We start from the raw sequence: 288,358 nt of genomic DNA on the forward strand, positions 1-288,358 counted from the left end.
CTTTTACCAGTGCTTCATTCTTGATGAATGGTGGGACATTACTGAGTACAATTTTGGTACTAGTTGTGGCGAGAGGGGAGGCGAAGATGAAACAACCATTTTCAGTTGATATTCCAGTCTAGACGATGTCATGAACTAAATGATCGTCCGAAATAAAAACAACTACTCGTTTATTCATGCGAGAAGCTGCGCGGACTTTTTCAAACCCAACCATCTATCTATAATTCCAGCAATGTGTGTGTGTCCACTGTTTCTCGACAACCACTGGTCCGATCGAATTGAAACTTGCCAGGTATATTGTTGGGGACCTGAGGATGTGCCTTTTCAAGGTTTGATATTAATCGGACAAGTGATTCCCAAGTTATGGCCATTTATTTACCAACCAATGACAGGACACGTTGCTGCGTAGGCATGGCCGATGGGGAAGAGAACCTCAGCCGCGTTCGCCATTACAGGTTTTTCTCTTCCTCTTCCTCTTCCTCTTCTCATTTTTCCTTGCGAAAAGGCAAAATACGTTGGCGCTAATTGAATAATTGGCCATTAAAACTAATAATTTATCAAAACGTTGGCAGATCCAGCAGCCTCCGCATTCTTGCCCTGGACGAGGAAACAAAGAAAATGCGCCATTTCCTCAGCAATGTTGTTTATGAAGAGGTGCTAATGAGATAAAGGTGTGTACATGGAGACAATTTTTATTATTATTTATTTATTGAAGAAAAATTGTTCCGAAAATAATTTATCAAAAAAAGTGCACAACTTTTTTTTGTTTCCAATTGTCAAAACGGTGTGGCCTTTGGAAGTGTTAAGGAATTCACCTCTACTCGACATGCTTGCCAACAAAATGCATCTCAATTTGGTGGTATGCTTTGCCAACTATTTTTTTAAACTATTTTCAAACTAAAACAATTCAAACATGGAATACCTAATGACACTGTACTTTCAGGTCTCCCACAAATCCTACCCTGTCTCCTCACCGTGGCATAGAGTGGCAATGGTCAATGACAGCGAATGTCATAGCTAGCAAAGACAGGGAGGTAAACTTGATTTTAATTTCGATTTTAATTAACCCTCTGTGTGTAAGTATCACAGCAGTTGTTACTTCAATGAAAGAGATAATTCGTGGAATGATGTGAACATTCCATACGGGCATGCACTACTTCCGGATAGTGATGACTTACTTTATTACAACAATTTCTCGATTTCTTATGCACATTTATAAATAAACACAATGCCCCAATCCAGTCGTCGTTTACGAGAGCGAAGGAACGGCCTGTGTGGTTGTTTGAAAGGTTTTTTTTCTTTTGCACGGACGGGCACGCGAGAGCGCAGGAACGGCCTGTGTGGTTGATGTCTCTGGCACGTGGCTTGAAAGTTTTTTTTTGTTTTTTTTTTGTATGTACAGCCACACACGTACAGGCACTTGAGAGCGAAGGAACGGCCTGTGTGGTTGTTTCTGGCAAGCGGTTTTAAAGTATATATATATATATATATATATATATTTTTTTTTTATTTTTTTTTTCGCACGTACGGCCACGCACGAACGGGCACGCAAGAGTGAAGGAACGGCCTGTGTGGTTGTTGTTTCTGGCACGCGGTTTGAAATGTATATTTTTTGTTTGCACGTACGGCCACGCACCTATGGGCATGCACTAGTATTACCAATGTCATCAACACTGACCTCGTTAGGAGGAACGCACACGACGCCATTTTTCCTCGTCAAGGCCTCATAGGCCACGTAGCGGGAACGTGTCGACATTCATTGATTTCAAAGAACGGAAGGGGAGGGGGTGAGGGGAAAGAATGAGGGGAAAGGTCATATGACCGCTCAGACGTGTGTTTCGCCGAAACAAAAAACACACCCGTAATACAGGTAAACAGGAACGCGCTTGATAACGAAGTGAGCTACCGGCTGGAAGCTTACCTATACCACAAGCTGTGGGCTCTCTGTCTCTCTCTCGTCCCAAAGAAGAAAAGGGGAAAGGTAAGGGAAAGAAAAATATGAACAACGAGGGGGAAAAGGGTGGGGGTGAGTAACGAACTCAAACAGGGTGGATGAGGATGGGTGGGGGTAGGGGAGAAGGGGACGGTGAAAGGAGGGGGAAGGCGAGTCGTAAATAAGGGGTTGGGAGCGGAAATCGAAGGGGGAAGAGGAAAAAAAGACGATGAGAATATTAAAAAAAAAGACGATGAGAATGTCTGTTCCCCAATGTTTTGTCCCTTCCACTCCCGCCCCTCTTGTCTCATGCCTCCTTGCTGTGAGTTGTGTGTTAGCTCTCATACGAGCCTCGACCAAGGTATACAAAAAAAAACAAAAAAAAACGACAGGGGAGAGAATAACACTGGACTCACAACACCGAACAGGCGCCTATGGCGGCCATGACACCGCGCCCAGAAACCAAACCACCAGCAGGGGGAGAGAGAGACAGAGAGACAGAGAGACAGAGAGACAGAGAGACACAGAGACAGAGAGACAAAGAGACAGAGAGACAGAGAGACAGAGAGACAGAGAGACAAAGAGACAGAGAGACAAAGAGACAGAGAGACAGAGACAGATACAGACAGAGACAAAACGCTAGAATCGGCAAGTGGTATGATACCAGATCCCTGGTATGATAAATTCCTATTATTTTGCAATGAGAGCAATGTAAAAGGTGGCAGGATAGTTTCAAGGTTTCCAGACTTTTTTTTTTAAATCCACGACTCAAAATTTGAAATCACATTCGTCTCGAGACAAAAATTGTACTGGTACCTATTTGGTACCAGTGCCTGTGATAAAAAAATGTTGGGGGGAAATGTTTTCAAAATGAAAATCCCCCCTCACAAACCAGGATTATGAGATGGATTTTTAAACTTTGGGTCATGACCCTGGGTTTGGGAACACCTGACTTAGAGGTATGCCCACACATCTCTGAGCTGTCCAGCCTGGGTTGGAATCTCGACCCAGCTATAAACTGTCATCCTTGTGTTTTGCAAGCAAGATGAGGGATCGATGTGTGTGCCATCCCGAGGATGGATGTTAAACTGGGTGTCCTGTGCACTGGCATGAGTTGGTGGATGTCAAAAATCCCACAGGGTCCTTCGTGAAGAGTAGGTGAGCTTTTATCCGGACCCTCCCTCACCAAAGAACAAAGTCCTGCTCTAACCTACAGGGGGGAGGGGTTTGGTGGAGGTGCACTGCATCAGCAGCACTGCAGCACACCAAAAAATGATACTTAACACTATATCTGAAAATATTGATAACATAAATCCTGAAACACCAAATAATCTAGAGCACCACTTGGAATTGGAAATCCTTGTTGATTGGGAATTTGGCAGCTCTTGTTGGGATTGGCAACTCTTGCTCTCTTTGTTTGGTTTGTGACCATACGCAGTCGGAGCTTTTGTCACCTGTTGCTCTTTGCGTCTGAGTTTAGGGAATGAATAAAAAGTGAGAATAACAGGTATTAACAATGAAAGCACATTGTTAAATGTCACACCACCCATTTCAGAGCAATATTGTGACATCACAGAGCAAAATGATGTCGGCTACTAGTACCGTGGTACGCTTCATTAATCATGAGAGTATGGCAGTGAACAAAGTTGGTATTCGCCAGAAAATTGTTCTTTTTCTTCTCGTGCCTTTCTCTTTCAATAAACCAATACAATAACTACATCATCCATCCTGCCATTTGGATTATTTTACTCATGTCTATAGCTTAATTAATTTTTTTTCATCCAGAAAAAAAGGTCCTTAATCCTATAAGAAAATGATTGAATGATACTTTTCGTTTTCATAACTCTTTTTTTTTTTCGTGCAATTATTTCATTATTGTCTCTCTGTATTCTCCACCTTTCTTGCTCTGCACTGCAACGCCCAGTGTTCTGCAACAACCCCCGCCATTGCCCACTCCCTCGCTCATGCCACACAGCCTCCCCCTCCCCCCTGATCCCCCCTGATCCATCTCCTCTGTCCTCCAAAGCTTTACAATCAAGCAGCTTGCTGAGAGCAGGTAAGATGGTCATTGTAGGATGTCTTGTATGTTTGCTTTTTGTCTCTCTTGTGATGCTATAGGTTGTGCAAGAGCATTATTTGATGGTCCTGAGAGCGCCGCGTGATAACGATGCATCACCAGACGTGTCTCGCACTGATTTTCAAGGAGACGCTTAAAAATTGGTTTTCCCAGCTCGTACTTAGTGTTATGTCACTGGTACGGCCTTTGCATCAAGGAAGGATGGACAAGCCTACACATGCTGCCTGTATGCTATGTTATGAAAATAACAACTTTGTGACATCAAACTTTGCTGTCTTCTACCTCCATGATAGACATTTTTTTTTCCTATGATCTTTATTGTAATTGGAAGCAATCCGTAGCCATGTTGCCCATACTTGGTTATTTTCCACATGCATCAGCTGTTGAACGCATGAGCCATTTTTCTCCCACTGATTACTATTTCACCATCGCCCCAATCATGATCAATTCATGATCAATGCATGTTTGCCACCGTTGAATGACGGCAGGTATGCCAGCAATCCCTGTCAAGCTCAGCCATTACTGATGATCATGCCAGCATGATTGATCCTTATGGGAAAGGGTGCAGGTATGACTTTATCTTTGCCACCAAAGGTGGACGGAGGTTATCTTTTTGCCCTCGTTCGTCTGTCTGTCTGTCTCTTTGTCTGTTTGTTTGTCTGTGAGCAGGATATCTCAAAAAGTTTTGGACGGATTCGGACGAAACTTCGTGGACAGGTTGGGTATGTGACAAGGACGAATTGATTCGATTTTGGTGAAGATTCAGATCTGGATACAAGAAATTCTCATGCTCAAGCAGATGATGGCGAACCCATCAATAATTATCCGAGCAAAGACCTTGCCCGGCACTGAGAGGAGCGTCACCACTCGGTAGTTGTTGCAGTCTTGGCGATCACCCTTCCTTTTCCAGAGAGGGATAACAAGGCCCCTCTTCCAGTCAGTTGGGATGATGTCTGTGTTCCAGGTAGAGCACAGAAGTGCACGCAACGACACGAGTGCAGCATTTTCACCTGCCTTGAGAAGTTTAGAATGAATGGCACAGATTCCAGGAGCTTTCTTTACCCCTTTTCAATGGGTTCACCGCAGCCTGTGTTCCCACAAACGAAGGTGGATGACAGTTGATTGGAGGGTCAGCAATAGGGATTGTAACACCCCTGACATCCAACTCAACAGCTGGTGGGTCAGCTTGGTACAGCCGTTCAAAGTAACCGGGCCAGCGGGCCATCACTCTAATCTCCTCTGTCAAGAGCCCACCACCCTCCACTCTAACTGCAGTACACCGAGGGATGGGCTTGGAGGAAAGCAATGCACGAATTCCCCTGTAAGCAGGACAAGAATCACTTGACCACAGGTGATGCTCTTCCCCCTCACAGATTCCTCGCACATCGGTCTCTTTTTCCAACCTTAGCGCACGTCCAGTTTTGTGTGTGCATGCAGCCGCAGCTGATGCTCACGGACTGTGCAGGTAACAAACCTCATTTGAGTCTGTCTCAGCAACCGCTCGTTGGACACAAAGTCCGACAAGTGATAGCCAAGCATTCTCTGAAGAGACCTGGTACCAAAGGAAGTAAGTTGCCATCTCAGATCCCTGGCCAGAGTCCAAGTCTCACATCCGTGGAGCAAGACTGGAAGCACCAAGGACCTGAGGATGGGCAGTGGAGATGTTGCATGATGGGACATGCAGCTGCATCCCCGAGGTGTCCAGACCCAGTCGGTGAGTTCTCTCCGACGTCCCAGATATGCGAGCTCGATGTGCGACTCGCCCTCCTCTGCCTCAGCTTCTTCATCCTCAGGCCCCCGTCGATGAGGGGCTGTGTTCACCCTCCTCGTTCTTCCTTCGTGGCTGAAAGGATCGAGACTGCAGGATGACACTCGTGGAAGCCATGTTCTTTTTCCACAGCAGCTTGACACCACTTGCTTGTGAAGCCTTTCTTTCTTCACCGTCGCATGCTTTGTACCTCCCCTCATGAGCCTTTTCCGTCTTCTGCGTCTCTCTTTTCCTTTTCCTTGATTGTGCTTACTTCCGGATCGGGAGCAGTTTCGCACGGATCGAAACTCAAAATCATAATTGCATTGAGGTATTTATGAAACCTCCCACCCAAGTCAGGACATCTGCTGGGACCCCAAAACGTTCTACAGAAGGTGTGGCGGGGCTGGTCCCATTTAGTTTGGGGACGGACAGACAGACAGACGGACAGACATTCCTGCTTTATAAAATATAGATGGATATATATATATATATATATATATCTATATCCGTTTAGACACACATAGCAGACGGCTATGTGTGTCTAAAAGCAGACTAAAAATTTCGGATAAAATTATTTTTCGGCAAAGTAGAGAAAGACAGTTTCTCAATGGCCATCATTTCCACCATGTTGGTCTGACCTTTGGCCATGACGTTGGGAAGCCTCTCTCCACGTGAGCAATGTGGTTTGGTCTGTTGAAACTTGCCCTTGACTACGTGGGTTATATTTGTCAATGTCTTATTAATCTAAATAGTGCTACCCATGATTCACTCAGAATAGTGTCTTTTTGGTCATCCATAAATCACAATATTTTACCTTCCAATAATTGTTGTGTTTTTTTTTATTGACAGACCCGAATGGCAATGTCACCCCCCTCGAGTTCTTTCGACCTGAAGCTTCTGCTTTTGCTACCTCTTATTCTACTATATCTGGTGCTGCCTAGTATGCGGTGCAGGCCACTGGAGCATCCCGGTTGTCTGGCCGGCTCATGGCACAAGCGCCATCCAAGTCCAGAGCCCGCACTACCTGCATGTCGCAACTATACCAAGAGTACAGTTGTTTTTGTCTTTCTTGTCCTTTATGATGCGGAATCGTCATCAACAATCGGTTAATAATTTTCATCGTACAGTAACTATCATTACCCCCAACACCGAAGATGGACAGAGGTTGGTTATGTTTTCACCACTCTGTCTGTCTGTCTGTCTGTCTGTCTGTGAGCACGATATCCAAAAAAGTGATGGACTCATTCGGACGAAACTTGGTGGACAGGTTGAGTGTATGAGAAGGACGAAATGATTCGATTTTGATGAAGATCCGGATCTGGATCTGGATAGTAGAATTTTTTTAAGTGATTCTTCACCATTGAGAGATGGGGCCAAAAACGATATATACAGCAGCATGATATCTCAAACAGTTATGAATGGATTCGGACGAAAGTTGGTGGACAGATTGGGTGTACGATAAGGACGAATTGATTGTTTTCAAGATCCAGTCCGGACACGAGAGTTTTATTTATTTTTTGAAGTCATTCTTCATTTTTGATTCAATTTTAGTAAAGATCCAGATTCGGATCTGGATACGAGAATTCTTTCAACTTTTAAAGTTATTCTTCACCAGATTGGGCCAAAAAAAAAAAACGACAGACGGCAAAATATATCAAAAGGTTGTGGACGGATTATGACAAAACTTGGTGGATGAGTTGAGTAGACGACAAGGTGACAACTCCAATATTTACACAATTTTCATTCCTTCGAACAAAACTGCTTGATTTGCTTTTCATCCAAAGTAGTTAGAAGGAAGTACACGATAAATATTCTTCTTTCGTGCGCATCACATGGTTGCTGGTAGCATCATTTGCTCAGGCTGCAGCTAGCTCTGCCACTGATGCAGTGCCCCCCTATAGGTTAGAGCACTCATTTTGGAATTTGTTCAGGGTGCTGGGGACGGCTCGGCTACACTTCGTGAAGGACAGACATCATGGGATCTTTAAAGTCCACTTACGAATGACAACAGATGTGACGACCAGTTTCATGTCCATCCGAGGGACGGCACACCCTGCCCGTGAAACACCAAGATGACAATTTATAGCTGGGTCTGGATTCGAACCTAGAGGTGAGTGTGCATACCACCGGTGACTCGGCTATCCTGTCAGCCCACAGACTAAATTATATTAACTGTGTTTGCACATAACCTTGTTTTGCACCATTGTAATTGTCTTCATACGGCCATTCTCGTTACTTTCATGATCTTGCAAGGAGTCGAGGTACTAGTATAAGAAGATGAAGGTTTTTAGTGTATTTCAGATGATGAGCCATTACCTTATGGAGTAATAACATACAGTCCTGGCTGATGCATCCCTGTCTCGAAGGCAATTTCGATTTAAACACACGTCCTTGTCTCTGGCATGCTCTTCATCCCCAAAGCTTGTTTGGCTCTTGTTGGCATGTTGGCAAAGTGAGTGACTCACCACTGTCTGCCAGCACTGCAAGTCTAAAAAAAATCGTAAATGTGTGTTATTTGGGTGTGGAAGTGAATCGGGGTTGCTAGTGGAAGAGGAGGTAGATGGCGGGCGAAGGCTATCAATGATGAATCCTGGCTGAAGCCATCAAAACTTTTATGCAAAAACCTATTTTGGTTTTGATCACAATAGTGCAACACCCCGATGGGCCACCCTTTGGGTGTGGGTGGAGGAGGACATTTGATTTCATGGAAACACATTCCCATCTCAAGGCTCCAACAAATTCCAAAGGAATTAGCTTTTGTACTCATAATTTGCCCTGAAGATACTTCGTAAATGTTTGCAGGGAGACTTTCAAAAACAGCCACCCAAGTGAACCGAGAGGATAGAGAGAAGCCAGCAGCAGACAACTGAATAGGTGGAACAGGCAGAATATTTCCCAGAGTTGCGGTTTGTATTATTTTATTGCAAACGGTATGGCTTTACAGACAAAAATGTGAACAAGATAATGTAGAATGACAGCCTCCACCATCCTTAAAAAAAAAAATTAACCCAAGGACCACAAGGAAACAGTTGAGTCTGCTTGCTCATCTTAACCATCTGTACCTTTCTATATGTTTGGCATCTATATGTGTCCAATGCCATTTTATATTGTTAACCAACTTTACGTCAATTACACTTCCTTGAAAACTGTTGTATTCATTCTGATCACTTCCTGTTAAGTACCCCTGTCTGATTCCATCCTGTTAGCTTGTGAATTGCCAGTGCAGGATTTATGGTGATGAAAAATCACTCTTAGAATGACAACTTGGTGAAACAGAACAGCACTCCGTAGATAGCTAACCTCCGCCAGGCTGAGTAGTTTACATTTTGTTTGCCACTGAAAGGTCGCATCTGATTCCGGAGCTTAACCTAAATCGAATCGGCTTGTCCTTGTCACCGAACCAACTCTTCCACCTCGTTTTGTCACAAGTCGTCCACAACTTTTAGAGATAACATGCCATCCATAGCTTTTGGCCCCATCTCTCAATGGTGAAGAATCACTTGAAAAATTCTCGAATCCGTACTCGGAGTCAGATCTTCAGAAAAAATCGAATCAACTAGTCCTTTTCACACACCCAACCTGTCCACCAAGTGTCATCCAAATCCGTCCTCAACTTTTTGAGATATCATGCAATATCTTTTTTTTAGCCCCATCTCTTGATGGTGAAGAATTAGATATCAATCAAATAAATCTTGTATCCAGATCTGGATTCGGATCTTCACCAAAATTGAATCAATTATTCCTCGTAGCACTCCCAACCTGTCCATCAACTTTCGTGTGAATCCATCCATAACCTTTTGAGATGTTGTGCTATAGATCGTTTTTTGGCCCCATCTCTCAATGGTGAAGAATCACTTGAAAAATTCTCATATCTGGATCTGGATTCGGATCTTCACCAAAATTTAGTATTGCTGTCTTAGGCCAGTCAATGACACACACACACACACACACACACACACACACACACACACACACACACACACACACACACACACACACACACACACACACACACACACACACACACACACACACTACAGTTACCATGCACATAAAGCATTTTAATATGTGTGTACGGTATCTATGAATGCATACTTGCATGTATCTCCATCTCTCCATCTCTCCATCTCTCTTCCTATCCCTCTGTGTTTGTGTGTGTTAACAGTGTAGTATCACTTGTGTGTATATATTCATGTCTGTGCAACAGGGCCATCTATTACACGAGAATGCCACTTGCGTATCCACTTTCTGCTGGCAAAGTAAGACATGCAAAAATTAAATACATATCATGGCAATGATCCTGGATGAGCCTTTTGGTGGTGGAGGCACTGGGGCACATGCCCTGGTTGCCCTTGCGTAAATCCATCCTTGTGCATTGCATTGTTTAATTATCAAGCTCTTCATAAAGGGATGTCGCGACCAAATCTTGCACTTCCTGCGAGTCACTAAAGTGGTTTTAGTGTATCCAACATAGGTCCAACCCCATGTTAAACAAGAATCACCTTTTCAATTATGATGGTTTGTGAGCAGTGATTATAATCCAAGGTTTGAAAGTCAGGAAACAATAAGCCAAGAAAATTATGGTGCTTTTCTTGTTTGAAAGAGCCTTGTACAACAAGATTATGAGAATTTGGCAGATTTGCCAGTTCTGGTTTAACTGTTTTTGTTTTTACGTATAAACTGTTGGAGAGGTTCTGGCTCTTTTCCCTTGATAACCGAGTGCACAAACTGAGCCCCCAATTCCCATTACTGCACTGTCTTGGTAACACGGGTCTTGGATGAAATACCTTCATATTGACATGGCTCCACAGACCCGGTCAAAGTCATCGGCAATATGTTAGGTTGGAATGCTTTATTCCTCTTCCTTTTGTGTAGCTTACATGATCTATGGCCACATATGATTATATTCATTCATATACATGGTGTCTCAATAAAATGTATATACAGACTTTATCATTTTAGAAAAAACATGAGACAGAGATAGAGACACACACAGAGAGAGACACAGACACAGACACGATGTTGAGTGTTACCAATACCTAACAGATGACATTCCATGAGCGCGTGTTGGATTGCACATCATCAGTCAGCTATTACTCATAAGGTAGTGCAGAATGACAAGATAGTTTTGTTTGTGATGTTTGAAGCCTGGACACATTTATTTTTCAGACAATCTGTATTCATTCCTCCTGAAATTTCTCTTTAAATTTCCATCGAAGTGTTAAAGAAGTTTATAGTTCCAAGTTACTAAAAATTTTAGAGGACGTTCATTGAGGTTATACTAACCATCATGGGAAGCAAGGAGAAACTGACGTTTTGGGTGTTGACCCTTTGTCAGAGAAAACAAGTGTGCTCTGATGAAGGGTTAATGTCTGAAACCCCAGCTTCTTGCTTCCCACTGTGGTTAGCATAACCTCGATCAACGTCCTTGTTGCTGTCATCCATTGTTCTACCTGTCTTCTACCAGATCGACACTAACCTTCATCACCAAGACTAGTTATTCATTCCACTGAAATGTTATGCATCAAAGCTTAAAACAGGTACGAGACTCGACAAGTAGATCTGATTTAAAGCCAATCTCAAGAGCAGCGATCAATCAATCCCTGGTGTTTCTGAAGTGTTCGCATAAGAGATGTCGAAGAAAACGAGTTTGATACCAATAGCTTCATCAGTAAGTGAGAGGACATGAGACTAATCTATGAATAATTATTTATAAGAATTGCACTGGTGTGAAGTCAATTCCACTGGCAGCTCAGCATGAGGTTATCACTTTCCTCATCCACACTCCATTGTGAACACTAAATATCAAATAGTATTTTGAAAAATGTATCCCCTTAGGCTTACGTTATATTAATTTCAGGATATGTACTATATATATATATATATATATATATATATATATATATATATATATATATATATATATATATATATATATATATATATATATTATTCCATTCCTGTCTGTGCTCAGATACTATAAGCAAGCAAGATCTATCCACTTAATCACTGAGCTGCTTCTGTTTGGCTGGAGGTAACACTCCACAGTTTTATAAATGGTATTCGCAATGTAGGTAGACAAGATAATTGCAGTTTAAATTAGGTTTTTGGATTAACAGTGTGAATTTATTTTTTTATCCCCCTCCAACCAACGAAGTTGGCGGGGGATATAGAAATGGGTTCCGTCCGTCACATTTCGTTTCCGGAGCTTAACTACAAATCCCCTCAAGATATATTTACGAAATTTGGTACACATATCAAGGAATTGGTGAACTGGTGCCTTTTGATATTTAGAGATTTCCTCCAAAAAAATTTCTGTCACTTTCCACGGAAACAAGTTGGGTATTAAGAAATAATTGAGGTTAACCTTTGTTTCCAGAGCATAGTTGCAAAACTATTAACTATTTCTTTATGAAATTTGGTACACACATCAAGAATAAATTGAACTGGTGCCTTTTGCTACTTGTCCTCATTTACTATGGCGGGGGATATCGAAGACTTTGTCTTTAACGGATGCTCGTTGTTTTTGCACTGATGACAAAATAGAAACAAGTGGGAGCAAAATTTTTTTCTTTTCTTCTTGGCCTAAAATGAATACCAAGAACAAGACTTGAAAGCACGGACCACCAATCACATCCTGTAAAAAATCACATGCTCTTACAAGTGATCACATGGTCCTCCTTTCAATCACATGCTCCCTTTTCATCGACATACATATAGCTTCATTCAAAGTTTTATTAATTTATGGTTCATCTCACCCATTCATTTTTTATCACAGCTATGGTGGACCTGTTTCCCACTCCACTAAAAATAATGAGGAGGGTCCACTAATATCATCACCCTCCTCATTCTTTATAGTGACAGATTGGCCAAAAAACAGAGCGGCTTCAGACCCCAGCGAGGTAACCCAGGATACGCCTTAAGATCCCATCGAGTGAGATGGCCAAGGAGCACCTGATAAAGGATATAATTAAATAATGCCGTTAATTATCTTCAAAAGGGGTGTTTTAATTAACCCAAACACCAAATTTTCACTCTTGCACTTCCTTGGAGTTTTCTTAGTATTAATGCAAAGTTTCAGGCAGCTAGGTTTCATGGCTTATGACCCATACACACTGAGTTTTCCATGACACACACACACACACACACACACACACACACACACACACACACACACACACACACACACACACACACACACTGACATTTATTAATATAGGCTGGACAAAATTATTAGTATAGCAGGGTCTAAATGATCATGAATGAGACAACACCAGAATTATCTTGAGAAAAACACAGCAACTGGGATTGAGGGAAGTGACATATTTTCCCTGGGAACTCTGTAGGGTACGAGTGACACCATCTTTTATGAGGTCACTTTTCTCTCTATACTCAGTGGGGAAACCAAGAAGAACTTTCCTCCACCCCAATGATGCCAATCTATGCGGTTGGTCCATGCTCTATCCTTCAAATCCTGAGCACCAAGCAAGGAAGCAACACATGCCATTTTAAAGTAATTTCCATGACTTGGACAAGAGAATCGAACCATTTGACCTCTCATATTTAAAGCAGACGCTCCAACCATTATCTGGTCTAAATTCCTATAATGGATGATTTCCTCTAATGGATGAAATCTGGTATAAATTCCTATAATGGATGAAATCTGTTTTGAATTCCGAGGAATTAATTAAAATCTGAGTTTATTTAATGTCGAGAATGAATGAAAATGTGAATTATCCAACAAACTTCATAGAAGAAAGTCAGGGGTCTAAATGAACCTCATTTCACACTTTTTAACACGCAGAGGGTTTAAGGGTTGCAGAAACGTCATGAAACATACAAATAAAATGCATAATGATAACTAGATTAGAAGAGCCAGCATTCCATTACAAGGCTTGGTAATATCCAGAGAGTATTTTGAGATCATGGCTAAACAAGTGTATTGTTGCTAACCATTAACCACACTATGGATGATTGGAAAGGTTAAATGTTTATTACAGATGTTACAGTAAATACAGGGTGGTCCCTACGTCTTTTGACAATTTACCTCCATGTATTTTTCAAGTGATAGTATTTTCTCATATCATATGTATTACGTTCAGTGTGATTGTGTGTGTGACCAAAGAGTAATATGTCAGGTGTGTGTGTGTGTGTGTGTGTGTGTGTGTGTGTGTGTGTGTGTGTGTGTGTGTGTGTGTGTGTGTGTGTGTGTGTGTGTGTGTGTGTGTGTGTGTGTGTGTGTGTGTGTGTGTGTGTGTGTGTGTGTGTGTGTATATATATGACTCAATTATTTTCAGAGAATTATTTTTTTTTTTGTACACCTTGTCGAGGGTCATGTGAGAGCTAACACACAACGCACAGCAAGGGGGGCATGAGACAAGAGGGGCGGGAGTGGATAGGGCGAAGCAGTGGGGAACAGAGACATTAGGAGATCTGTGGAAGGAAGAGGGATAGGACGGGGAACATGGGGAATACAAGATGGACATTACAGGGATTTTTAGGAAGGAAAGCAGGGAATTTGAAGGAGGTGGGCTTGGGTGGATTATCGGGGGGTAGAAAACATCAAGGATTTGGATGGGGGGATGATGAGAGGTGGTGGTGAACAGCTGTTTTGAAGGCCTGGAGGGAAGAATGGGATTGAATAGAGTGAGGGAGTTTATTCCAAAGGCGGGAAAAAAGAGGAATGAAAGAGTGAAGGTGAGCAGTGATTCGTGATTTTGGTAGTTTTACCAGAAGGGGGTTGTTGGCGGACCTTAAGCACCCTGTGGAAATATGGTGGGGAAAAATCGCAGAGAGAGCGGGGGGGGGGGGGCGAGCCTGGAGAGGAGATGGTAGAAAACAGAAAGACCACCGACCAGCCTGCGGTGAGAGGGTGAGACGCCCAAAGACAGCCTCATCGCGGGAGATGCCAATGATCCGAAATGCGTTGGTTTACACAGCGTGAAGCCGAGAAAGGTGGGAGGCAGGAGCGCCAGCCCAGAGGGGAGAGCAGTACTCCATCAGGCAATGGACAAAAGCTTTGTAAGTGATCAGGAGCTCAGGTGGGCCGAGGAAGGACTTTGCACGATGGAGGATTCCCAGTCGGCGACTGGCTTTGGAGGCGAGGTTTGAAATGTGGCTTTTCCAGGAAAGATCATGGCAGATAGTGAGACCCAGAAGCTTGAAAGAAAGGACTTCTTCCAGAGGATTGTTGAGAAAGTGGATGGGGGGGGGGTGTTCTAAACGGTCCTTTCAGAGAGACATAGTGAGAGTGTGAGATTTGACCGGATTGAAAGACGTTCCATGTGTTGGACCAGTTTGTGATTTTACCCAGATATGCAGTGAACGAAGAAGCTGCTGCATTCCGGTCTGAGGGATGACCGATGGTACGGCAGAAGGTGGAGTCATCAGCAAAGAGATAAAGAGGATTTTCCAGAGAGTCAAAGAGATCATTGATGAAAACCAGAAAAAGAACAGGGCCCAGAACGCTACCTTGAGGAACTCCAGCCTGCACAGGAAGAGGGGATGAAAGAACTCCATTTAGGGCCACACGTTGACTGCGACAGGATAGGAAGTCTGCGAGCCATGAGTGGAGATGGCATTGGATACCATGGGAAGAGAGTTTGGTGAGCAGAGCAGGGTGCCAAACTGTGTCAAATGGTGCATCAACTGAAAGTATCAGTTTATGGTTCAGTTTATGAAATATCAGTCTTTCATATCAGTTTATTTTATCAGTTTATATCAGTCTTTTCATATCAGTTTATGAAAGATGCTGTGTCAACTGAAAGTATCAGTTTATGCAAGAGTGTGACCTTGGGGGCAAGAGCCTTAGAGTAATTACCTAACATGTAAGAGTAACATATTATGCTTATAGGATGAATGCAGCAGCCTGAATGGAACACATATTGAATCTGTTCTGTTCTTGCGTATGGCTGCCGGGTAGCTGCAATTTCTTGGAAGCACGGCTGTGCCGCTAATGTTGTGCCCCTATACCAGTACACTGGTACTCATTTCGCCGACCTCAGAAGGATGAGAGGCTGAGTCAACCTCACCTGGTGTTAATTCAACAGCCAAAGGGGCTTGAACTAAGGATCCTATGCCAGCCACCCTAGCCACTAAGCCAACACCAAGCTTACATATTGAATAATACAACTTGAATAAACCAAAAACCTCATAGAAGAAAGTTATGCGATCTGCCAACTTCATTTCACACTTTCCGAACACCGAGGGTTTAGGAGTTGCAGCAACATCATGATTCATTACACTACAAATGCATGAAGACTCCAGATTTGGTTACTGGAGACATCTGGGGAGGTCTGCACCCTTTCATTCTCTTGCAATTTTATTGCATGTGCACACAAAACGAATAAACGTTTAAATCTTATTCTCCAATCAACCATCACATATAACGAACAAAAACAAATGCATGGAAGCAAGCAAGACAGGTGCACGGATGCCTTCAATCAAGTCAAATACTGCAAGATGTGGAAATCTGTATGTACAACAATGAGATAGCATTTTGTGTCATATTTATTTTGCCCGCAGAACTAAGAGGACATTTTTATAGGTCAGTATCAATGCCTATACTCGTGCAATTATTTTCATGAAGTGTGCAATATAGTCTTTTGACGAATGCAATCAATTGCAATATGTCGAGTTTTTTTTTTGCAGATGATGTCATGACAAACGATGGTGACATGAAACGCTGCTGTAATCACAGTGATTATGTATAGTAACATAGGCCGTTGGTATGCAAGGCATGTCAAGGCTCGTCTGCACACTCAGCAAAGGGAGCATGACCCACAGGGTAGATGAGAGAGAGAGAGGAAAATTTGCCTGAATATGAAATTTATTAGCTGTGATTGTGGGCAATTTGAGCTTCATTGCAGGCAATTAATTAAGTGATCGGGTGAATTACTTTCTGCTTAAGCTTTTGAAATTTTGCATGCATTGCCATGGTTCCCAGAATGGCCTGGTCCTTACAGCTGCATTCCTTCTGCAATTTATTTCAATTCTTATCACAATACTGCATCTGAAGAATTAGTACAAAGATTGAAGAGTATTTTGACAACAGAAACTGTGTGATTGTAAGAAAAATAATCTAAATATATAATATATTATGTGTCGTAAAAGTGTATCATTTTATTTACCGTTTGCAAACTTGTATTTTTCTCCAGTGGTATGTCTTTGAAGGAGTGTAACGTTGGGAGATGATCTTAAAGTGTCTTGGATCGAGTGAAATATAAGCAGCTTTGCAGATTAACCATGGTGACAGAGAGATGTTCAAACCATTGAGCTCTTTGCCGAGGACAAGTGAAATTATCTGGCCTCAAAAATCACCCTCTTAGCAATGCCATCACAGACTTAGCTCCCTCATTTGGCTTCATCAATTCATTTACTTGTACAGATACTTAAACTAAGTCAAATTAAATTGGAATTCTTAAAATTGAATGAATATTCTGGGCAGAATTCTTAAAATTAAATTAATATTCTGGGCAGAATTCTAAAAATTGAATAAACATACTAGACAGAATTCTTGAAATTGAATAAATATTCTGGGCCGAATTCTTAAAATTGAATAAATATTCTAGGCAGAATTTTCGATTTGAAAGAATATTCTGGGCCAAATTCTTAAAATTGAATGAATATTCTGGGCAGAATTCTTAAAATTGAATGATTATTTTGGACAGAATTCTTAAAATTGAATGAATATCCTATGCAGAATTCTTAAAATTGAATGAATATTCTGGGCAGAATTCTTAAAATTGAATGAATATTCTGGGCAGAATTCTTAAAATTGAATGAATATTCTGGGCAGAATTCTTAAAATTGAATGAATATTCTGGGCAGAATTCTTAAAATTAAATGAATATTCTTGGGAAGAATTCTTGGAATTGAAAGAATATTCTGTGCAGAATTCTAAAAATTTAATAAATATACAAGACAGAATTCTTGAAATTGAATAAATATTCTGGGCCGAATTCTTAAAATTGAATAAATATTCTGGGCAGAATTTTCGAATTGAAAGAATATTGTGGGCCAAATTCTTAAAATTGAATGAATATTCTGGGCATAATTCTTAAAATTGAATGAATATTCTGGGCAGAATTCTTAAAATTAAATGAATATTCTTGGGAAGAATTCTTGGAATTGAAAGAATATTCTGTGCAGAATTCTAAAAATTTAATAAATATACAAGACAGAATTCTTGAAATTGAATAAATATTCTGGGCCAAATTCTTAAAATTGAATAAATATTCTGGGCCGAATTCTTAAAATTGAATAAATATTCTGGGCAGAATTTTCGAATTGAAAGAATATTGTGGGCCAAATTCTTAAAATTGAATGAATATTCTGGGCAGAATTCTAAAATTGAATGAATATTCTGGGCAGAATTGTTAAAATTGAATGATTATTTTGGATGGAATTCTTAAAATTGAATGAATATTCTATGCAGAATTCTTAAAATTGAATGTATATTCTGGGCAGAATTCTTAAAATTGAATGAATATTCTGGACAAAATTCTTAAAATTGAATGAATATTCTGGGCAGAATTTTTTGAATTGAAAGAATATTCTTGGCCAAATTCTTAAAATTGAATGAATATTCTGGGCAGAATTCTTAAACTTGAAAGATTTTTTTGGACGGAATTCTTAAAATTGAATGAATATTCTACGCATAATTCTTAAAATTGAATGAATATTCTGGGCAGAATTCTTAAAATTGAATTAATATTCTGGGTCGAATTCTTGAAACTGAATAAATATTATGGGCCGAATTCTTGAAATTGAATAACTATTTTGGACAGAATTCTTAAAATTGAATGACTATTTCATCTTTTCATTTTTTTGTTGTTACAACTGATTGCAGAATCATGCTGTACTCCTCAAGAAACATCAGTATTTGTTACATCTCCTATCTCACACGTTGATCCAATCTCTTGGGATCGATGTGGAAACTTGAGTCTCAGGTGAAATAGTTTTTAAATATCTCAGAAGATCATCTCCAAAACTATTCATAGCAATCATGCATACAAAGTGATTGCTTTTCAGTTTTTTTTTGGTGAAGTTGTAATACCCAGAAAGCAACGGTCTTGATGATTAGTCAATCCTGACATGTAAGTTTCTTCTGGTGGTGCAGATGTGAAGGCTATTTCAAAAGAGTCGAGTGTTTCAATAGATGCTCACCAATGGCTATCCAATGGGCTCACCCTGCACACCCAGGCCTCCTGCACCATACTCCTCTTTGCTTGGATTTCTGCAATGGCTGGTAGGAATTCATAGACTCTGAGTTGGGTGTTTGAGGTCATTCAGTCGGTCAAAGGTTGCCTTTTGTTCTCAATCTGTCTGATACTTCACAGGTAGAAGGCTGCATGGACCAAGTTGTTTTGATATACTTGAGTGTGGCTTGATTACGCTAACTTATTCCTCAAATTTAATGCCAAAGTGCTTCCCGATTGCCAAGATAAGCCAAAAGTTTGGACAGCAAGAATTGGCACCAATATTGCTTAGACTTTTATCACTTCTAGCTAAACATCATGTCTATGATTTTATCATGGATGTATTGTTTTAATTTTCATTCAAAAGAAATATTAAATTTAATTGCTTTGTGTGATTTGTGAAAACACCTCACATTAAGGTAGCCAAAAAGAAAGGCCTTCCCAGGCAAAAATAGCATTCCTTTCCTGCAGTAATCCCCTGCGGACTACTGTAGTAGGACTTGTTACCAATTCTAGTATATGAGAGTACTACTCTCATATACTATAGTTCTAACTGTAACATTTTTGCCTGGGTTACCCGTGTCACATCACGATCATCATGTCACATAAACACCAGACCAAATTCAACCCACAAAAGCCTGCCGAACAAGATCTGATATTATTGCCCTGATTTAACACAAACTTCTCATTGGCTGAAAAACTGCATGCTTATAACTTTTCTCTTTTTTGTATACACTGTCGAAGCTCATATTGTATGAGAGCTAATACAGAGAAGATACAACAAAGGGAGCAGGAGACAAATGGGGCGGGGAGAGGGAAGGAAAAAAAACAGTGTGGAGATGAGGAGATCTGTGGAAGGGAGAGGGTTGGGGCGGGGAACACGGGGTAAACAAGATGGACACGACAGGGACCTACTTATTTATTATCCAATCACACTGCCAGAAAAGACAGCCTACATGATGCATTGGCGATATCGACTTGGCTATCGTGGTCCGAGTTTATATCCAGCTTAATTATCCCCCAATCACCTGGAATACTTTCCTGAATACATTCTTGAAAACATCAATGATCTAATCACCGTAATTAGTCTTTTATCCTAAACAGTGTTTATTAACTCATGATACTTTATTGGATCCATTCAGGTTCCATTCTTGTGCCCTGATATCCAGGTTCCATTCTTGTGCCCTGATATCCAGGTTCCATTCTTGTGCCCTGATATTCAGGTTCCATTCTTGTGCTGAAGACCTAACATGCGTGAGGAACTGGATCTATGATTGGGATTGGAACATTGAGGGAAACCTTTGTCCAGGACCCTGCACACCTTTTAAGCAGGTGGGAAACTATTCAGGTCAATAACAAGAATTACTACTCTACTCAGTAATCTGATCTAATGTGATGTACTATACTCTGTTACACAGCATTGGTGTTGCCAAAGCAGTTTCTTGGCAAGGGTTATACTGGGTGGTTTGACATTGGCTCCCCAACAGTAGTTAGGGAAGAAATTTGGAATTTTGCCAGGCCGCCGACAACATAGCCCACCTACTCTTCGTGAAGGACACCATGGGGTCTTTAATGTCCACCAACAAACCCTGGCAGAAGGGATACTCAGTTCAACGTCCCTTCGAGGGACGGAACATACATTGATAAATCACCCTGCCTGTGAAACACCAGGGTAACAGTTTATAGTTGGTTTGAGATTCAAACACAGGCTCAACAGCTTAGAGGTGAGTGTGCGTACCTCGAGGTCATCCTGCCATCTTCCACCCAGTAATAAAGGCAATTAAATATTGTAATAATTGTTGGATTTTCATGATTGCTTTGATGTGATCAGTAAGTTTGTATCCAGGAATAAAAAGTCAATGGCTGACATTATACTTAATTCTTCCCTCCTCTTATTCATTCATGCATTTAACTTGATATTTAACTCTCACCTGCTCACCATCCTAAAGTCCAGGCTTGTTCACCACCTACATTCATTCATCTACATATTCTCCCTGTCTGTTTTCTCATCCGCCTTACTCGAGTCTTTCAAAAATACCACATACACTCACCCATGCATGTCCAAAGTGTGTCCATACTTCTCCCTCTTCCTCCACCTCCATGCCCTTTGGTAGTCTGTAAACACGCTGTCCTTATGGAGGAGCTACCTCCATCAGCCTAGATTCTTGTATAGAAATTGGCTTTATTTTCCACTTATATGTTCGGCCACAACCTTAGTGACCAACTTTTATATTTTCATATGTGCATTTCTAACCCACAATGAGTTTATTGCCATTCAGATTTGGGACTTTATCGTATCTGGATGACTTAGCTTGATGGAAAAGTTTGCCTTGCCCTCAATGTTTTATGTGCCAGTTTCAATGCAGGTTTTGTTAGTAAAAGTCATTAGATGAGACTTCATTGATCTTTTACAAAGACCCATAAACTTAAACATCTACCGAAGTAAAACAGAATGTATTTGTGTATTTGTGTGTCCCCCTTCATAAGGACGATTTAAGTGGGGGTTTCAAAAGGCAATTTTTTAACACGACTGTGTGGTCGCTATGAACACTGTCTATTTTTCAGGATTAAAAAAGAAAACTGGAAAAACGTTTTTTTTTTAATGAAAGAGTAATTAGTCTCTTCTATTGGAAATGGTGACTTGCAACTGCACATCAAGGGTGGTGCACAGAAACGTTTAACAAACAATATATACAAGGCATAGGGAGGAAAAATTCGCTGCACATGATGTGCAACAGGTGCAGAGTAAAACGAGTGCTCATTTACGTCCATAGGATTTCGAATAAATAAAGAAGATACAAGCACACCTGACACAAGGCCGAGGCTTCAGATTTTGGCACGCTCACAAGGCTGTACCGTCCAAATGAAAAGTCCCAGAAGATAAAGAAAATAGGGTAACATTTGCACATGCAATGTTTTAAAGAAAATAGGGTGACATTTGAACATGCAATGTTTTAAAATAACACTTCTTGCTACGACACAATATATCGTCGAGTCTGAATATTTTGAATAAAATAATTCCAACCCATCATTTTTGATGGGCTTTTATCTGATAATATAAACTCTTTCTAACCACTGACTCACTCACTCACTCACTCACTCACTCACTGATTGATATTAAAGATCGGAACCTTTTGGGTGACGTAGGAAACTAAAATTTTGCGTGCCGATTGACGTCGAAGCCGGTACACTGGGAAAAATCACAGAATCGTTGGACAACATCCATGAATGAAAATATAAATAAATGAATTTTTTTAAAAAATGCAGGTGAGAGACCAGAGACAATAGGGAAGTATGGTAATTTTAGTGCCGATGGACATTGAAGCCGATACACCGGGAAAAATCGCAGAACCGTCGGAAAGAATCCATAAATGAAAATATAAATAAATGAAAAATCAAATGCAGGTGAGCAACCTGGTGCAATGGGGAGGCACGGTTCATATGTTTACACAACGTGCAAGTTTATACAACGTGCAAGTACAAGTATGTATATTTTGCTTTTGTAACAACTTAATTGTAAAACAAAGAGCTTGGATAAAAGCAAACCATTATGTTGAGTGGAACTTAAACTCAGCTTGATATGAGATGTTTTGAAGGTGACAAATTTGTAAAATCTTTCATTGTTTACTGATGTCATACGACAACAGACAGCATTTTGAGGAGGAGGGTGGAGGAGGGTTGGAATTGTTTGTTGATGTAAAACTTTAATGTTCAAGACACCCATAATTCTGAAGTGGGAAAACTTGTGCTCAAATCTCACAGCATCCATCGTTTGTCTTTCAAATTTTAAATTTACTTCTGGCTCTGGTTCTTTTTGGTAAAATATATTTTGTTGATTGTTTTTGTCTGTCCGAACAACATGACCATACTGGTGTGTAAAATCTCGGACCTGTGCATTGATGTTGCAATCCCATTTTTGTCCCCCACCCATTCGACAAGTTCGGAGATGGAGATATGAAAATGAGCTCCGTCCAACCAACCGACCGAGCAACTGACCGATCATCCATCCATAACCGACCGATCATCCATCCATGTACTTTTGTGTCTGTGATATTTCAAAAACCGTGCAATATTTAGCTTTCATATGGCACAGATCGATTCCACATACCACACAGAACGTGGGAGACCTACAGTGCTTTCAGAAAGTATTCACACCCCTTGACTTTTGTCATATTTTGTTGTGTCACAACCTGAATTTAAAATGGATTCGATTTTTAAATAATTTCCCCGATCTACACAAAATAGCACATCATGACAAAGCGAAACATGTTTTAAGAAATTTTTACAGATTAATTAAAAGCTGAAATATCCCACGTCAATAAGTATTCAACCCCTTTGCTATGACACTCCAAATTGAGCTCAGGTGCATCCAATTTCCTTTGATCATCCTTGTGATGTCTCAACAACTTGATTGGAGTCCACCTACGGCCAATTCAATTGATGGACATGATTTAGAAAGGAACACACCTTTCTATAAAAGGTCTCACAGTTGACAGTGCATGTCAGAGTAGAAACTCCACCATGAAGTCCGAGGAACTGTCTGTGGAGCTCCGAGATAGAATTGGGAGGAAGCGTAGATCTGGGGAAGGGGAGAAAACAATTTCTAGAGTTTTGAAAGTTCCCAAGAGCACAGTGAGCTCCATCATTAGGAAATGGAAAGAATATGGAACTACCCAGACTCTTCCTTCAGCTGGTGTCCGACCAAATCGAGCAACTGGGCAAGAAGGACCTTGGTCAGAGAGGTGACCAAGAACTCAATGACCACCCTGACTTAACTACAGAGGTCCTTGGTTAAGAAGGGAGAACATGCCAGAAGGACAACAGTCTCAGCACCCTTTCACAAGGTAACATCCCTGGGTCAGATTGCGGGAAAGTGTGTCGGAGTGGTGCTGAGGTGTCGTCCACCAGACGACGGTCTCCTTGGGTTAACCTGAGGTGGTCCCTTCGGGTGGGTGCCTGGAATTTCCTATCCCTAAGAGAGGATGATCACCTGTCTCTGTTATCATCTGAGCTCAAGCGTTTGGACATTGGTATTGCAGCTCTCTCTGAGGTACGGAGACCGGATAGTGGCGAGATCATGGTGGGTGGTGTGCTGTATCACGTGATTGGGTTTACTGTATCACGTGGTATCACGTGATATCACGTGAGTTACCACAGGTGGTTACACCTACTATTGGTCTGGTCGCTCTGATGGTTACCATACCCAAGGATTTGCTGTAGCTGTGTCCAATAAGCTGACTCCAATGATAATTGAGGTAACACCGGTCAACGAGCGTATTATGAGATTAAGGATTCGTCACTCCTTCGGTGTCATTTCCCTGGTCTCTGTTTATGCTCCGACTGAGGCGAGTGAAATTACTGTTGAGGATGCATTCTACGCCACACTCGAGTCTGTGGTTGATCAGTGCCCCAGACGAGATACACTTCTAGTCTTGGGGGATTTCAATGCATCGACTGGAACTGATAGGGACGGTTATGAGGTGTGTGTTGGTCCCCATGGGTCAGGAACTATGAACCAGAATAGCACTAAGTTCCTTGACTTTGCAAGAAGTCATGGACTTAGGGTGGCTGGTTCATGGTTTCAGCGCCCACAAGCTCATCGCTGGACTTGGTATTCCAACGCTGGTGGTGTGGCAAAGGAGATTGACCATGTCCTCGTTGATGGTCACTGGAGGATGATCCAAAGCTGCAGGGTTTACCGGAGTGCTCAGTTCCTCAATACTGACCACTGGCTTAGGCTGTATGTTGGCAAGGTCAGGAATGAGAGGGTAGCTGAGGAGTTTGCAAACAGGCTGAGTGGAGATTTGAGGAGTCTGGGTGCTTTAGAGGATCCTGAAGAGTTGTGGAGTGCCTTCAAGACCACCGTCCTTGATGTTGCCAGTGGATGTCTTAGAACTCACCGCAGGGCAAAGAAGAATTTTCTCTCAAGGGACACTGGATACCATTGACCAGAGTCGCAGGGCCAGGCTGAATGGCAGAGCTGAGCTGTTTAGGGAGCTGAGGCATAAAACTGTATGTGCACTGAGGGTGGACAAGGAGGCCTATGTGCGAGGAATCTGTGAGGGTTAGAGCATCACCCCTGGACAAGGGATTCTTGTCCTGCTTACAGGGGAATTTGCGCATTGCGTTCATCCAAACCCATCCCTCAGTGTATTGCAGTTAAAGTAGAGAGTGGTAGGCTCTTGACAGAGGAGTCTGAAGTGAAGGCCCGCTGGGTCTGTTACTTTGAGCGGTTGCACCAGGCTGATCCCCCAGCTGTCGAGTTGGACGTCAATGGTGTTACAATCCCGGTTGCTGACCTTCCAATCAACTGTGGTCCACCTTCGCTTGTTGAAACACAGGCTGCGGATAACTGGTTGAAATGGGGTAAAGCTCCAGGGATCTGTGGCATCCAGGCTGAACTTCTCAAGGCTGGTGGAAATGCTGCACTCATGTCATTGCATGCAGTTCTGTGCTCTGCGTGGAACACAGGCATCATCCCAACTGACTGGAAGAGGGGCCTTGTTGTCCCTCTCTGGAAAGGGAAGGGTGATCGCCAAGACTGCAACAACTACCGAGTGGTGAAGCTGCTCTCAGTGCCGAGCAAGGTCTTTGCTCAGATAATTCTTGATAGGGTTCGCCACCATCTGCTTGAGCACCAGCGTCCAGAGCAGTCAGGCTTTACACCAAAGAGGTCAACGATTGACCGTATCCTTGCACTTCGTGTCCTCACCGAACGCACACGAGAGTTTCGGCAGGGGCTGCTTGCAGCCTATGTTGATCTCTGTAAAGCGTTCGATTCAGTGAATCGGGATGCCCTCTGGAGGATTCTTGGTCTTTGTGGAGTGCCACCAAAACTAATCGATCTGATGTCTGAACTCCACTCTGGTACTGAGAGTGCTGTGAGATGTGGTGGTACCATCTCTGACTTATTTCCAGTTGTTACTGGAGTTTGTCAGGGGTGTGTACTGGCCCCCACACTTTTCAGCACTTGTATGGACTGGATTCTAGGGAGGATGTCCGAGAGATAAAGCTGCGGTGCATCGTTTGGGAATGCCAAGATCTCTGACCTTGATTTTCGCAGATGATGCAGTCATCTTTGCGGAGACTTTAGATATCCTTTTGGGGGCCCTCGAGGTGCTGAATGAGGAGTCGGAGCGGTTGGGATTACGGGTATCCTGGGTCAAAACTAAGATCCAGGCTTTCAATGACATCTTGGATGCTGCTGTCCTGTCTGTGTTTGTTTGGGGTGAGAATGTTGAGGTCGTGGAGAGATTCACTTACCTTGGCAATGACATTCATGTCTCTGCCGTCTGTGAGTCAGAGGTATATAGACGTCTGGGTCGGGCCTGGGCAGTCATGGATTCACTGGATAATGGGGGGGGGGGGGGTAGCGCTGTCAGTACCTGTGCGGGAGGATGAAAGTCCGAGTCTTCAGGTCCTTGATGCTTCCAGTCTTGCTCTATGGATGTGAGACTTTGACTCTGACCAAGGATCTGAGATGGAGACTTAATTCCTTTAGTACCAGGTCTCTTCAGAGAAGCCTTGGCTATCGCTGGTCGGACTTTGTGTCCAACGAGTGGTTACTGAGAGAGACTCAAATGAGATTTGTTACCTGCTTAGTACGTGAACGTCAGCTGCAGCTGTATGGACATGTGGCTCATTTTCCTGACGCTGATCCTGCTCACCAGATTCTCTCAGCGAGGGAGTCTCGTGAGTGGAGGAGGCCAATGGGCCGACCACGTGCCTCGTGGTTGCAGCAGCTTGATCAGCATCTCAAGGAGATGGGGATGGTCCAGGCATCTGCATGGGGGATGGCCAGACAGAGGCCCCTGGAGTACCGGCGAAAGTGGATGCAGCGACGTGCTGCTCTGGCGCATGCTCCCATACCTGACCTGACCTGACCTCCAGTATAACAGACCTGAGCCTCGTCCTGGTGGAGGAGTTGCTCTCTTCATCAAGAACTCTATTCCTCACTCTCCATACATTGCCATTACTCCCCCACACTCCCAGGAATACCTCTGGCATGGCTTCCCCTCCACTCCTACCTCATGTTTATAAGTGTATTGTCCCATCCACCAAACAGTGATGACTCCATTTACACTTCACTGTCAGAAAACATGGACCAACTTCTATCCTCTCATCTGAACTTTCTCTTCCTCATATGTGGCGACTTCAATTGTCATCATTCCAGTTGGCTGGGTGTAGGTACCTCTCTCACCTGTCATGGCACTTCAGCAAAAGACTTTGCGACTCATTGGGACTGACTCAATCTGATAACTTCCCAACCCGGATCTCAACCAATGGTACTCCATCTATTCTGGATCTGATTTTGACAAATTTCCCTGACAATATCTGCTGCTCTTACTCCGCTCCAATCGGTTCTTCTGACCACGTCCTTGTCAAAGTGGACATCTCTCTGGCTGTTATTACAGAACCACCCCAGCACCGTCGAGTCTGGCATTTCACTCAGGCCGACTGGCAGGGTCTCCGAGCAGCCTTCAAAGTTATAGACTGGTCTCCTGTTGCTACTTTCTTCAACATCAATTCGTCCTGGGAATTCTTTCAGAGAATCTATCTCTATCTCTATCTCTATCTCTATCTCTATCTCTATCTCTATCTCTATCTCTATCTCTATCTCTATCTCTATCTCTATCTCTATCTCTATCTCTATCTCTATCTCTCTCTCTCTCTCTCTCTCTCTCTCTCTCTCTCTCTCTCTCTCTCTCTCTCTCTCTCTCTCTCTCTCTCTCTCTCTCTCTCTCACAGATTTATCCCCTCTCATCTTGAGTTGTCCTACCCTTCCTCCTGCACATGGTACACTGAAGCTTGTAGCGAGGAAGTTATCCTGAAACACCTTGCCTTTGCCTCATGGAAAGCAAACACAACTGAGGGTAATCTTCGTCCCTTCCATAAAGCTTGGAACAAGTGTGTATCTACCCTCAGGAGAGCCAGAAAACAACATCTTTTTAATCTCAAGTCTGAACTCTCAAAGCTCTTTCCCTCCTCCAAGTCCTCGTGGCATCAAATCAAATCTGTTTCTGGTGTATGTTCCCCCTCCATCCCCTTCCTTACCTCAAATCGCCGTGCTGCTGATAACGCACGTGAAAAGGCTGAATGCTAAACTCGGTGTTTGCAGCTAAATCTTGTGTCCGAAACCCATTGCTTGCTGTACCCACCTTATCCAGTCGCACCCAGCTGACCCTGGACTCTGTGTCCTTTTCTCCTAACAAGGTGGAGAGTTTGCTGTCAAACCTTGACTCAGATTCTGCAACCGATCCAGACGGCATCAGCCCACGTGTCCTAAAAAAACTGCTCCTCTGCTCTTGCCCACCCTCTCTCTGTTCTATTCACCCTCTCATTTGCTCAAGGTCATCTGCCATCTGCTTGGAAATCAGCAAACATTACTGCCCTGCATAAAAAGGTGCAAAAACAGATCATGCAACTACAGATCAATCGGCCTTCTCCCAATCATCAGCAAGGTTATGGAATCCATCATCGCTTCAGACATTAAATCCTTCCTCTTCTCCAATGGCTTGATTTGCGATCATCAATTTGGTTTCAGACCAGGTTACTCTACCCTGGATTTGCTTCTCCTGCTCTCCAAACAATGGATGGAAGTCTTCAATGCCAGACAGGAAATCCGAGCCGTATCCCTGCACATATCACGTGCTTTTAACACGGTCTGGCACCCTGACCTACTCAACAAACTCTCTTCCTGTAGTATCCAAGGCCATCTCCACTCATGGCTTGCAGATTTCCTCTCCTGTCGCAGTCAACGTGTGGCCCTAAATGGAGTTCTTTCATCCCCTCTTCCTGTCCAGGCTGGAGTTCCTCAAGGTAGCGTTCTGGGCCCTGTTCTTTTTCTGGTTTTAATCAATGATCTCTCCGACTCTCTGGAAAATCCTCTTTATCTCTTTGCTGATGACTCCACCCTATGCTGTACCATAGGTCATCCCTTAGACCATTAAACAGCAGCTTCTTCGCTCTCTGTAGATCTGGATAAAATCACAAACTGGTGCAACACGTGGAACATGTCTTTCAATCCTGACAAAACTCACACTCTCACTATGCCTCTCAAAAAGGACTGTTTGCCCCCCCCCCCATCCACCTTCTCAACAGTCCTCTGGAAGAAGTCTTTTCATTCAAGCATCTGGGTCTCACTATCTACCAAGATCTTTCCTGGGAAAGCCACATTTCCAAGCTGGCCTCCAATGCAGTCGCCGACTGGGCATCCTCCATTGTGCAAAATCCTTCCTCGGCTCACCTGAGCTCATGACCACATACAAAGCTTTTTTCCACAGCCTGATGGAGTACTGCTCTCCCCTCTGGGCTGGTGCCCCTGCCTCTCACCTTTCTCAGCTTCACGCTCTGGAAACCAAGGCATTTCGCATCATTGATATCTCCTGCGATGAGGCTGAGTCTTTGGGCCTCTCACTCTCTCACAGCAGGCAGGTTGGTGGTCTTTCTGTCTTCTACCGTCTCCTCTCTGGTCTTGCCCCCCCTTGTTCTGTCTGCAATACGTCCCCCCCCTCATATTTCCTCAGGGCGCTAAAGGTCCGCCAGCAACCCCCTTCTGGTAAAACTACCAAAATCACGAATCACTAAAACTACCAAAATGACGATTCAAAACAGCTGTTTAACACCACCTCTTATCTTCGCCCATCCAAAACCATGATCTTTTTCCCCCCGTTAATCCACCCCAAACCCACCTCCTTCAAATTCCCTGCCCTCCTTCCCGAAAGTTCCTGTGGTATCCATGTTTTATACCCCGTTTTCCCCGTTCCATCCCTCTCCCTTCCACAGATCTCCTAATGTCTCTGTTCCCTACTGTTTTGTCCTTCCCTTTCATGTTCCTCTTGTCTCCTGCCCCCTGTTGTGCTTTTTGTGTTAGCTCTCATGTGAGTTTCGACAATGTGTGGGGGAAAAAAAAACGACTGTGTGAAAATTGAACTCTTTGGCCTGAATGCAAAGCATTACGTCTGGTGGAAACCGAGCACAGCTCATCACCCATCCAAAACCATCCCTACCATGAAGCATGGTCATGGCAGCATCATGCTATGGGGATGCTTTTCAACAGCAGGGATTGGAAGACTTGTAAGGATGGAGGGAACATTGAATGGAGCCAAATACAGGCAAATCCTTATTTGACAACCTGCTTCAGAGTGCAAAAGACCTAAGACTGTGGCAAAGATTTACATTCTAACAGGACAATGACCCCAAGCATACAACCAAATTAATACTGAAATGGCTTCAGAACAAGAATGTGAAAATTGTTAAGTGTCCTCGCCAAAGTCTAGACTTGAATCCCACTGAGAATCTGTGGAAATATTTGAAGATTGCTGTTCACCGACGTTCCCCATCCAACTTGACAGACCTTGAGCAAATCTGCAAGGGAGAATTCGAGAAAATCCCCAAATCCAGATGTGCAAAGCTGATACAGACATACCCAAGAAGATTCGAAGCTGTAATCACTACCAAAGGCGCTTCCACAAAGTATTGACTCAGGGGTTGAATACTTATTGATGGAAGACATTTCAACTTTTAATTTTGAATTAATTTGTACAAATTTCAAAAAACATGTTTTCACTTTGTCATTATGGGGTATTTTGTATGGATCAGTCACAAAAAATTGAAATTGAACCCATTTAAAATTCTGGCTGTAACACAACAAAATGTGATAAAGGTCAAATGGTGTGAGTACTTTCTGAAGGCACTGTGGAGTATTAACTCCTTGTTAGAGAAAGTGATAAAATTGCAGTAGATTCAAAATATTACTAAAGAAACCGTCCGCACCACTTCTCTGACGTGTATGGTTTTCATCTATCTATAATTCCAGCAATCTCTGTGTGTGTGTGTCTGTGTGTGTGTGTGTGTGTGTGTGTGTGTGTGTGTGTGTGTGTGTGTGTGTGTGTGTGTGTGTGACCGCTGTTTCTCGACAACCTCTGGTCCGATATAATTGAAACTTGCCAGGTATATTGCTGGGGACCTGAGTATGTGCCTTTTCAAGATTTGATATTAATCGGACAAGTGCTTCCCAAGTTATGGCCATTTATTTACCAACCAATGGGAAGACACGTTGTTGCGTGGGCGTGGCCGATGGGGAAGAGAACCCCAGCCGCGTTCCCCATTACGGGTTACAACGTACGGGCTTCCGGAGAGTGATGACTTCGTGTATTCTAATAATTTCTCGATTTCTTATGCGCATTTATAGATAAACACAATGGCCCAACCTGTGTGGTTTATTTATTTATTATTATTATTATTATTATTATTATTATTATTAATATTATTTATTTTATTTTATTTTATTTTTACGGGCACGTACGAGTGCAAAGAAATGGCAGATTTTATTGACCTCGCCAAAGGAGAGGGTATTGCATTTGGGTCCGTTTGTTCGTTCGCACAGAACTTTCGTCTTTTTCTCTGGAAATCCAATTGACAGGAAATTTTCACCATTGGAGTGACGACTCATGTGGAATGTTTTAATTCTAATTATGAAGTCATAGGCCACGTGGTGTGGCAGCCATGTTGGAAAAAAGGAAAAATTTGCACCCCTGTATCTCTGAAACCGCACCATGGAAAAAACTTGAAGCTTCGCACATGGCAAGTACTCCTCATGGGGAATAATATTGATTTTGTATGATGTCATAGGTGCCTTCGTTATGACGTCATAATTGCATACATAGAATGCTACATCCAATCAGTATGAAAATTCTTGAGGGTCATCTTGGGATAAATTGGTCCACAGAAAAAATTGATCATGTCAGTCACATGGTTTGGCAGCCATATTGGATTTACCCTTAAATCTTTAATAATCTTCTCCTCTGAAACGACTGGACAGATCTAGAGGAAGCTTCATACAAATGTTCCACAAGCCTTGGGATACCAGTGTGTTCACGAATAATTGATAGGTCACGTGGTCTGGCAGCCACATTGGATTTAATGAAAATTCAATGAAATTCAATGGTCAAAAAGATTATTTCTCTTGAACCTCTTCCGCGATTGACGTGAAATTTCCAAATTATTATCTAGTAGTGATGTGGAATATTAAATTTCAACCTGATTGGATGCATTGGCTGGCAGCCAGAATTATTTTAATTTTTTTTAAAATCTGGTTCTTTTTGATCTTTTTGGAATAAGGCTCACTTGGCTGCTGCTTGATGGGTTTGAGGGTAGAGGAGTGGTAGCTAAAACCTGAATCCTACTCAGGTTCCTCCTAATGACTTCATCTTTGCTTTTTGCTTGTTCGGGTTCCTTCTGATCACTCCAATGCAATACTTTACCCACAGTGTTAGGTATTCCACTTGTTTTGAATTTAATGTATTTTAATCCCATTCTGAATTCAAGTGAATAATAATAAACGTCATGGGTCAGGCTCAGGTGTCCGTTCAAAGCGGGGTTGCATCAAAGCGGGACGTCTTGGTACCCAATCATCACTGCCAGCAGTTATAAAGTGGCAGATCTAGTTATGTCTGTTAATAATTAGGTAACACACCAGTACACAAACACCACAAAAAATACACTGCACAAAACTACACAAACACTCCACATAACAAGTCCTGGCAAGGGTCTGCAATCTCTGATTGCTCTTTTTCTTGTTATGACTTGTAATACCGGCTCCCACCAGGTGACACTATTTGATATATAGTGCAATACATTTACATAGAAAGAATTTGCTTCTTTCATATGCAGCACAAGGCTGGAGGGTAGCATCATTGGCCGATGGCATGGATGTGCCGCTGATGTAATGCCCTCTGTAGGTTATGACAGGAATTTGTAATTTATTCACGGTGCCAGCAATAGCTGACCTACTTTTTGCGAAGGACTCCGTGAGATCTTCAATGTCCACCAACTAATGCCTACAGGTGGGGAGCCCAGTTTAACGTCCATTCGAAGGACAGCACACACATTGCTGCCTCACTCTGCCTACGAGACACGAGGATGAGGGTTTCGCTGTCATCCTCGTGTCTCGTCGGCAGGGTGAGGCAGCAATGGTGAGGCAGCTGGGCCAGGATTCAAACCCAAGCTAGACGACTCAGAGGCGAGTGTGTGTACCTCCAGGCCATCCTGCTAACCCGAGATAATTGGCATGTTCCCCCTAAAACCAACACCCCAAGTACAACCACGAGTTATTTTCAACTTATTCTGTCAGTAGTTCAGGATTGCATTGAAGTCAAACACACAAACACTTCTCATAATGTAGAAACACAAGTTTGTTATGGCAGCTCTAACTTCCAGGAGTTAGAATTCTTTTTTTTTTGGCAAGTCGATCTTCACGATGTTTGTCACTTCCATGGCTGTTTTCGAACTTCCATGAATAGATTTTTTTTAAGGCTGAAAGCTTCTGGTGCACACTTGAATACAACCACCAGTTTTCAACTCATTTCGTCCAGCGGTCCAGTAGTGCATAGAAGTCAAACAAACATAAATTATAATTTCCCCAATTCTATGGTTTTCCATGGTTACCAACATTCAACACGCGCTTCGCTGATGGTAGTTGAACAACATAACTTATATATGTTAGAGCACATTAAAGTTTATTGACAGTGAATATTTGCAAAAATAATTTATTCCTGAAACATTTTGTTTACTGCTAACAACCCAGCGTTTATTTTAGTAACACACAAACTTATTCGCCATCACTCCTTCCATTGGGACCAGACTCTGGACAGAGCGTCTGTGCTGCCGAAGCAGTCTCCTTGGCTATTGGGCACAATCCTGGACGGGTCGCCACTCCGACGCAGGATACTCGAATGGCTCAACTTCATCCTCACTAAATTTCACTTATTCATCAAAAAACAATTTTATCTATCAATATATTACTAAAACTCTCATCTTGTATGTATGTATGTATGTTCCCGAAATACAGCCAAAACGGTACATAATAGCGCAAAATTTTTAGGGCCACCTTACTCACCATTCGCCTGTGGTGTGCAGTATCAAGTTTCTTTCAAATCAGGCAACGAAAAAAATTATTAAAAAATCAATTCCCGATTCAGTCAAGTACTCTTCAGGATTATTTGATCAATGCAAACAACCTCAGCGGTATAGTTCGCTGGAGCTATCTTTTTCTTTTTTTTTCTTGAAATGAATTTTTTCATCAACCACTGTCACAACGGGAACCCAACGGGTTCATGGGTCGTCTAGTGTACACTATATATTCCCTCATGTTACCAGGGATGAGCGCTCTGTGTTTTCATTTTCACTTTAAGTTGCAAAATGCAATTCTCATTGAGTTATGAATAACACACCATTGGAAAGACTGAGCCGACGCGAGAAGTAATGATGTCACAGACATCACGCCGTGTTACTGCACCGCCATCTTTCCAAATCCGTCATCCCGACACCTAGCGTCTGGCATTCAGTCCGTCACCTATAGACATCAGATAGTCAGATATATTGGTTATTGTGTTCAACTGCCGTCAGCAAAGCGATGGGATAGGTTGAGTGCTGGACACCAGGATGATGTGCAAGCAGGGTCGGATTTAGGGGCAGGCAACCGCCTGAGGTGCCAGGTTCGGGGGGCGCTCGCTGCCGTGCTTCGGGTGTGCTTGCCATGAAGCTATAACAAGGAAATTTGATGCAAGGGGAGGCTATTTGGGTCATCATCGACACCAACACCAAATTAAATAATCCCGTCAAGCTAACGACCTAATTTTATTGGAGGTATGGGGGGGGGGGTAATTTGCATGAGAAAAGTGTGGCGGGCTCAGGGACAACATCACCAAGGTGTTAAAAATAACATAAACAAATAGAGGTACGTTCAAAGTACTCCACCCCCGTGCCAAATATATAAATAATATATCCCCCGCAATGCGAGATAGAATTGGGAGGGAGCGGTGTGCAATAATTAATTGATTATTATTTGATTAATTGCATAATTAAAATTAATAAATTGTAATCATAGAATAATTGATTTATCAATCAATTGGCTAATAGCACACCAAAACCGCCACTGTTTCATTCCAATCTGTAACTTTTTGAAAATTAATGAATAGAAAAATTAAATAATTAATCGATGAATTGATTTATCAATAAATTAAAAACACCTTTATAGCCAAATCACTTGTTCACCGTCGTGTCCAAATATCAGCTTCCTCGCTCAAAAAGGTGCTTGAGATATTGCCTGGATGAAAAAGAAAATAAATAAGTAATTAATAAATCGACAATAATTATGCCTGGTGTTGGCTTCATGGTTCGGGTGTTGGGCTTGGGATCTGAGGATCCTGAGTTTTAAATCCCCCTTTGCTGTTGAATTAATACCAGGTGGGGTTGACTCAACCTGTCATCCTTCTGAGGTCGTCAAAATGAGTGCCAGCTTGCTGATATCCTGTGTCAGAGTGGCGACCCGTCCAGGATTGGCCCCAATAGCCAAGGAGACTGCTTAGGCAGCACCAACACTCTGCACAGAGTATGGTCCTGATGGATGGATAATAATTAAGTCATTTATCAAATAATGGATTACTCAAAAAATTAAAAATACTATTTTTGCCAAAGCACATCTTTACTTTTGTCCCCAAATTTCAGCCTCCTACCTCAAAGGATAGCCTACAAACAAGAAAACAAACAAACAGAGTAAAAACTGAGTACTCCCTTCCTTCGACACCCAACGATGACGTCATGCATCACCTGCATATGGAATTGTGAAGGAGTGGTGTCCAACTTTTTTATGGGGGGGGGGAGAAGAAGGTTTGGGGTGAAGAATATACAACACCAACCACACACTATTCCTTGAGGAGATCCTCTCACAGACATCACACTCAGCACAGATGCGCACAATCACCCGAGTGACTTACTCGTCCTACCAATACCCCTATAATCCTCTTTCACCAATCCTTCTCGGTACCTATTTAATTCCAATTATAAACTTATCCACTGTTTCTGCTGCTACTGTCTTTCCAGGGAGACCATTCCATGCATGAACTACTCCCTGAGTGAAAGAACCCTTGCTTAGAGGCATCTTAACTCTCCTCTTCTTTACTGTCATGGTCCCTGGTCTGATCACTGTCGATTGTGCTGAATAATTGTGTTCCTGTTTTATTTGTACTGTATCCTTTATTATCTGCCTGGAAACACCGATCCCTCTGCCCCCCAAAATGATTCACACTGCTTCCTAACAGCAAAACCTCCCCCCCCCCCCACAACATTCTTCCAGTCATAGGTTAACGTAAATGGCTCCGCTCATAGATTCTATTCCATTTCCTCTTCTTGGGAGACTACCAGAAAACATAACCTCACAACCCTTTGCTTTCAGTCGTTTACCCAATATGCTGCATTTTTTCAAATCCTGCGAGTAAACTTTCCCTTTGTTGTTCATTTGCTCCTCGGTGTACCACAACCAATGTCTTCCTGCCGACTCCCGGGAAAATGTCATTTAATTTTCCTTCATTGTCCCTAACTCTTGCTCTCAAAACTACACACAACTCCATGTCGACGATCCTTCTTTCAGAATGCAGCATCGACATATTTATCAGTTTCATCAACAACAAAAACTCTCCTGGTCTCATTATGACTTATCTCTATTGCTGCACCATCACCCCTGCCTGCACTCGATACAGCCTCACCGTTGCCTGCACTCGATACAGCCTCACCGTTGCCTGCACTCGATACAGCCTCACCCCTGCCTGCACTCGATACAGCCTCACCGTTGCCTGCACTCGATACAGCCTCACTGTTGCCTGCACTCGATACAGCCTCACCGTTGCCTGCACTCGATACAGCCTCACCGTTGCCTGCACGCGATACAGCCTCACCGTTGCCTGCACTCGATACAGCCTCACCCCTGCCTGCACTCGATACAGCCTCACCGTTGCCTGCACTCGATACAGCCTCACCGTTGCCTGCACTCGATACAGCCTCACCGTTGCCTGCACTCGATACAGCCTCACCCCTGCCTGCACTCGATACAGCCTCACCGTTGCCTGCACTCGATACAGCCTCACCGTTGCCTGCACTCGATACAGTCTCACCCCTGCCTGCACTCGATACAGCCTCACCGTTGCCGGCACTCGATACAGCCTCACCGTTGCCTGCACTCGATACAGCCTCACTGTTGCCTGCACTCGATACAGCCTCACCCCTGCCTGCACTCGATACAGCCTCACCGTTGCCTGCACTCGATACAGCCTCACCGTTGCCTGCACTCGATACAGCCTCACCGTTGCCTGCACTCGATACAGCCTCACCCCTGCCTGCACTCGATACAGCCTCACCGTTGCCTGCACTCGATACAGCCTCACCCCTGCCTGCACTCGATACAGCCTCAACCCTGCCTGCACTCGATACAGCCTCACCCCTGCCTGCACTCGATACAGCCTCAACCCTGCCTGCACTCGATACAGCCTCACCGTTGCCTGCACTCGATACAGCCTCACCGTTGCCTGCACTCGATACAGCCTCACCCCTGCCTGCACTCGATACAGCCTCACCCCTGCCTGCACTCGATACAGCCTCAACCCTGCCTGCACTCGATACAGCCTCACCCCTACCTGCACTCGATACAGCCTCAACCCTGCCTGCACTCGATACAGCCTCACCCCTGCCTGCACTCGATACAGCCTCACCAATGCCTGCACTCGATACCCCCTCACCACTGCTTGCCCCCGCCACCCCCCACACCATTGCCTGTCCTTGCTACCCCCTCACCACTGCCTGCTCTCGCTACCCCTCACTACTGCCTGTCCTTGCTACCCCCTAATAAAGTATTCAAAAATTGAACAAATGGATAGGAGGGGCTAAAGACGCCCCTTGCCTGGGGCATCATTTGATTTAGGACTGGCCCTGCGTGCACATCCATAAAGGCCTAGCCTAATGCTAGATGTAATGCTGTCATGATGCAGCGCGACAGAGGGACAGACGGATGGAAGGAGGGAGGGAAATGTAAATCCGTCTACTTTAATATATAGATGAGTTGTTACATTCCCTCCCACCAGGTGGTGCCATGGAATACACATTTACATAAGGAGAATTTTCCTCCTCCCATCCCCCTTCCCATCCCAATCTGTACCTTGCGGCCTCCCTCCCACCACCCCTGGGCTACGAATTGTTATTGCTAATCACCCTTTGATCTTCATCCATATTGCTTTCCACATAAATACCCCAGGAGTTGGAGGGATGTGAGAAATTATGGATGAGTATGCAAACTAAATTAATATCATAGTGGGTCTCATGAGGAATGTGCATTTGAGGGAGGAAAAGAGCAATAATATTGTATTAAGTGTTGTTTCATTTTTGCCAAAGAGGCTTTGTAAATGATGTATTGCTCAATTGTCCACGTAACCAAACTGGAACCTTTGCTTTCATTGACAGATGTACCGAGATGGACGTGATCTCTGTGAAACCATATGGGGCCTGGCTTTTCTGCCAGTATCCACTGAAGATTGCATCTCTCCTGGATGTGAGGCTAGAAATACAGATCAGCGGGACTCCAATGAAGATGGCAGAATCAACTTCCGCACAAAGCGGTCACTCTTCTTGGAGGAAATAGAAGGCAGTGGCAGTGGCTTTTAGCAATAATGAAAACAAAAACTACACTCATGACAATCTCTCTCTCTCTCTCTCTCTCTCTCTCTCTCTCTCTCTCTCTCTCTCTCTCTCTCTCTCTCTCTCTCTCTCTCTCTCTCTCTCTCTCTCTCTCTCTCTCTCTCTCTCTCTCTCTCTCTCTCTCTCTCTCTCTCTCTCTCTCTCTCTCTCTCTCTCTCTCTCTCTCTCTCTCTCTCTCTCTCTCTCTCTCTCTCTCTCTCTCTCTCTCTCTCTCTCTCTCTCTCTCTCTCTCTCTCTCTCTCTCTCTCTCTCTCTCTCTCTCTCTCTCTCTCTCTCTCTCTCTCTCTCTCTCTCTCTCTCTCTCTCTCTCTCTCTCTCTCTCTCTCTCTCTCTCTCTCTCTCTCTCTCTCTCTCTCTCTCTCTCTCTCTCTCTCTCTCTCTCTCTCTCTCTCTCTCTCTCTCTCTCTCTCTCTCTCTCTCTCTCTCTCTCTCTCTCTCTCTCTCTCTCTCTCTCTCTCTCTCTCTCTCTCTCTCTCTCTCTCTCTCTCTCTCTCTCTCTCTCTCTCTCTCTCTCTCTCTCTCTCTCTCTCTCTCTCTCTCTCTCTCTCTCTCTCTCTCTCTCTCTCTCTCTCTCTCTCTCTCTCTCTCTCTCTCTCTCTCTCTCTCTCTCTCTCTCTCTCTCTCTCTCTCTCTCTCTCTCTCTCTCTCTCTCTCTCTCTCTCTCTCTCTCTCTCTCTCTCTCTCTCTCTCTCTCTCTCTCTCTCTCTCTCTCTCTCTCTCTCTCTCTCTCTCTCTCTCTCTCTCTCTCTCTCTCTCTCTCTCTCTCTCTCTCTCTCTCTCTCTCTCTCTCTCTCTCTCTCTCTCTCTCTCTCTCTCTCTCTCTCTCTCTCTCTCTCTCTCTCTCTCTCTCTCTCTCTCTCTCTCTCTCTCTCTCTCTCTCTCTCTCTCTCTCTCTCTCTCTCTCTCTCTCTCTCTCTCTCTCTCTCTCTCTCTCTCTCTCTCTCTCTCTCTCTCTCTCTCTCTCTCTCTCTCTCTCTCTCTCTCTCTCTCTCTCGTCAACATGTAGTATACACTGAGATTTGTAACCTGGTGGTTATTGGCTGCTGCTTGCTTCTCAGAAACAGATTTCATCCATTCCAAAATACTATTCGGTCTGTTTTTGTCATTTTTCCTTCTAAAAGTTTTTATTTATTGCTGGCATTGAGCCTGGTTTGGTTGTTGTTGTTGTTAAGTGCATGTTGCTGCTGTTCTTCAGTGTGGTCTGTTTTGAGCTCTGGATGCTAAATGGCGCATCATCTTACCCTTGCATGCCTCTTTGCGTACCACTTGTCCTCTCGTACTTAAATTTCACTTATATCTTCGCAAATCATATTTCTACAGACTCTTGCAAAAACACACACCCCCAAGGGTGGAGCAAAGTTAACTAGCCGAAGAACCAAATCTTACCCAACCAATTCAGGCAGGATTTTTTTTGGAATGGAGTCAAGGATCGTTGAATTTCTAGAACACTGAATGGATCAGGAAGCAACAGAAGAAAAGGAACAGTTGAGAGAGGGGGGGGGGGTGGTGGGGGGACACAAACACCAGGGTTGAAGGTAAAAATTGAGAGACAATTGGATAAATAATAATAGGTGTGGGAAAGAATGAGGGGTAGGAAAGGATGAACAGGGTGCACAAGTTGGATACAAAAGCAAACTCTCAAGAAGAAAAAACTGGAAATTTGGAAGGAGGTGCGTTAGGGAGTGGGGGGTATCGCCATCATATGGTTAGGATAGACTGAATATCACCATCATATAGTTTGTATGGACTTGATATCACCAGCATATTGTTTGTATGGACTCGATATCGCCATCATATAGTTTGTATGGACTTGATATCACCAGCATATTGTTTGTATGGACTCGATATCACCAGCATATTGTTTGTGTGCATTCATTATCGACATCATGTAGTTTACCCACTTCAGTGGTTTCTTTTCGAGTTACTTCGAGCTTAGTTTCACGGATGCTGATTGTGAATCCAAAGTGTCTGTTGACTCATCGGTTTATTGCACGGCCTCCTCAACACCAGGCCTGGATGTGAAACAGATGCTACATCATCATCAACCGTGTCGTGTCAACGTTGTATGGGTGTAGCTTCGGAACATCTTCCTGCCATTCTTGTACTTCAGATGTATTCTCACTCCTTCCTCTTCCTCATGAATATGTGGTCCTTCTATCTATTTGACTTATTTAAACATTCCACAGCCAGGTATTTATAAAAGTTGAATAGAGCAGTTGTCATACAGAATGCACTTCTCAGGCCATTGTTCACACAAGGTCATCTCTGAGATTGCCATTTCAAGCAATTCTGGGCCTGCATTATTTTGTAAAAAGATTTGGAGGAGTAGTTTCATTGTTGGATGAGTAGCTCCACACACACTTCCTTCATTGCTGTATACAATGCAATACATGACACATAGTTGCAGTAGGTCTTCTTGAAGTCCTGGAATAAAATTAATGTTTTTGCTCTGTGCTCCAAGGCTTTTCTACCAGTTGGCAAACAGTCAAATCGTGGCTGAACAGTTTTGTCCTCTGCTGAACCACTTGAGACCCAGAGAGTTCTTCAAGCTAACTCTTGTAATATCTTCCGCAGCATCTCTGCAAGGACTAAATCCAACAGTGTGATAACCCTCGATTTATTCCATCCACTCAGGTCGCCTATTTGAGGCTTTGAGCAGACGAGGCTTTGAAGTAGTTACCATCACAGCATTAGTTCACCCCTTGGAGACCTTATTGTCCCATCAAATTTTATGTTCTCAGTCTCATAGTAGGTAAAGGAAGTCAATCACACAGCGTACTGATTTCACCATCTCGGAGAGAATGCAAGAGTTGCTCCCAGATTTTACACTCTCCCATTTCTCAACAATCATCTCCTCTGCTCTTCTGCTTTACACACACACACACACACACACACACACACACACACACACACACACACACACACACACACACACACACACACACACACACACACACACACACACACACACACACACACACACACTCTCTCTATTTTGCTGTTCTGGAATTCTTGTAAAGCAGAAGCACATATCATCATATTCTAGGTTAATAGTGACAAAGCTCCACTTTCACCTCAGCTTGGTTGTCTTTGCTGCTACGTCACGTTACATAGTTCCATTTACGTTTCCTAATTTCTCCGTTCATCATTTCACCATCTTCTCTCATTTGCTAAGTCTTGTCAATGTGGAGTTTTTGCATCCACAAAACTCGGTGTCGTAGAATTTATTTCTACTATTTCCATAAAAATATTTATCCTGATGAAAGACCTTCACTTACTCTCATGAATGGTGTTTGCTTATTTTTTTTACCATTTGTTTTAAGACTCAATATTACCCTCCGAACTCTTGTATTCAAACTATTCTGAAGCAATATTGAAAGAAATTTCATTTTACAAGGTTTCAAGAGGAGGGAAGAAATTGGGCATGTTAGTCCGAGATGCTGCAGGATGTATGTATGTACACTGGGATGGTCCATGTCTAAATGTGGTTAAAAAAACAAACAATCAAAGTTACAAAATTAATGCTCCACATGGCTGCCCTCATTTCATTAGACACTGGAAACATTCATGCCAAATTTTGAGTCAATCGGAGAATATTTAGAGGTCACTAAAATGTTGGAATTTTATGCCCTGAAATGACTTCCATATTGTGTTCGGTTCCGATTCACACGCGTCACATCATTTCGTTTGTTTTCTGCAATATTCGCTTTGGGTTATGATGTTTCCAGTTCTGGATTAAATGTATCACATAATTTGGCTTGTTTTCTTACAATTCGTTCCATAAAACACAGAAAAAGGTGCAGACATGAAAAAAAAAACATCAAAAAATTTAAGCAACCCCTAAATATTATTTAATTGAGCCAAAATTTTAGATGTGTAGTCAGTTATCCACATGGAACGAGGGCAAGTTTGCGAAGCAAAGTATTTCGAAGTTTTTATTTTTGGGATCACCCTATGGTGCACCCTCATAATAATTGCTTGAGCACGTCTTCAGTAATTTCTGAATATACATTTCATTTGTGGGATTTTATTTTGACATCCAAGCACGCTTACTTTTAATATCAGAGACTATATGAAAACAATCATGATATAAACCTGTATTTTCTGAATAAAATTTCCGATATAATATAAGAAAATGGACATTGGACAAAGGTGCTGGTCATATATTGTCCTGAAAACAACTACAATAGTTCAGAAAATGCAGGTGAATGTGTATTTTGAAATTAATTTAACAATGCATGTAAGATATTAATGGGAAACATTCCCGGTGTCAAGAAATATTCAGATATTACACGTCCATGGTCCATTGGCTTGAGACATATGTGGGACATTTACAGAAGCAATGGAAGAGCTTACATTCGTTCATTGATGGAAGTGCTTGTTGGTTGCAAAACTGGAATGACTCATGAGATGATTTTTTTTTTTTTAATGAAGAATTGTTTTTAAATAAACAATTTTGACAAACATGATTTCCCGAAACTTAAAGTATTGTAATGAAAATGGATTATTGGGGGTTAATGGGTTAATTAGTTGATTTATCATGTATTCTGCATGTTTAGAGTACATTTGTGACAACTAGCCGAGGTTCGAATCTCAGCCCAGCTACAAATCGTCATCTCATTGTTTCACAAACAAGGTGATTCGTCAATGTGTGTTCCGTCCCTTGGATGAATGTTCAACTGGGCGTCTTCCTGCTGGGATTAGTTGGTGGATGTTAAAGTTCCCACGTTGTCATCCGCGAAGAGTAGGCGGGCAATCGCCAGCACCCTGGAAAAATTCCAAATTCATGTCCTAACCTTTGTAAAACACCAGGCCTGGCCAGCCGATTTGTGAAAGACTTGGACCAAACTGTGCAGGAGCTAGAACATAGAACGGATCAGGAGGTAATAGTACAAAATGAACAATAGAAAGAGAGGTGGGGGGGGACATAGCAACAGCAGGATTGAGAGACAAAATAGAGGGAGATTTGGACAAATGAGAGATGTGGGTTAGAATGAGCACTCGGGGAGGGCACATGGGGTGCACAAGATGGATATATTCACAAACTCTTGGGAAGGAAATATTGGAAACTTGGAAAGCGGTGGGCTTGGGGAGGGTTAACTGGGGTAGAAAAGATGCTTTCGGATGGGGGTAATCTGAGATGGTGATGAACAGCTGTCTTGAAGACCTGGAGGGAAGAATGAGATTGAAGAGAATGGGGAATTGGTTCCACATGTGGGGGGGGGGGGGGGAAAAAGAGGAAGAAATAATTGGAGGTGAACGGTGATCCTGTATTTTGGGAGTTTCTCCAGAAGTGGGTTTCCTTGCAGACCACGTGCGCCCTGAAGAAACCAAGGTGGTGGGGGGAGGAGTGTACAAAATACGGAAGGAGCACAGGGTGCAAGACCAGAAAAGAGGTGCTGGAAGACAGAGAGACCACTGACCTGTCCGATGTGTAAGCGATTGTCCCAGAGATGGCTTTATCGTGGGAGAATCCAATGATCTTGAAGGCATTTGTTTCTGTGGCATCAAGCTGAGCAAGGTGTGAGGCAGGTGCCAACACAGAGAGGAAAGCAGTATTGCATTTACCTGTGGATGAAGACCTTGTAGAATGTAGGTGGATAAGTGTTCTGGTGTGCCAAGAAAGGACTTTGCATGTTGGAGGATTTCCAATCAGCGACTGGCCTTGGAGGCCATCTTAGAAGTGTGGTTTCCCCAAGTAGAAGTGTGGTTTTCCCAAGTGAGTGACTGGATCCAAAACAGTGAGGCCAAAAAGTTTGAATGACTGAACTTTTTCAAGAGGATTATGAAGAAAGTAGATGGGACGGTTTGCCAGACGGTCCTTTCGGAGAGAGATAGTGAGAGTGTGAGATTTGTCGGGATTGAAAGACATTTTCAAAGTGTTTGACCAGCTTGTGATTTTGTCAAGGCCAGAAGAGAGGGAAGACACTGCAGTCTGCCTGTCTGAAGGATGAGTGATGTCACGGCAGAACGTGGCGTCATCAACAAAGAGATAAAGAGGATTTTCCAGAGAGTCGGAGAGATCGTTGATCAAGATTAGGAAAAGGACTGAGCCCCGAACACTGCCTTGGGGCACTACAGCCTTCAAAGGGAGAGGAGATGAAAGGATTTCGTTGAGTGACACACTGTTGGCTCCGAGAGTAGAGGAAGTCAGTAATCCAAGAGTGGAGCCTGCCTCGGATGCCATAGGCAGAGAGTTTGGAGAGTAATACGGGATGTCAGACTGTGTCAAAAGCTTGAGAAATGTCCAGATAGACGGCCCTGATCTCATATCTGATATTGAGGGCCTCCACCATTGTTGGGATAGTGGAAGCAGGATGTCCAAAATAGAGTGACCAGGTCTGAATCTGAATTGATGATCTGAGATGAGGCTGTTGGAGAAAAGGAATGATTTGATGTCAACTGCGATGATGCATTCCATGACCTTGCTGATGATTGGAAGTAAGCGGAGAGGTCTTTGTCTCCCCGACATCTCTTTATATTTTTCATTGTTAAATGTGCTTACTACCTCAATCACTGAAGGTGGACGGAGATTATGTTTTCACCTCTGTCTGTTTGTCTGTTTGCCTATCTGTCTCCCTCTCTCTCTGTGACTAGGATATCTCAAAAAGTTATGGACAGATTCAGACGAAACTTGGTGGACAGGTTGGGACAGGAACACATCCTCAACCATTTCTCGGACATGCATTTAGCAATCTTGTTCAAACTTGGCATCCCAGATAACGAACGGTGGCTTACATAAGCACGTCATTTTTTGTTTTTCGAGATCAGATCCAAGATGGCCGATTGGTAGACTGGCAGCCATTTTAGCTGTACATAGATATGGGCTGGCCCTTTCACTCCATATACAGCAAAATGACGAAAACAACATGGTCGATGACATTTTATGTCTTTTTACTTGTTATTTTGCAATACTGTTACGTGAATATTATTATTATATTGTGATTATTCTTGTTATTACTTTAATCATTTGAAGTGGCCTTGTAAAAAATACCACAATATGGCGGAATGATGCTCAAGCTGCTGTATATATGTATATATATATATATATATATATATATATATATATATATATATATATATATATATATATATATATATATATATATATATATATATATATATATATATATATAGACACACACCTTTCCAAGGTGAAAAAAGGCAATAAAATATGGGAATACCTCCGGATTTTTTGCAATTGAGTCAAAAGCAACATAGTGTGAAAAGCAACATCGGGAGTGCGAAAATAACACAAAGTCCTCTTACTCGGGTTACAATTGAAGGTTCTGAAATGTCACTCCGTTATGCCCTCTCCTACCACTACCGGGAGCGGTGCAACATGGTACACTTTTAAGAAGATAATTTGCATCGCCCCACTTTCAGAATCCCTGGTGAGTTGTGTGGGAGCCAGTGGGGGGGAAATTAAGTTGTTACAAACTTCGCCATATGACCCGTAGTCCCCTTGGCAAGCTTCATTGGTTAGGATTGCACAAGTCACGACCGAATACATCGACATCAGACAGATGGATGTCAAATTGCATATTTTACTGATGACAGATTGACAGGTCTCATGGAGGCCCCACTGGGTAACTGGGCCCATCAGCCCTGTTCGACTGCCTTCCCTTCCACTCCCCTCACACTGCCTTCCCTTCCCCTCCCCTCATGTTGCCTTCCCCTCCTCATGCTGCCTTCACTTCCCCTCACACTGCCTTCCTTTCCCCCACCCCACTACTTTCTATATGAAAACTACTCATATAGAAAGATATAATGATAAGTATGATGCCATAGGTCATGTGGTATGGTAGCCATGTTGGAAAAAGGACAAACCTTGGAGCTCTGTATCACCTAAACTGCACCATGGAAAAAAAACTTGATACTTGGTACATGGCAAGTACTCCTCATGGGGGAATAAGTATGATTATTCGCTCACCTGGAACATAGTTCTGGGGAGCTTATGGGATGGTGTGTCGTCCATCTGTCAGTCCATCCGTCCATCTGTCCACAAATACTTGCAACTACTTCTCTGAAACTACATATACAATTTCGATGAAACTTTACTACAACCTTCATCACCCCATACCTACCAAAGTCTGTTCATGGCATAAAAAAAAAAATCGGGCCCGAACGGGGTCTACGGGGGTTGTCCCCAAAAATGGGTATTTGCTTTCTTCTCAGAAACTACAAATGCAATTCTGATGAAGCTTGACCACAACTTTCATCATCTGTGATGTGCCAAAGTTTGTTCATGGCATTAAAACAATCAGGGTCTGAGTGGGTCTATGGAAAGAGTTTAAGGGGGATTGCCCCCCCCCTCCCTAAACAGGTATTTGCTTTATTCTCAGAAACAACACAAACACTTCTGATGAAACTTCACTACAGACTTCATTACTCATGATATATCAATATTTGTTCATGACATAAAAAAATCTGGGTCTAAGGGGGTGTAAGGGAGGCTTGCCCCCCAAAATATGTACTTGCTTTCTTCTCCGAAACAACACTCACAATTTTGATGAAACTTGACGACAACCATCATCACCCATGATGTACCAAAGTTTGTTCACATCATTAAAGAAATCGGTGTCTAAGAGGGTCTACGGGGGTTGCCCCCCTAAAAAGAGGTATTTGCTTTCTTCTCAGAAACTACACACACAATTCCAATGAAACTTGATGACCACCTTCATCACCTGTGATTTTTCATAGTTTGTTCATGGCATGAAAAAAATCGGGGTCTAAGAGCGTCTACGGGGGAGGAGGGGTTTGCCCCCTGAAATAGGCATTTCCTATAACATTTGGTTCATTGGTACATTTTTCTGATTCTGTCCCACGTTCACTTCCTCCTCAGTATCATTATTCTATAAGGTGAGCGCCCAGTGGTATTGCCCCTATTTTTGAATGATGTCATAGATGCCTTCATTATGACATCAAAATTGCATACGTAGAACGCTATATCCGATCAATATGAAATTTTATGAGGGTCATCTTGAGATAAATTTGGTGACAGAAAAAAAAATGATGACGTCATCGATAACGTGGCTCAACAGCCATTGTTTTTTGTTTTTAACCTTCAAAAATTTTCTCTGAAACAGCTGAACAGATCGAGGCCAAACATGACAGCTATTACTGCCTGTCCACAAGGAACAAAACGTTCACACCTATGATGTCATAGGTCACATGATTTGGCATCCATAGTGGATTTCTGCTAAAACCTTAAAAAAATCTTCTCCAGAATGTTTGGACAGACCGAGGGGAAACTTCACACGCATGTTCCCCAAGCCTTGGGAATACCAGGATGTTCACAAATAATTGATTGGTCACATGGTCTGGCAGCCATGTTGGACTTAACAAAAAAAAATTAAAAATTATTTCTCTTGAATCACTTCATCAATCAAACTGAAACTTCACAAATATGATCTTTTAGTGATGAGGAAAGTATTGTTGTGGTTACCAAATTCGCAAACCACCATTCAGGTCCCTTAGGTGAGGTATCTCGGTAAGTACATGTGTAGTTAGGCCCAAACCCGTTGTCTAGTGGGAATACATGTCATTTATGCGTGCTGCGACTCTTCAGGATAGCCGTTTTTCTTTTGCTATCTTTATTTTGGACCAACCGCCATGATTACCACCACCAGTCACAACATCAACCACCACCAACCACCGCTTCACCACAACCGCCACGACCTTCACGTCACACCTCGCAGCCGTCGCATCGCCACCGTTCTTGCGCCGCCTGTGGGTACCGGTGTTGGACTCGTGCAGGGCGCGCGCCGAACAGCGTGTACAAAATCACGGATTTTGTGCTTCAAAAACGGATCAAAAACGACACACGCCCACTTTTTCCCGTCCAATCGGTGAGCGAGGGGCGAATTGGCCCCGCCCCCAGGGCGATCGATATATGCAAATTTATGGATCAAAAAGCCTTCACGCCCACTTTTTCTCGGGCCAATGGGGAGCGAGGTGAAAGGTCAAAGAGAAGAGCAGAGTCAGGAGAGTCCAGAGGAGGAGAAGAAGTGAGAAGAGAGTCGAGAGGCGGGGAGTAGGAGTCGGGGAGTCGGGGAGTCGGGGAGTCGGGGAGTCGGGGAGTCGGGGAGTCGGGGAGTCGGAGAGTAGGAGAGTCGGAAATAGAGAGTCAAGACTTCGCGGGTGGTGGAGCTGCTCGTCGTGTGCGTTGGAGTCGGAACGGAGGGGACGGAGCTGTGGAAAGGCGGCGACACCAGACGAGGGGGTGCTCGCGTCGGGAGCTGCACCCCAGGGAGGCCGACAGCGCGACCTGGCCGAGGTGGAGACGCTCGTCGCGGGATAATAAAAATCCTCTATACCCCGAGCATCAGCAACCCCCTCCTGTTTCCCCCCGCGCTGAGATAGTGCGACCAAGGGGGCCCCTTTCCCACCCCCTACCAGACACTGTCCGCGAGGCCCGCGGAGTTGAGGCGCCATCGCCGCTCCGCGTCTCATCACCAGACGGGTAGGCGCGACCCGGTCTCGGCCTCAGGCCCGCCTCATCCTTGAGGGTATTTCTTTTCCTTGGTTTTGGGTATGTGTTGTCAGCGCCGTCTGTGAAGTAGAATTGTATAAGTGTTGCCGTGTGCTCGGTAGTCGGTATTAGCTCTGCATTGTGTTTTCGCTTTTGCATTTGCTTTTTGTGTAAATTGAATTGTGTCTTTTCTGTGTGCTTTTGGTGGAATTGAATGTGTGCTTCCCGTGTGCCGCGAATAAATGTGCTTTATTATTGAACTGTTCTCCCGCTTCGCTTCGTCTTTTCCTCTATTGAATCCCCATCTTGCTTCACGTAAAGGGTTGGTAGTGGGCTGAATACGCCCGATAATTAATCAAACCGTCGAGGTCGACGATAACACCGCTCGGTTATCCCGATAGTACGGAACGGGTCGCTTAAGTGGCCCGTGTCCGAAGTCGACCTGCGGCGAGGTGCGATCGCCCGGTCTACCCTCCGCGTGGGTACTTAGGTAGGTCGAATTTGGCGAGCAACCCTATCCCACGCGGGGGCTGATTGGCTCGATCGCGGTGAGACCGAAAGGTCCACCCGTGACTGGTTCCCGGCGTTAGTCCGAGAGGGTCACGACTGGATTGTCCGTCCGGTGGGCGACGTGCCGCGATTCGAGTTACGTGGCCGTCCGCACGCCGGCGGGCGCGAATCAGCAACACTGGTGTCAGGTCGTGCGATACAAATTCATCGCCCTCCTCGCGGCACTGGTATCGGAGAACAGGAAAACAGGCTCTCCTGTCTCCGGCTAAATTCACGGGAATCGGTCCAGGGGTGAGAGAAGCGACCCCCGATTCCCTCCAAATTACGAGCGAGCAAATTAACCCTTTAAGAGAAGCAAGATGGCGTCTCAAGGCGAGCGGGAGCCGGGGGTATTAGAAATGGATGTAGAATGTGTAGAATCCATGGTCCAGGATGGAATCCCCGAGCAGGAAATGTTGATTGTGCAGGAACACGGACTCGCCCAACTGAACCCAGAGCCCGAAATGGGTGCGGCAGCGGCCGCGGTGTATGACACCTCCCCTCCCCCCCTCCACCAAAACCCTTCCCCAACCCTTGCCGAAACGGCTCAGCTGAGTGCATCCGACATGGCCCAGCTATGCGCCATGCTGGCGGCAATGAACGAAAAGATGAATGCGAAAATGATCGAAAAAATGGATGCGAATATGAAAAACGAAATGAAAGACATGAACAAGCAAATGAATGAAGTGAAAACGACGATGGATGCGAATACACAAAAGATGGATGCGAATACACAACAAATGAACAAAAAGATGGATACAAACACAAATGAAGTGAAAACGACGATGGATGCGAATACACAGCAAATGAAAAAAGAAATGAAAGAGCTGCGGGGTGAGACGCAGAACATGGGCCGATGCCTGCAGGCGGGCATGAAGGCCGTGACCAGGGAGCTGGGAATGGCGACTCCACGTGTGGGAGCAAACGAGCTGGAAGGGGGTGCAACGGCTGACAGGCCCGCGGTGGAGGCGGGTGAAAAAATAATTCAGGGGGCGTGTTGGACGAGGGTCGTGACAGAGGAATCGACGGTGACCAAGAGGGAAAAATTAAATGGGGAGACCAAAACGTGTGAGACGAGACACGAGGTGACGACAAAGGAAATAATAATAGTTGAGAGAAGGGAGGTAAAGGGTGAAGAGTTGGCAGTGACGGTAGCCGGGAAGGGAACGATAGAGGAGAGACTGCACGGTGAGGACGGGGTAAGTGACGCACACACACACACACGGAGGTAGTGGAGGATAATGGGGGTGAGCTCGCGGAGCGTGCAGGGACCCAGTGCGAGCAGCTGGATGGCCTCCTCCAGGAACGAGGGGAGGGAGTATGCCCCCTTGAGGCGAGTCACGACCAGGTGAGTACGGTCGTGCTTTGCGAGGTTGAGGGGACGGGTGCTGTGAACGGGTGCACGGAGAGCTTGGGGGGTATAGAGGCCCCGGAGACCCTTGTGGGGACACGAATCCCCAGTGTGGTTGTCCCTGTGTGTGTGGTGCAAGGTGTGAGTGCGTCCCCGTGTGTGGAAGCGACCCCGTGTGTGAGTGGTGTGGTGGCGATGGTGCCAGAGTACGTGCTTCCCAGCACGCCGAGTGTGGATGGGGCACCGCGGGTGAGTGCCCCCGCGTGTGTGGATGAGGCACCGTGTGTGAGTGAGGCCGTGTGTGTGGATGAAACGGCCAGTGTGAGTGAAACACCGCGGTTGAGTGCCCCCGCGTGTGTGAGTGAGGCACGGAGTATGGATGAGACACCGCGGTTGAGTGCCCCCGCATGTGTGGATGAGGAACCGCGGTTGAGTGCCCCCGCGTGTATGAGTGAGGCACGGTGTGTGGATGAGGCACCGCGGGTGAGTGCCCCCGCGTGTGTGGATGAGGCACGGAGTGCGAGTGAGGCACCGCGGGTGAGTGAACGGCCGTGTGCAAGGTCGCTGTGTGCAAGGGAGACCGTGTGTGTGAGAGAGCGGTATGTGAGGGAGATGTCGGTTGGCATGCGGGAGCACGCAGCCGCGTCTCCCGGTGTGAGTTTAATGGTGTGGACTGTGTGCGTCGTAACACGCAGGTGTGCGTGTGTGGAATGTAGACGGAGACGGCGACATGGGAGAAACGAAAGCCGAGTAGCGGCTGTGGTCGTTTCGGGGACCGTGCCGGGTTCACCCAGCAGTGAGCACGCGGTTCGTGCTGTGCAACGCACGAGACCACCACGTGCTCGCTTGCGAGAGTGAAGTCCCGGTCCGGAAACGCACGCGGTGGATTTGCCGATCCCGCGGACGGACAAAGTTTAGGCAGGTAAATGGATTTGGAACGGACGGGTTCTCCACGCGATCGTGTGTGTTAAGCTCCAACGGGCAAAGCACATGTGTTCGCGTGGGGAACCCCTCGAGACGTGGGGCTTGGTTTTTTTTCTGCGCACGGTGACGTCATGGCTGCACGTGGGGTTGGAATCCGGCAGGAGGGGTATCTCTGCCGGATGGCACCGTCCAAGGAGGGACGAGGAACACGTGCAGCTGCATGACGTCACGGGCAGGTGCAAAGTGCGCGAGTTGCCGCGCAGATGCTGCGCATGAAAAAAAAAAACACAGCAAGCTTCACTTTCGGGTGCACAGGATTCCTGGGCAAGGGGTGGAAGACCTCCTTGACCGGGGCACAGGATGGAAACTAGTTAGGGGGAAGGGTTAGCTTAGTTAGACCGACTTCATGGGGCAGGGGTAAGTCCTCATGGAGTCCGTGGAATGGATTAGTTCGAGGGATGATAGCCAGATTTAGGTTGGGAAATAAAATGAATGATTTGGAGACAGTGACAGACTTGTGGATGTGTAGCGGGGACGTAGTTTAGCTACGTAGTGTTAAATGGAACGTGCTTTAGTTTAAGGGACGACGTGGGAGCACGAGTCAGTTCGGGGACGTAGTTAGAAGGATGGCAGAGTTCAGCGGTGAGTGTGTTGAAGAGTTGGTGAGTGAAGTGGAAGCATGTGCTTGGTGAGTGAGTGAGGCCAGCGGGTCTGTGTGTGTGGAGTGAATGGGGAATGCATGGTGCGATGAGTGATTGGGGGGAGGAGTGACTCCCGCCCAAGGGACCCCGGGGTCAGAGTAAAGTGAGTTAGGGGGTTAGTCAAATTGAAAAATGGAGGTCGTTTTGTTGTTGGTGGGAAAGTAGGCTCGAGACCCATTTGGAGGGGTGCAGGAGCCCTGTTGACGGGCTTGGGAGCGTGGCTGCGAAAGGTGAGTATCGCTGAGTGGGTACCCCGGGCACCAGGCTAGTCGGCCGTGGTAGGCCAAGGGCCCATGGGGGGCCGGGATAGCGTAGTGGGCACGGGTGCGCCTGCTTGGTGCGGGGGCCCGGGGCGCCATTAGCCGCGTGGGCAGTGTTGTGGGCAAGGGTGACCCTCGGAAAGGGGCCTGGGAAGCCAGCCTGCCACGTGTGCGTTTCAGGGGAGGTGCCATGGGGGGCACTCCCCGGTGTTAGGGAGCTGGTAGGCTCGGAGGCAGTGTAGTGCCCGGGGGTGCCATAGCGGGAGAATCGGCAGAGGGTCGTGCCTGCCAAAGGGAGCCACGTGTCCCAGCCAGGAGACCTTGTGAGGGCACGGAGAGAAAATTGGGGGGCGAGGCCCGAAATTGTAAGGACACCAACACAGGCGACGGGAATCTGGGTTGTTAGAACCAATAGTTTAAGCGAGAGGCGCTTGTTGAAAGCCCCGGGGTAGTTTAACAGTTAAATGGTTAGGGTAGATTAGGAAGTGTACCCCTCCGCACCATCCATCCCCTCGCTGTCGCTGTGGGCCGCTGGACCCACTTTGGTTATAGATCGCTGAACTCTGGGGAGGCCATTCTGAGGCTTGAGTTGGGCCTCGACACAGGACGTCAGCTCTCCCTTGTTCCTCTCCGGGAAGGGAACGTAGGGGTTGGGAGTAGGCTAGGTGACAGGATAGGTCAGCCGAACAAAGACGATAAAGGGGGTTAGGGGACGATTTATAGTGGGGAAGTAAAAATAAAAACAACAAAAAAATAAGTTGGGGCTAAATTGGGGTTTGACAAATTAAGGGAGTGGGTATGTACAGTGACAGGCAAAGGCGATAGGTGGGAGGGAGACAGGTAGGTAGGTCCGAGCCCGCCTTCCAAGTGGCCAGCACCACCGCACTCCCTCCACCAACCTCCACTGAACGGCAAAGGCTGGCCAGCTTCATCTGCTGGCTGCGTTGCTGCAAGGCAGAGGCCGGCCAACTTCATCGGCAGCTGTTGTTTTGCTGCAAGGCCTGTGCCATCGGCTGGCCGTGTTTTGCTTCAAGGCCTGTGCCGGCCACTTCGTCTGCAGCTGCTGTACTTCAAGGCCTGTGCCGGCCAGTTCATCTGCGGGCTGTGTTTGCCTGCAGCGGCCTTCTTCTGCGGGCTGTGTTTGCCTGATCACCTTTGCCATGCCATGCCCACTGCCCATGTCCACCAGCCCCGTTCAATTTTTGCTTTGCCCCCCCCCCCTGTTCATTTCCATGTGCGCCAGGATCCGCAAGGCAACAGTTTGCAAGCTGCGAGAACTGCCCTGTTGGCAGCTACAACACGGGCCTGCAGTGGCGGCCCGTGCACCGTGTTTGTGTCCATCCATCCATTCGTTGTGTTCATTGCGTGTGCCACTTGAGCTGGCACGGAGACTGCGTTTGTGCAGCCCATGCACCGTTGTGGTTCACTGAGTTAGATTCAAACCATCCATCCATCCATTCGTTGTGCTCATTGCGTGTGCCACTTGAGCTGGCACGGAGACTGCGTTGTGCAGCCCATGCACCGTTGTGGTTCACTGCGTTCAGTTCAAAAGGGAAGGCCTTGGACTGCGTGTGAGCAGCCAGCCACGTTCCCTGTCACCTGCATTGTTTGAGCCAGAGACTGCATGTGGGCAGCCTGGCTCCCTGCTAACTGCTTTCTTTTTGCAGAGTTCAATGATCCTGGGCCATGGTTTAGTGTAAAATTTGTAAGTTAAGGTTAAGATGTACTGTAAATATGAGTGCGCCCCCGGCATGTTTGTCTTAGCGCCGGCAATTTTATTTAAGTCGTCCGTGTGAGTGAGTTTGTTTAGATAGTTACGCAGCCCTCAGGTTATTTATTTTGGGGACACGAATACCATGAATGTCGCACTCAGGGATCCGTAGGTAAAATGTACTAGGGGAAAACTACACATGATGGCACACGAAAATTTGACGACTCGGGACGAGTCTGTAAAAAGGGGAGGGGGTAGTGTTGTGGTTACCAAATTCGCAAACCACCATTCAGGTCCCTTAGGTGAGGTATCTCGGTAAGTACATGTGTAGTTAGGCCCAAACCCGTTGTCTAGTGGGAATACATGTCATTTATGCGTGCTGCGACTCTTCAGGATAGCCGTTTTTCTTTTGCTATCTTTATTTTGGACCAACCGCCATGATTACCACCACCAGTCACAACATCAACTACCACCAACCACCGCTTCACCACAACCGCCACGACCTTCACGTCACACCTCGCAGCCGTCGCATCGCCACCGTTCTTGCGCCGCCTGTGGGTACCGGTGTTGGACTCGTGCAGGGCGCGCGCCGAACAGCGTGTACAAAATCATGGATTTTGTGCTTCAAAAACGGATCAAAAACGACACACGCCCACTTTTTCCCGTCCAATCGGTGAGCGAGGGGCGAATTGGCCCCGCCCCCAGGGCGATCGATATATGCAAATTTATGGATCAAAAAGCCTTCACGCCCACTTTTTCTCGGGCCAATGGGGAGCGAGGTGAAAGGTCAAAGAGAAGAGCAGAGTCAGGAGAGTCCAGAGGAGGAGAAGTGAGAAGAGAGTCGAGAGGTGGGGAGTAGGAGTCGGGGAGTCGAGAGGGGAAGAGTAGGAGAGTAGGAGAGTCGGAAACAGAGAGTCAAGACTTCGCGGGCGGTGGAGCTGCTCGTCGTGTGCGTTGGAGTCGGAACGGAGGGGACGGAGCTGTGGAAAGGCAGCGACACCAGACGAGGGGGTGCTCGCGTCGGGAGCTGCACCCCAGGGAGGCCGACAGCGCGACCTGGCCGAGGTGGAGACGCTCGTCGCGGGATAATAAAAATCCTCTATACCCCGAGCATCAGCAACCCCCTCCTGTTTCCCCCCGCGCTGAGATAGTGCGACCAAGGGGGCCCCTTTCCCACCCCCTACCAGACACTGTCCGCGAGGCCCGCGGAGTTGAGGCGCCATCGCCGCTCCGCGTCTCATCACCAGACGGGTAGGCGCGACCCGGTCTCGGCCTCAGGCCCGCCTCATCCTTGAGGGTATTTCTTTTCCTTGGTTTTGGGTATGTGTTGTCAGCGCCGTCTGTGAAGTAGAATTGTATAAGTGTTGCCGTGTGCTCGGTAGTCGGTATTAGCTCTGCATTGTGTTTTCGCTTTTGCATTTGCTTTTTGTGTAAATTGAATTGTGTCTTTTCTGTGTGCTTTTGGTGGAATTGAATGTGTGCTTCCCGTGTGCCGCGAATAAATGTGCTTTATTATTGAACTGTTCTCCCGCTTCGCTTCGTCTTTTCCTCTATTGAATCCCCATCTTGCTTCACGTAAAGGGTTGGTAGTGGGCTGAATACGCCCGATAATTAATCAAACCGTCGAGGTCGACGATAACACCGCTCGGTTATCCCGATAGTACGGAACGGGTCGCTTAAGTGGCCCGTGTCCGAAGTCGACCTGCGGCGAGGTGCGATCGCCCGGTCTACCCTCCGCGTGGGTACTTAGGTAGGTCGAATTTGGCGAGCAACCCTATCCCACGCGGGGGCTGATTGGCTCGATCGCGGTGAGACCGAAAGGTCCACCCGTGACTGGTTCCCGGCGTTAGTCCGAGAGGGTCACGACTGGATTGTCCGTCCGGTGGGCGACGTGCCGCGATTCGAGTTACGTGGCCGTCCGCACGCCGGCGGGCGCGAATCAGCAACACTGGTGTCAGGTCGTGCGATACAAATTCATCGCCCTCCTCGCGGCACTGGTATCGGAGAACAGGAAAACAGGCTCTCCTGTCTCCGGCTAAATTCACGGGAATCGGTCCAGGGGTGAGAGAAGCGACCCCCGATTCCCTCCAAATTACGAGCGAGCAAATTAACCCTTTAAGAGAAGCAAGATGGCGTCTCAAGGCGAGCGGGAGCCGGGGGTATTAGAAATGGATGTAGAATGTGTAGAATCCATGGTCCAGGATGGAATCCCCGAGCAGGAAATGTTGATTGTGCAGGAACACGGACTCGCCCAACTGAACCCAGAGCCCGAAATGTTTGCGGCAGCGGCCGCGGTGTATGACACCTCCCCTCCCCCCCTCCACCAAAACCCTTCCCCAACCCTTGCCGAAACGGCTCAGCTGAGTGCATCCGACATGGCCCAGCTATGCGCCATGCTGGCGGCAATGAACGAAAAGATGAATGCGAAAATGATCGAAAAAATGGATGCGAATATGAAAAACGAAATGAAAGACATGAACAAGCAAATGAATGAAGTGAAAACGACGATGGATGCGAATACACAAAAGATGGATGCGAATACACAACAAATGAACAAAAAGATGGATACAAACACAAATGAAGTGAAAACGACGATGGATGCGAATACACAGCAAATGAAAAAAGAAATGAAAGAGCTGCGGGGTGAGACGCAGAACATGGGCCGATGCCTGCAGGCGGGCATGAAGGCCGTGACCAGGGAGCTGGGAATGGCGACTCCACGTGTGGGAGCAAACGAGCTGGAAGGGGGTGCAACGGCTGACAGGCCCGCGGTGGAGGCGGGTGAAAAAATAATTCAGGGGGCGTGTTGGACGAGGGTCGTGACAGAGGAATCGACGGTGACCAAGAGGGAAAAATTAAATGGGGAGACCAAAACGTGTGAGACGAGACACGAGGTGACGACAAAGGAAATAATAATAGTTGAGAGAAGGGAGGTAAAGGGTGAAGAGTTGGCAGTGACGGTAGCCGGGAAGGGAACGATAGAGGAGAGACTGCACGGTGAGGACGGGGTAAGTGACGCACACACACACACACGGAGGTAGTGGAGGATAATGGGGGTGAGCTCGCGGAGCGTGCAGGGACCCAGTGCGAGCAGCTGGATGGCCTCCTCCAGGAACGAGGGGAGGGAGTATGCCCCCTTGAGGCGAGTCACGACCAGGTGAGTACGGTCGTGCTTTGCGAGGTTGAGGGGACGGGTGCTGTGAACGGGTGCACGGAGAGCTTGGGGGGTATAGAGGCCCCGGAGACCCTTGTGGGGACACGAATCCCCAGTGTGGTTGTCCCTGTGTGTGTGGTGCAAGGTGTGAGTGCGTCCCCGTGTGTGGAAGCGACCCCGTGTGTGAGTGGTGTGGTGGCGATGGTGCCAGAGTACGTGCTTCCCAGCACGCCGAGTGTGGATGGGGCACCGCGGGTGAGTGCCCCCGCGTGTGTGGATGAGGCACCGTGTGTGAGTGAGGCCGTGTGTGTGGATGAAACGGCCAGTGTGAGTGAAACACCGCGGTTGAGTGCCCCCGCGTGTGTGAGTGAGGCACGGAGTATGGATGAGACACCGCGGTTGAGTGCCCCCGCATGTGTGGATGAGGAACCGCGGTTGAGTGCCCCCGCGTGTATGAGTGAGGCACGGTGTGTGGATGAGGCACCGCGGGTGAGTGCCCCGCGTGTGTGGATGAGGCACGGAGTGCGAGTGAGGCACCGCGGGTGAGTGAACGGCCGTGTGCAAGGTCGCTGTGTGCAAGGGAGACCGTGTGTGTGAGAGAGCGGTATGTGAGGGAGATGTCGGTTGGCATGCGGGAGCACGCAGCCGCGTCTCCCGGTGTGAGTTTAATGGTGTGGACTGTGTGCGTCGTAACACGCAGGTATGCGTGTGTGGAATGTAGACGGAGACGGCGACATGGGAGAAACGAAAGCCGAGTAGCGGCTGTGGTCGTTTCGGGGACCGTGCCGGGTTCACCCAGCAGTGAGCACGCGGTTCGTGCTGTGCAACGCACGAGACCACCACGTGCTCGCTTGCGAGAGTGAAGTCCCGGTCCGGAAACGCACGCGGTGGATTTGCCGATCCCGCGGACGGACAAAGTTTAGGCAGGTAAATGGATTTGGAACGGACGGGTTCTCCACGCGATCGTGTGTGTTAAGCTCCAACGGGCAAAGCACATGTGTTCGCGTGGGGAACCCCTCGAGACGTGGGGCTTGGTTTTTTTTCTGCGCACGGTGACGTCATGGCTGCACGTGGGGTTGGAATCCGGCAGGAGGGGTATCTCTGCCGGATGGCACCGTCCAAGGAGGGACGAGGAACACGTGCAGCTGCATGACGTCACGGGCAGGTGCAAAGTGCGCGAGTTGCCGCGCAGATGCTGCGCATGAAAAAAAAAACACAGCAAGCTTCACTTTCGGGTGCACAGGATTCCTGGGCAAGGGGTGGAAGACCTCCTTGACCGGGGCACAGGATGGAAACTAGTTAGGGGGAAGGGTTAGCTTAGTTAGACCGACTTCATGGGGCAGGGGTAAGTCCTCATGGAGTCCGTGGAATGGATTAGTTCGAGGGATGATAGCCAGATTTAGGTTGGGAAATAAAATGAATGATTTGGAGACAGTGACAGACTTGTGGATGTGTAGCGGGGACGTAGTTTAGCTACGTAGTGTTAAATGGAACGTGCTTTAGTTTAAGGGACGACGTGGGAGCACGAGTCAGTTCGGGGACGTAGTTAGAAGGATGGCAGAGTTCAGCGGTGAGTGTGTTGAAGAGTTGGTGAGTGAAGTGGAAGCATGTGCTTGGTGAGTGAGTGAGGCCAGCGGGTCTGTGTGTGTGGAGTGAATGGGGAATGCATGGTGCGATGAGTGATTGGGGGGAGGAGTGACTCCCGCCCAAGGGACCCCGGGGTCAGAGTAAAGTGAGTTAGGGGGTTAGTCAAATTGAAAAATGGAGGTCGTTTTGTTGTTGGTGGGAAAGTAGGCTCGAGACCCATTTGGAGGGGTGCAGGAGCCCTGTTGACGGGCTTGGGAGCGTGGCTGCGAAAGGTGAGTATCGCTGAGTGGGTACCCCGGGCACCAGGCTAGTCGGCCGTGGTAGGCCAAGGGCCCATGGGGGGCCGGGATAGCGTAGTGGGCACGGGTGCGCCTGCTTGGTGCGGGGGCCCGGGGCGCCATTAGCCGCGTGGGCAGTGTTGTGGGCAAGGGTGACCCTCGGAAAGGGGCCTGGGAAGCCAGCCTGCCACGTGTGCGTTTCAGGGGAGGTGCCATGGGGGGCACTCCCCGGTGTTAGGGAGCTGGTAGGCTCGGAGGCAGTGTAGTGCCCGGGGGTGCCATAGCGGGAGAATCGGCAGAGGGTCGTGCCTGCCAAAGGGAGCCACGTGTCCCAGCCAGGAGACCTTGTGAGGGCACGGAGAGAAAATTGGGGGGCGAGGCCCGAAATTGTAAGGACACCAACACAGGCGACGGGAATCTGGGTTGTTAGAACCAATAGTTTAAGCGAGAGGCGCTTGTTGAAAGCCCCGGGGTAGTTTAACAGTTAAATGGTTAGGGTAGATTAGGAAGTGTACCCCTCCGCACCATCCATCCCCTCGCTGTCGCTGTGGGCCGCTGGACCCACTTTGGTTATAGATCGCTGAACTCTGGGGAGGCCATTCTGAGGCTTGAGTTGGGCCTCGACACAGGACGTCAGCTCTCCCTTGTTCCCCTCCGGGAAGGGAACGTAGGGGTTGGGAGTAGGCTAGGTGACAGGATAGGTCAGCCGAACAAAGACGATAAAGGGGGTTAGGGGACGATTTATAGTGGGGAAGTAAAAATAAAAACAACAAAAAAATAAGTTGGGGCTAAATTGGGGTTTGACAAATTAAGGGAGTGGGTATGTACAGTGACAGGCAAAGGCGATAGGTGGGAGGGAGACAGGTAGGTAGGTCCGAGCCCGCCTTCCAAGTGGCCAGCACCACCGCACTCCCTCCACCAACCTCCACTGAACGGCAAAGGCTGGCCAGCTTCATCTGCTGGCTGCGTTGCTGCAAGGCAGAGGCCGGCCAACTTCATCGGCAGCTGTTGTTTTGCTGCAAGGCCTGTGCCATCGGCTGGCCGTGTTTTGCTTCAAGGCCTGTGCCGGCCACTTCGTCTGCAGCTGCTGTACTTCAAGGCCTGTGCCGGCCAGTTCATCTGCGGGCTGTGTTTGCCTGCAGCGGCCTTCTTCTGCGGGCTGTGTTTGCCTGATCACCTTTGCCATGCCATGCCCACTGCCCATGTCCACCAGCCCCGTTCAATTTTTGCTTTGCCCCCCCCCCCTGTTCATTTCCATGTGCGCCAGGATCCGCAAGGCAACAGTTTGCAAGCTGCGAGAACTGCCCTGTTGGCAGCTACAACACGGGCCTGCAGTGGCGGCCCGTGCACCGTGTTTGTGTCCATCCATCCATTCGTTGTGTTCATTGCGTGTGCCACTTGAGCTGGCACGGAGACTGCGTTTGTGCAGCCCATGCACCGTTGTGGTTCACTGAGTTAGATTCAAACCATCCATCCATCCATTCGTTGTGCTCATTGCGTGTGCCACTTGAGCTGGCACGGAGACTGCGTTGTGCAGCCCATGCACCGTTGTGGTTCACTGCGTTCAGTTCAAAAGGGAAGGCCTTGGACTGCGTGTGAGCAGCCAGCCACGTTCCCTGTCACCTGCATTGTTTGAGCCAGAGACTGCATGTGGGCAGCCTGGCTCCCTGCTAACTGCTTTCTTTTGCAGAGTTCAATGATCCTGGGCCATGGTTTAGTGTAAAATTTGTAAGTTAAGGTTAAGATGTACTGTAAATATGAGTGCGCCCCCGGCATGTTTGTCTTAGCGCCGGCAATTTTATTTAAGTCGTCCGTGTGAGTGAGTTTGTTTAGATAGTTACGCAGCCCTCAGGTTATTTATTTTGGGGACACGAATACCATGAATGTCGCACTCAGGGATCCGTAGGTAAAATGTACTAGGGGAAAACTACACATGATGGCACACGAAAATTTGACGACTCGGGACGAGTCTGTAAAAAGGGGAGGGGGTAGTGTTGTGGTTACCAAATTCGCAAACCACCATTCAGGTCCCTTAGGTGAGGTATCTCGGTAAGTACATGTGTAGTTAGGCCCAAACCCGTTGTCTAGTGGGAATACATGTCATTTATGCGTGCTGCGACTCTTCAGGATAGCCGTTTTTCTTTTGCTATCTTTATTTTGGACCAACCGCCATGATTACCACCACCAGTCACAACATCAACCACCACCAACCACCGCTTCACCACAACCGCCACGACCTTCACGTCACACCTCGCAGCCGTCGCATCGCCACCGTTCTTGCGCCGCCTGTGGGTACCGGTGTTGGACTCGTGCAGGGCGCGCGCCGAACAGCGTGTACAAAATCACGGATTTTGTGCTTCAAAAACGGATCAAAAACGACACACGCCCACTTTTTCCCGTCCAATCGGTGAGCGAGGGGCGAATTGGCCCCGCCCCCAGGGCGATCGATATATGCAAATTTATGGATCAAAAAGCCTTCACGCCCACTTTTTCTCGGGCCAATGGGGAGCGAGGTGAAAGGTCAAAGAGAAGAGCAGAGTCAGGAGAGTCCAGAGGAGGAGAAGTGAGAAGAGAGTCGAGAGGTGGGGAGTAGGAGTCGGGGAGTCGAGAGGCGGAGAGTAGGAGAGTAGGAGAGTCGGAAACAGAGAGTCAAGACTTCGCGGGCGGTGGAGCTGCTCGTCGTGTGCGTTGGAGTCGGAACGGAGGGGACGGAGCTGTGGAAAGGCAGCGACACCAGACGAGGGGGTGCTCGCGTCGGGAGCTGCACCCCAGGGAGGCCGACAGCGCGACCTGGCCGAGGTGGAGACGCTCGTCGCGGGATAATAAAAATCCTCTATACCCCGAGCATCAGCAACCCCCTCCTGTTTCCCCCCGCGCTGAGATAGTGCGACCAAGGGGGCCCCTTTCCCACCCCCTACCAGACACTGTCCGCGAGGCCCGCGGAGTTGAGGCGCCATCGCCGCTCCGCGTCTCATCACCAGACGGGTAGGCGCGACCCGGTCTCGGCCTCAGGCCCGCCTCATCCTTGAGGGTATTTCTTTTCCTTGGTTTTGGGTATGTGTTGTCGGCGCCGTCTGTGAAGTAGAATTGTATAAGTGTTGCCGTGTGCTCGGTAGTCGGTATTAGCTCTGCATTGTGTTTTCGCTTTTGCATTTGCTTTTTGTGTAAATTGAATTGTGTCTTTTCTGTGTGCTTTTGGTGGAATTGAATGTGTGCTTCCCGTGTGCCGCGAATAAATGTGCTTTATTATTGAACTGTTCTCCCGCTTCGCTTCGTCTTTTCCTCTATTGAATCCCCATCTTGCTTCACGTAAAGGGTTGGTAGTGGGCTGAATACGCCCGATAATTAATCAAACCGTCGAGGTCGACGATAACACCGCTCGGTTATCCCGATAGTACGGAACGGGTCGCTTAAGTGGCCCGTGTCCGAAGTCGACCTGCGGCGAGGTGCGATCGCCCGGTTTACCCTCCGCGTGGGTACTTAGGTAGGTCGAATTTGGCGAGCAACCCTATCCCACGCGGGGGCTGATTGGCTCGATCGCGGTGAGACCGAAAGGTCCACCCGTGACTGGTTCCCGGCGTTAGTCCGAGAGGGTCACGACTGGATTGTCCGTCCGGTGGGCGACGTGCCGCGATTCGAGTTACGTGGCCGTCAGCACGCCGGCGGGCGCGAATCCGCAACAGTATGTTTTAAATTTCAACCTGATCAGGTACATGGTCTGGCAGCCAGAATTATTTAATTTTTTGAATTAGTGTTTTTTTCTTTGTTTTTTATTTATTTAAATCAAGCTCACTTTGGCTGTGCGTTGATGGGTTTGATTGTAGAGGAGTAACAGCTGAAATCAGAATCCTATCCAGGATTCCTCTTGATGACTTCATCTTTGCTTTTTGCATGTTTCGGTTCCTTCTGATGACTCCGATGCAGGACTGTACCTACAGTATTTGGTCTTCCTTTTGATTTGAATTGAATTCATTTTAATCCCATTCTGACTTGAATTGAATAATAATAAATGTCATGGGTCAGGGCCAGGTGTCCAATCAAAGTGATGTTGCATTAAAGTGGGACGTCTTGGTACCCGGTCATCACTGCCAGCAGTTATAAAGTGGTAGTTCTAGTTATGTCTATTCTTAATTACGTAACGCTCCAGCATACAAACACCACACAAAACACACGGCACCAAACAATTCCTGGCAAGGGTCTACAATCTCCGATTGCCTTGTTGGTTCACGAGCGCCAGCCAGAGTGACCACTATATTTGTTATGTCTGTGTGTCTGTGTGTGTGTGTCTGTCTGTCTGTCCAGAGCATAACTCCGTGGCCTTTGATTCGATCTTGATGAAACTTGGTTATGTGTTCGATATCAATGTCTAGTTGTGTTTTCCTGGATGAGGGCATGCTACGCACATTGTAGGTGGAGCCACACCCAAAAATAACCATTTTTAGGGGGTAGTCGGATTAAAAATCTATCTTCTCTGATCTAATTGACTGAATGGAATGGGTTCTTCGGTATTTGAATAGCAAAATGAATTATATAAAACTTGTCGTTCTCCGAGTTTTCATTTTCTTCCCAAGGTCAAGGTCACAAGGTCAAAAACTTAGAAAATTTCGAATTTTGACATAAAAATCATATGACCGCCCAAACTTTCATAGCTAGGATGACAATATTTTTTATGCATAATCTTGAGGTCATTCCCCACCTCAAGTCTTGAAACCATTTTGCTCTATCTCGAACACCTTGCCCGTGGCGCCCCCTTCAAGTTTGTTTTTACGCTGATTTCATCAAAGTATGGATAATCCGAGGAGTGCGAAATGCCATATAGCCTATATGACGTTATATTGTTCCTGGAATGTTCCAGAGGAAGTTTTGCACCAAAGGTCATAATCCTTGACCTTTGACCTTTAAAGGCCACAAAGGTCAAATTTTCAAAGTTGTGGGAATCGAACCGGGTTTTCGACTTTCTTCGACGAACTAACTCCAATAAGCTATAGCACGTATCCTGTTTCCTTATTTTAATGTCCACAACATTGTTTTGTGACCTTTAAAGGTGATGCAAAGGTCAAATTTTTAAAGTTGTTGAACAAAACCGGGTTTTCGACATTTAGCAGCTAATAACCTGTCACTCGTACCACATCATGTTGATCATTTTTATAACTTGGTCAAAAATTATCACATTGTCTCATCCTTGACTTCTGAAACGATCTACATCGTCAAATACCGCTCGTGAACCATCATCGTCTTCAGACTTGTTTCTTGTTCGACTGTGTGAGGGAGACGTAGGGTAATAGTGTTTCATACGAGGTTTGCCACGTGATGTACAATGTACGTGACAAAAGAGCTGATGGTGAAAGTTACCACTTAATTCGGCGGAATGAATATGCCTGAGATGATGCGACAATTTATTGCAAATTGAATGATTGGTAGTTGTTTCTTTCCTTTTACACTCAAACGACCCAGTGAAAGCCAGATCCCATTTAGATCCACTCTTTAAAAAGGTGATCTTCATCCTGAATAAAAGTGCCTCCATTTACTTGGCAATTCAGTCATGGTCTTGTTATATAGTACCATCTTTCGTGAGCATTCAAACATACCTGACATTTGCTGGATTTGTAGATCATGCAGTTGAAAACTGCTAAATTCTCCGAATGGTATTGTTGGGGTATTATTTTGGCTTTACATGAAGATAATTATATTTTTCGGTGAAAATCACAGGGGCATAGAAAAGGCCCCCTTAACATGGCAAGTGCCATGTCGCAAACAATAGAAAAGAAGCGACATTCAAAAAACATCTTGTGTGCATGCTGTACTACCCTTGTGTTCTTGGGAGGAGCCCAAGCATCTGTTGTAACTGCAATTTTTTTTATACAAATGTAAGAGAGACAAGTCTGAAGACGACGATGGTTCACGAGCGGTATTTGACGATGTAGATTGTTTCAGAAGTCAAGGATGAGACAATGTGATAATGTTTGACCAAGTTATAAAAATGATCAACATGATGTGGTACGAGTGACAGGTTATTAGCTGCAAAATGTCGAAAACCCGGTTTTGTTCAACAACTTTCAAAATTTGACCTTTGCATCACCTTTAAAGGTCCCAAAACAATGTTGTGGACATTAAAATAAGGAAACAGGATACGTGCTATAGCTTATTGGAGTTAGTTCGTCGAAGAAGGTCGAAAACCCGGTTCGATTCACACAACTTTGAAAATTTGACCTTTGTGAACGTTAAAGGTCAAAGGTCAAGGATATGACCTTTGGTGCAAAACTTCCTCTAGAACATTCCAGGAACAATATAACGTCAAATAGGCTATATGGTATTTCGCACTCATCGGATTATCGGATTATCCTCGGATTATCCATACGTAAAAACAAACTTGAAGGGGGCGCCACGGGCAAGGTGTTCGAGATAGAGCAAAATGGTTTCAAGACTTTAGGTGGGGAATGACCTCAAGATTATGCATAAAAAAATTGTCATCCTAGCTCTCAAAGTTTGGGTGGTCGTCTGATTTTTAAGTCAAAATTCGAAATTTTTCCAAGTTCGTGACCTTGTGACCTTGACCTTGGGACGAAAATGAAAAATCGAGCTCCGTGGGGTTATGCAGGTGCTATTGGGCTAAACAAATACTGAAACCCCTGCCAGATTCGACAAACCCCCAAGGAGAAGATGCAAATTGAAATCGGCTACTCCCTAAAAACATGTTTTTTGGGCGTGGCTCCGCCCATAATGGGCGCACCACGCCCATTTTCAGGAAAACACAACTGGATTATGATATAAACCTCCCACCAAAATTTCATCAGGATCGGATCAAAACCCACGGAGCTATGCCCAGGACAGACAGACAGACATACAGACAGACAGACAGACAGACAGACAGACAGACAGACATACAGACAGACAGACAGACAGACAGACAGACAGACAGACAGACATACAGACAGACAGACAGACAGACAGACAGACAGACAGACAGACAGACATACAGACAGACACACACACAACAATAACGAATATAGTGGTCACTTATTTTTTTCGTGAAAATATTTTTTCGTGAACCAAAAGGGTGGGGGTGTGGGACCAGAGGTTGTTGACTTTGAGGTGTGTGCTGGCTCTCAATGCCCCTGCCTGCAGGAATTAAATGGGGAACGATCCACAAAAAGGATATGTTGGTTATGCCACGAATCAGGCAGGTAGCTCTTCCCAGGGGATGATGTCGATAGTCACTGAGTCAGGTAGTTACTTCACTGAGGGATCTCTTGTTTCCTCCCCTTCCCTCCACCTTTCTTCCCCTTCCCTTCCCTCCCCCTTCCCTCCCCTTCCCTCCCCCTTCCTTCCCCTTCCTTCCCCTTCCCTTCCCTCCCTTCCCTCTTCTCTCCTCTTCCCCCCTCTCCTCACTCCCTCTCCTCCCCCTCTCCTTCCTCCCTCTCCTCCCCCTCTCCTCCTCCTCTCCTCCCTCCCTCTCCTTCCTCTCCTCCTCCCTCCCCTCCCTCCCTCTCCTCCCACCATCTCCTCCATCTCCTCCATCTCCTCCCTCCTCTCCTCCCACCTCTCCTCCCTCCTCTCCTCCCCCTCCTCCCCTCCCTCCCCCTCTCCTCCCTCCTCTCCTCCCTCTCCTCCCTCCTCTCCTCCCTCCCCTCCTCCCCTCTCCTTCCTCCCTCTCCTCCCTCCTCTCCTCCCTCTCCTCCCCCTCTCCTCCCTCTCCTCTCCCTCTTCCTTCTCTCCTCCCCTCCTCCCTCCCCTCCCTCCCTCTCCTCCCTCCATCTCCTCCATCTCCTCCCTCTCCTCCCTCCCTCTCCTCTCCTCCCCCTCCTCCCCCTCTCCACCCTCTCCTCCCCCCTCCTCCCCTCCCCCCCTCTCCTCCCTCCACCTCCTCCTCCCTCCTCTCCTCCCCCTCCTCTCTCCTCTCCTCCCCCTCTCCTTCCCCCTCTCCTCCCCTCTCCTCCCTCCTCTCCTTCCCTCTCTCCCAAAAACCCCGTCACCATCAACGGTTAAAGTACGTAATTAATAGATGAGCCTTGACTGATGTTTTCAAACTTCCCCATTTAACACAGCGCTGCCCCCCCCAAAGGTAGAACATCGTCCGATCGTGTCTGATCCTTTCGTTTCCCAAATAGTTTATTTAAATTAACATTGTTTATGTCATGTGCTCCGATCTCCGTATTTAAGCGTATTTCGGTTGTTAAAAACATCAAGATGTTCGAGAAGATGAAGAAAACATATTTGATTGAAAGCAAATGTTCCTCACATCCAGAGCGAAATAATAACCCCTCTGTAACATTTAATTAAACAAAAAAAATAACAAGTGAAGTTTGAATATTTTGGAACAATCAAAATCAAAAAAAAAATAATTTCTCGGAAGTGAGGCGATTTCTGCGAAATCTCGCGATATTTGCAGTCGAGGCGATTTCTGCGAAATCTCGCGATATTTGCAGTCGTCGCGTTCTCGCGACGCGCACGGCATTGTGGGATACAGTGATCGCCATTTTGCTGGAAGTGGAAGCGAGGTGTTAAAGCGTCTCTTTGTGCTCTGTGAAGTCTGAGGGTGCTCGAAGAGGGTTTGAGACGCGGGCGTCGTGGTTCGGCGGTTGCAGAGAGTTTAAGGCGTCTTGAGGGGAGTGGCGCGGGCTCTTTGAAAGGCTTCAATTCGCTTTGTTTACCACACTGTCGAGGGAAGGCCTTGGCCTTGTCGCCTAGTCCTATTGGTCGGTGGTCAAGGAGCGATTACTCGTTCCGATTTTGCCGCCGCCTCGTACTCCGTCAGTCCGGGTGTCTTTGTTCCTTGGGTGCTCCGTCGCTGTGACCGGCTGACGGCTCGCTCTTGACCCCGAGCGCGTTTCCTTCACACTCCATGATCCCCTCGACTTCCAGCTGATCGTTTTGCCGTCCACGCGTTTCCTTTCCCCACGTTTTTGGCGGCTGCTGCTGCTGCTGCTGCTGCTGCGCCGCAGTAGATTCCGAATTCGATCGTGTTGCTCCACGTTCGGGATGTATATCCATTTTTAATTGGCCGAGGTTACGTTTCTTTGGGTGTTTCACGCGATTCGAAAGTTGGAAAGTTTCATTAATTATTATTTTTCGACGTTTGGGTTTGGTGGTTGTTGTGGTGGTTGTTGTGGTGGTTGTTATTATTTTTTTTTTTGAAATTTTTATTTCTTTTGTTGACAAATTTCGAGCTTCTTGTTGTTGTTGTCGTTGTCGTTGTCGTTGTTGTCGTCGTTGTCGTTCGCCTGATCGCGTGCCGTCGTCGCGTGCTCCTCCATGCCTCGTGCACGAGCCAGAGCACGCCGGTGACCTGTTGCATGTTTCCTCGCGATTGTTGCAGCTCCAGAGAGGTGGACGCTTTGATTGATGACTGGTACACACACGCGCACACACACCTCCTTTGTATGACGCGGCGACGGGTCGCAGTGCCGCCGTGTGTTGACCAGCGTATCCGAGCTCGGTGTTTGTAAGCGTCAGGTTGTAACTGACCGACGCACGCACGCTTCCCCACCGGAGTTTTCACGGTATCCATGTTGCGGGGCCGTGCTCTCGTTGTCGACGTTCTCGTCGCGCACGTTCGGGCTGGCGACGCCGTCGGTCGCTCCTTTCCCTCGGCGGACACCGATCGCGACCTCTGATGAAGTGACTCGCCCAGGGTTCCGCATCGTGCCCGTGTTGCTTGGCGCACACATGGCGTAGCTTCGCTTCGAAGTGATCTCGTGGACCGAACTCGAACCGCTTTTTCGTCCCCCTTTGCCTTTTTTTTTTTTCCCCCTCCTGTTGCGTTATCTTGGACCCGATGTTGGGATGATTCGATTGGACCTCGTGCGTCGGGAGGGGGCGAATCGTCATTGACCTCTGAACTTGGCCATTTGTTGTGTGTATTTTCACGAATTATTATTATTATTATTATTATTATTATTTTTGCTTGCTGTTTAAACGCGGGATTAACGAATAAAAGGGATATAACAGAATAGTAAGAGGTGGGGGGGGGTTCCCGGGAGTTGGGGTGGGGGGGGGGGTTGGGGTGGGATGAGCTTCACCACCTGAGTCCCCCGACATCGGTGGTCCTCTGCCTCTCCTGTAACCGAGCGGCGACAGAGTGAGTCGGGTTTGTGCCGCCTCTGGCTGAAACTTCTCTGCTTACTGGTAGGTTGCCACCGCTGCCTGCACACACTTTCCCTTTATTAGTACAGCGAGATATTTTATAAATGTTGCGCTTGAGGAACGAGCAAAATGAAATTGCTCGTTGAGCAAGGAATTGCCGGGATAACTTTGTCATATCTCCATGATCTCTGAAAAAAAAAACCCCCCAAAAAAACCTGGAAATCAATTTGGTTTTTATAAGTCAATAGTGCGACTGTTTGATGAGTTATAGCACTTAGTTTGGTCATGATCATAACTTGGAAGTCAATCGGACTTGAAATGGCGTTTTTATCGCAATTTGAATGTTTTGACCCGACCCCCCCCCCAGCCCCCCCCCCGACATTCGACCCCCTCCCGCTAAGAAGGGTGTTGGTGTGACACCCCCAATGAGACGTATGGTTGGATGCAGGATTGGAAGATGCACATTTTGGATTTGGTTTGAAGTCGATACGACCATTTTAGCGGACGTTATTGAAAAAAAAATTAGAATTTCGGTTTTTCGGTGACCTTGACCTTTGACCTGGATTCACCAAAAACGACGTGTCCAAGTTGGACCATGGACGACGTCTGTACCCTGTTTGGTCATGATCGCTGAAACGGTGTGGCTGCTCCAGGGTAAACAAACACACAAACGCAGACAGACACACAGAACGACACACACAACCGACCAACATAATTTCCGAAATCCCGAAATGTTTTGCTGGCTTTGTGTAAATGCTTGTGTTGCTGTCCTAAATCTGCCAATGCTGTGGCTGGCAAGTAACTTTGATGTTTTCTTTTCACACGCTGCACTCGCTGCCGAATCCCATCTCATCCCCTCCCCGGCCATCCTCTCTCTCCTCCTGTCTTCCCACAACTTCTCCTTCAAAAACCCCCCTGGTTAACGCATGAATTTGCAATTTGTTCATGCTGCCGGCGATAGCTCGCCGACTATGTATTTGTGAAGGACGCCGTGGGATCTTTAACGTCCACCAGCTAATGCTGGCAAATGGGACGCCAAGTTTCACGTCCGTCTGAGGGACCTCACAAATCTTGATAAACCCTCCTGCCTGTGTAACACCTCGATGAGAGTTTCTAGCTGGGTCGACATTCAAACCCAGGCTGGATGACTTAGAGCTGAGGGTGCAAACACCTCTAGGTCAGCTTTCTGTTTGCCATGTGTGTCAAAAAGCCAGTAGAACAGTAAATCGACGACTGCAGACTCGAGTAAACGCTACTTACATTTCCTCCACGCTACATATTTAGCTTTTAAGAAGCACTTTTCAGCGAAGCAAAAGCGCCTTCATCTTTTTCGCTGAATGAGGCAGAAGCTAACTTTCCTGTTTTAAATTTTGTCGTGCTGTTGTGGTAATCCAATTCATCATGTCTCAGTGAAATGATGGCTGTTTATAGAAGGCTTTGTTGTAGAATAGTCAACATTGTTTAAGTTTGACAGGTGCGCAGTCTGAATATTTATTACCTCCGCCGACTGCGATCGACGGAGGTTATATTTTCATTCCTGTTTTGTTTGAGTGCAGGATATCTCAAAAAGTTGTGGATTTGTATGAAATTTGGTGGACGGGTTGTCGGTGTGTGCTGACGGCGAAATGATTTGATGTTGAAGATCCGAATATTGGAATGAAAAATTACAAAAAACAAAAAAAAAAAACATTTTCCTACAAGCCAGGAGGCGACGATGGTTCGTGTGCATTATTGAGGAGGCCCTACCGTAAAAACCTATCTCTTCCGTCAAAATTGATCAAATCAAATCGGATTTTTTTTATATGTTGTACTTGTTGACATTACACACAGCTTCGAGGAAATGAAATTGCGAGGAAAAAAAAAAGTTCAAGTGGGCGTGGGACGCCCTCAATACAAGACACAACGAGACCATGATATCTAGCTTGTGTCCACGTTTCATCAAGATCGCATCTATCACGGAGCTATGCTCTGGAGAGAGTCGCAAACACACAGACGCAACGAAAATAGTGGTCACTGCTGGCGCCCGTGAACCAAAAAGTTGTGGGCGGATTCGGATGAAATTTTGTGCACGGGTTGGGTGTGTGACTAGGACGAACCGATTAGATTTTGGTGAGGATCCGGACCTGGATCCGAGAGTTACTTCATTATAAAGTGCTTCTTCACCATTGAGACATAGGGCGAAAAACGACGTATCACATATTTCACAAATGTATTGGGCCTGGTATGTTGTTGCGGATCACGCATTACGTGGCAGAGTTTTTTTTTGTGCTCAGATCTCCGTATTTAGAGCTGGCGCTCTACCCGAGTGCCCTACTAGATTGTTTGTTTGTGAACAAAATATCTCAAAATTTGTGGGTGGATTTTGATGAAATTTTGTGGAAAGCTTGGAAATGTGACAAGGATGAAATGATTATATTTCAGTGAATATCTGGATCTGGATCTGAGAATTTTCTCAAGCGATTCTTCACCATTGGGAGATGGGGCTAAAAATGACGTAATGCAGGATATATCAAAAAGCTATGGATGGATTTGGGTGAAAATTGGTGGGCGAGTTGGTTAGGTGACGAGAACAAGCCGATTAAATTTTAGCTCAGGTTCAAATCCAGATCCGGTCTTGTCAGTGGGATACAAAACGTAAACTAATCAGCCCGGTTTGTTTTGCTTTGATTTTTTTTTAGGTTTCACTTTTTGGGATGGGTGGAAGATGAACGTTTCTTGAGCATAAGGGTGACAAAATGTGTTGAGCCATAATTTTAATACGCAAACCATTGTCCTCTTTATTTATTTTTTCCCCACTCTATGTAACACATAAATATGCGAATAATTTGTACTGAGCGTATTGTTAAATTGTAAATCTATTAGGAAAAGGTGGTGTATCAGTGTCACATGAAGAAGAAGAAGCAGGGAGCATGACCTTGATTTTTTTTTTTTTTTTTGTGTTTCCTGCTGTCGTAGAATAATGAAAATCATACCGATGGAAAGGTCATAATCTATTTACTTCGAACAACAATTCGTGTCCTTTTTATGTTAAAGGTACCAGTCTTAAAAGCCAGTCTTCCCAGGATTGAGGAAGAAGATGCGAGACCTCAAGCTTCAATCTAACCATTCTGACAGTAACGTTATCCTATGACAGCGGAGACCCTTTCAAAGGACACGGGATGAGCACACAAAATATATTTAGTAATACATCTGTTTTTTTATATACAGTAGACTAGGCGTAAGTCGGCAGCGTGTAAAAGTCCCGAATTTATCTCATGTTAAGTCCCTATGAATAAAGGGTCATCCCTCTCTAAGTCGTCACTTCGTCTAAGTCGTCAGATGTTGTCCGTTCCCACGTAATGGAAACTCAAGTAAATTACCACTCCTAACTCGTCGCACGGAACTGCTGCCTCGTGAGAATCCCGATTTCATGGAATCGTGATGCTCTCTCTTTGGTGTACACCGCCAGTGATAGGCTATTTATAACTGCGTACACACGTTGATCGCACTGCAGGCAGGACAATGGTGACTCAGTGTAAGCTTACAACTAAAACCTACCAAGAAAAATACGACATTATCCAGTTTTGCGAGGCAAACCCACTGATGAAGAAAACAGCCATAGCTGAGAAGTTGGACATCAAACGGCAGACATTGAACGATATCTTGAATAAGGGCACGATGTTTGGACAAGTGGAGAAGATCGCGAGGCCGGTGGTAAGTGTGAAATGTGTGTCCTTTGAAGATGTCGATGACGTGCTCATCATCTGGTTTCGGCAAACGTCGGCTCAGCCAAATATTCGGTTGGACGGTGAAATGTTGCTGCTGAAGGCACGTAAATTCGCTGCGGACCTCTGGTATGATGATGCCGAGACCTTGCCGATGCACTGGATAGACAGATTCAAAGTGAGGTGGGGAATCGGCAAGGTCAAGAAGTGCGGCGAATCAGGCAGCGTGGATTCAGCAGTGGTGCACGACTGGAAGGATGGCAAATTGAAAGACATCTTGGAAAGGTATCAGCCTCGGGACATGTACAATGCCGATGAGACTGGGCTTCTCTGGCAGATGCCGCCAGAAAAGTCTCTGGGGTTCGTTGGTCAATCCCATCATGGTGATAAGCAGGCGAAGTTGTTGTCTTACAGTTGTTCATTATGTTTACTTTTGATAAACTGATTCATGAATTCCATCTTTGCTTGATCACTTTCCAACTCACCAATGAACCCGCCCAAGCCCCGAGGATTGTGTTTTCCTTTTGGTACAATAGCCGGCTCTCACACATACGTGTCCAGGCCACGCGCGACTTCATCCTTCACCCCACAGTCATCATGAATGTTCGCATACGCGTAAGTCGTCACTTTTTTCTCGGTCCCGATGGTGACGACTTACGCCTAGTCTACTGTATATATATATATATATATATATATATATATATATATATATATATATATATATATATATATATATATATATATATATATATATTTATGGTGGTTAGGGCGGCTGGCTTGAGATCCTAGGGTCCTGAGTTCGAGCTCCATTGGCTGCTGGATTAACACCAGGTGGGGTTAACTCAGCCTATTATCCTTCCAAGGTCGACAAAATAAGTACCAGCTTGCTGGCCTCCTGTGTCGGAGTGGCGTCCCATCCAAGATTGTGTCCAATAGCCAAGGGGACTGCTTAGGCAGCACCAACGCTCTGCACAGAGTACGGTCCCAATGGATGGATTTATTTATACCAGTACGGGCCCGTAGGTGAGTGCCAGTATGTGCAGCCTCTCTCTCAAACCTCGAAAAGGCACATCCGCGGGTCCCCAGCAATATTCCTGGCAAGTTTCAATCAGATCGACCCGGCGGTCACAGACAGACAGACAGACAGACAGACACACACAGAGATTGCTGGAATTGTGTGTGTATATCACACATGCACAAATACATTGCTTTTAGAAAGTCTACATCCCCTTTAAAAATATTTACTTTTTGTTGCCTTGCAGCCTGGAATTAAATTGCATCAAATCAGATCTATTCCACTTTTATTTACAGATTGTAACCTACAACTTCCAAGTGAAAAAAAATTCTCCAAATTTTGGTTGTGCATCCCCCCCCCCCCCTGAGTTAATACTAGGTGGAAACACCTTTCACAGCTATTACAGCTCTGTGTCTGTTGGGATAGGTCTCCACCAACTTTTCACACCTTGATTGGGTAATATTTTCCCATTCTTCTGCACAAAACGAATTCAAGCTCACTTAAGTTGCGTAGGGAGTGTTGATGGACAGCGATCTTCAAGTCGTGCCACATATTTTCAATTGGATTTAGGTCGGGGCTCTGACTGGGCCACTCAAGGACATTAATATTTTTGTTCCTTCGCCACTCTAGTGTATCTTTGGCTGTGTGCTTTGGGTTGTCGTCATGCTGAAAGGTGAACTTCCCAATTGCAGCTTTCTTGTACAGGGCAGCAGGTTTTCCCCAAGAATTTTTCTGTATTTTGCTCCATCCATTTTCCCTTCCATCCTGACAAGTGCCCCAGTCCTTGCTGATGAGAAGCATCCCCGTAACATGATGCTGCCACCACTATGCTTCACAGTAGGGATGGTGTTCTTTTGGTGATGTGCTGTGTTGGGTTTGTGCCAAATGGCGTGTTTTGCATTTAGGCCAAAAAGTTCCATCTTGGTTTCGTCAGACAACAAAACTTTTTGCCACATGGCTTCAGAATCTTGGGAGTTTTTATTTTTTTATTTTTACATACCTCCAACGGGACTCAAGGTGGGCTCTTAAGTAATTGCTTCCTTCTTGCCACCCTACCGTCCAGGCCAGACTTGTGGAATGTTTGGGATATTGTTGTCACATGCACACAGTGACCTGACCGCTCATTGCCATAAAGGCATGTAGCCCTTTCAAAGTTCCCATTGGCCTCTTGGTGGCCTCTCTGATCAGTCTTATCTGTGCTTGGTCTTCCAGTTTGGAGGGACGGCCTGATCTCGGCAGGGTGTTGGTGGTACCAAACACCTTCCAATTCTTAATGATTGTCTTGACTGTGCTCCTTGGGATATTCAAGATCCTTAAAATTACTTTTATGCCCATCCCCTGATCTGTTCCTTTCCACAGTTTTATCCTGGAGGTCCATTGAAAGTCCCTGAAGCTCATGGTTGAGTCTTTGCTGTGGAATGCACTACTCAGCAGAGGAAACCTCCAGGAACAGCTGATTTTATTCTGAAACTAGAGGGAGAGCACTCGGTAGAGTGCAAAACCTCCGCCGCCAATACTGCTAGGTCACTCAAGTGAACGTGATATCCTATTCATTGTAGGTCAAAACGGATCAGACTCTACTGAACCACGATCGAATAAACTAAACTAGATGGACGTGCATGTAGAAATGCCCCAAAAAAATCGAAATTTTTTTGAAAAAAAAGTTGCAAAATTTCTGGGGTTTTTTTCTCGAACAAATTTTGGGGGGGGGCGGGGGGTGGAAATCACTTAAAACATGTAGAAATGTAAAAAAAAAAAATTCAAATTTTTTTAAAACAAAATCGAAATTTTTTTAAAAGAAAGTTGCAAAATTTTCCAAGTTTTTTTTTTTTTTGGACCAAGTCCAAAATCTAATGACATGATCCTTGGACCATACGTTATTCCCCCACCAAGTTTCGTCAAAATCCGTCCAGGAGTTTTTCCGTAATACTGTTCACAAACAAACAGACAGGGGTGAAAACAGTAACCTCCATCCATCTTCGATGGCGGAGGTTAACGAGAAGGGCTCTCAGTAGAGCGCATACCTCCGCCACGTAATGCCTGAGCCACGAGAACATATCAGGCCCAATACATTTTAAAAACATGCGATATACCACTATATCCTTTTTGGCCCGATCTCTCAATGGTGAAGAATCACTTTAAAGATGAATTCATTCTCTTATCTAGATCTGGAGTACACCCACATGACAGCATCTCCAGTTGCATAAACACACCAGGGTTTTTTTTTTTGTACTATTATTTTTGGCAATTTTACCTGTATTTTGATGACCAAAATCAAATCGATTCGTCCTTGTGACACACTCAACCTGTCCACCAAGTTTCGTCCGAATCCGTCCACAACCTTTTGAGATACCATGCTATATATCGATGGTGAGGAATCGCTGAAAAAAATTATCGTATCTGGATTTGAATTTTCACCAAAATCTAATCAGTTCGTCCTTGTCACACACCCAACCTGTCTACAAAATTTCATCTGGATCTGTCCGCAACTTTCCGTCCACACAACACAAAACAAACAAGTGAAATCCTTCAATACAGTGCGTGTGGTGAAGCAAATGAGTACACTAATGTTAAAATATGCAATTTATGCTTTTTCAGTTGAAAAACAATTAAAAAGCGTACTTAATATTTGAAATGTAAAAATCTTGTTTTTTGTGATAAGCATATATATATATATATATATATATATATATATATATATATATATATATATATATATATATATATATATATATATATATATATATATATATATATATATATATATATATATATATAAACAGAAGGAATGAAATCGTTCGATACAGCGTGGCAGGAGGCAGCAAAAGAATGATAGCATAAGAAGAACTTAGCTTTCAGCATTCGGCGATCGGCGCGAAATGGGATGGTGGGCGGAAATGACGTCTTTCGTTCGTTTGTACATGAGGGGTGCGTGTTTCTTGGTTTTTTCCCGTCAAGCAATAAATGAAATGGTTTTCACATATATAACACATTAGTTTCACAAATTTCCATTGAAATACTCGGGTATTTCCGTCAATTCTCTCTATTTCCGTTGAGAATACGCACTGCATCTACCGGACGGCCGTCATTGCTGTCTTGAGGCACATGAGGGGGGGGGGGAGGTGACACCAGAGACGTGGTAGACACCGGGGACATTTCAAACTCGGTGCAATTGTATACAGCGCACGCGCTGTAATAAACAGATAAACAGGTGAAAACATAACCTCCTTCACCAACGGTGGCGGAGGTAATTAATCAGAATCACGATAATTTAACACAGGTCGAGGCCAACTAACTTGGTGTGTGATTTTGAAGGTGATTGGTTATACCCTCGGAGCTAATTTACAATTGTTACGATAAGGGGGCTGGACACTTATCCAACCAAGATATTCTGGTTATGTGTTTTTAATTTATTTTCTGAAATTTGTAGAATTTATTTTTCACTTGGAAGTTGTGGGTTACAATGTGTAAATGAAAGCGGAAAAAGTCCGATTTGATGTAATTTCATTCTCGGCTAAAAGGTGAAAAATTTGAAAGGGGGGTGTAGACTTTCTATGGGTACTGCGTGCGTGCGTGTTTGCGCACACACGGAACACACAACCAACAACTTTTACACTTTCTGGCTCAGATTTTCTATCCTGGTGAATACTTTATCCATCCTGGCTTTGTAAAATAGCATCTTTCCCCCACCTTGGTTCTTTCCTGAGTTACTGCATGTACTTTTGTACCACCACTCAGTATCTATGGTTTTATACATGCATTCAACAATTCTACTGCTACCTCATATTTTTCAATATCCTTCAGGGTGTGACCCACCAATATGTCCTCGAGCACCTACGAACTCCACAAGACTACAACTGGAGCCAGTGATGTTCCGTTTAAGTCTTTTTCCGTTTCCCAAATAATTATTTTTTAAAATCCTACATTTTGTGTTGTCAATGGAAAAAGAAGCATCTGTGCACTTGCATTGGAAAAAATGAAAATTTCCTCAAGTCTCTGCATCTAAAATCCTCCCCGGTCGGTGCCTCTGGGTGGTGTATTTTGCCATCAAGTTGACACAAACGTGGGAAATGATAAAATGAAAATATTATTATATACCTGGAAACTGCATCCATGGGACGTCAGACTATAAACAAAATGAATCTTGATTACAACGTCAATGTATGCTCACCAACAAAGGAAATACACAGACATTGCAGCATCTTCAGTTGAGTAAAACGCACCAGGGGATTTATTCTTATTATTTTTGGAAATCTTACTTGTATTTTTTTTTTTTTATCATAAAAATCAAGTTTCTCCAACGTTGAATGGGTGTGCATGTGATGACTGACATTTTGTTTTTGCCAGCGATCGTATTTTCATGGAATATTGTTTCGGATTTGGTGGACTTTTGCACACAGACAGCACTCCCCGTAGCTCAGTTATCTCGATAAGTATATGTTTACAGGTCAGGTATGGGAGCATGTGCCAGAACAGCGCGTCGCTGTGTCCACTTTCCGCCGGTACTCCAGGGGCCTCCGTCTGGCCATCCCCCAGGCAGATGCCAGGCCCATCCCCATCTTCTTGAGATGATGGTCAACCTGCTGCAACCACGAGGCACGTGGTCGGCCCACTGGCCTCCTCCACTCATGAGACTCCCTCGCTGAGAGAATCTGGTGAGCAGGATCAGCGTCAGGAAAACGAGCCACATGTCCATACAGCCGCAACTGACACTCACGGACTATGCAGGTAACAAATCTCATCCGAGTCTCTCTCAGCAACCGCTCGTTGGACACAAAATCCGACCAGCGATAGTCAAGGATTCTCCGAAGAGACCTGGTACCAAAGGAATTAAGTCTCCGTCTCAGATCCTTGGTCAGAGTCCAAGTCTCGCATCCATAGAGCAAGACTGGAAGTACCAAGGACCTGAAGACTCGGACTTTCGTCCTCCTGCACAGGTACCAACAGCACCAAACCCCATTATCCGGTGAATCCACGACTCCCCAGGCCTGACCCAGAGGTCTGTTGACCTCTGACTCACAGCCAGCAGAGACATGAATATCACTGCCATGGTAAGTGAATCTCTCCACGACCTCAACATCCTCACCACAAACACACAGACAGGACAGCAGCATCCAAGAAGTCACTGAAAGCTTGGATCTTAGTTTTGACCCAAGAAACCCGTAATCCCAGCGGCTCCGACTCCTCATTCAGCACCTCGAGGGCCCCCAAAAGGATATCTAAAGTCTCCGCAAAGATGACTGTTGCATCATCTGCAAAATCAAGGTCCGAGATCTTGACATTTCCAAACGATGCACCGCAGCTTGATCTCTCCGACATCCTCCCGAGAATCCAGTCCATGCAAGTGCTGAAAAGTGTGGGGGCCAGTACACACCCCTGATGAACTCCAGTAACAACTGGAAATCAGTCAGAGATGGTACCACCACACTTCACAGCACTCTCAGTACCAGAGTAGAATTCAGACATCAGATCGATCAGTTTTGGTGGCACCCCACGAAGACCAAGAATCCTCCAGAGGACATCCCGATTCACTGAATCGAACGCTTTACAGAGATCAACATAGGCTGCAAGCAGCCCCTGCCGAAACTCTCGTCTGCGTTCGGTGAGGACACGAAGAGCAAGGATACGGTCAATCGTTGACCTCTTTGGTGTAAAGCCTGACTGCTCTGGTCGCTGGTGCTCAAGCAGATGGTGGCGAACCCTATCAAGAATTATCCAAGCAAAGACCTTGCCCGGCACTGAGAGCAGCGTCACCCCTCAGTAGTTGTTGCAGTCTTGGCGATCACCCTTCCCTTTCCAGAGAGGAACAACAAGGCCTCTCTTCCAATCAGTTGGGATGATGCCTGTGTTCCAGGCAGAGCACAAATCTGCATGCAAAGACGCGAGTGCAGCATTTCCACCAGCCTTGAGAAGTTCAGCGTGGATGCCACAGATCCCTGGAGCTTCGCTCCATTTCAACCGGTTCACCGCAGCCCGTGTTTCCACAAGCGAAGGTGGACCACAGTTGATTCGAGGGTCATCAACAGGGATTGTAACACCCTTGACGTCCAACTCGACAGCTGGGGGATCAGCCTGGTACAACCGCTCAAAGTAACCGGTCCAGCGGGCCTTCACTTTGGACTCCTCTGTCGAGCCTCCCACTCTCTGCTCTCACTGCAGTGCTCCGAGGGATGGGCTTATATGAACGCAATGCGCGAATTCCCCTGTAAGCGGGACGAGAATCACCTGTCCACAGGTGATGCTCGACCCCCTCAGAGATTGCTCGCACATAGGCCTCCTTGTCCACCCTCAGTGCACGTACAGTTTTACCCCTCAGCTCCTTGAACAGCTCAGCTCTGCCATTCAGCCTGGCCCTGCGACTCTGGTCAATGGTATCCAGTGTCCCTTGAGAGACAAAATTCTTCTTTGCCCTGCGGACAGTTCCAAGACATCCACCGGCAACATCAAGGACGGTGGTCTTGAAGGCACTCCACAACTCTTCAGGACCCCCCTCCAAAGCACCCAGACCCCCCCCCCCCAAGTGTCCACTCAGCCTGTTTGCAAACTCCTCAGCGACTCTCTCATCCCTGAGCTTGCCAACATCCAGCCTAGGCTGGGATGGTACCATTCTCCAGGATTTAAGGTGCAGCTTTAGAGTTGCTACAACAAGCCTGTGGTCAGTATTGAGGAACTGAGCACTCCAGTAGACCCTACAGTTCTGGATCATCCTCCAACGACCGTCAATGAGGACATGGTCAATCTCCTTTGCCACACCACCAGCGTTGGAATACCAAGTCCAGCGATGAGCTTGTGGGTGCTGAAACCATGAACCAGCCACCCTAAGTCCATGACTTCTTGCAAAGTCAAGGAACTTGGTGCTATTCTGGTTCATAGTTCCTGACCTATGGGGACCAACACACACCTCATAACCGTCCCTATCAGTTCCAGTCGATGCATTGAAATCCCCCAAGACTAGAAGTGTATCTCGTCTGGGGCACTGATCAACCACAGACTCGAGCGTGGCGTAGAATGCATCCTTCACGGTGAGATCACTCGCCTCAGTCGGAGCATAAACAGAGACCAGGGAAATGATTCCTAAGGAGTGACCAATCCTTAATCTCATAATGCGCTCGTTGACCAGTGTTACCTCAATTATCATTGGGGTCAGCTTATTGGACACAGTTTCAGCAACTCCTTGGGTATGGTAACCATCAGAGAGACCAGACCAATAGCAGGTGTAACCACCCACCATTATCTCGCCGCAATCCGGTCTCCGAACCTCAGAGAGAGCTGCAATCCCGATGTCCAAACGCTTGAGCTCAGATGATAACAGAGACAGGTGATCATCCTCTCTTAGGGATAGGACATTCCAGGCACCCACCCGAAGGGACCGCCTCAGATTAACCCAAGGAGACCGCCGTCTGGTGGACGACACCTCAGCACCAATCTGACCCAGGGATGTTACCCCATGGTTTCCCTCCTATCATCAAAGATTGGGGTTCCCGAAGGCTTTGCCCCAATCCCGTCATCCGGTGAGCTGCCCTGCGAAGGGAAGCTGCACAGCAGGTACTCCCACGGAGTGGGTTTTCAGATTTTTTTGCGTTTTTGCGTTTTGCGGAATGAAGGGTTTTACGTTGGCCGGAGTGCAAATCCTGCCACCAACCTCCTAATTAAAAAAGTAACCCAACTGCAGGAGGACGTCTGCAGACACAGTTGGGCACTAGATATGGATGGCCGTTGGCTCACAAGGAGCTCCTCCACCCTTTGATAGGTTTTGTTTTTAATCCTGCTGGGTGTCCATATCCAGACACCCTCCTCACCAGAGAACCTGGTGGGGCAGACGGTTTAGTCGCCGACAACCCGACCATGGAACAGGTTAGTACAGGTTTACATTGTACCTGTAGCAGGTCACAGATCTAACCTGACCTGACATAACCTCTAACCTGAGGTTTCCCACCGCATGTGTTAATAGTTAGGGCCCTATCCCCTATGTCTAACAGAATTGCATGTGTGCGCTGCGGGTTTCTTTTATAGTCAGGTTTTTCACATCGCCAAGAAATCTCCTTCGTTCATCGCATCATTACTTCAGAAGCTCCCTTGTCCAATCAAGAAGCTCATCACCTCAGGGCTGGCTCCGCCTTAGCCAGATGGAGTGTTCGGCTCGACCAATGAGGTGAGGCCACTGGTTGCCCGAGAACCTCTCGTCCAATCAGGAGGTGAGTGGGAGGGGAAGAAATCCCTCTGACCTGGCAAGAAGAGTAGAGTGGTTGTCAGGACGATTGTACTACAGTCATCGTGGCCTATTGCTTCTGGTCTGGCACGGTGGCTTAGTCTCGGTCGTGGTCTGCGGTCCTTCGCGATTGCTCATCGTGGTGGTGGAGGCGAGCAGCCAGGGCCGTGGGCCCGTGGATTTCGGAACGTGGTTTCGAGTCCCACCATGGTGGTTGAAGTCTGGTGTGACCACACGAGGCGGGAAGGTACCCGGCCAGGCTCTGGTCCCCCAGCTGAACTATCCTCTGGCGGGCGGACCGAATAAAGACCCACGGGGTCCATTTCTTGTGTACGTACGTACGTACGTGCGTGCGGTGCCGTGCCGTCTGTAAGTAGAAACTGTTAAGTGCCTGTGTTCCTTGTAAATTGCATTTCTATATTTGGTTTTCACTCTGCTCTTTGTGCTCCCCTGCCCCATGATAAATAAATTCCCCAATTGTTCAATGTACCAGCTCGTCTGTCACTTTCTTCCATTGACCCAGCACGGTGCGTATTGAGAATTGGGGAGGCCGTGTGCCGTAAGTTGTCGTTTGGACCGACGGACTCTGGTAATTCCGCTCGGTTACACCGGACCGAGGTCGCTAGTGCGACCCGGTTCGACAGATTCCATCGAGGGTGTGACTTTCCCGGTAATTTGACGACGTGGGTACTTAGGTATATTGAAATTAGGCAATTTAACCCTACCCCAAGCCGTCAAAATATTGGCGACCATGATCCGCTAAGGATCCCTGACCTTTTGGACTTCTCAGTCACGACCTAAATTCCGAGGTGTTCGGTGGAGACGACCCTACTGCTCCCCTGGTGGTTGTTTATCGCCGCCGAACCCCAGCCCACAACAATATTTCCACCAAATTCGATGGAGGTTTACTTGGTATTTGGTGCCAGCAATTGATCAAGATTCGCTGCGATTGACGTCTGCATTGTATTGGCTGTGGTCATGCTTCAGGTCAAGACTGTCCTTTTGTTTAGCGAAATGCACTTTATTCATTCATTCATTTATTTATTTATTTATTTATTACCGTTGTTCATAATTATGCTGCACAGGATTTGTCTGTGGAAAAGGAGCACATGCATTTTCTCGTGCACACATGCACTCTCACATGCACCCTCACATGCACCCACTCTCGTTAACTAAGTTGGTGTAAAAGCCATTGTATCAACAGTGGTAAACTTCCTGAATTGATTTATTTATACAAATTTATAATCTTTATTTGTTTTATAAATTGAATTATATTCTTGAACACTGCAGAATACAAATCTCTACCTTATTGCTTCCAAAAACCTCTAGTTTTGCAGTACTTGAACAAGTTGTATAAGGTGTGCATAAGACTACATCAACGGCACTAAACTTCCGTAATTCGTTTGATTATGACCTTTAAAATCATTATTCATTTCACTGTCACAATTGCCTTTATTTAAAAATGATTTGCTTCGGTGTGAAATAAGGTTTTTGCCGCTGCCAAAACAATCTGCATTTGCATTGCAATAGATTTGGCCAGTATGTTTGCCTTCTGTGCCGTTAGGTCTCCAGTCATGAACTTTCATGTCTGGCTCCAGTGACACGCAGACAGGTGACCTAAATGGCGCAGCATGATTTTGCTCCTGCCTGGCTCAGTTTTCCAACACCACCACCTTCCACCAAGGTAAGTTGTCTGCAGACCAGTTCATTTACATCTTTATAATGTTTTGCTTGGTTATTAATGTCTTCACATTTTCTTCTCTAGTCCCTGTATTGCATTTAGATTTTAGAAGCTGACATTGTGGAATGCATTATGGTTTTCCTTCAGTCTCGTGTCCTGTATATCGGTGATGATTCGTGCAGGCCTGGACGTTGTGCTCTGATGCAGAGAATGACTCTCTGTCTCTGTCTGAAATACCATTTCACGATGTTGGAGCTAATCTGCTTTTCGTTTTTGATTTATTTTGCTTATAATTTTGTCTTCGAAAAGTTGATTTGCTTTGCCCCCTTGTTATTTCTTCCAAAAACAAGGACAAATGTGTCCAAGAGCCACGTCATAAAGGTTTTGTCTTCACCAGAAGAAGAACAACAACAACAACGCGGAGCTCTCTAAGAGCCAGCGTTCGCAACGCGAAGCCGCTAATAAAATATATAAATAATAACAACAACTTCCGATATTTCGTCACGTGCCTTGATGGAGCCAATAGCGAGACCCGTCATGGAGGCTCCTGTTCATGACGAGAAAATCGTGTATTTATGAAATTACAACACATTAAATAGAATAATCTTTAAATAGTAACGTCAACTTTTCAAAATCCTAAAGCAAATGTCCGAATATATTTAAAAGTTGATGATAGACACTCTCAAAAGGCACCCTCAATGCGAGGATGTGTACAGGTGTTTAGTATTTAAGGAGATCCGGATCCTGTATATAAAAGAGCCGAGTCCTAAAGGTTTTGTCTTCACAAGAAGAATAAGAACAATAATAATAATAATAATAATAAGAAGAAGAACAACGTGGAGCTCTCTTAGAGCTACGTGAGACAAGGCTAAAATATATATTAGAGATTATTGACACCATTACATGTAAATGGGTGCCTTTATGTAATATGCTTGTGCCTGCTTAGCAACCAGATTGCAGGCACACTGCTAGAGCAGTCTCATACTTTTGTTCCACGAGTGCGGCACCATGCACAGACTGTGGAGAGATGCTTCGTTTCCCACCGCATGCTGGGACTGAGCCAATCCTGCCATCACCTGTTGTTTTAACGTGCTTTAAACTACCCCGATGCAGTAACATTGACTTGAGGATTTGTCACATGTACGTCATGCAGGAAATTTATCCATCTGGATGCTGTACAAGTAGATTATGTAATGATCTGTCCTGAAGTGGTCTTGTAAGTGGTGACTGATCGTTACAACTCTCTTTTATGGCACAGAGAAATTGCAAGCCATGGGGTGAAGGAGATTTGGCTTTTTTATGGCTCTGTTGTAACTCCAAGAAGGCATACATGGACATTTTTCTTTTTTGTATCATTGTTGCCACATGCATTGCTACATACACACAGTTGCCATGCATGGGGTCCAACAAATGACCCCAGGAGCCACAAGCCATGGCTGTTTACACTAGCCTGGCACCATTTACCACTTGCCCATCTACCATAAGAGTTATTGAAAATGAAATTATTTGCAGTGTAATCTTTTTGAGGTTTTTTGGGGATTAACAATACATGTAATCTATTGCTCACATTAACGACCAATTTTGATGCAGGTGATCTATTCTCTGATGTGGTACTCCAAGCACATGATGCATTATTGTTTATCCTTGTGCTATAACCACTTGATAATTATACCATTCATGTAGACTAGGTTAGCAGGTTGGCCCTCTGTGAATACAGGTGTTATGGTCACTGATATGGCACCATTCACACATCACATGTCAAACATTGATGCACCTGTATTAATTAAAACTTGATGTCGAGCCTTCCTTCAAATAGTTTTTTCGTATGTTCTTATTAAGCTTTTTTGTTGAGAAATTGAACATTGAACATAACCAGAAAGTTGCCCATGCTCGCATGGGATGCTAAACGTTGCATGGATGGTGAAAGCAAAAACACAAATGGTGTCTACCGTCATCAGGCCTGGAAGCTGGGCACAACAGTTCGTCTTTATTGCCACATCTGATGCAATTTAAATGCTCTAATAGTGGCGAGGTACTCCATGTGAAACTGTTTGATTATATGTCGCTTTTTGATGCTCCACGTCCGTAATAAAACGTTTGTATTGGTCAGTCAGTGACCAATATTGCAAATCAATCATATCGATGCTCCTCACTTATTGTTGCATTTAATCCCCATCACCTCTGCCTTCATCTCTTAATATTCTATCATATCAAAACTAATTTTAAGCAAATTTTTTTTTGTGGTCACAACCGTTTCATTTTCACAAGTTAAGGGATGCAACACTGAAGGTCTCCATTCATTTATTTGGGGTGGAGGGAGGTGGGGGTGGGAGAAAGCCATGAATTCCATGCAGCTCATGAATGCTGGCATGGGCCATCCCAAGCTCCATATTCTCATGCCAGCCTCGTAAACACCGTTCCACTAACTGAGCTCTGCTGCCTGATGCTCATCCTTCCTTCCACTTTAACTCTCCCCAAAACACAGGCACAAACAAAACCTTCAAAGGCACCTCTAATTGCTATGGAACATTGGCCTACCTTTGGTTTCCTATGTTCAACGGCGCCTTCTTCCATTGTTTTTCTCAAAAGCTTGTGTGGAATGTGTCCGTGTGCTGTTCTGTAAATGGTTGTTAATTTATTATAAACGTGAACAAGTACAGCTGTCTCGATAAATATAAAGTTCTCACCTGAAGGACTAATGACTTTGAAAGGCAAAGAAAAATGCAAACTGGCATGATGCTTGCGCTTGTGACCTTGTGTATTTGGGAGAGCTTAGATTATAAATTTCTATGCAAGGCCTGACAGTATATAAATAAAATGAAAGGGAAAAAAGCGAGGCTATAATCCAAAATTTGCGCACTGAACCTTCATTGTGATGAATTCACTTAATCCTGACTGTCTCTTCACTGTGCCTCACTTCTTCTACTACTTCTTCTTTTTCTTCTTTTCTCTTGTCCCATAAGCAGCCGTCTTCAGCCAATCATGACAAGGAGCGTGTACTCGATCATGTCCCTCGTCACGAGAGCAAAACCAACCCAAGCCGGCGACGTCACAACTCCTCAGATGCTTTCCTTGAGCAGGGATTCCCACGCAGTCTGTCAGGTTGGTTTGGAGTTTCTTTGAGGTTATGGCTATAATTGAGTTTTGATTTTTTTCCTTGGCTATTGTGAAGTTTGTATCAAAATCTTCATCTGTCCCTTTCATTCCAAAACATATCATGTTTATCTGACCTCATGTATACAAACACATTGTAAAACACATCTGTGCTTTAATGATTGCCCATTTCGGTGGAACCATGCTGATGAAATTTATATTTTCATGAAGTAGTGCAGAAAATTCCTGTGGATACTTGTGATCAATAACAATCTCTATTGATTTTACCTCTTGATAGCTGATATGTTCAATTCCCAAAGCTTTAGCTTCCACTTTCTCTTGACGTGTAACAAATGCGAGAGCCCCATTTCAGAGTAGAGGGAAATATGCCCTGTGTTGCGCCACCGCACATTAGTCGACGTGACACAAGACCATTGGCAATGAATATTGCACAATCTTGTTATACTGTAGACTGCCACACACAATACTACTTTCACTCTCAATAACACTATTGTCAGAAAAGTTTTTGGTTTTTTTTGGCCACAGGTAATACAGTACTGCAATTAAAAAAAAAAAAAACTCAAAAAAATAAAAAAAGCATTGACTAAACACTCACTCATTTATTTATTTAAAAAGTCACTGACAGCTAAAGTTTAATTGGTCAATACGTCGTGCCATATCAGCAATAGTCAGACCGCTTGCCCATTACATGTCGATGCACGACTGTTGCCAACAACTCGTAAAAGTCGAACATGTTCCTTTTACGACGATCACACACCCCTAAAAATCTTGTTAACTATGATCATCAGCCACCACACATTACACGGTTATCAGACTTTCACAAACTATGTTGTTAATGGTTTTGTTGCGTTGTGTCCGCTTGTGTGTGACGGCTTTAAGAGTGCTCCTTTGTAAGTTTTACGTCCTTTTTAAACGACTTCAATTTCCCATTGTGCTTTTTCATTATTTTATCGTCTCTGCCATGTAGATTCTGGCAGCAGAGGGAGCAGTAACCATGCAAGCCAACATGGTTGCTGGCGGCCTTCTGGACGAGTTCCTGACACAGGTGTGACACGAACAATCCATCCTGAGAGCAACTCGGCCCGTGGTGCGGCGTATCAAGGTGACAATGGAAGCCACCGTGGACTTTATCATTCTGAGTCGGCCAGTGATCGTCGAAGTGGGCGATATGGAGATCTTGACACTCCTCGGCGTAATTACCATGCCGGTGGTTCCTCTCGTTCACGCAATGGTCATTACCATGGGGGAAAAAGTCGGCGTGCCGGGGAAGATACAAGTGCTGGACCACAAGAAGATTTGAACCGGAAAGAGGAAAAAGACACCCAAAAACAGTTTGAGGTCGAAGACTTTGTAAGTGTGTTTATCTTTTATCGACATGTTGTCCAACTTTTTTTTCTTATTGCCTTGTGCTTTTGGTCCCATTTTTCCATTTTTGTGACTTCTCTTCCGTATCCTCCCCCTCCCTCCCCCTTTCCCCTTTGCCTCTTTTGACAGCCATCTTTGAATCCTGAAGCTGATAAGAGTAAAGGAGCTTCTGTCCCTGCAGGCGTTTGGGGTGAATATTGCACACAGTTACAGGTCACACTGTCTTTACAGTATTAATGATTCACTTTTATTTTTCAAATATCTTATCGCTGTTACTTTTTTTTTTTTCCTTGAAGATCGAAATCTGTGTTCATTCAATTCAGCCTGGTTCCGAATGAAAGATGTTCGCTTTAATTTGATTGACCTAGATATGTGCATATGACATGATTGTAAGATTCACAGTTTGGAGCTTTAAGTTGAATTGAGCTGGTTTAATTCTTCCTTTAAAAAATTATTATATATATATATATATATATATATATATATATATATATATATATATATATATATATATATATATATATATATATATATATATATATATATATATATATATATATCACTAATTGGAAAAAAAATCGAACTTTTTTTTTTCTCATCAAAGATGTAAATGCTTTCGTAGACCAGAGCTTTACACGCTGATTCCAAAATCTGCTTTTGGTTTTCTTCTAGCACTTCTTAGTTTCTATTTTTAGATTTGAAAGGTTATTGCTTATAAGGCTGACCTTTCATATTTGATCAGTCTCATCAGGAAAACTAGACGTGCCAGTGGAAAACCAAAAACGGATTTGGAATTAGCGTCCCAGGAGCTATCTCACCCACCTGTGATTATATCTGATGAAAATTACTTGGTTAGTGTAATTGGAGGCAATAACCAATCAGCTCTCACCTATTCGATTACCCCAGATGGCTAGGATTATGTAAATATACTCCAATGCTCTTGTAGCCGAAGAAAGCTGCATAAAGCAACCACGTAAAGCGACATAAGATGAGCCTTTTGCTGTTTCTAACTTTACTTGAGTTCCTCAACAGCTACAAAATGTTAATAATTGGTGCATACATGAGAATCCCAATGCAACACGCCACCCTCAGTCACGAATGACTGATGGGTCTCTTGAAATTCATTACGGAGAGTTTGGCCTGTTTCAAAAGGAATGTAAACCTCTATCATTGAGCGTCTTCCGGCCTGTGAGTGTGGAGGAAATAGTGTACAGTACATGCACAATTGAGTGAAAATGTGTTTATGCGCAGCCTGGGTGGTTGTTTATTCAGGCACACAGTTTGAAAAAATATTTTCCCTTGTGATAAAGCGGAACATGTTTGCAATAATCAAATATTTTGTCATAAAAATTAAATTATGATTAATCGAAAATGAGGTACGCATGCACGTGTTTTTCTTGCGATTGGGTCATGTTTTGCAATTATTTAATTCTACAGTGCAGGAGTTTGAAAAGTGCCGCAAGTGTTTTGAAGAGGTGTGCAAAAGTCAAAAAGATCAAAGAAGAGTAAGGAAATGGGGACGGACGGACAGAAGGAAAGAAAGGATAAAGTGCGAGTGCACCATTTGCACCAGTCCAATGACTCATTTGGTGAAATATGAGGTCTGTCTAAAAAGTAACGGGACTGACTTCACAGAAATTTTATTCCAAAAAATATATTGAAATCACAGCTTGTCCCCTTCAAAATAGTTTCCCTCCAGTCTCACACACGTGTCCATCCTCTTCTTCCACGCTTCGATGCACCCCCAGAAAGCTTCTCCTGGAATCCTCCTGAGCTCCGTCGTCACGGCCCTTTTGATTGCCTCTACATCAGGAAATCGAGTCCCCTTGATCACCCCCTTGAGCTTGGGGAATAGGAAAAAATCACAAGGGGCCAAGTCTGGCGAATACGGGGGTTGCTCCAGAGTTAGCACGTTCCTCTCCGCCAGAAACTGTCGGATGCTCAGGACACTGTGGGCAGGAGTGTTGTCATGGTGGAGCACCCAGGCGTTGTTCTCCCACAGATCCCTCCTCTTGTCCCAGACTGATCTCCTGAGGCGCCGGAGGATCTCCTTGTACACGTATTGATTCACTGTTTGACCCTGTGGTAGAAACTTGAAGTGGACGATGCCCTTGATGTCAAATAACACGATGGGCATCACCTTGACCTTCGACTTCAACATCCTTGCTTTCTTTGGTCTTGGTGATGCCGGCCTTTTCCCACTGACGACTCTGCTGTTTGGTCTCGGCATCGTAATCGAATATCCACGATTCATCGCCAGTAATGACTCTCCCGAACAGGTCTGGATCGTCCTCGAGGCGCTCGATAATGTCTTGACAGACAGTGACTCTTTGCTGTTTCTGGTGCTCGGACAACAGCTTGGGGACCATCTTTGCGCACACCTTGTGCATTTCGAGATTTTCAGTGATAATGCTCTCGACAGTGTTCTTGTTGATGGAAAGTTCCTCAGCAATCATCTGTACCATGAGTCGACGATCTGTGCGCACCATCTGCTTCACTGTCCGCTGTTCTGCTCGTTGAAGATCTTCCAGACCGTGAATCGTCTTCAACCTCATCCCGTCCCTCTTTGAACCTCTTGTGCCATTCAAATGCACGTGTACGTGACATCGTTTCTTCCCCGTAGACTTGCTGCAGCATTGCGAAGGATTCGGAAGGTGTTTTGCCAAGCTTGGCAAGAAACTTCAGATTGGCTCTCTGCTAACGACTCGTAGCACGACGACTCAGACGAGACAACGCGCAAAGCACGACCTGTAAAAAATCACACAATGAGCACAGTCAACCATCACCAATCATATATATTGCTGGAATGTTGCGAAAGACTGTGACGCAACCCGTTCATTCAAGTTGTGTAAGTGGAGCACACAGCAGGCTCAGTCCCTTTACTTTTTAGACGGATCTCGTAACTTTAAAAAATAAATCCCCACAATGTTAATGCAGATGAAACTGCTTGCTTTAATGTTGATGTGATGCAGCACATGCCATTGCCTGCATGGAATCACCAATATAACTAATACATTTGAAGTAATATCGGTTGGTGGTGATTAATAATGATAGGTAGTGGGAAGTGGGTGCAAACCCCAAAAGTTGAACTCGTTTCTTTCCTTCCGCACATTCCCTTCGTGACACAGCCTGCAATCTCCAGCAGCACCCGCACACAACATTCACTCCGCATCTCATACAAAGAAACAAAACAAATAAAATATTTGCTTTTCTGTTGGTGTTCCCCCCCCCCCTCCATAATGGATAAATGGTTAATGTCCTGTGCATTGCTTGAGAAGGACAATTGGTTGCAAAACCATTTAAATGAATCTCAAACCGATGACTGAAACGTTCAGCGCATGTTGCAGGACCAGTTTGTTTGTTTTTGCTTTTGTTTGTGCCCCTTTGTTAGTTGTGTATTATGATGGGATTTGCATTGGATATTAGTAGTAACATTAGTAACAATGGTGTAATCCAATTTTGTCACACTCCAACCAGCTTTGGGTGCAATCGATATGTTTCGGATCACTCGTGGAAGTAACTTGGCTAAGCATGTCACTTCATCGTTGAGCAATCGTTTGCATACACGTACTCGGTATCGGGTTGTCCCAGTATTTTCCCTCATATAGTTTCCTGTTGTAGTTTCTACCCCACACACGTGAAGTGAAAAGTGGGGTTAAGCAATTGCTTCAAATCCATCCGTCTGTCCGTCTGATGAGTTTATGATCGAGGAACAGCATTTTAATTGAATGTTATATTGTTGTGGGCCGTGGTTCGGCGGCGATAAACGACCACCGGGGGAACAGTTGGGTCGTCTCCACCGAACACCCCGGAATTTAGGTTGTGCCTCTCGGATAAGTCCGAAAGGTCACGGGTCCCTTAGCGGACCGTGGTCGCCAATATTCCGACGGCCTGGGGTCGGGTAAATTGCCTACTTTCAATATATCTAAGTACCCACGTCGTCAAATTACCCGGGAAGTCACACCCTCGACGGACTCGTTGAACCAGGTCGCTCTAGCAACCTTGGTCCGGTGTAACCGAGCGGAATTACCAGAGTCTGCCGGTTCAAATGACAACTTACGGCACACGGCCTCCCTAATTCCCAATACGCACCGTACTAAACCAATGAAAGAAAGTGACAGACAACGAGCTGGAACATTGAACAATTGGGGGTTTATTTATAATGGAGCAGGGGAACACGAAAAGAGCAGAGGTATCACGACTATAAGAAATGCAATTTACAATGTACAAGGCACTTATACAGTTTCTACTTACAGGGTGGCCACACACACCACACACCACACACCACACACACCACACACAAAAGAAATGGACCCCGTCGGGTCTTTATTTTGGCCTTTCAGCTCGGAGGGAAGGCGAGCTGAGGGCAAAAGCCTACGCTTGCACCTGTCCGCCTCGTGCGGTCTGGTCGAGCTTGTCTGGTGGCGGGACTCGAACCCACCGCCACAACGCAGCACCAGGGACGAGAGGAAGAGCGTCTGATGCCAGCCAGCACGAAGGCGGACGAGGCGAGAGATGACGAGGCAACCGTCGATCAAGCCCGAAAAAGCTTCCCCTGATCAGGCGACACCAGGCGAGGCAGACCCAGAACGCGCCGAATACTCAGCCTCTCTTGAGGTGGGAGGGATTTCTTTCCTCGCCACTCCCCACTCGCCTCCTGATTAGACGGTTGCATCGTGCGATTCACTGGCCGACCCTCATTGGATAGACCCACGGTAGGCAGGGCAACTCCCACCTTTCTGTGGCGGAGCCAGGGCTGAGGCGATTGTAGCTCTGCCTACCTCCTGACCTAAGGCCACGTGCGTAATGGCGACGGTGGAGCGAGGCGATGGTCCGCTGTTGTTGTAGTTGATAAAAACATAACTAAAGAAAATAAACCCGCAGCGCACATATGAAATTCCCTTTCGACACAGGGGATGGATTCTAACTATACACATACTTATCGAAATAACTGAACTTGGGGACTGCTGTCTGTTTGTGTGCACAAGGGTTCCAAATCCGTAACAATATTTTAAACATGAATCGGAAGAGAAGTTTTCTGTTTTACCAGACTTTGGCATTGATTTTGTCCTGATAGCAAATGTGCAGAGGAGTAGATAATATTTTTATTCTGTTTGCCTGCCTTGGAGTCAAACAAAATTGAATATTATTCAATGTTGGGGGGGGGTGGCTGTAATCGACACTGTAAAATGGCAGTAAATTCTGGAGTTAGTTTATGACTTTTACAATCTTCAATTAAATTGAATTACTTATTACCTCTATCACCGAAGGTGAAGGAGGTTGTTTTCACCCCTTTCTGTTTGTTTGTTTGTCTGACCGTCTGTTTGTTTTGAGTGCAGGATGTCTCAAAAAGTTGTGGACAGGATGGCTGTGTGACGATAACAAACTGATTAGATTTTGGTGAAGATCCAGATCTGACTTCCAGAATTTTTTAAGTGATTCTTCACCATTGAGAGATTAGGACCAAAAACAATTATATAGCACGATATCTCAAAAATGTATTGGGCCTGATATGTTCTCGTGGCTTGGGCATTGCGTGGCGGAGGTATGTGCTCTACCGAGTGCCCTTATCGTTTGAACATGGTATTGCACTAATCACCTTATCACTTGCAAGAACCCCCAGTTTATAGCAGTACTTGGACATGTTCTATAGGGGGTGTGTAAGACTACGTCAATAGCACTAAACTTCCAGATTTTTAATTTGTTTAATCTCTCTTTAATATCACTTTTATCAATATTAAGGTATATACTTGGACACTGCTCGGTATTGTGTTCTGTGAACTCTCTTTATATTTTGATTTGTGAATGACGAAAATATTCTTATTGAAATCTGCAGAAACAGCATATTTTTATGCCTCCGCAACAAGGGTGCCGGAGGCATTATGTTTCCGGGTCGTCCGTCCGTCCGGATTTTCGTTTACGCGATAATTCAAGAAGCAAATTGTAGAATTTCATCAAACTTGGTAAAAAGGTGAAGTAAGACAGGGCAATTAAGTGATTAGATTTTGGGCCAGATGTGATGAAGGTCAAGGTCAAACTCTGAAATTTTACTGTTTGTGCCCTAACTGAAGAAATATTGGACAGAATTTCATTAAACTTGGTACAAAGGTAAAGTTAGACAGGGCAATTAACTGATTCGATTTTGGGCCAGATATGATGAAGGTCAAGGGTCAAATATGTCAATACTCAAGTGTTTGTGCGGGAGAGTGGAGGCATACCCGTCGGGTGCGCGCAGTCGAATTACTCTTTATTTATTTATTTTTTTTTTTTTTTTTTTTAATCCTTTTCTATTTCTACTTTTTTAGGTCATCTCTACCGAGATGACCTAATAAAGCCGGACCAAATGTCCGTCCGTCAACAATTTTTCTTTCCGATCTTGATGAAACTTAGTATGTGGGTGGAGGTCGATGAGTGTTGCACAACAATATAACTTTTGTCTGGGTTCAAGGTCAGGGTCAAGGTCACGAGGTCACGTAAGTTAAAAAAAAATCGCCATTTTCAAAACCTATCTCGTCTGCCATTCTACAAGATATTCGGCAACTGTTTATTGATTATGATAGTAAAAAATATTATCTTGTATCGAACCAGACAGATTTTTGAATTTCCGTCCCGTTTGGCCACCATGTAACCTGGAAGATGGTCAAAAACACCTCCCGGTACAAAGAAAACTTTTTACTTCCGATCTTGATGAAATGTCAAGGTCACGAGGTCACGAAAGTTGTGAAAGTCGCCATTTTCAAAACCTATCTAGTCTGTCATTTTAGGAGATATCTGGCAACGGTTCATCGATTATGATAGTAAAAAACATTATAGAGATGAACGTCACAAGCTTTGTAGATTTTTATCTACAAAGCTGAGGCTTGTGGAAGACTTTGAGCACAGCACAGGACAGGACAGAACAGAACAAGGACATTGTGCTGGGGGGAAACACCAACAGCAAGGTGGAGGGACCCTTGGAGGCAGAATGGGCATGGGGGAGAATGAGATCAATGGGAGGGGGAAGAGGACACAAAGGGTGAACAAGGTGGATACAGGTTCAAAAACAACAAGAATCTGAAGTGAAGGTTTGGGGGTGAAAAGGGGAAAAAGAAAACCCAGAAAATATGGTGTTTTGGGGTGGTGGGGGGGAGGATGGTGGTTGATAATCTGCTTTTGATAGTCAGGCATACCATGCGCACACTTGTGTGAAGAGGAAATTAATGGGGTTTATATATTTGTTTAAAAAAAGTGTCTTTTAAATGACCATCTCTTTCACCATCTCAAGCTGTGACATGATGACTGCCTTTCTGTAACAATAATGATGTAATAGAAAATTATTGGTCAGAATGTTAATGTGAATGGGGGGGGGGGGAGAGAAAAAGTTATCACTTCTGTAATGTTAATTTGAATCACTGACAGTGTTTTGGCAAAGTAATCTGATGAGTCACCTATATGAGGATTGTTTTTAAAGTTTGGTGTACGACTTCATTGAACAGGACCAGACAGCAAAGATGAATACTGTAGAACAGGGGTCGGGAACGTGTGGCTCGCGAGCCAGGTATGGCTCTTTTGATGATTGCATCTGGCTCGCAGATAAAATTGGAGTTTGAAACTTGGAAAGCCCAATATTTCTCGCAGAAGCTTTACCTATAGTTTGAATGGTGTCGTGCTTCATTCACGTGCAGGGCTGAACTTGGCAGAAGGAGAGAAGAAAAAAACACCTCCGAATTGTCTGAAGCGGTTTTTGTTTCGTCCAGTCATGCGGCCGACGCGAGTAGTGATTTCGGTTCCTCCAATGACGTGCCGCCGCCGAGACGCGTCACGGAATTCATCTCGACCAATCACGCGCCACCGCTGAGGCGACTCGTGATTTCGGTTCCTCCAATGACGTGCCGCCGCTGAGACGCGTCACGGAATTCATCTCGACCAATTACGTGCCACCGCTGAGGCGACAGCATCCCAGAGTCGGCCGGCCGCGACGCACCTCTCGAGTATGTCAGCCCGTGCGCAGGCCAGCCAGACTCACTTGGGTCAACATCTCCCTCTTTCTCATTTGCTCAAAGCTAACCCTTCGACGAAGAAGATGGCGAAAAGAAAAAAAAGATGAGGAGTATCGTACATTTCAGGACGAATGGGCCGAAGAATTCGCCTTTGTGGAGAGAGCAGGTTCTGTGGTGTGTCTAATTTGCAATGACAAAATTGCATCGATGAAACGGTCGAATATAAAGCGGCACTTCGACACGCGCCATGCTACCTTTGCATCAAAATACCCCGTGGGAGACAGCAGAAAGAAAGCGTGCCAAGAGCTACTGAGCAGGGTGCAAGCCAGCCAGCAGCAACTCCGCGTATGGACCCGGCAAGGTGACTATAATTCCGCCAGCTTTGCTGGATCTTTAGCAATAGTGAGGAAGGGAAAACCATTCACAGATGGCGAGTATGCAAAAACGTTCATGCTGGATGTCGCCAATGAACTTTTTGATGATCTTCCGAACAAAGACAAGATAATCAAACGGATACAAGACATGCCTCTGTCGGCAAGAACTGTTCATGATCGTACCATCATGATGGCAAACCAAGTGGAGGAAACGCAAGTGAAGGACATAAATACAGCGCCGTTCTTTTCCCTGGCTTTGGATGGGTCAACAGACGTAAGCCATTTGTCGCAGTTCAGTGTGATTGCAAGATATGCTGCTGGTGATACACTGCGCGAAGAAAGTCATGCTGTTCTGCCAATAAAAGGGTCCACAAGAGGTGAGTATTTATTCAAGTCTTTCATGGAGTTCGCTCAAGAAAAAAATCTACGAATGGATAAACTTATCTCGGTGTGTACTGATGGTGCTCCGTGTATGGTGGGGAAAAACAAAGGATTTGTGGCGCTTCTCCGTGAACATGAAAATAGACCCATCCTAAGTTTCCATTGCATTCTACACCAGGAGGCACTTTGTGCTCAGATGTGTGATGGGCAGCTTGGCGAAGTGATGTCGCTGGTCATTCGTGTGATCAACTTTATTGTTGCCCGAGCCTTAAATGCTCGCCAGTTTAAAACGCTGCTGGATGAAGTTGGAAATAACTATCACGGTCTGCTTTTGCACAGCAATGTGCGTTGGTTGTCAAGAGGGAAGGTGCTTAGCCGTTTTGCGGCTTGCCTGAACGAAATCCGGACTTTCCTTGAAATGAAAGGGATTGAGCATCCTGAGCTAGCCGAAACTGAGTGGCTCCTCAAGTTTTACTATCTCGTGGATATGACTGAACATCTGAACGAGCTCAACGTGAAAATGCAAGGCATTGGAAATACAGTGTTATCCCTTCAACAAGCCGTGTTTGCTTTTGAAAACAAGCTGGAGCTCTTTATCATGGATCTTGAAACAGGTCGTTTACTACATTTTGAAAAACTGAGACAATTTAAAGATGCATGCACAGCAAGTGAGCCCACTCAAAACTTTGATCTCCACCAGTTAGCTGGCTTCACATCCAGTCTCCTACAGTCATTCAAAGCACGCTTTGGAGAATTTCGTGAGCACACTCGTCTTTTTAAGTTCATCACCCATCCAAACGAGTGTTCACTGAACACAGCCGACCTGAGTTACATTCCTGGTGTCTCCATCAGAGATTTTGAAGCAGAAGTGGCTGACCTGAAGGCCTCAGACATGTGGGTGAATAAGTTCAAGTCACTGAATGAAGATTTGGAAAGAATCGCACGACAGAAAGCGGAGTTGGCGAGCAAGCACATGTGGACAGAAATGAAAAAACTTCAACCCGAAGACGAGCTGATTATCAAAACTTGGAACGCGCTTCCTGTCACATACCTCACACTGCAGCGTGTGAGTATTGCTGTATTGACCTTGTTTGGATCTACGTATGCATGTGAGCAGTCATTCTCACATCTTAAAAACATCAAGTCCAACCTATGATCACGTCTAACGGATGAAAGCCTCAACGCTTGCATGAAGCTTAACCTCACCAAGTACCAACCAGACTACAAAGCCATCAGCAAATCCATGCAGCACCAGAAGTCCCATTATTGGTGAGTATTATAACAAGATTATTTAAAAGAATAAATTCAGAGGCTTATTATACTCACATTTAGTTGAATTCAGTCTTAAAATATATTATATGGCTCTCACTGAAATAGATTTCCAAATATTTTGCTTTAATGGCTCTCTGAGTCAAAAACGTTCCCGACCCCTGCTGTAGAAGGTAGTATTTCCCTCCATTCTTCCGCGATATTAGCCTTCATGATTGATTCATTTTCACCAGCAAAAGATGCATGGTAATCTGTTGTCAGAGCATGCAGAGATGCCTACATGACCTCGTCCTTGGTCTCATCGTGATATCCTTACAATGGTTTCTTCACTCTCTGATGCAATGAGGCATCACTTGAGAGATCACAAGAACAATGCCATGAAACACCCTCCAAGTTCCGCTTCTACAGCTCGGGCTGCATGTTGCATTGGTAATGAGATGCTGCATTCCATTGGAACGGAAATCATGTTGTCATTTAGTTTTGCCCCACAATATTATGGGCAGGTTGCTTCCTTCATTCTGGATGCATTTTTCCTGCATTTCCTTTGCATAATAGTGCCCTATTCGTACGTGGTCTCTGCTTCGAACACAGGGTGACGACAGCCATTGTGAGAGAAAAACTGGATGTGCATCGCCTTCAGTGCTGCCTGATTGTGGCGAGCCATTTTTCTCTTGGTGGCTGCCATGGAACACTTTACCTCTTCAACTCTCGATAATATTGATGTACACTTATGAAATCCAATGTGAGGATGTATTTTGGGAACACGTCACTCATATTGCCATTTATTTCAAACGAATGTTGCTTATTTAGACGCATGTGATGTGGCCAGCTGGTCTTTATTGAGCAATGTGCGGAACCCATTTTCCCCAATCATCGTCTGTCCCAGATTTTGTCGGTATATGGAGCAGGCTATAGATGCCTGCAATTCCGGGGAGTAGGGGGGGTGGGGGTGTGGAGGAGGGATGGTATGGAAAATGTGCAATCCCAGCACATAAGCTTCAGTTCTGCTGCGGAATGGTGTTACACTTCTCAACATGTTTCTCTGCAGTCATATTGGTTGGTCAGCTTATGCATGGAGGGTCTTGGGCATTCTCATAATCAACCAAGATGGTGTTCCATCCATCCATTGGGACCGTACTCTGTACAGAGCGTCCCTGCTGCCGAAGCAGTCTCCTGGGCTATTGGGCCCAATGCTGGACAGGTCGCCACTCCGACGCAGGATACTCGAATGGCTCAATAATCCCAGCAAGCTGGTACTCATTTTGCTGACATCGGAAGGATGACAGGCTGAGTCAACCCCACGTGGTATTAATTCAACGGCCGAGTGGGATTTGAACTTGGGACCTTCGGTTCCCAAGTCGGCCACCTTAACCAGTAAGCAAACACCAGGTGCGAGATGGTGTTCATGCACTTCTATATGCCTTCATGCAAATGGGAATGAACCTCCAAATCCTTCGTCATAAGTCAACTGTTCCACTGTGGAGGTCCTGCCCAACAGAATATTTTATAATTTGATGTACGTTCATGTGCAAAACAACTTGCTTGCAATGTGTGGTGCTTCTGTGGCAATTCTACCCACGCGTTATCACCTGTACATTACCACCACCTCGTGGGGAAGGGTTGTATTTCGTCATATGACAGCATTTGAAAAATGTCCAAGCAGTTCAATGTTGCAAGGACGTTACATGACATTGTAATTTTATTGCGTTTGTCTTCTCCAAATAGGTCGTGTTCACCAAATGTCAATGGCTTGTTCTCGTACATTTTAGCAACGTGCCTCACATTACGTCGTTCTTGGGGAGCCTTTTTTGGCACATTTTCTGAAAATACATCACCATATTGAAATTGGGTGCAACATTTTGTGAATGCGAGCTTCAATACAATACAATACATTCCAACGTTACTTCATTGAAAACGTATTTGTCACTGATGCATAGCAATACTCACAAGTGATGATTTTGGTGACCCCTCTTGAAGTATCTGTTTAAAAAAAAATTGTATTTTTATATTATGGCACCACTTCAGTTTTCTGACGCAACCTAAGGTCGAAAACCGTTTACCGATAACGTTTCAACCATTCCTACTATTTGACTCGATCTAAAACTAGAAATTTCTTCCTGTGATCATCTAGTCGTTCCAACTTTTGTATGATCTCACCACGCTTTCCTTTGAACACCTGCAAACCTGAAATCTACACTGCTGAAAACTGTGATTTGAATATACAAGGGCGGTTCAATGTTGACGTGGACTTTTTACTGTCGAACAGATCATCTACAACGGTGGTTCAATTCTGAGACATTGTGCATAGTCCTGTGCGTGCTGTATAAGAAGGGACATCAATGCAAGACAAATAATTCTGAGTAAAACCGACATTGTAGCCAATATCGTCACCCGTGCTGTGGAACAGATGTATCCTATAGTTTCATGTGAAGAAGAACGTCAAAACGGCTGAAATTGAAAGAATGTGCAATTTGTTGATGCACAGCTTTTCACGGAGTTGTGTGTTTTAAAAGTTTCAACGAGTTTGAAAATAGCTGTGAATTGGTGAATAATCTTGAGTATTTTCACATGCAACCAACTACTGTCAAGCAAACATATTAAATGTGTTGAACAGTGAATTTGGAAGAATTGCTACATGTGGGATTGCAGAAGAATTGAATGTCGCCACTGGCAGTATTGAATTTCAAGCGTGAATGAATATTTCCATTAGGTTATTGGAAGGTGTGTACCAAAGGACCTCCCATCTTATCAAAAGGCAATTCCTTTGGCCATCGCAATAGTCCTCTTGGAACACAACCAGACGAAGGAAGATGATTTCTTGTGATGCGTGATGAGAGCTTGTTCGGTCATTTCATGCCAAAGTCCAAGTGAGGTGGCATCCTTGGGGTTCCCACCACCACACATCAAAGTTAAACCATTGGCCAAATGTGTTTTGGGATCTTTGTGATTTGATCTTGTGGAATTTCTTGAACGTGGGGAAAACTATAATTGCACAGTCTGCCGGTGACTTGTGCAATTAATTGAACAGCTGTCCGCAGAGCAGGTATGCATTTTCAGGGCATGACTTCACTGCATGGAAATGCTTACCCTCACAAGGTAAATGAGGGAACATTGTTTAGGAAGTTGTGATTAGTCCACCATTCAGTCCAGTCTTATCACCTATGATTTTTTTTTTCATGTATTTGGACCACTCAAGGAAATTATTGGTGGACTCGAGTTGATGAATGATGAGAACATCAAAGCGCCTTTCCTGAAATGGCTGCGCACTCCTCCCAATGATTTCTCCACAGTTTGGCATTAAGGCACTGCCATAATTGATGGGACAAGTGTGTACATATAGCAGGGTACATGTGTACCTTGATTAAAAAGGTGACTTAATCAAATTCCCTGTGCTTTTATTTTAAATTTGAACTTTTTTTTTGGACATCTTGAATAAAAAGTTCTTGCCAACCTTTCTACCCTCGTGTAAGGTAAAGAGAAGACTTATTTGCTATATGGGCGAATTTCTCCCAGTGGATGTCCCATTTCATAGCTGCATGTTGTGCTTGCGTATTTCAGCAGGCAGACCACGTGGCTTTAACAAAAAGGCCATGAGGAAGAGCTTAGGACTGTTAGTATTGACCTCGTCCAAATGTCATCCAGAACTGAAAAAGATATGTAGCACCAGCACTTAAAATTCTGAGCAATTTGTACAGTCGTTCCATAAACTGTTTGAGTGCTAAATTTTCCAGGATGCAATATGAACATGTATTTTTTTTCAGGCAAATGAATAAAACGTCTGTATTGTTTATAAGGCAACCACAGGAAGTAACGCTTAAATTGGAACAAATGATGCAGATGATTGAACAATAACATGAGCAACCATCATGGCCAACAGCACTCACAGTTAAGCAGATTTCTGAAATGACCAGGAAGCAGCACTTGTACTGCCAATGGGCACGTGGCATTCATCACGATGAAGCTCACTCTATTTCTCATCATTCTCCAATGTTTAAACTGCAAATCTAACAATTATCCCTCTTGAATGACATGCTGTGAAACCCATTATTGGAAGTATCAAAAGTTGAATATATATATGTATATATGTATATATATATATATATATATATGTATATATATATATATATATATATATATATATATATATATATATATATATATATATATATATATATATATATATATATATATATATATATATATATATATATATATATATATATATATATATATATATATATATATATATATATATATATATATATATATATATATATATATATATATATATATATATATATATATATATATACAGTGGGGAGAACAAGTATTTGATGCACTGCCGATTTTGCAGGTTTTCCCACTTACAAAGCACGTAGAGGTCTGTAATTTTTATCATAGGTACACTTCCACTGTGAAAGACTAATCTAAAACAAAAATCCTGAAAATCACATTGTATGATTTTTAAATAATTAATTTGCATTTTATTGCATGAAATAAGTATTTGATACATCAGAAAAACAGAACTTAATATTTGGTACAGAAACCTTTGTTTGCAATTACAGAGATCAGACGTTTCCTATAGTTCTTAACCAGGTTTGCACAGACTGCAGCAGGGATTTTGGCCCACGCCTCCATACAGATCTTCTCCAGATCCTTCAGGTTTTGGGGCTGTCTCTGGGCAGCACAGACTTTCAGATCCCTCCAAAGATTTTCTATTGGGTTCAGGTCTGGAGACTGGCTCGGCCACTCCAGGACCTTGAGATGCTTCTTACGGAGCCACTCCTTAGTTGCCCTGGCTGTGTTTCGTGTCGTTGTCATGCTGGAAGACCCAGCCACGCCCCATCTTCAATGCTCTTGTTGAGGGAAGGAGGTTGTTGGCCAAGATCTCGCGATACATGGCTCCATCCATCCTCCCCTCAATACGGTGCAGTCGTCCTGTCCCCTTTGTAGAAAAGCATCCCCAAAGAATGATGTTTCCACCTCCATGCTTCACGGTTGGGATGGTGTTCTTGGGGTTGTACTCATCCTTCTTCTTCCTCCAAACACTGCGAGTGGAGTTTAAACCAAAAAGCTCTATTTTGGTCTCATCAGACCACATTACCTTCTCCCATTCCTCCTCTGGATCATCCAGATGGTCATTGGCAAACTTCAGACGGGCCTGGACATGCGCTGGCTTGAGCAGAGGGACCTTGCGTGCACTGCAGGATTTTAATCCATGACGGCGTAGTGTGTTACTTATGGTTTTCTTTGATACTGCGGTCCCAGCTCTCTTCAGGTCATTGACCAGGTCCTGCCGTGTAGTTCTGGGCTGATCCCTCACCTTTCTCATGATCATTGAGGCTCCACGAGGTGAGATCTTGCATGGAGGTCCAGACCGAGGGAGATTGACTGTTATCTTGAACTTCTTCCATTTTCTAATAATTGTGCCAACAGTTTGCCTTCTCAGGGGTTCCTTATTTTTTGGAGTAGGAAGCTACCATTAAAAAGTAGCAGGTTACCATCACCGCGTGCGAAGGGAGCGCAGCTGTATGGCCGGGGTCCAGGGCCCGCCTAGGGCCCTGGAAGCCGGAGGATCCTAGATGGCTGGAGATGCATTCCAGCATGATTACCTTCGCATTCTGCGAAAGGTTATGTTTTGGTCGGCGTGTATTTATTTATTTATTTGTAATCTTGTGATTCGTATAACTCAAAAAGTATGAAAACCGAATTGCATGAAATTTGGTGGGATGACTGGTTATTAGCCAGGAAGCATTCGTTTAGATTTTGGGATCGTTCGGGTCAAAGGTCAAGGTCACGAAAAGGTCAAAATCGTCTTTTTACGATAACACGGTCATTTTTATTCAATTTGCATGCAACTAACGCCAATATGTTCAGAATTCAACGCCTCATATTGTGATATGCAATATGACACAATGACGCCCATACTCTTGTTACCGGTTAGGGGGGTCACGACCTTGAAAAATATGCGGTTTTTGTCATAACGCGGTCAATTCTTGTCCGCTTTACATGAACCCAGCACCAAAATGTTCAGAATTTAATGCCCAATCTTGTGACACAATGACGTCATAACACATGTCACCGGTTGGGGTAAAATGTCGGGGGGGGGGGTCACGCCCTTGAAAAATATGCGGTTTTCGGCATAACTCAGTCAATTCTTATTCGATTTGCATGAAACCAGCATCAAACGAGATTACCTTCTCTTGTTGAAACGTTGTATTCACCGAGCTTGCGAGTGAAGACTCGCCAAAACGACGTGAGTTGATTGTTGTTTAGTCCGTAGCCCCCGAAAGTCGGGGGGGGTCATGACATTATATATATATGTGGTTTGTGTCATAAGACCATTCATATGAAGCCAGTTCCCCACACTCTTACCAAGAACAAAAAAAGTAGTGGCAGCGAAGGTATGCGCTCTATGAGTGCCCGTTCTAGTTTCTGACATGAAATAGTTCTCATATTATCATGCTGTTGGGGTGGAAAACTCCACAAAAACAGGTGGTTAGGCCTATTCTGGATGTAGTTGCATTAACATACTGACTGACTGATTGACTGAATTTCAGCTATACTGTATAGTTAGTTCAAGTCTATGGTACATGCATGTACCTGTGGTACAAGTATTCAGTTGGCCAGTTCACAGCTGCTCATACTTGGCTTTCACTTCAGTGAATAAACGGCGATTTTCAGTGCAAATAACCACGAATAATAACATGTACAAAAGCTGCTTTAAGCTTATAGGCTAATTACTTTATAAATTAAAAAGGCACAACGGGTGACCGTGTATTTTGGAGCCGCATCGTTTGACAAAAGCTCAAAATGGACGAGGTGAAACAACAACAACGTCGCACTCGCGAGAGTGCAAGTTTAGACCAGTTACTGATGGCCAGAAGTTTACCTCCCATGTCTTTGGACCTCTTCGAAATTCCAAAGTCAAAGAAGGATTTTTGTTTCGCCGCCATCGTTTCGGCACCGAAACTGCGAGGCCAACAAAGTTAATTTTCTTGAGGTCGTTGCTGTATGGTATCAGGCCAACAGTCCAAAACGAGACTAAAGCAGAGAACTCTCCATTGCAGGAGGCGTGTTTTAGCTGCTTGTGTTATTTTTAGGTCAGTGTTGTGCTCGACCTGTTGAGAGTACTAACAGTAAAAGTAAGCCGGCTTTCATCGAAATACTCATGTGTTTTCGTCTCGGATTTCAAAACGGGGTGTGGAGATTCCGTGGTGACAAAAAATAAAAATAAAAAAATCGAACACTCGGCGCTGAAGTAGGCTGCATCGCGAACTTTGACATTTTTTCTCTTAGTAGACGGCTGCGGGTCGCCAGTAACCGGCTTCTAAGGAAACCCCTGCCTTCTCACCAAGCTGCTTACCTATTGTCCTGTAGCCCATCCCAGCCTTGTGCAAGTCTACAATTTTGTCCCTGATGTCCTTAGACAGCTCTCTGGTCTTGCCCATTGTGGAGAGGTTGGAGTCTGATTGATTGAGTGTGGACAGCTGTCTTTTATGCAGATAACGAGTTCAAACAGGTGCAGTTAATACAGGTAATGAGTGGAGAATGGGAGGGCTTCTTAACGACAAAACTAACAGGTCTGTGAGAGCCAGAATTCTTACTGGTTGGTAGGTGATCAAATACTTATTTCATGCAATAAAATGCAAATTAATTATTTTAAAATCATACAATGTGATTTTCAGGAATTTTGTTTTAGATTCTGTCTTTTACAGTTGAAGTGTACCTATGATAAAAATTACAGACCTCTACGCGCTTTGTAAGTAGGGAAAACCTGCAAAATCGGCAGTGTATCAAATTGTTGCTCTCCCCACTGTATGTGTATATATTCTTGTGGGCTTAAGCCTGGTGTTGGCTTCGTGGTTAGGGTGGCGGCTTGGGATCTTTGGGTCCTGAGTTCAAGCCCCATTGGCCGCTGAATTAAAATACACCAGGAGGTTGACTCAGCCTGTCATCCTTCTGAGGTTGGCAAAATGAGCACCAGTGTACTGGTATAGGGGACACTGCATCAGCGGCATAGCCGCGTTCCAACCAATCAGGCTGCACTCGATAGAAAGAGAGATTGTTGCGTGCCGGGGACCGGTGGCGAGAAGGACCACTCGGTGGGGGAAGTTATGTCGCCCCCCACCAGACTCCCGGAATTGTATGCCGTTGCTCCGGATAATTCTGTGACTCGGTGGGTCGCTGAACCGACCGTGGTCGCCAATATTTCAACCGCGTAGCGTAGGGTCTTTTTGTCTAGACCCAATTTACCCAATTATCTACGTGATTTCGACTACCGGGGAAAGCACGCCCTCAGCACGTCTTGCTCGATCCGGGTCAGTACCGACTGCGGTAGAGTTCCAACTACCGACTACCAACTCCGGTTCGGGTGCAGTCGAGCGGAAACTGCCAAAGCCGTGTCTGCTGGGATGAATGGATTATCGGGGATAAAACCCTGCCTAAACTCAGATCGGAACCATGCTGGACCAATTCAAGAAAGGAGGGAAACTGACTGGGAACATTTCTGTGGTGATTTATTTACAATAAATGAAGACACAAAGCAAGACTTAACACGAATATGCAAGCAAGGAATATTTACAATGATCCAAAAACACTTGTTCAGTTCTACTTAAAGACGGGCCCACACGCAGACACACTCACAAATGAAAATAAACCCAGAGTTCTTTATTGGACCCTCGCAGCTGAGGAGAGAGACTAGCTGGGGGTCAGAGTCCAGCTGGGTACCTGACTGTCGTAGGAAGGGGGTGCTCTGCGATGCGGCACCTGACAAAGGTCGTTGGTTTGGTCCACAGTTGCACGTGTGGGACTCATTCGTCGCGGAGCTCGGGTGGTGAATAGTGTGGTCCACGGAGGGGGGTCAGGGTCGCTCTTTCCTTTCCTTGTAGAGGGCCAGCAGAGACTAGTTCGCCGCCTTCACGATCTGCTCAACCCTCTGCTTCAAAAGAACTGCACGCTCAACAACAACAACAACCCCGTCGAAAACCTCCTAACAACCCCTTCGTAACAACGCCTTCGTAACAACCCCTTCGTAGCAACCCCCAAAAAACCACCTCTGCCTCAGAGAGTGCTCGGGAATTTATCGACCTCCCTCAACGGGGCGGGGCGGGGCTTGCTCGAACAGACCTCACTCCCAGCCCTGATTGGGCAGGCTCCCATGGACTCGCCCTTCCTGGGCGGGGTTTCGGCTCCTGCCGGGAAACCCCACCCACTCTTCCACGTGGATTCGTACTTGTCAAGCAACAGTATCAATGTTGCAAAGGTTGTCGTGAAAGAGTTACATTTGTGGGAGCTGAGAAACCAGAACCGCGAGATCTTGCCTTGGCACGTCAGGGTGCGAAAAGGCAGCTGGTTGGTGGTGGATCGTGATGGGCCGAGGGGTCATGCAGATGGGATGGCTTGTTCGATGTAATAACATAACTAAAAGAAATCGAAACGCACGCCTTTGATTCTCCCATGAGACAAAAGGAAGGGGATTTGACTACACACATACTTAACGACATAACTGACTTTTGGGACATCTGTGTGTTGAATGCTTATGGTTTCCAGATCCATAACAGTATGTATATATATATATATATATATATATATATATATATATATATATATATATATATATATATATGTATATGTATATATATGTATGTATATATATATATATATATATGTGTATATATATATGTATATATATATATATATATATGTATGTATATATATATATATATGTATACATATATATATATATATATATATATATATATATATATATATATATATATATATATGTATATGTATATATTTCCTACTGATATCGTGGCCATGTCGATTAAAATAGTTGTAGAGTTATTTGTGATGTTTGTTATAACAACTGATGACTCATGCCCCTCTGTATGGTAAACTCTTCAAATAGAAGTTAGTAATAAGAATGGAATTGTTGTTGCTTTTCCCATGTTCAAGAGCTTTGTGCAATAACCACCACAAAAAATTTGCAATGGTCTTCCTCCAGAAGCCTTGCTTACGTTGAGCGTGCCAGTAGCTGTCGCAGTCAAGTTGCCAAGAGAGACTGGCGATTATGCTGGCAGCTGACACATTCTGATTTTGATTGGCTCATGTGAGATCCGAGTCGACTTGGCTGTATTGGAGTGGTTTGTCAAACTTCTCGGCCGAGTGGCCACGACCTGTAATTTCAGCGAACTTGCTCATAACGTTCAGAGAAAGGACAAGACAAATGGCAAATGAGCCTGCAAATGGGTCGCTTGTGGCTGGAAGTGGGAGGCCAATTTTGGGAAGTGTTTCAAAGGAAAGCATAAGTGAAACTATGTTTGTTTTTGTCCCCACAACCCCAAATGTCACATTCCGCTTTTATAGTTGTCATCGACTTCTCTCCAAGACAAATATGTACGCGATGTTAACACAGTTTTTTTTGTGGTGCTGAGTCTCGTGAGCCCTAGCTATTGGGGTCCTTTGTCCGCTTAATCATGTGTATAAAATATGCCTTTATTGCCAATAGGCCACCGACACGTTGATGATTTTGTTTGTTTATTAAATGCAGCATTTTTCTGTAAATAGCTGTTCTTGTGTTTTTCATCCGATGGTGGATTGTGTGAAAGTTCATTGCAAACATTGGAACGAAGTAGTGTGATGCACTTCTTTTTATTTCACCATGTACTTCCGATGCCTTCGTAACTATCAGGTCATCCTTTACCTTCAACACTACCCCCCACCCTCTTTCCATGTGCCCTCTTCCTTTTAACAGAGAACCCTCCCAATCCCAAGCCTCGTGCCTCTACTCTAATGATCATCAGGAAACTGAGTCGGGAAGACGGTATTACTGGATCTGGTGCACCTATTCCTGGTTCTGTTACCGTGGTGCGGGCACCACAGCTGACAACTTCTGCAACAATTGTTGGTGGAGTTTGTGGCAATGGAGGACTTGGAAAAGCAGCCCAGAGCACTGGTGGCACGACAGCTGTTACCGGAAACAAAATATCACCTGGAATCGCAGCGCCCAGTACTGGTGTCTATAAAATCCTTGTTCCAAAGCCAGTGACACCGGCAAGCAAGGTATGAAGTGTTTCTAAATTGATATTTATTCCTCAGGGGTGAGAGCAGTACTTTTGAATGGAAAGGTTGAATAATAAGTGTAATTTATGAATGCGGTTGTTGGCAAATGCATGTTTGACTGGGATTCCATTCTGAATTTGTCGAGCTGGTTGCATCATTGCTGAAGTTTGGCTGTGCCGCTCCTGTGCATTTTGGTAGGAATTTGAAATTTAGCCAAGATGCCAGCAATAACTTGCCGTCTCTTCATAAAAGACATCGTAGGATGTTTACAGTCCATCAACTATTACTAGCAGACAGGACACCCAGTTTAACATCCATCTCAGGAATGGCACACACATTGATGTTTCACTTGCATGTTAAATACCAGGATAACATTTTTGTTGTTTGGTTGAGATTCAAACCCAGGCTCGACAGGTTAAGAGGTGAGTGCACATACTTTTAGGTTCTAATATGGTTGTGAGGTATTGAAACAGGCCCACAGAAATTGAATATTCATTGACTCGACAAGCATATTGTTACATGGGAGGAGTGGGATTCATAGCGCGATCATATTAAGACTAGTATAGACCATATGACTGCATAGGTTAGATTTACTCTTGTAACAAGGAATTTGTCATGTAATAACCTAACTAAAAGTTTTGTTACACATGCACTGAGGAGATGGTGAGCATCCATTAATAAAGCAGACAGAGTAAGGTTTTGGAAAACCTACTGTTTTCCGGCATGGCTGCGTGAGGATTTGTGGCACCTGGCATTTAACGACAAATATGCACCAGAAAGCACTTTGTGCTTTCAGAGGAAAGACATTACAAACTCTTTGGCCGGCAGGCTGCACAAGCCATGGTGACGATGCCCACAAAGGCAGTTACAGAGATGACGTCCGTAACCATGCTAACTCGCTCTAATTGGAGCCTGATCTTGAAGAGTAACCTCTCTCCTTCGTTCTGCTTGGCCACCGCCTTCACCACAATCCCTCGCCTCCACCACAATCCCTCGCCTCCACTGCATCGCTCCTTACATTCGCAGTTTAGCGCCACATCAGTCCTGTGTGCCAACAACCTGCATGCCACAAGCTTTTGCTTGCCACTGTGTTGTGCGAGTCTTAGTATTTGTTGGCACCATTAGCGGGTTCAGCTTTATTTCCTTTCTGTATAAGATTGCATGCTCCTTCTCCTTTTAGTTTCTCTCTTCACTGACAGATTTGTACCAGTTATTAATCGTCATGTCTTTCCTTATTGCCTATATTTATTTTGTCCATAGTTGACTGACCCCCTCCCCCCTTTTTAATTATAAGTGTTTTCCTGTTGTCCTCCCTTCCTGTGCGAACACCACCAAGTTCGGCTTTATTGGGTGATCCTTTGGGAATCGTAGTTAGGATTAATTTAACGCATTACTATACTCTTAACCACATTTCCTTTGTTTGTACCCCTGACGCCGATGGTCCTTAACAGAAGCCATCTGATGCAACAATATGTAACATTTTGAAATCGAATCTAGTGTGAACTTTTAACCTCTGGTACCTAGAAATGTTTATTTTGTTTAAAAAACAACAAACAACAAACCCCAAAAACGAATATGGTTGGGTTTGAGGGAAGGGTTAAAATAAATTAAGTTTGTCTAACATGTGATTCCCATGTTTCCACAACTATATCTCCCTCTTGCTTCATTCAACTTGACATTGTTTTGCATCCTGTCAGTCTGAACGTGTGCATTTATTACCCTGCGCACGTCAAGTGAAAAGCGGGGTTAAGCAATTGGTTCACTATCTGTCTGTCTGTCTATAAGTGGCAGTTTATGATCGAGGAACAACTTTATTTCAATTTAATGTTATATTTTGAACACTAATTGGAAAACAAACCTGTAGTTTAGTAGTACTTTGGCTCTGAATTTGTCCCGATCGCCTATGCACAGAATGGAGAGATTTTTTTTTGCTCTCTGGCAGTCAAACACATTTGAAAATCATTCCAAACAGGAAACGTACTGTTTATAGTAATGTCATAATGGACACACACATGTAAATCTAAGTAATGTAACTGTTGAATATGGGAGTGTAAAAGTTGCTGCATTAACGGTGCTCAACTACTGATGTTTTTATTTTATTTTGTTTTTTCTACAACCTTTAAACTTTTATTTCAATTGGTTTATATACTTGATCGCCTGCAGAACACGCATTGCCTTTTGCCACCTTCAAACCCCTTCCATTTAGCAGTATTTGGAAAAAATATTATGCCATTTTATGTCATCTCGACCAATCAAATTTGCTGCTCACAGACCCCGCATATGTACTTCTTTCTCAAGACTGCATGGGGTAAGGTGTTCCATGAACCCTCCAGTTGTTTTGCTGAATGCATTCTCATCCAAAGGATAAAAACCAGATGTTAACCATTTGAATCCTGAGCTCCTTGGACTTTTAGTTCCTCCGCTCTGGTCTCCCTGGAGAAAAATCTGGCCATTCGGGTATATGGACATTTGAATCACGGCTGGTAAAATGGCCGCTCGGGTTCAAAGGGCTAAGATGTTACACTCTGGATAAACCAGGTCTTGTCCAAAAGATAAAAACCCCAAAAAATGTTAATGCATTAAGTGCACTTGCTAGTGTACTAACATTATATCGAGCACTATGACTTTGCAAGGCAGTTTTGCACTTGTGTTGAGGTTGGCCTTGTTTTGATTGGCATAAAGGTGAAGTTGGGGGTTGCTCCGAATCCTTTTAGTCATGTTCCTTTTCCCTTTTAACGTCTTATTGCACTTTCATTTTCACATCTGACAATGAAGGCTCTAATTTTGGTGTGCCACCTTCATCACCGCCTTATTAACCTCCGCCATCAAAGATGGATGGAGGTTACTGTTTTCACCCCTTTCTGTTTGTTTGTTTGTTTGTGAACAGTATTACGGAAAAACTCCTCGACGGATTTCGACGAAACTTGGTGGGGAGGGGGGGTTAGGTCTGGTCCAAGGATCATGCCATTAGATTTTGGACTTGGTCCAAAATCCAATATGGCCGCTATGGCGGCCAATTTGAAAAAAATATTTGATATATTTTTTTATTTTTTTTGCATTTCTACATGTTTTAAGTGATTTCCAACCCTGCCCCCCCAAAAAAAAATTGTTAGAGAAAAAAATTCTTTTGCAACTTATTTTCAACAAAATTTTGATTTCTTTTTTTGCCTTTCTACATGTTTTAAGTGATTTCCAACCCCCCCCCAAAAAAAAAAATTGTTAGAGAAAAAAAAATTGCAAATTTTTTTTCAACAAAATTTCGAATTTTTTTTTTGCATTTCTACATGTAAGTGATTTCCAACAAAAAAACATGCCAAAATTATAATTGCGGCTGATTTTGGAACTTCAGGTGGATATACCCACGTAAAATCAATTTCTGTCTCAAGGAATCTAGTTATGACGAATGAATTGAGTATGTAAAAGTAAAAGGGAAAGTTGCAAACTATAACTCTGTGAGCACTGTTGACATCAAATTGAATGAATAGGATATCAGGTTTACTTGAGTGACCTAGCAGTATTGGTGGCGGAGGTTTTGCTCTCTACCGAGTGCTCCCCCTCTAGTTTGATCTGGTATTGTGCTGTTGAACTCGTACATTAGCACCATTTTGTTGCGTATTCTAATTGGAGAGAATGCACTTGACGATTAATGCAGCTGGATAAACCAGCTTTTTTTTCTTTACAACACCGATCATGCATATGTAGTTAGATTCTTGAATTGATGCAATGGTTAAATTATTATCCTGGTAATTATAAGAACACAGGAAGTTAAGAATGACTGAAGCTTCTGCAAATATCTCTGCTTCAAATATCTCCAGGATGTTAGCCAAAAGTAATGGGTTTATGACTTCTTCCCCTAACCCTTCCCTCCAAATCCCAAATCTCGCAACCAACCATCACTCTCCTTTGTATCTGTGCCTATTATTCCACTTTCCTTTGAGCTGTCTAGTTTGAGTTCAATTCTCAGCCCCACCATAAACTTTCATTGGTGCTTCACATTGTGTTGCATTGCAATATGTGCCATCATTAGATGGACTATAAGCTGGATAATCATCTGTTGGCGTTAGCTGGTCGACATTAAAGATCCCCCCCTTTTTTTTTTTTTTTTTTTTTTGTATACCTTGGTCGAGGCTCGTATGAGAGCAAACGCACAACTCACAGCAAGGAGGCATGAGACAAGAGGGGCAGGAGTGGAAGGGACAAAACAGTGGGGAACAGACACATTAGGTGAACTGTGGAAGGGAGAGGGATGGGGATGGGACGGGGAACATGGCGAAGAGAAGATGGACATTTCAGGGACTTTCAGGAAGGAAAGCAGGAGAAATGAAGGAAGTGGGCTTGGGTGGATTATCGGGGGTAGAAAAGATCGAGGATTTGGATGGGGGAAGATAAGAGGTGGTGGTGAACAGCTGTTTTGAAAGCCTGGAGGGAAGAATGGGAAAGAATAGAGTGAGGAAGTTTATTCCAAAGGCGGGAAAAAAGAGGAATGAAAGAGTGAAGATGAGCAGTGATTCGTGATTTTGGTAGTTTTACCAGAAGGGGGTTGTTGGTGGACCTTGAGCGCCCTGTGGAAATGTGGTGGGGACAAATCGCAGAGAGAGCAGGGGGGGGCAAGGCTGGAGAGGAGTTGGTAGAAGACAGAAAGACCACCGACCAACCTGCGGTGATTGTGTGAGAGGCCCAAAGACTCAGCTTCATTGCGGGAGATGCCGATGATCTTAAATGCCCTGGTTTCGACAGCGTGAAGCCGAGAAAGGTGGGAGGCAGGAGCACCAGCCCAGAGGGGAGAGCAGTACTCCATCAAGCTACGGACAAAAGCTCTGTAAGTGGTCAGGAGCTCAAGAGGGCCCAGGAAGGACTTAGCACGACGGAGGATTCCCACTCTGCGACTGGCTTTTGAGGCGAGGTTGGAAATGTGACTTTCCCAGGAAAGGTCATGGCAGATAGTGAGACCTAGAAGCTTGAAAGAAAAGACTTCTTCCAGAGGATTGTTGAGAAAGTGGATGGGGGGGGTTTTCTAAACGGTCCTTTCGAAGAGACATAGTGAGAGTGTGAGATTTGTCTGGATTGAAAGACATTTCCACGTGTTGGACCAGTTTGTGATTTTATCCAAATCTGCAGTGAGTGAAGAAGCTGCTGCTTGCCGGTCTGAGGGATAACAGATGGTACGGCAGAGGGTGAAGTCGTCGGCAAAGAGAAATAGAGGATTTTCCAGAGAGTCCGAGAGATCATTGATGAAAACCAGAAAAAGAACAGGGCCCAGAACGCTACCTTGAGGAACTCCAGCCTGCACAGGAAGAGGGGATGAAAGAACTCCATTTAGGGCCACACGTTGACTGCGACAGGAGAGGAAGTCTGCGAGCCATGAGTGGAGATGGCCTTGAATACCATGGGAAGAGAGTTTGGTGAGTAGGGCAGGGTGCCAGACTGTGTCAAAAGCACATGATATGTCCAGGGATACGGCTCGGATTTCCTGTCTGGCATTGAGGACCTCCATCCATTGATGGGAGAGCAGAAGCAGCATATCCAGGGTAGAGTGACCTGGTCTGAAACCAAATTGATGATTGGAAATCAAGCCATTGGAGAAGAGGAAGGATTTCATATCTGAGGCGATGATGGATTCCATCACCTTGCTGATGATTGGGAGAAGGCTGATTGGTCTGTAGTTACAGGGATCTGTTTTTGCACCTTTTTATGCAGGGCAGTGATGTTAGCAGATTTCCAAGCAGATGGCAGATGATCTTGGGCAAATGAGAGGGTGAATAGAACAGAGAGAGGGTGAGCAAGAGCAGAAGAGCAGGCTTTGAGGACACGTGGGCTGATGCCGTCTGGACCGGTTGCAGAATCTGACTCGAGGTTTGAAAGCAAGCTCTCCACCTTGTCAGGAGAAAAGGATACAGAGTCCAGGGACAGTTGGGTGCGACTGGGTAAAGTGGGTAGAGATAGTGATGGGTTTAGGACACAAGATTTAGCTGCAAACACCGAGTTTAGACATTCAGCTTTATCACGTGTGGAATCAGCAGTGCGGCCATTTGAGGTAAGGGAGGGGATGGAGGGGGAACATACACCAGAAACATACACCTTGGTGTCATTTGACAGTGGGCAAAGTATCCCCACCACACTGGCTTCTGCCTCAACCCACAGGGTGCATTGTATCGGTGGTATAGTCCTGCCCAAACTAATGATGCTACTTCCAGGCCAAATTTCTAAATGATTCATATTGCATGTGAAACCAACCGATTTCCATCCCATACTTCATTTAAAATGTATCCTAATACAGGCATATTTTTGGGTGTTCTTGGTGTGTCGGGATGATTTATTTCTTTGTTATGCATCTGCGAAGCTGCGATGTTTAAATAAAAATAAGTTTTATGTTGCATGAGTTATCTGATGTGATATTGTACAAACTAATATCATGATGTGCTTTGCAACTCTTTTATGTAGTACAATTGGAAAGCTACAGGAGGTGGTAAGGAGCATTGGCAGTCCTCTCGTTTTGCCAAGGATTCTGCTTTCAAGCTGTACACTCAGTTCCCCAAGGCACCAGCAGCCCCATTTCCAGTGACGACTCCACTGAGTGACAACAGTCAGGTATGTTCGATTATAATCATTGATATGAAAATATAACATACCTGACTATTTGTATATTTTAAATGTTGCCACAGATGTAAAAAATGAAAATGAGGGTGGGCTGGAAAAATAAGTGGGGACGGGGATCAATATACACTGCTGCGTAAACAACGATTTTCATAAAGTAGCACAAAAAGTCTCTTCACATTCATCGATTTATATCAGAGTGCAACAGTACTCTTGATGTAGGAATAGTGTGGAAGAAAAGAAAAGAAGAAAAAAGAGGAGGCCCCACCGGCTGTATACAAAATTAAAGTTAGAGTATCTTGTCTTCTCTTTAAAATGTTGCTTAGGCTACATGAGAGAGCCTACCTCGTCTGTTCAGCTGATTGTCTTGGCAGGTATCACTTTTCAGTACCCTAGACCATGGCAAGGGCAATCAGAGATTGCAGACCCTTGCCAGGACTTGTTTTGTGTGATGTTTATGTACTGGTGAGTTCCATAATTAGTGAGACATAATTAGAACTGCCACTTTATAACTGCTGGCAGTGATGACAGGGTACCAAGACATCCCGCTTTGATACAACCCTGCTTTGATTGGACACCTGATCCTAACCCATGACTTTTTTTTTTATTGTTATTCAATTGAACTTAGAATGGGATTAAAATAAATTCGAAGAAGATTTTTATTGGTTTTTGGGTAAATCCAATATGGCTGCCAAACCATGTAACCTCTGACATCATTGTGTTAACCTTTTGTTCCTCATGGCTAGGCGGTCATACGTGTAAAGTTTCAACCTTGATCTGTTCAGCCACTTCATGGAAGATTTTTGAAGGTTTCTTAATTTTTTTAAACAATATGGCTGCTGAATCATGTGACCGATGATGTAATCCATTTTTTTTCTTTTCTGTGGACCATTTTATCCTTTGATGACCCTCAAAAATTTTCTTACTGATCAGATGTAGCGTTCTACATATGCAGTTATAATGTCAACGGATTACGAAGGCACCTATGATGCCATTTTTTTTAAATCATACTTATTCACCATGAGGAGTAATTGCCATGTGCAAAGTTAAAAAAAAATTTTCCCCTTTGTGCGGTTTGAGATAGAGGTCCAAAGTTTATTCTGTTTTTCCAAAATAACTACCACACCACATGACCATGACGTCATAATTATCAATAAAACATTCTACATGAGTAGTCGCTCCTGTGGTAGAAATTTTGTTTCGATCCAACAAGCAGTTGCGGAGAAAAACCCTAAAGTTCTGTGCGGATGGACAGACAGTCAAACAAACAGACCCAAATGCAATAACCTCTCCTTCAGCGAGGGTAAAAACTGACATCGATGAAAACTGGCAAATCATCTTCTCGATCGTCATCCATCATTCATCATACCGTTATAATTTTTCATCTTGATATACCGGTATTGGATTTCTGAATATACCAGTGTACCGAAAAAGTTGGTATGAAAAAAAAAAAATCTGCATATTGCCAACAAATTGAAGAAAGGTATTTACAATCTTTAATAAATACCATACATGATTTTAAAAGCTTTGCACTTGGCTACACCTGGAACAGTGGAATGTATGATGTCAAGACTTAGCAGGAAGTAGGTACAGTAGGTTTTAACTTTCAACCATCAGCACCCGAGCACCGTTCAAGCAATCGCGTTTTTCTTTGCCCTCGTGGTCAAAACCATCCCCCATCACCACCACTTCACAAATTGCCCCATTGGTTCAGTTGCTTCACAGTCCAATAACCTGAATTACCTATAGGCGATAATGTACAAAGGATCCCTCAGCATGTGCAGATCACATGGAATTAAATAGCTTTCTTTCTTTTCTTAAATTCTTTCCTGCACTCCGCAGTAAAACCCGATCATTGTCACTGCTATTGTCATCTTGTGAGATAAACAACAGCTGCTGTCTGCTCGTAGGGTGGAATTTTGAATATACCCCTTGCACCGATGTACCGAAAAATAATCGGAATGTAAAAAATAATCTGTAGGTATACCGAGCTGTGATGCAACAATGAACAAATCAAGCAAAGGTGTTTACAATGTTGAAATACCGTACATGGACTGCATGATTTAAAAACCTTTGCACACAACTACTGGAACTGGAACGTATAACATCAAGATGTACCAGAAATTATGTCCAGTTGGTTTTAACAGTTGTGAAGTGGAAACGTTTCGGAGCAACAACAGCTCAGCTACAAAGTGGTAGGCCACACAAGCTCACAGAACGGGACTGCCGAGTGCTGAAGCGCAAAGCGCGGAAAAATCGTCTGTCGTCGGTTGCAGCACTCACAACCAAGTTCGAAACTGACTGGAAGCTACGTCAGCACAAGCACTGTTTGTCGAGAGCTTCATGAAATGGGTTTCCATGGCCGAGCAGCCACACACAAGCCTAATATCACCATGCACAATGTCAAGCGTCGGCTGGAGTAGTGTAAAGCTCACCGCCATTGGACTCCGGAGCAGTGGAAATGCATTCTCTGGCTTGATGAATCACGCTTCACCATCTGGGTTAGGCGGATGCCAGGAGAACGCTACCTGCCTGAATGCACAGTGCCAACTGTAAAGTTTGATGGAGGAGGAATAATGGTCCGGGGCTGTTTTTCTTGGTTTAGGCTTGGCCCCTTCATTCCAGTGAAAGAAAATCTTTGTGCGACAGCATACAATGACATTCTCGACAATTCTGTGAAGGGAAGGACCTTTCCTGTTTCAGCCTGACAATGCCCTCGTGCACAAATTGAGGTCCATAAATTAATGGTTTGTCGAGATCGGTGTGGCAGAACTTGACTGGCCTTAACTTTCACAAACACCTTTACTCTGGCTTGCAATTTAAGCGGGGAGGGGGGGGTTAAATTACCACTGTCATCCCAACTGGTCAAGGTGTTGCCGTATTTTTGAGGTTGGTGCGATGCCCACTTTGTAAATGCATTTGAGTTCATAAGAGTTTCTGGATTTGCTACATTGGGTAACTAGTCATCGATTGGTTGGGGTTTGGTTTTCTCCGATTAGGCGATGTCACGCTTCACAATGATTTATTTATTTTGCTCAAACGTACATTTAATCACTTCATCAATGCATTTTGAGCATCGTTTTCATTCAAAAATCCCTTCTCCCATCATGCTGCTTTTTACCTGGATTGAACCGTTCTGGTGATGTCGCACTTTGCTCTTTTTAAAAAAAAAAATTATTTTTGTAATTTTTTTTTCCTGATAGCATTTCTGCTTACACAATCATTCAAAAAGCTCTTTAATTCAAAAAGAAAACTGTCCCTTTTTGCCGCAGATTAGTCAGGCGAGTGAGCAACATTTTTATTCCTCCGCCGACTTGGTCGCCAGAGGCATTATATTTTCGGGTTGTTCATCTGGCTGTCCGGGCATTCGTCAGTCCATGATAGGTTTATATTGTTGCGGTAACTTAAAGGCTGAAGGGATCCAGGTCATACTTGGTTCAAGTACTTTTATGATGCAAAGATGAACTGATGAGATTATCAGGTTTGAGGTCAGAGGCCCAGTTTGGTAAAAATTCTGTTCCTGTGCTAAGTTGTGAACCAGTAAAGGAATTTTGACCAAACTTGCTGTGACTCAAAATTATTTCCATACATTAAAAACTGTATCTGTTAGGAACCTAATATTTTGCATAAATTTAGCCTGATGTTGCAGAAAAATGTTACATGATCCTGAGAGTTATCACGTGATCCTGCAGTGACATTTAACGGTTTTCACTCAGTCATGCCATGGCGCTCAATGTGGAAAAATGTGCGTTTCTCGTCGAACATTACATGAAGAATGCATTCTTTCGCTTAGGGAATGTCAAATTACATTAAATAGTTGCCTTGGTGGTCGTACAAAACCTTCAAAATCGTTGATATGGGAACTGGTGAAGCAGGCAGCGTGAAAGTTTAAAAAAAACACATGCGCCAACCAAGTGTTACACCAGAGAATGTGGATGAAGTGCCGGAAAGAATGGAAGCAAGCCCAAATAAATCTCATACATTTAGCTTGGCACCTTTACAGAAGGCAAAACCAACAAAGGATGGTTTCAGGAAGATGGTGTCAGGAGTCGCACTTCGTGATGCAACATGAACGAACTTGGGCTACTTTTTACCCCTCAGCCCGAATTGGCTAAGGGGTATTGTCGAAATAGGCGTTGTCCGGGCGTCTGTCAACTTTTGGTTTCCGTCAATTTCGAGGAGAACGCCTTGTCCGGTTAAATCCATTTTTGCAGGGTATGTTGGGGTTGAGTAGAGGAAGGTTCCTTTCGAAAATGGGCGCGCTGCGATTTTCAATGTGGCCTCCATGGCAGCCATCTTGAAATTGGTTTCCGTCGATTTCGAGGAGAACGCCTTGTCCGATTAAATACATTTTTGCAGTGTGTGTTGGGGCTGGGTAGAGGAAGGTTCCTTTCGATAATTATCAGTGCGATGTCATATCCAATATGGCGGCTAGGGCAGCCATCTTGATTTTGGTTTCCGGACAATAACTTGAGAACGGCTTGACAGATTGATTTTATTTTCATGGGGGTATAATGGGGGTGGTTAGAGGAAGGTTCCTTTCGATATACAGCACAATCCGATATCCAATATGGCAGCTAGGGCAGCCATGTTTAATTTGGTTTCCGGACAATAACTTGAGAACGGCTTGATTTATTGATTTCATTTTTGTGTGATATAATGGGGGTGTTTAGAGGAAGGTTCCTTTCGATATTCAGCGCAATCCGATATCCAATATGGCAGCTAGGGCAGCCATGTTTAATTTGGTTTCCGGACAATAACTTGAGAACGGCTTGATTTATTGATTTCATTTTTGTGTGATATAATGGGGGTGTTTAGAGGAAGGTTCCTTTCGATATTCAGTGCAATCCGATATCCAATATGGTGGCTAGAGCAGCCATCTTGAATTTGGTTTCCGGACAATAACTTGAGAACGGCTTCACACATTGATTTTATTCTGGTGAGGTATAATGGGGTTGAGTGGAGGAAGGTTCCTTTCCAAATGGGCATGCTGCGATTTTCACTGTGGCCACCACGGCAGCCATCTTGAAATTGGTTTCTGTCAATTTTGAGGAGAACGCCTTGTCCGATTAAATCCATTTTTTGCTGGGTGTGTTGGGGTTGAGTAGAGGAAGGTTCCTTTCAAAAATGGGCGTGCTGCGATATTCAATATGGCCACCACCTTGAAATTGGTTTGCGTCAAGGGGCTGAGGGATTCCACCCGCTTTGCGGTGCTATTTATTAACCTTGAAGTGTCCAAGTAATTATGGACACCTCTCCACAGATCTTACATTGCCAGATTTATTTTGTGGGGATATTTGAAGGATATAGTATATGCTACAAATCCACGCACTCGTGAATTGCAAGCAACTAGAAGGGCACTCGGTAGAGTGCATACCTCCGCCCCGTAATGCCTGATCCATGAGAACATATCTGGCCCAATAAATTTTTGAAATATGCTATTTATATATTTTTGAGCCCCATCTATCAATGGTGAAGAATCACTCAAAAATTGAGTAGTCTGATCCGGATCTGGATCTTCAAAATCTAATCAGTTCATCCTTGTCATACACCGAACCTGTCCACAAAATTTCATCCGGATCTATCCACAACTTTTTGAGATATCCTGTGCACAAACAAACAAACGGACAGACAGAAAAGGGTGAAACATAACCTCCTTCACCTTCAGTGGCGGAGGTAATAATCAGTGACACAATCAGCAATATTCCCCACTAAATGCGATTCTGTGTGAGAGACTATGCTGCAAAGAATGAATTTGTGCCTGCAACATGGTGGTGGGCACTTTCAGCACTTCGTTTCAAGTAATCAATTATTGTGGATCATGTCACATCTTTCTGTAACATTAGGCTACATTTCTGCAAAATATTAGTTTCAGTTGTATAGTTTTTAGTGTTTGGGAATTATTTAGGGTTCTCAAATAATAAAAATCACTAATGTTCCGTTGCGGAACTCTTAATATTCAATGTCCACTCGAGGCAAAGTACAGTTCAATCAGAGAATATTTATTCCACGTGATGTTATATGGAGCGAAGGAGCATCATACAATGGTCTCCGCTAAATCAGAGTTACAAACATCATATATATATATATATATATATATATATATATATATATATATATATATATATATATATATATATATATATATATATATATATATATGACCGTTTTTACAGCCATTTTTCCCTGCTGTGCAGGGGTTGGGCTTTTTCTTGAGGCAATGTTTTATGGCCGGATGCCCTTCCTGACGCCAACCCTGGTCGCCTCTTACGACACACAGGGATATGGTACACCTATTCTAACCGGGGCATACACCGGGACCAGAACACTGGCACTCATTTCGCCGACCTCGGAAGGATGACAGGCTGAGTCAACCCCCTGGTGTTAATTCAGCAGCCAACGGGGCTTGAACTCAGAACACTGGGATCCCAAGCCGCTGCCCTAACCACTGCGCCAACACCAGATATATATATATATATATATATATATATATATATATATATATATATATATATATATATATATATATATATATATATATATATATATATATATATATATATATATATATATATATATATATATATATATATATATATATATATATATATATATATATATATATATATATATATATATATATATATATATATATAATTTTCTAAGGAAAGGTGGGGGAAAGTTCAAAGGGGCCGAAGAGAAGAACAGGAGGAGGATGGGAGTTGGGTCCTACCGACCCATATCTGACCTTGACTGAGCCAGTTTCACATGAGAAAAGCAAGGCAAGGGTACAATTGAAGGCAAAACAATTCTAGAGAGAGAGAGACAGACAGACAGACAGACGTTCCAATAAAATACATTTGATTAAAATGTTTGATTATAGGTTCCAATAAATGAGTTACAGAGAAATTAATTCATGTCAGTAATTTAAACAGTAATAATTAAAGAAAACAGGTGTTTAAATAATTGACTACAATTCGTATGCATTAAGCAAGCAGTGCGTATGTAATAAATCCACATGAATCATCGAACTACCATTTAAAAATTTGTGAAAATTGTTCTTATCCGACTATAGAGATGTAAGTTTGTACACAAGCACTTAAACAATCCTTAATTAGACGGGCCCACTGACAGACACACATAAACACACAAATAGCCAGAAGGACATGGACCTGTCCCTCGTGTGGTTTAGCTGACACGGGCGAACCAGGCCAGCGTCGAGATGCAATGATAGAATCCAGAGCTCCCTTCAGCGCTCGTCCCGGCAACCAAAACTCTCCTCTGTTTCCCAAACTCTCGAGAAGGCAGGAGGTTTCTCTGCCATTTCGCCAAGTCTTTGAGTTGAACGTCCAAGCGAGGGCTAACTCCACACTCGTTCAACCTGCCTGTCAGATTGACCACCCCCTTGCTGCTCAATCGTCATCAACTATCTCAAGATCTCTCTCCCCTCTCCCCTCTCCTCTCTCCCCTCTCCTCTCTCCTCTCTCCTCTCTCCTCTCTCCTCTCTCCTCTCTCCTCTCTCCTCTCTCCTCTCTCCTCTCCTCTCTCCTCTCTCCTCTCTCCTCTCTCCTCTCTCCTCTCTCCTCTCTCCTCTCTCCTCTCTCCTCTCTCCTCTCTCCTCTCTCCTCTCTCCTCTCTCCTCTCTCCTCTCTCCCGCAACCTTATTCACCCCTCTCCACGGGGGGGGGGGGGGGGGGGGTGAGGGGCTGCCCCCACCCTCCCCGCTCTCCCTTACTTGACGGTTTTGGCGCGCAGAATCGCTCGTCACCCTGTCATTGGCCAAAACGGGCGGCAAGTCCGTCGATTGGCTCGGGGGCGTGGTGATGTCATGCGGACCGCCTTTCTCACCGTCGCGGGGTCTGATTGGCTGAGCGGCGGCCACCTCATTTGAAGCACGCTGATTGGTCGAGGGCCGCCGCGAGGCTCCTCCTTGAACTCCACCCACCATGGCGTCGGCCAGAGCTCGGTGAAGGTGAGGGTGATGCTAGCATTGTTGTAGTTGATGGTGGTGTAAAAATAAAAGAAAACCCTGACTATCAAAATTACTTTGCAGCGCATGTACATTCAATTGCCCATTAAACAAGGGAAAGGGACCCCAACTAAAAACACCTACTTATCGATATAACTGAGCTATTCGACCTGTATGTTGTGTACTCATGGCTTCCAGATTCGTAACAGTATAAATATGTGCGGAGGAATGTCGTGACGTCAGAGTACCGTTCTCGTTCGTACGTTGTACGTTGTTTTTAATTTTTTTTTTTTTAATGGAACTATAATTAACTTCTGTGCCTTTTTTTTTTTAGTAAGGAATGGGCTTTGCAGAGGCGGAGAATACAAAGTTTGTTCCCATCCCCCCCTCTTTTATTCCTCTCACAAGAGGAGAAGGTTTTGCATTTGGTTCTTTGTCGAGCTCCACATGTGATAACATGGGCCACAGATGCCACCTGGTGGTAGCCAGTAGTACACGCTTATCTTTTTCTTTTTCTTTTTTCTTTTTTCTTTTTTCAACCAAGTACCTCATAAATGTTTTTAGGCCTTCTATTGCATTGAAAGTACTTATATAAATTATGTAATGTTAGAATGTGAGTACGTCTCTAATAATACTAATACCCTTCCTTTCACGCCGTAAATGCGCATGGGGCTGCCGAGGCAGTTTCATTGGCAAGGAGTACAATCCTGGACAGTTCTACCTCTGATGCGGTTACCCAGAATGGTTATTACCTCAGTACACGGTACTCATTTTGCCAACCTCGGAAGGATGACAGGCTGAGTCAACCCCACCTGGTGTTAATTGTAAAAAAGGGGCTCAAACTTGGGACCCTTAGGTCCCAAGCCAGTCTCCTTCACCACGAAGCCAACACCAGGTGAGTATGTCTATAAGGGATGTACAATTAGAATTTGAGCATGTCTCCAAAGGATGTATGATTAAGAATGTTATGTTTATAAAGTACGTACGTGTATTCAGAACTTTGAGTGCATATATAAAGTACATTCCATGAGAAAGTATGTAACGTGACTACATCTATAAAATACATACGATACGATTACAAACACCACACAAAACGAGTCCTGACTTGGATCTGTAATCTGATTACTTTTTCTAGTTTCACTTCTGTAATCCCTTGTTCAAGCCCCATTGGCCGCTGAATTTACACCAGGTGGGGTCGACTCAGCCTGTCATCCTCCCAAGGTCGGCAAAATGAGTATCAGTGTACCTGTGTAGGGGCACAGCATCAGCGGCGCAGCAGTGCCCCACCAAAATGATGGCTACCTGGCAGCCAAGCTGCCATGCGCAAAGAGAAGAAGAATCCCTTGTCACTTCTGGCTCATATATTTTGTTTGGTTTGTGGTCATATTTTTCTATGGATAAAACTTTTTTTTCTCCAAGTCATTGAGGTGGTGTGGTTACACATTTCTTCTGCATTAGAAATGTATACAGAGTGTCCCCAAAGAACCTATGCATGCTGTTGGAATTTATCTGTACTAGTGCAGACCCGTAGGTGCGTAAACGATGACTGCATTGGGGCATTATTTCAATTAGATCGGACCAACCGTATCATAAATGGCCATAACTTGGGAAACACCTGGGAAACGTATTCAGGTCCCCAGCGTCAATTGTGACATCATATCAAATGAAGAAGAATTGTGACGCCCCCTCTCTCTCGCCCCCTCCTCTCTCCCACCACCTCTCTCGTCCCTCTCTCTCGCCCCCCACTCTCACGCCCCCTCCTCTCTCCCCCTCTCTTGAATTGTGATGCCCCCTCTCTCTCCCCCTCTCTTGCCCCCCCCTCTATCCCTCCTAGTCTCTCCCTCCTCTCTCGCTCCCACTCTCATCCCCCCTCTCCTGTCCCCCTCTCTCGCAGATATTGGTCGACAGATAAATGGCCGTAACTTGGGAACTGCTTGTCCGATTAATATCAAACCTCGAAAAGGCACATCCGCGGGTCCCCAGCAATATTCCTGGCAAGTTTCAATCAGATCGGACCGTCAATCGTGCAAATAAAATAAAAATAATAAATTAATAAACATTAATTGTGACGTCATTCGTGATGTCATAGCACAGTGTCTTGTCATTGGTCGACAGATAAATGGCCGTAACTTGGGAACCGCTTGTCCGATTGATATCAAACCTTGAAAATGCACATCAGCGGGTCCCCGGCAATATTCCTGACAAGTTTCAATCCGATCGGACCAGTGATCGTCCAGTTATTAATAATTTGGGAAAAAATTGGCATGATAAGGTGAGAAGGTGGACCGACACCTTCAGCTGCCATATATACACCTTTTCAACACTGAAAAAGCAGTAAAATGGCCGTAACTTGGGAACCGCTTGTCCGATTGATATCAAACCTCAAAGGCACATCTGCGGGGCCCCGGCAATATTCCTGGCAAGTTTCAATTAGATCGAACCGGCGGTCGTCGAGAAACTGCGGACACACACACACACACACACACACACATTGCTGGAATTATAGATAGATGCTTCCCTCCCTCCATTCTCTGCACAAATTTGAATTTTTCTCCATGCTCTTCCGGACATCGTCTTCCATGTTGAGGGTTGGAGGTCATAAAAGCAGCCGCTGACAGCTGTTTTGGGATCTTCAACTGTTGTTAGGTAGAAATTTCTCATTTCCTTCACAATGCCCCCAAACGGAGTTGTCACATGTTAAGTCCGGACTTCAAGGAGGCCACACCATCTCGGATCCACGTCCAATCCATCGTCCACTAAATTGGTCGTCAAGATATTCTCTAACTGCGTGAGCATAATGTGCTGGTACACCATCTTTGTTGCAGGATAGCTGAGGGTAGCTGATTCTTAGCAGGAGAGCTGAAGATGGAATAGCTGATTCGTGACAGTTGAAGACCTCAAAACAGCTGTCAGGGGCTGCTTTTACGACCTCCAACCCTCAACATGGAAGAAGATGTCTGGAAGAGCATGGAGAAAAATCACGGGAGCATGGGACTTTGTGGCCACTCTTGTATTTGTGTGTGTGTGTGTTAAGATGTTGTCCACTCACCTGACTAATCTGTGGCAAAAGGACCAGTTTTCTTTTTGAAAGATAATGATTTGCTGATTGTGCTTGCGGAATTGTTTTGGTGATTACTTTGATTGACATTCAAGTGCTTTTGATAAATATACTTAAATTGTGGATATTGCATTTTAGTCGACTTGCTGTCTTCATCTTATTGAAAACCAACATTGCCATCTAAACGGTTAGCTTTTCTCCTGACCTCCCCAAGTGAAGCATGAGCCCTGGTACACTGCAATGCCTCGGGTTTGTTTGAGTGGTTAATTACACAACCTGTGCCCATACATTCTGTGCCGTGCTTCACTGGTTGAGCAAATTAATTCCACAATTCAACGTTAAGATTTTGTGTTCTTCAAGCACACTAATTTTGAAACTTATTGTCGTGAAAAGTTGTGTTGTATGCTCGGCAATTTGCATGCATCATTAGGTTAGCTTGAATACCGGGCGTAGTGGCGTGCGCCTGTAATCTGGCTACTCGGAGGCTTGGGTTGGAGGATCGCTTGAGGACGGGGGCTCTGCACCGGGCAGGGTGTAGAGCAGCCCGGAATCATGGCGAAACCCAAATCCTGATCCCTGTGTCGTAAGAGGCGACCAGGGTTGCGTCAGGAAGGGCATCCGGTGTAAAACATGTGCCAAATCAGTATGCGGATCATAACGGATGATCCGCTGTGGCGACCCCTAACGGGAGCAGCCGAAAGATGAACAACAACATTAGGTTAGCTTGAATGACACTTCAACCACTTCCATGCTTTTTACCTTCACCACCGAAGGTGGGTAGAGGTTGTTTCTTCCCCGTCTGTCTGAACAGGATAGCTCAAAGTTTTGGATGTATTCGGATGAAATTTGGTGTACAAGTTAGGGGTGATGAGGGCAAATTGATTAGATGTTGGTGAAGATCTGGATCGGGATCTGGTACTTGCATTTTAAAAAGTGATTCACCATTGAGGGATAGGGCCAAAAACTATATTTAGCAGGATATTTCAACCTGTGGACGGATTTGTACGAAACTGGTGGCCAGGTTGTGTGAGACAAGGAAGAATTGTTTCGATTTTGGTGAAGATCCAGATCCGATAAATTTTTTTTTAATTTTGCAAGTGATTCTTCACCATTGAGAGATGGGACCCAAAATCTATGTATGTATAGCATGATATTTCAAAAATTTTGGACAAGTTATAACAAAACTAATTGGATGAGTTGGTTGGGTGACAAGAACAAGCCGATTTGGTTTTGGTTCAGGCATCCCCATCCGGCCCATCAGTGCGACACAAAACGTAAACTGTTCAACCTGGCGGAGGTATGCGCTCTACCGAGTGCCGTTCTTGTTACCCTCGCCAGAGGAGAGGGTATTGCATTTGGGTCAGTTTGTTTGCCTGCACAGAATGTGAGTGTTTTTTCACCGTAGGAGCGACTTCTCATCTTTAATGATAATTATGATGTCATAGGTCATGTGATGTGGCAACCATATTGGAAAATGGAAAAAAATTGGACCTCTATCTCTGAAACCACACCATTGAAGAAATTGAAATGTGGCACATGGCAGACTTCACACAATATGTTCCTCAAGCCTTGCGGATTCCAGGCAGGATGTTCACAAATAATTGGCAACCATTTTGGATTGAACAAAAATCTTTAAAAAAAAATTATTTCTCTTGAACAGCTTCATCGATTGATGTGAAATTTCACAAATATCTCGCACCTTTTGAGTATTTTTTTTTTGTATGCATTGTCGAGACTTATGAGAGCTAACACGCAATGCACAGCAAGGGAGGGGGGGCAGGAGACAAGAGGTGGGAGAGGGAACAACAAAACTGTGGGGAACAGAGACATTAGGAGATCTGTGGAAGGGAGAGACATGGGGCGGGGAACATGGGGTATACAAGATGGACACCACAAGGGCTTTCAGGACCTTACACGACGGGAAACTTTCAGGGAGGAAGGCAGGGAATTTGAAGGAAGTGGGTTTGGGGTGGATAAATGGGGGTAGAAAAGGAGGCATTGCTGTATACAGTGTGAAAATATTGGCATCATAAGTCACGTAGTTTGGCGGCTATCTTGGATAGAAAAATACAACCTATCTGATTATTTTAACAGGAAACTTCACAAATGTTATCCCCTACCTAATTAAAGGCAGAATGTAAATTTATGTTGTCGTAGGTCATGTGGTTTGGCAGCCAAATTGGATTGGAAATGAAGACCTTAAAATTTTTTCTCCAGAACGACTTACCAGATTGATCCCAAACTTAGCACACATGATCTACGAGCTTTGGGGAATATAGGTTGTAAATTGTAACGTTGAAGGTCACATGGTCTCGCAGCCATGTTTTGAAGAGTAAACCTTCAAAAATCTCCTCTCTAGAACAGCCTGACAGATCGAGGGGAAACATCACCAACATGAACCACAAGCCTTGCAAACCCAATAATTCAATATTGAATTTTTGTTACTTCCGACTGGTTTTGGACTGGAGGGTCACAATTATGATCTGGCATTTATGGGAATATATGTTTGACATTTCAATCTGATCAGATGCATGGTCTGTCACCCAGCATTATTTTTTTTAAAAATTGGATATGGCTTTTAAAAATTTTTTTGAATAAGACTCACTTGACTGTGCTTGGATGGATTTGATGGTAGATGAGTATCAGCTGAAATCCGAATCCTATCCAGGTTCCTCCTGAGGACTTCATCTTTGCTTTTTGCTTATTTGGGTTCTCTCTGATGACTCCAATGCAGTATATTTTATGTGGTCTTCCATTTGTTTTGAATTTATTTTAATCCCATTCCAAATTCAATTGAATAATAACGAGGACGTTATGGGTCAGGTGTCCAATGAAAGCGAGGTTGCATCAAAGCGGGAATTCTTTGAAAGTGATATTGGTTATCACTGCCAGCAATTTTAAAGTGGTAGTTTTAGGTATGTCTCTTTATTACGTAACACAAACATCACACAAAATACATTACACAAATCTACTTAAACACCACACAAAACAAGTCCTGGTGAGGGAGTGTGATATCTGATTGCTCATTCTATTTTTTTCTGTATTGATTACAAAAGGAAGATGCTCTTTTCAACTTTCTCGGTTAAATTTTGCTGTTCTGTTTCATCCTGTTTCAATCCCTCACTCCTGCCCTTCCCATTCTCCTTTGCAGGTACCTCTGCGCTCGAGCTCGACATCTCCCATCGATGTGTTAGGGCCGCGCTTGACGCGCCTCGGACGAAGGGCCGATAGGAAGAGCGAGTTCCTTCGTGCCCTGAAGCAGGGTGGCCGTGATGATGAGCCATACGGAGAAGAACGCTATGATTCTCCTTCATTAGAGCAGGTAATCGTACCGTCCGTTATGTCTCCTGCGATGGCAACTATTTTGAATATTGAATAACATCAGTTTTCACATCTACAGTGCCTATAGTCTTTTTTTATGATTTTTTTTTTTTGGTATACGTTGTCAAGGCTTGTATGAGAGCTAATGCACAGAACGCACAACAAGGGGGGCAGGAGACAAGAGGGGTGGGAGAGGGAAGGACAAAACGGTGGAGAACAGAGACATTAGGAGATCTGTGTAAGGGAGAGGGATGGGGCAGGGTACACGGGGTAAACAAGATGGACAAACAAGATGGACACCACAAGAGCTTTCAGGACCTTACACGACATGGAACCTTCAGGAAGGAAAGCAGGGAATTTTGAAGGAGGTGGATTAACGGGGGTGGAAAAGATCATGTTTTTGGATGGGGAAAAGATAAGAGGTGATGGTGAACAGCTGTTTTGAAGACCTGGAGGGAAGAGTGGGATTGAAGAGAGTGTGGGAGTTTGTTCCAAAGGTGGGGAAAAAAGAGGAATGAAAGAAAGAAGGTGTGATTCATGATTTTGGTAGTTTTACCAGAAGAAGGTTACTGGCAGACCTTGAGCGCCCTGTGGATATATGGGGGGGTGGGGGGGGTTGAGACCGGAGAGGAGACTCGAGAAGACAAAGACCACCGACCTGCCTGTGGTGAGAGTGTGTGGCCCAAAGACTCAGCCTCACTGCGGGAGATACCAATGATCCTAAATGCCTTGGTTTCCATAGTGTGAAGCCGAGAAAGGTGAGAGGCAGAAGCACCAGCCCAGAGGGGAGAGCAGTACTTCATCAGGCTATGGACGAAAGCTTTTTATGTAGTCAGCTCAGATGGGCCGAGGAAGGACTTTACACGACGGAGTTTGCCCCAGTTGGTGATTGGCTTTGGAGCCCAGAAAAGTCTACACCCCCTTTCAAAATTTCACCTTTTGTTGCCTTAGAGCCTGGAATTAAATTGCATTAAATCAGACTTTTCCCACTTTTATTTACACATTGTAACCCACAACTTCCAAGTGAAAAACAATCTACAAATTTCACAAAATTAATTAAAAATACAAAACTAGAATATCTTGGTTGGATAAGTGTCTTACCCCCCTTATAATAGCAATTGCAAATTCGCTCAGGTGTAAAGCCGCTGTCTCACCTTGACGTTTTAGCCAGCTTATGGCAACGTATCAAAATGTATGTAAAACGCTGGCGTACGCTGAACTATTGATGTTTTTATTTTTATTTTTGGGCGTATAATAACGTGTTGGACGTATGCATAACGTATTAGTAACGTACACAGAACGTTTTAATCACATATAGATAACTTGTACCAACGAATGCTGAGCGTGTTGTCGGCGTTCACAACCTATGCCCAACGATAACTTATGCATAGCGCGGCAGCGTATCGCCGATGATCACGTGGCGTAGGCTATTAATAGGCTGCGGCTCGACGATTCAAATCATAACCGCACTGGACATCGAAGTGTGAAGCCGCTGTCACACCTTGACGTTTTAGCCAGCGTATGCCGATGTATGAAAAATTTGCCGAACCAAGCTGGCACACGTCCAATATGTTGTGGGTAAGTTTTGTACATGTTAAGAGCACGCTGGCATACGTCGTAGTACGCTGGCATACGTCATTGTACATCGAGAAATTTTCAGCATGTTGAAAATTTCTCGATGTACTCGACGTATGATACACATTCGGCATACGCTGGCATAAGTTGTAGGCACGCTACGCGATCGTTGACACACGTTGACATACGTTACTTGTACGTTACTCATAAGTCGAAACACGTCAAGGTAATGGTTAGGCCTAGGTCACATTTGCCACGGCGCCCGTGGGGTCTCCAAAATCTATGTCCACTCTCAATTATACGGCGGCCACAGTATTTCCACGGTCACACAATGTAGCAGTCACATATGTTTTTATTTTTTGGGTAGCTGCACGGCGTATTTAGAAATTGTGGAGACCAAAAACGTAGGGATGCCGTAGATCTTTGATTTGATGTCGCACGGTTATGTTAGGGCGCTCCTGCGGCGGCCATAGAATTTTCAAGGCAGACGCAAGGCGACCGCAGGGGGACAGCAGGGGGGCCCCTAAGGCGAACGTGCGGCCAGACTGATGGTAACGAATGGGTTAATATATATATATATATTTTTTTTACCAGTTTTTTTTTTTCGGCTTGTCGAATTGCTATGGCGAACATAGAAATGAAAAAAGTTATAACTCTGCGTTATAATTCCACGGCGACCTTACGCCCTGTAAAAGATAGCCAAACGGCATAGGGCCACCCTGAGGCCACCGCAGAAACTCTGCGGCCACTGCACGTTTCTGTCAATTCAGAGGGCGTACGGTCGCCGTATCCTCGCCGTAGAGCAAATGTGACTTAAGCCTAGGTCTTAGAAATTGTGGAGACCGAAAACGTGGGGTTGCCGTACGGTCTTTGAATTGATGTCGCACGGTGACCTTAAGGGGGCCCTGCGGCGGCCATAGAATTTTCAAGGCAGACGCAAGGTAGCCTCAAGGTGACCGCAGGGGGCCCTAAGGCGAACGTGCGGCCAGACAGATGGTAACGAATGGGTTGTTTTTTTTAATTTTTTTTACCAGTATTTTTTTTTTTCGGCTTGTCCAATAGCTACGGCGAACGTAGAAATGAAAAAAGTTATAACTCCGCGTTATAATTCCACGGCGACCTTACGACCTGTAAAATATAGCCAAATGGCGTTGGACCACCCTGAGGCCACCTCGGAAATTATACGGCCGCCGTATCCTCGCCATAGAGCAAATGTGACTGAGGCCTTAGCGTCAGTATTAAAGACTCCCTGGGTTTTTTGAATTTTTTTTCTCTTCGGTATGACTGTTATGATTTAAATCGTTGAGCGGCAGCCTTTTAATTATATTATATTACAACTGCACTAGAAATCGAAGTGTTAACATCACCGTCATACCGAAGAAAAAAAAAATTATCAAAAAAAAAAAACCAGGGGGTCTCAAGCACTGACGCTAACTATTACATTGACGCGTTTCGGCTTATGAGTACCTTACAAGTAATGTGTGTCGACGTGTGTCAACGATCGTGTAACGTGCCTACAACACGTTACTCATAGGTTAGAAATAAGTTTTGGGGAACGCTAAACATTACCTCGACGTGTTTCGACTTATGAGTAACTTACAAGTAACGTGTGTCAATGATCGCGTAACGTGCCGACAACTTATGGCCAGCATTTTGTGGAACGTGTGAGTCGTACGGTGGCATACCTCGGGAAATTTCAAGCATGGAAAATTTGTCTAACAGCTCGGCGAACTACGACGTATGCCAGCGTTCTACGACGTATGCCAGCGTTCTACGACGTACGGCAACGTACTACGACGTATGCCAGCGTGCTCTTAACGTATACAAACTTACCCATAACGTATTTGACGTGTGCCGGCGTTTTAGCCCAATTTTGCACACGTCAGGCATACATTGGCTAAATCGTCAAGGTGTGACAGGGCCTTAACCAATCACCTTCAAAATCATACACCAAGTTAAGTAGCCTCCATCTGTTAAATTGCAGTGATTCTGATGATTTCAGAATAAAATCTGCTGTTCCTGCAGGTTTCCCCTGCTGGGGAGTGCATTTCATAGCAAAGACTCAACCATGAGAAGCAAGGAGCTTTCACAAGACCTCCAGGATAAAGTTGTGGAAAGGCACAGATCAGGGGATGGGTATAAATTTTTTTTCAAAGGCCTTCAATATCCTTTAGAACATAGTCAAGACGATCATTAAGAAGTGGAAGGCATTTGGTACCACCAAGACCCTGCCTATATCAGGCGGTCCCTCCAAACTGGATGACCGAGCAAGGAGGAGACTGATCAGAGAGATCACCAAGAGGCCAATGGCAGCTTTAAAAGAGCTGCATGCCTTTATGGCAAAGACTGGTCACTTTGTGCATGTGATAATATCCCAAACACTCCATAAGTCTGGCCTGTACGGTAGGGTGGCACGAAGGAAGCCATGACTCAAAAAAGTTCACCTTGAGTCCCGTTTGAGGTATGCAAAAAAACACTCCGGAGATTCTGAAGCCACGTGGCAAAAAGTGTTATGGTCTGCCGAAAATACGATGGAATTTTTTGGCTTAAATGCAAAACAAAAACGTGGTGGCATTGTCCTATGGGGATATTTCTCATGATCAGGGATTGGGGCACTTGCCAGGATAGGAGGGGAAATGGATAGAGCAAAATACAGAAAAAATCCAAGACCAAAACCTGCTGCCCTCTTCAAGAAAGCTGAAATTGGGATGGATGTTCACCTTTCAGCATGACAACGAAGTAACTGAAGCACAAAGCCAAATCTACATTGGCGTGGCGAAAGAACAAAAAGATAAATGTCCTTGAATGGCCCAGCCAGAGTCCTGACCTAAATCAGACCTCTTTAATCCCATTCTTCCCTCCAGGTCTTCAAAGCAGCTGTTCACCACCACCTCTTCCCCAATCCAAAACCATGATCTTTTCTACCCCTGTTCATCCACCCCAAACCTTCCTCCTTCAAATTCCCTGCCTTCTTTCCCGAAAGTTCCCTGTTGTGTAAGGTCCTGAAAGTCCCTGTCATGTCAATCTTTTTTTTACCCTGTGTTCCCTGCCCCCTCCCTCTCCCTTCCACAGATCTAATATCTCTGTTCCACACTGTGTTGTCCTTCCCTCTCCTGCCCCCCCCCCCTTGTTGTACGTTATGTGTTTGCTCTCTTATGAGCGTCGACAATGTAGACAAAAATTAATATTAACCAAAAATCTGTGGCATGACTTGAAGATTACTGTCCATCAACGCTCCCCACACAACTTAACTTTACTGAACTTGAACAGTTTTGTGCAGAATAATGAGCAAATATTGCCCAATCAAGGTTTGCAAAGTTGGTCGAGACCTATCCCAACAGACTCACTGCTGTAATTGCTGTCAAAGGTGCTTCTAATAAGTATTAACTCAGGGGGGTGGACACTTATCCAACCAAGATATTGTCGTCTTGTATTTTTAATTTTCTGAAATTTGTCGAATGTTTTTGACTTGGTATGTAAATAAAGGTAGAAAAAGTCTACTTTAATGCAATTTAATTCCAGGCTATAAGGCAACAAAAGATGACAATTTTGAAAGGGGGTGTAGACTTTCTTGAGGATATATATATATATATATATATATATATATATATATATATATATATATATATATATATATATATATATATATATATATATATATATATATATATATATATACTAGCGATACCCATGCACATGCACAGGATAACAGTACAACATAGCTGGTAGCAGACGACAGACCGTACACGGGGAATGACAAAATACGCATTGTGCAAAATGCAAGTGGTACTATGGAACGCCAAGACTTCCCAAACATTGTCGGCATGTCCGCTAAGTGCCACAGCAATTTCATAGGGATCGTGTGACGGCGAGCCGAGTTTTTAGTGTGCAAGCTTGGTATTATATATATATATATATATATATATATATATATATATATATATATATATATATATATATATATATATATATATATATATATATATATATACACACACAGTCATGCGCCACTTAACGACGGGGATACGTTCTGAGAAACGTGTCGTTAAGCGACGTCGTCGTTGTGCGAACATCATTTTTTTTTTTCCGTTTTCGAACATCGTACTTACACAAACCTCGACACCAAGGCTATGTGGTGTAGCCTATTGCTCCTCAGATACAAACCTGTGCAGCATGTTACTCTACTGAATACTGTTGGCAATTGTAACACACATCCAAGAGAGACGGAAGACACGTTGGTTTTACCTTTGTCCTGTTCATGACTGCCATTGGTGTTGTTAGCAGCAGCTTACAATCTCCTCTCTCATCGATTATAGAAAAATGAAGAAATAACATTTGGATTTTGTATATACGTCATCATTGCATCGATGTTATAATTTACAAATGAAGAAACGAGCACCTGTCAATTGTGATATATATTTTCGGAACAGTGCGATTGTTTTAACAACATAAAAAGCCTCACTAAAAATAAATTTGTGTTTTAATTTCGACTGTCACAACAACGATTTATTCGTGGAATTCTTCAATGCAAAGGTAATTTACTTGCTGGAAGGTAAACGTGCAAACATTGGTTCAGTTTGAAAGCCGATTTCCTTGAATCCCGATTTAGCATGACCCTGCTTTTTTCGCGATGACATTTTATTGACCTCAACGATCTCATTATAACAGGGCCACACTCGTTTATTATCATTATGAGGTATTATGTACTGTACAGTGTACATAATTGTATGTGCTATTTTTATACGACTGGCAGCGCTACGTCGGCTCCATCACTCGGCGATAGGAATTTTTTAGCTACGTTTTTTTTTTCAGAGCTGGTAGATCCGTCGTTTCTGCGATCCATCGTTGCCCGGAAAGTCGATAAGCAGCGCATGACTATATATTTATTTTTATATATACCATATATATATATATATATATATATATATATATATATATATATATATATATATATATATATATATATATTTTTTTTCTTTATATATATTATATACTTGCCAGTGCCTCTGGAAAATTGCTAAAAGGTTCCAATAATACAAGCAATATTTGTGGAAGAGGAAGATTAAGGCTCTTTTTGCTTAAAAGACCTTGCACAAATTGCATCATTGTTGTGTGCATGTGGTCGGAGAGCATCTTTGGGAGCTGGTGGAGTATTGTCGAGGTGTGACTGGGAATGGTCGGCATTTGTATGTCCTACACAATCAAAGCAATATTAAGTTTGTTTTAGACTGACTTGCACGTTGCACTTTTATCGTCCTGATTTTGGATTCAGCCCAGTGAGGTCCAACATGGAATTGGTATCTGCAAGGACAGAGTTATCATTTCATTCAGCTGTTTTTTTCAGCAGTGATCATCCTGCCCCTCTTTCCTTTTTTAAAGTATTTATTTATTTATATTTATTTTTACAATTTTATTTCAACCTTTCCAAATTAGTTTAGTTTCTGTGTTTTGTTACGTTCCTTTGACGTTGACCCTTGTGATCCATCTGGAGCCCTGAAATCAGTTAGAAGAAGAATGTACACCATAAGGCATGTATTTTGAAATTCCTTGCTTTCAGTAAACGTGTTCCTCTTTAGAACATGTATGTTCCTTTTGCACTGGACAGTCAATTAATAAATATTGTTTTGGTTTTGGGGGAAGCAGAGGGGTGGGGGTTCACGAAGGGGTGACTAGGACATGCTTCCCAACTTCCAACTTTGAAGCCGATAAGCTTCGGATAACTCTGCGGAGAGAGGAGAGGAGAGGGGGGGGGGGAGAGAGAAAGAGAAAGAGAGAGATATGTTATGTACAGAAACTTTGATATCCCATTTCTAGAAAATTTGTTGTAACATGAACCCAAAGCAATCACTGAAAATGTGGAAACGTGGAAGAACATTGAAAACAAAGCATTGCAACCAGATCTCATACTTGGGCACAAAAAAAGAGAATAAGGCATTGCTAATTGAGGTGTTGATGCCCGTGATATTTTTTTTTTGGGGGGGGGGGACTAAATTATGAATAAATAAAGAAAATGACCAAATATCAAGACTTCAAGGATGAAGTGAAAAGATCCTGGAAGCAATGTCAAAATTGTACCAGTGATGATGAAGAACCTCATGTGAATGATGATGAAGAACCTCACAGAGATATTATTAACCATCCCTGGGAATATTACCACAAATGAACGACAGTTGGAAGCTGTCTGGGGCTCAGTGATGATGCTGAAGAGAGCCCTCGGCACAAAACGTTGAGAAGAAAACTTCACAGCTTGGTCCATGAATCGCACGTGACCCCTTGGCAAAATGAAGGTGGATACTTTGAGCCCGCCTGGGAGGACTCCATCCGCATATGAAGATCTCTCACACACACACACACACACACACACACACACACACACACACACACACACACACACACACACACACACACACACACACACACACACACACACACACACACACACACACACACACACACACACACACACACACACACACACACACACACACACACTTTGAGACATGGTAGGTTTCTATTTCACCTCCTGAAACCCACCCACCACATGTGGAGATAGCAGGCAACAACAGCAACTTAAACAGAGACATTGAGACCTGGGGGTGTGAGCATTTAAACCCATGCTATCTTCTTGGCAAAGGTCTGCCTGCATATATGTATGCTCGTACATACAGTGACCTTTGCGCCCCATCGGTCGGCTAACTCCGAATCTGATTCGTACATGCCACAGTCCCCTCAACAGAAGGTGAAGGGTTGGGGAGCAGGAGGAGTAAGAGGAGTGGTGGCGAGAGAGAGGTACAGAAGAGGAAATGGTGGGAGAGGAAGAGGGGAGGGGTGCGAGAGACGGGTGAGGGTTGGGAGGGAGAGATAGGGGTGAGAGAGGCAGAGTGAAGGGGTGAGGGATTCTTCCGGCAGATGAGCTGCCCAGTTTAACGTGCATTCGGGAGACGGCACAGACATTGATCTTCAAATTATCTTCTTCAAAAGAAGACGTTAATTATCTTCAAAAGGGGGGTGTTTTAATTAACCCAAACACCCGATTTTCAGTCATACACTTCCTTGGAGTTTTCTTCATGTGCATGCTAGGTTTCACAGTTTTGGAGTTATGGAGGAGACTGACGTGTGCTCTTAGTATAGATACCAAAATATAAGGGTATGTTCTTTTGAACATACGAGTCCCCTAGGTCCATGAAGCTATCGTTCTTGTTGTTAAAGGCCGTTATGGGAACACAGAAAAAAAGGGGCTAAAGGTTTAAACGTGTATTGAACAATAATAAGGAATGGGTTATGAGGGTAATGAAAGACAAGGATTTATTAGCAGCGTCATCATGGTTGGCGTCTCGCAATATAATATATTAGCGCAATTAAAAATACCGTTTTTTTTCCTTGCATCTTCATGTCTGTCAAAAAACCAGTGTCAAGGTGCACAACTACAGCTCATAACCTATCCATTGAGGTGTTTTTCGCCCCTCCCCCTGCTTTCCCGTTTTCACGCCACTGTCCACACAAAATTCATCAATCAATTCCATACAGAGTCCGGGGGACTCAATAAATGTGCATTGCACGTGTGGTTCTCTCGTTATGAACACATATGTTGAGAGATGTTATAAACATGAGGTTGAACATTAACAGATGGTACGTTGCACATGCAATGTGGAGTCGTCTGAAAAAAGGAAGTGCTGGCTTTTCCACAACATCAGAAAGGTTGTTTATGTATATATGGATCAAGACTGGGTCAAAGACACTGGGGCATTCCAACCTCTGAGAGGAGAGGTGCTGGTTTTATTGACAGTGATACATTGACTGCATGAATAGAGGAAGTCAGAAAAACAGATATGAAGGGGGCCTTGTACACTGCAGACTGTGAGCTTGGCAAGCAGAGTGGGGTGCCAGATTGTCACATGACTGTTATATATCCAGGGAGACTCTCCTGACTTCTTGTTTTCGATAGAGCATTCAACCATTGCTGAGATAGCACCAGCAAGGTCTATAGTTGTGGCCGGGATGTAATCCATGTGTGTGCAGTGATCAGTCTTTGAAAATAGGAAGTATGACATCAGCAGTGATAGTGGATTCCATAACTTTGCTTGTCATTGCAAGTAAACTTGCTGGTCTGCAGTTGAGAGGATGTTTTTGCCCCTCAACCATGGCAATATTAGCTTTGTGGCTGCAAGGATGGGAACCCTCTGACTACAATAGGAATGCATCCAGCAGTCTTGCCCAGCGTGAGAGAATTCTGGACTGCTTCCATGAGCACCACGTCCTTATTCTGCAAGGTGTCAAGCAGAGTGATCTGTTGTCCCGTGTATACTACTTAACAAAGCAACTTATAAAGTGCTGTACAACCTACCACAATGAATAGCCTTTGCTGATTGCCCTTATCCTGTGTGCCTGAGCACCTTATTCAGGTGTCATTGGACTCTATGTGAGACGAACTGCAGCAAGACTTGTAGACTTTACCAAATAGATAACTTACTTAACCTAACCAAATAAATAATAATGTAAGCAAGACTTAACCAAATAGATTATGCTGGAGGCTGAAGGAGATTATGCAGAGCAACACATTGTGGATACTTCGCCGATGTTTCACCTTGGAGCTGAACCTGGATGTCTCATCAGCGGAAAATGAACTGAGATATGGGTCATTCTACCTCAGTTCACCCAAGGGTTGTAACCCAACCCCCTCAGATTTGGCAAATTTTTTGCATGCATGTTGCATATGATGGTCTATGTTCACATACAAAATTTTAGCTAAATCGGACTAGGGATTGACGAGATATGACCTTGAGAACTTTTGACCTTTTCAACTAATGTCGCGTTTCCACCAAAATTCAAATCCTCATATCTCAGCAACCCCTTGCCCTATCTCGATTATTTTGGTGTCGTTGGAAAGGTAATTGTCCATAGAATGCAAATCCAGCATCGGTTCGACGATCTAGTTAAGTTAGGGGTGGATGATTTTTGGACATGACATTTGACCTTGACCTTGAAGACCTCATGACCTTGACCTGACCTTGCATGAAAATGAAACTTCATACTGTCTACTATAACATATCAAAAAACTGGAGGGGTAGTATTTTTTGTTCTCGATATTTTCGGCCAATGTTCAAAGGTCGTAAAAATGCAACTAAATCATGACTTACATAGACATTTGATGGATGCGTGGGACAATATAAAAATAAGTATAATTTTTTTAACCTGTGCTTTCATTTGGAGGACTTTGGAATCAATGCTGAGTGAAACTTTTTTGCCATGTCACATGGCAAAAGTGCATTTGACTGGTTAGGCGGAACTGTAAAGAGGTTATTAACAAAAGCCAGCCTCCAACGCCCGTACACAGATGCGATCCTAACTTCCGATGCTATCATGAAATTTTGCACGGAAAATATTCCAGGAATTAACTTCATCAATGTACAGCCTGGTATTGTTGAGGCTTACGAACTGAAATTGAAAGAAAGTCTGGAAAATGTGAAGACAATCGCCGGTACTCAAAAATTTCATCGATTTGTTCCATTATCAAAATCGAGTATAAAACCATTCAAACTGAGCAAACAAGAAGAAGAACCCAAAACTATACGTGTGGCTCGAGTCGATGGCGAAACTGATGAGGTGGATGATGAATCAGGACTAGACTTTGAAATCAGTAAGGAAAACTATGTTTGTGCTTTCTATGACGAAAATCCATGGATTGGACTTGTAGAGGATATTTCTGATGAGTATGGTGACTATTACATCAATTTCATGCATCCCCACGGTCCTACTAAATATCTCAACTGGCCACTTGATGTGGACAGATGTTGGATTGAAGATTCAGACATTCTGTGTGTGACCGATCCACCATTAGTTGTTGGTTCTGGAATAAGAATTCGTTTTAAAATTAGTGACCAAGATAGTACTAAAATAACCAGTTTATGTAGAAAGTGGCAAACCCGTTAAGATTTATCTACGATTTCTTGTGACTTGAACATGGTTTCCTTCCCCTCGAGAAAACGATTATTTAGCAAACCTTTTAGCAAAACAAAAATTAATAATTGAGTCTAAACTTATCTATCTTGGATAAAATTGTATTCATGAATTTTTTTGTATGATTCTGTGTTTTATTCATATTTTAATTTGCTTGTTGTAGATAGTGATAATATTTTGTCTTGACAAAATGAACTACTGAATCAAAAAATGTATGATTTTTTTTCATTTATTTCAGTAGCAATTAGTCTTGAGGTTCTGGTGTCATGTTTTGGTTGCGATTTCTGTATTTGGTTGCGATGCCTTGAACTTGACTTTTTTGTTGTTTTCTCGGTATTTCAAAAAAGTTGGATTTTATGTACGAATTCATATTTTTTGCAGACGAATTCCTACGTTTTAAGATTTTTGTTCTCTAGAAAAAAACATCCCTGATGGAATTTATTGAACTTGTGTTTAAAATCTTCTGAACGATGTATTCTAGTATGACAAAAAACTCGATGCAGTTTTGCCTTGTTTTCCGTCGGCAGCACTGCGAAACGGGCCTGGACAAGTCCATTCATGTTTGAACGTAATCTAGCTAATATTGACTGTAAACTGACAAGCCTAGGCATGTCTATGACGTCATGATTTGGTTGCATTTTTACGACCTTTGAACTTTGGCCGAAAATATCTCGAACAAAAAATACTACCCCTCCAGTTTTTTGATGTTATAGTAGACAGTATGAATTTTCATTTTCATGCAAGGCCAGGTCAAGGTCACAAGGTCTTCAAGGTCAAATGTCATGTCCAAAAATCATCCACCCCTAACTTAACTAGATTGACGAACCGATGCTGGATTTGCATTCTATGGACAATTACCTTTCCAACGACACCAAAATAATCGAGATAGGGTAAGGGGTTGCTGAGATGTGAGGATTTGAATTTTGGTGGAAACGCGACATTAGTTGAAAAGGTCAAAAGTTCTCAAGGTCATATCTCGTCAACCCCTAGTCCGATTTAGCTAAAATTTTGTACGTGAACATAGACTATCATATGTGACATACATGCAAAAAATTAGCCAAATCTGAGGGGGTTGGATTACAAATTATTTTTTTCTGGGTGATATGAGGTGGAATGACCCATATCTGGTGGTCAAGTTCCAGCCAAAAGGTGTCGCATCGTGTGATAATCAGTCACAATACCTGCACTCTTGCATGATGAGCTGTGAAATATTGATAGAGCACTGCTAAAACGGTAATAAAGGACCATCTCCAAGCAGTGTTTTGTGCCGAAGCTCCAGCACCGGCTGGTTTTGGGTGCTGCAAGAGTAGGGATGTTGGGCAAATTTGGTGAGCAATTGCATTGCCCCATGAGGATGTTTCAGCCTGCTGAAGGACAGCCTGGTGTCCAACATCCATGGTGGGCTGGGCACACCTCAGTTCTGTGTGACAATTCCTACATTTTGAGAAAGCATAGTGAAAGGTTTGGTAGCCTGGTATTGGCGTAGTGGTTGGGGTAGCGGCTTGGGATCCAAAAGGTCCTGAGTTCAAGCCCTGTTGGCCGCTTGAATTGATACGCACCAGGAGGTTGACTCAGCCTGTCATCCTTCCGAGGTCGGCGAAGTGAGTACCAGTGTACTGGGCCCGGTGTGTGCCCCGGTTAGAATAGGTGTACCATATCCCTGTGTCGTAAGAGGCGACCAGGGTTGCGTCAGGAAGGACATCCGGCGTAAAACCTGTGCCAAATCATTACGCGGATCATAACGGATGATCCGCTGTGGCGACCCCTAACGGGAGCAGCCAAAATAAGAAGATAGTGAAAGGTTCGGAAAAGTTGAACAGTCCCTCAGGGTATCTTTGGGATGGAAATGGTGGACATGATTGGGGCTCTTGGCAACATGGTGTGTTGTGGGGGAGAAACCAAATTTTGATAAGCAAGCAATGAAATTACAGCCTGACTGCCAAATGGATCAATCAATCAATCAATGACAGTTGGCTGGTGGAGGCTAAATGAATGCTGCAGGATTGGTTACTGAGTGAGACTGACCATCGTTCATGCACATTGCAGACAGTTTGGTGATCTGTCTTCTGCTGCCTTCTTTCTAGTCCTGCACCCCCCACCCTTTCAGTGCTCCTCCCTCTCCCACCCACCAAGCTTATACAGGGTGCATGCAGTCTGCCAGTAACTCCCTTCCAGTGAAATTCCCAAAATCCAGACTCTGATCACCTGCACTCTTTCGTTCCTCTGTTTTCTACCTACGAAACCAACTTACTTGGTCTCTTTAACCTCAGTCTTCCCTCCAGGACTTCAAGACAGCTGTTCACCACCTTCTCAGATTACTCCCCATCCACAACAAAATGATCTTTTCTACCCTCAACTGCTGCCAATGGTTGGTGCATTTGTGTGTGTGCTTGCGTGCGTGCATGTGTGTGTGTGTTCAGACCAACAGTCTGATTTTGGTGGCACAAAGAGGTCTCGTACTTCATCGGCTCCGGCAAATGAGTTCTGCATAGTGGAGGAAACTAGGATCCCCACCTTGACAGAGATCTGAAAGCCAGACATCATCAACTGCTAGAGGGACATGCCAGTAATATAAAACACTCGGATCATGCCTGATACGATTGTTGCCAAACCTGCATAAGTAATACCAAAAAAAACTGACAACCCAGAGATTTGGAATTGGGTGAGAACAAAGTTTGTTGTGTGTGGCCCCCATAGATTTCCACTATGGCGTTCAGTGGATGCCCAAATTGACATCAGTGATCCATGATGGCTTGACGAATAGAGACCTAATAATTGTTTCTTTGAAGGTCATTGAAAGAACAGCTTGGACCTTCAGAGTTTTCAAGCGGTGCACAATAGTTTGTGCTCTGCTGCTACAATTATTTGCATGCTGCAGGTGTTGAGGATAGAATGGCTTTGCAGGTGCTGAACCTCTTTGCTCTCATTCCAGATGGAAAGAGACTGGCCCAATGTGGCACAGCTCGTCATCTTGAGGCTGTAGCCTGCTGAGCCAAGGCTTGTGTTGGTGTACGAAAGCCTTCAGCAGACAGCAGGATTACCTGCACAATAGAAGAAGGGCATGTGATCAAGTATAAGGATCACTCTCCTCTGTAAATAGGGAGAACAGTGTGTGAATCCGCTTACAAGTTTCCAAATGCATTGTATAACTAGTTGCATGCATGAATGTGATTCCCACCGTTCCCATCCACGACCAAGCGAAACTACAGCGAAGACTATGGGTTTGGTAGAATCAGCGATAAGACAGTTTTGTTCTTGATTTGAGTCTGACTCCAGTCTAACTCGGTTAAAAGGACTTGAGAGACATAGAATGAGGAAGAATCCTGTGAGGGTCTCTGACATCCAGCCATGAATACCGTGCATCCGGCCGCTGATGCGGAGCCACCAATGAAATATCACAGCTCTTACCATCCTTTTAATATTCCAGTTATAACTAGAAGGTCACTCGGTAGAGCGCATACCTCAGTCACGCAATGCTTGATCCACGAGAACATATCGGGCCCAATACATTTTTGAAATTTGCCATTTATCGTTTTTTGCCCAATCTCTCAATGCTGAAGAATCACTTTAAAAATCAAGTAATTATCATATTCGGGTCTTCATCAAAGTAGAATAAATTCATCCTTGTCACGCACCTAACCTGTCCACCAAGTTTCAACCGAATCCGTCACAACTTTTTGAGATATCGCGCTATATACAGTGAGAACAAGTATTTGATACACTGCCGATTTTGCAGGTTTTCCCACTTACAAAGCACGTAGAGGTCTTATCTGTAATTTTTATCATTGTATACTTCAACTGTGAAAGACAGAATCTAAAACAAAAATCCTGAAAATCGCATTGTATGATTTTTAAATAATTAATTTGCATTTTATTGCATGAAATAAGTATTTGATCACCGACCAACCAGTAAGAATTCCGGCTCTCACAGACCTGTTAGTTTTGTCTTTAAGAAGCCCTCCCATTCTCCACTCATTACCAGAATGGGAGAAGGTCATGTGGTCTGATGAGACCAAAATAGAGCTTTTTGGTTTTAACTCCACTCGCCGTGTTTGGAGGAAGAAGAAGGATGAGTACAACCCCAAGAATACCATCCCAACCGTGAAGCATGGAGGTGGAAAGATCATTCTTTGGGGATGCTTTTCTGCAAAGGGGACAGGACGACTGCACCGTATTGAGGGGAGGATGGATGGGGCCATGTATCGCGAGATCTTGGCCAACAACCTCCTTCGCTCAACAAGAGCATTGAAGATGGGGCGTGGCTGGGTCTTCCAGCATGACAACGACCCGAAACACACAGCCAGGGCAACTAAGGAGTGGCTCCGTAAGAAGCATCTCAAGGTCCTGGAGTGGCCTCGCCAGTCTCCAGACCTGAACCCAATAGCAAATCTTTGGAGGTAGCTGAAAGTCTGTGTTGCCCAGCGACAGCCCCGAAACCTGAAGGATCTGGAGAAGATCTGTGTGGAGGAGTGGGCCAAAATCCCTGCTGCAGTCTGTGCAAACCTGGTTAAGAACTATAAGAAATGTCTGATCTCTGTAATGGCAAACAAAGTTTTCTGTCCCAAATATTAAGTTCTGTTTTTCTGATGTATCAAATACTTATTTCATGCAATAAAATGCAAATTAATTATTTAAAAATCATGCAATGTGATTTTTCAGGATTTTTGTTTTTGATTCCGTCTTTCACAGTTGAAGTGTACCTATGATAAAAATTACAGACCTCTACGTGCTTTGTAAGTGGGAAAACCTGCAAAATCGGCAGTGTATCAAATTGTTGTTCTCCCCACTGTATTGGTTTAGCCCTCATCTCTCAATGGTGTGGAATCACTTAAAAATTATCAGATGTGGATTCAGATTGTCACAAAAATTGAATCCATTCTTCCTTGTCACACACCCAATGTGTTCACCAAGTTTTCGCTGAATCCGTCCACCCCTTTTTAAGATATCTTGCACATAGACAGACAGACAGAGAGGGGTGAAAACATAACCTCTTCCACCTTCAGTGATGGAGGTGGTAATTTCGTGTGCAGCCTGCGGCTACTTGTTGCATCATTACTGGGAGTTCGGCTACCACTGATTTCGTGCCCTCTTTCCAGTAAGCTGGTACTCGTTTTGCCGACAAGACCCTAAGATCTTGTCAGCCACCTTCACCGTTAAGCCAACACCAGGCTTACTACTAATCCTGTTAAACAAGGAGTACACGCCCCCTTGTAGGTTTGATTTTGATTACAAATGCAGGCCGTGAAAGCATGGCTTCACGACGCTTTTGACTTTCTAGTATTTGTTGTCAGAAAAGTAACCAAGGGGGATAACTGCTTGTAGTTATCTCTATGTTTATAGCAATATTACTCTTTGATCCTTCAATTTTGCCTCTTCTTTTATTATAAAACATAATTCTCCACCAAGTGAGATTGTTTGCCAATTGTGTACATGAGCTGGGCTTTGACTGTCATGAGACATGTTTGTTTTGCTGTACTGATGCTTTTTTATCACCGGACAGCAAGTCCTCTTGATACAAGAGTACGAGAACATCAGAAAAGCATGCCGGATTCAAATTTGGTGTGTGCGTTTGCATGTGCTGAGCAGCTGGTGATGCCAAGCTACTCTCTGGGCTCGGCGATCGTTCGGCATCGAGCTTCAGCTGGAACAATGTATGAATATTGCCATGTCCAGGGGGTTTGCCCCTCTCTGGACAGATAGCTAAACAGTTCTCTCCTTTGGGGGCAAACCCGTGTTCTTGGATATTATGGAACGCGTCGGAAGGAAAGGCGGCAAAGGCACGTCGCAGACTGAAGCACAGCACAAGGGTTTATACTCGAGTCGACAAGTGGACAACACAAGCAATAAATACAGGGGTTTAATGAAAATAAATCAAATATTTACAATGGTAATAATACAAAGAGAACGTGAGATAAAACTAAATTCCTATTTGAGGTGCCTCCACACAGACTTTAATACAGGCAAGGGGGACAGAATAAATGAAAGAAAAATCCTCCCCTTCTCCATGCACTTTGCTGTGTGCCCAGAGAGGAGTTTCTGGAGCTTGAGGTTCGCCAAACCCCACCATCACTGCGTGAAAAAATGTGCCCAAAATGGCACCAAGCCACTCTCTCGGCAGGGAAACGTACATGAGGCAATTTGGTTGGTGATAGTCAACACCAGAGCTCGGAAACCGCTGTGCATCTCCTTTCATTGATTGAACTTTCCAACGCTGCTGCTCTCTGCAAAATGGCTCTGCCTTCTTCCCCGATGGCACAACACGAGGCTCCGAGGCGCAGTCTCACATGACCCAGCCAAACAGTCAATGGCCAGCGTCTTGCTCCATCATGCGAGCAAATTCGCCTCAGCATGAACACATGAATCGTGTCGCCTTCTTCACCGTGTTAAGGGAAAGCCAGCCGTAATGCCTTTCTCTTCCAACCGCCGTCTCCTCACTCGCTTCTGTCCCGCTCGTTCTGCGTGTCCCGACTCCGATACGAACTCCCTTCTCTCTTTCACGTCACGCCCATTCGTCATCCTGGAGGTGGGGTTTCTTGCCTGCTTGGATGTGCAGTTCAGTTGTTTTAAGGACATGATCCCCCCCCCCCCCATGTGGTGACACGTAACACTTAAGCTGACAGTTTCCTTACTTGATTTACATTGAGATGTTTTTGGCCCTATCTCTTAATGGTGAAGAATCACTTAAATTCCAGTAGTCGGATCCGGATGAGGATCTTCACCAAAATCTAATCAGTTCATCCTTATCACACACCCAACTTGTCCACAAAATATCATCCGGATTCGTCCACAACTTTTTGAGATATCCTGCACACAGACAAACAGAAAGAGGTGAAAAAAACATAACCACCTTCACCTTCAGTGGCAGAGGTAACAAAAGAATGTGCAAAATATAATTACCTTCCTTGGTGCTATCTTTGGCAAGCTATTAGCTTATGGGCATTTTTTGTTCGCTTGTGTATGTGTGAATGCCCTTCTTTTAAGGTTTATTAGTGTTGGCAGTGTGAGTGGTTTCTTCATCAAGACAAGGCAGATGAGGCATTTCATCAGTCATCCTCAGCACTGCTACTTTCACTATCAAATGGGCCCGAAGCAGCAAAGTGACCATCGACCATTGCAATTTTCCATTGAAATTTGCTTGTTTGAACTTCTGACCTTATTCAGAGCGTGATTGTAGTGTCGTGGAAGTGCAGATGTACTTGACTGTCCGAACATGGCACCCGTGACATTGCACATCATCGACTTTTGTGGTAAACACCGGCTTTTTTTATTTTGCTTTTTTTTTTTTCATGAGAACGCTGCTGAACCTCCCAACGGTGCTAGCTTTGGAAGAGACAATCATGTTCCACACTATCAGCAAATCAGCCATCATTGTTGAGGATTTTTTTTCCCATCCCTGGAGACAAGGTAGATTTATTTTTGTTGATTTAATATTTTACATGCTCTAAAGCTTGTGGATCAGCAACAAATCATGCACACAGACAAGCAGGCAGAGACAGATATATGAAACGACACCAGACTTGACTTTCACACAAACACAGCTTGACGTCACTTCCCACAGGGTACCAGCGACATCTTTATGGCATCGCTTTACTCTGCACTGAGTGGAGGCAATCGAGAAGGAGGGAGGAGTTTCCTCCTCCTCCCCCCCCCCCCATGGTTATCAACCTATGGGTTTTATTTCCATGCTCTGTCCTTTAAATGCTGAACATCAAGCAAGGAAGCAGCATGTACCATTTTTTGAAGTCTGGGATGACTCTGCCAGGGTTCGTATGGTATCTGCTCCATTTTTTTTTTATCAGATTTGTAATACATGATACGATTGTAGAACATGTGAATCCAAGTGAAACGCAGTCTTGTTCTCGTTTGCTCATTGGTCAAACTTTTTGCCATTTTCTCCTTTAAGTCTCACTAAAGGCGATGGTATGACTAAGGCAATATAATTTGCAAAGGCAAAGTATAAGAGTTTGGAATTATCCTAAATGTGAATGGTTATTTGTGACCCTGACTTGCATTTTTTTTTGCCCCTTTGAGGTGAAAAAAATAAAATAAGCTCCATGCAATTTCGACTCACTTTATTGTCATGTCACCATTGCATTCCACGAGTCTTTTAATGGCTTGGCTCGGTGCCTCCACACACAAAACAGAAACTTAATTTGTACAGTAATACCATTTTATATGTTGAAGACAAAGCGTGACTGCTGTTTTATTAAACATGCAAAAAGCATTTGCCAGCAACGATGTGGTAAACATCCAAGCCATTAATCCTTTTGTTTCTTGTGGTATTTATTTTTATTTTTTGGCATCCCTACTGTAATCTACATATCCTTGAAATCCTTGGACCCCAACAGAATGAGAATCTATCTGGGGCAAACAATGGTCTCGTGTTGCACAAGAATGAAACCGAGACGGAATCTCAGGATGGGAGTCTGCATAGTGACCCAACGGATGATGCAGAAAGGTGGACTGTGCAAGCCTGGCCTGATGGTGATGTGTTGGCAGCCACTGCATCTGAAGGAAACTTCCTGTCCAGCTCTCTGGAGGCAGAGCACAGGCATGTATTGCTGTCTCGGTACCAATTGTCCACCATTATCCTGACACTTTCGTTCAACAGTTCATTTGTTTTCGTGACTCGATGATAGTGTGATTCCCATGGGTTTTTTTTAATGATGTTAAATTAACTGGACAATGACCCAATGATAAACTATCTCTTGATTATTCTTCCAAGCCAGTATGGCTGGAAAGCCATTGTTCTTGGTGCGTCCGTGCGTGTATGTGTGTTTTTTTTTTATTTGTTTTTTTTTTGTTTTGTACATATGTGCGTGAAACGGAAATGAGTATTTTTGTAATGAACCAAATGGAGGTTTCCTTATTTTCGTTGTCAGAAAAGCATGCCGCGATTACAGGTAATTGAGGTGCTTTTTTGATATGCTGATTCATTTCTTAACCCATTTCATCCGGATGGAATGCAACGCCAACACATAATGACCACAATTGTATGCATTGCTCCCATGGTGTTGTTTTTTTTGTTTTTTAGTCGGATTTTTTTTGTGGAAACTAACCGGGTACAAAAGCTTGGAAGCACGTTACCATGATCAGATGTCTGCCAGGCAGGAGAACGTCTGTGTGTCTGGGTAAATACGGAAACACCAACCATTGTTGGATTCATTTTCCCATCGCCGTTCGCTCCGATGTGAATTTCACGGGAAAAAAACGGTGTCATCTTTACATTGCATGAAAGAGACGTGATTCTGCTGCACACAAATACAAAACCTGGTAATGTCTTTTGGTTGTGGTGAAGTTTGGGACCACATCAATGCGAGACCAATAAATCTTAACTTGGAACTTTGACATGGGATGCCGTTTGGACCATCATGCCTGTGCTGCACCACCACCACCATATTAAATAAATCCATATACTGTATGAGAATCACTCGCTCCATCCAGGAGTGTTGTACTCCCTCTCTCTCTGATGGGCCAGTTACGCACTTGCACTATGGCATGTGTACAGTGCAAAATTGCAAGCCATCGCCACAGCTACCACCACCAGGTGTGCTATATGGTACATATTTACACAGAGAATATCCTATAGATAAGCCAGGTATGAATTCGGACCTGAACCAAAATATAATCTGCTTATTCTTGTCACCTACCCAACTCGTCCACTGAAGTTTTGTCCGAATCCACCGAAGTTTTGTCTGAATCAATCCATAATGTTTTGAGATGTCATATCATTTTTGCCACATCTCTCAGTGGTGAAGAATCACGGAAAAAACATTATTGCTGCGGATTCGGATCTTCACCAAAATCTTAACATTTTGTCCTTGTATTGTCACACACCCAACCTGCCCACCAAATTTCATTTGGATCTGTGTACAAGTTTTTGAGATATCCTGCAAAAACAGAGGTGGAAACATAACTCTTGTCCACCTTTCGTGTGTGGACATAATAAAATTCCATTTAACAATCTCTCGAGAGCCAAGTCGAAGTGAAATTCTATTTGAAAGTCGTCCCACTTTAGAATTCATTGAAAATATTCCCTGAAAATATGTGCTCGTCACATATTTTCAGGTGATTAAAAAATGTCTGCCATTTACATGCACATGTGTGAAACTGAAGAAAGATTTTGTTTTTATTATTGTTTTATATTTGCGGTGAAAAATCGTCGAAATAGATAAGATTGCAAAAAATAATCAAAAACGTCAACATTGAACCCGTCGCTTTGCTGACTCGTTGAATAACACAACTTGTGTATATATTACAATAAGTAATACAGTTTCACGACAGTCGATACTTGCAAATATTATTTTAATCCCATCAACATTTTCTTTACTGCTAACAACGTAGTGTTAATTTTTGTAATATGCGCATTTGCCGAAAAACAATATTGTTGTGGAAATGACCCCTAAGGATGAACATTTCTTGGTAGAGCTTAGTCGGCTCCTTCGTGAATGTCTTCGAGTTAGCATGAAATAATTGTGATATCAGATACGCGTCGTTATATGTAATAGAATATAGATAGACGATGTCCACCCTTCATGATGTATGTCTAAAATCGCCATCCTTGCGAGCCCTTGTTTTTTGTCCTCAACTTTGGAAATCTGCCTTTGTTCTTTTTAAGTGTTTGCTCGGTCGTTGGCACTAGTGTTGGTGGGAGATGTCAGCTCGACGGCCGTAGCCGCCACTTGGGTCACTAGAGCATTTGGGTGAGCGGTCGCGAAAGGGTCACGCTTCCCCTCGACAGGGCCACAATGGACCAATGGTGAGTTAGAGGGGAGGGCCACGGTGCATCATCGCTGACACACGAACAAATCTATTAAAAGATGGAGGGACTGGCGGAAGAAAAAGTCATGTGGAATCTTCCTGGGGGAAGCTGCACTTTTTTGCCGCTCCTGTTTGGCCAAAGCAACACATCGCCTTTGCCAAAGCCACGCCCTCTCCTCCGGACTCAGCCACACAGAATGACATGGGCTGTTTTCCCTCCCGATCAAGTCTGGGACTGTGCCAGGAGCCTCCTGTGGGATTTTACCAGGAGTGACAGTATTTCTTAGGTGTTGTGGATTCCCTCTGTCTGCTCTTTTCTACCGTGGTATGAAGGCCTGGTTAAGGCGTTAGGCATTTAAGGAATCCCACTATTCGTTTATTTTGTGGGTGTGTAGGTCAGTTCAGTAATACCCCCAGTTTGCATGAAGGATAGATTTGTGCGTGTTTGCAGAACAGGGTTCGTAAAACATTGTTTTAATGAGGGTACATGGACCAGATGCACCATTTCCTCGGTCGATCCAGTACCTCTGGGGATTTAAGAATGATATATAGAAACTAAAAAACCTGAAATCATTCATGAACGCAATTTAAAGGAAGAACTCTTCGTAATTGGTCTAAAAATGTATATTTTTGCACATTTACCAATGAGGTTTCTTGGAGCTTGCATAGTGCCCACTGACTGCCTTTGTGCCACAGACATGTGGTGAGTCCTTTTATAGAATGTGAGAAGGGGCTTCAGCTTCATCCCCTGTAGCCTTGCCACCAAGGAGTGTCAGGCAGTCTTTTGTTACCTTGAAGCCAGAGGCATACCACTCCTTGGAAATGAACTTCCTCTTCGGCATCCTCTTCCAAAAAATAAATAAAAGCCTCATTTTATCCGCATTAAAAACTAGCTGGGTTGGGTAAACTTCCATAAGGGCTTTAAACTAAGATGGAAATTCAGTCTGCTCGTCCATGCTTGCAGCTTTGCCAGTTATCCAAATTGCTGCGGTGTTTAAATCTATTGAACCACCCTCAACTGCCCATAAACATTGGCTTGGTGGATCCCTCGTCTTGCTGCTCTTTTACTTCATCATGTAAACTCGGCGCCGAATCCCTCGCCTTCCCGCTCTTTTACTTCATCATATAAATTTGGCATTGCGTATTTTGGAGTATGTGTAAAAATGAAAAAAACCCTTTATTTTTAATAATAATATAGATATCCTGGGACTTACCGGTATGACCCCACTCGGGTCATATCGATATCGAAAAGATTGATATCCACGGAGCCTACCCCAGAGTCTTAAAAGTTTGTCTGTAAATGTACAGATATAGATCAAATAAACAGGCTGAACGCTTGATTCAAAATATTATCGTATTTGTTTATAAAACATCTACAAATGACCATGGGTTGTAATTTTGTGGTGTCAATTCATTTAATTTAAATCCACCTACCATCCTACCCACTCTTGTTTGTTTATTGTCCCAGAGTCATATCTCTGGCCTGTACTGCACGCGCATGCCCGTGGCACGGAGATGGATCTTATTGTTGCTCGTATTCCTGAGTTTCTAGTTTCAATGAGTTTTGATTGGTCAAGATGTCTTTTTAATCGACCCATCTGTGTAAGTCGTTGAAAAAGCTTCATCTTGGTTTTTAGTGAAAGTTTTCTGGAATTCAAAATCTTTATTGGAGTTGAATGTTGCTTGAGCTTTGCTTCACCAGAAAATGACAATGGAAGTGCAATATATACTTTAAATTTTTACTATTCCATAATTGCACTTCCACAATTAAGTAGGCTATATTAATTGTGTGTTTAAATTGGACGATTTGTGCTTTGTGCAACAACTGTTCAAGGTTTTCACTTTGTTTGGCTCTTTTGCACAAAAAGGTTGCCGATCCCTGCCATCGTAGGTTATAAGGGGTTTTCATTATTACTGATTGTTATTGCTTCATGTGTGTTCCCTTGTGGAAAATGTTTGCGTTATTCTTGTTGCAATTGAATATACATGGTCTCGAAGTGAATTTGAGTTGTGGTGATCATTCATTTGTGATTCGGAAAACCCATTGAGGGTTAATTGGCTACAGCTATTAACGCTGCATATCTAGACCGTACGGTGAGTCTCTGGGCTTGCTCGGCTGTTAGCGATGAGCCATGCAGTACCAATTCTCATAACACCCGACGGCCCCACCAACACAATCAAAGTGAAAATACCCGTAATCTGGCATGGGACGGCTGACCCAGCTGGCTGTTATGTTGAAGCGCCCCACCGGATTCGTCCCGGGCAGCTGGAATGAACCCAAGCGATAAGAACAATATGAAGAATGTTTTATGTTCCCAGTGATCAAATGTTATGTCTTTAATATTAGTTATTTATTTTTCTTCTTTATTTCATTTTGCAAAATGCAATTCTCACTGAATCATCAATAATACACTGCCATGAAAGCCTCGTCCTGGACGTAGCACCGCAATTTCATCCGAGCTGTCTTGCTACTCTGCCATCTTACTAAATCCATCATTCAGCCCGTTGCCTATGGATGTCAGATGGTCAAATCTTTTGGTTTTCAACTACCGTCAGTGAAGCAATGGGATGGGTTGAGTGCTGGACTCTGATGACGTACATGACCGTCAAGGCCGAGCCTAGCGCTAATATGAAATGACATACCAGATCTAAGGCAGTAATAACAATCGAGCAAAAGGAGAGTGACGAAGGGACGGAGAAATCCGGCTAGTATTTTAATATATAGATAAGAAACATCTGAAACGCAAAATGAAAACTCTTATGAAGCCCTGTGATAGAAAATCTGCAGAAATTACTTTTGAATTACTCACAGTGGAAAAGATATTGAAACATGCACAAGAAGCAGTGGCAACCTCCCTGGTGTGTGGCCGGCCCAGGTTAACCACCCGACCCAATTTGTGGTGACGGGCAGTTAATACCAACAGCCGCTGGTACGGCCGAGCGGTTCCTTAATAGGAGGCGGACATGTTGATCCTCGGAGATTTTAACACATGTTCAAAGGACATGGGGCCGCAATGGCGGACGGGGCGGATGAGCACGGGGAATAAAACGGATGCACAGAGGGTTTATCCTCGAACCCCACTACGAATTCACGAATACAGTTCCTTAAAATGAACACATTTAATGAACATAAGACATATTTACAAAGGATAATAATAAAGGAAATAAATCTTAGTCGAGGTGCCTCTCTCACACATACTCAAATACAGGCAATGGGAAAACAAAATATAAAGAAAACCCTTCCTTTGAACTATTCTTGTACTTGACTTGGCCCAGATCTAGTCCGTGTGGAACTTGGAATGGAGGCGCTTTAATTTGCACGTGCAGACGCATGCAAAATGGCGTTTCTCTCATCTCAGGACAAACGTACGCCAGGCAATCCGCGAGCGGCACTCAAACTGGAGCTCTGAGCCTTGGTGTGAACGGCTTTGTGTGTTCCAATCATCCTCACCGACTAATCCCAGAGCCAAAGGCCAGCGTCTTGCTTCACCACACGAGCCAAATTGCCTCAACACGAATTCAATGGCTGTGTCGTCTTCCTCGGCGTGCGCTCACCCTCCGCCTTTGCCTCTCCAAACAATGTGCCTCATACCTCCGCTCTGATAACCGCTCTCCAAAAATGTGCAAGCCCTGAACTCCTGCCTCTGATTGTCATCCGAATCAACTCTGCCTCGTGTGTTCCTCACACTGATCTCGTGTGTGTGTGTGTGTGTGCGTGTGTGCGTGTGTGCGTGTGTGCGTGTGCGTGCGCGCGCGCGCGGGCGCTCTGCTGATCTCTCAGCCAATACAGTAGGAAGCCTCCCACAATGTGCCACCAACCTTCCTCTCGATCACACCTATCTCCTCCGCCTCTGGGATGTGGCCTGCTCCCGCGAAATCCAGGAAGGCGGGGCTTCTGCCTGCTCGGCAAGCCTTCTTGTTCGTCCTAATGGTTTTGATTTTAAAGACATAGGGAAAAATCAGAGTGGTGATTACATACTGGGGAAGCCTTATTCTTAAACCCTAGCAAATTAACATGACACCACCCCCTCGTGTGGTGACATGTAACACTTCAGCTCACAGGTTCGCTACTTCGTTACTATATGCCTCCTACATGTCCACGGACAAAGCAACTCTACACAATGCTATATTCCCCGTTAAATTCTTCCATCTACCCCCACAACCATAACGATATTGAAACGTACTTGGGAACCAATGGCAACCTCCCTGGTGTAGTTATGTTAATGTACATACTGCCCTGTCTGCAGATGTCCTTTGTCAATGAGCATACATGGAGTTTTTTTTTTTTAATTACTATAACTTTAGTTGTTTTTTTTGTCTCATATTAAGATCTAATGGAGTGCCACGTTCCACAAATCTGGTTTCCACATTTTCCCCACCTGCCGTTTGTAATTTTATTTTAATTTTTATCATTCCATGTGTCTCCGCATCGCCCTGCGAGCAAAATAAATGCTGCTTTTTTCCATCAATAACATGAAGTGGAATATATTTTCTGAAACCTAATTTGGGTTTTTGTTTCAAAATGGAAAATCAACAAGTTATTCCTTCCAACGGCATAGAGAATTTCATCAATGGATTGTCTTTCGGATACTATGTTATGATGTGGAAAATACAAGGTCACAAGATGACATTTTGCACAGGCAGTAACAGCAAGGAGTCTGTAATGTCCAATTTGTTTTCTTTGCAAATTATGTCATCAAGGAAGTGATATTCCAAAAAAAAATTTCCACATCTTGTATCATTTCAGAGAGTTTGTTTATGACAGAACTTTAAATGTTTGTTTATGACAGAACTTTGTTGAATGTTCCACATGCGAGAAGCACCCGATCCCTACGGGAGCAGCTGGGTGGGATTATGTTATTATCCTTATTCAAACGTCAAGTTCAAAATACCTCTCGCCACCTAATTCAAAACACGCCACTGCACTGGAAAACGTGGGGGCAGGAACACTGTACTGTAAATGGGGAGAGACTTGTAATACCCTCTCCCACCTCGAGCAACGCGACACGATACACATTTACATAGAGAATTTGTTTCCTCACTCCCCCTCCCCAAGACCACTGGCGAAGATAAAAAAAAAAACACCCCGACACATTAATTGGGGTCATGCTGATCCGACGAAGCAAGTGTGGACGTAATCAGCCGAGAACTGTCGTAGGAGGAGCACGACGCACACAAACTCACACTGGTTTGTGAATTATAGTAAGAACTAGACGACCCGTGAACCCGTTGGGTTTCCGTTGTGACAGCGGTTGATTAAAAAAAAAATCATTTCAAAAGAAAAAAGATAGCTCCAGCGAACTATACCACTGAGGTTGTTTGCATTGATCAAATAATCCCGAAGAGTACTTGACTGAATCGGGAATTGAAGTTTTAATTTTTTTGGTTGCCTGATTTGAACGAAACTTGATACTGCACACCACAGGTGAATGCTGAGTAAGGTGACCCTACATTTTTTGCGCTATCGTGTACCGTTTTGCCTGTATTTTGGGAACATACATACATACATACATACATACATAATACCTATATACAAGATGAGAGTTTTAGTAATATATAGATATCCTCAGAATATTCAAGCAATCTACAATATTTGTTAAAAGGCTTTTGAAAGCATTTTTCATTTATACATGCTGCAATTCGTTTCACTTGCACTTCAGCTCCACCCAGGATATATCCACAATGCTAAGTCTGCAATGAAGGTGAACTCTGATGAAGCTTGATTAGTTCATATTGTCCCTGTATCAAGTCACTTAATTATTCTCAAATACAGAAGTATCACTTGACAGTGTGACTATTCTTCATTTATTTACTTTTAATTGTTTCTCCTTTACTTTAAATTGGTTGTGTGTAGTCGGTACAAGTTTTGATGTTTAAATAACATGTATGTGTAATTTTCTTTGTCATAAATTATAAACTAGCTTTTTAAAGTGCCGCTCAGTGATGATGGTTTCACTGCTTTTCATTACTCGTCCTCGGGGAGCTATCGCAGTTTGACTTGCAAACCGCCGCCACATGTTCTTTGCTTATTAACGACCATTATCATCTTTCCCATTGATTGCCCTCACCGGAGGAGATGGTATTGCATTTGGATGCGTTTCTTTTTGGTTAGCTTGTTTTCGTTTGTTTGTTTGTTTGTCCACACAGAACTTTAGTGTTTTTCTCTGAAACCACTTGTCGGATTGAGAGAGAATTTTCAACAAAGGTGCGATTACTCATGTAGAATGTTTTATTGATAATTATGATGTCATAGGTCATGTGATGTGGCAGCCATGTTGGAAAAATGGGAAAAAAATGGGAAACCACACGAAGGGAAAAATTGAAACTTGGCAAACAGCAAGTACTCCTCATGGGATGAGTGGAATTTTTTTTTGACGTCACATGGTTTGGCAGCCATATTGGATTTATCCTAAAACTTATGAAAATCTTCACCAGAATGGCTGAACAAATCGAGGGGAAACTTCAGACTAATTTTCCCCAAGGCTTGGGAATACCAGGGTATTCATGAATAATTGATGTTACATGGTTTGGCAGCCGTATCGGATTGAGCAAAAATCTTTGAAATATTATTTCTCTTGAATTGTCCAATCGATTGATGTGAAACTTCACCATTATGATCGAGTCGTGATGGGGAATATTTGTTTTAAATTTCAACCTGATCGGACACATTGTCTGGCAGCCAGGATTATTAAATTTTTTGGGGGCCTGGTTTATTTTGGGTTAATATTTAGTTATTTTTTGAAAAAGGCTTACTTGGCTGCTTCTAGATGGGTTTGAGGGTAGACGAGCAGCACCTGAAATGTGAATCCTATCCAGGTTCCTCCTGATGACATTATCTTTGCTTTTTGCTTGTTCAGGTTCCTTCTGATTACTCCATTGCAGTTCTGTATCTATTTGATCTTCCATTTGATTTGAATTGGATTTATTTTAATCCCGTTCTAAATTTAATTAAATGATGGTAAACGTCGTTGGTTAGGGTCAGGTGTCCAATCAAAGCGGGACGGCTTGGTACCCGGTTATCACTGCGAGCAGTTATAAAGTAGTTCTAATTATGTCTCTCTTTAATTACGTAAAACATCAGTACACAAACAACACACAAAATAGACGACACAAAACAAGTCCTGGTGGGGGTCTGCAATCTCTGCTCTTTTTGTTGTTGGTTTTTTTTTCTTCTTTTTTTCAACAATGATCTAAGACTCTTGGTGGAGCTTGTACACAAGGTGTATGACAATTTTATTTTGAGATATCGGTGCAGTTCACATGAATTATGTTTGTAGACAACATGTAGTCAACACATTAAAAAGGAATTAATCTTTTATCTTGGCAACATGAGCCATGTGACTCTGAAACCACCAACTAGGCCATCCCCTTTAGTGTTCTCATCTTGGCACACTGCTCATTGATGCTGAGATCCTATTTCAATACTTTGGAGCTATCTGTGTATTACAATAATGGAAAATATGATTGAGAAATTTACCAATTTAAACTACGCATGATCGACTAAATTAATTGGGGAAAACTACAGTTGATGTTGGTACTTCCATCGATATCAACTGTGATTTGTGCATTCGCAACTCTTCAACCTCCTGTACTCCCATCTGGATGTAACAAGTAGATGGCCTACTTTTATTTTGCTGGTTGAGGATGCCATTAAATCTGTCATTTCCTCCAAATACAAACAAGAAATTTGAGCACTTACGCTTTGAAAAAAATTATGAATGCTTGTACTGTATGGGCACTCGTATTGGACTGCTCAGGCACTGTATCCCTGAGTTATTACAGCCATCACCTGAGTGAAACAAAATGTTTGTAATGTACTTCTTAGTTGATCAAAGTGCTAAAAGACTTGTTTGAAGTCAAGACTGGGCATTGTATAAATCTAATCACAACCTTTCATGACATAGGCTGCTGAAGGAGATGGGCTGGCAGGAGTTTTGTGATGATGAATGCTCGACTCCGCTAACTGAAGATGAGATGCGTGAATTTCAGCGTATTAAGGAGAAGGTACAGTGACACGTGCTCTCATTGGGCCTTGTCTGCATTACCCCTTTCCCCACATGCATGCATTTCTCATTGCCGTAGTTTAACCCCTTTCTGCCTTCATTCACTGTGAAGTCTTGTTTCACTCCCCCCTTGTGATCTTGTGGTTTTGTTTGTTTGTTTTTACAGCATTTCCTTGCATCTTATAAATCGCTCTTCTTCCTTGACTTTATATATCTGATGCACACTGAAATTGCAAGTCAAATGCTTGCTGAAAGTGATGTGCTTTGCATGGTAAAATAAATAATTTAAAATGTACCATATGTGCCAAGAAAAAAAGAAATGAGATTTATTCAGAACCACATTAAAATGAAGTTTGCTGTGAAATCGTTTATAACATGTTGGGTCACCCACTCAAGATCGGGTTGCCTAGATTATGGAAGGAGTGTGTTATTTGAATCTACTCGTAAATCACCCAACGTTGACGGTTACCTACCTCCGGCGGGAGAGGGGCAGAGCTTGGACTGCACATGCACGTGCACATTCAGCCGGGAGACAGGAGGTCATTTAAGGCACCGTTATTCCTTTTTTAATATATTTTTTAAATATTTTAATAAATGGAAGTTTTTATTGCGACGTTGGCCTTCCGGTTATGAAAATATTGCTGTACAGTAAATTTCAGGGAAATTCACCAAGGGGTTTGGAAACATATGAGGAACAAACAGACTCGCTCTTATATGTTTAAATATCGATTATTCGGCCTTGATTGCCTCGTGAAAATTGGCCCATTGCTTGACAAACTCCTCAAACAAAATAGAAGAGCCAAGAAGGAACAAATTGTTTGGACAAACTCCCATGTTCACCCATTCGGTTGCACTTGATTAGTATTGCCAGCGATGAAGTTTTATTTACTTATTTTGTTTTTTGAGTTGATGTCCATCACAGTGTGGAATTGTCCTTTGAAGGAATTTATTTTCAAGTTGTGGTATGATCGAGCTTTGGCAGTATTTGTTCCAAATTGAACAGTCTTGATTAAATATTGGGAATACTTTCGGCTTACATTGGATTCTCCTTGGTTAACTATCCTTTTGAATATGGAATCGGTCTTGCTGGTGTACGAAATTGCACTTCAAAAGCGTCACACTCTTCCTGTGTTAGGCTATATTTTGCCGCTAAGTAGTTTTGTCAGTATTTTGCTGTGTTCAATATTTACCCATGTGGTCCTACTCGGAGAATGTTTGGATTCTGCACTTGATTGAGAACAGGACAAACTGGTTAAAAAAAAAAGAAAAAAAAAAAAGACTGAGCCTGCAATTCGTAAATTTAATTCAGGTGGTGGATTTGCATCGGAAAAGCCTGGGGAAATCATTTTTGTGCTTGGTGTATAGCTCAGGTCCAGCATGTTCATGTCATAAAAAAAATGACAATTTTTTGTCAGAGATGGGGCTGAAAACTATATAGTGCATAATATTAAAAAAAAGTTGTGGATGAGTTTTGACAAAATGAGGTGGATGAGTTGGTTATGTGACAAGAACAAGCCAATTTGATTTTGGTTCAAGTTCGGATCCACATCCGGCCTATCGGTGGGAAACAAAATGTACACTGTTCAGCTTGGCGGAGGTTGTTTTTTTTATGCAAGATTGAGGCTCACTGTTCTTCGTAATATTGTTCTCAACCAAAACATAAGGACATTTTCATGATTATATCTGATGCCTGTCGATTTGCTACCACATTTTGAGGCTTCCTGCATAATTTTGCCAAAGATATGACTTCGTTTTTGGTCCAATTTTGGAAAATATTTTTGCTTATTTTTTCATAACATTCCATTTGCTGTGGCATCACTATCTCTTCTTGGTTTAACTTTTGTCTAATTATGTGAAACATCGCTTCATTTTTAGGGCATCTCTACCGAGATGACCTAATAAAGCCGGACCAAATGTCTGTCCGTCCGTCAACGATTTTTCTTTCTGATCTTGATGAAACTTAGTATGTGGGTAGAGGTCGATGAGTGTTGCACAACGATATAACTTTTGTCTGGGTTCAAGGTCAGGGTCAAGGTCATGAGGTCACGTCAGTTATAAAAATCGCCATTTTCAAAACCTATCTAGTCTGCCATTCTACAAGATATTCGGCAACTGTTTATTGATTATGATAGTAAAAAATATTATCTTGTATCTAACCGGACAGATTTTTGAATTTCCGTCCCGTTTGGCCGCCACGTGACCTGGAAGATGGTCAAAAACACCTCCTGGTACAAAGAAAACTTTTTCCTTCCGATCTTGATGAAATTTGGTATGTGGGTAGAGGTCGATGAGTGATACCCAACGACATATTTTTTCCCAGATTCGAGGTCATGGTCAAGGTCACGAAAGTTGTGATGAAAGTCGCCATTTTCAAAACCTATCGAGTGTCATTTTAGGAGATATCTTGCAACGGTTCATCAATTATGATAGTAAAAAACATTATAGAGATGACCGTCACCCCCCCACACGGTGGTAATTTTTGTTGATTATTTTCTATTGGAACTGGTTTCTCATTTTTCTCCAATGTTCTCCAACTTTTTCCTGCAGTCTTTACCTTTTATTTTTGTCCGGTTTGCCGATTTATTTGCTTCTGCACTTACGTCATTTCTTTTCTCCAACCCCATCCCTTCCCTCCCCAACAACTTCAGTTGCAAATGAATGGACTGCGGCGGAACGGGCTACGTAAGAATGGGCCTGTGGCTGTGTCACCTGGGGTAGCGTTTGCCTTCCCATCTTGGAAGACAGCTTTGAACCTGCAAGGAGAGGTCGAGACAGACACCACCAGCAGCGACACTTCGGATGATGACATTTGACCTTTTTCATTCTGTCTTGTCCATTCCTGATGCAGACGTCTTGGTCATGCAATATTTTCTGCTGACCTGAAACACTCGTTGGCGTTTCCTTTTGCCGTATTGCATCTTGGTGGAGCCCATGACCGCCATGATGGTACAACTTGTACTGGTTTTTCCTGTTGAACGCTTGGGTAGATACGCGTCATTTGGATATCTTGGGTTCCATCAATATCCTCGTTTATTTTGTTTTAGGTTTTATATTTCTTGTTTTTTTTGTCCTTTTTGCTGCCTGAACGCCGAAGTCTATCAAGTTGGCATTTGAGCTCGAACTGGCCTCAATTGTGGGGATTTTGTTTCTCTTACTCCATGAAAAGCCGGCACCTTCTGGACAAAAATGACGTTTGAGGACCTCTTCACGACTGCTGCTTCAGGCACCTTTTTAGGGCCATTCCGCTCCCCTCGACCCTCCAGCACCAGCCTCTGCCCTGTTGCCTGCTTATTGTTGTGTGTGCTGTTATCCACAATGCCACCGGTTGTCTTTTGCCATGAATCAAGACGGGGCTGACGTTTTGCTTTTGCCTCGCACATGACACGCAATACAACGCGACACGAGACATTTCCGGAGTCTTTCAAACTGGACTGTGCACAAACAGCAGTGAAATTTTCATTTTGAGGGTTTGTTTACCGTTTGTGCTTTTTATAGGTAATTCCCTCTAGTTTGTTTAATTTCTCTGGAATTGCTAGTGTTAAAACACTTAAGACTGCTCTACTGGTACCTCTGTGAAATGAAATAAAATAAGCATAGGCTGTGGATGGGTATCAGCCAGGAGGATTTTTTCTTTCTTTTTTTTTATTATTATTATTATTGCAGGCTTCAAATGAAGATTGTACTCTGGCTGTTTCCAGGATGTTTGTCGATGTGAGCTTCTTTTCCTGGCTGTTTCCCAGTTCCTCTAATAGCACTACCATACACTCTGTACATCTGTTGGCTTCCTGTCCTGTGTTCAAACTAAAGTAATCCTGCATTGGGACAATGCACTAGCTAAATCTTCCGCTGCAGGATTGTAGTGGGTAATGTACCTTCACAACCCGATTGCGTTGCAGTTTTACCCACGTTTTATGAAAAATGTTGACTTTTCTAGTCCACAAATGCCCTTTGTGGCTTTTTGATCCGGAGCTTTGGTTCAGAAGCAATCCTGAGCGAGTCGGAGCCTGAACCGCTGTTCTCAAAGTACTCCGCTCACGTCGGCAGAAGAATTATTTTGATAAAGCTTTATTTACGTTGGACGTGATTTGGGGGAAAATCAGATCTGAGGCGCTGGATCTTCACTGAAATCTGAGAAATAAACCTGGATTTACAGATTTTTTTTCCCCGGTGTTTGTGTCTCCACTTTTGTATCATTTGCTGTTTTGCATTAAGTTTTAATTTGTAACGAAAGGAAGTTTGTTTGAAATGAGTTTTTATTTTATTTATTTTTGTTGACAGTTGAGGTGCATGGAGGAGCAAGAATGGATCAGGATGTAACAGAACGAAAAGGCCAATGTAAAGAGCGAGGTGGAGGGGACAAAAGAGACTTGAAGGAATGTGGGGAAGAATGAGAGCAAGGGGAGGATGCAGTGGGTGAAGATGGATACAGGCATAAACACAATCTCAAGTGAAATGAAATACTAGGAACATGGAAAGAGGTGGGGGTGAATGGAGGAAAACATTGTTTTGGATGGGGGATGATCTGAGATGGTGGACAGTTGTCTTGAAGCCCAGGAGGGAATGAGATTGAAGGTAATGAAGTTGGTTCCACAGGTGGGAAAGAAAAAGATGAACAAATGAGCAGAGGTGACTAGCGAGTCTGTATTGTGGGCTGGGGGTCGGTGGTGAGAATGACCACAAGGTGTGGAATGTTTGTGTTGTCATCCTACCAAACTCCCTGGAATTGTGGGCTGTCCCTCTGATAACTCCGCGAGCCGGCAGGTCGTTTATCCGACCGTGGTCACCAATATCTCAACCGTGTAGCGTAGGGTCTATTTGTCTATAACCAATTTAACTACGCGATTTCGACTACTGGGGAAACCACGCCCTTGGCACGTCTTGCTCGAACCGGGTCACTCTTCCAACTGCGGTAGAGTTCCGACTACCAACTCCGGTTCGTGTGCAGCCGAGCGGAAACGCAAAGCCGTGCCGGTTGGAATGAATGGATTATCGGGGATAAAACCCCCACCTAAACTAGGATCCGAACCATGCTGGACCAATTCAAGAAGGGACAGAAACAGACTGGGAACATTTCTAACAAGTTTTATTGACAGTAAAGAGACCCAAAGCAAGACAATGTGAATATGCAAGAAGTATTTACAATGATCCAAAAACTTATTCAGTTCTACTTAAAAAGACGGGCACACACACAGACACACACAAACGAAAAGAAACCCAGAGTTCTTTAACGGACCCTCGCAGCCGAGGAGAGAGACAAGTTGGGGTTAGAGTTCGGTTGGGCACCTGGCTGTCAGAGAAAGGGGGGTACTCTGTGCTGCAGCACCTGACAATGGTCGCTGGTTTGGTCCACAGTCGCACGTGTGGGACTCGAGGTTCGTGGCGGAGCTTGGTGGTGAGTGGCAGGGTCCACGGAGGGGGGGGGGGTTCGCCACTCTTTCCTTGTAGAGGGCCAGCAGAGACACGTTTGCCGCCTCGACGACCGTAACAAAAAAAACCCCTTTCGTGACACCAAAAACCCTCCAAAAACTCTCCAAGACCCCAAAAAGACTCGTGCCTCAGAGAGTGCTCGGGAATTTATGGACCTCCCTCAGCGGGGAGGGGCCTTGGTGAACACCTTGCAACACCAAGCTGTGGATCTAAAAAAATGAAGGTGTGAAGGAGAATGCACAGTTGGCGACTGCCTTTGTAAGCCAACTTTCGAAGTGTGGTTTGCTCAAGAAAAATCATGGCTGAGGGTGAGGCCCAAGAGTTTGAATGACTGAATTTCAAGAGGGAGGAGATAGGTGGGTCTGCCAGATGGTCTTTCAGATATGGATGGTGAGTGAGACATTTTGTCAGGATTGAAAGATGTGTTCCAAGTGTTTGACCAGCTTGTGATTAAAAAAATACATATTTTCTGAGATCTGAAGAGAGGGAAGAGGCTCCAGCCTGCCTCCGAAGGATGTCACGGCAGAGGGTGGAGTCATCAGCAAATACACAGAGGATTTTCCAGAGTTTGAGATGTTGATGAAGGTCAGGATTAGTACTCGGCCCAAAACACTGCCTCAGGGCACTCCAGCCTTGACACGGAGAGGAGATGAAAGGATTCCGTTGAGTTTGATAATTTTGAATTGCACCAACTGATCTTTGGATTTGCATGAAGTTGTGGTTTTGTATTGTTTGAAGTTGTGTTAAAATGGTTGACTGGACAGGTTCATGTTGGACAAAATTGTTCCATCTTGTGCATCTTCATCCTTTCCCTTTTCCATGAGATGCAGCTTACATTTGATTGAGGGATCAAGACTGATGACGCTTCCTTAAAGTTTGTGCAGGTGGATTGCTTTGTCATGACCTTCAAAATAGACAGACAAGTGTTTGGAATTTATATTGGGGTCGATTTCGGTGGATCATCTGAATGATGCAAATCCATCACTTTTCTTCATCGTATCGTTGAGCATTGTTATTCATGAAGCAGAAAAATGAGATATTTTACGTTGGCACACATGTACCTGATGTGCACACCTTGATAGTGAGGTTATTGGTGTGAAAAGGCAATGTGACATTGGGACCACAAATAGAGGCAACAACCAAGAAAATGTGCTAATAGGAAAAGGGGGTGGAAACACTCAGCTGCAAATAATGGGGGTGCATTTGGGGTAGGTTTAATGAGGGTTTAGAAGAAGAAGAAAAAAAGTCATGGGTAGGGATTTGAGGACGATGAAAGTTTTCATACCCTTCGACTTTTGTCACATTTTGGTGTTACAGCCCGAGTTTAAAATGGATTAAATTTAAATATTTTGTCACTAATCTACACAAAATACTGCATCATGACAGTGAAAACATGTTTTCAGAAACTATTACAAATTAATTTAAAATGAAAAGTTGAAATGTGTTGAATCAATACTTTGTCGAAGCGCCTTTGGCAGCGATTACAGCTTCGAGTCTTCTTGGGTATTGTCTGTATCAGCTTTGTACATCTGGATTTGGGGATTTTCTCCCATTCTTCCTTGCAGATTTGGTCAAGTTGGTTGGGAAGTGTTGGTGAACAGCAATCTTCAAGTCTTTTCACAGATTCTTAATGGGATTAAAGTCTGGCCTTTGGCTGGGCCATTCAAGGTCTGTCATGTTCTTCTGTAACCATTCTAATATTTTTGGCTGTATGTTTGAGGTCATTGTCCTGTTATAATGTAAATCTTTGCCACACTCTGAGGTCTTTTGCATTCTGAAGCAGGTTCTCAACGATTTGTTTGTGGTGGGTGGTGGATTTGGGATCAGTTCAGATCAGATCCTGCTCTGCTGTTGAATTAATACCAGGTGGGGTTGACTCAGCCTCAGCCTTCTGAGGTCGGCAAAAAGAGTACCAGCTTGCTGGGGTGATTGAGCCATTTAAGTATCCTGCATCAGAGTGGGGACCTATCCAGTCTTGTGCCCAATCGCCGAGGAGACTGCTTTGGCAGCACCGACGCTCTGTACAGAGTATGGTCCCAATGGATGGATGTACTGGGTCTTTAAAAAAAGACCTGGACAACTTTGGTTATTAATATATTCAGTGCTACAAATGATACAACACCCTTATTTCCAGGTCTGGTGGTTTAATGTAATGGAAAATGGCGACTCCACAGGAAAAAAGCTGAGTGCGTTGAAAGGTTCATCGAGATGAGATCTGACATGCAAGTTCAGCGTAATTTGTTTACAAGGTATGGAAGGAATCCACCATTGTGGACTTGTATCAGAGTGGTACAAAAGGTTTAAGGAAACTGGAAGTTGTCAGGAACAGAAAAGTCCCGGTGGACCAAGCACAAGTGCAGCAGACGTTGAACGAGTGCCTGAATCATTTCAACAAAGTTCCAGAAGATCAAACCGACGTGCATCCAGAGAACTCTGACCACCAACCACCACTGCATGTACGATTTTGTATAATAGACTGAAGCTTTACGTCTATAAATTGCAGATTTGACAGGAACTCAAACCAAATGACAACCAAAACCAAAGCCTTTGCTTTGGAAGTGCTCATTCGCGTAGAGAATGACAACCAACTGAAAAAGGTCATGTTCACAGATGAAGATTTCTTTGATGTATCAGGAAGGTCAATCAGCACAATGTGAGGATCTGGGGCTCTGAAAACCCCCACATGGTCATTGAACACGTACGCGGCAGTCCAAAGGTCAATGTACGGTCTGGCCTTCTCCATGACTGCTTGGTTGGTCCGTTTTTCTTTGCGGAGGACAGTGACATGTTGGAAGGACCCGCCTTCCCACAGATTGAAGACCTGCAACTCGATATCATTTTTCAACAGGACGGCGTTCCATTGGGCTGTTTTGACTGTCCCTGCAGCGTTGAATTCCTGTACTCCAGTTGGATTGCTCACCAAACTTCATCTCACAACACCTCATGACCATTTGAACCCACGTCCCCACCTGTGCAGCCCTCCACTCCATATTCACCCACACCCATCACACCCACTCAGTGCCACCCACCCTAGCAGCATGCCCAATACTTCTATCAGAACCCACAACCTCCACACCAGTCATGTCACCCTCCCCACTCTTTCCTGATGAAAATGGTCCACTTGAATGACACTTCCAGACAGCTTGTGCAATCAAAGGAAGGACTAATTCATCAGTTGTGAACCGAACGTGTCATTCCTCACGTTTTCACATTGTCCCGACGGATACCTATAAAAGGGCCATCCAGGTGTTGTTGGAAAACACATTTTGGGGCAATTTTAAGCATCTCTCCCCAACCACACCATCAACCCAATGCATCCCCAGCCCAAAACGCTCCATCGCCGCTCCCAACCAACTCCAAGCGAGCTTCAACAAAATTCACTTTTCTCATGATTCAAAGATAATCGTCCTCTTCATTAAACTTCCACAATGATTCCCACATTCTTGAGGGGGGGGGGCTGGGAGAAGTTTTGATCCGTCTTTCACGAACCGGATGGCCAGGCCTGACTTTCAACTGCGGCTCAGGCAGGAATTTGTAATTTGTTTCGGATGCCGGCGATGACTTGCCTACTCTTCATGAAGGACACCATGGGATGTTTAACATCCACCAAGGAATGCTGGCACACGAGGCACCCAATTTTACAACCATCCATCATGATTAAAATCGCTGCCTCAAGTTTCCTTCCCAGCACGACAGACCCTCCCTCCACGACCATTTAATTTTTATTTTATTAAATACCTGCCTGTTCCTTCTTGCTTATTTAATTTATTCATCACCAAGTAAAGGAAAGATGGGAAGAAAATTCATTTCTTAAATTAACACCAATAATAAATTAAGCAGCTAATAACCAACGATTCCGGTCCAACGTCAAAAAGGTTTGTGACGTCAGAAAACGTTTATGACGTCACAAAACACAAGTGGAGAGTGAAAATAAAGCGGTTTCAAAGCGTTTGTTAAACGTGTGCCCTCAAATCGCGACTCCATCAACAGGTCTCCGTAATTCCACTTGCACTCATCAAACTTGAGGAACCTGGAAGGACGAGACCACAGCAGGATACCGACAATTGGGGTGACGGCTCAAGCTGCAAACACAGCTCAAAAGGTCCTGTTAGCAGAGAAACACTGGAAGAGGAACTTCAGTCTTCTGTGGCATTCGCTCTGAGCATCAGAACAAATGCCTCAATTGCAGTGATGATGAATCACGATGAAGGTCAGTATTTTCACAAATGGGGTCTGCATTTTCTTGGCCTCCAACACCTCAAAGGTTTTATTACTTTCACAGGATCTTGAAGGCTCATAGATCTGAGGCTTCACAGGACCCACACATCTCACACCTGGGAATCCTGGACATAGACGAATACACGGAGTGCAACACAGGACACAGGACTGGTACATGAGACAAACAGCGACTGAGCTCATGGGAAGGACCATCAACCTAAAGGCCCGGTCACACCTTGACGTTTTAGCCAACGTATGCCGATTTTTGAATTTTTTTTCTAAAACGCTGGCACACGTTGAATACGTTATGGGTAAGTTTTGATAACATTGAGAGCACGCTGAAAAACACTGCCATACGTCGTTGTACGTTGGCTTTAAACGTTGTACTTTTCGGTTGTCCTCAAATTTTCATGCTTGAAATTTCACGACGAATGCCGGCGTATGACTCACACGTTCCACTACGCTGGCCACAAGTTGTATGCACGGTCTGCGATCGTTGACAGACGTCAACACATGCTACTTGTAAGTTAATCATAAGTTGAGACACGCCGAGGTAGTGTTTAGCGTACACGAAACTTATTTCTAACCTATGATTAACGTGTTGGCACGTTACGCGATCGTTGCCACACGTCGACAGACGTTACTTTTAAGTTACTCATAGGCTGAAAGACGTCGGTATAATGGATCGTCCTTGCGTCAGCGTCCACGGCCACGGCCAGGACACTTATTTGCAGCATTCTTCAAACTTTTCTTGGGCATGACGAGGATGTTCACACTTCGATGTCGAGCTTGGCTACGATTCCAATTGTCCATCGGCAGCGTCTATTTAAAATAGTCGAGTTTGAGCGTTTTAACACGTTCAGAAGAAACGCTTCAAATTTCCAAACCCCAACGTCAAAAAACAAAGGCGAGTGACAGCAATTTAAATCGTTCATTGTAAACAATGAAAATAGTTGAGTGGTACCGTTTAAAAGTCATTGAGTGTAAAAAAAATCCAATTGTTGAGCGCAAGCGTCTACTTTCAATAGTGGAGATGCAGCCATTTAAATCGTTGAGTTTATCATTTAAATCGTTAAACGCAAGGACAATCCATCATAACCCACACCCTCCCCCTCACACTCACCTACTACTGCAAACATGAACAAACTACTACTAATACTAATACTGATACTGATACTGATACTGATACTGTTACTGCTGACATGGACATCGACTCAAAAAGGAACTCGAAAACACTGTTGGGTTCCCCTTTTATGAGCAGCATTTTTATATACCAATTCCCAAAACCGCTGGGAACACGTCTTTATATGGCAGTTGTAAGTTAGAAACAAGTTCATTTTTTTTTTTTTGTCGACCGGAAGACGTCATTGGAATACGTCTACATACGTCGATGTGTGTTGGGACTACGTAAAGAATTGGTGCAAAGCACGTCAAACATAAGTTAGAAATAAGTTTCGCGTAAAAAAGACATTACCGCGACGTGTTTCGACTTATAAGTAGCCTTTGTGGACGTGTGTAAGCGTCCACATATCGTGTGTAAAACTTGTCCCCATCGCATGCGGAACGTGTGTCATACGCCGAGTACGTCGTAAAATTTTGAACATGTTTAAAATTTCTTGACGTACGATAGCATACTTTAGCGTTCTACTCACGTATACCAAACTTACTCATACCGTATTTGACGTGCCCCCAACGTTTTAGACACATTTTTCTTAGGTCGGCATACGCTGGCAAGATCGCCAAGGTGTGACCGTGATGTTGTCACTTCCATTTCTACGGCAGTTATGATTCGAATCGTTGTGAGTCAGCCTTTTAATAGTCTAACTTAGGCATAGCGCGTTGCACGCATCGCCGACGATGTCTTGACGTAGCCTATCGTTGGGCATAGGTTGTGTAGGCCAACAACAGGTTCAGCATTCGTTGGTATAAGTTATCTATAACACAACGAAACGTTCTGTGTCCATTACTAATATGTTATGCATACGACCAACTCGTTATGAATACGTCCGAATCTTAAAAAAAAAAAAAAACATCAAAAGTTCAACGTCAGCCAGCGTTTTACATACATTTTAATACGTTGCCATCGCTGGCTAAAACGTCAAGGTGGGACCGGGCCTTAAACAATGCCTCGACTTGGAACAGGTCGCAGCGATTTCTTCACGATAAACTTTTTTAGATCCTCGTGGAGGATCTCTAAGTCTTACTTACGTTGTTGTTCTTGTGGACTTTTTTGGTTCACAGCCTACAGTTTTCATTGAAACTTCCTGAAACTTGGCGTATATATGTAAAAATACCCTGCGCAGACAGTAACCATCTCAGATTTTGAAAATTCCTCCTCGAAAAAAATGACGTCAAAATATCTCCGCGAATGGACATTGCCTAAAAAATTCTCAAACTAGGCAAGCTTTTTGAATTCTGTTTGCGGGAATCGAATGGAGCATTAGAAGAGATGAATTACCGCACATATGATACATCACTATGACATCATATCAATTTTTATGACATTTTTTGTTTCACAACCCAGAGTTTATCGGATCTTCATGAAACTTGCCAGGTATATGCAGAAAGCCCACGCGCAGGCAGTAACAATCTCCGATTTTGGAAATTCTTCCTCGAAAAAAAAAGTTGACATCATATCACCGCTAATTCAAATCGCCTATACCATTATCTCCGAAACTCGGCAATCTGTTTGAATTTTGTTTGCGGGAATCAAGCAGGGCATTAGCACAGATAACACTGAACAAATTTCAAAATTTTTTTTTTACTGGAGATGTGTAAAGTGATTAAGACTAATTTGGGTACGCTGATTTCAAAAATCATAACCGTTTTGCTGTATCACGTCAGGATTTTCAGTAACAGAAATATTCCCATTGCCTAGAAGTCAGGATTTCAATGAAATTTACATATGTCTTTAACATGTCTATTTCGTACAATTGTTGTTAACTTGTGTTATATTTCTTTCTTTCAGATAAAGATGAGTAGGCGTTCCTGTACCAATCATCCTGACAACTTCTGTTATGTCTGTGGTCGGTATACCAAAAAAGATCAACAGCGAAGTATATCTACAGCAGTGAAAATGAAGGCCGCCTACTTTCACTACTTCGGGTGTAAGGTGGGGGACCAAGAACAGAGCTGGGCACCACACATCTGCTGCACAAGCTGTCACACAACCTTGACTCAGTGGTTGATGGGCAAGCGCGCGAGCATGCCATTTGCGGTGCCCATGATATGGCATGAGCCGCAGAATCATGATGATGATTGTAATTTCTGCTGCACAAGCATCGCCGGCTTCAACAAGAAGAATAAAGGTCACATCAAGTACGCTGACTGCGTCTCTGCTCGTAAACCTGTGCCTCATGATGACGAGAACCCCGTTCCAACACCTCCAGCTGATCAGAACATAGCTGTAAGCAGTGGTGAAGAGGATGGTGATGATGAACCTTTTGAACCCGACACTCAAGAATCACACCTTCTGAACCAGGGAGACTTAAATGATCGTGTAAGAGATCTCTCGCTGTCAAAGGCGAAGGCAGAGCTGCTTGGATCAAGGCTGCAGCAGTGGAATCTACTTGAACCTAACACCAAGATATCCTTGTTCAGAGCACGTCACAGAGACATGGCTGAGTTCTTTGAGATGGAAGACACGATGACATTCTGCAGTGACATCAACGGTCTGTTGAAAGAACTTGGGTGTGATCACGATCCTGCAGACTGGCGCCTCTTCATCGACTCGGGGAAGAACAGCTTGAAGGCTGTTTTGCTCCACAATGGCAACGAGAAACTATCAGTCCCACTGGCTCACGCGTTCGGCATGACAGAGACCTATGAGACTATGCGGCAGCTGCTTGATTCCATCAAGTACAATGACTTCAACTGGCACATCTGCGGAGACTTGAAAGTGGTGGCGCTGTTGTTCGGGCTGCAGTCAGGCTACACGAAATACATGTGCTTCCTTTGTCTCTGGGATAGCAAAGACGACAAGAATCACTGGACGAAGAAAGATTGGGAAGAGCGAAAAGAGCATGTACCTGGTCGACACAACGTGAAGCATGTCGCCCTTGTCGACCCAGCCAAGGTTTTCCTTCCACCACTCCACATAAAGCTCGGCTTGATGAAAAGTTTTGTACGGGCAATGGATCTGAATGGGCGTGGGTTTTTATACCTCAAGGAAAAAGTTTGGCAACACCTTGTCGGAGGCCAAGATCAAGGCTGGTGTCTTTGTTGGACCGCAAATCCGACAGATTATGAAGGACGAAACTTTTCCGACAACTCTAAACCCCAAAGAGCTGGCAGCGTGGAGGAGCTTCAAAGCTGTGACGGACAACTTCTTGGGGAACGAGCGCGCGGACAACTATGAAGAAATAGTGCAGCAGCTGCTGGAGTCCTTCAGGAAACTTGGCTCCAGGATGTCCCTGAAAATCCATTTCCTACACCAGCACCTGAACTTCTTCCCTGACAACTTGGGAGCAGTCTCGGACGAGCACGGCGAGTGATTCCACCAAGAGATTTCACTCATGGAGACGCGTTACCAAGGGCGGCACAACCCGAACATGATGGGCGATTTCTGCTGGTTCCTGCATCGTGAAACTGACACAGAGCAGCACAAACGCAAAGCCAAATGCCTAAAGCATTTTTAATTACATTCTAGTGGAGTTTTTCTGTAATTTCTATAATTTTGAAGCATTCATGATGAAATAAATGAATTTTTGTAAATTTCATTGAAATCCTGACTTCTCGGCAATGGGAATATTTCTGTTACTGAAAATCCTGACGTGATACAGCAAAACTGTTATGATTTTTGAAATCAGCATACCCAAATTAGTCTAAATCACTTTACACATCTCCAGTAAAAAATTTGTTGTTCAGTGTAATTCATCGCAAACCTGATATGTCACAATGACGTCATATTCGTTTTAATGACGTCATCATTAAGAGGACGAGGATCTTCGCTCATTCGAGCTTGTTTTTCCACTTTCCTCACTCATTATCAAATGCATGTTCATTATAGCTACAAAATCACTGAGTGCATTACAATGCTTATAAATACCTGGAGACACCCATCGGGCATGCCTTTATTTCATTTCCACACATGCCATAACCTCAGGAATCTCTTAAACTAAACCAAGTTACAAAATTTAAGCTCAAGAATGGAACTTCACAGCAGTTCCAACTTGTAAAAAAAAAAAAAAAAATTAAATTGTCTAATTGAGACAGCTTCACAATTATTTCGGTTGTCTCCAGGTGTTTAAGATGACGGATCAGCAATTGCCTGCCAAGCCAGCTGTTCCCCATCAACCGTTTCATTGGAGTGCTTACGCCACTGGGTTGGTGAGTGTTCCACAACATTTGCAATGTCACTGAATACTGTATAATCAATCTCCTTGAACAAAGTTCAGCAGCCACTCCCCACCTTCGGCCCCACTGTCAGTGGTTGGCTCACTGAATCTTGCTTCTGTCAATTTTTTATTTTCTAATTTTTAATGTGCAATTTTATTTTACAACACGCTTCCCCTTTTTGTACGATCTTCTTCCGTTATACGACACATGACTTCACACAGATGAAACGAGAAAAAGAACATTCAGATTGCAGACCCTCACCAGGACTTGTGTGGTGTTTGTGTGCTGGTGTGTTCTGTAATTAATAAGGTACATAAAACTGCCACTTTATAATGGCTGGGAGTGATGACCAGGTACCAAAACGTCCCACTTTGATCAGACAACTGACCCATGGTGTTTATAAATATTATTCGATTGAATTGAGAATGGGAATAAAATAAATTCAAATCAAATGGAAGACCAAATAGGTACAGTTCTGCTTTGGAGTCATGAGAAGGAAGCCAAACATGAAAAAAAAGCAAAGATGAAGTCACCAGGAAGAACCTGGATAACATTCCACATTTCAGATGCGACTCTATCCTCAAACCCATCCAAGAACAGCCAAAGTGAGCCTTATTCAAAAAATAAAAGTAATAAAAATTAAAAAAACCCACATCAAAATTAAATTCTGGCCGTCAGACCATGTCCAATCAAGTGGTACTTTAAAGCATGTATTCCCTATCACTACTAGATCATAATTGTGAAGTTTCACGCCGATTAAGCAATTCCAGAGAAAACATTCAATATTTTTCTTCAATCCAAAGTTACGACCACACCACATGACCTAGGATGTTATAATTATCATCAAAACATTCCAGATGAATTCTCAATCCAACAAGCGGTTGCAGAAAAAAACACAAAAGTTCTGTGCGGATACAAGGAAATCAGACAAAGATGGAGGCCGTTCAGCACATCATGTTTGCACGAACACCATACTCATTCATCCACACAAGATCCAAAGAAGAAAATGCAATCTTTTTATTTTTTAATCTATTTATTTTAAGTTTATGTATTTTTTTTTTCTTCCCCTCAGAGGGGGCATGGGCTTGGTTCAAAACACACATCAACAACCGCACAACACCCCTTGACGAGACACCAACAGCACTCCGTACACATGCACAAAATCACCCATCAATGCTCAAACTACCTAAAAGTCCTGTCAACATCCCCATACCCCTCTATCTCCATAACTTCCAAGAGAGGAGGAAATTGGTATCATATTCTGTGCAGAGTGTTGGTGCTGCTTAAGCAGTCTCCTTGGCTATAGAGCATAACCCTGGACGGGTCGCCACTCCGACACAGGATACCAGCAAGCTGGCACTCATTTTGCCGACTCTCTGAAGGATGACAGGCTGAGTCAACCCCACATGGTTTAATTCAACAGCTGAGCGGGATTTGAACTCAGGACCCCAGGATCCCAAACTCACCACGAACCATGAAGCCAACACCAGGCACAACTTCCAGGTACCTATCTAATTCTAATTTAAACTTATCCCCCGTTTCTGCTGCCACGACCTTTCCAGGGAGACCATTCCATGCATTAACTACTCTCCGAGTAAAAGTCCCTTGCCTTACTCCCATCTTACCTCTCCTCTTCTTTACTTTCAGGCTATGACCCTGGTCCTATCACCATCTACTCTGTTGAATAATTCATCTTCACTTATTTTATCTTTACCTTTCATTATCTTAAACACCTCTATCATATCTCCTCAAAACCACCTCCTTTCTCTTGTATAAAGCTGTCTCCTTAAACCGCTCCTCCTCGCTGAATTTAGCTAGGCACAGAATTTTGAGTTATTTAGGGCACAAGTTTCAATCGTCAAATAGGTAATCAGGTTTCAAATATCAGTTTTTAATAAGCTTGTACGACAATCTTGCCAGGAATCAATCACATCGCACCAAGCCTCCCACAGCCAATCAGCATCATAGCGAACAGTGGAACGGACAGCCATGGTCATCTTGTGTATACATTACATGGCTAAAAGTATGCGGACACCCCTTCTAATTCTTGGATTTGGCTGCTTCAGCCACACCCATTGCTGACAGGTCTATAAAATCAAGCACACAGCCAAGCAATCTCCATAGACAAACATTGGCAGGAGAATGGGCCGGACTGAAGAGCTCAGTGACTTTCAACGTGGCACCGTCAATGGAGGCCACCTTTCTAACAAGGCAGTTCATCAAATTTCTGCCCTGCTCGAGCTGCTCCGGTCAACTGTAAGTGCTGTTATTGTGAAGTGGAAATGTCTAAGACCAACAGCTCAGCTACAAAGTGGTGGGTCACACAAGCTGACAGAATGGGACCACCGAGTACTGAAGCGAGTAGTGTGGAAAAAAAAAAAACTCAATTTTTTTTGTCTACCTTGTCAAGGCTCATATGAGAGCTAACGCAACGCACAGCAAGGGGGCATGAGATGGACAAAACAGTGAGGAACAGATACATTAGATCTGTGGAAGGGAGAGGGATGGGGCAGGGAACACAGGGCATACAAGATGGACATTACAGGGACCTTCGGGAAGGAAAGCAGGGAATTTGAAGGAGGTGGGTTTGGGGTGGATTAACAGGGGTGGAAAAAGATCAAGGATTTGAATAGGGAAAGATAAGAGGTGGTGGTGAACAGTTGTTTTGAAGGCCTGGAGGGAAGAATGGGATTGAACAGAGCGAGGGAGTTTATTCCAAAGGTGGGAAAAAAAGAGGAATGAAAGAGTGAAGGTGAGCAGCAATTCGTGATTTTGGTAATTTTAACAGAAGGGGTTGTTGGCGGACCTTGAGCGCCCTGTGGAAATATGGTAGAAACAAATCACAGAGACAGCGGTGGGGGGGGAGTGGGGGAGCCCAGAGAGGAGACGGGAGAAGACAAAGCCCACCAACTTGCCTGTGGTGAGAGAGTGAAAGGCCTAGAAATTCAGCCTCATCACGGGCGATGACAATGATCCAAAATGCCTTGGTTTCCCCAGGGTGAAGCTGAGAGAGGTGGGAGGCAGGAGCACCAGTCCAGAGGGGAGAGCAGTACTCCATCAGGCTACAGACAAAAGCTTTGCATGTGGTCAGGAGTTCAGGTGCGCCACGGAAGGACTTTGCACGATGGAGGAATCAGTCGGCAACTGGCTTTGTAGGGCAGGTTTGAAATGTGGCATTCCCAGGAAAGATCATGGCAGATAGTGAGACCCAGAAGCTTGAAAGAAAGGACTTCTGCCAGAGGATTGTTGAGAAAGTGGATGGGGCAGGGGGGAAGGTTCCAAATGGTCCTTTCAGAGACATCGTGAGAGTGTGAGATTTGTCTGGATTGAAAGTTCCACATGTTGGACCAGTTTGTGATTTTATCCAGATCTGCAGAGCAAAGAAGCTGCTGCTTGCTGGTCTCACGAGAGAATTGCAACACTCGCTCGAGTTCCAAACTGATTCTGTAAGCAATGTCAGCACAAACTGTTCATCAAGAGCTTCATGAAATGGACTTCCATGGCCAAGCGTCGGCTGGAGCGGTGTAAAGCTAGTCATTGGGCTCTGGAGCAGTGGAAACATTTTCAGGAGTGATGAATCACGCTTCACTATCTGGCAGTCTGACGGACGAATCTGGGTTTGGTAGATGCCAGGAGAATGCAGATGCCAACAAAGGCTCTACCTGCCCCAATGCATAATCAACTATAAAGTTCGTTGGAGGAGGAATAATGGTCATGGGCTGTTTTTCATGGTTCAAACGAGGCCCCTTAGTCCCAATGAAGGGAAATCTTCAAACTACAGCATCCAATTGCATTCTAAACAATTCTGCGTTTCCAACTTTGTGACAACAGTTCGGGCAAAGCCCTTCCCTGTTTCAGCATGACAATGCCCCCATGCACAAATAATTGGTTTGTTCGGATCGGTGTGGAAGAACTTGACTGGTCTGCATAGAACCCTGTCCTGAAGCCCAAACATATTTGGGCTTAATTGAAACGCCGACTGCAAGCCAGACCTAATAGCCCTACATCAGTGCCCCACCTCACTCATGCTGTTGTGGCTGAATGGAAGCAAATCCCCACAGCAATGTTGCAATATCTCATGAAAAGCTTTCCAGAAGAATGGAGGCTGTTCCAGCAGCAAAGAGAGAGAGAGAGGGGGTTGGGGGGGGTGGTGACCAACTCCATATCAATGCCCATGACTTTGGAATGAGATATTGGAGGAGCAGGTGTCCACATACTTTTGGAGACGTAGTGTTTATACGATAATCTTAACAGGAGTCAATCACATTGCACCGAGCGTCCCACAACCAAACGTAACAGCTGACGGACTATCTATCTCTGTATATATGAAATGACAGAACAGGTACGAGTAAAGGTGATGCCAAATTTTACATCATAACCAGGATATTTTGCACATTTTTTTTTTTTTTTTTAAAGACACATCCATCCTCCACCACCCTCCATCAATCACCATTGTACAGCTAAGAGCTTTGCTTCCAAGCACAGCCAAAACTGCACACAAGCCTTTTTAAAGTCCATGAAATATTATTTAAATCGACACATTAACAAACTTCTCCCCTCTCTGGGAACAGATACTCTTCCTAATTAAGAATAATCCTGGTGTTTGCTTTGCAGTCAGTTCATGTGACCGGCTTAAAATCTTAGGATCCTGAGTTTGAGCCCGTGTCCCACAGTCAAATAACACCAGGTGAGTTGACCGAGCCTATACCCTTATGAGGTGAGCAAAACAGAGTACCAGCTTCCTGGAAAAAAGGTGTACTGCAACACGGGAACAGCCGTGCTCCCATCAATGATGCAACCAGTGACTGGTTGCATCATTGATGATACGAAATTGATATTCATCATTGATACGAAATAAATAAACTATTAAGAATGCAAGTACGTTTGGAAAAGTAGGTGTATCAAGAATGGCAATATATATATATATATATATATATATATATAAATAAAACAAAAAAATGCATACAATTGGTACAATCAAAACAATGAAACCACACAGGTATGTTTTTCGGACGTACAAACATAAACCTGCCTCATCAACGCATCGTCTCCACAAACATAAGTCCTGGGAGGGTTTGTAATGATTGCTGTTCAGTTAGGTGGATTTAACCTTGCATAAAATGGGATGGTGGGCCTTGTGATTTGGATTGAGAAAATACCTAAACACGTTCACCACTTGGACAAAAGATAGGCAGATGCAACTCAATGTTAGGAAATGCAAGTTGCTGGGCATGGAGAGGAATGATAGAAATGGGGAGGCTGAGAACAAGTTACACAAAAGGACATGACGGATACAGGGCAGTGGAAGGATGTATACAGCACAGTGCCAGACAGCTAAAGGAAAGCCAATTAGGGATCGTTGATTTCATAAAAGGATAAACTAGTAATGGGGACGCACAACCATCCTTGCCCACGTTGGGGCACATCAGCTGAGGCCTTCATGTGAAAGATGAAAAAAAAGAAGAAAAAAAAAAAAAAGACTCCACTAAAGGCTCTGGTCAACACAGAATTCAGGATAATCATTTCATGCTCATCTTCCATGATGTCTATTGTGCCACACTATCGACACCCCACACCTGATAAAGAAGAGATTGTGCAAGCCTCATTTTCTCAAGCTTGACCCGAGAAAAGCTTTCAAACAGAGCCCAAGCTGGTGTTTCTTTCCCAGTAAAGTTTCCCAACAATTTATGGAAAATCAATTCAGGATTCATGCCTTTTTTATTTTTTCCAATTCAGGTTCAAAATTTTTGGCTTGAACCATCTCTTACAGCAAGTGAAGATGAACTTATGTTTGTGTAGTATGCTGTGCACCTCCTTTCCTAACACAAAGGAGACAACTTGAATGTACGTCATGGTCTTCAAAGCCATCCCACAAACAAGTTAAAGAAAGAAGTTGGCTTCAACGTTCCACGATAATTGGATGGAAAATGCAGCAGACGTTAAAAAAAAAATTGAAAAAACTTTTCTGCAGAGAGTTTTTGGTGTTTTCTGCAGTCATGGCTTGCAGCGAGCTTCACAGACCAGGAATAAACAGCCTCGACCTTGCTTCAATCGGTATCAGTCGAATTACAAATCAAGAAGTAGGGTTAAACACCAACATTTCCTCTTTTGACCTCTAATGTTTACTTTTGGTCCCCATAAACAAACAAAAAAAAAAGGGGACACATGCCAAAGGAGGTTGAGCACACATCCAGGGTAATCTCAACTGAACACAGGATGAAGGAGACAGGGGTTTAGACATGAGGTGAGGAGTAAATTCATGGTGATGTTTAAGATGAAGTGCAGATCAAATAGATTGACTACCACAACTAATTTAAGACCAATTGTTCTCAACATACCCAGTAATACTTTTTTTTTTAATCTAAAGGAAGATGATTTTTCATAAACCAACTGGGTACACCTGATGTTCTACTGAAGGTAAATAACAGGAATACTATTTGTTGAGGGCGCCAGAAATAACTCTCCAGCCCCACATCATACCCAGCACAGCCGAATCCAGCACGACCCGCACTCTGGCACAAAATCTCCCGAACAGGCAGTCAGATGTTCTTCCACCCCCGATGCATCGACAATAGCTGCAAACTGCGCAGTCCTGGTTTCTCTACATGCCATGCCAGGCATGGCTTCGAATGAGCAATCTTCACACGAGCATCTTTCCCATTCCCCCGTCAAACCTCTCAACACAGGGCAAGGATCTATCTACATTCTACACACAAACAAATAACTCTTTCTAGGGAACCCGACATGAACATTGATGCTCTCCCTTGGGGTACATTTCCAAAACCAGAACAAAATTGTCAAAATATATCAGTCATGCTTTTACATTTATAAAATGTGTTAATATGGGGTCATGTATGACTCCATTCCCAACAAGCTTCATGAAACCCATTTCCATCATCTGGAGGTTAAGCAAAGCAGTTTGGCCTCATCTTGTACTATAGAAAAACTTAACTGGCATCCAGATTTTGTGCCCACTTAAACAAATCAATTTATCAGATTTGAAATGCACCACAAAACAAAAATCTACCAAATGCTTGGAGAAATATACTTCCCATCTTGGCACTCCAGAGAACAAAGTAATGGCAGTTTAAAAAAAAAAAAAATCCCAGTGGGCATAGTAATCCACCTTCTGCAATGTTCCACATCTCACAAGGTGATGCATCATCGATTGGTCAGCTTTGGGTTTTCCTGCCAAACTGCAGATTCGTGTTTCGCAGGTAAGGCGTTGAACCGAGCGTGCCCTCACTCGTATGTTAAGCAGGGTGTCCAATCTAACACAAGTCGAAGAATGTGAAGGATCTCGCATTGTTTGGTGAATAGGCAAGTTATTGGCAGCACCCTCAAATTTCAACCCCCTGCCGTAACCTCCAAGGGGCACTGCAACAGCTGAGAAGCAATGATGCATACCAGCGGTGCTGCACACAAAATTGATCAATGGTAGAACACAAATAGCATGCAGCATCTTGAAGAAAATGAAGTCATGAAATTGTTACTAAAATTATTTTTTTCCAAGGGTACTGTACACAATCATGTAGTGCCTTATACAACACACAAATATTTTCCATTTCAATAGTGGTGGTTATTTTCTTATGAATCGAATCTGAAAAACATTGCAGATAAACTGAAATTTCAGGTTAGATTCCTCCACCAAGCTTGACATCACATGTATGCCTTCCTTTGGTGTCCATTACGATTGTATTCAGAGATCTTACTCCAGCCATATAAAGCACACAAGCTCAATTTAAATCTAAAGGAAGACGGTTTGTCAATTTCACCCGTACATACTCCCTTGTATTTTACAGGCATGAGCAAGTGGTTGTGCCTTTATTGCGGGAGAGAGAACTGGTTTCACTTCAAGCAGGAGCAGCACTGCCATCAAATTAATGCAACTGAAGAGGAACTGTGGAAGCTGCACCCGAGTGGAACATACACGGGAGAAACTCACATCTGTTATACTACGAGCAACCTAGAACAAGAGGAACAGGGCATGGTACCTGCTGCAAGATGCAGCCCTTGCAGAGATAAAGTTGAGTGCAAAAGACAAGGTTGGGCTGAACAGGCAGTGTATTCTGCTGATGCAAACAAAAACGCAAGTGGGAAGGACAGTATTGAGCAAACAACCAACAGAAATACTTCAAAAACTTCAGATGAGGGGGCAAATGGTTCAGAGGAAGGAGAAAGTTACAAAGAGGGCCAAAGGAAGATTAAAGATGGGAGGTTGATCAAGCTGAACACAAAAATAAATGGTGAACAAAAGATTAAAGATGTTAGAACGAATAACAGGAAAAATGTGGAGAGAAACGAAAGCATGAAGGGTGCAAATGGTGAAAGAAAACAGACTGCAGAACCAAGGAACGGAGGAATGGAAAAAACAAGACTGCAGACGAGCAGAGAAACAAAAACAAAGGCAGCGGAGGAAACAAGGCCCAATGAAGTGAAAAAGGAAGGACAACTGAAAGCGAGAAACAATTCATTCCAAAAGATGGACGCCAGCAAAAGAGATGCAAAGGTGGAAGATGTTGGGGTAAAGGCAGGTCTAAAAACTCAAAAAAGCCTTTGTTGGGGATTCCAAAATGAGACTAGAGCAGAAAAACCAAAATACACCAGCAAAGCTCCCGAGCAATCAAGAGCGTTTCGGACTAATAGCCACAAGAAAGCAGGGAGAACAGGTGGTGCAAGGGTAGAGGATGAAAGCAAAGGAAATGCAAAAGCAAACAAAGTACAAAGAGTAATTTCAGGTGAAAATATGAGGAACGAGAACATGGAATTGAAAACAATGGAAGCAAAAGTAAGAACAGAAAAGAAACATGTCAAAATTGGAGCACACAAGGATGAGGAGAAATTGGAGCAAAAACAAAGGACAAAAGTTACACCAAAAGATATACAACAGGAGAAAGACAAAGGTAACCTTGAACCGGAGATAAAAATGTGTGAGAGAATAGCAAAAGAGGAAAGCAAGGCGAGTAAGGAAGAGCTTGAGGAAATGTCAACAATAAAGCGACACACAGATACAAAAGAACACTGCAAGGACCTTCGTGAGCGAATAACGAAAGAGGGGAGCAAGAAAGCAGAGAAAAGTACAAAGAGACAAAACATGAATTGCATTATCTGGAAACCTGACAAAGATGATAAAGGGGACGATGCACACAAGACCATGACGAGGCAAACTACAGAGAGAGAAAATGCAAACTCATGTGCTTCTTCAGAAGATAAAATGAAATTTAAAGTTTACAGTGAAGAGGGATCACAGGATGCACAAGATTATTATTGGGAGACTTATAAGAGAGAGAGAGAAAACAGTGGACCAGAGAAAAGGAAAACAAACTTCTCTCGAAGAGAAACACTAATCCCCCCTGAGCAAGTGAAAAAGGTATGTCGTGATTTAAATGATGGCAATCTAGAACATTCAAAGGAGGATCGATTGCAAACAACAAAACTTTTTCCAGAATGTAGTCAGGGTTACTGGTCTGTGCGGTTGGATGTTCACCACAAATGTGCGCATCACCATTGCAGTCAGCACGACGAACCTCAAATCTCAAAAACTTCAGCTTCTGAGTATGCTACCTCATCAAAAGAGTCGGTTGCACAACATTGCAGCAACCGAGCAAACACAAGGAATTTGGTGACATCAGTTAACAGAGAGGGGACAGAGGAAGGTGGAGCAATTTGGATGTGGAATAGTGGTTGGGTGAAAATGTTTGATTGCGAAAAGAGACACCGAACCGAGTCGCGTGAAATAAACACCTCACTGAATGGGAACAACTATGCACAACTCGCCCTGAGCTGCTTGCCAGAGGAAAATAAGGCTCAATCTGTCGCTAACTGGGTCATGGAATCTAAACCATAATTGGTTTAAAAAGTGATCAAAAGGAATTCCACAAGTCAGGATAACAGCGTGCCAACGAAAGCCACAAGCCGATGTTCACAATGGCATTCATTTTGAATAAACATTTTGGTGCGACGATCAAGGAGCACTACTTCGATTCTCCTTTTCTAATTTACACTTCTGGGAGACTCCGAGCAGATATTTTTAAAGCATCACGACAAGCAAAGTGGTCACATTAGAAGCGACGAGACAAGCACAAGATGCCAGAAGAGAGAGAGATGGACAAAATTAAACAATACCAAAATATTCTTTATTGAAAGTAGACAAACTTGTGTGAATCAATACTGTCAACGTGAAGTAAGAAGTGCCAATTCCTCATCCTTTAAAATCAATCATATTCCTGCAAAAGAACACAACAATGATCAGCAAACCACCCCAATTCACATGGGGGAGGGGGAGGGGGGTATTTCAGGGAAATTCCAAGGCTCACCTGCTCCACACCACATTCCATTTTATGGTCAGATGTCTTGCGCTTTTTCAGTTCAGAAGCTTTGCCAATTTCTTCTTGTTTCCTCTGAAAATAAAAATGTCAACAATCGCTGGGTTTTTTTGTTCGTTTTTTTTTCTATTTAAGAACTCACGTTTTAATAATAAAAACTTTAAAATATAGTGCAAGCAACTGGAGACCTTGCAAAACCATACAAACAGGAACATTTCACAGCTGAAAATCCTTTTAAAGCAGTAAACAATGGGAACATCTTTCTAAAATCAGAATGCCTTCCACCCCCCACCTTAGCAAAAAATAGCAAAGGGGAAATAAGGACAAGATGCTAAGGGTGACTGAGCACGAGCCACTTGCTCAGGGTGATGTGGCACGGCAAAAGCGTCTGCAAAGAGTGAACGAATCGCTCAGAATGACATAGTGCGGTTCCACTATAGACAATGGGCGCTCAGCAAGTTGCTTAAGCACTCCAATTAAAGTGGTTGAGAATAATGGTTGGCCAGGCTGTCAATGCATACCATAAAAGATCCCTTTAACTTTAAAGCCAGTCTTCACCATGCATGCAGCAGTTGATGAAATAAAATGAATTTATGAAATAAAATGTCTATCCACAAAAGTGCTGCAGCTTAATGCAGAACAACCCTGGACATATCACAAAGTTCACTCGCCCGTGATATAAACAATGCTGAAAATCCACCATTCTGTCTGCTTGTCTGTGCACGTGTCACCAGGTACATCGGTTCGGGAGTCCAAGCAAAGTTACAACTTTATTATTATTATATAATTATTTTTAAACGGCCGTTTTTCACAGGATTTGCTTCGATTCCCTGTAGAGCACCTCACAAAAAAAACAGATCTGGTAGACGCTATGGATAAGCAGTCCCTCGGGGAACAGGGGCGTGAGCTCCAGCAGTGAATGCATTAAATCATTTCATTCAATGAAGCTGGTTAATTTTTGGCAAGTTCTTAAATTTTTTTTTCACTCAATATAATTCTCCAAACAGGAGAATAAAATAAAAATAAAAAAAATATATAAGATAAGTTTAATGCTTTGGAAATTTCACATTTTCTTGTGCATGTATGGAGAAGGGACATAACCTTGCTTGCTTAAATAGGTATATAGGCTTAGTTACAAGACTCGTTACTTCTTTAAATTATCAGATTTTAAAACAGATTGACACTTATTTAGTCTGGACGATATCCAATCCTCAAAACCGAAGTAATACTTTGATATGTACATCAATTGATCCGTGAGAGTAGATCATGGAAAATCGCATCATATAATGCATGAAATCACTCTAAGCTCATAATTTGAAAACTTAGAGTACTTACAAAAGCGATTCATACCTTTGATGAATAGGCATTCAATACAAGTGTGGAAAGTGGAAAAAAAAATGTTGCAAAGTCGTTGTGGCCTGTTCAAAGTCAAGGCATGGTTGCACAGGGCAAAAAAAAAAAACATGATGGCTTCAGACCCCAGTGAGGTGACCCAGAAATTGCCTCAAGACCAAGGGAGCAATGTGGCCAAGGATAGTCTGATGTAGGACATAATCATCTTCAAAAGGAGTGTTTTAATTAACCCAAACATTCAATTTTCACTCACACTTCCTTGGAGTTTTCTTCGTATGGATGCAAAGTTTCAGGATGCTCGATTTTATATCGTTTTGGAGTTATGGACAATGACCGACACACACACACACACACACACACACACACACACACACACACACACACACACACACACACACACACACACACACACACACACACACCTTCAAGCAGCACTTGGGTTTGATTATCTGGCTGACTATGAACTGTCAAACTTGTGTTTTGAAAGCAGGGCATTGTATCCTGAAGTGCACCATTCAATGCAAGGGCATTATGTTGTAGATCCGTGCTCAAGCATTAGCTGGCATATGTTAAAGACCCCACTTATAATGTTGTTGCGTCAACGGATCTTTCACAAAGCTCAAACCAAATGGAGGTGTATCACATGCACAGGAAATGAAGCAGCACGACATCTTTAATCTGCTTTAATGGAATTTATCCTTGAACACAACGGGAAAATGGAACCAATGGAGGGACAATCCAGTGGAACTAGGAAGTGGAGGAGATGGATTTAATAATTACAAGCCAGGAAGAACCGATGGTTCGTGGGCATTATTGAATGCCACGTTAATACAATTGAGTTGGTGGAAGCTTTTGAGGAAGCCCTATTGTAAAAACCTATCTCTTCCGTCAAAATTGACCAAATCAAATCGGATTTTTTGTATGTTGTACTTATGGACATTATGCACAGATTCTAGGAAATGAAATTGCAAGAAAAAAAAAAAGAGAAAAAAAAAAAAAGAGAAAAAAAAAGTTCAAGTGGGCGTGGCTCCACCAACAAGGGGCGTGGGATGCCCCTCATACAAAAAGACATAACTAGACCATGATATCTAGCTTGTGTCCAAGTTTCATAAAGATCTCCTCAAACGTCACGGAGCTATGCTCTGGAGAGAGTCACAAACAGACACACACAGATACAACTAAAATAGTGGTCACTGCTGGCGCCCACGAACCAATATACAATGAGGATAAAATCTATGATCCTCACACCAGACTTGTCCACAGCAAGGAAAGGGAAATGAGAACAAGGTGGGGTCTTAGCTCTGCTGGAGGAGAGATCTAAGCAGGCATGACGAAGTGCATGGGCAGAATGCAGAAACAAACAAGCAAGCAAACTGTTTCCTCCCAGCCAAATCTTTGTTTTTCTTTGGCATGACCCAACTCTGCCCCGCTCCGAACCAAACAAACCCTCCCCCTCGCATCTTCTTTCTCGTGAACACCAGAAACTCTTCCCCTCCAGGAAAGCGATCACAACTCCACCCCTCTTTCCTTCCAGACACCCCCTTTCAAAGCCCCTCATTTTTGCTCTTTCCTTGATATTTAAGGCCACACACCTCAGTGCCTCAACCAGGGATTAGAGACAGCTGCTTGCATAATTCCTTCTGTCAAACCATAATTCTGAAAACCCACCACCCCCATATGATGCACATTTAAACAGGACAATTAAGCCAACGTTTCCCAACTTAATACGTTGAGATTGGCTAACTACCTGAATTACTATATATATATATATATATATATATATATATATATATATATATATATATATATATATATATATATATATATATATATATTCCCATCTGTTCTCAGGTAATATCAACTGCTCCCCCCCCCCCTCCCTTACAAACCATGTTGGAGATCCATGTATAAGCATTTGCTGGCATATATTAGAGACCCCAAATAATATTGAGAAGAGTAACAAGTTATCAATAGCACCCTGGCCATATTCAAAAATCGAGCCCTGATGACTTGCAAATTACCACCACCCATCAGTACCTTCCATCTCCAACAGTTGGGTGCGTGTAAAATAACCATCCCTGCATGCACGTCATATTGAAATTTTAACAGGCGCCACCTGCCTGTGCACATCATAAACCCATGCAGCGGGAGCTGGGGTTTTGCAGTCTGTGCATGTCAGGCCACAACTTTACCGTTTGAGCTTTCCATCCAAGTTTTCAACAAAACTTTATAAGAATATGGAGAAGAGAAATTGATAATTTGGTCAAAAGTTCAAAGAGGCAGCATGACAAAATCAATTTTCATTAAATTGACATGAAATTTGATTAGGATTTGCATACAAGGTCATTTCACTAAACCAATTATTTTAACCATTTGAACCCTGAGCTCCTTGGACTTTCGGCTCCCTGGAGAAAAATCCGGCCGCTCAGCTCTGGAGATTTGAGTAGTGGCTGGTAAAATGGCCGTTAAGTTTCAAAGGGTTAAGGTCAAATTTGTTTTCGGCATTTTGCAACAATCATGCTCTGCATGATGCCTTTCTTGTTTGTCTATAACAATCAACTACAGGTCAAAATTTTAAACCAATCTTGACAAAAATGGTACAGTTGGTCATAAGCAAGCCAATCGAGTTCAAAAGGTCACAGGTCAACAATTTGCGTGTAATTTCTGAAATTCTCAATTTTCATCAGATAGACTTGAAATTTGAAGAGATTTGCACATCAGGTCACTGAATTCAACCACCAATTATTTTTAAGGTCGAATTTGTTTTCAGGATTTCGCAAGTATCGTGGTCTGCATGACATCCATCTGTCTGCACAGAATGCGAGGATGCGCACGAATTACATTAGACCCTTAAGACTCCAGACCTGACATCCGTGGAACTTTTCTTCCTGATACTATAAGTGGCGTCCCTTGTTATTTTGAAAATGTTTCACATCTCGAACCTTTTAACATGATACATGGCAAGAGTACAATCTGGAAAGGATTGTGCAAACTATATTTTAACTTATTTTTTTATTTCTATTGTGCACTAAAAGTTTGACTGGACACTAATTTTTGTCGGATGAGAGCCGGAATCGGGCAGAGTCAGACCTTGGCATTCAAGTCTGAGTCACCCCAAATAATGGACTCGAGTCCTGTACCACAGCACAAGTCATGAACATTTGAACTCTCATTTTCAACAAACCTTTATTATGAGAATATGGAGATGCCAAATCAATTACTTTTTTTTTGCAGTCTGTCAAGTTCAATTGGAATAGAAAGATGTGGACAGGCTTTGCATTTTGAGATGCTTCTCTGTTGTAAATACTCCTAAAATTGATTGAGATTTACACGATTTCTTTTTTGCCCAAGTTTGAAATGTGCGAACAGCAAACATTTTACACTTTAAGGAGATGGCAATTAAACATTTCAAATTCTGAGCCAGACTCAAGTGGAGATATTGGTGACCAGTTTATTCAGACCTACAAACTATAGGATGTTGCATGCACAAAACTCAGCTTGCATCAACAACCTGAACAGCTGCAAGTCATTGACATTTACTAAAGAAAATTATTTGAACAGCAATGGTAGTGAACTTCAATCAGAAACTGCCATAGCGATATTTAAAGAAAAAAAAAATTATGGATCACCAAATATAACAAAACGTGCAAACAGCTGACAATTAAATTTAAAGTCGAGTAAAGGTTATTTGCCTTCAAATTGCAACCAGTGCATGCAAAAAAAACAAACAAAAAAAAAAACAGGGTAGACATATCAAATCGTGCAATACGTTTGGTAGTTTTGCTCTTCAAGGAAGATTTACATGTATAAATATATTCATGCTTCCTTTTGCGAATACAGTGTTTCAAATGTTATAAAGTCATTTGTAGGATGAAACAGCAGTTACCTTTTTGCGGACCAAATGGGCAATGCTTTTCACTTCTTCCTGCGTCCCATCACTTTTCATTGCACAGCTTACATCCTAAACAAAGCAATAATTTAATAAACCACAATACTTAAAGCTGCCAACACAGTGAGAGACCAATTAACACTTGCATCAAATGTCTCATAAATACAAGGGCCACACTTTGGTCTGACAACACAATCCAGAATAAACATTTCACTCAATTTTACATTTTGCAGTCTCACAAATCAACACTTCACACAAGAACAAAAACAATCATAGAGCAACAGTGCAGTCCTAACAGGGGAAATTCAGTCAACTAATTGGAAGCTCATTGCAAAATAAAATAAATAATTAAAATCTTTTCCAATCACTTGTATTCTCCATCAGACTAAACTGGGACAAATTAGTCTGGCTAAATTCCACCACTGAAGCTTCTCATTCAGCAACAATTAAACAAACTTGCTTTTTCTTCGAGTTTCCAAGATTGGCACCTTGTTTTTTTTTCTAGTCTGACCAGCGCAAATACAAATTGAGTAAACAGCTCCAGATTGCTCGTTTTATGTATGGAGTGCTCAGTACCACACCTATGCATGCTTGTCTGGTTATTTGACCTTGTGAATCCGCTTGGGCCGATTAGGCCTTACACATGTTCAACAGACCTGCTTTCTCATCCACTCCTTATGAACAGTTGATCATGCATGCACACTTGATGCCATGAACCACAATCCCAAATGTATTTCTTTCCTCATCTTCCCATTCCATTTGTTCAAATCCTTTAAATGTCATTTTATGCTTGGAATCCTCCCATACCTCATTCCCAAATGTCCTTTTCCCATAATGTTAGTCAGTTACATGGTTTGACCGAGTTGCCAGGTTCAAATCCGGTGTCGCTTAGTGACGTCAGCACCCACCCCCAACCCCAGAGATATCAGTTGAGGTCCCAAATCTAGTGGTGCATTACCATGCCGATTGCTGTCTCTGTGGTGGACAAGTGACACGTCGAGACAAACAAGGGACAGATCTTGTCTTTTGGCCGAGCAACCAATGGTCTGCACAATACAGACATAAGCTGTTCAAGACCATGGCCAATCTCGATCTCAATCATATTTCCCCTACAGCCACCAGAATAAACCGTTGCAGGCAAGTGGGATTTTCAAGACCAAGTTGGATTCAACAAGTGTATTGTGGCATTGTGTGAAGCACCGAGGTATATACAAATGGTGATGCAATAATAATTTCAATATTTTCCACGACCACGACTGAATACGCACCCAAGTGAACGAGCAGGAACCTCAACTAAGCTATTCCTTATGGACACGGACACTCACTCGGCCCAAACCCACCAATGTAGCTTGGCAGGACAATGCCCAGCTTCGTTGGCAGCAAGGAGGGGGAGGGAGAGGAGAAACTGTTTTTGAAACAGGAGTGATACCAGCAAAGCAAGGTGCAGCAGACCAGGTGGAAGCAGGTCACCCAGCAACTCTGCAAGCTCACACTATCACAATGATAGGTCTTCAATTCTCCCCACCTCAACGTCACGCCCCTCTATTACCTCACGCCTATGCATCACCAATGACGTGGCACACTCCTACTCACCATTGGGTGACAGCCCCATACGACCCCTGCCCTGGCTGAATTGATGACGTGCAAAGGCCCAGATAACCAGAGTGCAATTTCACACTGAGACTATGGGCTATGGTCCGAACCAAAAGCTCCTAAAGCACATTTAAAGCAAGAACAAAATTAGAAACATGACAAAGGTCAAACCAGATGTTTTTGTTTGGTTGGACACTGGGGTGGGTCTCATTTCAAGCTAAATTAATGAGCAACACATTGACAATGACGTTTAATTGTTTCTCGCTGGTTCTCACTCAATATGGGAATAACTTCACTACATTAAGCATTTTATTAACCCCAAAGTGTATCTAAAACCATATATAAAAAAATGTATTCATGCTTCCTTTTGAGAACATTTCAAATGTTATCCTTAAGTCTTTTGTGGGATGAAACCAGTTACCTTTTTGCAAACCAAATGGTGAAAGTTCTTCTCTTCTCTCTGCATCCCCTCACTTTTCATTGCCGGAGGTACAGTCTAAACAAAGCAATGATTTAATAAACCACAATACTGAAGGCTGCCAACACAATGTTGAGTCCAATGGACACTTGCATCACATGTCTCAGAAGGGCAAGGGCCCACACCTTAGTACTGCAACAGCCCAGCATTTTCAGCATTTCTCAACTCAAATATTGACGTTTTGCTGTCACAAACTAAAACTTCACCCAAGAACAAAAATATTTAGTGGAGCAACAATGCATTTAAACAGGAAACATCCAATCAACTAATTGGATGCCAAAACTCATTCACAGAAATTATATATATTTTACAAAAACTTTTCAAATGACTTATTTTAAAGGACATCACTTAGACTAAACTTACACATTTTGATTTGTTGATGTTAAACTGAAATAAAATGTTTGGCTAAATTTCACCACTGAAGTTTCTCAAACAGAAAATCCTGGAACCAACGAGCAACCATTAAACCAACTTGTTTTTCTTCAAGTTTGCATGATCGGAAGCTTGTTTTTTCTAGTCCGGGTGGCATAAATCCAAGTTAAGCAAACTACACCAAATTAGTTTGTCCAACTGCTGGGTTTTTTTTCATATGCATGGTGTGCTCATTGCCAGGTCTTTGCGTGCCCATCAGGTGAACACGTAGGCACGTTTTCTCATTCACTCACTCATTGCTGAAGATCACACACACAGGAACAACTTTCCCAAATGCATTTTCCTCATCTCCCCTTTCAATCTTTTCAAATATTTTAAATGACATTTTAATGCCTAATTTTCCCATACTAATCTTCAAATGTCCTTTTCCCATATTGCTTCCTAATGAACTCCCAAGGAGATAGAAAACATGTTGCCACTCAAAACATCCATACAGCGCTTCATTTGTGCCCGAAATCACCCGTCCCACTAGCCCAACATTGAAGTTTGGCTTCATCTTTCTGCAGGTCAAATCGTCAAACCAAAATTTGTTTTTCTATGAATAAGGGCCCAGGCAAAAATGCTACAGTTAGAACTATAGTACGAGAGTTGTACTCTTAATATAGTTACTAACAGGTCCAACTACAGTAATCTGCATAGAATTACGAAAGGAATGCCTAGAATTTTTGCCTGGGGGAATATGGTGTCAAGCCCTTTAATGTCCAAACCCCTCCCATCCCCACCACTTTCCCTTCCTACAAACAGTGACAACTGAACATGAACCAACTTTTAACCAGCCTTCCCAAACCATCTCTCATTTGCAGTCATTGCAATAGTTACCATGCAAATTGGCAGGTACCTCTCACCAGCCAGAGCACTTCTTTAACTTCTGACTCCATGGGCCCAACTAAATCTGTGAAACCTCTGACCACAATTTCTGGTAACAGCAAATACTCCCATCTAAATTTTGTATTCACCACCTTTCCTGCGAAGGTCTTCTGTTATTACAATAATCAAATTGGCTCATCTGAGCACGTGCTTTTGAGAGAGTCGACATCTCACCAGCTACCGTCAGAAAACTGCCTCAGTGACAGTGAGCCTGGCATTTCACTCAGGCTGATTGGCAGGGACAGGGTGCCATCTCAATTCGGAATTGGTCCACCTCCACTGCCAACGATATCAAGTCAGTCTCGAAATCCTTCGAGAGAAGCATGCTCTCTTGTGCACCGATTCATACCATATCAAGTCATCATATCCATACTCATGCACAAATCACAAGATCTCATGGTGAGGCAATGAGCTTGAAACTACTTGCTTTCTCATCTTGGAAAGCAACCTCAGATCATTCCACAAAGCCCATAATAAATGTATGTCCACTCTCAGGAGAGTCAGAAAAAAAAACGCCTGGTCAACCTCAAGGTGGAACTGCCAAGCCCATCTTGTTTCTCAGACATGGTGACTCCTCAATTGCCAAGTTGTCTCTGGAATATGCTCCCCCTCCATCCCGTCAGGTCAGGTCAGGTATGGGAGCATGCACCGGCATAGCTCGTCGCTGCGTCCACTTTCTGCCAGTACTCCAAGGGCCTTTGTCCATCTGGCCATTCCCAGGCAGATGCCTGGCCCATCCACATCTAGCGATGCCGATCAACCTGCTGCAACCACAAGGCACGTGGTCAGCCCATTGGCCTCCTCCACTCACGAGACTCCCTCGCCGAGAGAGCAGGATTAGCGGCAGGAAAATGAGCCACATGTCCATATAGCCACAGCTGATGCAGGTAGAAAATTTCATTTGAGTCACTCTCGGCAACCGTTTGTTGGACAGTCTGACCAGCAATAGCCAAGGATTCGCCGAAGAGACCTGGTACCAAAGGAGTCAAGTCTCCATCGCAGATTCCTGGTCAGAGTCCAAATCTCATATCCGTATCGCAAGACTGGAAGCACCAATGACCTCGAGGCCCTTGGTGCTTAGTCTTGTGCAGAAGGACGAAAGTAAAGATTGAAGACTCGGACTTTCATCCTTCTGCACAGGTACTGACAGCACCACACCCCATGATCCAGTGAATCCATGACTCCACAGGTCTTACCGATGTCTATTGACCCCTTGAAAAAAAGGTCTTGAAAAGTTCAGCATGGATGCCACAGATCCCTGGAGCTTTACCCCATTTCAACCAGTTCACCGCAGCCTGTGTTTCCACAAATGAAGGTGGATCACAGTTGATTGGAGGGTCAGCAATAGGGATAGTAACCCCTGCCATCCATCTCAACAGCTGGTGGATCAGCCAAGTACAGACTCTCAAAGTAAATGGCCCAGCATGCCTTCATTTCAGACTCTGTAAAGAGCCCACCACCCTCCACTCTAACTGCAGTACACCGAGGGATGGGCTTGGAGAAACTCAATGCACAAATTCCCCTGTAAGCAGGACGAGAATCATCACCACAGGTGATGCTGTAGCCCCTCAGAATGCTTCCTTGTCGACTCTCATTGCACGTATAGTTTTACACCTCAACTCCCTGAACAGCTCAGATCTGCAATCAAGCCTGGCCCTGCGACTGGTCGATGGTATCCAGTGTCCTAAGAGAAAATTCCTCTTCACCCTTCGATGAATTCCAAGGCATCCATTGGCAACATCAAGGATGGTGGTCTTGAAGGCACTCCACAACACTTCAGGATTCCCCAAAGCACCCAAACCCCAAATCCCCACTCAGGATGTTTGCAAACTCCTCAGCTACCCTCTCATCCAGCCTTGGCTCGGATGGTACCATTCTCACGGATTTAAGCTGAAACTTCAGAGTTGCTACCACAAGACTGTGGTCAGTATTGAAGAACAGAGCACTCCGGAAGACCCTGCAGTTCTGGATCATCCTCCAGCAACCAATGAGCACATGGCCAATCTCCTTTGCCACACTGCCAGCGTTGGAATACCAAGACAAGCAATGAGCCTGTGGGCACCGGAACAATGAACTGGCCACCCAAAGGCCACGACTTGTTGAAATGTCAAGGAATTTGGTGCTATTCCGGTTCAGTTCCAGACCCATGGGGACCAACACATGTCTCAGCCATCCCCATCAGTTCCAGTTGATGCATTGAAATCCCCCATGAGTAGAAGAGTATCTCACCTGGGGGACTGATCAACCACAGAATTGAGTGACAATGCGTCCTTCACGGTGAGACTCACTCACCTCAGTCGGAGCATATACAAAGACCAGGGAAATGACAACCAAGGAGTGACGAATCCTGAGTCTCAAAATATGCTCGTTAACCTGTGACACCTCAATTATCATTGGAGTCAGCTTATTGGACACAGCTGCAGCAAATCGCTAGATGTGGTAACAATCAGAGCGATGAGACCAATTGTACGTGTAACCACCCACCATGATCTCTGAACCTCAGTGCTGCAATACCCATGTCTAAACACTTGAGCTCAGATGATGAGACATGTGATCATCCTCTTTTAGGGATAAGACATTCCAGGCATCCACCCGAAGGGACCACATCAGGTTAAGAAGCCAAGAAGACTGCAGTGTCACCACCCTGGCACTAGCGCAATCTGACCTGGGAAGATTACCTCGTGGTTTTCCTCCTATCAAAGAGTGGGGGTCCTGAACGCTTTGCTCCAATCGCATCATCTGGTAAGCTGCTTTGCAGGGGCAGCTGCACAGGAGGTACTCTACAGAGAGGGTTTTGATTTCTTTACTCACTTAAAAAGGCACAAAAGTAGACTACTCAAGAAAAGGCAAACATCTCAACTCCATTTGCTTCCAAATCTGTCACCAACCCCTTGTTCCTTGTACGTAACCGAACCTGTCACACCCTACTTCTCTTATCTACAGACCTATTACCTTGCTGCCATTCAGCAAGGTAATGGAATCCATCAAAATTGACATCAAATCCTTCCTTTTCACCACTGGGTTGATCCAAGACCATCGGTTCAGATTCGAGATATGGTCACTCGAATGGACATGCTGCTTCTGCTCCCCCCAAAATGGATGGAGACCTTCAATCTCAGACAAGAGAGAACAACTTCTCTGAGAGCATTTCAGCATTTTGCACCTGACCTTGCTCTTTAAAGTCTGTCTCCAGCACCCAAGGCCACCCTCTGGCTGCCCAATTTCTCCCACTCTGAAACATAGTGTGGCTCAACAGGATCCTCTAATCATCTTTCTGTTAAGGATGGAGTGCCCCAAGGCAGCCTCTTATACCTCGTCCTGTTCTTGATCTTAATCAATGATCTGTCGAAAATCCTCCATAGTTTTACACACTCAAACCCTCTGGTGTGGCATCCCTCATCTCAGAGAGGCATGCCTCAACCTCTTCCTTCTGTGGACCTTGCTAACACAAGGAGCTGGTCAAACATTTGGAATACATTTTCAATCCTGAGAAATCTCTGAAAGAACAGTCTGGTGAACACTCCCACCTACTTCCTTAAACCTCTTGAATAAATTCAGTCTCAAACTTATGGGCCTCACCATTAGCCATCTTTCTTGCAAGAAACTACATCTTGGTTGGCCTCTAAAGCTAGCTGTTGACTGAGCATCTTCTCCTTGGCACAGCTGAACTTTTATCGACCGACAAGGCCTTCTCACCTGCAGCATACATCATACCTCACTCAGCTCAACACCTTTGAAACCAAGGCCTTCAAAATCATGGGTATCTCCCACAACAAAGTCATGTCTATGGGGCTTTTACTTTCACATCACAGATCGGTGAATGGTCTGTCTTCTACCACCTCTTTTCTGGTCTTGAAACCTCTGCCTGGCACATGTTCTGTCCCTCCCTACCCCCTTCCCTCTCTCCATGTATAAGGTCTCCCATAACCCATTTCTGGTGAAACTACCAACATGCAAGCTCACTGTAAAACAAACTTCAATTCAGTCTCTCTAAACTCATTCTTCCCCTTCAAGGCAGCCGTTCATTTTAGGTCACCCCGACCTCCTCAATCCACAACCATGATCTTTTCCACCCATATCAACCATCCCCAAATCCACCTCATTTCATGTTTCAAGGTTATTGCCCCCCCCCCGCTCCCCACAAACCCATACCACCTCACTCTTTCTGCTTCTTCCGCAGTTTTACTTTCCACTTCTAAGATCGAGTTTGTGCCCATATCCAGCATATCCCCTGCGTCTCCCCACTCCCCTTGCCAGTGTCCTTTGTCTTCATCCCAAGTTTTAATCCTCAAATCTAACTCCTTGAAGTTAGACTATTTAAAATATATAAAAATAAATAAACATATTTTTTAAATTATACCAACAAGGAAACACTGATAGTCCAATATTGTACTGCATGAATATAGCAAGCTGTGATCAGAAAAGAAAAATGCACCGAATGAAAAATTTGACATGTACTGTCAATATGGTAAAAAGACATTTGTTTGGGAAATTGAAAAAAAAAAACATTTCGAAGTCAGCCAAGTCACTGACACAAACTTCCTAAACCACAATCATTCACATTTCATCAATTATTCTCAAGCTGCCTTGAACCTGGTCAATTTTCCAATTCTGTTTGACGTCCAAAATCTTTTCTTCTATCTCTGGCAGAAGAGACTCCAATTCCACAATCTCTTCGAGTTCCTCCTTGGATTCCAGACTCTGGTTTATGAGTGTTGCTGTCACACAAACAAAATGACACCAATAAAATACAAGATATTCCAAATCCTTCTTTGAGAACAAAAGTTGTTTTAAACACAGCTTTGCAAATTTGAGTTGCCAGACAACTTTACATGCAACTATTGGTTTTATGTGGCAACAAACAGCTGACCCCACAAGCTTTCCGCCAAAATAACTACAACTCTGCAGTGGTGTACATTCAAATCGAGAGATACAACCTGCAAGTTTCGCAAATAAATACCTCTTGCTTTGATAATTATATTGCATTGCTGGGAAGGGTGGAGTGGGGGGATATATATATATATATATATATATATATATATATATATATTTTTTTTTTTTTGTGACTAGAAACTCTCCAGATGGGAGTGGCAGGGGGGGAGGGGTAATCAGGTGCATGTGTATGTCCACAATAATCATGCAGATGGCAGTGGGTTAACATTGTTGGTTTTCTTTTTCTTCTTTAACCCTTTGAACCCTGAGCACCTTGGAATTTTGGCTCCCTACCCTGAATTCTCTCGAGAAAAATCCAGCCACTCAGGTATATGGAGGCTTGAATAGCAGCTCTGAAAATGGCCACAAGTGTTCAAAGGGTTAACAGCCACAATTATTCCATATTGGGTTGGCCAGGGTGGAGAGGGAAAGGGGGAAGCTGAGCCAGTCTTTCACAAACCAGTTGGCCAGGCCTCACGTTTAAGGCTAGAGCAGGAATTTGTAATTTAAGGGTGGCAGAAATAACTCACCTACTCTTTGCAAATGAGATGTTTAACATCCAACTTAAGCCAGCAGACAGGACACCGTTTAATGTCCATCTGAGGGACATCAAACATTGATGAATAATCCTGTCGATGAAACACTGGGATGACAGTTAAGTTTATAGCTGGGTCGATATTCAAACCCAGGCTGAACATCTGAGAAGCGAGTGTGCATTACGAATGGGGGGGTTATGCGGTGAAATGTCACAATTGGCCGCAAGGGTGTCAGGGGTAATATTGTTGTGGGGCCGGGTTTCGGTGGCGAGCACGCCCGCTAGGGGGAGCAGTAGAGTCGGCTCCACCGAACACCCGGAATTTAGGTCGTACCTCTCAGATAAATCCGAAAGGTCACAGGTCCCTTATCGGACCGAAGATCGCCAATAGGTCTACAATGTGGGGTGGGGTCAATTGCAAATTAATACCAAAATACACACGTCAAACTACCAGGGAAATTCACCCTCAGCAAGATCTGCGCGATGTGGGCCGTTAGAGCCGGATCCAAGTCGTACCCCGAGCGGAGAGTACCAAAACCCTGCTGGCCAATTGCACGATTAGGCAACAATGAGGCCTCCTAATTCCCATTCACAGCGCGGCAAACCAATTATAGAAATGACAAGGATGAGCTGGTGCATTCCACAAAAGGGATATTTATTTACAATAATCGGGGGACGAGGGGAGCACGTAAGGGCAGAGTTATCCGACTAAGCAATGCAAATAATGTACAACAAAAAGCACTTAATTCTACTTATGAGACAGGGTCCACGGACACACACACAAATACCCAGAAAGAGATGGACCTCGAGGTCTATATTTCCCCTCCAGCTCGGAGGGGAGATGAGCTGAGGGAAGAGAACGTGCTGGCTACTTGGCTGCGTTCGCACCTTCCCGGAGCACCAGTCGCCAAAGAACGGACCAGGGCAGCCGAATCCAGAGGCGAGACGAGGTGATCTCCCGTGATGAGATTGTCAACCACTTGTTGTAATGCGCCAGACGAGACCCTCGGATAAACGTGATGCAGGCCGCCGCAGACCCAGACAGAAGAGTTCTCGAGCAGACGGGACACAATTCTCAATTCTCCTTCATAGTCCTTTTGGGGCACGGTCCGCTCCCCTGTCACCTGCCCCCATTGGGTGGATGGCATGTCATGGCTCCGCCTCCTTGCAAAGGACCACCCCAGCTTTTGGTCTGCTCGTCGCCCATTGGGTGGAAAATGACGCATACCCTTATTTGGCACCAAGCCAGAACGAAACGCTTCGTGACCAGATTCAGTGCGAAATCCAGACTGCCTGTGATATGAAATTCCACCCACGCAGACCCCCGCATGCCGGCGAGCGTGCAAAGAATTTCACGAGCAGAGTGTTGTTGTTGTAAAAGCGAAGATGGGTGTTATCGTTGGTGATTTAAAAATCCGATCTATAAAATAACTGTGCAGCGCACATACACTTAATCACCCATTAAACATAGGATGGGACCCAACCTAGAAACACGTACTTACCGATATAACTGATCTATAGGACCTGGCTGTTGTGCAGTAAGCTTCCAAATTCATAACAATATTGCATATCACACGTGAAGTCATGGCTGGAAGGAAAAAAAAAAAAAAAAAAAAAAAAAAAAAAAAAAAAAAAAAGGACATACGAGGCTCCAAGATACAAATTGAAAACAATCCATGAACAGTCTACTTATGAATATTTAAAAATTAAATCACAAGAAATGGGATAAATCATTCATGCGTGAAGACTCATTTGAGCACCTTACATGGAGGCGGGGTAAGTAGACAGCTCAGATCTGTTCACATGTTGGAAACAATAAGCATAGAATGCCTCAAGGACAGAGTTTGCTCCAAATTTATTTCAGTTTAGTGCTAATTCGTAGTGACTTGAGGAAGGTAATGATATGCTGGAATTTATGGAATAGTTTGTGGTTATAATTTTTGTTTGTGGTAGGTGTACAACATGAAACATCACACCAAGTCTGTCTCCAGGTATCACGGTTTGTACAAGGTCTCCCATAACCCATTTCTGGTGAAACCACCAACATCCAAGCTGATCGACACCTTAATACAGAAATCCCCTTTTGGGAGGGAGGCAAGTTGTCATTACAACCTCTGTCAAATGACCCCTAGTCCTGGCAAGTTTGGTTGAGATTGGATAGTTAACGACTGAACGTATCACAGCCAGACACCAGACACTAAATTGCGTATTTTAGTACGATGATGAACTTTTCGCTATAAAGATATCTGCAGCACAAGCCAAGGCAAAAGCTTTATGCAAAATATTAAATACGACTACAAGCACAACAAAATGGCACAACACTCAGACCATTCAATAACTTATGATTATACAAGACAACACTATACTACAGGCCACAAGTTGATTTTAGGTTAATTCCAGATATCTTAAAATTAATTTACCAAATTGAGGCTCAATGAAGAATAAAGTGAGGGCCATACTGATTGGGCCACAGATTGATGCAACCCGGGAGGAATTGAGAAAAGGGGGAAGGGGTGGGAGAATGGAAGATCAATGCCTGTAAGAGTTGGGTTCGTAAGTAAATGGGGTAGAAAAATGCACAAATGGATTTTTTTTGCATAAATAATGTAGCAGATCATCATGACAGAAAAATATGATGGAAAACACACAAAAGTATAGTAGAGATACAGGAAGAATGGGCATGAGCGAGAATTAGATCAAGGGGAGGGGAGGACAATTTATGAACAAGCTTTATAAAAGTTCAAACAGCAAGAAGAGGAAATAAAGGGCCAAGGATGAAGCAAAAGAACAACAAAAAAAAAGAGTAAAGGAAGAGGTGAGGGGAGCAAACAACCAGGAAAGGAAGAGGTAGGCTGCCTTTATCCAGAACTGGGTCCCTAATAGACCACGCACCCGAGAGAAACCCTGGGGTGGAGAGAGAGCACAAAGAGCAGAGGGTGCAAGATCAAAGGCAGTGGTAAACCAAAGTGGAGTAGAGGTCACCAATGCAAGAGTTCAGTGATACAATGCTGGGTAATGGCAACAGGCCTAGAGACTCAGATTCATCATGGGAAATTCCATCGATTTTGAGGGTCTTGATTTGCATGACATCAAGAAGTACGAAGCAAGGAAACCAGCCAAAAAGGGGGAGCAGTATTCCCTCAAGCTGCAGAAGATGAATGCCTTCGATGTTGATAAAAGTTCAGATTTTCCATGGAAAGACTGACAGAGGAAGCCGAATCATTGAATGACTTTGGAAGTCAACTTGGATATGGAGTTTTCTCCAGAAATATGAGTGAAGCCCAAAATATTTAAGGAAGTGGGAGATCTTTTCAAAAACGGTGAGAACTAGACCAGCACTCGGTAGAGCGCATCCCTCCATTAGGATGAAGAATTTACCTTTTGTATCCAACCAATGAGCCAGATTTGGATCTGGACCTGAACCAAAATCGCATCAAATGTTGCCACCTCACCAAATCATCCGCCAAAGTTTTGTCATCACCGTTTCATAACCTTTCAAAATGCGTCACAGATCATTTTTTGGCCTCATGTCAAGAATTAAAAATCCATTTTAAAAGTTCAAAAAATCCTCAGATCTGGATTTGAATCAATTTGCCCGAGTCATACACCTCACCTGTCCACCAAGTTTCATATTAATCTGTCCAGAACTTTAAGATATCCTGCTCACAGACAAGACAAGGGTGAGGAAAACCTCTGTCCACTTTTGGTGACAGAGGTAATGAGACAGTGTTGAAAGGCGTATCCCAAATGTTAGACCAGTTCCCAATTATATTAATGTCTGCAGATAGAGAAGGGGCTGCTGGATCCAACTGAGAGGGTGGAGACATCAAAACAAAAACCTGAGGATTTTCCAGAAAACAAATCTCAATCATGAAGATGAGGACAGGACTAGGTCCAAGATATTATTGTGGGCACTTCAGCTTCAACAGGGGGAAGACCTAAGAAGACATGCCCATCAAGAGTCACATACGGACTTCAAGAATCAGACATAAGCCAGGAGGGGTGTAGACTGATGCCATAGGGTGAGAGTTTGGAGACCAACTTGGTTGCCAGTGTCAAAGATAGTCCTGATCTCAACTGAGATTTTGGGCTTCCATCCATTGTTGGTACAATGTCCAGAGTGGAGTGACACGATTTGAACTCAACTAATCATTTGAGAGCAGACAGAAGAAAAAAATCAATTTGATGACAACTGAAATTAAGGATTCATGATGCCAAATTGGTATAAAGTTAATAGGCCTGTTTTGTTGCACCACGTTTGTGTATTACAGCGATATTGGCCGACTTCCATGTAGACGGACAGTCAAAGGACGAATGATAAGGTGAACATGCTCGCAGAGCAGGAGGATGCATCAAAACAGGTTTTTTTTGGACACGAGTAGAATGTCGTCCAGGCCAGAGAATCAGTCTAGGGTTGCTTCAAACTACGTCCTCAAGTGAGAAAAACTGTTCTTGAACAGTTAAGGATAACATGAGACTGTGGTACACAAACAACTTGGAGTCAGAGGGACGAGTGGGAATGAAGTCTTCCCTGAAAACTCATTTGAGTCCCTTACCTCAGTCATAAATATCAAACAATTTGTTCCATTTATCCTAAATATTCAAACATGAACCATGCATTTAATAAAATTCCCCACCCAAGTCACAAATAATTTGGCATACAGCCATAGACAGTAGATAGTAGGCAATTCCACAAAGGAAGGATAAGGGGTGGGGGGGGGAGGAGATTGATGAACGAGTGGAGGTGGGCAGTATACCTTGATTACTGGAAGAATCCTGGAGGAACTGGGGTCAGAGTATGGAGAGAGCGGAGAACCAGCATGAGAGAAGAGATGAAAGCAAAATATATCGAAAAATTATACACACACAGCAGATGAGTATAAATGACCTCTCAATACTTGGCATAGCAGAGCAGACCAACACAACACACAACACTAAGGGAGAGGTAGGTGGGAGGAATACTGGTGGTGTCGAAGGTGTGGGAGGGGGAGGTGTGGTGTAGTGAAATGTGGGTGGTGCAGTGTTGTGCCAGAGGAAAGTGGGATTGTGAGTCAGCAATGATGCTCTTTATGGGTCCAAAGAAGATGGGATAGAGAGGTTGATAGAGAGGAGAAAAGATGTGGGGTAAAAGATCCCCAACCTAGCCATGTAAAGGTCTGTTTTTTTGGAGTGTACCTCTGTGGGACGCTCTTCCTGAGCATTTCCACCTCGAGGTGGGGCACGTTATCTCCTGCTTAATCACTGTGCCGGGGCTCGTTGCAATGTGCACTCCACACTGGTCCGTCTGGCTGCACGGGGGTGGTGGAACATCAACAGCCCGGCCAGGAGTCTCGGAAGTCACCCTGGATCAGGCTTTCAAGAAGTACGCACTGGCAATTGCACACCAAGAGAAGGCAACAAAGAGCCAACAGCTCCACACTCCCCTTTTGTAGTCCCTGGGCAAAGGGTGTGGTGATTACCCAAAGCGCTGTGACCCGAATCCTGCTCTATTGAGCCACAGTAGCACTAGCCACACCCTGCCAGGCTCTGGGACCATAAACTGTCAGTTGCCCATCCGCTTCGGCATGGGTCGAAGCTCCCGACAACATAAGGTATGCTTCCCGAGCCGGCACGCCAGCCCTGAACGTACCGTTCATTCAATGTCGAAAAGCAACAGACTTCCTCCGCCAATCACAGGCCCCCTCTCCCGAGCCAAAATGCACTCCTGGGCCCCGAACCAAACTCCCAGATCGCCCCTCTTGCAATCCCTCATTGCCCCTGTCTTGCGACTGGATGAGGGTCATCAATTCCACGTGCACACCCGGGACGTCCCTGGCGAGATGCGGTCGAGCTATTGATGTCTTGCTTGGCCAAGCATCGCGCGGTCCCGAGAGCAGCCCGAATCATGCAGTACTCTAAAGTGGCGAATTGCAGCGATGTAGTGGTACTGGGGGGGGGCGTGTTTTCCTGTGTGTGGGAGGCATTTGTGGTCGAAGTGGTGCGTTTTGTTGCGCGAGGTGAAGTGCCGGTTGGGGATTGGCGCACAGATTTGAATGAAATAATAGAACGTGATGCACAGGTGGGATTGTGTGAAGAGGGGTTGCGATTCCAAACCACAGGAGGAATCATGGTGTGCGTGCTTGTTTTGTACCATGGCTAAAAGGACAGGGTTAGAGTAGGAATCAGAATATGAATGAGAGATAGTTACTCGGTCCAACGACAAGACCCACGCAATGCACTTCATCCTGTGAACCCACGAGACATGAGGGGATGTCTAACTGCACGAAGACGAATGAAATAACTGCCTGGGGATCACCGTTTGGTGCCGTTGCCTTAAAGGCATGCAGTTTTTCAGAACCACAACAATACAACAGCATGAGACTGAATTGAAATTTAACCAAATAAAGAATCTCATTGAGAATCAGAACATTTCACGAACACGAGATGACAAACATCAAAAAAATACGACAAATTATTCCCACATAAATATAGCACACAAGTACATACCAATGTGGCTGTTGATGATGGCCAATGCTTTTCGGAAATGCATAGTGCCGAGTTTCGCTTGACCAGCCATGTCAAGTGCAGAACCGAGCTGGTAATGAGCCTCAGCAAGTTTCCGTGCATCTGCTCCTTCCACCTGCAGGATCTCCAATGCTGCTTGGAAGTCTTCTGTGGCCAACTTAGAGTTGTCTATGGCATTGAAAAAGAAAGTAAAAACAAAATTGTACTTTACGTTCAATAAAAATCAAAGAACAGCAACAAGCTAAACAACAAAAAAAAGATTGCAAGTTGATTTGTCAAACATCCAACAGTGGGAAGCAAATGCAGGAACCCCAACTCAACCCACCCCCCCCCCCCCACGACAACAACAACAAAAAACATACCCAATTCAAGGCCCAGCTCTCCAAGCTTCATGTGTGCAAAAGCAGCATTACATTGGGCCTTCGCATCAGCTTGCCTATCAAAAGGAAAATGTTTGTTTTTTTTTTTACAACCAAGAATTAGAAAGTTAATGAAGCTTTCAATCTGCCATCCCAGAAACTTCCATGAGCATTGTGCAGAACATGACATAACTTAATGAGTTCAAACCAGCACCTCATCACTACCAATGGTTTCAGCCAGTGGTCTACCTTTTGAAAATAACTTTTGCGAGTTCCAGCATTTCCCAAGCCAGATGGAATGTTGAAATGTCTTCATCTTCATCATCATCATCATCATCACCATAATCATCCTACCAAGCACATCACAAGTACTTTGAAGTGATTGTTTAACCCATCAGCAACAATAGTCCACAACTTGGGAAATAAATGCTGAGCAACTGAGGAAGTCATGACAACCACATCAGATGTACTACCTGTTCATCTTCCTTCGGCTGCAATTCATCTAAAAGTACAAAAAGTCATTTTATCAATACACAAGTCAACATAATTGTAAAACTTGTCATTCCACTTCAGTTGCTGTTAAAAATAAAATTAAAAAAAAAAAACCAAAAGAAAGAGCAATCACATTACAGACCCTCACCAGCACTTTTGTGGACTGGTATGTTATATAATTAATGAGAATTAGAACTGCCACTTGATAACTGCTGGAGTGATGACCGAGTACCAAGACATCCCACTTTGATTGGACACCTGACCGACCCATGATGCTTATTACTATTCAATTGACTTCAGAATGGAATTAAAATAAATTCAGTTCAAATTAAATGGAGGATGAAATAGGTACAGTCCTGCAATTGAGTCATCAGAAGGAACCCAAACAAGCAAAAAGCAAAGATTAAGTAATCAGGAGGAAGTTGGATAAAATTCACATTTTAGCTGCTGCTCCTCTACCCTCAAACCCATCCAGGCACAGCCAAGTGAGCCTGAGTAAAATAAATAAATAAATGAACCCAGATCAAAATTTCTTTTTTAATAATCCTGGCTGTCAGACCATGTGTCTGAACAAGTTGAAATTTAAAATATTTCATTCCACATCACCACAAGATCATAACTGTGAAGTTTCACGTCGATCGATTCAGCAGCTCCAGAGAAAATATTTAATATTTTTCTTCAATCCAACATAGAAGCCAAACCATGTGACCTACGACGTACGTGAACCTTTTGTTCGTCATGGATAGATTACGTGTAATGTTTTCCCTTGATCTGTTCAGCCACTTAAGAAGATTTTTGAAGGCGATTTATTTATTTTTAAACATGGCTGCCAAATCACATGACAAAAAATAGCTTCATTTTTTTTTCTTCTGTGGACCATTTTATCCCTCGATGACCCTCAAAAAATTTTCATACTGATCAGATGTAGCATTAAACATGTGCAATGACATCATAAAAGGTACCAATGTCATTAAATAAAAGTATTTTTAAAACTCCCATGAGTACTTGCCATGTGCCAAGTTTCAATTTTTTCCTTGCTGCAGTTTCAGAGATAGAGGTTCAAAGTTTAGTTGTTGTTTTTTTACATTTTTTCCAACATGACTGCTACACCATACGACCTGTGACGTCATAAATATATTCTACTCGAGTCAAACCTATGGTGAAAATTTATCTAAATCCAATAAGGGGTTGCAGAGAAAACACAAAAGTTCTGTGCGGACAAACAAACAAACCCAAATAAAAAAAGTCTCCTTTGGCGAGGGTAACAATTTTTTTTTTTTAACAAATTATCGTTAACGAAAACAGAAAAAAAAACTATCCAGGCAACTTCAAAAAGTGCGAGGTTAAAGAGATAGTTAGAACCAAAACAGCTTACACCACCAAAATAAAGGAAATAGTCGCATCACATTTATAGCCAGCCAAACACGCACCTCACATTACCTTTTAATGAGCAACATTTATATTTCAACAACAAAATCAAACTTCTTCCATCAGCTCAGAGATCCACAAATGCAGCAGAAAAGCCGACAATTCTGAACGGCATCGGTCATCAACGGCCAACTGGGTACGATTATGGATGCTTATTCTGCATTTTATTTGAGAGTTTGCTCTGACGAAGGGTTGCTCCGCAGACTTCAACACCCTGTTGAGAGCATCCATTATGGAAACAAAAATCTGATGGTTCAAGGACAGAACTCCAATGGATGCGGCAGGAGCTTCAATTTTAACGAGCATTCAATGGATGCTCTGGATGTGCTCCACTGGTGCAGTGAAACAACTTCAATTAGCAAAGCTCATCATTTGTTGTGAAAGGTTGTAGGCATTTAGTTAGTGCTCATCAGTTCTTGTTCACCTGCAACAAACAAGTGCAGGCCCTTCACAATTCCAAACTAGAAGGGCACTCTGTGGAGCACACACCTCCGCTATGCAATGCCTGATCTATGAGAACATATCCGGCCCAATACATTTTTCAAATATCATGCAATGTGTCGTTTTTGGCCCTATCTCTCAATGGTGAAGAATCTCTTTAAAAATCAAAACTTGTATCCAGATCTTCAGAATCGAATCAATTTGTCCTTGCCACACCCAACATATCTACCATGTTTCATACGGATCCGTCCACAACTTTTTGAGATATCCAGCAATACATTGGTTTGGTCCCATCTGTCAATGGTGAAGAATCACTTAAAAATATCAGATCTGGATCCAGATCTTCACCAAAATTTGAAAAAAAAAAAATTCACACCCAACATGTCCACCAAGTTTGGTCTGAATCTGTCCACAAGTTTGATACATCATGTTATATATCGTTTTGTGGCCCTATCTCTTAATGGTCAAGAATCGCTTAAAAAATTCTAGCAGTCAGATCAATAGCCAGATCTTCACCAAAATCTAATCAATTCGTCTGTCACACACCCAACCTGTCCACAATTTCATCTGGATCCATCCACAACTTTTTGAGATATCCTGTACAAAGACAGTAAGGGGGTGAAAACCTCCTTCACCTTCGGTGGCGGAGATAAAGATGGTCTGATCAAAAGCTAGGCTACTGTCACAGCAAGGTTAACAGAGGTGTTTGGATAATTCGTTTTCATAGTGTACCCCGAGGGTGAATTTCTCATCAGAAGTGACGAGGTTTTTGCCAATCAATATGGGTAAGAAAGTCTTCCCTTCGAGGCAAAATCATGTTCACAGGTCCAGGGTTATGCATGAAACTGACTTGTCATTCATTTTTGATCTGCCCAGGTAGGCATCCAGTTTGCACAAACTTTACAAAAACAGAAGCAATTGTCGACTGTGGCTGCATCACTCACAGTCCTCTGAACAGATATTATGCAGTGTTCTTCCTAAATCCATCACAATCAAGGAACTTCAACGCAAGAGGCCATGAGGTCCAAAACAAGTGCAAAGTCTGCCAACCTAGGGCTTTGTTCATACCACAAACCTTTAAATGCTGAACCTACCATTTTTAGTCTTTGCTACGACTCGGCCGGGGTGAGCTTCAAACCACACCTCCCAGACTCAGAGCAGATGCTCCAATCAATATTACACCACCACCATAGATATCTGGCATATTGTGCTGCAAAAACTTGCCATTGAATGTGGCTCAAATAATCTGTGCTTAGATGTTGAAATACAACATCATGCAGGCCTCCCCCCCCCACCCCCCTGCAAATTGATTTGGGTGTCTTATTCCTATCCAACAGATTTGGACCATTGCGAGAATACCAAATCAATACGAACAGCCAGAAGTCAAAGATGTGCTTCCAAGAACCACAGGAAAAATAGAATTCCTCTGCAAGGAGGTTCCATCAGGATGATTCCAACTACCTCAGCAATTTGCAAATTAACCATAGAGTTGCAAGTTTCATCCTCAAATTGTTGCAAGATTGCAAGGAATACAATCCTCACCATTTAATCTCAACTACCATGCAAAAAATTTTTAAATTAAAAAAGAACACATTCCACAAGAAAGGCTGACAATATTAGCAACTCAAGCTTCAGCAACTAACATTGGTCACCTCCACTCATTTGTTCCTCTTTTACCCTGCCTGTGGAATCCACTTCCACATTCTCTTCAATCTCATTCTTGCTTCCAGGTCAATACAGTAAATCTCAGATCAGGTCAGGTCAGGGATGGGAGCATGCACCAGAGCAGCAAGTCACTGCGTCCTTTCCACCACTACTCCAGGGGCCTCAGTCTGGCCATCCCCCAGGCAGATGCATGCTCCATCCCCATCTCCGAGATGCTGATCAATCTGCTACAACCACAAGGCACGTGGTCGGCCAATTGACATCCTCCACTCATGAGGTTCCCTCGCTGAGAATCTGGTGAGCAGGGTCAGAGTCAGGAAAACGAGCCACATGTTCATTCAGCCACAGCTGACACTCACCGACTATGCAGGTAACAAATCTCATTTGAGTCTCTTCGCAACCACTCGTTGGATACAAAATCCAACCAGCGATAGCCAAGGATTCTCTAAAGAGACCTGGTACCAAAGGAATCAAGTCTCCATCTCAGATCCCTGGTTAGAATCCAAGTCTCACATCCATAGAGCAAGACTGGAAGCACCAAGCAACTGAAGACTGACTTTCGCCCTCCTGCACAGGTACCGACAGCGCCACACCCAAAGTTTCAGTGAATCCATGACCCCCCCCCATGCCAGACCCAGATGTCTGTTGACCTCTGGCTCACAGGCAGCAGACATGAATATCTCCACAAACAGGTACAGACAGGATAGCAGCATCCAAGATGTCATTGAAGTCAGGTCAGACAGCAGATGTAAATCCACAATCAAAAACCAAGATCTTTTCTACCCTCATTAACCAAACCCAACTCCACCCCTTCCTAATTTAGTTTTTCCCTCCTGAGAGTTTGCTTCTGTGTCCATCTTGTCCACCCCATGTATTGGCCCCTCACCCTCATTTGTCCGTCTTTTTTTTTATTTTTTAAAATCTTTCAGCCCTTCTGTTGGTATCTTTCCCTCCCACTTTCTACTGTTCCTTTTGCTCTGTTGCATCTCATCTGTGTTCTCTTCCATGAGTCTTGAAAAATAAAAGAATAAAAATATTTGGAACTCAGTCATTTCAATGGCAAAAAATGATACAGAATGGGCAAAAATTTCTGGACCACAATTTACCAAACATGGTGGAAAATGGTAATAGCTTCTGCATCTGTATTTGCATCTGCTCCAACTCAGACATTCGCAATTCTGCTTTGACCGTCATGTCAGACTACAAATTGTATGTGCCGATTTTCCGCTCAACATTTAGCATTTACATGAAACAGCATGGACAAACCACATCAGTGGCATCCTGGGGGAGGAAATTCCAAGTGCCCCAATGAGTGTGGAGAGAAAACAGAAGCCATTAAAAAAAAAAAAAAATTCAAGTCATCGCTGGTACCCAGACTGCTCTGGGAAATGTCACTCTGGCTGTGTCTGATATAAAGTCCAGTATTTGTCTGCATGCAATTGTGTTCACTCCTCCATGAACCTTTGATACTAATGGAGAATAATTTTTTTTTTTTTTAAAAGGGACAAACATCTCCAGAAACTTGCTTATAATGAGTGCGCAGTATTTCATAATCCCCTCCCAACAAATGGGAATGAAAGATTGATGCATCTGGTGAAGACAAATGTGTGGTCAGACCCTCAAGAAGCTCAGGGTGAAGTTTCCAGTTTCACAGGTGGAGGGTATACCTGGGAATTAAAATTCTCAACAATATGTAGGTACGTATGTATGCATAGTACAACATAAAGACAAGCATGGTCAAGCAGTCCATGAAGTGGTGAAGCCGTGCAACTACACATTTATGTTCTGTTTGAACGCAAATTGCACCCTGACTTCACACACATACACCTTAATTAAGCCGCCGTCACACCTTGACGTTTTAGCCAGCGTATGGCAACGTATCAAGATGTATGTAAAGCGCTGGCATACGCTGAACTATTGATGTTTTTTTTTAATTTTTGGGCATATAATAACGTGTTGGACGTATGCATAATGTATTAGTCACGTACACAGAACGTTTTAATCACAAAGATAACTTATACCAACGAATGCTGAGTGTGTTGTCAGCGTTCACAACCTATGCCCAACAATAGTCTAACTTATTCATAGCGCGGCAGCGTATTGCCGACGATCACATGGCATAGGCTATTAATAGGCTGCGGTTCGACGATTCAAATCATAACCGCAGACATCGAAGTGTGAAGCCGCTGTCACACCTTGACGTTTTAGACAGTGTATGCCGACTTATGAAAAATTTTCCGAACCAAGCTGGCACACGTCGAATAAGTTATGGGTAAGTTTTGTATACGTTAAGAGCATGCTGGCATACATCGTAGTATGCTGGCATACGTCATTGTATGCCGAGTACGTCGAGAAATTTTCAGCATGTTGAAAATTGACGTACAACACATTCCGCATACGCTGGCATAAGTTGTAGGCACACTACGCAATCGTTGACACGTTACTTGTAAGTTACTCATAAGTCGAAACGCGTCAAGGTAATGGTGAGCGTCAGTGTTCGACTCCGGTTTATTTTTTTTTTTCTTCGGAATGACAATTATGATTTAAATCGTTGAGCGGCAGCCTTTTAATTATATTATAACCGCACTAGAAATCAAAGCATCAGCATGACCATCATACCGAAGAAAAAAAAACCAAAAAAAAAAATCCAGGGAGTCTGGAACACCGTCGCTAACCATTACCTTGACGAGTTGACTTATGAGTACCTTACAAGTAATGCATGTCGACTCGTGTCAATGATCGCGTAACATGCCTACAACACGTTACTCAAAGGTTAGAAATAAGTTTCGGGTACGCTAAACATTACCGACGCGTTTCGACTTATGAGTAACTTACAAGTAACATGTGTTGACGTGTCAACGATCGCGTAACGTGCCTACAACTTATGGCCAGCATTATGCGGAACGTGCGAGTCATACGCTGGCATACGTCGGGAAATTTGTCTAACAGCTCGGCGAACTACAACGTTTGCCAGCATACTACGACGTATGCCAGCGTGCTCTTAACGTATACAAACTTACCGATAACGTATTCGACGTGTGCCGGCGTTTTAGCCCAATTTTGCACACGTCAAGCATACGTTGGCTAAATAGTCAAGGTGTGACAGGGCCTTTACAAAACACTGGAATGTACCTTTCAACCATTTAGAGTGCCAAGACCCATTTGACCGTTGAAAACCCTTCAAAGTTTAAATGCAAAAGAATGAAAATACCCTGAGGATGCAAAACATGAAGACCGAGGACTCGAAAGACCAGCAAAACTCTTAAAGCCCCTTTTACCTTCAAGATCAATTCAACAACTTTAGACACCTCAAGTTCCCTTCACCCTTTTGGTGCGTCAAACCATTATACATTTACACCCCTTAGACCCTTCAAACAGATTAGACAGCTTGGACCTGAAGACCACTCAAGGACCTTTTTGCATTACAAATGAATAAATCACCAATATTAAAAATAAATTTGTACCAAAGAAATGTTTGTATGATTGAGTGCAAATCATGCCAACACAACAAATCTGACAAAATTCTCCACAATGACATGTGGCAAAGCCAATCCACACAAGCATCACTATAAAAAATATATAGGGGCAATACCCTGGGTGCTTACCTTGTCAGGGATGGATATGATAACGAGGGAACCACTGGTAGGCATGGATGACTCAAAATATGAAATGGAGAAGGTAAATAACCATGGTATTTAAAAAAAAAAAAATTATAAATTAATGCCGTGAACAAGCTTTGGTGCATCATGGGTGATGAAACTTGTAGTCAAGTTTCATCAAAATCGTGTGTGTAGTTTCAGAGAAGTTGCAAGTATTTGTGGACAGAAACGGACAACGCGCCATTCCACAAGCAACCCGGAACTACGTTCCAGGTAAGCTAAAAATCGGGGCAATATACTTGGGCACTCACCTGTTAGAACGATGATACTGACAGTCAACACGGCATGGAATCTGCAAAATTTACCAATGAACCAATGTTATTGGCCCAATTTTTTATTTTTAACATCATGAACAAACTTTGGTACGTCATGGGTGATGAAGGTTGTGGCCAAGTTTCATTGAAATCACGTGTGTACTTTAAAAGAAGTTACAAGTGTAGACAGACAGACCATCCCATAAGCTGCCCAGAGCAACATTACAGTAGAGTTTAAACTAGTGGCAATTGCACTGGGCGCTCACCTGCGAGTGGCTAGATAAGATAACCAAGGAACCACAAATATGTAACAGGGAAGAAAATAAATACCTACTTTGGTGGAGGGGGGAGCCTATTTTTTTTTAAATGTCACAAACTTTGGTACATCATGGGGAAGAGGGTTGTAGTAAAGTTTAATTTGAGGAAAAAGCAAATACCTATTTTGTTTTGTGGTTGGGGGGGGGGGGTGGGTGGTCAAACCTGGACCCACTTAGACCCCAATTTTTTTTTTTAATGCTGTGAAAACTCGAGTTGCAACATACCAAATATCATTTTAGCCAAGTTTGGTCACAATCCCATTAGTAGTTTTGAAGAAGTTGAAAGTTTACAAATGGCCTTATGGACTGATGCACCATTACATCCCATGAACTCCCTGGAACAGCATTCCAGGTGAGCGAAAAACGAAAAATAGTTCATCCATGAAACCGTGCCATGAAGCCTTAATTCCAAAGCCTTAATAACAATTACCTACTGTTTGAACATCATTTGCACCTTGACAATCTATTGCGTACCATTGGAAACTTTGAAGTTTCTTTCGACACCATGAGACATCCTTTACAGTTTAGACCTTAGATTGCTCTACACCTGTAGAACCCTGAAGATCCCCAAGACCTTGAGACCCCACCCCACGAGACCCTAGAGACATGCTAGCTTGGACCTTTAAAAACCGTTTTTACATACTTGATGTTACACCCTTTTGACCCTTGAGACACCAATTATTTTAACATACCCTTTAGACCTTCTAATCTAAAAAGTTTGAGGCACACCATGTAAACATCTACACTCTTCTTGCAAAACAGACTACACTTACATCAGCAAGTAATGCACAAACTCAACCAAACCAGAGAGTGTGGGTACTCTGCTAGTTATACACAAAATAAGATCAACGGCTTTTGTACCATCAGATAACAACTCAACCAAATAAAGAAGAGATTTCGCTCATTTGTATTTATCATTTTTCCTCAAACTACCATGTGTCATTGCACCAACAGATGACCAAATTAATAAAGCAGGAAGAACCCTGCCAATAAAACTGACTTGCATCCAAAATGCTTGTGAAAAGGTGGATTGTAGCATATTGGTGATTTGTTTTTTTTAACGTCTTTTTTTTCCACCTTGGCATAATGCATCATTAGGAGAGCAGTTACACTGCACTGCAAAATTTCACTTCAAAATCAATAAACATTCTCTGCAAAGACTTGAATTATATCAACATTGCTCAAGATTGTGTTGTACATTAATCATTTTGGGGGTTTTGACAATCTTACCCACTTCGTCGTTTTCTGCATCAAGATCTTCCATCATTTCATGTTGTTGCAACTCCAAGTTCACTTGTTCCTTTGTTTGTAGCTTCACATCACAGTGCTCCTTCAATGCAAACAAGTCACTTAAAATCATTATGCTTGCCCTTCAGACTCACACGAACAAATTCCTTTCCACCCAGGCATTTTCACCTCCTCCTGCATTTTCTCCACTCCTCCATTTGCATTCCCCTCATCTGCACCACCACTTCCCTTGCCCTCGTCACCACCATCTCCGTCACGCTCCTCCTTGCCCTCCAGACCATCTCCGTCACGCTCCTCCTTGCCCTCCAGACCATCTCCGTCACGCTCCTCCTTGCCCTCCAGACCATCTCCGTCACGCTCCTCCTTGCCCTCCAGACCATCTCCGTCACGCTCCTCCTTGCCCTCCAGACCATCTCCGTCACGCTCCTCCTTGCCCTCCAGACCATCTCCGTCACGCTCCTCCTTGCCCTCCAGACAATCTCCGTCACGCTCCTCCTTGCCCTCCAGACCATCTCCGTCACGCTCCTCCTTGCCCTCCAGACCATCTCCGTCACGCTCCTCCTTGCCCTCCAGACCATCTCCGTCACGCTCCTCCTTGCCCTCCAGACCATCTCCGTCACGCTCCTCCTTGCCCTCCACATCACCATCTCCGTAGCCCTCCCCCTCCACACCAGAGTCTCCATTGCCCTCCCCCTCCACACCTTCATTTTCAACATCTTCCAAGTCCATTTCCTCTGCATCTTCAGACACAGAAGACACTTTGAGACCTTCACCTTCATCAATTTGGAGTGCAACATTCTCATCTTCTGCAGTCTTCACCTGCCTGTCCATTACAGCAGGCTCTTCCTCTTTGGGTTCAACAAAGCTCACCACACTGTCAGCCAGATTTTTCATTTCCATTTTCACATCCCCAGAGCCAAACTTTTTCTTTCCTTCCCAGTCTTTTTCCTGCTCTTGAGTCATTGCATCATGAACTTGCTCCAAGAGCTCAACTTTTGCTTCTTCTGTGAAGAGAAAATAAAATCAATGAAACATCAAGCAGGAAGCAACTTGAATTAAAATGCAAAAAAGTGAAGTAGTGTAGCTGAATACACAAGATTCCTCAACTGTGTTTTCATCTTATCCATCCATAGCCATAATAGGCCATAGGAGCATTACAGAAGACTTGACTTTCGAACACCAATCCAATCTATTTTCTGTGATAATGGCATTTATTGAACTTTGCCCTGTCCATTCATTCACATTTCCCATCCAAGTCTTTCTTGGTCTACCACTTCCTCTTTTCCCTGGTACTCTTCCATGGATAAGCTAATGGTAGAGTTTCTCTGTGGCAAGTTACATGGCTGAACCATCTTCTGTTTAACAACCTGACTAATGCAAACTGTTTGAGCTATTTGATGCTTTATTTAAATATTCCTCTGATGAGCAGCGTCTGGAATTCATAGAATTTTACAACATTTCATTTCAAAAGTATTGGTGTTCTTTTCAGGATTACCAATGACCATGTTTCAAATCTAAAAACATTGCATAAAATATATAAATGAATCCAAAGTGGAAAGATAAAAAATAAATAAATAAATAAAATGTATACATTAAAAAAAAAACCGTATGAATAATAATTGCTCTCAAAAGCCTGATCTTTATCACAACTGCGATTTCATTATTCGTCCAAACGAGTGTAAGCTTCAATGTCGATGTTGCGATTGCTATTCTTGTTTTAATTTCTTTATTTCCCTTGTGTAATAATACTGCATAAATATTTGAAAGTCTGAACATATTCTAGGTCGATACCTCCATTGTTGATCGGAGCTTTAAATTTGGTGTCATTTCCCAGTTTTCACCACCTTGTTTTTCTCTGCACAGATTTCCATTCCATATACAGTACTCTTGCAGTTTGATCCAATCTAACAACTCTCTCAATTATTTTGTCAGAGCTTGCAAGTAAATTAATGCCATCAGAAAATTTCAAGTTTGTTATACTTTGTCCCCGTATCCTTATACCAGCCAAATTTTCTGGAGTCTCGGTCATTATTTGTTCCAATAATAAAAAGAGCTGGTGAGAGAACACACCTTTTTACCTGAAGCCATTCACAATAAACTTTACTTTTTGCAGGTTCATAAAGTGATCTTATTACAGGAATTAAATTGACAAATGTTATATTTTTGCATCGTAAGCCAAAGACCTTTCTTGCCAAACTCTATCAAAAGCTCTTTTTTAGGCAATGAGATTGAGATACAATTCTAGGTCATGGTCAGTATATTTTTCTATGAGGATTCTAAGATTACAGATATGTTGTTCCTTGCTGCGACCTTCAGTAAAACAACCCTGAGTATCAAGTATATGTCCGGGCATCGATTTCATGCGCATAAGCAAGATTTGTAGAAAAACTTTACGAGGATGATTAATGATCATGGTTCGATGATCACAACATACCTCAAATTCTCCATTTTCAGTAGAGGAATCACTATTGACTCAGTCCACTTTGCAGACTTGAGAACTATGTTGCAAGTTTTATGCAAAACATCCATCATGGCTTCTCCACCTGCTTTTAACAATTCAGCACGAATATTGTCAGTGCCTGGAGATTTGCCAATTTATTAATCGCTTTTTCTACCTCTTCTCGAAATATTGGTGGTAGCTCATACAGCTCTCCAACTTTAACTCATCTATATCACAATTATACTTACAAAGCTCTAAGCAATACTGCCCCTATCTTTCTAAAACTTCATCCGGTTACCTCCACCACCGAAGGTGAAGATGGTTAGGTTTTCACCCTTTTGTCTGTGTACGAATCCAGATTAAATTTTGTGAACAGTTTCGGTGTGCAACAAGGACAAACAGATTAGATTTTGGTGAAGATCCGGATACAGATCCGACAAGAATCTAAGCGATTCTTCACCAGAGAGATAGGGCTCAAAACCGATATACAGCACAATATCTCAAAAAGTTGGACAGATTCAGATGAAACTAGGTGGACATGCTGAGTGCGACAAGAATTTATTCAATTTGTTGAAAATCCAGATTTGATAATTTTTTCAAGTGATTCTTCACCATTCAGATAGGGCTAAACTAATATACAGCACAATATCTCAAAAAGTTGTGGACGGATTCAGACGAAACTTTGAGAGGTTGGGTGAGTGACCGAGACAAATCGATTCGATTTTGGTGAAGATCCGACTACCAGATATTTTTTAAGTGATTCATCATTGGAAGATAAGGCTCAAAAACGATATTGAGCATGACATTTCAAAAATGTATTAGGCCAGATCTGTCATCATGGATCAGGCATTACAGGGTGGAGGTATGCGCTCAACTGAGTGCCCTTCTAATTTTTGTCTGTTCTTCTGACTGGCATGATGTTAAGAGTTTTCACGATATTACATCCTTTTTTGTTTTATTTTCATTTAAATCATTCAATTTCAGAACATTGCCGATTTATCCACTCTTATTGAGCACGAGATATTTCCCTTTTCATGTTCTTGCATAGTATCAATGTCCATTAATTATCAAAACGTTTGGCCTCAAGTTCCCTTCTTTCAACGCATTTATTCAAAACTTGATTCATCAGGATTGCTTCTTTTTCCGAATACCCTAATTATGGTTACATGTGCAACATTTTCAAAGGTTCCTGCAATTGTTTGTACGTTAGCAATAATCAAATATGAAGCAAAACATCCACCAACTTCTGCTTTAAAACATTCAGCTATTGTAGCACACGTCAATTTTTCTCAATCATATCTTACTTGGCCATTTTCTGCTTTTCCTTCTCAACTTAATTTTCGTCATAATTAAGTTCATGATCATGACCAATATCTGCTCCAGGATTTAAATTAAAAAAAAAAAAGGATTTTGCACCTATTTATACATGATTGGAAACAGATACAAGGCCACCATCCTGTATGCTTCATCTTATCAAGTAATAAATTAGTTTATGCAAAGAATGTACCAGCTACATTAAATGGATGAACACATGATTTTTGGATGGTGAAAGTACATTCACTCTTGTTAATCACTGGGCAGTTATACAAAAAAAAAAAAAAGTACATTTGGTTCCCTTTACTCATTCGGATATAAAGTCATGCCTCATGGAAATGCAAGACAACATGCGAGAACCATTGACAGCACAGCAGCAGGTCAACACAGAATGCAACAAGGGGTTATATTAAATCAACACATGTGGAGATCTGTGAAAGGGAGAGGTATGGGGTTGGGGTACACAAGATGGACACAACTGGGACTTTCAGGAAGGAAACAGGGAATATGAAGGTGGTGGGTTTGGGTTGGCTTAATGGCATAGAAAAGATCATGGTTTTGGATGGGGGAAAGATGAGATGGTGGTGAACAGCTATTTTGAAGACCTTGAAGGAAGAGTGGGATTGAAGAGTCTGGGGGAGTTTTTGTTCAAAATGCAGGGGGGAGGAGGGGTCAGCACATTGATGCCACGAGTCAGCACAGCGAAGAATCAGAGCGAATGACTACAGGCCGGGACCCTTCCCATTTCAGAAGCTCAGTTCAGCTGCATCCAGCAGCACCATTACACTCATTCTTACACCATTCCAATAGGGTCTTTCTCTACCATCTCTCGTCTACTGTGGAAGCACATGAGCAATCGGCACTGTCAAGTACCGAACAACCATTCTTTTCAGAGCGAACCTTAAATCTTCCTCTTACACCACGCTGCACGACACTTGCACTATGCAAGATGGACACCACAGGGACTTTCAGGAAGGAAACAGGGAATATGAAGGTGGTGGGTTTGGGTTAGATTAATGGCATAGAAAATATCATGGTTTTGGATGGGGGAATATAAGATGGTGGTGAACAGATATTTTGAAGACCTTGAAGGAAAGTGCAATTGAAGAGTCTGGGTGAGTTTTTGTTCAAAATGCAGGGTCAGCCATTAATGCCATGAGTCAGCACAGCAAAGCAAAGAATCAGAGCGAGTGACGACTACAGGCCGGGACCCTTCCCATTTCAGAAGCTCAGTTCAGCTGCATCCAGCAGCAACCATGACACCATTCCAATGGGGTCTTTCTCTACCATCTATCTCTCGTCTACTGTGGAAGCACACAAGCAATCGGCACTGTCAAGTACCGAACAACCATTCTTTTCAGAGCAAACCTTACATCTTCCTCTTACACCACGCTGCACGACACTTGCACCCATCACCATGGAAACCTTCAGTATTTCTCCCTCCTTCCCAATTCCTAAGCATTTTGGGTTGGGCAGGTCCATCGACCGTGCCAGGTGTCAGATCACTAATCCTCAACTGCTTCTCATCTCTCTGGGCTATTGTGTGGGTGTGCGATAACACAAGTTAAGATTGCACAAGTTGATTCAGGGTCACTGTGCAGTCTTTTGTGAATATTGCATACAAATTCTTTTGCTGCACCCACAAATTCCTTACTTTCCCCTGCTGTACATTGGCAATAAATCCCAATACTGTGCCACATAACTTTCCTAGGTTTGTCAGCATAAATGTGCTTGTTATAAACCCAGATTGTTTTTGTCCTTTCCTCCATATGTTGGTCTGGCATGGTGCACGCCTTAGCTCAGCCAGGACATCATCTTACAAAATATGCATAATAGCTGGTGCATACTTGGCAGCTCCGCTCAGCTGCACCTGATACGGTAATGCAAGTATGCATAGAGGGCATGATTTCACGACAAGGCAACTATGCATTCCAAGTTAAACGGTTGTAAAACAGAGGACACTGGGTCATATGGTCAAGATATTGGTGTTTGTGGTCGATTAGCAACCCGCCACATGAAGTTATTCGTGTATGACGGCCTGTGATTCCCAGTGAGTCCGGAGAGGAACCAGGGATATCTTCCCCGCGACACTGGGTCCACGACTATTTTGGGGAGCAACTAACTCCCCACCCACTCCCATAGACTTCCTTAGGACCCAAGTATTTTTAATGCTATGAAGAAACCTTAGTAAATACTGGGCAATGAAGGCTGTGGTCAAGTGTCATAGAAGCTGCATGCGTTTATGAACAGATGGATGTGCAATTGCACAAGCTCCCCAGAAACTATATTCTGGGAGCGAAAAGGTGCAGAAACCGATACGCTCAACTACTGACCTATCAGCAAGGTCATGGAATCTATCACGGTTGAAATGAAAACCTTCCTTTTCTCGAACCTAATCTTAGATCAATTTGGCTTTTGACTGGGTCACTTCTACTCACCCAACAATGGATGGATGCTCTCAATGTTAGACATTACTTCAGCTCCATGTCTCTGGACATATCTTGTACTTTTGATGGTTTAGAGAGCCGGGGAGAATGCCAGTCTGTGCCAATGGCATCCTAGACCAACTCCACACATGGCTTACTGACTTCCTCCACAGTCATAACCATGTGGATCTCAGCAGAATCCTTTCATCTCTCCCTGTCAAGGCTCGAGAGCCCCAAGGCAGTGTTCTGGGCCCAGTCCTACGCTAAGCAATCATGGATCTCCGACTGGAAAATCGTCCAGCTATTTGCTGACGACTCCACCCTCTGCCACAACATTCCTCATCCCTTTCTTCAGACCTTGACAAAAAAAAAATAATAATCACAAGCTGGTCAAACTCTTGCAATGCGCCTTTCAATCCGAACAAATCTCATACCCTCATCACAAGCTCTCGCCGAAAACCATCTGGCAACCCCTCCCCACCCACCAATCTACTTTCTAAGCAATCATCTTGAGGAGGTTCAGTCATTCCACCATTTGGGACTTATTAGCAATGATCTTTCTTGGACAAACCACATTTCAATGTTGGGCTCCAAAGCCAGTCACCAACTGGGCATCCTCAGTCATACAAAGCCCTTCCTTGGCACACCTGAACTTTTAACCTACAAGGCCTTCATAAACAGCTTGTAATGGCTCTCCTGCCTCATCTTTCTCAGCTTGATGCTGTGGAAACCAAGGCCTTCAAGACCAATGGAATCTCCCACACTGAAGCAGAGTCTCCAGGCCCATCACTTCGCCATCGCAGACATGCCAGTGGTCTCTGCCTTCTACCACCTCCTTTCTGGTCTTGCACCCTCTGCCCTTTCCATGCTTTGCTTCCTCCCCCCAACCCCCTGATCAACCCTCTTCTAGTAAAACTACCCAAATGCAGGATCATCTCACCTCCACTCATTTGTTCTTTTTTTCTGCCTGCAGAATCAACTTCCACATCCTCTTAAATCTCATTCTTCCCTACAGATCTTCAAGACAGTTGTTCACCACAATCAGACAGTCCCCAATCCAAAACCATGATCTTTTCTAATTAACCACACCACACAAATCCCTCTGAGGTTCCAGTTTTCCCTCCTAAGTTTCCTTCTCCATGCATGCACATTTTGTGGCCTATGTCCTGATCCATTCAGTGTACTAGCTCTTCCAAAAGCCTCGACGACGTTTGCAAGAAAAGAAAAAAAATAATAAAAAGGTTGACCTGTGAAAAACAATTTTAAAAATGGCAATGTTAAGGATTTATAGATGGAAATTAGATTTTGAAAAAGGTTACAACCAAAGGATGGCCTCGTGAGCATTAAATTGTTAATATTTCAGACATTTCCTTGAGCTAAATTCTGTTTTGAACAGAGAAGAGATTATTTGCTTTATGCACAAGCAGAACAGAAAACCAAATTAGGCAGAATAACAAAGAGAAATGAACGATTTTGTGCAAGTTTTTATTTATTTATTTAGAAAGGATCAAGTTGTCTTATAACTGTTTGACGATGCAATTTGATAAGGCAATCTTTAAAACGATTAAAAAACATCAGATAAAGTAAACCAGGATCTACATTCATTTCATCATTTATGCCAATTATGGATTTAGAGCAAGTAAATTTGACATTAAAACATTCAAATGGGACAGAACATTCCTCGACTACCAAGGGAGCAGACAAACCAGGAGAGGAGGATTGATCAAATTTGATGTTTTCTCCAACATAACCAGTATCGACGAAACATTTCCAAACATTTCCCAGATGGGAATTACAAAGAGCGAAAAAAAATACATGGACACAGCCACACGAGTTGCCAATCAGTGGATATTACATCACAAGTTAACAATTAAACCACTTTGTATAGCCTAAACAGTGTAAATTGAAAATTTTTTTTTTTTAAATCCAGCATTATGAAATTCCATTCAACTCAAGACTAAACATTGGAAGAAAGGAAGGGAAAAATAAAAACAATTTTTAAAAACCCAATTACAACACACGTTTCACATACCATCCAGGCTGTCCTGCTCCACAAAAGATGCATGGCTGTCATCAGTGTTGGGAAGTCCTTCAACTGCATCCCCAAGAACATCTCTCTGCATTCTGTATGCAAAAGAAAAAAAATTCAGCAGAAGTTAGATTTTCTCACTGCAGAAAAGGCAATAGAAATTGTCAATCATTTAAACCAGTGTAAATAAAATACTATTTCAATTTTCAGAAAACTATAGAAGTAAATAGACTTTTCCAAGCAGCAAAAAGTTTATTTGGATTTCTTTGTGCAGAAATGCAATAACAATGTAATTTTTTTCAAAATCACTCACAAATCCAAATTCCAATTATTTAAGATTTGTTTTCAAACCAATATCCAACAGATATAAAATCATGAAATACACCAACCTTCCAATCTCCAGAAGGGCAGAGCCATAACACAAGTATGCCTCGCCACATTCATCAGAAGTTTCACCAAATGTTGCTGCACTGGAGAATGAAAATTCAGAAGGGAGATCAGAAATCAACTTTGATTTGGGAAAGGGAGCATGGTTACACTATTTCTAAACATGTGACTCGGGATGGCTGTGAATGAGAGCTCTCAATGCAACACGAACACAAAATATTTTGTTATCTCAGACAATTTGGAGATGCACATAAACAAATGCACTAAATTATACAATGGAGAACATACATAAGTGCGCAGGCTTCACCAAATGCATCGACAGCTTCAGTAATACGCTTGCAAATGATGTGGCTACGGCCCGAGACCAGCAGTGCCTCAGCAGCTTCACGCACTTCCCTGCAGAGATCAACAAGGAGCAATCAGTAGTTGATCGAATGATTGGATATAGGAGAGCTTAAATATAGACAAGTATGAACAGTCCAGAAAGATGCAAACAGTTACAGCCACCGTGGCTCAGATATCCTGGTTCAAATCCAATTCAGTCTGCGTCAAAAGCTCCCGGAGCAGTCAACCGCTTTTAGACCTCCCACCCCCCCTACCAGATCAAAGTCTGAAGACCAAGTTACCACACAAAGAGTGTAAAAGCAGCTGTGTTATGCCGATAGGTGCCACATGACTACATCTAATCATTAGCAGAGCGAGCCCAAGTCACGAGACGCAATCTTCTAAGCTGCATGGTCTCCTTAGCACGTCTTTATAAACCATGAAATGAAGCATGGTTCACTGCTGTTCATGCCATTTGATCCTCAATGACCAACCAACATCATCTTGAGTACGAGAAGGTGAATTCTGTTTTCAAAATCTGCCCATTCTAAATTTGCTGGCTATACCACATACAAATACACTACATGGCCAAAAGTATGTGGACAACCCTTCTAATTGGTGGATTCGGCCATTTCAGCCACATCCATTGCTGACATGTGTATAAAATCAAGCAAACAGCCATGCAATCTCCATAGACAAACACTGGCAACAGAATGGGCCGTACTGAATAGCTCAGTGACTTTGACGACTCAGCCCCTTCCTGTTTCAGCATGACAATGCCCCTGTGCACAAAGTGAGGTCCCTACAGAAATGGTTTGTTGAGATCAGTGTGGAAGAACTTGACCTCAACCCCAAACACCTTTGGGATGAATTGGAACTCCGACTGCGAGCCAGACCTCGTCACCCAACAGTGCCCCACCATACCAATGCTCTTGCGGCTGAATGGAAGCAAATCCCCGCAGCAATGTTCCAACATTTAGTGCAAAGCCTTCCCAGAAGAGTGAAGATTATTATAGCAGCAAAGAGAGGACAAACTCCATATTAATGCCCATGATTTTGGAATGAGATGTTGGACGAGCAGGTGTTCACATACACTACATGGCCAAAAGTATCAACAAAATAAAATTTATTTTACGTTTGCAAAGATGTTGATTCTTGCTCAGTAGCATCAAAACATTTATTTCAAAATTTTGCTGAATAGTAAAAACAGATTATGCAGTCAAATTGGTGTTTGCCTTTATAACTATGAACTTGACATTCATTCAATTTATTTATTAGAAACTCTTTAAAATTATTATTCTTGTTAAAAAAAAAAAAAAAAAACATGTCCACTTTTTTAGGCTTGATCCTGTCCCTTTATGCCGACACCAGCTCACCTGCTTCAGAAATCACATGCTTAGCAAGAATGGAAGTTGCGGGGGTGCAAAGGTATTTCCTGGCCAGTATATGACGTTGTGGATATAATTCATTCACTCTCCATCACAGCAGAGGATCATAATCATTCGTGAGGATGTTGGCTTCCTCCAAATATCTCCACATTTCAACAACAGCATCTGTCCATGTCAATCTCAAGGCTTTTGCCTGTGTGACAGTCATCATGAGAGCCCCAAAAGTAGACTCACAGAGGCTTAGTTGCTTGCAGGGTGGTTGAGAGATTGTTCACAGATGTTTCTTCTGCAATCCAGTTATCTGCAGAGCGAGCTTCTTCACCGAACTATTTCGTCCAATCAGCTTCAGGGTAAAGGTTGGAAAGCGGGTCAGGAGCCACAAGTGACCCAGACGGCAAACCCTTCATACTTTTGCACATCTGCAACTTGCATCCCTGTTGAGCACAAATTGTCTGAAGCAGGTGAGCTGGTGTCAGCAAAAGAGGAACAGGATCAAGCCCAAAAAATGTGGACGTGTGGTTTTGGAGTAATAATTTGTAATGGTTCCCAATAAATGAATGAGTTAATGTCAAGCTCTCAGTTATAAAGGAAAACACCAATGAGACGATCTTGTGCATCATCTGTTTTACAATTCAGCAATATTTTGATGCTACCAAGCAGGAAGGGAAGGGTATTGAAAGTGTTAAGGCAGCCATTTGTGCTCTACAGTGTTTAAGTATACAATTCAATTAAGTTTTAAAAAGATTATAAAGATTGGAGAAAAAAAATTTTTTTAGAAGTTTACCACCATTGATGTAATGTTTACACAATCTTATTTTTACACATTATATTAGTTATTTGTGCCCATTTGCACCCTTTATGAGGTCCTCAAGAACAGCGAGATTACCGTTTGGAATGATTTTTTCAATTTTGATTGCCAGACAGGTATAAAGACTCAAAAATATCTCGTGCATCCCTGTGCATGCACCATCGGTACGAATTCAAAGGCAATGTGTTGCTAAAGTACAGATTCGTTTTCCAATTAGTGTTTAAAATAAAACACTCAATTGAAATAAAGGTCATTCTCAATCATAAACCAACGTTTGTAGATGGGACAAAATGAACCAATCACTCAACCCCAGCCCGATCAGCACGTTTTACAGTCCTATTAGCTTGCTTTCAATCAGCAATGTCATGGAATCAATTGCAGGTTTTTTTTTTTAACTTAAGAAATCTAAAGATTTCGTAAGTATATTGATGACTTCCGTCGTGTGCGTGTGTGCGCTAACTCGAGAACGGAAGAAGCTACCAATGTCAAATTAAACCATGTGATTCAGAAGGTTGATGGTGAGCGCTGATTAGATTTTAGTCAAGTTGACGATTTGGTAAGTACCAGTCTATGACTGCTTGTTACTTACGAAATCTAAAGATTTCGTAAGTATATTGATCAGTTCCGTTCTGTTTGTTTGTGTGTGTTTATTTGTAGGCACGATAACTCGAGAACGGAAGAAGCTACCAATGTCAAATTACACCACGTGCTTCAGGAGGGTGATGGCTCGTGCTGATTAGATTTTGGTCAAAATCGGTCAAAGGTCAAGGTCACAGTGAGGTCAACGATTCGATTTTTATGGTTTGGTACAGAATCATCGTAGAAACTTCTGGTTTGAGTCACTATTCTCGAGACAGCTTTTATTAGACAAGGTCAGAGGTCAAGTTGACGATTTCGTAAGTACCAGTATGACTGCTTGTTTGTTTTAATGCACAATGTCAAGGCTCGTACAAGACCTAATACACAGAACGTATCATGAAGGGAGCAGGTGACAAGAGGGGCGGGAGAGGGAAGCACAAAACAGTGGGGAACAGACATTAGATCTGTGGAAGGGAGAGGGATGTGGTGGGGTGGGCTTGGGTGCACAGGGTGAACAAGATGGACACGACAGGGACTTTCAGGAAGGTTCTTTATTAGATGATATGAAATCTTTCCTTTTCTCCAACAGCCTCAACCCAGATCACCAATTTGGTTTCAGACAGACAAAAATCACAAGCTTTTCAAACATTTGGAAGAAGTTTTTCAATTGTGACAAATCTCGCTCTCAATCTCTATCCAAAAAGAGCATCTGACAAACCCTCATTCAACATCACTGTTCTTTTTTTTTTGTCCTCCACTGATTTTTTTTTCCTTCCTGTGGAACAGAAGTCCACATACCCTTCAATCATTCAATCACATTCTTCCCTCAGGTCTTCAAGACAGCTGTTCACCACCATCTTAGATTATCCCCAATTACAAAACCATAATTTTTCTAACCTTGTTAAACCCCTCCCAAACTGCCAGCCCCCCACCCCCCACACCGAGTTTCCTTCTGTATCAATCTTGTCCACCCCATGAATTCTCTCCTAATCTTTTCCACCATGAGATGGCCAGACGGAGGTCCCAAGTGGACGCAGCGACGCACTGCTCCGGGACATGCTCCGGGACATGCCCCCATACCTGACCTGACCTCATTCTGCACATCTCCTATTTCGACCTGTCCGGCCAGACCGCTGGGCCGATCCGGCTGAAATTTGGCAACAACGTCCCTCTCCGGACTGGTGACAGGAATTGCGAAGCTCGATCCGGTCACGTGACTTCAAGTATGTCAAAATGGCCGACTTAGTAAATTTTTTCAAAAAAAACAAAAAAAAAATTCTCCAGACCCACCAGTCAGAATGCCACCAAATTTGGGTTACATTTGGCCATGGTCCAGATAAACTCGTCATTATATATATATATATATAATAGTCTCAAACACCACAATTTAAAACTGTCAATCTTTATTTTTTCACCGTCCAAGACTCACATCCATACATCGCAACTGGAAATAACAGAAGCATTCACGACCCCCCCCCTCCTCCCTCCCTCCCTCCCTCTTCCTTCGTATCTCCAGATATTGGTCTATCCTCCTCCTCCTCCTCCTCCTCCTTCATGTGCAGCACAAGATTGTGGGTTGCATCATTGGCTGGGGGGTGGTGGCTGCGTCACTGATGTAGTGCAAAAATAAATAAATAAAATAAAATAAAATAAACCTTCACAGAAACTTACTTGGGTGTTCGTTTTTCTTTCTCCTCCGACGCGTTCGATTCCGAAGTGTCGTTGGACACGAGTGTTCGAGCACCGACGTGAGCCATGACGTCCGACGGAGAGAGTGCTGCTCCAAACGTGCTGATGCGTCACGATTGCTCCCCTCGAAGTTTAAACCAAAGACCCCCACCGAGCGCAGCGCGACGCTTTTTATTATTCCAGAAACAGCAAAACGCCCTCAGAGGAAACATTTAGCAGAACGCTGAGGTGATTATCGCCGCTAATTAACCACAAGCGGCCGCACGTGCTCCCCGATTCGTGACGTCATCCCGCACGTGCTCCCCGATTCGTGACGTCATCCCGCACGTGCTCCCTGATTCGTGACGTCATCCCGCACGTGCTCCCCGATTCGTAACGTCATCCCGCACGTGCTCCCTGAATCGTGACGTCATCCCGCACGTGCTCCCCGATTCGTGACGTCAGACGAGCCGTCTTGGATTGTTCACGAACAAAGGGAAACTCCATGTGAAGCTGCGTCGTCGGTTGTTTCGGTGTCCCGAGCCGTTGCCCGTGTTGTGCAAAGCTTCCTCTAGAAACCGAGAAGGTTGTGGTGAAGTTCCACTGAAATTGTGTGTGTAGTTTCAGAGAAAAGAGCAAACACCGATTTTGAGGGTGTCAAAAGCCCCCTGTAGACCCCCCTTAATGAGTGCAAGTTTTGATGGGGTCAATACACCTTCATCGGGCTTGTCGCGAAGTTTCATCAAAATTGCTCGTTCGGTTCAAGCGATAATGATTGAAGTGTTCACCGACTGACCATGACTCTCACACCTGCAGACTGCTCGATCACATTCGAGCTCACCTGACAAGTGCAGGTGAGCTAAAAATGCAAAAGGATGCAGGGATGTGACTCCAAAAAGTATGCAACCAAGGTGGGGATGGTCACAAGAAATTATCATGTGAAACTTTCTTTGAATATAATGGTTGTCTCGAGAAAAGACCAGGCTATATTGAACACACACACACACACACACACACACACACACACACACACACACACACACACACACACACACACACACACACACACACACACACACACACACACACACACACACACACAGTCTTTTCCAGGAATAACCATTATTCAAAGATAGATGTAGAGATGGTTTCACATGATAATTTCTTCTGACCATCCCTACCTTGTTTACATACTTGGAGTAATATCCACACATCTTCTTCTTCTTGCATTTGGCTGCTGGGTAGCTATCATTTTGTTTGGGCACAACTCTGCTGCTGATGCTGTGCCCCAAACCAGTACACTGGTCTTAATTTCACCAACCTCAGAAGGACGATTGGCTGAGTCAACCCCACCTGGTGTTAAGTTGGCAACGGGTCTCAAACTCAGAACCCTAAAATCCCAAACCAGCCACCCTAACCATTTTAAACCAGCCCCAGGCTCACTGCTGGCAGTGATGACCGGGTCCCAAGACATCCCGCTTTCATTGGACGCTTGACCCTGATCCATGACGTTTATTATTATTATTATTATTCAATTCAAAATGGGATTAAAATAAATTCAATTCAAATCAAAGGGAAGACCAAAGAAGTACAAGCATTGCAGTGATCAGAAGTAACCCGAACATGCAAAAAGAAAAGATGAAGGTCCATCACGAGGAACTTGGATAGGATTTGCATTTCAGCTGCAACTCCTCTGCCCTCAACCCCATCCGGGAACAGCCAAGTGAGCCGAATTCAAAAAAAGAGGAAGAAAAGAACCCAGATCAAAAATTAAATAATTCTGGCTGCCAGACCATGTGTCTGATGAAGTTGAAATTTAAAACATATATTCCCCATCACTGCTAGATCATAATTGTGAAGTTTCACATCGATTGATTAAGTTGTTCCTGAGAAAACATTTAATATTGTTCTTCAATAAAATATGGCTGCCAAACCATGTCACCGATGACATGTGTGTAAACCTTTTGTTCCTCATGGATAGGCAGTAATACGTGTATTTTTGTTTCACCTTTCACCTTTTCACCTTTTGTCTCAACAGTAATAAGTTTCACCTCGATCTGTTCAGCCACTTCAAAGATTTTTGATGGTTATTTATTTATTTATTTTTTAAACAACATGGCTGCCAAATCACGTGACCAATGACTCCAATTGTTTTTTGTTTTTTTCTGTGGACCATTTTATGCCGAGATGACCCTCAAAAATTTTCATACTGATCACATGTAGCCATTCTACATATCCAATGATGTCTTAACAAAGGTACCAATGACATAAAGAAAAACCCATTCCCCATGAGTTGTGGTTCCAGAGAAAACATTCTTGAATATTTTTCTTGAATCCAATAGGATGGCCAAACTATGTGACATCAATTATTCCTTAACACACTCGTACACACATGGCTTGTGGAACATTTGTGTGAAGTTTTCCCTCGATCTGTCCAGCCTTTCTCAAGAAGATTTTTTAAAATATGTTTTAGGCTAAATCCAATATAGCAGACAAACCATGTGACCTTTCAATAAGAAATTAACAAACTTGTAAAAGGATGTCATGGGGAATGTGTGTGTAAAGTTTAACCTCAATTAGTCCAGCTGTTATGGAAAAGAAGATTAAAAAAAAAATTCAAAACAATATGGCTGCGAAACCACATGAACTTTGACGTCATAATAATATTTTTTCTGCAGTGAATTGTTGCGGAGATGAGGCTGAAGGAATTTCAAATTTTTCCGATGCAGTGTTCTCCATGTCGAATTTTCACTGGGATACCACTTCACCGATGATGTCACAAACAAGCTCAAATGAGCTAAGATCCTCGTCCTCTTAATGATGACGTCATAAAACGAATATGACGTCATTGTGATGTATCAGGTTTGCGATAAATTATCTGTGCTAATGCCCGGCTTGATTCCCGCAAACAAAATTCAAACAGCTTGCCTAGTTTCGGAGATAATGGTGGAGGCGATTTCCATTAGCGGCGATATTATGACGTCAAATTTTTTTCTAGGAAGAATTTCCAAAATCGGAGATGGTTACTGCCTGCACGTGGGCTTTCTGCATATACATGGCAAGTTTCACTAAGATCTGATGAAAACTCTGGGTTGTGAAACAAAAAAATGTCAAAAAATAGGAATGACGTCATAAAATTGATATGACGTCATAGTGATGTATCGTATGTGCGGTAATTCATCTCTGCGAATGCCCTGTTCGATTCCCGCAGACAAAATTCAAACAGCTTGCCTAGTTTCGGAGATAATTTTTTAGGCGATTTCCATTAGCGGAGATATTTTGACGTCATAACTTTTTTTCTAGGAGGAATTTTCAAAATCGGAGATAGTTACCGTCTGCGCAGGGTATTTTTACATATATATGTCAAGTTTCAGGAAGTTTCGATGACAACTGAAGGCTGTGAAACAAAAAAGTCACAAGAAGAACAACGTGAGTAAGACTTGGAGATCCTCAACGAGGATCTAAAAATCACACATCTTCCGCACGAGGAGTTCTTGCCATGTGCCATGTTTCAATTTTTTCCATAGCATGGTTTCAGAGATACAGAGGTCCAAAGTTATTTGGTTTTTTAAAGATGGCGCCCGTACCACGTGACCGATGACTTCATAATTATCGAAAAAAAATCCAGGATTAAAACAATAAGTTACCCAGCCTTGGCGGCTTGCTACCCAAATACAGACGTAATAATAATCATCTATCTTTAATTCCAGCAATCTATGTGTGTCTGTCTGTCTGTCTGTGTGTTTGGCTGTCTGTTTGTCTGTCTGTGACTGCTATTTCTTGACAACCACTGGTTCGATCTAATTGAAACTTGCCAGGTATATTGCTGGGGACCTGTGGATGTGCCTTTTCAAGGTTTGATATTAATCGGACAAGTGGTTCCCAAGTTATGGCCATTTATTTATCCTTCAGTCACATTTGGCTCGGTGGCCGTAGGGTCTAAAAAATCTACGGCCACTAGCAATATAGGGCGACTGCAGTATTTCCATGGTCACACAATGCAGCAGTCACATATGTTTTTATTTTTCGGGGAGCCTCACGGGGTATTTAGAAATTGTGGAGACCGAAAACGTGGGGGTTCCGTACGGTCTTTGATTTGATGTCGTACGGTGACCTTAGGGCATCCCTGCGGTGGCCATAGAATTTTCAAGGCAGACGCAAGCCTCAAGGTGCCTGCAAGGCGACCGCAGGGGGACCGCAGGGGAGCCCTAAGGCGAACGTGGAAATAGTGCGGCCGCCGTAATTTTTTGGGGATTGGCAAAATTCATTTTTAATTGATGAGCCTATGGAAAACGCACGGATAACGCAAGCCCACCGTACGCCCTACGTACGGTCGACGTGGAACACATCTACGTCATGGCTACGGCTTGTCGAATTGCTACGGCCAACCTAGAAATGAAAAAAGTTATAACTCCGCGCTTTAATTCCTCGGAGACCCCTACGGCCTGTAAAAGATAGCCATACGGCGTAGGGCCACCCTGAGGCCACCTCAGAAACTCTGCAGCCGCCGCACGTTTCTGTCAATTCATGGGGGGGGGTACGGCCGCCGTATCCGAGTCGCAGAGCAAATGTGACTCATGCTTTACCCAACCAATGACAGGACACGGTGCTATGACATCACAATTGACGTCACGATTCTTCTTTTTTTTTTGCACGTACGGCTACGCACGTACGGGTTCGCACTAGTAATAATAATAATAATAATAATAATAATAATAATAATAATAATAATAATAATAATAATAATAATTTAAAACGATACATAATTACTTCCGCCAGCGTGGATTGATTCTCAAAAGGTGGATGGATTCAGATCAAATTTTGTGGACAGGTTCGGTGTGTGACCAGGACGAATTGATTACATTTAGGTGAAGATCCGAATCTGAATACGATAATGTTTTTTGATTACTCGCAAATAGTGATGTCATGAAGGACACAAACAACATGCACGGATAACTAATTCAACATATTAATAAGACGGTGTAAAAGTCGCTGCATCAATGGCGGTATATTTCTGGAAATAAGTTTTTTTTTTTTTTTTCATCTGCAGCTTTTAAGACTTCTATTTTTTTCATTTCAATTGAATTATACACTTGAGCACTGGAGAACTCAAATCTATTTTTTGACATTTTCAAAAACCTTCGAGTGCATGAAAAAATATTTGCGCCATTTTACGTCATCTCGACCAATCAGATTCGTCGCTCACGCTCTCAGTGTTTGTGGCATATCGAGATTCAGACAAAATGGCGACTTGTGGAATTGGATTATACAGGGACGTGTGTCAAGACCAATCAGATAACTCGTGCTTGCCAAGCCAGCCGTTCCTTAGCAACCGTTTTGTTGGAGAGCTTGTTTGAGTGCTTAAGCCACCAGCGGATTGGTGAGGAAACACAGCTGAATCCAGATTCCAGTTTATTTTCATTTTAACTTTAAATAAATTAATTTACGTGTGCCTCGCATTTACCGTAAGTGTTGTTTTATTTACGTTTCCCCTCCCCCCAAAAAAATTGCCATTCGCCTTACATTTTTGGGGCGCTTGATATTCTAATAAATACGGTAATCCGTTCGCTGACTTTGTGACGTCACAAATGCCCACCCCTTTGTTGCGCTGTCAGGTGTTTGGTATTGTGACGGAATCTCTCGCACACTGCGTTTTGAAAATCGTTAAACAGCGAGCAACATGGCACAAAGGAGCATCCGATGGTAAGAAAGGGATTAAAAGATGGCATCGGGTTTGAGCAAGCACCGTATATAACGTGCAGTACAGCAAGGGAGGGGATGTAAACATTCGAAAGTTTGTTTAAAAAAAAAAAGGTGATGATTGTTGAAGTTTAAAAATACCATCGTAATTTACATGAACCGTTAATGTGGATGTGGATTTGATCTGTTCTGATTTGATGGTGTCGGTGAAACACGGGTCAGGGTCGATGGGATTCGGTCAGCAGTTCAGAATCGATGGGAAGACCCCGATTCTCTCGATGTGAATGTGTATCTTATAAGCGCCGTTAGGGTGTTGTTAGGGTGTTGTTAGGGTTAGGGTGTTATGGATAAATATCAATGATAATACTGTAGAGTGAGACCCAGGTTGTAATGCTGGTCAATCATTTCAGGAGGTGACCTCAAATTTGTCATCAAATTTTTGGTACCCGACATCGGTTGCTAAGCAATGCGTGAAAATCCGCCATTTTGTTACTTGGCAAAATGGAATTAATTGAAAAAGCTTGTTGACATTTATGGTGCTCGGGAAAAATTGAAATCGCAGTCGATGTAAATATTGTTCATATAGGATGTTTTAACAATATCATAAGCGTGCGGGCAGTTTTTCCCCGTAAATAGAGCTTTTTTTGAGCATTTTTTCTCAAAATTTTCTCCCTAGCAACGTCCTAGTAACGGTAAACAAATCGATCATTTTTTTTTTCAATTCTCAGTCAGTTCTCTGCCAGTATAAAGTCTGAACTAATAGACACTTATTCGATTACTTTGCACGCGTTTCGATACAGAGTGAGTATCAGGCACTGTGATTCTTTTTCATTTATCGATTTCTGCATTTGCCGTCAGAGGTCTCTAAATTTTGTGCTTAGTTCCCTCCAAACTTTTGATGATGCTGGTGGTCATGAGGGCGAGGCTAATAATGGCTAAGATCAACTTCTTACAAAAATCAGCTTTCTTTTCACCATTGAGGCATAGATATGGAAGTTAACTATTCCATAGATATGGAATTGGGACACACTTTCTTCATTTACACATTTGCATTCTGTCACGAAATGCTGAAGGTCAAGGTGATATGGTGATATTAAAAAAAATATGGTCATCATTGGATTGCAGGCCAAAGGTAAGTTGCTGGTGATCACCAAGGCTAAGCAAGGGGAAGCTCATCCCTGGTGATTGTTTTGTGGTCACGTATATTTAGTTATCATGATGTGGAGTGAGTTTCATCATTTGATTGATATATAGAGCTACAAAAACAACTCTTCATCTTGAATGTTATTGATGTGTTTTCTTATTTCTCTCCCCCTCCCCCCCCCTTTCCAACCCTCGATCATCTTCATCGGCCTTGCATTTCCAGCACTTCGTCTCAAGGTAAGATGGGTTCTTAATGGGGGTCAATGAGATCGCTTTGGAACTGCATTTTTGTTTTCATGTCGACATCAGCAGTTTCACTTTTTGAATAAAAGTTTTCGCCCCTGTCTGTTTGTCTGTGAGCACGATATCTCGAAAAGTTGTAGATGGATTCAGGTGAAATTTGGTTGGCAGGTTGGGTGTTTGACAAGGACGAACTGATTAGATTTTGGTGAAGATCCGGATCTGAAATCTGGATACTAGAATGTTTTTTTTTAAGTGATTATTCACCATTGAGAGATGGGGCCAAAAACGATAAATAGCACGATATCTCAAAAAGTTCTGGACGGACTCGGACAAAATTTGGTGGATGAGTTGGGTTGCTGAAGAGGACGAATTGATTAGATTTTAGTTAAAGTCCTGGATGCAGATGCAGCCCATCAGTGGGGCTGTGCCCTGTGCCCCAGTGTTACATGTATGTCTCCTGGATGATGCTGAATCTGAATCTCACAAAATAATTGAGATATCTTGCGATCGGGCTGAAGTACAAGTTGTTGTGCTCTCACATCATGGACAGGTCGGTGGCCTCTGTTTTTTTTTCTCTTTTATGCACTGCTTCCACTCCGTCTATTCTCTCAGCCCTTCAGCACACACGCCTTCATCCTTTAACCCCCGTGGGGTTAAACTTTCAAAATCCAAGCCACCTGGTCATCGATGCTCTTTTGGTCCTTTTTTTTTTCTCCCGTTGGTGTAACTAACTTTTGGAGAGGGTTCAACAGCACATTTCTCTCCAGGACTTCATGCAGGCGATAGAACGTCATCTCCTGTCATCTTCCATTCCTCTGAGTGATCTTTTCTATCCCCAATAACCCGAAGAAACCAAGCCCTCTCACGTGGATGTGCATGTTTCTCTCTTTCTCTCTCTGTCTCTGTCCATATCTGTGTGTCTCTCTCCGTCTTTGTCTCTCTCCCCAACTCTGTGTGTCTCTCTCTCTCTCTCTGTCTCTCTCCCCATCTCTGTCTCTCTCTCCCCATCTCTGTCTCTCTCTCCCCGTCTCTGTGTCTCTCTCCCCGTCTCTCTCTCTCTCTCTCTCTCTCTCTCTCTCTCTCTCTCTCTCTCTCTCTCTCTCTCTCTCTCTCTCTCTCTCTCTCTCTCTCTCTCTCTCTCCCCCCCTCTCCTGTCTGTCTTTGTCTCTCTGTGTCTCTCTCCCTATCTCTGTCTCTCTCTCCCCGTGTCTCTGTGTCTCTCTCCCCGTCTCTCTCTCTCTCTCTCTCTCTCTCTCTCTCTCTCTCTCTCTCTCTCTCTCTCTCTCTCTCTCTCTCTCTCTCTCTCTCTCTCTCTCTCTCTCTCTCTCTATCCCCATATCTCTCTCTCTCTCTCTCTATCCCCATGTCTCTCTCTCTCTCTCTCTCTCTCTCTCTCTCTCTCTCTCTCTCTCTCTCTCTCTCTCTCTCTCTCTCTCTCTCTCTCTCTCTCTCTCTCTCTCTCTCTCTCTCTCTCTCTCTCTCTCTCTCTCTCTCTCTCTCTCTCTCTCTCTCTCTCTCTCTCTCTCTCTCTCTCTCTCTCTCTCTCTCTCTCTCTCTCTCTCTCTCTCTCTCTCTCTCTCTCTCTCTCTCTCTCTCTCTCTCTCTCTCTCTCTCTCTCTCTCTCTCTCTCTCTCTCTCTCTCTCTCTCTCTCTCTCTCTCTCTCTCTCTCTCTCTCTCCCCCCTCTCCTGTCTGTCTTTGTCTCTCTGTCTCTCTCCATTTCCTCCCTTACGTGTTCTGTCCAACTCCAGCCTCACTGCCCATGTCAGTATGTTTCCCTTTTTTTAGGCATTTTCCTTGTGTTGGTTGCAGTGCAATCCTGCGGAGATCTAATCGGGCTGTACTTCTGTAAAGCTCATGCCTAACAGATGGAGCCCATGCAACCTGCTGAGCCTTTATAAAAAAAAAATATATATATATATATATATATATATATATATATATATATATATATATATATATATATATATATATATATATACATACAGATGCATACACACAGTACAGTGGCCTGCAAAAGTATTCACCCCTGACCAATAATGCCACATTCAGATGAATTACAAATTGTGCAGAAACAATTTTTTCCAAATGGACTTTTTTTTTTAATCTTCAAACTCAAGGGATCAAACGAAACACCGTTGTTGTTGAAATAGGTTACATGTCATCAATACCTGCAAAAAACATGTACAAATCAAAATTCACTGTTGTAAAAGTATTCAGTCCTTTAGGTCAGTACTTGGTGGAATTGCCTTTTGCAGCAATGACCGATATGAGTCTTTTTGGGAGGTCTCTGCGAGCTTTGCACAGTGAGATGAGGAAATCTTTGCACATTCTTTTTTTTCTTTTTGTTTACATTGTTGAGGCTCATATGAGAGCTAACACACAGAATGCACAACAAGGAGGGGCAGGAAAGGGAAGGACAAGACAGTGGAGAACAGAGCCATTTGGAGATCTGTGGAAGGGATTGGGATGGGGCGGGGTACACGGGGTAAACAAGATGGACACCACAAGGACTTTCAGGACCTTGCACAACAGGGAGCTTTCAGGAAGGAAAGCAGGGAATTTGAAGGAGTTGGGTTTGGACTGAATTAACAAAGGTAGAAAAGATCGTGGTTTTGGATGGGGGAAGATATGATGTGATGGTGAACAGCTGTTTCGAAGACCTGGAGGGAAAAGTGGGATTGAAGAGAGTCTGGGTGTTTGTTTCAAAGGCAGAAAAAGAGGAATGAAAGAGTGAAGGTGAGCAGTGATTTGTGATTTTGGTAGTTTTACCAGAAGGTGTTACTGGTGGACCTTGAGCGCTCTGTGAAGGTATGTAGGGGGTAGTGGGGTGGGAAGGGGGGGAAATATCACAAATGGAGCAAAGTGGTGGAGGGGGGTGCGAGAACAAAGAGGAGATGGTAGAAGACAGAAAGACCACCGACATTCCTGCGGTGAGACGCCCAAAGACTCGGCCTCACCATGGAAGATACTGATGATCCTACGTGCCTTGATTTCCTCGGCGTGAAGCCGAGAAAGGTGAGAGGTGAGAGCACTAGCTCAGATGGAAGAGCAGTACTCCATTAGGCTGCGGAGAAAAGCTTTGTATGTGGTCAGGAGCTCAGGTGGGCCGAGGAAGGACTTTGCACGATGGAGGATTCCCAGTCTGCGACTGGCTTTGGAGGCCAGGTTGGAAATGTGGCTTTCCCAGGAAAAGTCATGGCAGATAGTGAGACCCAGAAGCTTGAAAGAGAGGACTCCTTCAACAGGATTGTCGAGAAAGTAGATTGGGGGGAGGGGGGGTGGGGTTCCAGATGGTCCTTTCGGAGAGAGATGGCTAGAGTGTGAGATTTGTCAGGATTGAAAGACATGTTCCACGTGTTGGACCAGTTTGTGATTTTACCCAGATCTGTAGAGAGCGAAGAAGCTGCTGCTTGCCGATCAGAGGGATGACAGATGGTACAGCAGAGGGTGGAGTCATCAGCAAAGAGATATAGAGGATTTTCCAGAGAGTCGGAGAGATCATTGATTAAAACCAGAAAAAGAACAGGGCCCAGAACGCAACCTTGAGGAACTCCAGCCTGGACAGGAAGATGGGATGAAAGAACTCCATTTCGGGCCACACTTTGGCTGTGACAGGAGAGGAAGTCTGTGAGCCATGAGTGGAGATGGCCTTGGATATCATAGGAAGAGAGTTTGGTGAGCATTGTAGGGTACCAGACCATATCGAAAGCACGCGATATGTCTCAGGAGATGGCTCTGATTTCATGTTTTGCATTGAGGACCTCCATCCATTATTGGGAGAGTAGAAGCAGCATATCCTGGGTAGAGTGACCTGGTCTGAATCCAAATTGATGATCGGAAATCAAGCCATTGGGGAAGATGAAAGATTTAATGTCTGAAGCGATGATGGATTCCATAACCTAACTGATGATTGGGAGAAAGCTGATTGGTCTGTAGTTGCAGGGATCTGTTTTTGCACCTTTTTATGCAGGGCAGTGATGTTTGCTGATTTCCAAGCAGATGGCAGATGACCTTGAGCAAATGAGAGGGTGAATAGAACAGAGAGAGGGGGTGAGCAAGAGCAGAGGGGCAGGTTTTTAGGACACGTGGGCTGATGCCGTCTGGACCGGTTGCAGAATCTGAGTCGACAGCAAGCTCTCCACCTTGTCAGAGAAAAGGAAACATAGTCCAGGGTCAGCTGGGTGCGACTGGGTATTAGGTGGGTACAGAAAGCAATGGGTTTCGGACACAATATATAGATGCAAACACAGAGTTTTGGCATTCAGCCTTTTTACGTGCGGTGTCAGCTGTGCGGCCATTTGAGGTAAGGGAGGGGATGGATTGGGAACATACACCAGAAACAGACTTAACAAGAAAAGGAGCAATCAGAGATTGCAAACCCTCACCAAGATTTCTTTTGAGTGGTGTATTTTTATAGTTTTGAGGGTAAATCCAATATGCCTGCCAAACCATGTGACCAATGACATCATATGTGTGAACCTTTTGTTCTTCACCGACAGGCAGTCATACATGTAAAGTTTCGCCTCGATCTGTCCAGCCACTTCAGAGAAGAAGATTGTTGAAGGTTTAAAAACTAAAAACAATTTGGCTGCCGAATCACGTGACTGATGACGTGACATTTCTTCACATGAAAATTGATCCCGTTCTTCCAAGTTTGATGGGGATCGACAATGGATGGCAGTCTTCAAATCATGCCATAAATGTTCAATTTGGGTTCAAGTCAGGACATTGACTGGGCCACTCAAGAACATTTATTCTCTTCTTATTCAGCCACTCCAGTGTGGCTTCAGCTTTGTGTTTTGGATCATTGTCCTGCTGAAATGTGAATCTCCTTCCAAGTTTCACATTCATGGCTGACTCAAGCAGGTTTCGTCAATGATTCTCCTGTGCTTTGCACCATCCATTGTCCCTTCTATCCCAACAAGCTTGCCAATCCCTGCTAATGAAAAGTATCCCCACAACATGATGCTGCCATCATGTGGAGAGCGTGGTGAATGGGTGATGTGCAGCATTTGGCTTGCACCATCCGTAACGTTTTGAACTTAGACCAAAAAGTTCAATTTTTTGTTTCGTCTGACCACAAAACTTTTCTCCACATGCATGCAGTATCATTGATACATTTTTAGAAACTCCGTATGAGCTTTCAGATGCGTCTTTTTCAGTAAAAACTTCTTTCTTGCCACCTGTCCAGAGAGGCCAGCTTTGTGAAGGGAATCAGATGTTGTTGATTGATGAACACTGACCCCTATCTCAGACATAGAGCCTTGCAGATCTTTCAAAGTTATTATTGGATTTACAGTGACTTCCTTAACCAGTCTCCTGCTTGCCCGGCTGCTGAGTTTGGATGGGCGACCTGATCTGGGTAGTGTGTGGGTGGTATGATAGGTCTTCCACTTCTTTGTGATTGATTTCACTGTACGTACTCAAAGCGATAATGAGTGACTTTGATATCTTCTTGTAATCCTCTCCTGAACGGTGCTTCTCCACCATTTATGTTTGACTTCTTTCAAAAGCTCCTTGGTCTTCATGTTTGCCTTGTTGGTTGACCATGTGAGTTGTATCTTATAACTCGTTAGAGAAGTGGGGGAACTTTAATGTTTAGCTCAACTGGAACGTAGTTCTGTGGAGGTTATGGGATGGCGCGTCAACCGTCAGTCCGTCCACAAACACTTGCAACTTCTTCTCTGAATTTACAAATATGATTTCAATGAAACTTGATCACAACCTTCATCACCCGTGATATACCAAAGTTTGTTCACACCAATGAAAAAATTGGGGTCGAAGGGGGTGCACAGTGGGGTTCCTTCTCAAAACATGTATTTGCCTTCTCAGAAACGACACACACAATTTCAATGAAACTTGGACCACAACCTTGTATCACCCGTGATGTACTAAAGTTTGTTCATGCTATTTTTTTTAAATCGGGGATTTACGGGGAGCGGGGTGGGAGGGGGGGGAGGGAATAGGTGTTTGCTATAACATTGGTTCATTGGGACATTTTACTGATTCCATCCCATGTTGACTTCCTCCTCAGTATCATGATTCTACCAGGGGTATTGACCCTATTTTTTTTTAAGTTAAACCACTGATTACATACAGGTGAAACCTATTACACTTATTCTGTAACCTTTAAAACAAATAATTTGCTCCTGAAATGATTTACATACATACATACATACATACATACATACATACATACATATGCCACTAATTTGAAAGGCATCCAAATGAAAATTTTGTGAATGTCTTTTGTGTTAACTGATAAAATATTTGTGTAATTAAATGCAATAATGAAAACCAATGTTTTGTAGGCTCATTTATGAAGAATTCTGGCCGACAGTTCGAAAATGGTGTTTGGTTTGGTCGCCTTCGATTGATGGAGGTGCCACTTTATGGTGGCATGTGCTCTCATCACTCCTTTACTCGGAGGTCAAGGAAAAGGCATTACGTGCCGAATTTTCCCATTGTGACTGAAAACGACATGTCTTTTCCTGAAAAAAGGAAGAGGTGGGTGATAGTTAAATGAGAAAGGTAGAATTGGAATGTTGAGAGATGTGCTCTTAACGTATCACTTAAAATTCTGAAATAATATTAAGTCCAAGTGTAATCATCAAGTGCTCGTTGAGCACACTTTTTGTTTGTACTGTACTTACAGATTTGTAATCCTGATGATAAGTTTCAATGAATGCCATTGCGTTTATTATACCTCACTCAGACTGCAGGTACATTTATCAAATTAAAGATCAATTATAATGTCATTCACAGTTTCCTTCTCGAAGAATGATCTCTCCTCGCATCTATAACTATTCTCATCATCAAATATAATATTTACCATGTGCTCAAATACTAATCTAACATTTATAAAACAAAATAATATCCAGTGAAAATATCTCGGTGATAGTTATGCTGTCGATAAGGAGACATATTTGTGGGAAAGAACAAAGTTAACAGTTAATTCAAATAACTATCTTTAAACTGTTTGATTTGATAGATTGAGCTTGCACCGAATAACTATGTCAGAATGCAATGAGAAGGGAGAGTGAATGTGTGGACAGTGTAGGGAAATCATACTAGAATATGCAATTTGGTATCTGTCTGTCTGTCTGCGATACATTTCTGTCTGGTTATTACTTATCCAATCTCAACAAAACCACAGGAGGACTCGAAGTCACACATTAGAGGTTGCCGAGACTTCATTTGCACACCTCCCCAAAATGGTTTTCTGCATTGAACGAACTCCATGTTAACGTGTATAAATAGATTACCGTGTCATTAGATTATAGGGGAAGGGGAGGGAGGAAGAGATCGGGGAAAGGGAGGGGGTGGGGAGAGCAATGCCTCACCAAATGTTGCGATACACTCCAAGAAGGGGGGGGTGGGATCGATGAGGATGTGGGAGAGAGGAGAGGAGGGGGGAAGTTTGGAGGGTGAGGAGGTTTGGCACGAGTTAAGTGTGAGGGGATGGGAAGGGAAGGAAGCGTGAGGGGAAGGGGAGAGGAGGGGATTGGAATGGTGATAAAATGCACCCAAACAGCAACATTTTCTTTTTAACCACCAGGTTCTATCTAGAACTGGGCAGGAGCATTTAAAATGCAGGCAGTTGGGCCCTGAACTTTGTTCAAGTCGATCAATATATTGTGACAGTGTGGATATTTCAGAGCACTCGTCAAGTGGATTAAGCACTCAAGCAAGCATTCCAATGAAATGTTTGATGAGGAACGGCTGGCGTGGCAAGTGATTAGTGATCGCCGATTGGTTACATAAACACTTTGCACCCGTTGACTCCCAGAATGTCAAACAATGTCCGAATTTGATCAGTTAACACTTTCTTTTTTTTTTAGCAGTCGGAACTACTGCTGAAGTAAGTATAGAAGTTTACATTTTGAAATTTGCCTGAGATCAAGAGATTGTAGAGGTTATGGAATGTGCGGAAATGAAATATAGCCACGAACGTTGGCGCTTCCAGACATTTATAAGCATTACAATGTATCCAGTGATTTGGAGGTATGATGGTCAGGCAATCAATGATATAAGTGAGGAAAGTGGGGGGGGGACTTTATTTCTCAGAAACCAATGTGACCTGTTCCAAGTCAAGGAATTGTTGAGCAGGCCAAAAGAAAATGGTGGCTTCAGACTCTTGTGAGCTGACCGGCTTTCCAAGATGGCACGCTGCCATCTTTTTAAGGCTTATTTTGGTTTTTCATGATGAGCTCTCACGAAATAATCTTCAAAAGGGGTGTATAAATTTAACCAAACACCCAGTTTTCATCTATGCACCACTTTGGAGTTCCCTTAGTATGCATACAAAGTTTGGGGCTGCTAGATTTCATGGTTTTGGAGTTGTGGAGGAGACTGATGGATGGACACACATTGACAGTTATTATTATAGATATACTAAGTGAATGCACCCGGCGCTGCCCGGGTTCTTTTTGAATGAATTTAATCTTCTATACATATGTCTGATGCGAGCACAGTATCAGTTCCCTATTGGGCCATGGCAGTCATAGGCTAAGGGGTTGGTGAGGGGGAAACACACCCCCTCCCCCCCCCCCAGCCGAGGGGCCTTGCCACATAGCCTATAACCTTCCCGGGGCCAATCACGACATTTTTTTTCAGTGGTTAGCTCCTATCTTTCACCTTTCAGAAGATTAGCGTGTGCAGACAAACAAACAAACAAACAGACAAACAAAAACTTAAAATCACATGTAAGATACATTGTATATGGCGTTGGCCCCATGTCAATCGGCTGGACTTGAAAAATTAACGTCACAAAATCAGGTGGTGACGTCATAATTCGGAAGTCGGAAGTACAATTCCTTTACATCGGGACACTCACGGGTACATGTTCTGTCAGCATGTGAAGTTTGGTGAGGATCAGTCCTGTACTTTTTGCGTGCATAGGTCACAGACAAACACAGAGACACACTTTCAACTTTATATACATATATATATATATATATATATATATATATATATATATATATATATATATATATATATATATATATATATATATATATATATATATATATATATATATATGGGCAATTCCGCAGTTAGTAACGTTACAAAAAAAGGACGTTACTAACCGGCATTAAAAGCAGTTCTTTCTTCCAGAATGTTTCATGAAATGATTTCATTCTTTGCTCTGTTCTACGTCTAGACTAGGTTGATCTCTGGTGACATTAATGAGACTTTACATCCACAGATAGAGAAAGGACTCTTATCTAAATAATGAGAATGTCCCTAAAATGTAACGTTACTAACTGCGGAATTGCCCATATATATATATATATATATATATATATATATATATATATATATATATATATATATTTATATATATATATATATATATATATATATATATATATATATATATATATATATATATATATATATTTTGAAGCATCAAATGTGATTTCATGTGTGCATGCAATATTGTCTCCGACACCCTTACGGCCAAATTGTGACCTCAATTTGATGCGTAACCTCATTCCTAATGGCTGCTAGCATTATGTAATACTGTACTCGCCTCAGGGAAATTTGGCGATTAAATGGAGGTATGCATGTATATTTACAAATGGGCAGTGTAGAGGCTGAGTCGACAGAGATATCAACAAGTCACTTTAGTCGTCTCAAGTCTTTGAGGGCAAGCCTCAAGTCAAGCCTCAAGTCACCGTACTCTTGCAGTATTTCAGCATGTGTTGAGTCCCACATTTACTTTTAAACTTTCCAGCCCAAGCTATGAAGGAATTAAGACACAGGGCTTCATTTATTGCAATGTACTGTATGTTCTGAAAAGCTGTTTAACTCAAGTTTTTATTTGCTGACTTCATACAATGGAAATTTTCTGCTTTGCTCCCAGCAAAAATATATTTGTGTTAAATTTGCTTCTCGTATCTTGTGTTCCTACTTGAACATATGTACATGAGATTAGTCAGTAACCTTAGCTTATGTTTAAATTGTTTGCACGTAGAACCAAAACATTCAAAATGGAACGGGAAAGCAGATTTTAATAATTTACTTCTAAATTTATGATGTACGTTAAAATGAAGTGTATCATCAGGAAGGGGTCAGGATGCTCGGGAATCAGGAAGGGGTGGGATGATGTGGAAGCAGAAAGAGGGTGGGGCACTGGGGAAAATGAAACGTACAACTTCTCAACTTCATTCATTATCGTGATATCATTCACAATTATTGACGGTCATGATGTAATTTACAATTATTGACGGTCATGATGTAATTCACAATTATTGACGGTCATGATGTAATTCACAATTATTGACGGTCATGATGTAATTTACAATTATTGATGGTCATGATGTAATTTACAATTATTGATGGTCATGATGTAATTTACAATTATTGACGGTCATGATGTAATTTACAATTATTGACGGTCATGATGTAATTTACAATTATTGACGGTCATGATGTAATTCACAATTATTGACAGTCATGATGTAATTCACAATTATTGACGGTCATGATGTAATTTACAATTATTGACGGTCATGATGTAATTTACAATTATTGATGGTCATGATGTAATTCACAATTATTGACAGTCATGATGTAATTCACAATTATTGATGGTCATGATGTAATTTACAATTATTGACGGTCATGATGTAATTTACAATTATTGACAGTCATGATGTAATTCACAATTATTGACGGTCATGATGTAATTTACAATTATTGACGGTCATGATGTAATTCACAATTATTGACGGTCATGATGTAATTCACAATTATTGACGGTCATGATGTAATTCACAATTATTGACAGTCATGATGTAATTTACAATTATTGACGGTCATGATGTAATTTACAATTATTGGTGGTCATGATGTAATTTACAATTATTGATGGTCATGATGTAATTCACAATTATTGATGGTCATGATGTAATTCACAATTATTGATGGTCATGATGTAATTTACAATTATTGATGGTCATGATGTAATTTACAATTATTGACGGTCATGATGTAATTTACAATTATTGATGGTCATGATGTAATTCACAATTATTGACAGTCATGATGTAATTCACAATTATTGATGGTCATGATGTAATTTACAATTATTGACGGTCATGATGTAATTTACAATTATTGATGGTCATGATGTAATTCACAATTATTGACAGTCATGATGTAATTCACAATTATTGATGGTCATGATGTAATTTACAATTATTGACGGTCATGATGTAATTTACAATTATTGACAGTCATGATGTAATTTACAATTATTGACGGTCATGATGTAATTTACAATTATTGATGGTCATGATGTAATTTACAATTATTGATGGTCATGATGTAATTTACAATTATTGATGGTCATGATGTAATTCACAATTATTGACAGTCATGATGTAATTCACAATTATTGATGGTCATGATGTAATTTACAATTATTGATGGTCATGATGTAATTTACAATTATTGACAGTCATGATGTAATTCACAATTATTGACGGTCATGATGTAATTTACAATTATTGACAGTCATGATGTAATTCACAATTATTGATGGTCATGATGTAATTTACAATTATTGACGGTCATGATGTAATTCACAATTATTGACGGTCATGATGTAATTTCCAATTATTGATGGTCATGATGTAATTTACAATTATTGACGGTCATGATGTAATTTACAATTATTGATGGTCATGATGTAATTCACAATTATTGACAGTCATGATGTAATTCACAATTATTGATGGTCATGATGTAATTTACAATTATTGACGGTCATGATGTAATTTACAATTATTGACGGTCATGATGTAATTTACAATTATTGACGGTCATGATGTAATTCACAATTATTGACAGTCATGATGTAATTCACAATTATTGACGGTCATGATGTAATTTACAATTATTGACGGTCATGATGTAATTTACAATTATTGATGGTCATGATGTAATTCACAATTATTGACAGTCATGATGTAATTCACAATTATTGATGGTCATGATGTAATTTACAATTATTGACGGTCATGATGTAATTTACAATTATTGACAGTCATGATGTAATTCACAATTATTGACGGTCATGATGTAATTTACAATTATTGACGGTCATGATGTAATTCACAATTATTGACGGTCATGATGTAATTCACAATTATTGACGGTCATGATGTAATTCACAATTATTGACAGTCATGATGTAATTTACAATTATTGACGGTCATGATGTAATTTACAATTATTGGTGGTCATGATGTAATTTACAATTATTGATGGTCATGATGTAATTCACAATTATTGATGGTCATGATGTAATTCACAATTATTGATGGTCATGATGTAATTTACAATTATTGATGGTCATGATGTAATTTACAATTATTGACGGTCATGATGTAATTTACAATTATTGATGGTCATGATGTAATTCACAATTATTGACAGTCATGATGTAATTCACAATTATTGATGGTCATGATGTAATTTACAATTATTGACGGTCATGATGTAATTTACAATTATTGATGGTCATGATGTAATTCACAATTATTGACAGTCATGATGTAATTCACAATTATTGATGGTCATGATGTAATTTACAATTATTGACGGTCATGATGTAATTTACAATTATTGACAGTCATGATGTAATTTACAATTATTGACGGTCATGATGTAATTTACAATTATTGATGGTCATGATGTAATTTACAATTATTGATGGTCATGATGTAATTTACAATTATTGATGGTCATGATGTAATTCACAATTATTGACAGTCATGATGTAATTCACAATTATTGATGGTCATGATGTAATTTACAATTATTGATGGTCATGATGTAATTTACAATTATTGACAGTCATGATGTAATTCACAATTATTGACGGTCATGATGTAATTTACAATTATTGACAGTCATGATGTAATTCACAATTATTGATGGTCATGATGTAATTTACAATTATTGACGGTCATGATGTAATTCACAATTATTGACGGTCATGATGTAATTCACAATTATTGACGGTCATGATGTAATTCACAATTATTGACGGTCATGATTTAATTTACAATTATTGACGGTCATGATGTAATTCACAATTATTGATGGTCATGATGTAATTCACAATTATTGACGGTCATGATGTAATTTACAATTATTGACGGTCATGATGTAATTTACAATTATTGACAGTCATGATGTTATTCACAATTATTGATGGTCATGATGTAATTTACAATTATTGACAGTCATGATGTAATTCACAATTATTGATGGTCATGATGTAATTTACAATTATTGATGGTCATGATGTAATTTACAATTATTGACAGTCATGATGTAATTTACAATTATTGACGGTCATGATGTAATTTACAATTATTGATGGTCATGATGTAATTTACAATTATTGATGGTCATGATGTAATTTACAATTATTGACGGTCATGATGTAATTTACAATTATTGATGGTCATGATGTAATTCACAATTATTGACAGTTATGATGTAATTCACAATTATTGATGGTCATGATGTAATTTACAATTATTGATGGTCATGATGTAATTTACAATTATTGACGGTCATGATGTAATTTACAATTATTGACAGTCATGATGTTATTCACAATTATTGATGGTCATGATGTAATTTACAATTATTGACGAAGTTGTGGTATAAATTACAGCATGGCAAAATTGAAATGCATCCAAGTCAAGTAACATTTAGATCATCACAAAATCATTGTGTCTGGTCGGGACGTGCAGTCATGCATGAGGCCGAGTTTCCCTGATTCGACACGAATGTTGATGACATGATTTGAATAAAGTTCTGCTTCCTACGTTGTGAAAACTTGTGCTTGCCACTTGGACATTGTGTACTCTGTGCGGTCTTGGAGAATGGTCACTCCCTTTAACATTAGTGGAGAATGGTGTGCGATCCGGCGGCCATAAGCGCTAGCACGCTGCACATGTACAGTACATATGTACGAGGTCAGACTATCCTGTAAATACAAGCAATAACATTCCAAACTGTGTGCTGTGCTTTTCAGCTTTGTTTCCAGTATCATTTACTGGAGTCTTTTCTTCTTGGTTTTTCTGCTGGTGGCAAGAATATGCCTCACTTTCAGGGGTAAGAATAACTTCGATGCCCTTTTTAATGCAAATTCCATCACCGATATCACTTTCACTGTTTAACTGGTGCACTGATTGATTTAGATTTGTTGCATTTCATGCCAACTTCACTTTGAATTCAACATATCGATGACTTCTCAAATGATATTTTCATTTTTGGATTTTTTTCCCCAATTGTGTTTCATGTGTCAATGCGAATTTTGAGATAGATTTGATATTTGTTGTAATGGACCAAACACATTTTCTCTGGCATATATTTTGACAGTGTTGTGTGATTCAAAGCAATTACAGTGTATGTTTTAAAAGAATATTGCTTTCCCATTTCTCCAGTATAACCTCACGTACACATGTACACAGCGTCTTGACCAAATCATTGTGCATCATGGAGATCACCAGATTTATGCTCTCAACCTGTGTAAGCTTTGAAATGATTTGATTTAATATGACTTCCTCACTCCTCTCCCCCCCCCTTACCTTTTTCTTTCCCAATCCCCTTTTCCCCTTTCCTTGTTTTAATCAGGTTACTATTGTCAAGACGAACAAACAATACTTGAGGTATTTACTTTTTCCTTGCTTTTTGCAAAATATTTTCCTTTTATTTTCTGCTGCTACAATCATTTATTTATTTATTTGTATGCAGCCTATGGCTGCTTGGCGACATCATTTTCTGGGGGTGAAGTTGTGCCACGGATGCAATGCTCCCATTACCATTAAAACTGGTACTCATTTTGCCTCAGAAGGATGACTGGCAGAGTCAACCCACATGGTGTTAATTCAACAGCTTGACAGAGGCTTGAACTCAAGACCCTGAGATCTTGAACCAGGCACCTTAACCACTTAGCCAAAACCAGGCAGCTACAATCATGATGCTACAGGAAGGAGCTTTTGTTTGTTGTTTAGAGCCATAAAACAAACATCCTTTAAATCTGGGTTGTCCAACATATTGGCCTGGGGTCCAGAGTCCGGCCCACCAAAGGTTCATATCCGACCCACTAACCTGCATATGAAAGATTTTTACTTGCTCTTCTACGAGCCTCGATGTAAAAAAAATATTAAAAAAATAAATGAAAAAGTCCAAGTCAAACACGTGTTTTCTAAAGCGCAGACAGTAAACCAAAGGAGGTGGGCCACAGCATCATGTGATATGAGGTACAATCCTTTTATTGATAACAAGCAAGAAAAGGAGAATTGATACTGAATGTCCAGTTTTCAAAGGCTCTTGGACCGATGATGTTTTTGTTATCGATCATAACGGAGCCAATATTGTGTCTAATATGTCAAAAGAAGATCGCCGTTTTCAAGGAATACAATATCAAGCGACATTATTCCACAAAACACACGTGAAAATTTGACAGTCTCACATGTCAGGTGGGGAACGTTCGACTAAACTCGCTGAAACAAAATGTGATCAGGAAACGATGTTTCTTCAACGCTGCAAACCAGAGTTCTGTGGTAGTGAACAAGATGAGTTTTTTGATAGCCAAAGCAATGGACAAGAGAGGGAAACCATTTTCTGATGGGGAATTTGTGAAAGACTGCTTGCGTACATTTACATTTATGGTATGTCCTGGCAAAAGGTCGATGGAAGGGAAGATCAGCCTTTCACATCAGAACCTGTTAGAAGAGGAGATGACCCAGCATGGGACATTCAAATTTCTATGGTCAAAGGAGTTGATGGCTTTCACTTTTATAGTTTAGCGCTCGATGAAAGCACAGAGGTGAGTGACACATCTCAACTGGTAATTTTTGTACGAAGAGTCATCAAAACTTTCAAAGTTGTTGAAGAACTGCTCGACCTTTGTACAATGACAGGAACAACAACGGGACAAGACATTTTTTGATGAACTAAAACGTATTTTGGTGAAATTCAATCTTCCAGCCAACAAGTTTTGCATGGTCAAACAGCCCTGCGATGACAAGCAAGCACAATGGATGAGTTAGTCGAATGCTCAAATGAGTGTCTCCATGAAGTTATCACTGCATCATTCACCAAGAACAGCTGTGTACAAAGATCCTGGAGATGAAATATGTGATGGAAAAGCATGTTTATACAGTCAATTCCATAAGGTCCAGGGGACCCAATCAGAGACAGTCCAAAGCCTTTCTTACAGAGGTGGAATCAGACCATGATGTCATTTCCTTCAGCCATATTCATTAGCTCAGCAGGGTAGCCACACCAGCCAGATTCTGGTCACTGGTTGAAGAAATAAGAACCTTCATGACAAACGAAGGAAAGGATGTAAGCTTCATGGATAATGATGAGTGGTCGAATGACTTGGCATCATCAAGTATCTTGCAGACTTGAATGTGAAAGGACAAGGAAAGGATCAATTTGTAAGCAAACTATACGAGTACTGTATGTCCAAATGTTCATACAGAAGTTTGAGTTCATTCAGAAACAGTTGATGATGAAGAATGTTGTCCATTTCACAATGCTATCAACAAGGCATGCTGTGACAATGGACCATGAAATATATTCTGCACCTATCAGCAGCCTGAGAGACAATTTCTAAGAAAGATTGACGGATTTCAGAGAGCAATGTGATGAACTGAAGCTGTTTGCAGATCCATTTGGAACTGATGCCACTGATGTTCATGACATGTTCCAACTGGAACTAATTGAGATCCAAAATGACAGTGACCTGAAGAGAGCTTTCTCAGTGCATGACCTTCTGACATTTTATAGCCAATATTCTCTCAGAGTGTTATCCTAATCTATCAAAACATGCTCTTCAATTTGTTGCCCTGTTTGGCAGCACATATTGCTGCAAAGAACTTTTCTCAAGAAAGAAAAATACCAAAACAAAATCAACATCACTCCTGACAGACAGACAGACATCCATCTAGAATGCTCCACATCGCTACATTAAGTGCGCGGGCCGACATTGATGACTTGTACAAACAAAAACAATGTCAGATGTCTCACTAAATCAGTTTAATATAGTGATGAGAAAGTAAGCAAATGAATGAGTCTTCTCATTTGATATTTTTTTTCATAAAATGCACTTTTTTGTTGTTGTTTTGAGAAATAATAAAAAAAAAATGAGACTTCATTGCTTTGTCCTTCAAAAAGTTGCTCACATCCCTCAAGATGGGGCAAAAATTGCAATGTCGCCCCTGACAAAAAAATAAGGTTGGACACCTCTGCTTTAAATGGTCTTCATTTGTTTTTCAATCACATTTAGAACCACAGTTATACAAATGTTCGTGTTTCCAAAACCACGGTCACGTTTTGTATCCCACTGAATGGCCGGATCTGGATCTGGACCTGAACCAAAATCGAATCAGCTTGTTCTCGTCACCGAACCAACTCATCCGACTAGTTTTGTCATAACTCGTCCATAACTTCTTTTTTTTAATCTCGTGCTATACATCGTTTTTGCCCCCCAAAGAAGAATCGCTCAAAAAAATGAAAAACTCTCGGATCTGGATTGGGATCTTCACCAAAATTGAACAAACTATTCCTTTCACACACTCAACCTCTCCACGAAGTTTCGTCCAAAACTTTTTGAGATATTGTGCTATATATCGATTTCAGCCCATTATCATAATGGGGAACAATCACTTCAAAAAATTCTCAGATCTGGATCGGGATCCTCACCAAAATTTCGTCCTTGTCACACACCCAACATCACCAACAAATTTCGTCCCAATCCGTCCACTATATTTTGAGACATCCTGTTCACAGACAGTGGGTGAAAACATCACCTTTCCCACCTTCAGTGGTGGAGGTAACAATCTTATAATTAAACCAATGACATTTACAAACTATGTGGTTTGCTTTGCAGAAGCTTTTGGATGGTCTCTTTGAGAGTGCTGACCGTCCATGGTACTGCCATAACTAGCACTTTGTGAGATTTTGCTTCGAAAGGAAACAGCACCACATCAGCGACTTCATTGATTCTGGTGAAGGGAACCCTGCATCACTTGCAGAGGTAAGGAGAACTAAGATTACTTTGTTGAACTAAAATATCATTGTTCATACCACTTTGACCGTTTCATTAACCGGTGAACTTATCTGGAAAATTTGCATTTTAATACTGACGCCACGATTACTTCAACAATAAGATATACTCAAGTACTCTTCTAATTAAAATATTTTAAATGGAAATCATGCTGCATATTTCAAAAGGGAATTTTGAGATCTATTTGCAATTTGTTGTGATGTTACAAATGTATGATCTTACTTGGCTATGATGATCTATTATTTAATGTCAACACAGTGGTTCCTGAAAAGTGTGCCACCTCCCCTTCACCACCAAGTGTATGTGTGTGTGTGTGTGTTGTACAAGATAATTGTTCAGTTATTTGTTGAGTTATACGGTATATAATGTATTTTAGAAATAAAATGAAGGTTGAGATGTATGGAGCATTAATATGCAGGGCAATTAAATAAACCACCACCTGTCTTTGCCACATTTCTTTCTGCTCCTTATTCTTTATTACCGTTTGTATTAAGTTGGGATGGACAGCTCATAAAGCATGCGTTCGTTGTTGGCTCAAATCTTTCACAACCAGGACAGACGGGTTTGATGTTCCACTTTCAAAATATTTACGTCGAAATTTGACAAGGGTGACTATGGAAGAGCATATTGTTCAAAACACATTTTCCAAGTACTTAAGCTACGAGAAAAGAAACCATCCTTCCGGACTGGTTAATTCTCCCAGAATTGTGGACGGGTTAATTCCCCCAGAATTGTGGACGGGTTAATTTCCCCAGAATTTTGGACGGGTTAATTCTCCCAGAATTGCGGACGGGTTAATTCCCCCAGAATTTCGGACGGGTTAATTTCCCCAGAATTTCGGACGGGTTAATTCTCCCAGAATTGTGGACGGGTTAATTCTCCCAGAATTGTGGACGGGTTAATTCTCCCAGAATTGTGGACGGGTTAATTCACCCAGAATTGCGGACGGATTAATTCCCCCAGAATTGCGGACTGGTTAATTCCCCCAGAATTGTGGACGGGTTAATTCTCCCAGAATTATGGACGGGTTAATTCTCCCACAATTGCGGACGGGTTAATTTCCCCAGAATTGCGGACGGGTTAATTCCCCCAGAATTGTAGACGGGTTAATTCCCCCAGAATTGCGGACGGGTTAATTCCCCCAGAATTGCGGACGGGTTAATTCCCCCAGAATTGCGGACGGGTTAATTCCCCCAGAATTGCGGACGGGTTAATTCCCCCAGAATTGCGGACGGGTTAATACTCCCAGAATTGCGGACGGGTTAATTCTCTCAGAATTGCGGACGGGTTAATTCTCCCAGAATTGCGGAGGGGTTAATTCTCCCAGAATTGTGGACGGGTTAATTCCCCCAGAATTGCGGACGGGTCAATTCTCCCAGAATTGTGGACGGGTTAATTCTCCCAGAATTGCGGACGGGTTAATTCTCCCAGAATTGCGGACGGGTTAATTCCCCCAGAATTGCGGACGTGTTAATTCTCCCAGAATTGTGGATGGGTTAATTCTCCCAGAATTATGGACGGGTTAATTCCCCCAGAATTGTGGATGGGTTAATTCTCCCAGAATTATGGACGGGTTAATTCCCCCATCATTGTGAATGCTCATTATGTTGCCAAATTCTTCTCATTCAGTGTATGCAGCAATCTCACGATCCCAAGTGAAATCATATAGCAATGAATAAATTTCTTATATAGTGCTTTTGATTTAGAAGTTCCTGCACTGGATTTTAGTTAATTTAATTCCTGTGTCGGGATTTAGTGAGGCCACATCGAGATTATTCCCTCCACCACCAAAGGTGAAGGAGGTTATGTTTTCACCCCTTTCTGTCTGTTTGTCTGTGTGCAGGTTGTTTCAAAAGGTTGTGGATGGATCCTGTAAATCCCACGCACACAAAAAGCTTCATTGTGACAGCAGTATCTGCGTGTCGTGACTTGTCTGTGTTGTTTGTTATCTCCATAATTCGGGTTTTAGAAAGTGCAACAGAGTTCTCCCAGGACTTGACGTATCCGCCTCCGTTTTGGTAAAGAATCTTGATTCATTAGGACAAGGACTCTTTTTTTGAGGATCACACCACGCAACCTCTCCCTATATACTCACATCCTCTCCATATAGCCACATAACCTCTCCCTATATCCACACATTCTCTCCCTATAACCACATAACCTCTCCCTATAACCACATCAGCCTGACACACTGTATTTAATGATCCTTCTGTTAATCTCTCCATGAAGGGGATGTGAGACTATTAAAATGCCCCTGTCTGTCTGTCCAGTCGAAATATTTTTGCTTCAAAAACTTTGAACAGAGGGACCCCCCATGGAGAATATTTTATTGCTAACTCTGACGTCATCGGCAACACCATATGGCAGCCATATTGGATTAAGGGAGATATTGTGACATTTTTTTCTCCTGAACCGCTCAAAGAAAAAAAAATTGAAACTTGCCATATGTTATCAACTCACCATGGGGTATATGAAGAGATAACGAGGACGTCATCGGTGAAGTATTCCAGCCATTATTGCTTGAGTTTAAAATCCTTATCTGAAAATCTGAATCTTCATCTGTCTGATCTCTGACCCGATGTGAGTGAATAATTATATTTATAACATTCATAACCCATGCCAAGAAACTATGTCACATGATTGGGTGCATGAATTATAAGATATGTAGACCATAATAGTTGTTGTTTTGTTGTTGTTATCTCCACCACCGAATGTGGAAGGAGGTTATGTTGTCACCCCCGTCTATCTGTTTGTTATTTTGGAAGATGGAATACTTTTGGAGTTATTTTGGCTGGTCTTGCGTGCTATTCTGTGTGTCTGTTAGTATGTCAATCACCGACATGTCACAATTTTAAACTGATCTTCACGAAACTTCCCCACATGGTAAAGCTCGTCAAAAGCAAGAAGTCTTTTGTTTTTGAGGTCAATAGGTCAAAATAGGCCAAAAAGTCGGCTAGCCCTGGAGCTAGTGACGTGAGTTTTACATGTTGGGCAAATGTCTGCTGTGGTGTGTCCTGGGTTAGTTTTTATGTATCTAGCAGTTCTAGCTAGAACGAGGGGAAAGGGGAGAGTTGCCAGAGTAAGGCCACTCCTCAAAGAAGGAGAAAAAATATAAATATTTGTTGTGGATATGTGATGCGTGTGTGAGTGTAATTATGTGTGGTGGTTTGAGTGTTTGTGCAAGTTGTTCATGTGGAAGATGAGAGGGATGGTGAGGGAGTTCCATGGGGACCGAGCGATCAGCGCTCTGATTGTGACCGTGCTGCCCTTCCAATTCCGTGCAACAGGGAAGAGTGGGGAAGATTTGACCCCCGTCTTGCGTTGGGGGTACGATTATGTCAAGGAGGCATCCCCAATAGTTGTCCATAACAGCAGTGGGCTATAATTGTGGCGTTTTCAGTTAACGATGGTATTTTTGTTCAGAATGAATGCGTGAGGCGAGAGTATGCACTCCCCGAGTGCCGTTTTTTTATATTCGGGTTTGGGAGGGCGGGGAAAGGTAGAGGGCAGAGCAGAGTTGCAGTTCCACTTGTTGGATGGAAAGGTATCGATGAAACATATGATTTCAAGTTCAGCACATTTTTGAATGATATTGTGCTCTTGAAAGGTCTCTTATTTTTTTTTTTCTTCAAGGTCATGAAAGAAATTGAAAAGATTCCAATTTCAAATCAGCAAATATGGGAATGAAAATGGTTCATTTCTTCACACGACTCCAGTAAGTAAAACTTGTTTTGTTCTTATTTTTTTCATTGTTGAGCTCAATCTTTTATATCATGTTCTTAGTGATTCTGGGTGAATCTTTCTCCCCAAATGGACAACAAACTGACTTTTTCATCTTCTTTTTCGAATCAGGCGATGATGGAGAAGGTTGATGAAGAAGGACAAGGAGGAGGAGAAGTAAGTGGTGAGAAAAACTCATCCTTATATTGATTGTATTTCATGTGAAATTATAACAGCACTGGGTCGTGCGCACACCTGTGCCAGGGTGAACAGTTTACGTTTTGTATCCCACTGATAGACCGGATCTGGATCCGGATTTGAAACAAAACCTAACCGGCTTGTTCTTGCCACCTAACCAACCCATCCACCTAGTTTTGTCATACCTCGTCCACAACTTTTTGAAATATCATGCTACGTCTTGTTTTTAGCTCCGTCTCTTTAATGGTGAAGAATCACTTGCAAATTAAAAATAAAAAAAATACACTCAGATCTTGATCTTCAGGAGAATTGAATCAATTTTTTTTCACACACCCATGTTCACCATGTTTTGGCCAAATCCATCCGCAACATTTTGAGATATCCTGCTCACAGACAGACACACAGGGCTGAAATCATAACCTCGATCCACCTTCGGTGGCAGAGGTAATTAAAACGAGCAAAAAGATTGCATTCTCTCGCCCACACTTGTTTGGTGTGGTTTTATCGAATGTAATTTATAGACATACTCACATTCTAATTGTACATAATTTATAGACATATTTTGTTGAAAAATGAGAAAAGCTAGGTACTGACTTAGCATGAGGTGGCATTTGTGGGTTACATTAGCACATTCCACGTGGACAAACAGACAGACAAACGGACCCAAATGGAATACCCTCTCCTTTGGCGAGGGTAACTACACTGTATCATATTGTCTGTTGTGTCATGTGATACATGTGCAAGCTCTTTCATTTGGAACCGTACACAAAATATGTGATGCTATAAGGGATGTGGGAGAGTGGGAGTGTGTATTTCCTGGAGGGTCACAGGTGTCCGGGGGTGGCGGTGGGTGTCAGAATCTGAGTGTGTGAAATATGTACAAACTAATATTTGTCTTGGATGACTCAAAATTAAAAATATAAACGTGTTCATGTTTACACAGGGATCATTCGGAGGATGTTCAGAAGCAACAGGATTTCCCGGATTCCAGTAAGTCCTTTTTCCTGCATTTGTTAAGATACCTTTATGGAGTAAAGTTGCCGTCTACGTTTCAACAAGAAGAGACGTAATTACACTTTAATGGAAAATGTTTTTTGCATTTTTTTTTTTATCCTGAAAAACTAGACCCTAGTGAACACAGTCGTGTGAAAAGATTGGCCTTTAAAACTCAGGTTCTTAAATCATCCTTTTGAAGGGGGACAGACATCACACAAACAAATACACATACACACATTGTGTTTTATATGGTGGACGCAAATAAAATTTACAGTGGACAATAATGCATCCCTGCAGGATTACAAAAAAAGTAAACGAAGTTACCGTCCAGTTGTTCTCTTCGAGGCACTGAATGAGGAGTTGGAGATGCTGGGATTACAGGTTTCTGGGGTCAAAACTTAGATCCAGGCTTTCAGTGACATCTTGGATGCTGCTATCTTGTCTGTACCTGTTTGTAGTGAGGATGTTAAGGTCATGGAGAGATTCACTTACGTTGGCAGTGATATTCATGTCTCTGCATGTTGTGAGCCAGAAGTCAATAGACATGTGGGTCGGGCCTGGGGAGTCATGGAGTCACTGGTTCATGGGGTGTGGCGCTGTCAGTACCTGTGTGGGAGGACAAAAGTCTGAGTCTTCAGGTCCTTGGTGATTCTAGTCTTGCTCTACGGATGTGATATTTTGACTCTGACCACGGATCTGAGACAGAGACTTAACTCCTTCGGTACCAGGTCTCTTCCGAGAATCCTTGGCTATGGCTGATCAGACCTTGTGTCCAACGAGCAGTTGATGAGAGAGACACAGATGAGATTTGTTACCTGTATGGTCCGTGAGTGTCAGCTGCGGCTGTATGGACATGTGGCTCGTTTTCCTGATGCTGGTCCTGCTCACCAGATTCTCTCAGCAAGGGAGCCTCGTGAGTGGAGGAGGCCAACGGGCTGACCACTTGACTCGTGGTTGTAGCAGGTTGATGAGCATCTCAAGGAGATGGGGATGGGTCAGGCATCTGCCTTGGGGATGGTCAGATGGTCAGCCCCTGGATACTCACGGAAAGTGGATGCCGCAACACGCTGCTCTGGTGCATGCTCCCATACCTGACTTGTCCTGTTCTCCAAAATGCAAGAGAGACAAAAGAAAGAAACAATCTACAATAATAACAATAGCAGCAACTGGAAGGGCACTCGGTAGAGCACATACCTCCACCCCACAATGCCTGATCGACGGGAACATATCAGGTCCAATACATTTTTGACATATCGTGCTATATCTCGTTTTTTTTGCCCGATCTCTCAATGGTGAAAAATCACTTTAAAATTCGAGTAGTCTGATCCGAATCTGGATCGTCACCAAAATCAAATCAATTTTTCCTTGCCACACACCCAAACTGTCCACCAAGTTTCGTCCGAGTCATCCACAACTTTTTGAAACATCGTGCTATATATCATTTTCGCCATATCTTTCAATGGTGAAGAATCATTTTTTTTAAATTCCAGTAGCTGGATTCGGATCTTCACCAAAATCTAATCAGTTCGAGACGATCTAATCAGTTCGTCCTTGTCACACACCCAATGTGTCCACAACTTTTTGAGATATCCTGCACACAGACAAAACAGACAAATAAACACCATTACTAAATTACAAATTCCAGCTCACCCATTGGGGTTATTACATCAGCGGTTCTACTGCACTCCTAGCAATGATGCAACTAGCAGCCACAGGATGCACATGATAGGAGGATTCTTCCAGTTATATATATATATATATATATATATATATATATATATATATATATATATATATATATATATATATATATATATATATATATATATATATATATATATATATATATATATATATATATATATATATATATTTGGGAGACAGATGGTGAGAGGAGAGAGAGAGATAGAGATAGAGATAGAGATAGAGATAGAGATAGAGAGAAATAAAAATAAAAATAGTTTAATTACCTCCACCATCAAAGGTGAAGGAGGTATTGCTTTCACTCTCTGTCTATTTGTTGGCCTGCCTGTCTGTCTGTCTGTCTGTCTGTCTGTCTGTCTGTGTGCAGGATATCTCAAAAAGTTGTGGACGGATTCTGATGAAACTTTGTGGACAGGTTCGGTGTGTGAAGATCCGAATCTGGATCCGTATACGAGACATTTAATTTTTAAAGTGATTCCATTGAGAGATTGGTGCCAAAAACTATATATAGCACAATATTTGAAAAATGTATTGGGCCCGACGATACGTTCTCGTGGATCAGGCATTGAGTGGCGGAGGTACGCGCTCATTGATATTTATGAATTCGCTTTTTGATGCTTGCGTTTCCTTTTTGAACATTTCTAATGACTGGTCCATCGTTTCACTGTTCCACAGAAACCCAGTGGAAAGAGCTTCTCAAACAATTTGAGATTTTCAAAAACAAGTCCACACAACAGAGTGTGCTTATTTTAAAAGGACATGAGGGGAGCGCTGCAACCGTCCTGCAACATATTTGCAACAAGTTGAAGGACAAAAAGGAGAAGAAGAAGTTCTCCAAAAATCACAGGTATTTTCAGCAAAAGTGAAGATTGCTTTGTGGTTGAACTGCCAAAAGGACTTTGTAGAGATTGTGAGAAGTCAATAATTTGGAGCTGAGGATTGATTGTATCATAACTGAAGCCTGGCAGTGCTGCTGATGCAGTGCCCTTGTGCGTTCTGGCAGGAACGTTTAACCTGTTCATGTATTGGCAATAATTTGTCACATCTTCACAAACGAACCCATTTGATCTTCAATGTCCACCAACTAATGCTTGCAGGCAGGACTACCAGTTTACTTTTCATCTGAGGGGTGGTACCACCTTGCATGCAAAGCACCAGGGTGATCGTTTATAATTGGGCCATGATTTGAACTCGGGCCACACGGGTCAATGTAAAATGGTTTGAGTGATCCACCGTGAAAGATCGCAAGGTGCTGACACTTCGATCTACGTCAGGATCTTGTGATCTTTCACGGTGGATCACTCTCTCCATTTTATTCTTCTCTTTGTTGTTGTTGTATAGCTCCAGACAGTTCTCTCAAACAGGCCCATGGCACAGAGACAGCTGACTGAACTCCCAGGAGCGACCCAGAGACCCCCCACCCCCAAATTTCAGGTGTACCCCAGCATTCGTGAAGTCAGAGCCACGACAGATTTAGAGAGAAGAGACAGAGACAAAAAGAATGTGCCAGTCTGGCGATTGGCGCTCTGACAGTGAACACGCTGCCCTGACCAATCCGGGCAGAAGGGAAGAGTGGAGAATATTTGGCTCCCATCTTACGTTGGGGGGTGGGGGGGGGGTACAGCCACCGCGAAGAGTCATCCCTGATAGTCACTTCTTATATTAGTATTCTCTTGTGCTGCCAAAGTAAGACTGATAGTTTTGTGCTAGAATTAGCAACTACATTTAGAGAGGTCAGAGGTGAGTGCATAGACCTCCTTTCTATCATGCTAGCCCCCCCCCCCCACTCCTCCCTCGTTGGTTAATTCGTCCAATCATAAACTTGTTTGCTGTACAGCGATATTCGTTGGTGTTGCCTTCACTTCTGAATGCACGAACATTGTTTGTTTTCTCTAAGCTGGACAAACAAACTGAATGATCTCCATATTTGTGATTCAATAATAATCACTTGTATCTTACTTCACTCCAGGTTTCATGCCTCCCGTGTTCGTTAAATGTTCAGCAACCGGTGTAATGTTTTTGAATTCTATATTTTAATCGTGATAAGTTGTCCATTGCCAACAAGGAATGTTGGGCATCAAGTTGTACATGAAGAAAGCTCCTCCAGCCTTGGAGGTGAAAAAGGCTTTCAAGTGCGTTTTGCCAAGTTTTCTATAATGATCTTCCTCTTTAGAATTGTCCCTCTGAAGCTGACCGACAGCAACGGCAACACATTGAGGAAGATTTACGAGATGCTGCCCAAAATAAACGAAGTAGTTGGTACAAATTCCCCAATTGACATTGCCAAAGCTCTTCTTGCCGAAGTGACAAAAATCAATCATTTAAGTAATAAACTGAAATTGACCCCTTCACAACTTGATAGTCAGATTGGACGCACGCACGCACGCATGCACGCACGCACGCACGCACCTCTTTTTCATTGCTGTTCCTCACATTTCTTTCAGACACACATGCACACCATCCTTTTTGTAAACTGCACAGTATCGGCTATTCCTAAGATAATGTAATGGAGACGTCCCCTCTGGATAACTCCGACAGGACGGTGTGTCTTCGAGAGATTACAGACGCTGCTTGCAACTCTCCAATCTGGCCGGATCTTCGCGCCCATGTTTGTTACCTTCGCATTCTGCGAAAGGTTATGTATTGGTCGCCGTGTATTTCTTTATTTATTTATTTGTGAATATGTATGTGTGTGTGTTTGTTTGTTATTCGCATAACTCAGAAAGTATGAAACCAAATCGCTTGAAATTTGGTGGGATGATGGGTTATTATCCAAGGAACATTTGATTAGATTTTGGGAGCGATCGGGTCAAAGGTCAGGATCAAGGAAAGGTCAAATTCGTATTTTTACCATAGCGCGGTCAATTTTGATCGAATTGGCATGCAACCGATGCCAAAATATTCAGAATTCATTGCCCAATCTTGTGATGGGTGACATGACACAATTGCGTCATTACCCTTGTTAGCGGTTGGGGGTCAAAGGTCAGTGGGGTCACGACCTTTCAAAATATGCGGAAATCAAAACCGATTTGCATGAAACCAACACCAAAATGTTCACTGTTCTGTGCCCCCCACTCTCATGCCAATAACAAAAAAGTAGCGGAGGCGAAGGTATGCGCTCTACAGAGTGCCCATTATAGTTTTGTCATGCCTTAACCGCATCAGAGATCGATCTTCGATAACGAGTCCGAGCTGCCCAAACACTTCAGCAATCTTGTGCCACCATCAGAACGGACAGAATAAGTAAGGATACAGTTTCTCATAGAAATGGCTTTTCGTGGCAGTAACAAAAAAGTATTTACAATGGCAGGCAAACAGGTATTTATAAGGAGAGAACACCATGGAATTACACCAATGTACAACAATTAATCACAGCACGTATACAGTGCTTCAGAAAGTAATTACACCCCTTGACGTTTTCACATTTTGTTGTTGCAACCTGAATTTAAAATGGATTATATTTAAATTGTTGTCACTGATCTCCACGTAATACTCCATAATGACAGTGGAATTATTTTTTGAGAGGTTTTTCAAATTAATTAGAAATGAACAGCTGAAATGTCTTTGGTCAATAAATAGTCAACCCCTTTGCTATGGCACTGCAAATTGAGCTCAGACGTATCTAATTTCCTTTGATTATCCTTGAGATGTCTCCAACTCGATTGTAGTCCAGCTTTGACCAATTCAATTGATTGGATATGGTTTCGAAAGAAACACACCTTTCTCTGTAATGTCCTACAGTTAACAGTGCACGTCAGAGTAGAAACTCTACGAAGAAGTCCAAGGAACTGTCTGTAGAACTCTGAGATAGAATTGTGAGGAGGCATAGATCTGGGGAAGGTATAAAACAATTTCTAGAGTGTTGAAAGTTCCCAAGAGCACAGTGAGCTACATCATTACAAAATGGAGAGTATGTAGAACCACCCATACTCTTCCTTGAGCTGGCCGTCTGGCCAAACCGACCAATAGGGCAAAGAAGGACCTTGGTCAGGGATGTGAACAAGAACCCAATGACCACACTGAAAGAACTACAGAGTTTCTTGGCTGAGAAGGGAGAACCTGCCGGAAGGACAACAGTCTCTACAGCACTTGACAAATGTTGGCTTTATGGGAGAGTCAGATCAGGTATGGAAGCATGCACCAGAGCAGCGCGTCACTGCGTCCACTTTCTGCCGGTACTCCAGGGGCCTCTGTCTGGCCATCCCCCAGGCAGATGTCTGGCCCATTCCCACCTCCTTGAGATGCTGATCAGAACCTGCTGCAACCACGAGGCATGTGGTCAGCCCATTGGCCTCCTCCACCCATTGGCCTCCTTCACTATCCAGTGAATCCATGACTCCCCAGGCCTGACCCAGACTTCGATTGACCTCTGATTCACAGCCAGCAGAGACATGAATATCACTGCCAAGGTACGTGAATCTCTCCACGACCTCAACATCCTCACCACAAACAGGCACAGACAGGACAGCAGCATCCAAGATGTCATTGAAAGCCTGGATCTTAGTTTTGACCCAGTTAACCCGTAATCCCAGTGGCTCCGACTCCTCATTCAGCACCTCGAGGGCCCCCGGAAGGATATCTAAAGTCTCCGCAAAGATGACTGCATCATCTGCGAAATCAAGGTCAGAGATCTTGACATTTCCAAACGATGCACCGCAGCTTGATCTCTCCGACATCCTCCCTAAAATCCAGTCCATACAAGTGCTGAAAAGTGTGGGGGCCAGTACACACCCCTGACGAACTCCAGTAACAACTGGAAATAAGTCAGAGATGATACCACCACATCTCACAGCACTCTCAGTACCAGAGTAGAGTTCAGACATCAGATCGATCAGTTTTGGTGGCACCCCACAAAGACCAAGAATCCTCCAGAGGGCATCCCTATTCACTGTATCGAATACTTTACAGAGATCAACATAGGCTGCAAGCAGCCCCTGCCGAAACTCTCGTCTGCGTTCAGTGAGGACTCGAAGAGCAAAGATGCGGTCAACCTCCTTCAGAGCCGCTTGTGGATCCCGGTGGTGTTCGCTCTGAGATCTTGGGTCATCGTGAACTGCACGTCGTGTTCGGTGAAGGACGGTACGCTGTGGTAAATGAGACGAGGGACAAGCACGTGTTTCGTGCTGCATGGGCGTCGTGCTGGCTGTGTAATACGCTGTGGCAAACGAGACGAGGGGGAAAGCGAGGCAGAAGGCACCGTGGATCGTCACTCTGTGGTAAATGAGACGAGGGGGAAAGCGAGGCAGATTTCCCTCAGGAGTGATCTGAGGAGAGTGGAAAGTGGAATGGAGGGGAAAATGAGTTAATAATCCAAACTAATAGCCCATCGCAATGCACTCCCTTGTTCTCCCACTACACAAAAGGAAGGGGTCTATCTGTATGTATATTAATGGCATAACTGACTCGGGACAACTATCTGTTGTATGCATGTGGTTCCGAGAACCGCAACAATATATCGAGATGCAAAATATATATGAAGGTGCTATATATTGCAGTCGAGTCGAAAGCAACATTGGCGAAGCGAGTACAAAAATAACTTGGAGTCCTCTTACACATAATACAATTAAGGTGTCTGAAGCATCACTCGAAATACCGTCTCATACGATGACCGGGAGTGGCGCTACATGAAACACATTTTCGAAGATAATTTGTGTCGCCCCACCTTTGAAGAGGTACTGATAAGGGGGGCGAATTAAGTTGCTACAACCTTTGCCATGTGACCCCTAGTCTCCTTGGCAAGTTTGGTTGGTTGAGATTGCATAAGTAACAACCAAATACATCAACGTCAGACAGACAGATGCCAAATTACGTATTTTAGCATGATGACAGATTGGCAGGGCTCACAGAGGCCACACTGTTCCACCGTTGAGCTTTGCATGGCCCAAATGACTTACGCCACCTCTGCTTATGACAATTTGCTGGATGAGTTGGAATGAGCTGACAAGAACAAGTCGATTGGATTTTGGTTCCGGTCTGAATGCATATCCATCCTATCGGTGGGATACAAACATAAACTGTTCATCCTGATGGAAGAAAGCTCTCTCCCGAGTGCCGTTCTAGTTTAAATGCTGTTTGATCAATCAATCATTCTTGTTTACATGCTGTCTGGTCAATCAATAATTCTTGTTTAAATGCTGTCTGATCAATCAATAATTCTTGTTTAAATGCTGTCTGGTCAATCAATAATTCTTGTTTAAATGCTGTCTGATCAATCAATAATTCTCGTTTAAATGCTGTCTGATCAATCAATAATTCTCGTTTAAATGCTGTCTGGTCAATCAATAATTCTCGTTTAAATGCTGTCTGATCAATCAATAATTCTTGTTTAAATGCTGTCTGATCAATCAATAATTCTCGTTTAAATACTGTCTGATCAATCAATCATTCTTGTTTAAATGCTGTCTGATCAATCAATAATTCTTGTTTAAATGCTGTCTGGTCAATCAATCATTCTTGTTTAAATGCTGTCTGATCAATCAATAATTCTCATTTAAATGCTGTCTGATCAATCAATAATTCTCGTTTAAATACTGTCTGATCAATCAATAATTCTCGTTTAAATGCTGTCTGATCAATCAATAATTCTCGTTTAAATACTGTCTGATCAATCAATAATTCTTGTTTAAATGCTGTCTGATCAAGCAGATGGAATTGATAACCCTCAAAACTACAAATATTCGCCTCACCGAACGAGGCGACATGGTCCTCTTGAGATGATGATATAGTTTTTGTCATTAAGAATTTAATATTGAGGGACTGCAATTGTAACCGGGTTATGATCACCTCCGCTTGTTAGCCCGTCCTCAACACTGAAGGTGACGGGGGTTTGCAATCGCTTCTGTGTGAGTCACTGCCTATCTCGGGCTAAGCTATAACCTTTTTGAGTTTTTGTAATCAAATTTACAACAAACCTTTATATATAAGAGAATATGGAGAACACTAAATAATGTTTACTGTTTAGTTGTTTTTCGAAGTGTTGTTGTCAAGTTTATTTCTAATACAAAGCAAACGTGGATGGGCTTTGCATTTTGTGTTGTTGTTTTTTTGTTTTTTTGTTTTTTTTGTATACCTTGTTGAGGCTCGTGTGAGAGCTAACACACAACGCACATCAAGGGGGGCATGAGACAAGAGGGGCAGGAGTGGGAAGGACAAAACAGTGGGGAACAGAGACATTAGGAGATCTGTGGAAGGGAGAGGGATGGGACAGGGAACATGGGGAATACAAGATGGACATTACAGGGACTTCCAGGAAGGAAAGCAGGGAATTTGAAGGAGGTGGGCTTGGGTGGATTATCAGGGGTAGAAAACATCGAGGATTTGGATGGGGGATGATGAGAGGTGGTGGTGAACAGCTGTTTTGAAGGCCTGGAGGGAAGAATGGGATTGAATAGAGTGAGGGAGTTTATTCCAAAGGTGGGAAAAAAGAGGAATGAAAGAGTGAAGGTGAGCAGTGATTCGTGATTTTGGTAGTTTTACCAGAAGGGGGTTGTTGGCGGACCTTGAGCGCTCTGCGGAAATGTGGTGGGGACAAATCGCAGAGAGAGCAGGGGGGAGCGAGGCTGGAGAGGAGAAGGTAGAAGACAGAAAGACCACCGACCAGACCAGCCTGCGGTGAGAGAGAGTGAGAGGCCCAAAGACTCAGCCTCATTGCGGGAGATGCCAATGATCCAAAATGCCTTGGTTTCCACAGCGGGAAGCCGAGGAAGGTGGGAGGCAGGAGCGCCAGCCCAGAGGGGAGAGCAGTACTCCATCAGGCAGCGGACGAAAGCTTTGTAAGTGGTCAGGAGTTCAGGTGGGCCGAGGAAGGACTTTGCACGATGGAGAATTCCCAGTCGGCGACTGGCTTTGGAGGCGAGGTTTGAAATGTGGCTTTCCCAGGAAAGGTCATGGCAGATAGTGAGACCCAGAAGCTTGAAAGAAAGGACTTCTTCCAGAGGATTGTTGAGAAAGTGGATGGGGGGGGGGGGGTTCTAAACGGTCCTCTCGGAGAGACATAGTGAGAGTGTGAGATTTGTCCGGATTGAAAGACATGTTCCACGTGTTGGACCAGTTTGTGATTTTATCCAGATCTGCAGTGAGCGAAGAAGCTGCTGCTTGCTGTTCTGAGGGATGACCGATGGTACGGCAGAGGGTGAAATCATCAGCAAAGTGATATAGAGGATTTTCCAGAGAGTCGGAGAGATCATTGATGAAAACCAGAAAAAGAACAGGGCCCAGAACGCTATCTTGAGGAACTCCAGCCTGGACAGGAAGAGGGGATGAAAGAACTCCATTTCGGGCCACACGTTGACTGCGACAGGAGAGGAAGTCTGCGAGCCATGAGTGGAGATGGCCTTGGATACCATAGGAAGAGAGTTTGGTGAGGCCTACGTCACATTTTCTACGGCGGCCGTGGGGTCTCCAAAATCTATGACCACTAGCAATTATACGGCGGCCGCAGTATTTCCACGGTCACACAATGTAGCAGTCACATATGTTTTTATTTTTCGGGTAGCTGCACGGCGTATTTATAAATTGTGGAGACCGAAAACGTGGGGGTGCCGTACGGTCTTTGATTTAATGTCGCACAGTGACCTTCGGGCGTTCCTGCGGCGGCCATAGAATTTTCAAGGCAGACGCAAGTTGCCCGCAAGGCGACCGCAGGGGGACCGCAGGGGGCCCTTAGGCGAACGTGCGGCCAGACGGACGGTCACGAATGGGTTAATTTTGTTTTGTTTTTTTACCAGTTTTTTTTATAGGCTTGTCGAATTGCTACGGCGAACGTAGAAATTAAAAAAGTTGTAACTCCACGTTGTAATTCCACGGCGACCTTACGGCCTGTAAAATATAGCCATACAGCGTAGGGCCACCCTGAGGCCACCTCAGAAACTGCGGCCGCCGCACGTTTCTGTCAATTCAGAGGGCGTACGGCCGCCGTATCCTCGCCGTAGAGCAAATGTGACTTAAGCCTTAAGTCTTAGAAATTGTGGAGACCGAAAACGTGGGGTTGCCGTACGGTGTTTGATTTGATGTCGCACGGTGACCTTAAGGGGGCCCTGCGGCGGCCATAGAATTTTCAAGGCAGACGCAAGGTAGCCTCAAGGTGCCCCCAAGGCGACCGCAGGGGGCTCTAAGGCGAACGTGCGGACAGACGGACGGTAACGAATGGGTTAATTTGTTTTTTGTTTTTTTTACCAGTTTTTTTTTCGGCTTGTCGAATTGCTACGTCGAACATTGAAATGAAAAAAGTTGTAACTCCGCGTTATAATTCCACGGCGACCTTACGACCTGTAAAATATAGCCAAAAGGCGAAGAGCCACCCTAAGGCCACCGCAGAAACTCTGTGGCCGCCGCACGTATCTGTCAATTCAGAGGGCGAACGGCCTCCGTATCCTCACCGTAGAGCAAATGTGACAGGCCTGAACAGGGCAGGGTGCCAGACTGTGTCAAAAGCACGTGATATGTCCAGGGATATGGCTCGGTTTTCCTGTCTGGCATTGAGGACCTCCATCCATTGTTGGGAGAGCAGAAGCAACATATCCATTGAAGAGTGACCTGGTCTGAAACCAAATTGAAGATTGGAAATCAAGCCATTGGAGAAGAGGAAGGATTTAATGTCTGAAGCGATGATGGATTCCATAACCTTGCTGATGATTGGGAGAAGGCTGATTGGTATGTAGTTGCAGGGATCTGTTTTTGCACCTTTTTATGCAGGGCAGTGATGTTTGCTGATTTCCAAGCAGATGGCAGATGACCTTGAGCAAATGAGTGGGTGAAGAGAACAGAGAGAGGGTGAGCAAGAGCAGAAGAGCAGGTTTTTAGGACACGTGGGCTAATGCCGTCTGGACCGGTTGCAGAATCTGAGTCGAGGTTTGACAGCAAGCTCTCCACCTTATCAGGAGGAAAGGACACAGAGTCCATGGACAGTTGGGTGCGACTGGGTGAGGTGGGTTGAGAAAGTGATGGGTTTTGGACACAAGAATTAGCTGCAAACAACGAGTTTAGGCATTCAGCCTTTTCAACTGCGGTATCAGCTGTGCGGCCATTTCAGGTAAGGGAGCGGATGGAGGGGGAACATACACGAGAAGCAGATTTGATTCGATGCTACCATGATTTTGAGGAGGGAGAGAGGTTTGAAAGTTCACACTTGAGATTAGAAAGATGTTGTTTTCTGGCTCTCCTGAGGGTAGATACACACTTGTTCTGAGCTTTATGGAAGGAACTGAGATTACCCTCATTTGGGTTTGCTTTCCATGAGGCAAAGGCAAGTTGTTTCAGGACAACTGCCTCGCCACAAACTTCAGTGAACCAAGGGCGGGAGGAAGGGTAGGACAACTGAAGCCGAGAGGGGATAAATCTGTGCATGAGGGAGAGCAAGTTTCTTTGAAAGAATTCCCAGGATGAGTTGATGTTGGAGAAAGTAGCGATAGGAGACCAGTCTATAAGTTTGATGGCTGCATGGAGACCCTGCCAGTCGGCTTGAGTGAAATGCCAGACTCGACGGCGGTGAGGTGGTTCTCTGATAATAGCCAGAGAGATGTCCACTTTGACAAGGACGTGGTCAGAAGAACCGATTGCAGTGGAGGAAGAGCAGCAGATATTGTCAGGGAAAGTTGTCAAAATCAGATCCAGAAGAGATGGAGCACCATTGGTTGAGATCCGGGTCGGGAAGTTGACCGATTGAGTCAGTCCCAATGAGTAGCAGAAAGCTTTTGCTGAAGTGCCATGACAGGTGAGAGTGATACCCACACCTAGCCAACTGGCATGATGACAATTGAAGTCGCTACATATGAGGAAGAGAGAGTTTGGATCAGAAGATAGAAGTTGGTCCATGTTTTCGGATAGTCAGGTGTAGATGGAGTCATCACTGTTCGGTGGACGGTACAGTACACATATAAACATGAGGTGGGAGTGGAGGGGAAGCCGTAGCCAGAGGTATTCCTCGGGGTGTGGGGGAGTGAGGGCAGTTCATGGAGAGTGAGGAATAGTCTTTGATGAAGAGAGCAACTCCTCCACCAGGACGAGGCTCAGGTCTGTCATACCTGAGGAGGGAGTAACCGGGGAGAGATACTTGGGAGGCAGACACACCTTGGGGGAGGAAAGTTTCTGTTAGGCAGATTATGTCTGCCTGGAATTGTGTGTATATATATATATATATATATATATATATATATATATATATATATATATATATATATATGTGTGTGTGTGTGTGTGTGTGTGTGTGTGTGTGTGTGTGTGTGTGTGTGTGTGTGTGTGTGTGTGTGTATATGGAAAGATCTGAAAGGTTTGAGCGAAGGCCCCAGATATTTGAGGTCCACACTTTTAATGAAGAGGGAGGGGAGGAGGCTTTGGGTGCAGGGGGTGGGAGGGGAGGGGAGGGTAGGACAATGGACGAGGGGGAGGTAAGGAGGGTTGTTGAAAGAGTGTGGGGGATTGCAGAATAGTTCGGGGAGGGGGCCGGATGAGGAGGAGAAAAGGCTCTGTGGTGCTGGGGGAGAGGAGGGAGAAGAGAGGTGGAAGAAGGTGGTTGAGGATTTGAGGAGGTGGAGTGAAGAGATTGAGGTGAGATGGCAGTGGAAGGAGGCAGCTTTGTGGATGAGATGGGGGGCAACTTTGAGAAGGATGAGTGAGGGGGTGAATGGTGGGAGAAAGGTGAGGGGGGAGTTTTTGAGAGAGGTGAGAGGGAGGCTTGGAGGGAGAAGAGTGTGATGGTTGCTTTGAGTGAGGGGTGAGAGGGGTGAGTTGGCACTGAAATTGGAAGAAAATAATGGCTGATTGAAAGCGAACATTCATAGCAAACTGTTTTTTTTTTTTAATTTCTCGGTCGGAGTTGTGATTGAAGACATTTCTTGATGGATGCAATGAAGATGAATTAAGAGACCAGAGAGAATAAACTCTGTAACAGTTGGATATTTTTAGGCAAGGTATGAAGGACAGGTCGAATTGAGAGCAGTCTGTTTAAATAGTAAAAGAGTAGTGCATTATGATACAGTAAAGAGAACCACATGTGTGAAAGATGCTTTTTTATCTTCATGCTTTTTGAAAAAAATGGAGGGGATATTATTTTTGGCTCCAACTGGCTGTCTATCCATCCGTCATATGTCACGCTATTTCCTCCGAAATAGTTCAGAAATTCACCAAACTTCGTGGTTATGATCATCACATGGCAAGAATGTGTGATCACAGTGTCATTTTTGGCCCCGTACCCCCGGGCGGGGTCAAAAGGTAAAATACCAAAAATATTCAATCACGGGCACATTTTTTAACATTTTCGAATGATGCACATCCATGCCTGAAATATGTAACGATTTTTGGGGGGATTTGACTCCCGGTTCATGCCCCAGGGGTGGGGACTTTGGGTCACATGGGTCAAAACGGGAAAAAAAATTTTAACTCAAAATTTGATATTGGGTATTGAGTCATTCCTCATGGAATTTTTCGCCATCTTTCAACTTTGCTTTAGGTGGGAAATGTGGGGATTTGTAATGGCGCACCATCGATCACTCGTAGTCCAGTAGCTTAACTTGTACTACGTCGTATAACAGTGGTCATATAACCAACTCATTTGGTGGCATTAGAATGTCCTGTGGAATTTCTATCAATCCTGTTTTAGTTGCAAGTTTCTTGCTGTTTTTGAGGTTGCCAAGTAAAGTGGGAAATTGTAAAACCCATAAATTGACTCATGTGATGTCTTCCATGAATTAATGCAAAATCTTTCCCCTTCCAGAGAGATTGGGATTTGAGAGAGGAGGAGGAGGAGAAGAAGAAGAAGAAAAAGAAGGAGAAGAAGCAGAAGAAGAAGAAGAAGAAGAAGAAGAAGAAGAAGAAGAAGAAGAAGAAGAAGAAGAAGAAGAAGAAGAAGAAGAAGAAGAAGAAGAAGAAGAAGAAGAAGGAGAAGAAGCAGAAGAAGAAGAATCCACATCTCGAGATAATACGCTCCATCATCTCTCTGATATTCATTGTAATATCCCTGCTAATTGTATCATGACTGATAACATGCAGTCGGACAAATATCGCTTCAAATTATAAGACACATGAAGACGAAGAAGAGGAGGAGGTTTTGGGGTTGTAAGATGGGGGCTGATTTTCCCCCAAGTTTCAGCTTTTTTGCGGGCAGAAAATTAGTTGCATCTATGATCCAGATACATATCTGAGGACCTTTTCCTATGGAAGATTACAGACTCGTTTCGAGCACCGAGGGTGTGTTCCACTTCCAATGAGCTCGCTATCGCTTCGTAAGGATATTGGTTGGTCTAGTCTGTTATGCTATATGTTTGATTGTCAATCGACTAAAGCTCACATTTTTACTCCGACCTTTACGAAGCTTCACCACCTTGTAGAGGTAGTGACAAGCTCGAAGCCCATTGTTTTTCAGGTCAATAGGTCAGAAATCAACGTCACATAAGTCGTCAATTTTCAATGATTCACATGATATCAATGTATAGCAAAATATATACATGGGCCAGAACATCAGATCCACCATGGTGCCACTGTGAGGTGGTACTGAGCTGACCCCCAGTCCCATTCTTACAAGGGGATGGGGCGGGGAACTCCTCTCCTCTTCCGCAGCACACTGGCACCTAGTTTGGGCCTGACCCCAGTCTATTGCACGGATCTCGAGGTTGCGAAAGCGATCCAGGATGTGGAGGATCGGCGCTTGGGCATCAACTCCCCTTGTCAACCTCCACGGGGTGTGGAGCTGCTGAGGCTACCTTGCAACGTGCCCACCGACGGTTCCTGGCAAAATTCACCAGTGCTTCACGGGATCTGCACCCATCATTAGGATGTAGTCTGTGGCCTGACAGGTCATCATCCAATCTCTAAGATCGTCTGGCATTCCCTGGAAGCATGTAACTGAACTGCCGAAGGGAATGCCGGCCGGGTGTGTGATCAAATACGAGTGGTGGAAACCATTGGCGGAGTTAGACTCCGCCATGGCCTTCCACCCTCGCCAGCCGCCGCAAGCCAGGGCCGGGACAAGCAAGCCAAATCGGAATTCCTTCGGGAGCCGTAAGCAAGCGAAGCCCAGGTCCGCCTGGTTTGGCGGCCGGTGACGCGCCCAGCCTCTCGTGGGGTCTGGCTACCTCGAGGCTTGAGCCCAAAGCCACCATATTGACGAGGAGCATACCCAAGGAAACCACGGGATCTGGCCCATTCGGACCCCCCACTGACAATGTCTGTGAAGTCGTCCATCTGTCCGTGAAGCCATGTCACAAGATGTCCAGTTACGTAGTTTGAATGTTAGTTGCACCCTGACTACATGTACATATATTAATTGCATACTATTAGTATGTACCTTTTAAATATTTCGACTGCTGAGATCCCTTCAACCTTTGAAGACCCTTACGAACCTCCAAGATCCCTTCGACCATTGAAGACCCTTACGAACCTCCAAGACCCCTAAAGACCCAGATCTTCTATCCTGCAGACATTACTTTTCTGTCTGGTGCTCTTCTTCTGCTCTTTTCCAGATATTTATCTGAGGCCACATGCCTGCATCATGTCGGTCTTTGGAGAAATATATCTTCAATGTAACTAACTACCTCTCCCCCCTCACAAATGTCTGACAGTCTTGCCTTACTTGCCCAGGTGACTCCAGTAATTAATCCCACAGTCGTTGACCCTGATCGACAACCCTTGGGACTTTACTTTTCTGTCTGGGGCTCTTCTTCTGCTCTTTTCCAGATATTTATCTGAGGCCACATGCCTGCATCATGTCGGTCTTTGGAGAAATATATCTTCAATGCAACTAACTACCTCTCCCCCCTCACAAATGTCTGACAGTCTTGCCTTACTTTCCCAGGTGACTCCAGTAATTAATCCCACAGTCGTTGACCCTGATCGACAACCCTTGGGACTTTACTTTTCTGTCTCGTGCTCTTCCTCTGCTCTTTTCCAGATATTTATCTGAGGCCACATGCCTGCATCATGTCAGTCTTTGGAGAAATATCTCTTCAATGTAACTAACTACCTCTCTCCCCTCACAAATGTCTGACAGTCTTGCCTTACTTTCCCAGGTGACTCCAGTAATTAATCCCACAGCCATTGACCCTGATCGACAACCCTTGGGACTTTACTTTCCTGTCTGGTGCTCTTCCTCTGTTTGGAGGTCTTTTTATGTCTGAGGCTGCCTGCCTGCATCATGGTGGCCTTTTGAGAAATATCTCCTCAGTGGGAACTGTCTCCAGCCCCCCACCTTCTCCCACCTTCCCTTGCTTCACTCTCCTGAGTCAGTTTCTTGTGTTCTTCCTTGCAGTTCTTCAAGTCTGCTGTCCACCACCACGTTCATAGAATCTTTAAATGTTTTCGGTTCAATGTGTCAGATTTTTCCATCTTCACGTGCGTGAGATTTCCCAGTCTGTCTTGCGAATGAGTTGACTGTCCTCCCACTCTGGCTCAGGAGGTCACAGGTCAAGCCAATGAAGCGTTTGTTGCTCTTGTGTGAAGCGGGGCCATCGCCGTAAAATATAAAACACACAGGAAATGGCACAATCTGCTGAGGCGCGGCGGTGATGGTCATGTTTAACCCTCGACCAGTCAAAGATCCCCGGGGGGTTATACAGCATGGCAAGATCTGCAGAGCAGTTGTGTCCTTCATCCAAGCATTGTAATCATAGACTGACTCCTGTTGACAGACAGAGTGAACCAAGGTGCAATTTGATGGGAGGGATGGGGAGAGGGACCTCCTTGGCCATCCCTGAGTGGGGAAAAATGTCCCCATTGTACCCCCCCCCACCCCTACCAGTCAGGAGATTTTCTATTATTGGTGCTTGAATTAGTGCAGTCTGTCTGACATTTATTAATGATAAATGTGTGTTGCATTGTTTTTGAGCACAAATTGATTTTTAAAAGTTTGTTTCAACTACACATATATATATATATATATATATATATATATATATATATATATATATATATATATACATATATATATATATATATATATATATATATATATATATATATATATATATATATATATATATATATGCATGTGTATCTTCTTCTTCTTTCGGCTGCTCCCGTTAGGGGTCGCCACAGCGGATCATCCGCATGATCCGCATAGTGATTTGGCACATGTTTTACACCGGATGCCATTCCTGACGCAACCCTGGTCGCCTCTTACGGCACAGGGATAATATATATGCATGTGTATATATATATATATATATATATATATATATATATATATATATATATATATATATATATGCATATGTATACTGTATATCTGTATATATGTACGTTTATACGAGGTGTGTTCAAACAGTATCCAACCTTAATTTTTCGTGCGTAAACAAATGAAGCTAGGGAGGCGTGGTTTGGTGCACGTATGTAGGTGATCCTAATCCGTATGCATCAATATTTTCCCGCCTGCAGAAGCTGTCAGTCGCCGACAGACCGTCGATGAGTGAGGAAGTGTAAGTGAGTGCTGTCAGATTTTCGTTTTTGACAAAATGACAGAAAAACTTGAACAACGCTACTGCATCAAATTTTGCGTAAAGCTTGGCGATTCCCAAGTCGAAACGATCCGCAAGATTCAACAGGCCTTCGGGAACGAAGCAATGGGCACCAAACAGATAAAAGAGTGGAACAACCGCTTCAAAGATGGTCGCACATCAGTGGAAAGTGAAGCACGTTCTGGTAAGCCCTCAACATCCCGAAATTAGACCGTCATTGACCAAGTGAGGACCCTGCTGATGCAGGATGGTCGAATCATGATCAGAGAACTTGCAGACGAGGCGGGCGTCAGCATTGGATCCGTTCATTCCATTGTGACTGAGGATTTGGACTTAAGGAGACTCTCAGCGAAGTTCGTGCCAAAGCTGCTAACGATCGAACAGAAGCAACTCTGTTTGGAGATCGCACAGGACATGCTGGAGACTGTGAACAGCGATCCCAACTTCTTCAACACAGTGATCACTGGCGATGAGACCACAGTGATCCGCATTTTGTCAAAAACGAAAATCCGACGGCGCTCACTTACACTTGTTTGTTTGTTTTTCTTCTGGTTTTCAGGTCAAAGATCAGAAAAGGTCGTTTGAATAAAATTGTCAATTTTCATCCAGTGGACCTGAAATCTTGTTAACGGGAAGAGGAATTTCGCTCCGAACGGCTTGCCTCCGGGTGGTGTTTGCCTCTGAGCGGGAAAGGAAGGAGTTTCTTTCCGAAGGACTTGGATCTGGGTGGTGTTTTTACACACTTTGGGACAGAGCAATGACCTGTGTTGGTTGGTTGCTTGGTCCAGAAATAGAAAGATACCCACCAATGGAACACAGCTTGGTGCAGAGGAACCACTTCAAACTTGGACAACTCGTGCTTCCATGCAAGAATCCTTTATCAATCACAAGAATCATTGATGAATTGAAAAACAATTTAATAAACAAAACAAAGATGAATGAAAACAAATTTCACTTGTTTTACATAACAACGTGCATTTAGTGCATGTGTCGAGTCCAAGTGTTCCATTTCTCGACCTTTTGCATAATCTTTTCACAATTCTGGGTTTAGTGTAAGATTTTGATCATTGAAAATCATATCATCATTATTTTGGCCAAAGTCACTGTAACTCACAACTCCTTCAGGAATGTTGTCCTTCTCAATTTTGTACACGAGTTCAATGTCTGCTTACAGTACGTTTCACTCAGAACATTTGTATGGTTTAACTTTCATTGGGATTCTTTGATGTTTCTGTAAAGTTGAGAACTGAGTGAAGGCCTTACTGCATGTCGAGCACTTTCAGGACTTCACATCTGAATGTATTTTTTGATGTTTGTTTAAACCTGATGATTGAGTAAAGGCCTTACTGCACGTTGAACACTTGTAGGGTTTCACACCTGTATGTATTTTTTGATGTTTGTTTAAACCTGATGATTGAGTAAAGGCTTTACTGCACGTTGAACACTTATGGGGTTTCACACCTGTATGTATTTTTTGATGTTCATTTAAATGTGATGATTGACTAAAGGCCTTCATACACACAGAACACTTGTGGGACTTCACACCTGAATGGATTTTTTGATGTTGATTTAAGCCTGATGATTGAGTAAAGGCCTTACTGCACGTTGAACATTTGTGGGACTTCACACCTGAATGTATTTTTTGATGTTGATACAAATTTGATGATGAACGAAAGGCCTTTACACACACACAACACTTGTGGGACTTCACATCTGCATGTATTTTTTGATGTTGATATAAACCTGATGATTGAGTAAAGGTCTTACTGCACGTTGAACATTTGTGGGACTTCACACCTGAATGTATTTTTTGATGTTGATATAAACTCGATGCTTGACGAAAGGCCTTACTGCACGTTGAACACTTGTAGGACTTCATACCTGTATGTATTTTTTGATGTTGATTTAAATGTGATGATTGACTAAAGGCCTTCAAACACAAAGAGCACTTGAAGGGTTTCACACCTGTATGTATTTTTTGATGTTTATATAAATTTGATGATACACTAAAGGCCTTACTGCACCTTGAACATTTGTGGGGTTTCACACCTGTATGTATTTTTTGATGATGATTTAAATTTGATGAACGATTAAATTCTTTCAAACACAGAGAACACCTGTATAGTTTATCACTTCCTTCGACGTTCTCTTTCGGGATGTTGAGAGAACTGTTCTTCTTGTTGTTGCTGGACACACCACTGCTTATATCAACGTCCTGACAAAGAGTCCGTGTCACGTGATGATTGAAGGGAACTTCAGTGTCGATCAACGGGAAACACTTGGAACAAGAATCCTTTTTCATTTGTTTCTCTGCAATGGCAATTCACAAAGAGGATCAATAAATCCCTTTTGGAATGAAACATTTAACACAGAAAACACATTGTACTCCAATTGGATCAAAAAATTTGAGCGATGGGAAGAGAGGAGACGAAAGAAAGGAAAGAAATAAAGAATGAAGAAGGAGTAAAATGAGAGCGAGAAAGACAAGGAAAGAGAGAGAGAGATATATATATATATAAACACACACACACACACACACACACACACACACACACACACACACACACACACACACACACACACACACACACACACACACACACACACACACACACACACACACACACACACACACACACACATCCACACACACATCCACACACACATCCACACATCCACACATCCACACATCCACACATCCACACACCCAGGCTTTTCCTTCTATCATCAAGGAGTGGGGGGTCCCAAAGGCTTTGCCCCAATCCCATCATCTGGCGAGTTGCCCTGTGAAGAGCAGCAGCATCAGAGGCACTCTCTATTGCTTTGCATTTGTCGGTTTTGCAAGGTGAAGGGTTTTACGGTGTCCGGAGTGCAAATCTTGCCACAAACCTCCGAAAAAAGTAACTCAACTGCAGGAGGACGTCCGCAGACAGTTGGGTACGAGAAATGGATGGCCCTTGGCTCACAAGGAACTCCTCTGCCCTTTGACAGGTTTTGTTTTTAATTCTGCTGAGTGTCCATATCATACACCCTCCTCACCAGGACACCTGGTGGGGGGAGACGATCTTGTTTTTGATGATGACTTCATCGACCGCTCACGCTTCGAGCAGGAGATATCTTCAGGGAACTCTCACCAGAAAACCTTGTGGGACAGTTTAGTCAATGACAACCCGACCATGAAACAGGTTATTACAGGTTGTCATGGTACCTGCAGCAAGTCACAGATCTAATCCAGCCTGACCTTCTGGTGGAACTGCCTAAATCCAGGATTGCTGCTCACCTCCACTCATTTGTTCCTCTTTGTTCCCTGCCTGTGCAACCAACTTCCACATTCTCTTCAATCTCCTTCTTCCTTCCGGGTTTTGAAGACAGCTGTTGCGCACCATCTCAAATCATCCCCCATCCAAAACCATGATCTTTTCTGCCCTCATTAACCCCACCCCACCCCATCCTTCCAAATTTCAAGGTTCCCTCCTGAGAGTTTCCTTCTGTATCCACCTTGTCCACCTAATTCCTCCCCACACCCATTTTTTGTTCGCCGCCCTCTGTCTTGGCCTTCGGCTCTGCTGTTGGTGTTTCCCCCCTCTCTCTGCCGTTCCTTTTGTTCTGTTGTGTTCTGATCCGTTCAGTGTACTGATACTCGGTATTTTCATGGATGTGAGTGCATGTTGGTGACAGATCGACTCCATCACACCCGTCGGCCACGTGCAAGGTCTCCGTGAACGTCTCGACGATCAAAACAAATTCGGTTTCTTAACGAGCTTGGTGTTCGAGTATCTACACGGCATGAAGGCAAGTACAACGTCTGTCTGGAGAACAACCTCCGTACAATGTACATTAATCGTTTGTAAATGGTACAACTACAAGGTTGATGAGGTTCAGACCTTTGTCTTGAGAGGGCGATTCATCCACAAACTCAGATTTGATCTTCATTTTCACAACAAGATCTGGAAAATACAACAAGGACAAAAGCACAAGCTTGTCAGGTACGTTTAACAGTTTAACAATCACATTCATTCAAAAAGGACAACAAGGTGATTCAATTAACAATGGCAGGTATTTACTACACAAACGCAACCAACGTGTCCACCAAGGTTCATCCGAATCCGTCCACAACTTGTTGAGATATCGTGATCCTTCACACCTTCGGTGATAGTGCGGGCTGATATGTACGAAAAACATGTCCCGTAGGATTTTTGTGCTAAAATTGATTTTTTTTGTGGGTTTGATACCATTTTGGACCATAGTTACAGAAAATTTTAGGGTCCAAATTTTTTGCATCCCGGAACCCGTTTTTTCGGGCCCTTTTCAAAATGGCCACCATCAAACAGGTCTCGGATCATATCTCAGTAACTAATTGATGGATTTTAATGATTTTTGTGTCTAATCGGGGGTTTTTCAGGGTGCTGAGTCCAATTATGAGGGTATCAGACCTATTAAAGGTAAAATTCATTTGGTTAGGGTCAAGGTTATGTAGGGAAGAGGGGGGCATAAGCATATAGCTGACATAAAATGGTGTTGTGGCGCTTCAGTTCCAGAGTAAATTTTCAGCATAATTAGTAGATACATATTATACATTTAATTATCAGCATCAAGATAATCATTTAGCAAGATGACTCACATTATATATAGTCAACTATGATGTTTGGATCATGCATGAATGTCATAGTCAAATCTAGTTTATAATGTTACTAGATGCACGTTTTGGTAATTAAATTGTGTACACATCAAGTTGAATTTATGGTGACACATTTTTCTTATGTTTCAGATGTTGGATCAGAATACTGAGTATGTAACAGTGCAGTATCATATACAATGTCTCAAGACCTCTTGAATCGCTGCATTGTATGCCTAGCAGGTGAATCATCACAGAAGAAACTGGTCAAGAAACCTGGTGTCAACAAAATTACTGACTTATTGGCATGTTGCAGAGAGCGTGTATTATTGGGAGAGAATGAGCTCAAGCCACTTGTAGGTCGTTTGTGTAGTTTAGATGAATTTCAGCGAGAGAATGTTCGATATCATAGTGAGTGCCGCTAGCCAATTGTGAACAAAGACCATTCAGAAGGAGTTACAAAGAGGAAGCTGGATCATGAGGAATCTCTCTCTCTCTCTCGCTAATTTTTCATCAAAAAGAGGCCCTGGCCGTCCTGGGAAATCCCAAGAAGAGACCCGTCAGAGGCGTTTTCAAACTGTGCAAAAAAGAGGTGAAATGTATATTTTCTCCCTGCAAGTTTTGTACACCATCTGACTCACAAGAGTTCCATCGTGTTCTGAGTGACCCTATGGGTCAAACTCTGCTTGATATCAAGAGCAACACTAAGGATGACACCATCAGGGTATGTTTCTCTGGCTTGGAACAGTCGGGGGATGCTGCTGCCCAGGAAAAGTATTATCATAAAAAAATGCTTACGATATGCTCAACGGACATTCTCAGACAGTGTCAGTAAGGATAAGATTACTCGGGAGATTTGTGATGAACTGTTGCTCTTATCAGTCAAAGCCTCACTCTCTGTTGGTGGTATTGTACCGAGTATGAATGACATCAACAATGAGTATGTATCAATTCTTGAAGAGTATCACATAGAACAGCTTTATTGTGGCAACCATAAAAAGTACCTAAAAAGAGTTGATTCAAGAATATCTTCCCAATGTCAAGTTTGTAAAATCTGTTCGTAAAAATGAAAACGAAAAAGTGATTTTATCAAAATCAGTCAGCCAGGCAGTTGAACATGCAGCAGCACAGAATACTTCAGTCAATGCTTTTGTTAGCTTGGCTAATGGACTCAGGGATGAGATCATCAGTCATCGACATTGGAAATTCAGTGTGATTTGAGAAATTTCAAAAATCCCCCAATGTTGCAATTCTTTCTCAACCAACTCTTATTTGGACCTCATATTAAAAGAGTCACTGGTAAGAGAGATGTTGAAGTGCAAAAAACTGTTGATGTTGCATGTCAATTCCTGATGCAAGATACAAGAAGTGACAGTCAAGTCAAGCATAAACCCAAGAATGATGGAGGATTCAGGCGTGATGGAGTAGAAACGCCCCTGTCAATTGGACTGCCACTGTCTGTTCATTCCCGAGTGCGTGACAAAAGTCTTATGACCAATCTCACAACTGTGTATGTTGGCAGTGACGATCAGCACATACTCAACATTGAAAAGTGAATTGAGCATGCTGTGCTGATGAGAATGCAAGAGACTGGAGGTTTCTGTCTCCCTGACTTTGTGAAGAAGGGTGTGAATGTCTGGTTTGCGGTCGACAACATCGATCTTCTGGAAGATACTCCCTATGGACAGAATACATTCCATGGAACACTTGTTGTCCTTAATCAGAGCGAGGATAAGAATGCTGAACCGATCAACACCCCTCTAGTAATCCCAGACAAGGTCCCTTCTGACCCTCTGAAAGTTAAGATCAATTATCTTGATGAGCTGACCATACAGCTGAAACCAATCCATTTTGGGGAGTACAAGATTGGCCAAAGAGACCAACTGTTACCCAAGTACAAACACTATACCCACACATGGGCACTCACAAACTACCTGGCTAATGAAATACTCCAACCACAGGTTGCTGGTTTATCAGATGTAACTAGAGAAGCATCAACATTTCAGGAAACTTCTGAAGGTCACATGGAGGACCTAGGCCAAGGTGAAGTGCAAGGCCAAATTGAAGTGCCCGGCCTATCTCTGTTTCCATTATCACCTGCTGACTCTACTGAATCCTCTGCTCCATGTCTGGAAAATACAACTGCTTTGGGTTCAATCCTACAAGTGCGAAATGGAGCTGGCAAAAAGGAAAAGCTTGAGAAACAAGATGTGATGCCAACGTGGGCAGCAACACAATCTCTCTTGTTATCCACACAAGGACATGTTGATGTCAAGCAAACAAACTCTCAGGTTATTGCACCCCTCTTCAAGACTTCTCCCACTGACTATGCCACACTATACATTGTTTTGAGACACACAAAACATATCTGCCGTCATTGTGGGTCCCGAGAGACGCACACTCATAACAGTTGACCTTGATTTGTATAATCGTGCAATCCAGATTCAAGAGTCTGTTGGCAACCAGAACTGGGTCTCGAGGACTGGTATCTTACATGTTGCATTTGCCTCACTGCATGCCCTGGGAAAGACAGTTGAGGGCAGCGGTGTTGATAGCTGTGCTGTAGAGAGCGGTATCTACTCTTCTGCAGCACTCAGAGGAATTTATGGTGGCAAGGCATTCAAGAGGGGCATGGAGTACCACATCATTAATGCCCTGGCCATCATGATGATGAAGTTTGATGCCATCATTGATAAAATCTAACAAGCCCAGACTAGTCTGTGTAGATAGTCCAATAATCTAATAATCTTAGAGCATGTGGAGTAATCTTCCATATTGGTGTCTACTTCTTTTTATACCAGAAACATTTAGTACTTGTATTAATATTTAATATTAAATATTACTGTGCTTGTATAGCTTTAAGCCTATGAGATCATTCTTCACGTTGCTGGAAAGCAGTTCGTGTTTCGGAGTTCGTTTTGTTTTCCATGAGAAATTCTTACAAGTCAGGAGGAATCTTGTTTATTGGTGTCTATTCCCACGGTAGACATTGAGTGCTTGTACCAGTATTTGATATTTAGTATTCTAGTCATTGTATAGTTTTGTGGCTATGAGGAAGCTGAAACTTCACCACAAAGTGGTTTGTGTTGAGTTTTTTTTTGCAGTTGTAGCCTTGACCTTGCCAAAATAACATTGCCTCCTACCACAAATCAATCTGGAACCCTCATAATTGGACTCAGCACCCTGAAAAACCCCCAATTAGACACAAAAATCATTACAATCCATCAATTAATGACTGAGGTATGAGCCCGGACCTGTTTGATGACGGCCATTTTGAAAAGGGCCCGAAAAAAAGGGTTCCTGGAGCCGAAAAATTTGGACCCGAAAATTTCCTGTTACTTTGGTCCAAAATGGTTTCAAACCCACAAAAAAAATCTATTTCAGCACAAAAATCCTACGGAATTCCATATCAGCCCGAACTATGGTGGAGGGAATGAGTTTGTGGTTCAAACCTTCGTGTGGAGGGAACGAATCATCGACGGACTCGGACTCGAGCTTCACCTTCACAACACCATCTGAAACACAAACAATCCGTTCAAAGGAAACTGTCATGAACCACAAGATCTCGTTACGGAGAGAACGTCACGTACCGGGTCCGGACTCCTCATCCTCGGGTGAACCGACCATGGACCCGCTGTGTGAGGGACGGACTCCGGGATCTACCGTGTTTCCTCCATCGAAGCCGTTCGTGGATCCCGGGGTGTTCGCTTTGTCATCTTCACCGGAGAGATCTCGGTTCATCGTGTATCGTCCTGACGACAGGAAACTGTGAGGAAAACGAGGGGAGAACCTGAGGTATTCAGGAAAAAAACAAATCACGTGATCACGATAAAATCACGGCTTCTCAGCGGCAGATTCGCGCCGCCCGGCCGTGTGACCGACGAAACAGGAAAACTCATCAATTGATCTTGTTACGGGGAAAAAAAAACTACCAAACCATTAAAATTCTGAGTAATAATGACATTAATATTAAAACTCAGAAGCCAATCTGAGCTACAAAAATATTAATCAGTTGAAAGGGACTGTCAGCAGAAAATGGCGGGAACACAAATAAATTCGGTATCGAAGGAAATTTTATCTTTTGAAGACGCCAGTACTCGGTCGAGGCTCATGGAAGGGCTCCGGCTCAAAACAGATGAGGACAAACATAACAAAGGGAACCAACAGCAAGACGGAGGGAGAAGGTCGACGGAAACGGACAAACAAGGGATGCAGGTCACGATGAGGGGTTTGGGAGAGCGCACAGGGTGGACGACATGGAGACAGAAACAAGATTTTGGGAGAGGGGTGTGAGGTGGTTTAATGGGTGGAGAAAAGATCATGGTATTGGACGGGGGATGACTTGAGATGTTGGTGAACAGCTGTCTTGAAGACCTGGAGGGAGGAATGAGATGAAGAGAGTATGGAAGATGGTGTCTTCTGTGAAGAGCACACGAGTTATTGCCAGCTTTGTGAACAGATTACAAATCCCTTTCTCAGTCCATTCAGTCAGGCATCAGGGGATGGGGTGGTCAGCCGGTTCATCGAAAGACTTGGGTGGAAAGGTGAATGTAATTTGATTATTTGTTTTTAACCATAGAAATGCAAGCTTGGTTCGAGTAAAACTTCCCTTTGAATGGATTCCCCAAAGCAAAGTGAGGGTGAAACAACTTGGATAAATAGACATTGATATTGTTGCGGCCACGGATACCGAGACACTACCTTGTCACTCAAGAGTATAAATCCCCGGTTGTCCTCGGGAGAGCCGAACCTGGAACCACTGATCACAATTAACATTGTGGTACGGTGGGTTGTTTTAGAACCATGCTTATCGGGGGTTGACTTACGGCTAAACACAGACAAGTGTACCCAGCAGATCATTCAGGGGCCGGGGGGAGAAGATTTGTCTCGCTCACCAGAGTAGTTATCCGTGAAGTGAAAACGTCCTGAAATGTGTGCGTGCGTGTCATGTCCGTCGACAGTACCCAGCCTTGCCGTGCACCGTCTCGTGAACAGCCTTGAATGCCGGTCGACGTCTGCGAGGGCACCTGGATCATCTTTCGCGGGTTTAGACCTTGGTGCTGTGTCACGGGCAGCTCCTCACACTTCATGAAACTGGTGACATCCATTGACCACACGGTCCGTCGGTGAATGACCCGCGCCTCACACGGTGACCGACCCATGCCTCACTCGTTGTCGGCGCTGCTCTCACCCACATGCACACCGCACGCTCACTTGCTCAAGCACAGGGAAAGACTAATTGTCTCGTTGTTGGCGCTGGTCAGACACCCACACGCTCGCTTGCTTACTTCTTCCCTCGCGTGCTTCAACTCTCACTTCTTTCTCGGCTCACTTCCCCATGTCTTGCTCGCTTCTCTCCTCCTTTTCCTCTCTGGCTTTCTTTCTCATTCTCTTCTCCCTCCTCTTACTTCTCTGGCCT

At 43.4% G+C, this 288,358-nt stretch overlaps 5 protein-coding genes and 1 long non-coding RNA gene across 8 annotated transcripts; 4 read left to right on the top strand and 2 right to left on the bottom strand.

The window, feature by feature from the left end:
* Positions 1-3,899: 3,899 nt before the first annotated feature.
* LOC147032863 (riboflavin-binding protein-like) lies at positions 3,900-38,529 on the top strand. The gene is made up of 6 exons (XM_085858806.1): positions 3,900-3,989; positions 6,610-6,808; positions 18,611-18,710; positions 18,881-19,009; positions 20,183-20,291; positions 38,250-38,529. Exons 2-6 carry the CDS (start codon positions 6,616-6,618, stop codon positions 38,448-38,450), a joined length of 732 nt encoding a protein of 243 aa, XP_085714932.1. The 5' UTR covers positions 3,900-3,989; positions 6,610-6,615; the 3' UTR covers positions 38,451-38,529.
* Positions 38,530-67,916: 29,387 nt separating this feature from the next.
* LOC147032864 (vasculin-like) lies at positions 67,917-165,105 on the top strand. Of its 2 annotated transcripts, none has more exons than XM_085870804.1 (11): positions 67,917-69,597; positions 84,048-84,167; positions 87,128-87,266; positions 88,246-88,628; positions 88,773-88,833; positions 109,406-109,713; positions 116,155-116,301; positions 130,486-130,656; positions 150,536-150,738; positions 160,853-160,952; positions 163,600-165,105. In XM_085870804.1, exons 2-11 carry the CDS (start codon positions 84,105-84,107, stop codon positions 163,762-163,764), a joined length of 1,740 nt encoding a protein of 579 aa, XP_085726930.1. In that variant the 5' UTR covers positions 67,917-69,597; positions 84,048-84,104; the 3' UTR covers positions 163,765-165,105. The 2 variants fall into 2 exon arrangements, with proteins under 2 accessions (XP_085726930.1, XP_085726931.1); XM_085870805.1 differs by having other exon boundaries at positions 87,131-87,266.
* A 5,203-nt stretch (positions 165,106-170,308) lies between these two features.
* Positions 170,309-185,897, top strand: LOC147032865 (uncharacterized). Its single transcript, XM_085870808.1, has 2 exons — positions 170,309-170,588; positions 183,736-185,897. Exons 1-2 carry the CDS (start codon positions 170,570-170,572, stop codon positions 185,778-185,780), a joined length of 2,064 nt encoding a protein of 687 aa, XP_085726934.1. The 5' UTR covers positions 170,309-170,569; the 3' UTR covers positions 185,781-185,897.
* Positions 185,898-186,047: 150 nt separating this feature from the next.
* On the bottom strand, positions 186,048-230,383 carry LOC147032866 (uncharacterized). Its single transcript, XM_085870806.1, has 15 exons — positions 230,071-230,383; positions 225,589-225,696; positions 225,303-225,383; positions 224,917-225,008; positions 216,873-217,708; positions 216,687-216,786; positions 207,674-207,702; positions 207,450-207,550; positions 207,204-207,277; positions 206,824-207,009; positions 199,464-199,588; positions 193,515-193,589; positions 191,498-191,572; positions 186,250-186,333; positions 186,048-186,159 (listed from the first exon to the last, which is right to left on the bottom strand). Exons 1-15 carry the CDS (start codon positions 230,154-230,156, stop codon positions 186,148-186,150), a joined length of 2,064 nt encoding a protein of 687 aa, XP_085726932.1. The 5' UTR covers positions 230,157-230,383; the 3' UTR covers positions 186,048-186,147.
* A 20,836-nt stretch (positions 230,384-251,219) lies between these two features.
* LOC147032867 (uncharacterized) lies at positions 251,220-275,353 on the top strand. 2 transcript variants are annotated; one of them, XR_015052173.1, is made up of 8 exons: positions 251,220-251,297; positions 251,820-251,854; positions 255,088-255,234; positions 258,898-258,979; positions 259,117-259,161; positions 260,126-260,172; positions 262,558-262,729; positions 274,592-275,353. It is a non-coding gene; the product is annotated as an uncharacterized LOC147032867 (long non-coding RNA). The 2 variants fall into 2 exon arrangements; XR_015052165.1 differs by lacking the exon at positions 274,592-275,353 and having other exon boundaries at positions 262,558-262,766.
* Positions 275,354-279,192: 3,839 nt separating this feature from the next.
* LOC147032868 (uncharacterized) lies at positions 279,193-286,854 on the bottom strand. Its single transcript, XM_085870811.1, has 4 exons — positions 286,530-286,854; positions 286,392-286,454; positions 282,209-282,271; positions 279,193-280,634 (listed from the first exon to the last, which is right to left on the bottom strand). Exons 1-4 carry the CDS (start codon positions 286,678-286,680, stop codon positions 279,604-279,606), a joined length of 1,308 nt encoding a protein of 435 aa, XP_085726937.1. The 5' UTR covers positions 286,681-286,854; the 3' UTR covers positions 279,193-279,603.
* Between the last annotated feature and the right edge of the window lie 1,504 nt (positions 286,855-288,358).

The sequence above is a fragment of the Eptatretus burgeri genome, chromosome 2 (assembly GCF_056783735.1).
Source record: "Eptatretus burgeri isolate ZD-2024b chromosome 2, Ebu_testis_v1, whole genome shotgun sequence".
Taxonomy (NCBI): Eukaryota; Metazoa; Chordata; class Myxini; order Myxiniformes; family Myxinidae; genus Eptatretus; species Eptatretus burgeri.

Coding starts and splice junctions, on each gene's coding strand:
- LOC147032864 (XM_085870804.1), top strand. CDS start 84,105: ATGGCGCAGCATGATTTTGCTCCTGCCTGGCTCAGTTTTCCAACACCA. Junction 88,629..88,772: donor AGTTTGAGGTCGAAGACTTT/GTAAGTGTGTTT, acceptor CTCTTTTGACAG/CCATCTTTGAATCCTGAAGC. Junction 150,739..160,852: donor TCTCTGGAGGCAGAGCACAG/GCATGTATTGCT, acceptor TTCATGACATAG/GCTGCTGAAGGAGATGGGCT.
- LOC147032866 (XM_085870806.1), bottom strand. CDS start 230,156: ATGGCTCACGTCGGTGCTCGAACACTCGTGTCCAACGACACTTCGGAA. Junction 225,009..225,302: donor GCCCTTCTGGAGATTGGAAG/GTTGGTGTATTT, acceptor TTTTGCATACAG/AATGCAGAGAGATGTTCTTG. Junction 199,589..206,823: donor CATCATCAACAGCCACATTG/GTATGTACTTGT, acceptor TTTGTGTGACAG/CAACACTCATAAACCAGAGT.
- LOC147032863 (XM_085858806.1), top strand. CDS start 6,616: ATGGCAATGTCACCCCCCTCGAGTTCTTTCGACCTGAAGCTTCTGCTT. Junction 6,809..18,610: donor ATGTCGCAACTATACCAAGA/GTACAGTTGTTT, acceptor AACTGATTGCAG/AATCATGCTGTACTCCTCAA. Junction 19,010..20,182: donor TTGGATTTCTGCAATGGCTG/GTAGGAATTCAT, acceptor CCTGATATTCAG/GTTCCATTCTTGTGCTGAAG.
- LOC147032868 (XM_085870811.1), bottom strand. CDS start 286,680: ATGAACCGAGATCTCTCCGGTGAAGATGACAAAGCGAACACCCCGGGA. Junction 282,272..286,391: donor TTCGTTCCCTCCACACGAAG/GTTTGAACCACA, acceptor TGTATTTTCCAG/ATCTTGTTGTGAAAATGAAG. Junction 280,635..282,208: donor ATCGCCCTCTCAAGACAAAG/GTCTGAACCTCA, acceptor TTGCCATTGCAG/AGAAACAAATGAAAAAGGAT.